Consider the following 288,358-nt stretch of genomic DNA (forward strand, 5'->3'; position numbering starts at 1 on the left):
CTAAGATTTGAGCTAAGAATTGAGCACAGTGCCTCACACATGTGAGGCAAGCGCTCTACCACTGAGTCACAACCCCAGCCCTGGAATTGCCACTTAGCAATAGCTGTAAACTGCTCCAATTCAAATAACGGGAGCAGTTCCCTTAAAACAACAAAGCCACCACTACCAAAGGTATCTTTTTCCAGCAGTAAAGAATGCAAAGAAAATATATCCCACCTGAACACTGGGAAACACAATTCAGAACCTGGCAGTCCAGAGTCATCTTCTCCTTCTGCTCTGTCTTTCCTTAGAATCCAATCTGGCATCAAGCTGGTTGGATGTGCTTTGAGATGTCTCCCAGATTAGACCTTTCTCCATCCCTACCTTAGTCTGAGTCTCTTCAAGGCACTCCTGATGATTGCAAAACCTCACACCTGCGGTCCCTACAGCCAGTGCTTGTCTTCTCCAAGCCATCTCTAAGGCTGCTGATTGACATTCCTAAAGAACTGACTTCACTGGGCTCCTGACAGTTCTGTCCAGCTCACACTCCTTCCTCTATTCTGTGAACCCCTCCACTGGTTCTAGTACCTCGTACCTGCAGCCTCTGCTCTTGCTGGTCTCCATGCCTAGAAAGCACTTCCACCCACTTTTGCCTATGTTAATGAAAATCATTTTCTACAAGCTCCCTTTAGAGCAGGACTTCTCAGATGTGCTTATGCATCATCTGGGAGATCATATCCCTGTTAAAACACATTCTGATGCAGTAGAGGGGAGGCGGACTCAAGATAGCATTCTAGGCCGGGTGCAGTGGTGCATGACTATAATGGGAGGATGAGGCAGAAGGATCACAAATTCAAAGCTGGCCTCAGCAACTTAGCAAGGCCCTAAGCAACTTGTCTCTAAATATAATATTAAAAAGGGGCTGGGGATGTGGCTCAGTGGTTAAGCATGCCTGGGTACAACTCCCAGTAAAAAAAAAAAAAAAAAAAAAAAAAAAAGGACAGCATTCCAACAAGTTTCCTGGTGACCATGCTGCTGCTGGTCCACAGACCCCACTTTGAGTAGCAAAGCCTTTCTGTTTAGTAGGGGGGGAAAGGGAGACACAGACATGGGTTTGAATGTGATCTTTGTCAAGTGTTAGATGTTAGGGAATAATTTTCCTTGTAGAATGGGAATATTATTATTTTATATAAATGATGTGAGGAGCTTTTGAGAAATTAATAAATACTATTCTTTTCAACTCTTTCCTAAACTCACTGTATTTGTCCTCCAGTAAGCTTCTTCCATAATCCAGCCAGCTCCTTTCCCCTCACTCTCAATCTTATTATTTCAATAGCGTGTGTCCACATGCACATAAACCATATGTTCTTTGAAGGGCCAGTCATGTCTGATTTTTTGGCATACAAGTTAAACAAGTAGTCTCACAGTGTTTTCCATGCACAGCTCTGTGCTGTATGATACTTGACCATGATGCCACCTCTCAGTGTGGCAGAGGCAGTGCTGCACTGTGGTTCTGCGTGTGGGCTGTGGAGTCCAGTCTGAGATCCAAGGCTGGTTCCATCACTCACCGCGGCATTCCCTGGCTAACCCAGACTAACATGCCTGAGTCTGTTTCCTCTCCTGCAAATAGGAATTCTGCCTTAATGTCTAGTGTTGTGAGAATTAAGTTAGATGAGTTATGTAGAGTGCTGGGCTGAGAAGGTAGATTCTGAACATGGTCTTAATTCGCCACCTCTCCCTGACTCCATGACATTCTCTAATGGGACTTTGGAGCCCCTCCCATTTCTCTATCCCTTAAACCTGAGTTGGCCTCCTGACTTGCTTTGAAAGCAGTCGAGGCCTCAAGGGACCTTGCTCTCACTTTCCCTCTTGCAACCATGCAGAGCCAACCTGCGAACAGGCCCCAGCTAGCCTGTGAATGACGAGACAGGCTCAGCAGCTCTCTAGGTGACTTAGCTGATGGTGGGCCAGTACTCAGAGGACAAAATTATTAGACTTGCCCAGCTGGGTCCAGACCAAAGTGCTCATCCACAGACTCACAAGCTAAATAAACGGTGGTGGTTTTTAAGCCATTATGTTTGGGATGGTTTGTTGCACAGCAACAGATAACTGATCCTGCATATTTATATAAGTGATTTCTCAATGAACAGTAGCTATTATATTTGGGGAAAAGGTACTTAATTGAAAATAGATTTCTCAATACAACTAAAATTTATGCTTTAGTCAGTAGTAGGAAGATGAGTGAACTGGGAATTGGGACTGTTAGATTCTGGACCCTCTAACTTTTCCAGTGGGCAACTGTATGAACTTGGGGAAATCGCTGAACTCTTTGGGCCAGTTTCCTCATCTGTAAATTACAATGGTCATACCAAGTGGCTTTTAAGGTTCTTTCCAGCTGGAGAAAGGAATGAGGGTTCATTTTTCCAGAACATGGTATTTATTTACTAATAGATCTGAACCAAATTTAACATTTTTCTCGAGAAAAGGGTTTAATCACAGACACCTTCGCTGTATTGTCTTTGTTGTTGAGCAGTGGGTTGTGATACATAGTTCCTGTGGTAGTTATAGATTGAACCTATAAGGTCCTAATTGTGGACCAGGAACCCCTGCAGTCAGGCTCATTAGGAAGTGGACATGAAATCATGTCATATAAGTTCTCCTGGGAATCCAAGTGTGTGGCTCCTGGCAATAATTTGGGTGCAGGTCAACTTTTATTCATTTTTAAGCTGCAGTAGATGTTCTAGAAAACTGAGGTTGTTGGTAACTGACCATCAAACAGAAGGGACACTATTGTATAGTTAAAAAGAATCAGATCTTTGCATTTATTGAGAACAAATGAACAAGACAGGTATTCAATTATCAAATTGGGGGAAAGAATTAAATTCAAAATTCTTGTATGGATCATTCTTTTATCAAAACCTTTCTTCTAAGGTGGAAAAAAAACTATCAGGGGGCAGAGTAACTCTAATCAGGAGGAAGAATATTGCACTGAAATGTGGCTTATGTTTATCCACATGGAATAAAATGTCATGTTATTTTGAAATGACATGTGAATTAACATTAAAAAACTGGATCAGGTTGTTTCTTAAAGTTAAAATTGTAAAGAGTATTTGTTCCCTAAATATTCCCTAAATATTGATTCACTTCTCTTTCTCCCACCATGTGGATTTCTGTAGCATCTGCCTTTGGCATTGTTTGTATCGCCCTCCTTTCATTCTTATCATTGCAGCCAAGTGACCTTTCTAGAAGAGTGATCTGCTCTGCTTCAACCCCTCCAAAGGCATAAAATCCCTGAAGACAGGGGCCATATGCACACTTTTGCCAACTGCCTTTGTCCCTATGTCTATACATGCGCTGTCCCCAAAGTCAGATCAAGGTTTCATTTAATTCTGGAGAGTCACCTGCACACCCAGTAGAACAGAGCTCACTGCTTGTGGTCAAGTTTGAAGCATGATATGCCTTTTCTTTTAGGTTAATAAACACTCATTGCAACTCAGAAGCATGTTTGTAAGGTGTCTCACAACACTCTGAGTCTGTATTTTGAGTTATTTTAATTATCTGCTTCATAATGTGTTCATCAGCTAAGTGTTTTAAGTATGTTTTAGGATACGATCATTTTGATGGTCTACAATCCTGGAAATTCCAATCTTTCTGGGATGATGTATTCACAGGTGAAAAGGGTATGAGTAGATGGAAGATTTAATATTCAGCTTACCCTCTTAAATAGCATTCAGGGGATAACCAGAGCAAGAAAGGTTAGAAGTAGTATGGGTCAGTGGTTAAGAGCAGGTATTTTAGAAAGAACACAACTGGGGGACCTCTTTGACCTGCTGACAGGAAAAGCTCTGTGCCTGCCTCCCCTAGGTTGGATCAATCAATTCTTCCCAGTACTTTTTTTCTGGACACCTAGGAAGTCTATTTGCAAACAGGTAATCTGTTTAATTATCAAAAGGAAAACTAGAAGAGACAGCAAGAAGTAGGTACCACTTAACCAAGATCCCCAGAAAACCCAAGATACAGGGTTATTGGAAAAGTTGTATAACTAGAAGAATCTGAAGCAGTCCAGGGAGAGGAAACAAGTTCTTGGAAGGTTAGTATTCAATTATTGGAAACTTGGGAGTTCTTTGCAAGAAGTGAACTCCTGGGGCACCAGGGCCAGGCGGTTCCAGGAGCAAAGCAAGCAGCACCTGCTCTACCCTTGGGCTGGTGCTGGATTCTGGCCAGAGTTTAGCAAGGTGTTTTCCAGACTCAGGAGAGGTGCTGGGTGGGAATTCTGGAGAATTGGTCCACTTTCCTAAATATGTGTTTAGTGGACAAGCAAGTTTTTGTTGTTTAAATTCCAGATATGCAAAATGTCTTTGGAATATAGTTAAGATTGGTCATATTTATCTTTAGATATCATTAGATAGCTAAATCTTAGAACTACTGACAATGAGGGCCAGGGTGGGGTTTGAGACAGACACTTATTTCATGATTACAGAATAAATGAAGGAGTAAGATGGGAGGATGGACAGAGTGGGTGAGGAAGAGAAAGAAGCCACACCTCCCCTTCCTGTGTCACTATCTGCTCCATTCCTCCCAGTGACCAGTGTAGCTTGGTATTAACTGACTTCTTACACTTCAGAGAAACAAATAACCCGGAATTTCTACAACTTTTTTATTTATTTTCAGTGCAGGGGATTAAAGCCAGGGCCTCATGCATGCTAGCCAAGTGCTCTGCTACTGAGTTACATCCTCAGTCCTACATCCTCAGTCCTCCTCTTTACCTTTACAGCTTCAAATTATTGTTTCATTTATCCATCTCAGGACAGTGATTTCGCCGAAGGTCTTCTATAGACACTGGCATTTAGATTGAGAAGGTTTTAACTGTTGTCTTTAAAAGAGTTAAAAAAAAAAAAAAAAAAAACCCAACAAATCCTTCTTGTAATAGTAATAGCTAGAAGATTAAACAGGAGAAAAACCTCAGCAAACACCGAATGCATTAGCTTTAAAAACAGCACCCACTTCTATTTCTTTCTCATTCGACTCTCAAATGTTTCTTTTCTCAGCGATTATTTCTCACAATAGATTGGTTACAACCACCCAGGACATCCACAAGCCATGGTGAGAAGCACCATCAGTTATTCTCTCCCATATTTACTTCAGGAAGAAAATAAACACCCTATTTACCTTTACCTCCTCCACAGACTTCCTCTAGATTGGGTAAACAGCTATACCCGGACAGAAAATAGATGGTACTAAGTCACCAAAGGGAGTTTTTATTTTTATTTTAATGTTAATTACGGCACCGGAGCGGGGGCGGGGGTTGCAGATTGATCTTCCTCCTGTTACAGCAAAAATTCTTTCATGGTGGTTTTGTGAAAATCTCACCTCACCCGGGCCGCCAAGGTCAAAGGGACCCAAGTGATCCACCTGGGCAATACTTGCCCAATTATTAAATATTTAGAAGTCTGTGACCATTTAACCGTTTGCACCTGACACCCTCGTCGCACTAGGTGCTTCCATGTAGCGCCTCATCCTCTTCCGTCCACCCCTGCTCACCCACAAAAGGCGCCAGCACCCCAAGGCGGGGCAAATTCTGGGACCCAAGGACATTTCAAAGAAACAGTGGCGGCGGTCAAATTCCATTTCCGTTTTATTAAAAACTACTCAGATGCTTAAATAGGGGGGAAGGGGACCATAGAAATAAGGGGAAATCTCTTGCAGTTTTTCCGAGTTCTCAGGCACTGTTGAAAGTTCATTAATTAGGGATTTAACTTAAAAAAAAAAATTCCTACAGCCATTTAGATGCTAAGCTTTACAAACATCTTGCTCTTTAGTTTTGGGAATTTGTGAAAGTCCTCCCGCCCCCGGTTCTGCCGCTCTCCCCGCGCCTTTGTTAGATTGCGATCCCCCCCAACCCCAAGTCTTCAAAATGCAAACTCAAGCCCCCTCCTCCCCCCACCCCCAGGGCAAAAAGAAATCAGGAATTAGAAGGACCCCGGGGAAAGTCGGGGAGATCTTGCCCCAAAGCCAAGTCCGCAAGAGTCCGGCGCTCGCGCTCCCGCAGCAGCGCCCGGCGCGCGGGCCGGCGACGGTCCCTACCTGGGGCCCGGCGGCGGCGTCGGCGGTTCTGGGGTCGTGGCGCCCATGGCTTCGCGGGCCTCGGGCGGCCGCGCCGAAAAACGCGAGCGGCTCAGAGGCGCCCGGAGCCCGCGGCGCTCGAGCGGCCGCTCCGGCACCGTCATTGGCCGGCGCGTCACGTGGCCCGGCCCGGGGCGAACCTTCCCCGCACGCGTAACCCTTTACCTGCGCGCCCCTCGCCGCGGGCTCCCGGGGGACCGCGGCGCCACCGCCGGAGCCAGACGCCAGACCTCCCCGGAGCCGGGGCTGGCCATCCCGGCGCAAAGGAGCAGAAAATCCAGCAGCTGAGTCTCAGCGCCGACACCCAGCGTGGGTGCCAGCTGCGGCCGTCCTGGAAAACTTTTTGGTGCCTACTTTTTATTGTGCTGTAGGGAGAAGGGAGCTTCCGATGATCGGTGACTTAAGCAGGGGTTTGTGGATAGGTAGATGCACCTCCAGTCAAATAAGTTTGTACCCTTCACCTTCGTTATACTTGGCGTTTTACGGTTTCTTTCTCAGCTTTGGCATCAGCTATTTAGTCCTGTGTGCACGCTTATCCATCCCCTGCCTTTATGGCTAGATGACCTGAGAAACAGCGAAGACACTAACACGACAATTACCAGGAAAGCTGCGCACACTCGCCTGCTCCCCAGAGGTCATAGTGGGAGGTCAGTGAACCCCTGGTTCCCGCCCCCGCTCCCCTCTTTTCGTTGCGGGGTAGTGGTGGTGATGGTACTAGGACGTTCTGTGCAACACTCCATCCACCTAACGACCTCTCGAGGTTGTTGCAGTCCATATATCTACCGTGGGTGGAGAACTGATCCCCTTTTCCGAAAATTCTCTTTCCACTTGCCCTCCAAAGCGATTGTGAGGCTTGCAAGGAGAATGTATTAAGCAATTGCGCCATCTAGCTTCCCTCCTTCTCGCTTCCCCTTAACCCATCCAGAGAGACAGGATAAAACCGGATGTTGGAGAAGCAACTGGACAGAGTCCTATTTAGAGATGGACTTAACTGCCCTTGTTTTTCCAATCTGCCTGCTTTAGTGGTTCCAGCTGCATTCACGCCCACAGGAAGAATGCGAACCTGGTGCTGCGATGGAAGACAATTCCCTAAAGCCGTTTTGTGAATTATGTTTAAAACCTCCTCGGGGACCTCCCAACCACAAGTTTCACGGCTTCGGCCGGCAAATGCCACGCCCTATGGGAGGAGTCTTTTTTTTTTTTTTTTTTCCTCAGTGTCCTCGAAGCGGCGCACTTACAAATGGTAGCTTTATAAGGGAAGTTATTTGTTGTTTTATGTTATTTTCTGATAAAGCCCTTGGGCCACAATAAACGACTCTTGTGTCCCAGGTCTAGCTGGTGCCTTGGTAACATCCACAGAATATTGGTACGTTCATCAATTAGGATATTCTGACCAAAAACACTTTGGTATTTGTCTTGTCTTGGGTTTTAAAGTGTAGTTCTCAGAATAGCAGAATGACCATTAATCTGATTCAGTAAAAACACAAATTTTGGGGGCCCTCATCAATATATATATTCAGAAATGTGGTATCTGGGGTCGTTTGAGAACCACTGCTCTGGGTAGCCTAGTTGCCTTCGTGTAGTACAGGCTGACATGCTGTGTAGACAGAGGTGCAGTTATTTGTGACCTCGATTAAACGGTGCATATAATTTGTCAAGTCGACACACCAAAGCCAAATTCTGTATGTTTATACAAATGTAATTCATCTTATGCAAGTCACTGAGAATGCCAAATGGAGATCTGAAGGGGCCCTGGGACGAGGATACAGAAGAAAAACGGTGGTTTCCCGATGCATGTTGGAATGGAAATACCATGATTTACTTAGTTTTTTTAAGTTTGTTCATGTTTTCATTTGCATACAAATAGTTCCAAACTAATAAGTTAGGGAAGATAATAGGAAAGTTAGTTTGAGTAGATCTGTCAATATAGTTCCAAATTTGTCAAGTAGCTCTAAAAAATAACTTGTTAAAAATGTTATGGTATCAGCTTACATTATAACAGCAACAACATCCTATGCCTTACTGGGGCACTGTAGTAGGGGCTCCTTAAAAAAGATGTGACTGATTGGATTCTTTACCTCAGGTTTCTTCATGGGATAAATGGCATGTTTCCAACTGCCTGCATGAATGCCTTATCTTTGAACAGTCCAGGCCCAAGTTTGGTTTAAGTTTCTTAGCATTTGTTTCCTATTCACTTCACATTTGTAACTCTACCATCTACCTAATTTAAATTGGAAGTGGAATTGAGGGTTCCCGTTCCTTCATCACCCACCTCTACCAGTTAAATCCCAAAATTACTCTAAATTGCTGCTTCTTTTAGCATGATCACGGCCACTGTCCTATCAAATTCTTATGCTTTTTAGCTTAGATCCTTGCAATAGTCTTTATGGATCTCTGGGCTGCTGAGCTTTCCACCTCTAATCCATCTGACAAAACACTGCCTGTCATTCATCCCAAATACCATTCCAAAAGCCACTCCTCTTCTCAAAAACATTTCAACTACTCCCTACCAACTACTTAATGAGTCTAAAATCCCAGCATAGCACTTAACGTCATTCAAAATATGCTTCGACTCCATTTTTTTCTCAGTTTCCTTTGCTTGAAATACCTGACATTGACAGCTAAGTCCTACTTACTTTTCAAGCCTCAGCTGCCTATTCCTCCTGTTCATTCTTTTTGATTCCCAGCTAGCGCTAATTACTCCCCTGATGTAGATCCTTAGCACCCAGCTTTCCCTTTTATTAACAACTTTTTGTCACAGACTTGTATCTGGTTTAGTTATGTCTATTTTTGATTGTAGGATTTTGGACAGAAGGACTAATTTTCAAATCATCCTAGCACATTAACACCTTAGACATAGAAAATATGCAGTATGTGTAATAGTCTTAACTCTAGGAAAGAAGCTCTTTAAATACAAACTCCATGTATATAAAATACTTCAATGACAGTATTGACGATAACGTCTCCACATTTTCTCTGAGAACTGGAAGAGGGTGTAGTTTTCAATCTAAAAGACATAGCTTAGAATCCAAGAAGGAATTCCCTGGTATTATCAATGGAAAAGTTTTCAGTGGGGATAAACTTTAACAGAGGTTAGTCTCAGCCAAATGTAGATGAGGGCAATAAACCCAACAGCTAATTTCTTCCATTAATCTTTTAAATTTCCTTGAGAATGATTATTCCTTGATGAGTAGATACAAGGTTATATCTGATTATTTTGCCTACTTATCACTTTAACTCTCCAGTGCTGCCCAGTTAATTTTGTTGTTGTTTGATGTGGGGATTCTCAGACCTGAGCTGTAAGGGATTCTGGGAAGGATTTCCCTGGCCCTGCTCTCTCACCTGGAGGGATTTACATGTGGGACTTCTTGGTTGTCATCTTGCCGCTTCCATTTGGAGCCCCAGAGGGAAGCTCACTGCCTGCATACTGCCCTCTCACAAGCACACGTACAACTTGCTTCCTGTTTTCTTTTTAAGACTGAAATCCTAGAAGTCATAAGTTATTTTTTTTTTTATCCTGTGTTCCTAGTAAAATGCATGGCCAAACAAATATTTGAATAAATTCATCAACAATTTCTGTACAGCTGAAAAACCTGGGTGTTGACAGCAAATTTGAGTGATCTTTAAGAGACCAAGATTAATCTCTCATTTATAAGTTAGAAAATATCTTAGAGGTCACTGTCAGTAAGTGCTTACTGTGCACTAAATTGCATGTTTGGATGTGCTTTGAGAAACTGAATAAAAACACAGTGATGGTACACTGAAATCTTGTTCAGCATTCTCCCTGCCCCTTTGTTTCTGGGTTTCCACATCTGTAAATATGAAGCACTAACAGTATCTACTCATAAATCTGTTGTGAAGACTGCAGAGCTTAGAACCTGAAAAACTCTGAGAAAAGTACCTAGGTGCACTTATTACAAGCACTCAGTAAGCAAGAACAACTATTACTTGAGATCTCCAATCACTTTTGCCAAAGATGGACAGAAAAACCAATTGCACACAAATCTAAGTGGTTTATCTTTTATTCATACAAACGATACATACACAAGACTGTATATTGTTTGAAGACTGAAATAATTTTCTAGTGTAACAACTCTGTAACAAAATTTAACTAAATGTAACATTTATGAAAATATAAATCTCTGATTGGGTAATTCTTCCCAACAATACAAAGTTTACATAAAAACATTCAATATGAGCTATCAGTTGCAAACAAGTTAGGAAAAGTCATTCAAGTCACTGGTTATACTCTATTGGCTTTTACATAGAACATTCACACACTACATTTAATCCATCTAGGCATTTAATTCTTAGAAATGTATGGTATGGAGGTCCAACTGATAGTGACAGCAATAATAATGCATTGCCTGAAGAGCTAAAAGCATACAGTTGACTTTTACAATCTACTCCAGGTGATCCTTATGTGGTTCTGAGCCCTCTCTGGGCTACCACCTCCCTGGCTGGAAGCTAATCTAGGAGCAATGTAGAGGAAAAAAATCTTTCACCATGGAATGTGGTGTTCATATCTGAATCATATCTTTGAATGCTTACATGTTAAACTGCTTTCCAAAGTGAAATACAGTTGACTTAGATTCTCTATAGGTTAGGTCACTTTTTTTCCCCATTTGCATCAACAATCAAGTTGTCTCTCCTTTTTTTTCCAGACATTATTATTCCAATATTCCTAATAGGGCTTCAGCAGAACCCATGACTTTATTTTGCAGTTCACAAAAGCAACACACTGTGAGGTTAAAGATCTTGCTAGGTGTCCACGGTGAGCTCATGGTAGAGCTTCACCGGAAACAGGTCAGTTCCTTGTTCACTGTTCAAAGAAAACCTTACTGGACCACCTCTACTGACCCCTTTGAAAAGTTATCCAAGGACATGCCATGTGTACGATATATATGGAAGGAAATATATCACTTTCATCTTCTGAGATTTTGTTTTTTAAATATGTGCAGTAGAGTTTAAAAAATATTTAATACCATTTCCCAGCTTCTGCTTTGAAATGGTAAGACTATAAAAGGTTCAGAAGATTTCTCAGTCTGGAAGTGTAACAGATAAAGAAGCATACATACGGTGTGTATAAGAAAGTGGTTACAAACAAGGGACAATAGAGAACCTTTGGACACCCTTAAGATTTATGGAGTATTTTAGCACAAAGACAGGCATATTCAGTTTGTCCCAGAGTATTTGGTCATCTATCTGCGTTTATCACAGGAAAGAAGAGGAGTGAGAGTAAGGCAAATGTCATCCGTGTTTCAGAGATGGCATGTTAACAAAGCTTGCTTTCTATTAAAGATATACTGCAGGGATTTAGGAAATAATTTATGCTTCCATGTAACTGACTGAGTAGTACAGATTCTTGTTAGTATGACAATAGGAACAAATAGGTGTTTTGACCAAATTTGTAATGCCCTTTCTGTAATTCTCCTTTAGACTCAGCACAAATATGCATTTCAAAAAAAGATGTGAAAAGATGGTGATTTCTTATTAAGTGTTCTATTGCAACTCAGAAAATAAGTAGCTTAAAAATCATATACTCCATTATAGAGAAACCCTTGCATGCAATTGTTGGAACTGTATTTTGTTCAAGACTGACTCCCCCTGTTCAGTAGCCCTGTGATAGTGGTAGTTAGTTCTGGTCCCAGTCCAGTTTGCAGTCTCATATTTTATGTTGTGTCTCTTGGGAATCTGAGAATACACCTGGGCATATTTGTTACATGATTTTGCACCTTTAGACCTTTCATCTGCAGACTAGGTTTACACAGTTGTCAGGATCGGAAAATGTAAAGAGAGATTAAGGCTGTGTTTCACACATTTGGAGTTAAACAGTTCTTTGTCTTCATGATTTCAACTTGACTTTGTAGAACTAATTTCAGTCCAAATGATTTATATAACTCTAGTCCCTCTCATCTGAACCAATGGAATGAATTATGATACTTCTTACCACACAGCTTATTTAAAACCTTTTATCCTCTCTCTTCCAGATGAAATAGTGATTTAAATCCCACTTTCTAGAAATTTTGTCGTCCCTCCATTCTGGATACACTTTGACAAAAAGGTGGCGCCCAAAACCAATCTCACACCTCTGTTTCATGCGCATGTTAATAAGACACTGAAATGCCAGCATCTTTCCTGTCTCTTAAGAAAGGAGTAGGTTATCCCTTGAGATATAGAAGATGGACTGTCTTTTCTTCTGTGTGTGGATCATGTATTTCCACTGGGAGGGAGAGACATTTTGTCAGTTATCAGGGGCATAGCTGTGACCCCTGGATTCTAGGGCATAGCAAGAGTTGTGCTTCTTGGAGGGTGTTGCTTCATTGGACTCTGAGGAGTCACTGACTGTGATGGGGCTGTCTCTTGCAAAGACCTCAGTGGACTCTCTCCATAAGCAATCCACAGATACTTTAAAACAGTAACTGTTAGACTTTGGCCTGGATGTCTGGGTTGCATTGTTGAAAATCTGCCTGCTATTGGAAGTGGCGATTTTGATTTTCAGTGCAGCGTCTACGCGGTCCACTACAGTGTATATCCCGATACTCCCATCATCAAAACCCACGATGATGTTCAGGTGCCTCTGAGAGAGTGCCAGGAAAGTTGGCGTTTTGTAAAGGGAACAAGCACCGATATTTTTGCCATCAGCCAGTCTCATTACAATTAAGCTGGATATTGCGCCATTTTCTTCCTCTTCTTCCCCATTTCGGAAGCAAATGTAGACCAGGTAGCGACCATCCCGAGACAGCCTCTGACGCCAGATGACCCCGGAGGCATGAACTACCCGTAACTTACCACTGTGTAAATCTAGCACGTTGATATTTTCATCTCCCCTAGATATAATGCCTAACTTTCCATTGGGAGAAATTTCAAAGTCCTCCAGATTTTTCAAGAAGTTGTTTGGAAGCTGGACGCGGCGACAGATCACTTCATCTGTCAGACTCCAGATGTTCACCGTCTCCGCTGATGTGATGAACACGATGATGTCTGGACAGTCGGGGATCAGTTTAAAATTCACAATGGTGGTTCCATCTTCGCAGCAAAACTTCTTGGTGATACTTCCTGTCCACAGGCTGACTGCCAACACTTTGCTTTTAGTCATTCCCACCACGAAGGTATTTGCGGAGGTAATAAAGGCGTTTTGCAAAGTGGTCAGAATGTTGCAGACCCTGTGGCCTGTGGCCAGTCTCCAAACCCTGGAGGCATTCTCCTCACAGAGGGAGACCACAAACTGGTCATTGTGTGTGATCAGCAGCTGAGAGATTCTCTGTCCATTAATTCGGAAGAGGTTTTCCCCACTGCTGGTGTGCCAGACATACTGGCTGCTTTTGTCATCTGATGTCACCATTATGTCACCAGCGGATGTTAACACACAGTGTTCCACTATGCCTTCATGCTTAAATACTGCTTCAATGAACCCACTGCTGAAGTTCCACTTATGAACACAATCAGAGCCGTCTAGGGAGTAAATGATTTCCCCTCTAGCAGGCAACACCAGACTTTGGATGGGTTTCCCAGTCTTATCTATGTTGGACATAGCTGTGATTATGTCTATATCCCAAATAGAAAGAACACCACTGGTGGATAAAGACAGTAGCATATTGTGATGACTAGATTTCACCAACTTAACTATGGTACCTGAGATTTCCTGTAGGCTTGCCATGCATTGTCCGGTATCCCGCCTCCAAAAAAACACGGCAGGAGTATTCTCCATGGTCGCGATGATACAGTCTCCATTTTTGGACAGCACAGCCGATACAAAGCGTTCGTTGTGCTTGGCTCTGAACTTTTCAGCCACCTTCCACACACCAGTATGTAAAAGCTCAATGCTGAGAGCTTTGCAGATCAGAATTGCACTTTGGTCCTCTGAAAGTTCAATGCTGACCACTTCGCTGTCTTCTCTTCGGCAGTCAAAGTCATCGGTCAGTTGGGGGTTGGAAATATCCTCAGTATTCCAAACAGAAAGACTTCCCTCACTGTCTACCATAACCATCTCTTGAGCTGTGTCCAAGATAAGAAGAAACTTCACAAATCCACCTGAAAACTCAGATGTCACGGTACAAAGTTTTTCTCCACTCCCTAAATGAAATATGGTAGTAGTGTTCAGGTACTGCCCACAGAAAGCATATACCCCATCCAAGGAGCACTGCACACAGGTCACCTCATACCAGCAGTGGAACTGGTAAAGGGGCCATCCATAGAGCAAATCGATGACGGTGACATCCTTGCTGGCTTCGAGCCAGGCAAGGGCATGTTTGACAGACAGTGTGAATCCATTGATGTAGGTGGAGCCACTTCCATGCTTGGTCCCTTTGATTTCCACTTCAGACAGGAGACAAGAATTGACATTGTCATAAATCAACAAGGTGTTATTTGTTGTAGCCACCACAAGGTACTTTTCATCACTGGTGAGCTTCATGCCCAGGATGACGGACTGGGCTGTGGTGATTTGCCTGAGTAGCTGGCGAGTTTCTACATCCCATGTGCTGATGGAACCATTTTCCAGAGCTGTGAGGACAGTGCTGGGGTTGCAGGTAGGCAGAATCTCCGTGACATGCAGGTGACTGGATGATAGGGGAAGACGCTCGGGGCTGTATGTCACATCCATGGATGAATGCAATGGCACGATGGAGCAGTATTTGGGCCCGTCCTTGTCACATTCTAAAAGAAGGTGTCTAAGTTTGGGCAGGGAGCTTACGACAGGCAGAAGTCTCTGTTGAAGCTCTGCTGAAAGGGAGCCAGGAAATGCAATAACCTTGGTTTTGATGCTGCGGAGGGTGCTGGCCAAGAACTTCAGCTCCTTCTCTTGGGAGTAGTTGTAAGCCAGCTCGATGTCTGAAAGCACTTTGTCAAACTGGCCAATTTTGATCATAGTGTAAAGCCAGCTAAAGTTCATGATGATGCCATAAAGCAGGTCATCAGTTTTTCCACACCTTGTCAGGTGGTGCAACAGCTCAGACATTTTCCGGTGATTGACGAAAAAGATGTCGGGCTCCAGGGGATTGCACTGGAAAACCCAGGGCTGATCAGGGGCCTGCCTGTCAAAGGAAGCCTGTTCCATGAAGTGCTTTTCTTCCTCCAGCAGGCTTCTGCTCTCCAAGTCAAGGCAGCCATTCAAATAGGGGTCTTCAAGGCAGAAAGCTTTCCTCCTGCCCCCTGACCAAACCCCCAGAAAATAATCAGCCAAGATGGTGTGCATTTCACGCAGGTTGCTGTCATCCTGCAGATAGAGTTTCTGGGCTATGAGTTGCAGGTGTCTGTTAGCCCAGACCAGGAGGGTGACGTTCTTCACGTGTCTTTCTATTAAATATCCACTGAGACCCTCCTTGAGCCTTGCAATGTACAGATAAGGTACTCTCAGGGGATTGCTAGGCCTGGTGTTCTCATTGAGCTCGTTCATGACACTGTTGTCCAGAGCTAACACATCTTCCAGTTCCATTTCGCTCAAACCCATTTTGGCCATGGTGATGTAACCGAGAGCCCTGGAGATCAGTTTCTGGCCACATTTCTTCTCCAAGGACCAGAATAACTGCTCTATGCTTTCATGAACAGTGACACAGAGGGAGGATTCATCGACATCTTTGTGGGATCTCCAATGTCTCACCTCCCTGAAGGTCAGGTTCACAAACATGGGCAGAGTGCACTTGGAGAACGCGTTGTTTACATAAATCTGCTGGCCTGATGTGACCTTCCTTTTGACCCGCAGCAGCTGGTGTTTGAGGACCTGGCTGCACATCTTCCTGTCCCGGGGAATCAGCTCGATGTAGTTGTCATCATCATGGATAAGGCACCGAAGTTTCTGCAGGATCCCGTGTTTGTTGGGCAGTGTGGAGAGAACTATCCGCACGAAGCGGGGAAGGTGAGCTGGGAGCCACCAGAGCTTCCTGGCCTCCTCATTCTCTGAGAGCTGCTCTAGGGCGTCGAATATTATTACCAGCGGTCTCTGCAATGAAGACTCATTCAAAAGGTTTATAAATAAGTCCCGGAGGTCATGGATCTTTTTAGGGTAGCTTTGAACCAGGCACCGGTAGTTAACCGCCAGCTGTTCACAAACACTCAGAAGGAGGGTCCTGAGGTCTGTACTCATGTCCGTCGTTCCCAGAAATCTCACCACGACTACTGGGTCAGATTCTGGTCCTGTTTCTTCATGTAGCCAGCCATAAGCCTAAAATACAGAAGCCGAGTTTAGGGTGGTGGTAGGTATCTACATGGCCATAGCCTACATTTCCTCTCTCTGGAGCTGAGACTTCTGGTAACATCTATCATGCAAAAAATAGCCCAGAAGCACAAAGTGGAAGGACTTTCTGGGAAGGCCAAGGCACTGTCATGGAACTCATGCACCAAATTCCACAGGTGAGACTCTCAGGTAGTAAAGAGTACTAATGGTATCATTCAGTCCTAAGGCAGCATTTAGCCTGTGTTCTAAAATCATAAAGCATTTCATAAATCTGTAAATCTGAGTACCCCATGTGATCAGGTTTTCATCACCACATCCCCATTTCCCAGCACAGTTTTTGACATCTAGTAGACCCTTAGTGTTTATTTAATGACTGAATTAAGCATGTACACATTGTATTAAATCTTTTCATTAATCGAAAGCATATAATGCCATCCATGCATGACCAAACTTCCAATTAATTAGGATGCAATAAAAATATTATGTGGGTGGGGGGTGGGAGGTGAGAGAATGGGGGAACTTTAGATTACATAGAAGGAAATGAGAGGGAGGAGGGTATGAAAAATGGTGAGATGAGACAGACATCATCACCCTATGAACATGTATGATTACATGAATGGTGTGACACTACATTGTGCACAACCATAGAAAGGAAAAGATGTACCCCATTTATGTACAATGAATCAAAATGCAGTCTGCAAAAATAAAAAAAAAATTAAAAAATATTATGTACTAAAATTATACTGAATATAATCTTTTACAATTCAGAGACATTTCTGTGGTGCTATAGGGTCATTGTTATGGTTTTTTTTTTGGTCATACTATATCTATATAATGCTGGTTAAAAGTTTTGTGAGATGTACTTTTTAACAGAAAGTTGACCATACAAGCCTGCAGTCATCTGTCCTCACATTCTCTCTCTAAAGGGCAGATGGGATAGTGTCTTTTAACAGGAGGAAACTGAAGCCAGGTTGGATAAAAGACTTGCTCTGAGTTCAAAGGTCACCATGAGACAAAGTGGGAGTTAAAATCATATCTGATTCCTATTCTAAGTTTTCTTTAAATATATATATATATATATGCATATATGTACTTATTTACTTATTTAGTATTTTTCTCTCTGAAAAGTCAAAGATGGGAAAGGAAATGATCAAAGGGTAAAAATACTCCAAGGAGTAGTCCTCCTTGGAGCTGGTTTCAAGGAAGTCAGTCTAACCATTCTACAACCATTCACTGGTGGCTGCTATGGGTTAGATATGAGGTATCCCCCAAAAGCTCATGTATGAGACAATGAAAGAAAGTTTAGAGGTAAATTGATTGGGTTACAAGAGCCTTGACCTAATCAGTACAACGATCCCCTGAGGGGAATCACCTGGGTGGTAACTGTACACAGGTAGGTATGGCAGGACTAAGTGGGTCACTAGGTCTGTGCCTTTTGGTACATTTTGATTTTGATGAGCAGAGCTCTTTCTCTGCTTCCTGGTGTCATGTCCTAACCTCTAGGAATGGAGAATCCATAGAAATGTTGGATGACACAGGAGACTAATGTGAGATGCCTGTGTGGGTCCTCACGAGGGACATGAGGTCACCGGAGAGGCAAGCTGTTGCTGACGGCAGGTCAGTCCTTCCCTAGGAGAGTGTCAAGTGGAACGCGAGAAAAAGGCGAGGTCTCTTGGGGACGCAGAAGCCTGGACTCTGAATAGACAGATGCAGGCAGCTGACAAAATACCCAAAAGACACAGAGTTTGGAAAGTCATTGCTCATCTTGGCACTGTTAGCACATTGCCCCGTGAGGACGGCTTGTCGGACAGTCATATCAGCACACCCTTGTAACCCTTGGCCTCCTGTGCATGTGGGGACATGTCACACCACATTCCATTTGGTTCAATTCACAACACTTGTTCCTCCTCTCACCGGTCCCCTTCCCTCCTCCACAAGAGGACCCCTGGAGGGAGTGTGAGGTGGCACACCTGGATGTGTTGTCACTTGATTTCTGCTCTTACATGCTCTCATGGTGTCACCATCTTACTTGGAATACAGTTTCAACATACATATACAAACCTGGGTTCAAAGGCATACACAGGTACACACACAATCATTTTGATGTAATATGGTCCCTAAATGCCCACCCTTTCCCTCATCTGTGCTTAATGAAAGACAGGGCCACGTACATGTGCGTGTGTGTGCGTGTGCGTGTGAGTGTGCATGTGTGTGTGTGTGTGTGTGTGTATTTTTAGCTAGAGTCATATTTAAAACACAAGAATAAAAGTCATCTAGGCTTTCCATGCCAAGAAATGGTACATAGCCTTCCTAATGTCTTTTCAAGTGCGGGTGTTATGCCCCCGAGTTTCACCTGTGAGCTTATTGGAACCTAATTCCCACATGGGGTGCACTGCAGCTGACCCTGCTCTTGTTCAGGATGACTGATTTGAGATTAGGTAGCATGTGATGGATTATGAGAATATTCATGAAGTGAAAGAAAGCTCTATTCTTAAGAGAGTCACCACAGAAGACAATGTGGGGCTTCTGCATTAACACCAGAATGACAGAAACCATGGTACTTGGATACCAAGTTTAAGAGGAGGTTAAAATATGGAGCTAGTTTTGCCCTGTTTAGGCTGAGGAGGCCAGATAATAGCCATTGCATTCCAAGTGAGGTTACAGACCCCAGCAGGACCAGAAAGGGAAGGTCTAAACACCAGGTTTGCTACCTCCAGTGGACTCTCTACCTCCAGCCTGAAAAAATACTGGAAGGGCTGAGAAAGAAGTCGGAGGTGAGGGTGTGAGTCATGCTCTCACCTCCCCATCCCCAAAGGGGAGGCCAGAGCAATGCTCACCCTTCACTCCTAGCCCAGGGGAAAGGGTTTCAATGAATACCTAAAGCCTGGGGGACGCAGACAACTGGGGTCTGATGACACCTGAAAAACACAAAGGTTGAGTGACAGGCTGGCTAGCTGCTCCAGTGGATGGGGACAAGTGACACAGAGCTGCTTTGCTAAGCCTGGCCTGCAGGTTTGAAGTTTCTGAGTTTCCCATGTACCTGATATGAGTCACCAGCAAGGGACAGATGGCAAGGGTCTCTGCTTGTTTGCTTTGTTTTCCCAGGTCCTGCTGAAGGAGTTTGCTGGACTATGGAGATCTTAGCAGAAAGATGGTGAAAGTGTGTTGCTGGAAGTCTAGGAGCTGAGGAAGTAGGGAGCTAGAAAAAAGGTGCATTGCCCTATAGGCAAGAGATGCTCTGTGGGGATTTTCAGGAAGGACAAACCTCCAGGAAACATGAAATGACTTCAGAAGAGACAGGAGGCAGCTTTAAACACCTGTGAAGTACAGTGAGCTCAAAGCCCAGTTCATAACAGTACTGGTCACGTAAGAACATTCTAGTCACCTAACCTTTCTTATACCCACTACACCATAACCCTATGGGGGTCATGAAAGTGGATGGGGTTAGGAAAGGAGGGAAAGAAGTGTTACATAGACTAAGAAAAAGACTACGTCCCCATTCCTAGGTGCCTTGTTTATGGTAGGCCTCAGCAAGGGAGAGAAATATAGACTTAAGTTTTTATTACCTGCTTGAATTGGATATACTTATTTACTGAATTGAGACTGATTTAGTGACCAGAAGCAATTATAAAACTAGTCTTTGAGGAATGAGAGGAACTTCTGGGATCTGCCCTGGAATTCATTTGGATGGAGGAGCTAGTCCCACAACATGTGTTGGAGTGAGAGAAAAAAATTAAGTAGCTTTATGGTTGCAGCCACGGGTCTTGCTCTCTCCACATAGCTGTTATATCAGCAAAAAAAAGAATGATAAAAAATGGATACTTAGGTATCCATTCCAAAAAGAATAATTATAATTCAAATAGTAAGCACAGAAAGTGGAAATAAATTTGATCAATTAAATTTTTTTTCTCCCAAGAAAAAAATTTTCATAAATATACATGGGAAAGAGCAGGCTGTTTACCTTCTTTGCTACTTCAGCTAACAGGAGGGTTTTCCCAGTGCATGGTCCACCATATACAATAAGAGGGTTGATGTGCCCAGTTTTGCTTGGAAGAATGTATTTATGCACGATGTTTAGAGCTTCACATTTGTACTCGTAGAAGGAGGCATATGTTTTACATAATGACGAATGTTGAAGGATTTCATCATAGAGTGTATCAGTTTCAGTGTCAAAATTTTGCTGTACTGTGGCCTGAATTATATCAATCATGTCTTCATAAAACTGTTTACCAAGTCCTTCTATGTAATGATTTTCTATTTCTTGGGAATAGCCCAGTTTCATGTCACAATGAGTAACAGATGTGTATACTCTCAGATTAGATGATGCGACAATAGTAGGAATAAATTCATCCCTGAGTTTTATCAACTTCTCTTGAGCTTCTGGGTCACGAATAATCCTTGGTTCTGCTCCAGTTATATCCATGTATTTTCCCATCTCTGGGATTTTCACAAAGCGCTCAATGTTAGCAATTTTTCTAATGTAGCAAACACACTTCTTCAGGAATGCTGGGGTTTGCTTGCCTAGAGCAAAGTCAAACTCATCCTCGATAGCTGGAAGAAAATAAGACAAGGAGTTTATTGTCTAGAGTGAAGGAGCAATGCGCCCACATTCCCCATATGAAGATAAGTTGCTGGGGGTAGGTTATCATGATTTGCAGTGGAGTAGTCTGGAACCCAGGAGATTTCTAATAAAATTACTTAATTTCCTCCACAATGAGAGGAAGAGGTGGAACATCAGCACAAGAGAGCAAGTACACCAAGTTTATAGTTGAAACTGCTTAGCTGCCCTCTCAGACATTAGCTCTTCTAAAAGTGGAGAAACGGCAGGGACCAGTGTGGCCCAGCTAACAAAGAGGCGAAGGCTGAGAGACACAGGGGGTTGGCTTGTTCCTTGCTGGTTACACTGAGGCTTCACCATTTTTTCTTTTCTCTTTTGAGGTTTATTTGTACTCCAGACAGATGTCCAAAGGTAAATATAGAAGCACATTTTAAAACAAAATATAACCATGTTTGAATACATGATTTATCAATGGATTAATCCATTGATGGATTCATAATCTGATGTCATTGCAGAGATGTGGTAGTAACCGTAGGAGGGGGAACCCAGTTAAAGAGTGTTGGTTCTTGGGGTGTGTCCTTGGACACTATATCTTGTCCACTGCTCCTTTCTCTTTCTCTCTCTTCTTCCAGGCCCTATGAAGTAAGCTGTTTTCCTCCACCACACCTTTCCCACCATGATGTTTTTCCTCACCACAGGCCCAGGGTCAATGGAGCTTAGTGACCATGGACTGAAAATTGTGAGACCCTGAACCAAAATAAATCTTTCATCCTCTAAAATGATTTTTCTCAGGTATCTTGTCACAGCAATAAAAAGCTAACATTCTTTAAAAATTGGATACCTGCCCTCCTTCCTTCCTTCTTACTTCTTTACTTTTCCCCTTCATCCAAGGGGAGTCCCTACCCTATTCGAGTATGCTGATACTTCCTTAGGATAAAATGCTGGGTAAAAGAGACAATACTAAAAGCCTGCATGGGTTGCCATAGACTAAACGTTTATGTCTCCTCAAAATTTGTATATGGTAACCTAAATTCCAGATGCTGTTTGAAGGTGGGGCCTTTGGTAGGTGGTAATATGATAGGTGTGGATCCTAATGGATTAGTTTTCTTTTAAAGGAGGCCTCAGAGAGTGCCCTTGTTCCTTCTATCTCATAAGGAAGCAGGGTGAAGGTGTCATCTGTGAACCACAAAGTGGTCCCTCGCTATGCACCAACTATGTGGGTGCCTTTATCTTGGACTTCAGTCTACAAACTGAAAAAATATTCTGTTGTTTATAAGTTACACAGTTCATGGCATTCTGTTAGAGGAGCTGAGTGGAACTTATAGTCCAGTGGAGGACAGCAGGTACTAAACCTAGATTCCCACAAATAAATGTATTATGATTGTTTTTAGTTTTTCCTGTGACAGGGAAGAACACAGTGAATGAGAGCAAACAGTAAGGGTTCTCACCCACTTGGAGAGGTCACAGAAGGCTTTTCTTTGCAGGAGACCATACTTTTGGGGGATATGATAGAAGCATGGTGTGGGCTGGGCTCTGAATATATAGTATTGATCTGGCCAGAAATTAAAAAAACTTTCAGTGTTGCTGGCCACAACCCCAATGTCAAGTAAACCCTGGAATACACACACCCATATTCTATAAAGTAACTATTAAGGAAGGTGCATTTTTTAAAAAATGATGACTTTTAGTGGAATTCTTGTGATAATGTTCTTTCTGTAACTATAGCAATCAATCACAATTTGTGTTTCCGGTGAAAAGATACACCCATCTGTGTTCAGTAAGCTGTGCCATGAGCATCAGTATATTTTACAAAGCATTTTAATTGGGCAAGCTACTTAAAGAAGTCAGAGAAACTTGTATAACATATGTCTACTCTTCTTTTTATAAAAGAGTAAAAACTTGTTAAAAGGAGAACAAGGTAAAGCATCATGGGCCGTCGAGTACAGAAAGTAGCATTCAGCCCAGCTCTTTTCCAGCTCCTATACACAGTGTTGGCAAGCAGACTGGATTAGCAGGTTGTTACACTCTGAGATTGTCAGGAGAAAGGAAGTGGTCCAACCGTGGCATCTATCTATCATGCTTGGTGATCAGAGATGTGTGCTGCCACCCTGACTCCCAGAAAACCACTTAGCTGTAATTCAACTACTATTATCACATCTGTGAAGAGTGTGTCAACCAGGAGATTTGGAACATAAAAAGAGATGCAGATCAACCAAGATGGAAGGACTCATGAAAGCTTGGCTCAGGGTTAAAAAGAGGCTGTACATAAAGTGCCTGGAATGGAATGGAATTAGTAAATGAATGTGAATATAAACAAGTGATATGATACACAATCAACTCTGCAGAGTTCTTTTTGGAGGCAAAGTGCATCTTTCTGATTTGGGGACACTTTTATTCAAAATTCCTGCATAGTATGAATCTGGAACATCTCCCAAATGCTCATGTGTTTAAAAGGCTTGTTCCCCAGAATAGTGCTTTTAGGAGATGGTGAAACTTTTAAGAGCTGGGGCCTCGTGGGAGATCTTAGGTCTTTGGGGGCATGGCCTAGAAGGGGATTGTGGGACCTCAGTCTCTTCCTCATTCTCTTTTTTGTTACCAGCCATGAGGTGAATGGTTTTGCAACACACTGCCACCATGATATACTGCCACCATGATATACTGCCCCCAAACAATGGGGCCAGTTGGTCATGGACTGCAAGCTCCCAAACTGTAAGCTAAAATAAACCTTTTCTCTTATTAAGTTGATTATCTCAGGTATTTGTTACAGTAAAAAGAAAGCTGAGTAATGCAATGCTTATGTCTGTGCAAATATTTTAAAACTTCTCCTTTCCTTAATAGAATACTGTATTTGTTTTCTGTCTTTGCACTTGTCCTTAGTATACTATAGTTTAATAAGTCACACCACCAAATGAAGGTAACATTGGGAACAGATTCCCAGCCCTGGCAACTATCATTCACAAGACATAGTACTCTCTTTATTATTTCCAAAGTCACTCAGTTTAGAGATTTACAAAAGGGTAAAACTTTTGGGTCTAATTTACTTCTCATCTTCTCTTGTTTAAATAGGTGAAATCAGAAGTGTGAAAAATCATTGTCTAATATAAATAATATACCTTTAGAGGTTCTATCTTGCATTCTTATTTTCAAGATTTATGAAAATATTAAAGGAATGTACTAGATCCGTTTGAAAGAGCTGGAAATTCTCCAGTAATTCTGATTATGATTGAAGTCTGACATGATCTCAAAATGAGTTTAAAATGTAAAAGAAATAAAATTATCATGACCATGTCTACCTTTAGCAAATGTAACTCCAAGCAGAAAACAGACCTCTTGCAACAGTTCACATGAAGCAACTAATCTTCACATGGCTATCCATGTGGATGGAGTTCTTCAGAATGGAGAAAATTAGGAGAAAGTGTTTGCTAATGAAATACTTGAACATGTTACTTTAACATTGTAAATTAGAGTTTGCCTCCCTCAAACTGGTATCTTTAATATAAACAAAAGTTTTGCTCTGGGCATCTTTTCTGATACAGCACATTTTCAGGAACAGAACTGTTTTGTCCTTGATAAAGGTGAAGAGCCAGAGACTAAAAAAATGGATCAAAAAGTCCCAAAGGAACAAGGATAAATGTTAACCTGTATATTCTAAAGATAGTACTTATTCCTGGCAATTTTAGTGGTTTTTTTTTTTTTTTTTAATGAGGCCAATTTTTTGTTAGCTTTTTTCCTGGAATTTGTCAAAATGATTCATAACTTTCAAAATGATGTGAAGTACACATATCCAGTGAGCACGGGTCAAGGACCTTTTAGGTTTTTCAAATGGTTTGCTACACCATTCAAAAAGCCACTTTGAAGATGCTTTTTTTCTCAATAATTCCTCACTCTCAACTTTCACAATGAATGCTATACTATATATATTTGATTACTTGTACCCAGTGTTTGTTCTCTGGAAGCTATGACTGATACATTCCTTCAGATTTGTGATCCCCTGTGCAGATTTTAATAATGAAGCTTCCTTTCTATGGCTGAAAAAGGATGACAAGTGAGTCTTTACTCTGTGGCTGGGGAGATTTTTATTTTATTGTTAAATTAGATCTTGTTTCAGATTCTCCCCTGGCGTCTCACTTCACCCCAAACAAAGCACAAGGTTCTGATGGTCTGAGATGATTTTCAGACCTCATATCTCCCTCTCGGAACCTGGCTACCTTGATCTATTTCCTGCTCCTAGAATTTCTGAAGCACATTTCCATCTCAGTGAACTTGAACTTATTTTATTGATTCTACTTATCATTTCTGAAATGATCTTATTCATTAATTTGATTACTTGACTATCATTTATTTTCCCTTGTTGAAAAATAAGTTTGAGGAGAACTGAGGCCTTGCCTTCCTGTTCATTGCTGTCTCCCCAATGCTTGGGACAAAGTAGCCAATAGACCTATAAAAGTTTGTTGGGCAGCTGGGTGAATGAATGAATGAATAGCTCAACTGAGATGCAATGACAGAATCTGGCCTATTATCCCCAGCCACCCCTTGGCCCCTTTAAAAATCACATTTCTTGGAGAAGCCCTCAAGGCTTTTCTATGAGTTAAACCAAAAGAACACTTGCCTCTCCAGGATATGGAAACTTTTGAATAATTAAAGTTGCCAGGCATTAAATGAGATGAAATTTATAGAAACATAAAGGGAAGCAGTGACTGCATCTATTATTTATCTAGCTCTTAGTTTACTGGGAGTGTGTGAAAATTACCTGAGAACAGGTACCTCTTAGCTTGGCTGTGTTTCATTTTACCCTTTTCATGTAACAGCTTGACAGCCGCTTTAAGTATTGTCTTGATCTCATCAGATATCTCTTGCCATGGCTTCTCATTTTCGGCATTGACAGGAGGCTGCATCTATGAATGGTAGAAGTAAGAAGCGAGTTTTAAAATTATCAAAGGAAAAACAGTATTTAAGCACGAGAGCGTTCCTATTACTTGAAGGTCTACTCTGTGCTGATACTGTGGTAGGCATTCGACAGACAGTGTCTTATTTCCTCCTTCCCTCTGTGGCCCTGAAAGTTAGAAATCATCTCCATGTTACATGTGAACTTTCCCAAGTTATGTACAGTAACTTGACTCAGACAGTTTTTTGGTTGGACTTTGCTGTAGTTAGATGTGGTTTGAGTGTGTGAAGATTCATGTGCTGGGAGCTTGGTTCCCAGAGTTGTTGGGAGGAAAAATCTTTAAGAGGTGGAGCCTAGCAGAAGGTGGTTATGTCACTGGGGGTGACATATATGTCTTGGAAGGGATTAAGGTATTTCTCATGAGCTCCAATTAGCTCCCAAGAAAAAGCAGGTTGCTGTAAAAACAGCAGGCCTGGCCTCTGGGTCTTCCTGTGTCACTCTGCTCTCTTCTGGTGTGAGCTCCCACCAAGGTGATGCGAGAAGGCCCTCACCAGAAGCTGGAAACATGCGATTATGGGGTTGCTCAATCTTGGACTGTTGGTCTCCAAAACTACGGAGCTAAATAAACTTCCTTTCTTTATACACTACCCAGACTCAGGACTAAGATAGGTTTTTCTTATTTTACCACATTTTTCCCTCTTGAGTTTTGATACAAATATCATAACAAAATAATCCTTTCAATATCCTCCAAAGGGGAGACAGTTAAAGGGGAGGTTATTATTTAATTGTCTTTTGTTGTTTGTTTCCACCTCATTGGTTTGGATGATCTGCTAGGAAACAAAATGGGAGGATTGCCTATCAAGAAATGTTTATATAGTTTTGAGGATAATCTTATTCATACATCCATTTATTATAGAAATAGCACATGAGGCTTTGGGAATAGTTTACATTTCCCTAGAGAATCACACAAATAAATGAAGATGGAACAAAGCTAATTAAATAGTAATATATGAGCAAATGGCCCAAGCCACCGTGTAAATGGTTTCTTGAGGTTTCACATTCTTTGCTATCTACATTTATTCCTACTGTATTTTGAAAGATTTACTTTACTCTAATATTCCTATCCAGAGAAGCAATATTCTTACAGATTGCTTTGAATAATGCATGCTAGGGGGAAAAGAAAGATCAAGCATTCCGACACAATTATACATTGCACAGAGGAAATGTTTTATGTTGAAAATCGCAAAGACAAATATACAAGGTCCTGAAATGAAGACCTGCAGCTGATCCCTGGCTTTCCTCCTCTTGAAGCGGCTTGGGTACTGACTGTATCAAGGCTGTTGTCTTAAGAGGAAAGATGGCTGTCTACCACATCTTTTCAATCTCTATAAACATTCTGTGTAACGGATAGGCACATTCTTCCCCTCTTCTCCTTCATTCAGCTTTAGGGGACAGATGTCTTGTTTCCAATCAAGTTGGAAAGGAGACAAAAATAATGTATACATGATACTCAAGCACACATCAACCTTACTCCATGTTTCTGAAGATGATACAAGAAAATAAATTGATTGTTCAAATTATTAAAGGAAAAGAATCAAATTAAAAATTTAAAAAATGAGACCATAAGTAATGGCAGATTTTAAAAGGATCCGCTTCCTTCCGCAAAACAAAACAAAAATTTTAAAAAAAGCCAAAACACACACACACACAAATCTCTCACAAAATAACAAATATAACCATTGAACTTGAAAACTCAATGTATGCACAAAGTGGACACAGCTGAAGAAATAGTTGCTGAAGTGGAAAAAAAAAAAAAAGAAGCCAAGCAAGAGAGATAACGAAACTGATAATGGGAAAGGGAATTCAGATCCTGGGAGGATGGACTGAGGTGGTCTAAAGTACATCTAATTAAAGTAAAGAAGGGGCAGGGTGGAGGAGAGCTTGTTTGATGTTTACAAATGTTTGAGAGCTGATAGGACATATGAATTCACAGCTATAAGCATGGCACATACCAAGAAGAATAAATAAATAGACTCAGGTTTTAAAATGAACAAATGAGAGAGGTTACTAAAGGAATTCCAAATGCATTCAGTGGAATTTCCAAAAGATATACTTTAGGAAGGCAATAAACCCAGAAGGAAAGTCAGAGATGCAAAAAGCTAAGGTGACGAAAATTAGAAACTTTCTTAGTTTTGGATTTAGTTTTTTTTTTTCAAAATTATTTTTTAAGGGGCACAATGTAGTAGTTCGATGCATGTGTACCTGGTGAAGTGATTAACTCTGGAGCTCTCATATCCATCACCTCATATGGTTACAGTTCTTTTGTCCTGAGAACACTTGCGATCTACTTTCAGTAAATTTCAAGCATACAAAACAATCTAGCTATTGTGAATTGAGTTGCTATAAACATTGATGTGGCTGTGTTACTGTAGTATGCTAATTTTAAGTCCTTCTTCTCAGCAAAGGATACAATCAATAATGTGAAAAAGAGAGTCTACAGAGTGGAAGAAAATCTTTTCCACACGCACTTCAGATAGAGCACTAATCTCCAAAATTTATAAAGAACTTACAAAACTTTACAACAAAAATACAAAGAACCTGGGGCTGGGGATATAGCTCAGTTGGTAGAGTTCAATCCCCAGCACTGCAAAAAAAAAAAAAAAAAAAAAAAAGAAAAAGAAAAAAAAAGAACCTAAGGAACTGGACTGACGCTTTACAGAAAAGATAAACAGGTGATTAATAAATATATGAAAAAATGTTCAACATTTCTAGTAATTAGAGAAATGAAAATTAAAACAACTCTTAAGATTTCATCTTATCCCAATTAGAATGGCTATTATCAAGAACACAAGCAATAATAGATGTTGGCATGGATGTGGGGAAAAAGGCACACTTTTACATTGCCGGTGGAGTTGCAAACTGGTGTAGCCACTCTGGAAAGTAGTGTGGAATTCCTCAGAACACTTGGAATGGACCTACCTTTTGACCCAGTTATCCCACTCCTCGGTTTATATCCTTTTTATTTTTTTAAGGTTGAATAACATTCCCCTCTGTGTGTGTATCATTTATTTATCCATTGTTACGGTTTAGATCTTGAACCTTCCCCAAAGGCTAACCACCTGTCGAAGACTCAGTCACCAGCCTGGGGCATTATTGAGAGGTGGTCACACTCTTAGGAAATTGAGCCCAATGGAAGGAAGTGAGGTCATTAGGTGTGTCTCTGGAGGGGCTACTGGAATCATGGCCCCTCCTCTCTTTTTGATTCCACCACATGCTTCCCACAATGATGTTCTGCTTCCCAGAACATCCAGAACAGCCTAAAAGCTTTGGAGCTAAGTGATGATGGAATGAAACCCCAAAACTATTAGCTGAAATAGATCTTTTTTCTGTTAAGTTGATTTTCTCAGGTATTTTTGTCACAGCAACAGAAAGCTGACTAATACATCCATTTGTCTGTTTATAGACACTTAAGTTGTTTCTGTATCTTGGCCATTGTGAATAATGCTACAGATGTCTCTTCAAGATAATGGCTTCATTTCCTTTGAGTATATGTACCCAGAAGTGGAATGGCTGCATCATAAGAGCATGAAGTGTTCTAGTGTTTTCCATAGTGGTTGTTTCAATTTACAGTCCCCCCAACAGTGTACCAGGGTTCCTTTCCTCCACATCCTCATAAACACTTGTCTCTTGCAGATAATCACCATTCTAATAGGTGTGAGGTGGCAGGGCCTTGAGGTTTTGATCTGCATTTCCCTAATGACTAGTGTGGATTTAGCTGTTAAATTTAGGGCCCAGGGCAGAGTGACTTCCCACTTACTGTGACTTTTCAATGGAGAAAAATCATCCTTGGGTGACACAAACAGGTTTTGGTAATGGGGAGAAGGGTGACTTACTGCATTTTTATTGCTCCTTAGCATTTCTGATTTAGGCCTGAGGTAATAAGCTGCTGGCACGGAGTTCTCATCCCGACAGTACCACTCTTCCAGTAGCTTGGTCTCCAGCTTTGCCTCCATGGCAGCATCCAAAATCATTTCAAATTCTGAGGCTTCCACTTCTCCGGGGATTCGGATGTTCCCATACTTTTCACCTAACAGTCCCTGTGTATCACCAAGAAAGTTCATTTTAGTAGTCAAGGCCTGTGGTCACTCAACAAATATTATGGTAGAAAGCAAGATACATTGCTTCATTAGTTTTCTCTTTTCACCACCGTGAATATTTGATGTTAGAAGTAAAATTAGATTAACTATATTACAATTACAATAACAAATTATTCAACATACCAAGACATGAACTGGTATATCACAGCAGACAAATATAAAATGCATGATTTCCATAGCCTAAATTTACTTTCTCAAAGTTTATATAGCACAACAAAAGCTTTGAGATTTTTCTTTGAGATTTGTTTGTGGCAAAGAAAAAACGACATGCTGAATCTTATGAAATGTCAAACATACAAAGCCTCAAACAAAAGAATTGCTCTGTCAAGGGTTGATAGTCTGATTCTAGGCTCCTGATTCACACAGTTACACAGGGCAGTACAGCAGGCCTTGGATGCAATGCTATTACTAATCCATCAGCAGCTAAAAAAAATTCGAAATATCAACAAGAGAGCATTTTCTCCCTATTGAGTTGGCAACCCCCATACAAACAAAAACAAACAAAAAACATTGCTGGGTTTTATGTGAAGGTGTGAGAAATAACCATATATTGCTGTTGGGTATGTAAAATGATCTAATGTTTCTCTTAGTTTACTTGGGCCTTATGTCTTAAAAGCCTTATGAATCCACATGACTTCTGACCTGGAAGTTTTTCTTCTGGGAATTTGTCTTTAGAAAAATAATTTAGAATGTACATAAAGATTTAACAGGATATTTGTGCTGAAATTGTTTGAACAGGAAAGAACTGATATGACAATCTCAATGTCCAGCAAAGGAAAATATTTAAATAAATTAAGATTTGTCCATTCAAAAGGATGTTCTAAATATACTGTAGAACTACACCAGCTAGGAAAGAGGTTTATAAAGTATTATTAAGAGAAAAGGGACTGGCTGTGGTGGTGCATACCCATAATCCTCACAACTCGGGAGGCTAGGGCAGGAGGACCAAAAGTTCAAAGCTGGCCTCAGCAACTTATCAAGATTGTCTTAAAAAGGACTGGGGATGTGGCCCCGTAGTTAAGTGGCCCTGGTTCCATCACTGGTACTGAGAGAGAGAGAGAGAGAGAGAGAGAGAGAGAGAGAGAGAGAGAGAGAGAGAGAGAGAGGGAGGAAAGGGGAGGGAGGGGGAAATACAGTCTGTATGATTCCAATGTTTTACACAGAATATTACATATATTTGAGAGATGAGATAATATCATATATATATATGTATAAACAATCATACTTATACATATGAGACTATAAGAATACAAATTTATTCAAGGTATCTTTGAGTGGATGACTTTAAATTTACTTAGGTTATATTATAAATTTGTTGCTTTTTATTAAAACTTTTCTTTTTTTGCAGTTCATACATAAGCTTTTGTACAAAAACAAAAACAAAACACAAAAAACAGATATGTAGAAATTTAAACAGTGATGCTACCCATAGTTCCTCGTGGAGTAACACTTTCAAGTTTGCTCAAGCCAGCGATTCTAAAATGTGGTCCAGGAACCCAGAGCATCAGCATCACTTGGGCATTTGGTAGATATTGCAAATCCTCAGCTCCTATCCCAGACTCAATCAGAAACTCTGGTATGGAGCTGAACAGTCTTTGTTTTAGCAAGCCATCCAGGTGGCTAAACTTCTGGTTCTATTTTATTAGCTTATTATAGTACTGGGCATACCTAATTCATCTTCAACATTTTTTTTTTGGGTACTGGGGATTGAACCCAGGGGCGCTTAACCACTAAGCCATATCCCCAACCTGTTTTTGTATTTATTTAGAGACAGGGTCTCACTGAGTTGCTTAGGGCCTCACAAAGTTGCTGAGGCTGGCTCTGAACTCTCAATCCTCCTGCTTCAGTCTCCTGAGCTGCTGGGATTACAGGTGTGTGCCAACATGCCTGGCAATCTACAACATCTTATCTAATGGAAACAAGGCAGGAACACCCGGGAACTCTTACATAAATCTACACCATCCATGGCAATTGTGTCTACTATATAGTATTTGTGTTTAACCTAATTAGTCCCAAGTTTCAATCCCACAAGTATTTCAAAGAAATTGACACAGGTGCATTATGATGGAAATCATAATCTAGAGCTTATTATGTAGTTAGTATCATCCATAATATTAATGATATCATTCATAATACTAATGAATATTATCACTAATTATTCACTTATAACTTTTCTCAAAAGAACAGAACTCTGAAAACATAAATATTCATTTCAAAATATTCATTCACTTACCATAGTGGTATATTTGTGGCTCAATTAAGTCTTTGCTGTCTTCCCTAAGTGGGGCATCGGGGACTAGGGTAGTCTGTGGGCATCTTCCTTCTTTCCTCCTGTTGACATGCATCTTCAGCTAAACGTCAAGCTTGTCTACCCACTGGGATGTGAGTTGCTATGTGAGCTTCCCCAGGGGCCCTTCTGACTAGCTCTGTGCCTACCAGAACAGTCTTCATAGTGTCTTTCCATCTGATGCAGGCAGTGAGAGAATAATAAAAGTCCGTAGTAGATCCATCCAAAGAAGTTCATGATCTACAAACTACTACAACATGGCGAGCCTCAGGGCATGTCCGGCAGCTAGTCAGCCAGGCGTGGGGAGTGGGGAAAGGACAACAAAGGGACTGGAAACCACAGGGGGCCTCATCTGACAGACCAGCACTGGGAGTCCAAGCCTGGAATGTCCAAATCTCCCCAGCCGTAATTATACCCTCTTAAGGAAAGTTACTCATTCAAGATCATGTCACACCTGACCAGGTGTCTACACCCTCCCTTGTCACTGTCCCCACACCTAATCACCCTGGCAATCAAAAGATCAAGACCCTTATGAAGAGAGCTTGCTGAGGGTTATTTAAAGTACAACAAACTGATTAAGGGGGCAGACAACTGAGGCAAAAAGAGAGGGACACAATTCCCTTAAAAACTCCAACTCTGTGGGCACCACACCACCCTCTCCTGGATGTAGGTCCAATCAGTTCCTATGCTGTCAAAGGTCAATGAGTGGATGGACTTGGGCGGGACTCTGAAAAAGTTCTTGGGGCCCCTCTCCCCAATAAAACTGGCGGGCAACAAGGGCACACTGTCCTTCTCCTCTCTCACTCTTTGTACTGGGGATTGAACCAGGGATGCTCTACCACTGAGCCACATCCCCAGCTCTTTTTATTTTTATTTATAGGATCTCACTAAGTTGCTTAGGGTCTCACCAAGTTCCCCAGGCTGGCATTAAACTTGTGATCTTGCTGCCTCAGCCTCTCACTGGGATTGCAGGTGTGCATGACCACACTCTGCCCTTCTCCTCTCTTGGGAGGGCCCTCTCTCCCTCAGGACAGTTACCTTTTTCCTTTCCCTGTCCTTTCCCTCTTAAGGAAACTCATGCTTGTTACTCTGAGTGACATGTCTGAAATCTTTCTGGTGTGTTTGCAAGAAACAGGGTAAAGAGGGGGATTCCACCACTACCTGAGCTTTACAGGTAGCCGTGTAACACTAGCACATAGAATGTATTTGAAAAACTGTTGGATAAATGCATCAAGATAAAAAAAAATCATTAAAATTTTTTCTCTTATCTGAAGCTTCTTCTTGTATTCAAAACAATAGCTCAGCTCTCAACAGAGAGAGGGACATATTGGGAAGGTACCAGTTCTTTGCAACCACTCTCATTTCAGCCCATAATCTTAAGCAGGTACTATATAAATGCATCTCTGGTTAAGTCTGCCTTGTCTCTCACCTTAGCCCATAATCCATCTTATAACTGGTTTACTAAAGGTGACAGGTTAACTGAACTCACTGTTTTCAGTTTAGATCTCCTTAGTACTAGCCCCAACACCACGCAGGAGGTAGATACAGCTTGTCTGTTCTCTTTGGGCACAACAGTCCCTTTGAAGGGGCTTGCAAGGCAGGGCTTCCTTTTATTGGTATACATTAATCCAGTATGGGATACAAGGGTTTCATAGAGGGCTCTTTGGGATAAGAATGTTCCCTTCCCAACTCACTGTATTAGTCTGAAGTCCAATTAATAATGCTCATATTTCAAACTGCATTGGTTTTTGGGTCATTCTTGATGACAGGCTGTTTTTAACAAAATGGATTTTTTAAAGTTGTTTTTCAATGTCTAATGGTCTCTCTGTTAAGCAGGTATGACCGACCATTCTACCAGAGATACAAAGAGAAATGATCTTTTATTTTTGGACAAGCAGCCTAATGATTATCCTAATACTCCTGGCTTATTCTGGAAAATGGTAGTCAGCACCTCAGTCAGGACTGTGTGGCATGCAGAGTGGGATTTTTGTACTGGATGATCATCCAGCAAACCCAAGGGGACAAGGTAGAGAATAAGAGGATGTTTACCCTGTAGGCACCAGCAAACTCCAAACAGCATTCAGTACAGTTTGGTCCTGAATGGATGACCAGGTAGACAGACAGGATATTAAATATGGGGTTTAGTAACTGATGACTCTTCATCCAGAAGTGAGCACAGTTCAGGAACATCGTGGACCAGCTACCATGACTTAAGGAAAGACCATCTGGATTTGCTGATGAAGTGGGAAAAGGACAAATAAGTGACTAGTGAAACAAGATCTTCTCTCAGTGGACCACAATTATCATTACCTTAGGAAGGTACTAACTGCTCTAGATAAAGCGTTCCCCTAAGACTACAGTCAAAACTATGGATCAGTTTTCAAATGTGCTCCATGGATTACCTGCACAACTGACCCAGGATGCTTGATAAATAAAATGCAGATTCCTAGGTCCCTTCTCAGACCTAAAGAACATTGCAGTTGAGGAATCCCTGAAACCTGTATTTTAAAATGAAGTTCCAAATGAATCTAGAATTTGAGAATCTCTAATATGGGTAAAACACATGTACACACACCTATAGTCTCATGAACAATGGTCAGCAGGCATTGAAGAGGTAAGACTTGGAAAATAAAAGATTACAAAAATCAAAAGCTATTTAAAAATAATAATTTCTTTGAGTTGAACACCTGGCACCAAATACTATACTTATTTGATCAATATAGGAAGGCAAAATGTTCTTTAAAGTAGGAAAATATCCTTATTCAATTCAAATAACAAATAAATATTGAACACCTCCTATAAAGTGGCAATATAGAACTTTAGAAAAGTAATAATGTGCTGTGTGGGTTTAAAGTTACTTATTGGATTGTTCTCCCTGAGTCTCTTCCCCCCTCTATATTGATTCTTCCTTTAGGTAGAATGCTCATAAATCATGAATTAGTTATTTTTCAGGAGTTCAAGATAGGATTCTACTTTCATCTTATCTTACTATTGAGAAACAGCAAAAGAGAAATTGGCTGCCACATTTTCCAAGAAGCATTTTTGGGGTTTATTGTAGTGATATTTCTAATGTAACACACAAATTATTTGTATACACAATTATTTGTAAATATTTACCTGGACTGGAGAGAGTCAATTTAGAGTCAGTTCAACTCAGTTGCAAAGTTCGCTCACACATCACAGCAGGGGTGGAAAGGTAGGACCAAGTCCAAGAGGCTAGCGGGGAAGACTGTAGGTGGCAAGATGGCGCCAATCTTTTGCTTCTGGGGGAAGTGTCCATGAACCACCTAGGGGTCCACAGACTCTGTGAGCAGGGCTCCTTCTCCGGTCACTAGCCATGGAATAGGCACTATCACCACTGAAGAAAAACAAACTTCCCCCCATCCTTCTGTTCCCAAGCTCAAGAAGTTAATTTTTTTTTTTTTTTTTTTTTTTTTTTGCTTTATTAAAACAACTTCACCAGTTTGCAGAAAAAAATTGGTGGGGATTGGGGGGGCCACAGTCAGTTTTACACTGAGGTCCATTTTTATTAACTAACATTACTGATCAATTTTCCTAGAACTCTAAACAGAAGAAATGCATATGACTAAAATAATTTTCAGCTTTTAATTCAATTGTTTAAACATTTTGTCTATATGTACAAAAAACATAGATTTCTAGGACTTCGCCTGTTTGTAGACATCTCTAATCACCTCTCCCACCCACCTCATCAAATGTGGAAAATGTTTTAGTTGTTCTGTTCCTAAATGCAGAAGATATGTTATATTCGTTGGGTGGGAAGCAACAATCCATTGAGAGTTCAAATACACTCCAGGGAGTTGGGTCCCAAGAGCTAAAAGTTGAAGAAAGAACCTGAATAATTCTACATGTAGTTGTTCATGTACAATGCTAGAATAAGAAATATTTCTTGATGCTTTGGCATTAGATGTAGGTGGTGACGCATTGTAAATGTATTAAATGCTACTGTATTGTCCAATGGCCACTTTCATGTTATGTGAATTTCACCACAGTTAAAGAAATGCTTTCTAAACAATGAGCTCTTTATAACTAGGAACTTAAAAGTAAAAAGACTGTAATTTTTTCTCTGTCCCCCTTTTTTTTTTTAATGCAGATATGGATACATCTAAGTCACTGCATTCCAAGGCTTATAGATTACATTTTTCCTCCTCAATTGATTTTTCTTTTCCATTGGGCAAATATTGATCCCCCATACCTGTTCATTATGTGCAGTTATTTCTTCCTGGGGTTGCAACTGAGAACCCTTGAAGTCTGGGTCTGATGATATGCAGTTAGAGAACAGAGAAAACGAACACTCTTGAAGGTGCTGGTGAGTTCAATTTGCCAGGTAAGACAGACAGAGATAGTATTTTGGGATTTGGCATGGTGTGCTTTGCAGGGAGGTAGGCAGGAGCATCCTGCATCACTGTTCATGAGCCAGTGCTCACGGGAGCAGCTGGAATGGACAAGAGAGATCTTCACTCACCCCAGCACTGCTGGAACAAACAGCGGCACTACTCTGTAACTGCCCCTATGCCCTCAATCCAATCACCAAAGCAAAGCACCAATGCCTCCCTTTCCATATGCTTCCCTTGTATTTATGAAAATAAAATTCACGTTTTATATATGTTCCCTCATGCATGATCTTATTTAACACTCAGGAGTCTGTGAGGTTAGAGGGTTGCTGAAGAGAACCCACGGCTCATGGACTGGTTCTAATGGTAGTGACAGCACTCGAATATGACACTAATGTGTTTACCTCACATTCTTTCTACCTCACCAAATTATAGTGATACTCTTTGTTCTCAAAGTGTTTTCAGATGGCTTGCTTGCTAATAATGGCCCTTCCAGCCAGTGCTCTTGGTGAGGATACCACGTATGACTGTGCAGGTTGTATACTGCATAATTCTGGGGGGTGCTGATCATAAGGACTACGACATGTTCAATGTTATGGCCTTGGGTGGTGGTATTCTTTCAATCTGATGTTTTGTTTGGTGGGGGGGACACAGGAAGTTATGATGCATTCCCTGGGGACTCACAGAATATTTGCTATTATAGTGCTACTATGGAATGCAACTAACTGAATCTTACCAAAGGGTCAACTGTACCTTATTCATACAATTAATAGTATTTTCTCAGTGTTTTTAAAGTCAGGAAATACACATCTATTTAAATTTAAAAAAAAATATAAGGCATGTCATTGTGAAGTATCTTATAATTCAATTTTTTAAATTTTTATTTTTTAGGTATACATGACAGTAGAGTGTATTCTGACATAATTTATATACATGGAGTATAACTTCCTATTTTTTTTCTTGTGGTTGTACATGATGTGAATTTCACTGGTAATGCATTCATATATGACCATAGGAAAGTTATGTCTGATTCATTTCTGCTGTCTTTCCTATTCCCATCCTCCCTCCCTTTCCTTCATTCCCCTTTGTCTAATCCAATGAATGTCTATTCTCACCCCACCCCCTTATGTGTGTTAGCATTCGCATATCCGAGAGAAAAATTCGACCTTTGGCTTTTTGGGATTGGCTTATTTCACTTAGCATGACAGTCTCCACAATTTAATTTCTTAAACTTTGTAAAGTTTCATGTGTCACAAGAAGAAAGAGGACCCAGATGGTAAATTTTAATGTGTCAACTTGATTGGATCACAGGATGCCCAGATATTTGGTCAGACATTATTTCCGGGTGTGTGGAGAGGGTGTTTGCCAATGAGTTAGCATTTGAATTGGTAGACTGAGTAAAGCAGACTGTCCCTCCAAACTGGGTGTGCCAACTTACCACCTCCAAGGGCCCAGAACAGAACAGAATGGCAGGGGAAGGGAGAAGCTACTTCTCTGTCAGTTGAGTTGAGATGTCAGTCTTCTCCTGCCCTTGGACTTGGCCTTACCCCATTTGCTCCCCCTATTGTCAGGTCTTCAGAGGGGACTGAATTCCACCACCAGCTACCCCTGGGTCTTGGGCTCACCAACGACAGATGTGGCACTTATCAGCTTCCATAAGCCCATGAACAGATTCCTTACAGTACCACCCCTCCCCCCAACCCCCACTACTGATTTTATTTCTCTGGAGAACTCTGACTTACACAGAGGTGATGGGAAAATGATAATAAATCGGGAAATAATGACCAGTGACTAACATTATCTATCAGAACTAAATTGCCTACAGTAAAGGTGATCTAGATCTTTTTAAAAAGGTCGTGATTTTTGGCACCAAAAGACATAGGGTAATATTTTAAGAATATTGTTCATCTCTCAATGATTAGAGATATAACGTTGTACGTTGGGTTGTCAAGAACAGATGTTAGCCGATATCTTTAGCATATAAATTTAAGTATTTTTCCTTTGAAAGCATGCAATTATCCAGATACTCATGATAGACTAGACAGTTATAACAATTAGCTATTTACTGGCATCTGTGGGCAAAAAATATTCATTTCCCATAGTTTGTACATAGTTAGCTTGTCATTTCACATACTGCAAATGTGATTCTCTGAAACAGGATATAGAAACCAAGAGATGCACTCAGGCACACAGTACTTGATCTGCAGAGAAATTATGAATATTTGGAGGTTAAGAGCAGCTGAGGTGTTAGGAGTGAGCTGGCCAGTTCCTTCACTTCTCTGGAGTCTGGGCTTGCACACTGTGGGCGGTGAGAAGGCTCCACCACTGTGTGCTTACCCGCCCCTTCGTCTGCTCTGGTTTATTGTAAGAATCAAACTTACATCTGCGTGCAATGTAAAGCACGTGGCAATATGTAAAGTGCCCACTATTTAAACACAATGAATAGGGAAACGTGCTCGGCCTGCTTCTATATACGTCCACACGATAGAACTAAAGAATGGACCGAAAAGGGAGTAAAATGTGTCTTTATCCAAGACAAGCAGACCAGTACTTAGTGGTGGTGGGAAAGTGAGAAATGTGTGGTCAGCTGAGGACAAACTCTGCTCTCCAGGGTGGAGGAAAAGGGGTGAATGGGCCAGGTTCACTGCACCAGCCAGCAGGAAACAGCCCCAGGTGTGTGGAGTGACCTTCACAGACAACTCAGGCTGGCCTTGTCAGGCAGAGGACAACTCACAAAGTAGAAGTTAAAAGACGAAGCAATTTGTATAATAATCTCTGTGTTAATAACTGTTTGCAAAAATTGATTTATTTAAATTCAATTCTTCTAAAACAGAAGACTAGCATTGCAGTGTATCCTAAAATCCATTTGAAGTCCTCACCCCCATGTGACCGTATTGGAGATGAGGACTTAATGGAGTTATGAAAGTTAAATGAGGTCATAGGAGGAGTGGAACGGTGATCTGAAAGAACTGGTGCCTGTATTAGTACAGAGAGAGATCAGAGCAATTTTAGCCATGTGAGGACTTGGCCAGAAGGTGGCCATCTGCAAACTAGGAAGAGGACCCTCACCAGACCCGCCCATAATGGCGCCCTGCTCTCAGACTTCCCAACCTCCAGAACTGTGAGAAAATCAGTCTCTGCTGTTCAGGCCATGCAGTTTTTGGCCTTTTGTCACAGCAACCCAAGCTGACTAATATAGGCAAAAAAGTGAACACAAGGAATCAGATTTTTGTCAAGAAAAGATCAGGTGTGTTTGGCAGTCCCCTAAAATTATAAAGTCAAAGATTAAAATGGTTTCCTTATTCACTCAGCATACAGCAGCAAAACTAATTGATGCTCCAATTAAGTTTCTTTGAGTGCTAACAATTCCCAGCTTTCTTATAATCACATTATAGTCTTTTTCTGAAAACTGACATTCATGATTTAATTATGATTATTTAATTTATATACTTAACCCACTGCTGAACTACTTAGCTCAATAATTCTTTTTTTTTTCTTTACTTATTTCAAGTTGCTTTTGTTTGTAATGAAGTTTCATTACCTGGAAAATACTGAACACAACCATTATTCTTCAGAAATACCTAAGCCAGGGCAGCAGCCATATGAAGAAACTGGTTAAGAGAATCAGATCGAATGGAGCTACTCTGCAGTTTCCAGTCAATGTGGAGCAGTTCCAAAGTTCAGGTTACAACCCTAACCCTGGTCAGCTGCCTTGCAAAATTGAGAACTACAAAATGTGTAAAGATTACTGAAATTTTAAATTGCTAGAGAGAGAAGTCATTGAGGAAGTGAAGACAAAGGAGGAGGCGAGCTCATGGAGAGTGGGGGGGAGAGCATTCTGGACCTATCGGAAATGCGGCGTCTGTGCCTTCAGGTGGTGCTGTCTATGAAACAGTCAGAGAGGCGGATCTGTGGTTAAAGGAGTCATCTGGCTACAAGGCCAGTCTTGTCACCATGCCTTCATTCATCAAGAATTGACCAAGCACCTAACTTACCTGATAGGGTGACCAACTGTCTCAGTTTGCTCAAGACTGTCCCAGGAACCACCTCGGTCTCTGGTCCCAAAAGGACTGGTCACACTAACAAGGCTTCCACAGCCCCTGCTCCTTTGGCATTTTCATTCTAGAAGGGCAGCGAGACACCTGTGCAGATTAGGTAGCTCAAGGGGGGATGAGAGCAGGGAAGCAGGGCTGGGGGAGGAAGTGGAAGAGTGTCACAGACGTCAGGAGAGAAGAGTGATGATATTCAGAACACCTATACAGAGCTGTTATAAAATGATGGGAAATGGACAGTGACGTGAACAGGTCATTCACGTAAGCAAAGCAAAACAAAATGCCAGTAAACATGAAAAATAATCATGCTCAATTCCATTCTCAATCACAGAACTGCAAATGAAAACACAGTGTGATAAGATCTTTTTGCTTATCAAATTCACAGAGGAAATAAGAATCTAGGGGTTTCTAGGCAACAGATAGAGTGCCAATAAAAATGGGCATAACCTTGCTGAGCACATAAATTTGCCAGTAGGTATATATTCCATTTTTAGAAAGCCACCCCACTACTTGCATGAAGATTTGTGTACAAAGAAGTTCAACAATTTTGAGCTTAGATCCTGGCCTTACTTGGAGATTTTTGATTTACTAGCGCAACTGCAAACAAATAAACACTAAAATTGCCCTCTGTAATTACCAACATACATAATTAGGGACAGAATTCTGCTCTAAATTTCCATTTTCTAATTCCGAGGAATTAAGAGACTAGAGAAAGTCGTGTGGAATAAAACAAAAAACTATTTCCCCATACAGGAGTTTGATAGCTTAGCATTTTGGCATATTTTCAAGTGACTTTTTAAAAACTATTAAACAACGTTTTTAGAAGTTTAATTTTTTCTTCAAAGACCAGGTTAGCATTTATGTAGAAGTTTTAGACATATAGAAAAAATGCAGCAGCTAGTACAGAGTTTCCATATACCATCTCCTCCCAGCTTCCCCTATTTTTAACCTTTTACACAAGTGTTGAAGCAATGTTGGTACAGTTTTTTTGAATGGAAGCCCATAGCCTATTTGAATTTCTTTAATTTTTACATACTGTCCTGTTCCTGCTTCAGGGTTCCATCCAGGATGCCATGTCACATTTAGGTGTTGTTTTCCTTCTTTCCTCTTAGCTGTGACATTTTCACAGGATGATGATGATGATGTGATGATGATGATGATGATGATGATTTTGGTTCCAGGGACTGAACGCAGGGGTACTTAACCATTGAGCATGTCCTCAGCCCTTCTACTTTTGACATAGGGTCTCACTAAGTTGTTGAGGCTGTCTTTGAACTTGCAATCCTCCTGCCTCAGCCTCCTGAGCTGCTGGGGTTACAGGTGTGTGCCACTGCACCAGCCTTTCACAGGCTTTTTGGTAACCTTGTCTGTTTTGAATAAAAGTGGTCCCATATTTTGTAAGATGCCCCTCTACTGGAATTTAAGTTTTCTTATTAGACTGGAGTTATGAGTTTTTGGAAGGAGCTCAGAGAGATAAAATGCCATCTTCATTATGCGGTTACTACTAGTCTAGTTTATGAGTGTCGACCTTGATCACCAGCCAGCGGTGTCTGCACCTTCTCCATGGTGGCTATTGCCCTCCCTCCATTTCCACGCTGTGTTCATTAGAAGCACGTCATCATGCACAGCTCACATTTAAGGGGTGGGAGTTATGCCCCGCCATCATTTACACACTTTGAAAATTCTGTGTAGGATATTTGTCCCCTTCCTACCTGCCTCGTCCAGCGAGTACAATGAAGACTCGGCTCTCAAATGAAGTTTTAAGGTCTTTAGTTTTATGGGAGAGCTTCTGAGCCGAGTGCCTGGTTCTTCCTCCTCCTCACCACCCCCGCCCTTCTTCTTCTCTTGTCGCGCAGCTCTCTCTCTCCTTTCTCTTGTCGTGCAGTTTTCTCTCTCCTTCTTTTCTCTCGTGCAGCTGTCACTCTCTCTTTTTCCTCTCTCATCACGCCGCAGCCGCCTCTCCTCTTTTCTCGTCCCACAGCTGCTGCCTGCCCTCCTTGCCTTGCTTGCTCCCCCGCCGCCCAAAGTACGCAGCTTTATGGGAGATAACAGCCAATCACCTTAATGGGTCAGATTCTCTAATGGGACTTTGGAGCCCCTCCCATTTCTCTATCCCTTAAACCTGAGTTGGCCTCCTGACTTGCTTTGAAAGCAGTCGAGGCCTCAAGGGACCTTGCTCTCACTTTCCCTCTTGCAACCATGCAGAGCCAACCTGCGAACAGGCCCCAGCTAGCCTGTGAATGACGAGACAGGCTCAGCAGCTCTCTAGGTGACTTAGCTGATGGTGGGCCAGTACTCAGAGGACAAAATTATTAGACTTGCCCAGCTGGGTCCAGACCAAAGTGCTCATCCACAGACTCACAAGCTAAATAAACGGTGGTGGTTTTTAAGCCATTATGTTTGGGATGGTTTGTTGCACAGCAACAGATAACTGATCCTGCATATTTATATAAGTGATTTCTCAATGAACAGTAGCTATTATATTTGGGGAAAAGGTACTTAATTGAAAATAGATTTCTCAACAACTAAAATTTATGCTTTAGTCAGTAGTAGGAAGATGAGTGAACTGGGAATTGGGACTGTTAGATTCTGGACCCTCTAACTTTTCCAGTGGGCAACTGTATGAACTTGGGGAAATCGCTGAACTCTTTGGGCCAGTTTCCTCATCTGTAAATTACAATGGTCATACCAAGTGGCTTTTAAGGTTCTTTCCAGCTGGAGAAAGGAATGAGGGTTCATTTTTCCAGAACATGGTATTTATTTACTAATAGATCTGAACCAAATTTAACATTTTTCTCGAGAAAAGGGTTTAATCACAGACACCTTCGCTGTATTGTCTTTGTTGTTGAGCAGTGGGTTGTGATACATAGTTCCTGTGGTAGTTATAGATTGAACCTATAAGGTCCTAATTGTGGACCAGGAACCCCTGCAGTCAGGCTCATTAGGAAGTGGACATGAAATCATGTCATATAAGTTCTCCTGGGAATCCAAGTGTGTGGCTCCTGGCAATAATTTGGGTGCAGGTCAACTTTTATTCATTTTTAAGCTGCAGTAGATGTTCTAGAAAACTGAGGTTGTTGGTAACTGACCATCAAACAGAAGGGACACTATTGTATAGTTAAAAAGAATCAGATCTTTGCATTTATTGAGAACAAATGAACAAGACAGGTATTCAATTATCAAATTGGGGGAAAGAATTAAATTCAAAATTCTTGTATGGATCATTCTTTTATCAAAACCTTTCTTCTAAGGTGGAAAAAAAACTATCAGGGGCAGAGTAACTCTAATCAGGAGGAAGAATATTGCACTGAAATGTGGCTTATGTTTATCCACATGGAATAAAATGTCATGTTATTTTGAAATGACATGTGAATTAACATTAAAAAACTGGATCAGGTTGTTTCTTAAAGTTAAAATTGTAAAGAGTATTTGTTCCCTAAATATTCCCTAAATATTGATTCACTTCTCTTTCTCCCACCATGTGGATTTCTGTAGCATCTGCCTTTGGCATTGTTTGTATCGCCCTCCTTTCATTCTTATCATTGCAGCCAAGTGACCTTTCTAGAAGTGATCTGCTCTGCTTCAACCCCTCCAAAGGCATAAAATCCCTGAAGACAGGGGCCATATGCACACTTTTGCCAACTGCCTTTGTCCCTATGTCTATACATGCGCTGTCCCCAAAGTCAGATCAAGGTTTCATTTAATTCTGGAGAGTCACCTGCACACCCAGTAGAACAGAGCTCACTGCTTGTGGTCAAGTTTGAAGCATGATATGCCTTTTCTTTTAGGTTAATAAACACTCATTGCAACTCAGAAGCATGTTTGTAAGGTGTCTCACAACACTCTGAGTCTGTATTTTGAGTTATTTTAATTATCTGCTTCATAATGTGTTCATCAGCTAAGTGTTTTAAGTATGTTTTAGGATACGATCATTTTGATGGTCTACAATCCTGGAAATTCCAATCTTTCTGGGATGATGTATTCACAGGTGAAAAGGGTATGAGTAGATGGAAGATTTAATATTCAGCTTACCCTCTTAAATAGCATTCAGGGGATAACCAGAGCAAGAAAGGTTAGAAGTAGTATGGGTCAGTGGTTAAGAGCAGGTATTTTAGAAAGAACACAACTGGGGGACCTCTTTGACCTGCTGACAGGAAAAGCTCTGTGCCTGCCTCCCCTAGGTTGGATCAATCAATTCTTCCCAGTACTTTTTTTCTGGACACCTAGGAAGTCTATTTGCAAACAGGTAATCTGTTTAATTATCAAAAGGAAAACTAGAAGAGACAGCAAGAAGTAGGTACCACTTAACCAAGATCCCCAGAAAACCCAAGATACAGGGTTATTGGAAAAGTTGTATAACTAGAAGAATCTGAAGCAGTCCAGGGAGAGGAAACAAGTTCTTGGAAGGTTAGTATTCAATTATTGGAAACTTGGGAGTTCTTTGCAAGAAGTGAACTCCTGGGGCACCAGGGCCAGGCGGTTCCAGGAGCAAAGCAAGCAGCACCTGCTCTACCCTTGGGCTGGTGCTGGATTCTGGCCAGAGTTTAGCAAGGTGTTTTCCAGACTCAGGAGAGGTGCTGGGTGGGAATTCTGGAGAATTGGTCCACTTTCCTAAATATGTGTTTAGTGGACAAGCAAGTTTTTGTTGTTTAAATTCCAGATATGCAAAATGTCTTTGGAATATAGTTAAGATTGGTCATATTTATCTTTAGATATCATTAGATAGCTAAATCTTAGAACTACTGACAATGAGGGCCAGGGTGGGGTTTGAGACAGACACTTATTTCATGATTACAGAATAAATGAAGGAGTAAGATGGGAGGATGGACAGAGTGGGTGAGGAAGAGAAAGAAGCCACACCTCCCCTTCCTGTGTCACTATCTGCTCCATTCCTCCCAGTGACCAGTGTAGCTTGGTATTAACTGACTTCTTACACTTCAGAGAAACAAATAACCCGGAATTTCTACAACTTTTTTATTTATTTTCAGTGCAGGGGATTAAAGCCAGGGCCTCATGCATGCTAGCCAAGTGCTCTGCTACTGAGTTACATCCTCAGTCCTACATCCTCAGTCCTCCTCTTTACCTTTACAGCTTCAAATTATTGTTTCATTTATCCATCTCAGGACAGTGATTTCGCCGAAGGTCTTCTATAGACACTGGCATTTAGATTGAGAAGGTTTTAACTGTTGTCTTTAAAAGAGTTAAAAAAAAAAAAAAAAAAACCCAACAAATCCTTCTTGTAATAGTAATAGCTAGAAGATTAAACAGGAGAAAAACCTCAGCAAACACCGAATGCATTAGCTTTAAAAACAGCACCCACTTCTATTTCTTTCTCATTCGACTCTCAAATGTTTCTTTTCTCAGCGATTATTTCTCACAATAGATTGGTTACAACCACCCAGGACATCCACAAGCCATGGTGAGAAGCACCATCAGTTATTCTCTCCCATATTTACTTCAGGAAAAAATAAACACCCTATTTACCTTTACCTCCTCCACAGACTTCCTCTAGATTGGGTAAACAGCTATACCCGGACAGAAAATAGATGGTACTAAGTCACCAAAGGGAGTTTTTATTTTTATTTTAATGTTAATTACGGCACCGGAGCGGGGGCGGGGGTTGCAGATTGATCTTCCTCCTGTTACAGCAAAAATTCTTTCATGGTGGTTTTGTGAAAATCTCACCTCACCCGGGCCGCCAAGGTCAAAGGGACCCAAGTGATCCACCTGGGCAATACTTGCCCAATTATTAAATATTTAGAAGTCTGTGACCATTTAACCGTTTGCACCTGACACCCTCGTCGCACTAGGTGCTTCCATGTAGCGCCTCATCCTCTTCCGTCCACCCCTGCTCACCCACAAAAGGCGCCAGCACCCCAAGGCGGGGCAAATTCTGGGACCCAAGGACATTTCAAAGAAACAGTGGCGGCGGTCAAATTCCATTTCCGTTTTATTAAAAACTACTCAGATGCTTAAATAGGGGGGAAGGGGACCATAGAAATAAGGGGAAATCTCTTGCAGTTTTTCCGAGTTCTCAGGCACTGTTGAAAGTTCATTAATTAGGGATTTAACTTAAAAAAAAAAATTCCTACAGCCATTTAGATGCTAAGCTTTACAAACATCTTGCTCTTTAGTTTTGGGAATTTGTGAAAGTCCTCCCGCCCCCGGTTCTGCCGCTCTCCCCGCGCCTTTGTTAGATTGCGATCCCCCCCACCCCAAGTCTTCAAAATGCAAACTCAAGCCCCCTCCTCCCCCCACCCCAGGGCAAAAGAAATCAGGAATTAGAAGGACCCCGGGGAAAGTCGGGGAGATCTTGCCCCAAAGCCAAGTCCGCAAGAGTCCGGCGCTCGCGCTCCCGCAGCAGCGCCCGGCGCGCGGGCCGGCGACGGTCCCTACCTGGGGCCCGGCGGCGGCGTCGGCGGTTCTGGGGTCGTGGCGCCCATGGCTTCGCGGGCCTCGGGCGGCCGCGCCGAAAAACGCGAGCGGCTCAGAGGCGCCCGGAGCCCGCGGCGCTCGAGCGGCCGCTCCGGCACCGTCATTGGCCGGCGCGTCACGTGGCCCGGCCCGGGGCGAACCTTCCCCGCACGCGTAACCCTTTACCTGCGCGCCCCTCGCCGCGGGCTCCCGGGGGACCGCGGCGCCACCGCCGGAGCCAGACGCCAGACCTCCCCGGAGCCGGGGCTGGCCATCCCGGCGCAAAGGAGCAGAAAATCCAGCAGCTGAGTCTCAGCGCCGACACCCAGCGTGGGTGCCAGCTGCGGCCGTCCTGGAAAACTTTTTGGTGCCTACTTTTTATTGTGCTGTAGGGAGAAGGGAGCTTCCGATGATCGGTGACTTAAGCAGGGGTTTGTGGATAGGTAGATGCACCTCCAGTCAAATAAGTTTGTACCCTTCACCTTCGTTATACTTGGCGTTTTACGGTTTCTTTCTCAGCTTTGGCATCAGCTATTTAGTCCTGTGTGCACGCTTATCCATCCCCTGCCTTTATGGCTAGATGACCTGAGAAACAGCGAAGACACTAACACGACAATTACCAGGAAAGCTGCGCACACTCGCCTGCTCCCCAGAGGTCATAGTGGGAGGTCAGTGAACCCCTGGTTCCCGCCCCCGCTCCCCTCTTTTCGTTGCGGGGTAGTGGTGGTGATGGTACTAGGACGTTCTGTGCAACACTCCATCCACCTAACGACCTCTCGAGGTTGTTGCAGTCCATATATCTACCGTGGGTGGAGAACTGATCCCCTTTTCCGAAAATTCTCTTTCCACTTGCCCTCCAAAGCGATTGTGAGGCTTGCAAGGAGAATGTATTAAGCAATTGCGCCATCTAGCTTCCCTCCTTCTCGCTTCCCCTTAACCCATCCAGAGAGACAGGATAAAACCGGATGTTGGAGAAGCAACTGGACAGAGTCCTATTTAGAGATGGACTTAACTGCCCTTGTTTTTCCAATCTGCCTGCTTTAGTGGTTCCAGCTGCATTCACGCCCACAGGAAGAATGCGAACCTGGTGCTGCGATGGAAGACAATTCCCTAAAGCCGTTTTGTGAATTATGTTTAAAACCTCCTCGGGGACCTCCCAACCACAAGTTTCACGGCTTCGGCCGGCAAATGCCCCGCCCTATGGGAGGAGTCTTTTTTTTTTTTTTTTCCTCAGTGTCCTCGAAGCGGCGCACTTACAAATGGTAGCTTTATAAGGGAAGTTATTTGTTGTTTTATGTTATTTTCTGATAAAGCCCTTGGGCCACAATAAACGACTCTTGTGTCCCAGGTCCTAGCTGGTGCCTTGGTAACATCCACAGAATATGGTACGTTCATCAATTAGATATTCTGACCAAAAAACACGTTGGTATTTGTCTTGTCTTGGGTTTTTAAAGTGTAGTTCTCAGAATAGCAGAATGACCATTAATCTGATTCAGTAAAAACACAAATTTTGGGGGCCCTCATCTAATATATATATCAGAAATGGTGGTATCTGGGGTCGTTTGAGAACCACTGCTCTGGGTAGCCCTAGTTGCCTCGTGTAGTACAGGCTGACATGCTGTGTAGACAGAGGTGCAGTTATTTGTGACCTCGATTAAACGGTGCATCTAATTTGTCAAGTCGACACACCAAAGCCAAATTCTGTATGTTTATACAAATGTAATTCATCTTATGCAAGTCACTGAGAATGCCAACTGGAGATCCTGAAGGGGCCCTGGGACGAGGATACAGAGAAAAACGGTGGTTTTCCCGATGCATGTTGGAATGGAAATACCATGATTTACTTAGTTTTTTAAGTTGTTCATGTTTTCATTGCATACAAATAGTTCCAACTAATAAGTTAGGGAAGATAATAGGAAAGTTAGTTTGAGTAGATCTGTCAATATAGTTCCAAATTTGTCAAGTAGCTCTAAAAATAACTTGTTAAAAATGTTATGGTATCAGCTTACATTATAACAGCAACAACATCCTATGCCTTACTGGGGCACTGTAGTAGGGGCTCCTTAAAAAGATGTGACTGATTGGATTCTTTACCTCAGGTTTCTTCATGGGATAAATGGCATGTTTCCAACTGCCTGCATGAATGCCTTATCTTTGAACAGTCCAGGCCCAAGTTTGGTTTAAGTTTCTTAGCATTTTGTTTCCTATTCACTTCACATTTGTACTCTACCATCTACCTAATTTAAATTGGAAGTGGAATTGAGGGGTTCCCGTTCCTTCATCACCCACCTCTACCAGTTAATCCCAAAATTACTCTAAATTGCTGCTTCTTTTAGCATGATCACGGCCACTGTCCTATCAAATTCTTATGCTTTTTAGCTTAGATCCTTGCAATAGTCTTTATGGATCTCTGGGCTGCTGAGCTTTCCACCTCTAATCCATCTGACAAAAACACTGCCTGTCATTCATCCCAAATACCATTCCAAAGCCACTCCTCTTCTCAAAACATTTCAACTACTCCCTACCAACTACTTAATGAGTCTAAAATCCCAGCATAGCACTTAACGTCATTCAAATATGCTTCGACTCCATTTTTTTTCTCAGTTTCCTTTGCTTGAAATACCTGACATGACAGCTAAGTCCTACTTACTTTTCAAGCCTCAGCTGCCTATTCCTCCTGTTCATTCTTTTTGATTCCCAGCTAGCGCTAATTACTCCCCTGTGTAGATCCTTAGCACCCAGCTTTCCCTTTTATTAACAACTTTTTGTCACAGACTTGTATCTGGTTTAGTTATGTCTATTTTTGATTGTAGGATTTTGGACAGAAGGACTATTTTCAAATCATCCTAGCACATTAACACCTTAGACATAGAAAATATGCAGTATGTGTAATAGTCTTAACTCTAGGAAAGAAGCTCTTTAAATACAAACTCCATGTATATAAAATACTTCATGACAGTATTGACGATAACGTCTCCACATTTTCTCTGAGAACTGGAAGAGGGTGTAGTTTTCAATCTAAAAGACATAGCTTAGAATCCAAGAAGGAATTCCCTGGTATTATCAATGGAAAAGTTTTCAGTGGGGATAAACTTTAACAGAGGTTAGTCTCAGCCAAATGTAGATGAGGGCAATAAACCCACAGCTAATTTCTTCCATTAATCTTTTAAATTTCCTTGAGAATGATTATTCCTGATGAGTAGATACAGGTTATATCTGATTATTTGCCTACTTATCACTTTAACTCTCCAGTGCTGCCCAGTTAATTTTGTTGTTGTTTGATGTGGGGATTCTCAGACCTGAGCTGTAAGGGATTCTGGGAAGGATTTCCCTGGCCCTGCTCTCTCACCTGGAGGGATTTACATGTTGGGACTTCTTGGTTGTCATCTTGCCGCTTCCATTTGGAGCCCCAGAGGGAAGCTCACCTGCCTGCATACTGCCCTCTCACAAGCACACGTACACTTGCTTCCTGTTTTCTTTTTAAGACTGAAATCCTAGAAGAAGTCATAAGTATTTTTTTTTTTTATCCTGTGTTCCTAGTAAAATGCATGGCCAAACAAATATTTGAATAAATTCATCAACAATTTCTGTACAGCTGAAAAACCTGGGTGTTGACAGCAAATTTGAGTGATCTTTAAGAGACCAAGATTAATCTCTCATTTATAAGTTAGAAAATATCTTAGAGGTCACTGTCAGTAAGTGCTTACTGTGCACTAAATTGCATGTTTGGATGTGCTTTGAGAAACTGAATAAAAACACAGTGATGGTACACTGAAATCTTGTTCAGCATTCTCCCTGCCCCTTTGTTTCTGGGTTTCCACATCTGTAAATATGAAGCACTAACAGTATCTACTCATAAATCTGTTGTGAAGACTGCAGAGCTTAGAACCTGAAAAACTCTGAGAAAAGTACCTAGGTGCACTTATTACAAGCACTCAGTAAGCAAGAACAACTATTACTTGAGATCTCCAATCACTTTTGCCAAAGATGGACAGAAAAACCAATTGCACACAAATCTAAGTGGTTTTATCTTTTATTCATACAAACGATACATACACAAGACTGTATATTGTTTGAAGACTGAAATAATTTTCTAGTGTAACAACTCTGTAACAAAATTTAACTAAATGTAACATTTATGAAATATAAATCTCTGATTGGGTAATTCTTCCCAACAATACAAAGTTTACATAAAAACATTCAATATGAGCTATCAGTTGCAAACAAGTTAGGAAAAGTCATTCAAGTCACTGGTTATACTCTATTGGCTTTTACATAGAACATTCACACACTACATTTAATCCATCTAGGCATTTTAATTCTTAGAAATGTATGGTATGGAGGTCCAACTGATAGTGACAGCAATAATAATGCATTGCCTGAAGAGCTAAAAGCATACAGTTGACTTTTACAATCTACTTCCAGGTGATCCTTATGTGGTTCTGAGTCCCTCTCTGGGCTACCACCTCCCTGGCTGGAAGCTAATCTAGGAGCAATGTAGAGGAAAAAAATCTTTCACCATGGAATGTGGTGTTCATATCTGAATCATATCTTTGAATGCTTACATGTTAAACTGCTTTCCAAAGTGAAATACAGTTGACTAGATTCTCTATAGGTTAGGTCACTTTTTTTCCCCATTTGCATCAACAATCAAGTTGTCTCTCCTTTTTTTTCCAGACATTATTATTCCAATATCCTAATAGGGCTTCAGCAGAACCCATGACTTTATTTTGCAGTTCACAAAAGCAACACACTGTGAGGTTAAAGATCTTGCTAGGTGTCCACGGTGAGCTCATGGTAGAGCTTCACCGGAAACAGGTCAGTTCCTTGTTTCACTGTTCAAAGAAAACCCTTACTGGACCACCTCTACTGACCCCTTGAAAGTTATCCAAGGACATGCCATGTGTACGATATATATGGAAGGAAATATATCACTTTCATCTTCTGAGATTTTGTTTTTTAAATATGTGCAGTAGAGTTTAAAAAATATTTAATACCATTTCCCAGCTTCTGCTTTGAAATGGTAAGACTATAAAAGGTTCAGAAGATTTCTCAGTCTGGAAGTGTAACAGATAAAGAAGCATACATACGGTGTGTATAAGAAAGTGGTTACAAACAAGGGACAATAGAGAACCTTTGGACACCCTTAAGATTTATGGAGTATTTTAGCACAAAGACAGGCATATTCAGTTTGTCCCAGAGTATTTGGTCATCTATCTGCGTTTATCACAGGAAAGAAGAGGAGTGAGAGTAAGGCAAATGTCATCCGTGTTTCAGAGATGGCATGTTAACAAAGCTTGCTTTCTATTAAAGATATACTGCAGGGATTTAGGAAATAATTTATGCTTCCATGTAACTGACTGAGTAGTACAGATTCTTGTTAGTATGACAATAGGAACAAATAGGTGTTTTGACCAAATTTGTAATGCCCTTTCTGTAATTCTCCTTTAGACTCAGCACAAATATGCATTTCAAAAAAGATGTGAAAAGATGGTGATTCTTATTAAGTGTTCTATTGCAACTCAGAAATAAGTAGCTTAAAAATCATATACTCCATTACAGAGAAACCCTTGCATGCAATTGTTGGAACTGTATTTTGTTCAAGACTGACTCCCCCTGTTCAGTAGCCCTGTGATAGTGGTAGTTAGTTCTGGTCCCAGTCCAGTTTGCAGTCTCATATTTTATGTTGTGTCTCTTGGGAATCTGAGAATACACCTGGGCATATTTGTTACATGATTTTGCACCTTTAGACCTTTCATCTGCAGACTAGGTTTACACAGTTGTCAGGATCGGAAAATGTAAAGAGAGATTAAGGCTGTGTTTCACACATTTGGAGTTAAACAGTTCTTTGTCTTCATGATTTCAACTTGACTTTGTAGAACTAATTTCAGTCCAAATGATTTATATAACTCTAGTCCCTCTCATCTGAACCAATGGAATGAATTATGATACTTCTTACCACACAGCTTATTTAAAACCTTTTATCCTCTCTCTTCCAGATGAAATAGTGATTTAAATCCCACTTCTAGAAATTTTGTCGTCCCTCCATTCTGGATACACTTTGACAAAAAGGTGGCGCCCAAAACCAATCTCACACCTCTGTTTCATGCGCATGTTAATAAGACACTGAAATGCCAGCATCTTTCCTGTCTCTTAAGAAAGGAGTAGGTTATCCCTTGAGATATAGAAGATGGACTGTCTTTTCTTCTGTGTGTGGATCATGTATTTCCACTGGGAGGGAGAGACATTTGTCAGAGTTATCAGGGGCATAGCTGTGACCCCTGGATTCTAGGGCATAGCAAGAGTTTGTGCTTCTTGGAGGGTGTTGCTTCATTGGACTCTGAGGAGTCACTGGACTGTGATGGGCTGTCTCTTGCAAAGACCTCAGTGGACTCTCTCCATAAGCAATCCACAGATACTTTAAAAACAGTAACTGTTAGACTTTGGCCTGGATGTCTGGGTTGCATTGTTGAAAATCTGCCCTGCTATTGGAAGTGGCGATTTTGATTTTCAGTGCAGCGTCTACAGCGGTCCACTACAGTGTATATCCCGATACTCCATCATCAAAACCCACGATGATGTTCAGGTGCCTCTGAGAGAGTGCCAGGAAAGTTGGCGTTTTGTAAAGGGAACAGCACCGATATTTTTGCCATCAGCCAGTCTCATTACAATTAAGCTGGATATTGCGCCATTTTCTTCCTCTTCTCCCCATTTCGGAAGCAAATGTAGACCAGGTAGCGACCATCCCGAGACAGCCTCTGACGCCAGATGACCCCGGAGGCATGAACTACCCGTAACCTTACCACTGTGTAAATCTAGCACGTTGATATTTTCATCTCCCCTAGATATAATGCCTAACTTTCCATTGGGAGAAATTTCAAAGTCCTCCGATTTTTCAAGAAGTTGTTTGGAACGTGGACGCGGCGACAGATCACTTCATCTGTCAGACTCCAGATGTTCACCGTCTCCGCTGATGTGATGAACACGATGATGTCTGGACAGTCGGGGATCAGTTTAAAATTCACAAATGTTGGTTCATCTTCGCAGCAAAACTTCTTGGTGATACTTCCTGTCCACAGGCTGACTGCCAACACTTTGCTTTTAGTCATTCCCACCACGAAGGTATTTGCGGAGGTAATAAAGGCGTTTTGCAAAGTGGTCAGAATGTTGCAGACCCTGTGGCCTGTGGCCAGTCTCCAAACCCTGGAGGCATTCTCCTCCACAGAGGGAGACCACAAACTGTCATTGTGTGTGATCAGCAGCTGAGAGATTCTCTGCCCATTAATTCGGAAGAGGTTTTCCCCACTGCTGGTGTGCCAGACTACTGGCTGCTTTTGTCATCTGATGTCACCATTATGTCACCAGCGGATGTTAACACACAGTGTTCCACTATGCCTTCATGCTTAAATACTGCTTCCAATGAACCCATGCTGAAGTTCCACTTTATGAACACAATCAGAGCCGTCCAGGGAGTCAATGATTATTTCCCCTCTAGCAGGCAACACCAGACTTTGGATGGGTTTCCCAGTCTTATCTAGGTTGGACATAGCTGTGATTATGTCTATATCCCAAATAGAAAGAACACCACTGGTGGATAAAGACAGTAGCATATTGTGATGACTAGATTTCACCAACTTAACTATGGTACCTGAGATTTCCTGTAGGCTTGCCATGCATTGTCCGGTATCCCGCCCTCCAAAAAAACACGCAGGAGTATCTCCATGGTCGCGATGATACAGTCTCCATTTTTGGACAGCACAGCCGATACAAAGCGTTCGTTGTGCTTGGCTCTGAACTTTTCAGCCACCTTCCACACACCAGTATGGTAAAAGCTCAATGCTGAGAGCTTTGCAGATCAGAATTGCACTTTGGTCCTCTGAAAGTTCAATGCTGACCACTTCGCTGTCTTCTCTTCGGCAGTCAAAGTCCATCGGTCAGTTGGGGGTTGGAAATATCCTCAGCTATTCAAACAGAAAGACTTCCCTCACTGTTCTACCATAACCATCTCTTGAGCTGTGTCCAAGATAAGAAGAAACTTCACAAATCCACCTGAAAACCTCAGATGTCACTGGTACAAAGTTTTTCTCCACTCCCTAAATGAAATATGGTAGTGTGTTCAGGTACTGCCCACAGAAAGATATACCCATCCAAGGAGCACTGCACACAGGTCACCTCATACCAGCAGTGAACTGGGTAAAGGGGCCATCCATAGAGCAAATCGATGACGGTGAATCCTTGCTGCTTCGAGCCAGGCAAGGGCATGTTTGACCAGACAGTGTGAATCCATTGAGGTAGGTGGAGCCACTTCCATGCTTGGTCCCTTGATTTCCACTTCAGACAGGAGACAAGAATTGACATTGTCATAAATCAACAAGGTGTTATTGTTGTAGCCACCACCAAGGTACTTTTCATCACTGGTGAGCTTCATGCCCAGGATGACGGACTGGGCTGTGGTGATTTGCCTGAGTAGCTGGGCGAGTTTCTACATCCCATGTGCTGATGGAACCATTTTCCAGAGCTGTGAGGACAGTGCTGGGGTTGCAGGTAGGCAGAATCTCCGTGACATGCAGGTGACTGGATGATAGGGGAAGACGCTCGGGGCTGTATGTCACATCCATGGATGAATGCAATGGCACGATGGAGCAGTATTTGGGCCCGTCCTTGTCACATTCTAAAAGAAGGTGTCTAAGTTTGGGCAGGGAGCTTACGACAGGCAGAAGTCTCTGTTGAAGCTCTGCTGAAAGGGAGCCAGGAAATGCAATAACCTTGGTTTTGATGCTGCGGAGGGTGCTGGCCAAGAACTTCAGCTCCTTCTCTTGGGAGTAGTTGTAAGCCAGCTCGATGTCTGAAAGCACTTTGTCAAACTGGCCAATTTTGATCATAGTGTAAAGCCAGCTAAAGTTCATGATGATGCCATAAAGCAGGTCATCAGTTTTTCCACACCTTGTCAGGTGGTGCAACAGCTCAGACATTTTCCGGTGATTGACGAAAAAGATGTCGGGCTCCAGGGGATTGCACTGGAAAACCCAGGGCTGATCAGGGCCTGCCTGTCAAAGGAAGCCTGTTCCATGAAGTGCTTTTCTTCCTCCAGCAGGCTTCTGCTCTCCAAGTCAAGGCAGCCATTCAAATAGGGGTCTTCAAGGCAGAAAGCTTTCCTCCTGCCCCCTGACCAAACCCCAGAAAATAATCAGCCAAGATGGTGTGCATTTCACGCAGGTTGCTGTCATCCTGCAGATAGAGTTTCTGGGCTATGAGTTGCAGGTGTCTGTTAGCCCAGACCAGGAGGGTGACGTTCTTCACGTGTCTTTCTATTAAATATCCACTGAGACCCTCCTTGAGCCTTGCAATGTACAGATAAGGTACTCTCAGGGGATTGCTAGGCCTGGTGTTCTCATTGAGCTCGTTCATGACACTGTTGTCCAGAGCTAACACATCTTCCAGTTCCATTTCGCTCAAACCCATTTTGGCCATGGTGATGTAACCGAGAGCCCTGGAGATCAGTTTCTGGCCACATTTCTTCTCCAAGGACCAGAATAACTGCTCTATGCTTTCATGAACAGTGACACAGAGGGAGGATTCATCGACATCTTTGTGGGATCTCCAATGTCTCACCTCCCTGAAGGTCAGGTTCACAACATGGGCAGAGTGCACTTGGAGAACGCGTTGTTTACATAAATCTGCTGGCCTGATGTGACCTTCCTTTTGACCCGCAGCAGCTGGTGTTTGAGGACCTGGCTGCACATCTTCCTGTCCCGGGGAATCAGCTCGATGTAGTTGTCATCATCATGGATAAGGCACCGAAGTTTCTGCAGGATCCCGTGTTTGTGGGCAGTGTGGAGAGAACTATCCGCACGAAGCGGGGAAGGTGAGCTGGGAGCCACCAGAGCTTCCTGGCCTCCTCATTCTCTGAGAGCTGCTCTAGGGCGTCGAATATTATTACCAGCGGTCTCTGCAATGAAGACTCATTCAAAAGGTTTATAAATAAGTCCCGGAGGTCATGGATCTTTTAGGGTAGCTTTGAACCAGGCACCGGTAGTTAACCGCCAGCTGTTCACAACACTCAGAAGGAGGGTCCTGAGGTCTGTACTCATGTCCGTCGTTCCCAGAAATCTCACCACGACTACTGGGTCAGATTCTGGTCCTGTTTCTTCATGTAGCCAGCCATAAGCCTAAAATACAGAAGCCGAGTTTAGGGTGGTGGTAGGTATCTACATGGCCATAGCCTACATTTCCTCTCTCTGGAGCTGAGACTTCTGGTAACATCTATCATGCAAAAAATAGCCCAGAAGCACAAAGTGGAAGGACTTTCTGGGAAGGCCAAGGCACTGTCATGGAACTCATGCACCAAATTCCACAGGTGAGACTCTCAGGTAGTAAAGAGTACTAATGGTATCATTCAGTCCTAAGGCAGCATTTAGCCTGTGTTCTAAAATCATAAAGCATTTCATAAATCTGTAAATCTGAGTACCCCATGTGATCAGGTTTTCATCACCACATCCCCATTTCCCAGCACAGTTTTTGACATCTAGTAGACCCTTAGTGTTTATTTAATGACTGAATTAAGCATGTACACATTGTATTAATCTTTTCATTAATCGAAAGCATATAATGCCATCCATGCATGACCAAACTTCCAATTAATTAGGATGCAATAAAAATATTATGTGGGTGGGGGGTGGGAGGTGAGAGAATGGGGGAACTTTAGATTACATAGAAGGAAATGAGAGGGAGGAGGGTATGAAAAATGGTGAGATGAGACAGACATCATCACCCTATGAACATGTATGATTACATGAATGGTGTGACACTACATTGTGCACAACCATAGAAAGGAAAAGATGTACCCCATTTATGTACAATGAATCAAAATGCAGTCTGCAAAAATAAAAAAAAATTAAAAAATATTATGTACTAAAATTATACTGAATATAATCTTTTACAATTCAGAGACATTTCTGTGGTGCTATAGGGTCATTGTTATGGTTTTTTTTTTGGTCATACTATATCTATATAATGCTGGTTAAAAGTTTTGTGAGATGTACTTTTTAACAGAAAGTTGACCATACAAGCCTGCAGTCATCTGTCCTCACATTCTCTCTCTAAAGGGCAGATGGGATAGTGTCTTTTAACAGGAGGAAACTGAAGCCAGGTTGGATAAAAGACTTGCTCTGAGTTCAAAGGTCACCATGAGACAAAGTGGGAGTTAAAATCATATCTGATTCCTATTCTAAGTTTTCTTTAAATATATATATATATATATGCATATATGTACTTATTTACTTATTAGTATTTTTCTCTCTGAAAAGTCAAAAGATGGGAAAGGAAATGATCAAAGGGTAAAATACTCCAAGGAGTAGTCCTCCTTGGAGCTGGTTTCAAGGAAGTCAGTCTAACCATTCTACAACCATTCACTGGTGGCTGCTATGGGTTAGATATGAGGTATCCCCCAAAGCTCATGTATGAGACAATGAAAGAAAGTTTAGAGGTAAATTGATTGGGTTACAAGAGCCTTGACCTAATCAGTACAACGATCCCCTGAGGGGATCACCTGGGTGGTAACTGTACACAGGTAGGTATGGCAGGACTAAGTGGGTCACTAGGTCTGTGCCTTTTGGTACATTTTGATTTGATGAGCAGAGCTCTTTCTCTGCTTCCTGGTGTCATGTCCTAACCTCTAGGAATGGAGAATCCATAGAAATGTTGGATGACACAGGAGACTAATGTGAGATGCCTGTGTGGGTCCTCACGAGGGACATGAGGTCACCGGAGAGGCAAGCTGTTGCTGACGGCAGGTCAGTCCTTCCTAGGAGAGTGGTCAAGTGGAACGCTGAGGAAAAAGGCGAGGTCTCTTGGGGACGCAGAAGCCTGGACTCTGAATAGACAGATGCAGGCAGCTGACAAAATACCCAAAAGACACAGAGTTTGGAAAGTCCATTGCTCATCTTGGCACTGTTAGCACATTGCCCCGTGAGGACGGCTTGTCGGACAGTCATATCAGCACACCCTTGTAACCCTTGGCCTCCTGTGCATGTGGGGACATGTCACACCACATTCCATTTGGTTCAATTCACAACACTTGTTCCTCCTCTCACCGGTCCCCTTCCCTCCTCCACAAGAGGACCCCTGGAGGGAGTGTGAGGTGGCACACCTGGATGTGTTGTCACTTGATTTCTGCTCTTACATGCTCTCATGGTGTCACCATCTTACTTGGAATACAGTTTCAACATACATATACAAACCTGGGTTCAAAGGCATACACAGGTACACACACAATCATTTTGATGTAATATGGTCCCTAAATGCCCACCCTTTCCCTCATCTGTGCTTAATGAAAGACAGGGCCACGTACATGTGCGTGTGTGTGCGTGTGCGTGTGAGTGTGCATGTGTGTGTGTGTGTGTGTGTGTATTTTTAGCTAGAGTCATATTTAAAACACAAGATAAAAGTCATCTAGGCTTTCCATGCCAAGAAATGGTACATTAGCCTTCCTAATGTCTTTTCAAGTGCGGGTGTTATGCCCCCGAGTTTCACCTGTGAGCTTATTGGAACCTAATTCCCACATGGGGTGCACTGCAGCTGACCCTGCTCTTGTTCAGGATGACTGATTTGAGATTAGGTAGCATGTGATGGATTATGAGAATATTCATGAAGTGAAAGAAAGCTCTATTCTTAAGAGAGTCACCACAGAAGACAATGTGGGGCTTCTGCATTAACACCAGAATGACAGAAACCATGGTACTTGGATACCAAGTTTAAGAGGAGGTTAAAATATGGAGCTAGTTTTGCCCTGTTTAGGCTGAGGAGGCCAGATAATAGCCATTGCATTCCAAGTGAGGTTACAGACCCCAGCAGGACCAGAAAGGGAAGGTCTAAACACCAGGTTTGCTACCTCCAGTGGACTCTCTACCTCCAGCCTGAAAAAATACTGGAAGGGCTGAGAAAGAAGTCGGAGGTGAGGGTGTGAGTCATGCTCTCACCTCCCCATCCCCAAAGGGGAGGCCAGAGCAATGCTCACCCTTCACTCCTAGCCCAGGGGAAAGGGTTTCAATGAATACCTAAAGCCTGGGGGACGCAGACAACTGGGGTCTGATGACACCTGAAAAACACAAAGGTTGAGTGACAGGCTGGCTAGCTGCTCCAGTGGATGGGGACAAGTGACACAGAGCTGCTTTGCTAAGCCTGGCCTGCAGGTTTGAAGTTTCTGAGTTTCCCATGTACCTGATATGAGTCACCAGCAAGGGACAGATGGCAAGGGTCTCTGCTTGTTTGCTTTGTTTTCCCAGGTCCTGCTGAAGGAGTTTGCTGGACTATGGAGATCTTAGCAGAAAGATGGTGAAAGTGTGTTGCTGGAAGTCTAGGAGCTGAGGAAGTAGGGAGCTAGAAAAAAGGTGCATTGCCCTATAGGCAAGAGATGCTCTGTGGGGATTTTCAGGAAGGACAAACCTCCAGGAAACATGAAATGACTTCAGAAGAGACAGGAGGCAGCTTTAAACACCTGTGAAGTACAGTGAGCTCAAAGCCCAGTTCATAACAGTACTGGTCACGTAAGAACATTCTAGTCACCTAACCTTTCTTATACCCACTACACCATAACCCTATGGGGGTCATGAAAGTGGATGGGGTTAGGAAAGGAGGGAAGAAGTGTTACATAGACTAAGAAAAAGACTACGTCCCCATCTAGGTGCCTTGTTTATGGTAGGCCTCAGCAAGGGAGAGAAATATAGACTTAAGTTTTTATTACCTGCTTGAATTGGATATACTTATTTACTGAATTGAGGACTGATTTAGTGACCAGAAGCAATTATAAAACTAGTCTTTGAGGAATGAGAGGAACTTCTGGGATCTGCCCTGGAATTCATTTGGATGGAGGAGCTAGTCCCACAACATGTGTTGGAGTGAGAGAAAAAAATTAAGTAGCTTTATGGTTGCAGCCACGGGTCTTGCTCTCTCCACATAGCTGTTATATCAGCAAAAAAAAAGAATGATAAAAAATGGATACTTAGGTATCCATTCCAAAAAGAATAATTATAATTCAAATAGTAAGCACAGAAAGTGGAAATAAATTTGATCAATTAAATTTTTTTTTCTCCCAAGAAAAAATTTTCATAAATATACATGGGAAAGAGCAGGCTGTTTACCTTCTTTGCTACTTCAGCTAACAGGAGGGTTTTCCCAGTGCATGGTCCACCATATACAATAAGAGGGTTGATGTGCCCAGTTTTGCTTGGAAGAATGTATTTATGCACGATGTTTAGAGCTTCACATTTGTACTCGTAGAAGGAGGCATATGTTTTACATAATGACGAATGTTGAAGGATTTCATCATAGAGTGTATCAGTTTCAGTGTCAAAATTTTGCTGTACTGTGGCCTGAATTATATCAATCATGTCTTCATAAACTGTTTACCAAGTCCTTCTATGTAATGATTTTCTATTTCTTGGGAATAGCCCAGTTTCATGTCACAATGAGTAACAGATGTGTATACTCTCAGATTAGATGATGCGACAATAGTAGGAATAAATTCATCCCTGAGTTTTATCAACTTCTCTTGAGCTTCTGGGTCACGAATAATCCTTGGTTCTGCTCCAGTTATATCCATGTATTTTCCCATCTCTGGGATTTTCACAAAGCGCTCAATGTTAGCAATTTTTCTAATGTAGCAAACACACTTCTTCAGGAATGCTGGGGTTTGCTTGCCTAGAGCAAAGTCAAACTCATCCTCGATAGCTGGAAGAAAATAAGACAAGGAGTTTATTGTCTAGAGTGAAGGAGCAATGCGCCCACATTCCCCATATGAAGATAAGTTGCTGGGGGTAGGTTATCATGGTTTGCAGTGGAGTAGTCTGGAACCCAGGAGATTTCTAATAAAATTACTTAATTTCCTCCACAATGAGAGGAAGAGGTGGAACATCAGCACAAGAGAGCAAGTACACCAAGTTTATAGTTGAAACTGCTTAGCTGCCCTCTCAGACATTAGCTCTTCTAAAAGTGGAGAAACGGCAGGGACCAGTGTGGCCCAGCTAACAAAGAGGCGAAGGCTGAGAGACACAGGGGGTTGGCTTGTTCCTTGCTGGTTACACTGAGGCTTCACCATTTTTTCTTTTCTCTTTTGAGGTTTATTTGTACTCCAGACAGATGTCCAAAGGTAAATATAGAAGCACATTTTAAAACAAAATATAACCATGTTTGAATACATGATTTATCAATGGATTAATCCATTGATGGATTCATAATCTGATGTCATTGCAGAGATGTGGTAGTAACCGTAGGAGGGGGAACCCAGTTAAAGAGTGTTGGTTCTTGGGGTGTGTCCTTGGACACTATATCTTGTCCACTGCTCCTTTCTCTTTCTCTCTCTTCTTCCAGGCCCTATGAAGTAAGCTGTTTTCCTCCACCACACCTTTCCCACCATGATGTTTTTCCTCACCACAGGCCCAGGGTCAATGGAGCTTAGTGACCATGGACTGAAAATTGTGAGACCCTGAACCAAAATAAATCTTTCATCCTCTAAAATGATTTTTCTCAGGTATCTTGTCACAGCAATAAAAAGCTAACATTCTTTAAAAATTGGATACCTGCCCTCCTTCCTTCCTTCTTACTTCTTTACTTTTCCCCTTCATCCAAGGGGAGTCCCTACCCTATTCGAGTATGCTGATACTTCCTTAGGATAAAATGCTGGGTAAAAGAGACAATACTAAAAGCCTGCATGGGTTGCCATAGACTAAACGTTTATGTCTCCTCAAATTTGTATATGGTAACCTAAATTCCAGATGCTGTTTGAAGGTGGGGCCTTTGGTAGGTGGTAATATGATAGGTGTGGATCCTAATGGATTAGTTTTCTTTTAAAGGAGGCCTCAGAGAGTGCCCTTGTTCCTTCTATCTCATAAGGAAGCAGGGTGAAGGTGTCATCTGTGAACCACAAAGTGGTCCCTCGCTATGCACCAACTATGTGGGTGCCTTTATCTTGGACTTCAGTCTACAAACTGAAAAAATATTCTGTTGTTTATAAGTTACACAGTTCATGGCATTCTGTTAGAGGAGCTGAGTGGAACTTATAGTCCAGTGGAGGACAGCAGGTACTAAACCTAGATTCCCACAAATAAATGTATTATGATTGTTTTTAGTTTTTCCTGTGACAGGGAAGAACACAGTGAATGAGAGCAAACAGTAAGGGTTCTCACCCACTTGGAGAGGTCACAGAAGGCTTTTCTTTGCAGGAGACCATACTTTTGGGGGATATGATAGAAGCATGGTGTGGGCTGGGCTCTGAATATATAGTATTGATCTGGCCAGAAATTAAAAAAACTTTCAGTGTTGCTGGCCACAACCCCAATGTCAAGTAAACCCTGGAATACACACACCCATATTCTATAAAGTAACTATTAAGGAAGGTGCATTTTTTAAAAAATGATGACTTTTAGTGGAATTCTTGTGATAATGTTCTTTCTGTAACTATAGCAATCAATCACAATTTGTGTTTCCGGTGAAAAGATACACCCATCTGTGTTCAGTAAGCTGTGCCATGAGCATCAGTATATTTTACAAAGCATTTTAATTGGGCAAGCTACTTAAAGAAGTCAGAGAAACTTGTATAACATATGTCTACTCTTCTTTTTATAAAAGAGTAAAAACTTGTTAAAAGGAGAACAAGGTAAAGCATCATGGGCCGTCGAGTACAGAAAGTAGCATTCAGCCCAGCTCTTTTCCAGCTCCTATACACAGTGTTGGCAAGCAGACTGGATTAGCAGGTTGTTACACTCTGAGATTGTCAGGAGAAGGAAGTGGTCCAACCGTGGCATCTATCTATCATGCTTGGTGATCAGAGATGTGTGCTGCCACCCTGACTCCCAGAAAACCACTTAGCTGTAATTCAACTACTATTATCACATCTGTGAAGAGTGTGTCAACCAGGAGATTTGGAACATAAAAAGAGATGCAGATCAACCAAGATGGAAGGACTCATGAAAGCTTGGCTCAGGGTTAAAAAGAGGCTGTACATAAAGTGCCTGGAATGGAATGGAATTAGTAATGAATGTGAATATAAACAAGTGATATGATACACAATCAACTCTGCAGAGTTCTTTTTGGAGGCAAAGTGCATCTTTCTGATTTGGGGACACTTTTATTCAAAATTCCTGCATAGTATGAATCTGGAACATCTCCCAAATGCTCATGTGTTTAAAAGGCTTGTTCCCCAGAATAGTGCTTTTAGGAGATGGTGAAACTTTTAAGAGCTGGGGCCTCGTGGGAGATCTTAGGTCTTTGGGGGCATGGCCTAGAAGGGGATTGTGGGACCTCAGTCTCTTCCTCATTCTCTTTTTTGTTACCAGCCATGAGGTGAATGGTTTTGCAACACACTGCCACCATGATATACTGCCACCATGATATACTGCCCCCAAACAATGGGGCCAGTTGGTCATGGACTGCAAGCTCCCAAACTGTAAGCTAAAATAAACCTTTTCTCTTATTAAGTTGATTATCTCAGGTATTTGTTACAGTAAAAAGAAAGCTGAGTAATGCAATGCTTATGTCTGTGCAAATATTTTAAAACTTCTCCTTTCCTTAATAGAATACTGTATTTGTTTTCTGTCTTTGCACTTGTCCTTAGTATACTATAGTTTAATAAGTCACACCACCAAATGAAGGTAACATTGGGAACAGATTCCCAGCCCTGGCAACTATCATTCACAAGACATAGTACTCTCTTTATTATTTCCAAAGTCACTCAGTTTAGAGATTTACAAAAGGGTAAAACTTTTGGGTCTAATTTACTTCTCATCTTCTCTTGTTTAAATAGGTGAAATCAGAAGTGTGAAAAATCATTGTCTAATATAAATAATATACCTTTAGAGGTTCTATCTTGCATTCTTATTTTCAAGATTTATGAAAATATTAAAGGAATGTACTAGATCCGTTTGAAAGAGCTGGAAATTCTCCAGTAATTCTGATTATGATTGAAGTCTGACATGATCTCAAAATGAGTTTAAAATGTAAAAGAAATAAAATTATCATGACCATGTCTACCTTTAGCAAATGTAACTCCAAGCAGAAAACAGACCTCTTGCAACAGTTCACATGAAGCAACTAATCTTCACATGGCTATCCATGTGGATGGAGTTCTTCAGAATGGAGAAAATTAGGAGAAAGTGTTTGCTAATGAAATACTTGAACATGTTACTTTAACATTGTAAATTAGAGTTTGCCTCCCTCAAACTGGTATCTTTAATATAAACAAAAGTTTTGCTCTGGGCATCTTTTCTGATACAGCACATTTTCAGGAACAGAACTGTTTTGTCCTTGATAAAGGTGAAGAGCCAGAGACTAAAAAAATGGATCAAAAGTCCCAAAGGAACAAGGATAAATGTTAACCTGTATATTCTAAAGATAGTACTTATTCCTGGCAATTTTAGTGGTTTTTTTTTTTTTTTTTTAATGAGGCCAATTTTTTGTTAGCTTTTTTCCTGGAATTTGTCAAAATGATTCATAACTTTCAAAATGATGTGAAGTACACATATCCAGTGAGCACGGGTCAAGGACCTTTTAGGTTTTTCAAATGGTTTGCTACACCATTCAAAAAGCCACTTTGAAGATGCTTTTTTTCTCAATAATTCCTCACTCTCAACTTTCACAATGAATGCTATACTATATATATTGATTACTTGTACCCAGTGTTTGTTCTCTGGAAGCTATGACTGATACATTCCTTCAGATTTGTGATCCCCTGTGCAGATTTTAATAATGAAGCTTCCTTTCTATGGCTGAAAAAGGATGACAAGTGAGTCTTTACTCTGTGGCTGGGGAGATTTTTATTTTATTGTTAAATTAGATCTTGTTTCAGATTCTCCCCTGGCGTCTCACTTCACCCCAAACAAAGCACAAGGTTCTGATGGTCTGAGATGATTTTCAGACCTCATATCTCCCTCTCGGAACCTGGCTACCTTGATCTATTTCCTGCTCCTAGAATTTCTGAAGCACATTTCCATCTCAGTGAACTTGAACTTATTTTATTGATTCTACTTATCATTTCTGAAATGATCTTATTCATTAATTTGATTACTTGACTATCATTTATTTTCCCTTGTTGAAAAATAAGTTTGAGGAGAACTGAGGCCTTGCCTTCCTGTTCATTGCTGTCTCCCCAATGCTTGGGACAAAGTAGCCAATAGACCTATAAAAGTTTGTTGGGCAGCTGGGTGAATGAATGAATGAATAGCTCAACTGAGATGCAATGACAGAATCTGGCCTATTATCCCCAGCCACCCCTTGGCCCCTTTAAAAATCACATTTCTTGGAGAAGCCCTCAAGGCTTTTCTATGAGTTAAACCAAAAGAACACTTGCCTCTCCAGGATATGGAAACTTTTGAATAATTAAAGTTGCCAGGCATTAAATGAGATGAAATTTATAGAAACATAAAGGGAAGCAGTGACTGCATCTATTATTTATCTAGCTCTTAGTTTACTGGGAGTGTGTGAAAATTACCTGAGAACAGGTACCTCTTAGCTTGGCTGTGTTTCATTTTACCCTTTTCATGTAACAGCTTGACAGCCGCTTTAAGTATTGTCTTGATCTCATCAGATATCTCTTGCCATGGCTTCTCATTTTCGGCATTGACAGGAGGCTGCATCTATGAATGGTAGAAGTAAGAAGCGAGTTTTAAAATTATCAAAGGAAAAACAGTATTTAAGCACGAGAGCGTTCCTATTACTTGAAGGTCTACTCTGTGCTGATACTGTGGTAGGCATTCGACAGACAGTGTCTTATTTCCTCCTTCCCTCTGTGGCCCTGAAAGTTAGAAATCATCTCCATGTTACATGTGAACTTTCCCAAGTTATGTACAGTAACTTGACTCAGACAGTTTTTTGGTTGGACTTTGCTGTAGTTAGATGTGGTTTGAGTGTGTGAAGATTCATGTGCTGGGAGCTTGGTTCCCAGAGTTGTTGGGAGGAAAAATCTTTAAGAGGTGGAGCCTAGCAGAAGGTGGTTATGTCACTGGGGGTGACATATATGTCTTGGAAGGGATTAAGGTATTTCTCATGAGCTCCAATTAGCTCCCAAGAAAAAGCAGGTTGCTGTAAAAACAGCAGGCCTGGCCTCTGGGTCTTCCTGTGTCACTCTGCTCTCTTCTGGTGTGAGCTCCCACCAAGGTGATGCGAGAAGGCCCTCACCAGAAGCTGGAAACATGCGATTATGGGGTTGCTCAATCTTGGACTGTTGGTCTCCAAAACTACGGAGCTAAATAAACTTCCTTTCTTTATACACTACCCAGACTCAGGACTAAGATAGGTTTTTCTTATTTTACCACATTTTTCCCCTCTTGAGTTTTGATACAAATATCATAACAAAATAATCCTTTCAATATCCTCCAAAGGGGAGACAGTTAAAGGGGAGGTTATTATTTAATTGTCTTTTGTTGTTTGTTTCCACCTCATTGGTTTGGATGATCTGCTAGGAAACAAAATGGGAGGATTGCCTATCAAGAAATGTTTATATAGTTTTGAGGATAATCTTATTCATACATCCATTTATTATAGAAATAGCACATGAGGCTTTGGGAATAGTTTACATTTCCCTAGAGAATCACACAAATAAATGAAGATGGAACAAAGCTAATTAAATAGTAATATATGAGCAAATGGCCCAAGCCACCGTGTAAATGGTTTCTTGAGGTTTCACATTCTTTGCTATCTACATTTATTCCTACTGTATTTTGAAAGATTTACTTTACTCTAATATTCCTATCCAGAGAAGCAATATTCTTACAGATTGCTTTGAATAATGCATGCTAGGGGGAAAAGAAAGATCAAGCATTCCGACACAATTATACATTGCACAGAGGAAATGTTTTATGTTGAAAATCGCAAAGACAAATATACAAGGTCCTGAAATGAAGACCTGCAGCTGATCCCTGGCTTTCCTCCTCTTGAAGCGGCTTGGGTACTGACTGTATCAAGGCTGTTGTCTTAAGAGGAAAGATGGCTGTCTACCACATCTTTTCAATCTCTATAAACATTCTGTGTAACGGATAGGCACATTCTTCCCCTCTTCTCCTTCATTCAGCTTTAGGGGACAGATGTCTTGTTTCCAATCAAGTTGGAAAGGAGACAAAAATAATGTATACATGATACTCAAGCACACATCAACCTTACTCCATGTTTCTGAAGATGATACAAGAAAATAAATTGATTGTTCAAATTATTAAAGGAAAAGAATCAAATTAAAAATTTAAAAAATGAGACCATAAGTAATGGCAGATTTTAAAAGGATCCGCTTCCTTCCGCAAAACAAAACAAAAATTTTAAAAAAAGCCAAAACACACACACACACAAATCTCTCACAAAATAACAAATATAACCATTGAACTTGAAAACTCAATGTATGCACAAAGTGGACACAGCTGAAGAAATAGTTGCTGAAGTGGAAAAAAAAAAAAAAAGAAGCCAAGCAAGAGAGATAACGAAACTGATAATGGGAAAGGGAATTCAGATCCTGGGAGGATGGACTGAGGTGGTCTAAAGTACATCTAATTAAAGTAAAGAAGGGGCAGGGTGGAGGAGAGCTTGTTTGATGTTTACAAATGTTTGAGAGCTGATAGGACATATGAATTCACAGCTATAAGCATGGCACATACCAAGAAGAATAAATAAATAGACTCAGGTTTTAAAATGAACAAAATGAGAGAGGTTACTAAAGGAATTCCAAATGCATTCAGTGGAATTTCCAAAAGATATACTTTAGGAAGGCAATAAACCCAGAAGGAAAGTCAGAGATGCAAAAAGCTAAGGTGACGAAAATTAGAAACTTTCTTAGTTTTGGATTTAGTTTTTTTTTTTCAAAATTATTTTTTAAGGGGCACAATGTAGTAGTTCGATGCATGTGTACCTGGTGAAGTGATTAACTCTGGAGCTCTCATATCCATCACCTCATATGGTTACAGTTCTTTTGTCCTGAGAACACTTGCGATCTACTTTCAGTAAATTTCAAGCATACAAAACAATCTAGCTATTGTGAATTGAGTTGCTATAAACATTGATGTGGCTGTGTTACTGTAGTATGCTAATTTTAAGTCCTTCTTCTCAGCAAAGGATACAATCAATAATGTGAAAAAGAGAGTCTACAGAGTGGAAGAAAATCTTTTCCACACGCACTTCAGATAGAGCACTAATCTCCAAAATTTATAAAGAACTTACAAAACTTTACAACAAAAATACAAAGAACCTGGGGCTGGGGATATAGCTCAGTTGGTAGAGTTCAATCCCCAGCACTGCAAAAAAAAAAAAAAAAAAAAAAAAGAAAAAGAAAAAAAAAAGAACCTAAGGAACTGGACTGACGCTTTACAGAAAAAGATAAACAGGTGATTAATAAATATATGAAAAAATGTTCAACATTTCTAGTAATTAGAGAAATGAAAATTAAAACAACTCTTAAGATTTCATCTTATCCCAATTAGAATGGCTATTATCAAGAACACAAGCAATAATAGATGTTGGCATGGATGTGGGGAAAAAGGCACACTTTTACATTGCCGGTGGAGTTGCAAACTGGTGTAGCCACTCTGGAAAGTAGTGTGGAATTCCTCAGAACACTTGGAATGGACCTACCTTTTGACCCAGTTATCCCACTCCTCGGTTTATATCCTTTTTATTTTTTTAAGGTTGAATAACATTCCCCTCTGTGTGTGTATCATTTATTTATCCATTGTTACGGTTTAGATCTTGAACCTTCCCCAAAGGCTAACCACCTGTCGAAGACTCAGTCACCAGCCTGGGGCATTATTGAGAGGTGGTCACACTCTTAGGAAATTGAGCCCAATGGAAGGAAGTGAGGTCATTAGGTGTGTCTCTGGAGGGGCTACTGGAATCATGGCCCCTCCTCTCTTTTTGATTCCACCACATGCTTCCCACAATGATGTTCTGCTTCCCAGAACATCCAGAACAGCCTAAAAGCTTTGGAGCTAAGTGATGATGGAATGAAACCCCAAAACTATTAGCTGAAATAGATCTTTTTCTGTTAAGTTGATTTTCTCAGGTATTTTTGTCACAGCAACAGAAAGCTGACTAATACATCCATTTGTCTGTTTATAGACACTTAAGTTGTTTCTGTATCTTGGCCATTGTGAATAATGCTACAGATGTCTCTTCAAGATAATGGCTTCATTTCCTTTGAGTATATGTACCCAGAAGTGGAATGGCTGCATCATAAGAGCATGAAGTGTTCTAGTGTTTTCCATAGTGGTTGTTTCAATTTACAGTCCCCCCAACAGTGTACCAGGGTTCCTTTCCTCCACATCCTCATAAACACTTGTCTCTTGCAGATAATCACCATTCTAATAGGTGTGAGGTGGCAGGGCCTTGAGGTTTTGATCTGCATTTCCCTAATGACTAGTGTGGATTTAGCTGTTAAATTTAGGGCCCAGGGCAGAGTGACTTCCCACTTACTGTGACTTTTCAATGGAGAAAAATCATCCTTGGGTGACACAAACAGGTTTTGGTAATGGGGAGAAGGGTGACTTACTGCATTTTTATTGCTCCTTAGCATTTCTGATTTAGGCCTGAGGTAATAAGCTGCTGGCACGGAGTTCTCATCCCGACAGTACCACTCTTCCAGTAGCTTGGTCTCCAGCTTTGCCTCCATGGCAGCATCCAAAATCATTTCAAATTCTGAGGCTTCCACTTCTCCGGGGATTCGGATGTTCCCATACTTTTCACCTAACAGTCCCTGTGTATCACCAAGAAAGTTCATTTTAGTAGTCAAGGCCTGTGGTCACTCAACAAATATTATGGTAGAAAGCAAGATACATTGCTTCATTAGTTTTCTCTTTTCACCACCGTGAATATTTGATGTTAGAAGTAAAATTAGATTAACTATATTACAATTACAATAACAAATTATTCAACATACCAAGACATGAACTGGTATATCACAGCAGACAAATATAAAATGCATGATTTCCATAGCCTAAATTTACTTTCTCAAAGTTTATATAGCACAACAAAAGCTTTGAGATTTTTCTTTGAGATTTGTTTGTGGCAAAGAAAAAACGACATGCTGAATCTTATGAAATGTCAAACATACAAAGCCTCAAACAAAAGAATTGCTCTGTCAAGGGTTGATAGTCTGATTCTAGGCTCCTGATTCACACAGTTACACAGGGCAGTACAGCAGGCCTTGGATGCAATGCTATTACTAATCCATCAGCAGCTAAAAAAAATTCGAAATATCAACAAGAGAGCATTTTCTCCCTATTGAGTTGGCAACCCCCATACAAACAAAACAAACAAAAAACATTGCTGGGTTTTATGTGAAGGTGTGAGAAATAACCATATATTGCTGTTGGGTATGTAAAATGATCTAATGTTTCTCTTAGTTTACTTGGGCCTTATGTCTTAAAAGCCTTATGAATCCACATGACTTCTGACCTGGAAGTTTTTCTTCTGGGAATTTGTCTTTAGAAAATAATTTAGAATGTACATAAAGATTTAACAGGATATTTGTGCTGAAATTGTTTGAACAGGAAAGAACTGATATGACAATCTCAATGTCCAGCAAAGGAAAATATTTAAATAAATTAAGATTTGTCCATTCAAAAGGATGTTCTAAATTATACTGTAGAACTACACCAGCTAGGAAAGAGGTTTATAAAGTATTATTAAGAGAAAAGGGACTGGCTGTGGTGGTGCATACCCATAATCCTCACAACTCGGGAGGCTAGGGCAGGAGGACCAAAAGTTCAAAGCTGGCCTCAGCAACTTATCAAGATTGTCTTAAAAAGGACTGGGGATGTGGCCCCGTAGTTAAGTGGCCCTGGTTCCATCACTGGTACTGAGAGAGAGAGAGAGAGAGAGAGAGAGAGAGAGAGAGAGAGAGAGAGAGAGAGAGAGAGAGGGAGGAAAGGGGAGGGAGGGGGAAATACAGTCTGTATGATTCCAATGTTTTACACAGAATATTACATATATTTGAGAGATGAGATAATATCATATATATATATGTATAAACAATCATACTTATACATATGAGACTATAAGAATACAAATTTATTCAAGGTATCTTTGAGTGGATGACTTTAAATTTACTTAGGTTATATTATAAATTTGTTGCTTTTTATTAAAACTTTTCTTTTTTTGCAGTTCATACATAAGCTTTTGTACAAAAACAAAAACAAAACACAAAAAACAGATATGTAGAAATTTAAACAGTGATGCTACCCATAGTTCCTCGTGGAGTAACACTTTCAAGTTTGCTCAAGCCAGCGATTCTAAAATGTGGTCCAGGAACCCAGAGCATCAGCATCACTTGGGCATTTGGTAGATATTGCAAATCCTCAGCTCCTATCCCAGACTCAATCAGAAACTCTGGTATGGAGCTGAACAGTCTTTGTTTTAGCAAGCCATCCAGGTGGCTAAACTTCTGGTTCTATTTTATTAGCTTATTATAGTACTGGGCATACCTAATTAATCTTCAACATTTTTTTTTTGGGTACTGGGGATTGAACCCAGGGGCGCTTAACCACTAAGCCATATCCCCAACCTGTTTTTTGTATTTTATTTAGAGACAGGGTCTCACTGAGTTGCTTAGGGCCTCACAAAGTTGCTGAGGCTGGCTCTGAACTCTCAATCCTCCTGCTTCAGTCTCCTGAGCTGCTGGGATTACAGGTGTGTGCCAACATGCCTGGCAATCTACAACATCTTATCTAATGGAAACAAGGCAGGAACACCCGGGAACTCTTACATAAATCTACACCATCCATGGCAATTGTGTCTACTATATAGTATTTGTGTTTAACCTAATTAGTCCCAAGTTTTCAATCCCACAAGTATTTCAAAGAAATTGACACAGGTGCATTATGATGGGAAATCATAATCTAGAGCTTATTATGTAGTTAGTATCATCCATAATATTAATGATATCATTCATAATACTAATGAATATTATCACTAATTATTCACTTATAACTTTTCTCAAAAGAACAGAACTCTGAAAACATAAATATTCATTTCAAAATATTCATTCACTTACCATAGTGGTATATTTGTGGCTCAATTAAGTCTTTGCTGTCTTCCCTAAGTGGGGCATCGGGGACTAGGGTAGTCTGTGGGCATCTTCCTTCTTTCCTCCTGTTGACATGCATCTTCAGCTAAACGTCAAGCTTGTCTACCCACTGGGATGTGAGTTGCTATGTGAGCTTCCCCAGGGGCCCTTCTGACTAGCTCTGTGCCTACCAGAACAGTCTTCATAGTGTCTTTCCATCTGATGCAGGCAAGTGAGAGAATAATAAAAGTCCGTAGTAGATCCATCCAAAGAAGTTCATGATCTACAAACTACTACAACATGGCGAGCCTCAGGGCATGTCCGGCAGCTAGTCAGCCAGGCGTGGGGAGTGGGGAAAGGACAACAAAGGGACTGGAAACCACAGGGGGCCTCATCTGACAGACCAGCACTGGGAGTCCAAGCCTGGAATGTCCAAATCTCCCCCAGCCGTAATTATACCCTCTTAAGGAAAGTTACTCATTCAAGATCATGTCACACCTGACCAGGTGGTCTACACCCTCCCTTGTCACTGTCCCCACACCTAATCACCCTGGCAATCAAAAGATCAAGACCCTTATGAAGAGAGCTTGCTGAGGGTTATTTAAAGTACAACAAACTGATTAAGGGGGCAGACAACTGAGGCAAAAAGAGAGGGACACAATTCCCTTAAAAACTCCAACTCTGTGGGCACCACACCACCCTCTCCTGGATGTAGGTCCAATCAGTTCCTATGCTGTCAAAGGTCAATGAGTGGATGGACTTGGGCGGGACTCTGAAAAGTTTCTTGGGGCCCCTCTCCCCAATAAAACTGGCGGGCAACAAGGGCACACTGTCCTTCTCCTCTCTCACTCTTTGTACTGGGGATTGAACCAGGGATGCTCTACCACTGAGCCACATCCCCAGCTCTTTTTATTTTTATTTTATAGGATCTCACTAAGTTGCTTAGGGTCTCACCAAGTTCCCCAGGCTGGCATTAAACTTGTGATCTTGCTGCCTCAGCCTCTCACTGGGATTGCAGGTGTGCATGACCACACTCTGCCCTTCTCCTCTCTTGGGAGGGCCCTCTCTCCCTCAGGACAGTTACCTTTTTCCTTTCCCTGTCCTTTCCCTCTTAAGGAAACTCATGCTTGTTACTCTGAGTGACATGTCTGAAATCTTTCTGGTGTGTTTGCAAGAAACAGGGTAAAGAGGGGGATTCCACCACTACCTGAGCTTTACAGGTAGCCGTGTAACACTAGCACATAGAATGTATTTGAAAAACTGTTGGATAAATGCATCAAGATAAAAAAAATCATTAAAATTTTTTCTCTTATCTGAAGCTTCTTCTTGTATTCAAAACAATAGCTCAGCTCTCAACAGAGAGAGGGACATATTGGGAAGGTACCAGTTCTTTGCAACCACTCTCATTTCAGCCCATAATCTTAAGCAGGTACTATATAAATGCATCTCTGGTTAAGTCTGCCTTGTCTCTCACCTTAGCCCATAATCCATCTTATAACTGGTTTACTAAAGGTGACAGGTTAACTGAACTCACTGTTTTCAGTTTAGATCTCCTTAGTACTAGCCCCAACACCACGCAGGAGGTAGATACAGCTTGTCTGTTCTCTTTGGGCACAACAGTCCCTTTGAAGGGGCTTGCAAGGCAGGGCTTCCTTTTATTGGTATACATTAATCCAGTATGGGATACAAGGGTTTCATAGAGGGCTCTTTGGGATAAGAATGTTCCCTTCCCAACTCACTGTATTAGTCTGAAGTCCAATTAATAATGCTCATATTTCAAACTGCATTGGTTTTTGGGTCATTCTTGATGACAGGCTGTTTTTAACAAAATGGATTTTTTAAAGTTGTTTTTCAATGTCTAATGGTCTCTCTGTTAAGCAGGTATGACCGACCATTCTACCAGAGATACAAAGAGAAATGATCTTTTATTTTTGGACAAGCAGCCTAATGATTATCCTAATACTCCTGGCTTATTCTGGAAAATGGTAGTCAGCACCTCAGTCAGGACTGTGTGGCATGCAGAGTGGGATTTTTGTACTGGATGATCATCCAGCAAACCCAAGGGGACAAGGTAGAGAATAAGAGGATGTTTACCCTGTAGGCACCAGCAAACTCCAAACAGGCATTCAGTACAGTTTGGTCCTGAATGGATGACCAGGTAGACAGACAGGATATTAAATATGGGGTTTAGTAACTGATGACTCTTCATCCAGAAGTGAGCACAGTTCAGGAACATCGTGGACCAGCTACCATGACTTAAGGAAAGACCATCTGGATTTTGCTGATGAAGTGGGAAAAGGACAAATAAGTGACTAGTGAAACAAGATCTTCTCTCAGTGGACCACAATTATCATTACCTTAGGAAGGTACTAACTGCTCTAGATAAAGCGTTCCCCTAAGACTACAGTCAAAACTATGGATCAGTTTTCAAATGTGCTCCATGGATTACCTGCACAACTGACCCAGGATGCTTGATAAATAAAATGCAGATTCCTAGGTCCCTTCTCAGACCTAAAGAACATTGCAGTTGAGGAATCCCTGAAACCTGTATTTTAAAATGAAGTTCCAAATGAATCTAGAATTTGAGAATCTCTAATATGGGTAAAACACATGTACACACACCTATAGTCTCATGAACAATGGTCAGCAGGCATTGAAGAGGTAAGACTTGGAAAATAAAAGATTACAAAAATCAAAAGCTATTTAAAAATAATAATTTCTTTGAGTTGAACACCTGGCACCAAATACTATACTTATTTGATCAATATAGGAAGGCAAAATGTTCTTTAAAGTAGGAAAATATCCTTATTCAATTCAAATAACAAATAAATATTGAACACCTCCTATAAAGTGGCAATATAGAACTTTAGAAAAGTAATAATGTGCTGTGTGGGTTTAAAGTTACTTATTGGATTGTTCTCCCTGAGTCTCTTCCCCCCTCTATATTGATTCTTCCTTTAGGTAGAATGCTCATAAATCATGAATTAGTTATTTTTCAGGAGTTCAAGATAGGATTCTACTTTCATCTTATCTTACTATTTGAGAAACAGCAAAAGAGAAATTGGCTGCCACATTTTCCAAGAAGCATTTTTGGGGTTTATTGTAGTGATATTTCTAATGTAACACACAAATTATTTGTATACACAATTATTTGTAAATATTTACCTGGACTGGAGAGAGTCAATTTAGAGTCAGTTCAACTCAGTTGCAAAGTTCGCTCACACATCACAGCAGGGGTGGAAAGGTAGGACCAAGTCCAAGAGGCTAGCGGGAAGACTGTAGGTGGCAAGATGGCGCCAATCTTTTGCTTCTGGGGGAAGTGTCCATGAACCACCTAGGGGTCCACAGACTCTGTGAGCAGGGCTCCTTCTCCGGTCACTAGCCATGGAATAGGCACTATCACCACTGAAGAAAAACAAACTTCCCACATCCTTCTGATCCCAAGCTCAAGAAGTTAATTTTTTTTTTTTTTTTTTTTTTTTTTGCTTTATTAAAACAACTTCACCAGTTTGCAGAAAAAAATTGGTGGGGATTGGGGGGGCCACAGTCAGTTTTACACTGAGGTCCATTTTTATTAACTACATTACTGATCAATTTTCCTAGAACTCTAAACAGAAGAAATGCATATGACTAAAATAATTTTCAGCTTTTAATTCAATTGTTTAAACATTTTGTCTATATGTACAAAAACATAGATTTCTAGGACTTCGCCTGTTTGTAGACATCTCTAATCACCTCTCCCACCCACCTCATCAAATGTGGAAAATGTTTTAGTTGTTCTGTTCCTAAATGCAGAAGATATGTTATATTCGTTGGGTGGGAAGCAACAATCCATTTGAGAGTTCAAATACACTCCAGGGAGTTGGGTCCCAAGAGCTAAAAAGTTGAAGAAAGAACCTGAATAATTCTACATGTAGTTTGTTCATGTACAATGCTAGAATAAGAAATATTTCTTGATGCTTTGGCATTAGATGTAGGTGGTGACAGCATTGTAAATGTATTAAATGCTACTGTATTGTCCAAATGGCCACTTTCATGTTATGTGAATTTCACCACAGTTAAAGAAATGCTTTCTAAACAATGGAGCTCTTTATAACTAGGAACTTAAAAGTAAAAAGACTGTATTTTTCTCTGTCCCCCTTTTTTTTTTTTAATGCAGATATGGATACATCTAAGTCACTGCATTCCAAGGCTTATAGATTACATTTTTCCTCCTCAATTGATTTTTCTTTTCCATTGGGCAAATATTGATCCCCCATACCTGTTCATTATGTGCAGTTATTTCTTCCTGGGGTTGCAACTGAGAACCCTTGAAGTCTGGGTCTGATGATATGCAGTTAGAGAACAGAGAAAACGAACACTCTTGAAGGTGCTGGTGAGTTCAATTTGCCAGGTAAGACAGACAGAGATAGTATTTTGGGATTTGGCATGGTGTGCTTTGCAGGGAGGTAGGCAGGAGCATCCTGCATCACTGTTCATGAGCCAGTGCTCACGGGAGCAGCTGGAATGGACAAGAGAGATCTTCACTCACCCCAGCACTGCTGGAACAAACAGCGGCACTACTCTGTAACTGCCCTATGCCCTCAAGCCAATCACCAAAGCAAAGCACCAATGCCTCCCTTTCCATATGCTTCCCTTGTATTTATGAAAATAAAATTCACGTTTTATATATGTTCCCTCATGCATGATCTTATTTAACACTCAGGAGTCTGTGAGTTAGAGGGTTGCTGAAGAGAACCCACGGCTCATGGACTGGTTCTAATGGTAGTGACAGCACTCGAATATGACACTAATGTGTTTACCTCACATTCTTTCTACCTCACCAAATTATAGTGATACTCTTTGTTCTCAAAGTGTTTTCAGATGGCTTGCTTGCTAATAATGGCCCTTCCAGCCAGTGCTCTTGGTGAGGATACCACGTATGACTGTGCAGGTTGTATACTGCATAATTCTGGGGGGTGCTGATCATAAGGACTACGACATGTTCAATGTTATGGCCTTGGGTGGTGGTATTCTTTCAATCTGATGTTTTGTTTGGTGGGGGGGACACAGGAAGTTATGATGCATTCCCTGGGGACTCACAGAATATTTGCTATTATAGTGCTACTATGGAATGCAACTAACTGAATCTTACCAAAGGGTCAACTGTACCTTATTCATACAATTAATAGTATTTTCTCAGTGTTTTTAAAGTCAGGAAATACACATCTATTTAAATTTAAAAAAAAATATAAGGCATGTCATTGTGAAGTATCTTATAATTCAATTTTTTAAATTTTTATTTTTTTAGGTATACATGACAGTAGAGTGTATTCTGACATAATTTATATACATGGAGTATAACTTCCTATTTTTTTTCTTGTGGTTGTACATGATGTGAATTTCACTGGTAATGCATTCATATATGACCATAGGAAAGTTATGTCTGATTCATTCTGCTGTCTTTCCTATTCCCATCCTCCCTCCCTTTCCTTCATTCCCCTTTGTCTAATCCAATGAATGTCTATTCTCACCCCACCCCCTTATTGTGTGTTAGCATTCGCATATCCGAGAGAAAAATTCGACCTTTGGCTTTTTGGGATTGGCTTATTTCACTTAGCATGACAGTCTCCACAATTTAATTTCTTAAACTTTGTAAAGTTTCATGTGTCACAAGAAGAAAGAGGACCCAGATGGTAAATTTTAATGTGTCAACTTGATTGGATCACAGGATGCCCAGATATTTGGTCAGACATTATTTCCGGGTGTGTGGAGAGGGTGTTTGCCAATGAGTTAGCATTTGAATTGGTAGACTGAGTAAAGCAGACTGTCCCTCCAAACTGGGTGTGCAACTTACCACCTCCAAGGGCCAGAACAGAACAGAATGGCAGGGGAAGGGAGAAGCTACTTCTCTGTCAGTTGAGTTGAGATGTCAGTCTTCTCCTGCCCTTGGACTTGGCCTTACCCCATTTGCTCCCCTATTGTCAGGTCTTCAGAGGGGACTGAATTCCACCACCAGCTACCCCTGGGTCTTGGGCTCACCAACGACAGATGTGGCACTTATCAGCTTCCATAAGCCCATGAACAGATTCCTTACAGTACCCCTCCCCCCAACCCCCACTACTGATTTTATTTCTCTGGAGAACTCTGACTTACACAGAGGTGATGGGAAAATGATAATAAATCGGGAAATAATGACCAGTGACTAACATTATCTATCAGAACTAAATGCCTACAGTAAAGGTGATCTAGATCTTTTTAAAAAGGTCGTGATTTTTGGCACCAAAAGACATAGGGTAATATTTTAAGAATATTGTTCATCTCTCAATGATTAGAGATATAACGTTGTACGTTGGGTTGTCAAGAACAGATGTTAGCCGATATCTTTAGCATATAAATTTAAGTATTTTTCCTTTGAAAGCATGCAATTATCCAGATACTCATGATAGACTAGACAGTTATAACAATTAGCTATTTACTGGCATCTGTGGGCAAAAAATATTCATTTCCCATAGTTTGTACATAGTTAGCTTGTCATTTCACATACTGCAAATGTGATTCTCTGAAACAGGATATAGAAACCAAGAGATGCACTCAGGCACACAGTACTTGATCTGCAGAGAAATTATGAATATTTGGAGGTTAAGAGCAGCTGAGGTGTTAGGAGTGAGCTGGCCAGTTCCTTCACTTCTCTGGAGTCTGGGCTTGCACACTGTGGGCGGTGAGAAGGCTCCACCACTGTGTGCTTACCCGCCCCTTCGTCTGCTCTGGTTTATTGTAAGAATCAAACTTACATCTGCGTGCAATGTAAAGCACGTGGCAATATGTAAAGTGCCACTATTTAAACACAATGAATAGGGAAACGTGCTCGGCCTGCTTCTATATACGTCCACACGATAGAACTAAAGAATGGACCGAAAAGGGAGTAAAATGTGTCTTTATCCAAGACAAGCAGACCAGTACTTAGTGGTGGTGGGAAAGTGAGAAAATGTGTGGTCAGCTGAGGACAAACTCTGCTCTCCAGGGTGGAGGAAAAGGGGTGAATGGGCCAGGTTCACTGCACCAGCCAGCAGGAAACAGCCCCAGGTGTGTGGAGTGACCTTCACAGACAACTCAGGCTGGCCTTGTCAGGCAGAGGACAACTCACAAAGTAGAAGTTAAAAGACGAAGCAATTTGTATAATAATCTCTGTGTTAATAACTGTTTGCAAAAATTGATTTATTTAAATTCAATTCTTCTAAAACAGAAGACTAGCATTGCAGTGTATCCCTAAAATCCATTTGAAGTCCTCACCCCCATGTGACCGTATTGGAGATGAGGACTTAATGGAGGTTATGAAAGTTAAATGAGGTCATAGGAGGAGTGGAACGGTGATCTGAAAGAACTGGTGCCTGTATTAGTACAGAGAGAGATCAGAGCAATTTTAGCCATGTGAGGACTTGGCCAGAAGGTGGCCATCTGCAAACTAGGAAGAGGACCCTCACCAGACCCGCCCATAATGGCGCCCTGCTCTCAGACTTCCCAACCTCCAGAACTGTGAGAAAATCAGTCTCTGCTGTTCAGGCCATGCAGTTTTTGGCCTTTTGTCACAGCAACCCAAGCTGACTAATATAGGCAAAAAAGTGAACACAAGGAATCAGATTTTGTCAAGAAAAGATCAGGTGTGTTTGGCAGTCACCCTAAAATTATAAAGTCAAAGATTAAATGGTTTCCTTATTCACTCAGCATACAGCAGCAAAACTAAATTGATGCTCCAATTAAGTTTCTTTGAGTGCTAACAATTCCCAGCTTTCTTATAATCACATTATAGTCTTTTTCTGAAAACTGACATTCATGATTTAATTATGATTATTTAATTTATATACTTAAACCCACTGCTGAACTACTTAGCTCAATAATTCTTCTTTTTTTTTCTTTACTTATTTCAAGTTGCTTTTGTTTGTAATGAAGTTTCATTACCTGGAAAATACTGAACACAACCATTATTCTTCAGAAATACCTAAGCCAGGGCAGCAGCCATATGAATTAAAGAACTGGTTAAGAGAATCAGATCGAATGGAGCTACTCTGCAGTTTCCAGTCAATGTGGAGCAGTTCCAAAGTTCAGGTTACAACCCTAACCCTGGTCAGCTGCCTTGCAAAATTGAGAACTACAAAATGTGTAAAGATTACTGAAATTTTAAATTGCTAGAGAGAGAAGTCATTGAGGAAGTGAAGACAAAGGAGGAGGCGAGCTCATGGAGATGGGGTGGGGAGAGCATTCTGGACCTATCGGAAATGCGGCGTCTGTGCCTTCAGGTGGTGCTGTCTATGAAACAGTCAGAGAGGCGGATCTGTGGTTAAAGGAGTCATCTGGCTACAAGGCCAGTCTTGTCACCATGCCTTCATTCATCAAGAATTGACCAAGCACCTAACTTACCTGATAGGGTGACCAACTGTCTCAGTTTGCTCAAGACTGTCCCAGGAACCACCTCGGTCTCTGGTCCCAAAAGGACTGGTCACACTAACAAGGCTTCCACAGCCCCTGCTCCTTTGGCATTTTCATTCTAGAAGGGCAGCGAGACACCTGTGCAGATTAGGTAGCTCAAGGGGGGATGAGAGCAGGGAAGCAGGGCTGGGGGAGGAAGTGGAAGAGTGTCACAGACGTCAGGAGAGAAGAGTGATGATATTCAGAACACCTATACAGAGCTGTTATAAAATGATGGGAAATGGACAGTGACGTGAACAGGTCATTCACGTAAGCAAAGCAAAACAAAATGCCAGTAAACATGAAAAATAATCATGCTCAATTCCATTCTCAATCACAGAACTGCAAATGAAAACACAGTGTGATAAGATCTTTTTGCTTATCAAATTCACAGAGGAAATAAGAATCTAGGGGTTTCTAGGCAACAGATAGAGTGCCAATAAAAATGGGCATAACCTTGCTGAGCACATAAATTTGCCAGTAGGTATATATTCCATTTTTAGAAAGCCACCCCACTACTTGCATGAAGATTTGTGTACAAAGAAGTTCAACAATTTTGAGCTTAGATCCTGGCCTTACTTGGAGATTTTTGATTTACTAGCGCAACTGCAAACAAATAAACACTAAAATTGCCCTCTGTAATTACCAACATACATAATTAGGGACAGAATTCTGCTCTAAATTTCCATTTTCTAATTCCGAGGAATTAAGAGACTAGAGAAAGTCGTGTGGAATAAAACAAACAACTATTTCCCCATACAGGAGTTTGATAGCTTAGCATTTTGGCATATTTTCAAGTGACTTTTTAAAAACTATTAAACAACGTTTTTAGAAGTTTAATTTTTTCTTCAAAGACCAGGTTAGCATTTTATGTCTCCATTTAGAAGTTTTAGACATATAGAAAAAATGCAGCAGCTAGTACAGAGTTTCCATATACCATCTCCTCCCAGCTTCCCCTATTTTTAACCTTTTACACAAGTGTTGAAGCAATGTTGGTACAGTTTTTTTGAATGGAAGCCCATAGCCTATTTGAATTTCTTTAATTTTTACATACTGTCCTGTTCCTGCTTCAGGGTTCCATCCAGGATGCCATGTCACATTTAGGTGTTGTTTTCCTTCTTTCCTCTTAGCTGTGACATTTTCACAGGATGATGATGATGATGTGATGATGATGATGATGATGATGATTTTGGTTCCAGGGACTGAACGCAGGGGTACTTAACCATTGAGCATGTCCTCAGCCCTTCTACTTTTGACATAGGGTCTCACTAAGTTGTTGAGGCTGTCTTTGAACTTGCAATCCTCCTGCCTCAGCCTCCTGAGCTGCTGGGGTTACAGGTGTGTGCCACTGCACCAGCCTTTCACAGGCTTTTTGGTAACCTTGTCTGTTTTGAATAAAAGTGGTCCCATATTTTGTAAGATGCCCCTCTACTGGAATTTAAGTTTTCTTATTAGACTGGAGTTATGAGTTTTTGGAAGGAGCTCAGAGAGATAAAATGCCATCTTCATTATGCGGTTACTACTAGTCTAGTTTATGAGTGTCGACCTTGATCACCAGCCAGCGGTGTCTGCACCTTCTCCATGGTGGCTATTGCCCTCCCTCCATTTCCACGCTGTGTTCATTAGAAGCACGTCATCATGCACAGCTCACATTTAAGGGGTGGGAGTTATGCCCCGCCATCATTTACACACTTTGAAATTATTCTGTGTAGGATATTTGTCCCCTTCCTACCTGCCTCGTCCAGCGAGTACAATGAAGACTCGGCTCTCAAATGAAGTTTTAAGGTCTTTAGTTTTATGGGAGAGCTTCTGAGCCGAGTGCCTGGTTCTTCCTCCTCCTCCACCACCGCCCTCTTCTTCTTCTCTTGTCGCGCAGCTCTCTCTCTCCTTCTTCTCTTGTCGTGCAGTTTTCTCTCTCCTTCTTTTCTCTCGTGCAGCTGTCACTTCTCTCTTTTTCCTCTCTCATCACGCCGCAGCCGCCTCTCCTCTTTTCTCGTCCCACAGCTGCTGCCTGCCCTCCTTGCCTTGCTTGCTCTCCCCGCCGCCCAAAGTACGCAGCTTTATGGGAGATAACAGCCAATCACCTTAATGGGTCAGGCGTTTGGCTCCTGGAGACTTAATGGTGGGTAATGAGGACCTGTACTGATCACGAGCTAAGCACGGACGCGGAGGAGATCAGTCAGCCAATAGAAAGCACTTGCAGCTGGGCTTCTCAGCGCCATAGGGCGAGGCCAGCCACCACTGCGGGCCCTACAGGGCAGCGGCCTCCAACACCTACCACTTATTTAATTATTTAATCATTTGCTCATGAGTATTTATTTCATCTTTTGGGTCATAATCCAATCCTATGATGTTGTTTTGGTACGCAAATTATTCTAGCGTTAGTCACTGAGAGCTCTTTCATTTGGCTCCTGGGTCCCTTTGACATACTCTAAGTTTTTATTTTATTTTTTAAGAACTTCTTCCATAGGACCCTGCCAGATGCTGCAGTCCCAGACTCATTCATGTCTTCAAGGAGCCCTGGTCTTTTTACTGGGGAATGGCACTGGAAACAAGCATCTGGGTGCCAGATGTGCTTGTTGCTATTAGGGGTGTCATTTCTTTTAGGCTCACTCAGGTGACAGGATTATATCACATATGCAAACCTGTGTGTATGCAGGTATCTATAAATAAATCTATAACTATTCCATCTGAGCTCCATATTAAGTTGGTAGTATTCATCTCTATTAAGTTCTCCATACTGTCTCCCACACTGCCCCACTGCCCATAGATCGTGCTAGCCTCCTCCTCTCACTCATCTGTAAATTTCGGCTTGCATAGTGAGAAACCTGGATCCCAGCATCTTGTGCCTCTTACTGAACTATTCACATTCAGTATACATGTGCTGCAGTATGAGAACAGCAAGCCTCCACCATGACTTTCTTAACCAGACACAGTACTTATGTGCAGTTCTTTTTGATTCTGGCCTTCTAGACTCCATTCATTTCCAACAGGTCTTTTTTGGAACAAAAATATATATATATATATATATATATATATATATATATATAACAGGTAAAGCTGAAATCACCTTTGGCCTGCAAATCCAGGCCGTTTCTTCTCCACCTTCCCAAGATACAACTATTATTACAAATTTGTTATATACCCCTTTGCATCTGTTTTCTATTTACAAGTTAACATAAATTATATATGGGACATGTTCTATACCCCTTTTTTACACTTTCTTTTAGCAATAACTGTGTTGATAAATTTAGATGCAATCTATTCCTTTGTAGAGCTATTACATTCCATCCTAAGAATAGTCACATTCTTACCAATTCTTACCATTCTTTTCTCACCTGATGGGTATTTAGATTCCTCCATGTGTTTTTTTTTTTTCTTGCTTTTATAAGTATACCCTACTAACTATTCCATTATTAAGCCAGCAGTCATTAAAGGCATTATGTCCATAGAAATGACTTCAATTTTTCATATATATGAAGACCTATATATGGTCTCAGGCTCAAGCTTGGTTTCCAACTCTATACTTCAAACACGGATTCCAGTGCCCATGGAGCCTGGTTCGTGCAGTTGGAGAGGTCCCTCTCCTGGGCAGGCTACACTGCACGGTGCCTGGCCCTCAGCAGGCTCTGACTTCTCATCCTGCTGCCTCGCAGGGGTCAGCCCAAGTCAGCAAGTCTGAGGGATCTTTCAAACCACCCGTGTGTGTGCAGATCCTCAGCCTTTCAGCTCTGCTCTGAAAGTCTTAAAAAAAAAAAATGCCAAATTGCCCATGCATATTGCTGGTCCACAGTTCCAAGAACAGTTTCTTCTTTACAACTGGGAACAGAGCAGACGGGCTTGGGAGGAAGCCTAGCATGGGCACCTCTGGTCAGAGGGAAAGCTGGCCGAGAGTTAACCACCGCCCGAAGAACCTGAGATATTAATGGGCATTCATGATTACAGTTTGGGCTCATGAACAAGTCATTAATCTGCCACCGCCAGCTTTTCCAGATGAAGGAGAATATGAGCTACCATGCAACATTAACTCATAAGAATCTTATAACAATGCTGTGATTATTGCTTCCACTTTAAACTGAGAAATCTCAGAATCTGAGAGGTCAAGTACCTTGCTTAAGAACCCACAGCTGGTTAAAGGTAGAGCTGGACTCTGAACTAGGTCTCTGTAATTCCAAAGTCTATGCTCTTTGCTCCCATAGCAAATTTTGTTTAGGGAGATTTTCAAATTGTCAATTTATCCCAGTAGGCACATCACAAACTCTTTAAAACAATTTTCAACAGGAAAATACCTTTTAAACTTTCACTTAACTCCAATATGTGCCTTAGCAGACAGTGGATGTAGCTTCACTCTTATTAATGAAGCAGTGCTGGCAGTGGTGAAAAGCAAGCAAAGGTTTTCTGCTGTGTGACCTCAGGTAAGTTGCTTAACCTCTCCATGATCCAGTGCTCTCATCTGTTAAATACAGATTACAACAGTGCCAAGCTCAGATGCTTGCCATGTGGTTTAATAGCATCAATGTAAGTAAGAGAATCAGAATGGCAACGGACACATAAATGCTTTATAAAGGCCAAGTATGGTGCAATTGGCGGATCCAAATCTGTTACACATTTTTCATTCTTTCCAGTTTTGAACTGTCATTTTTCCTGCTGTCACAATAGCCACTTCCAGCAATCTTCCTTCATGAGATTAGTTGTGGAATGAGAAGCCAGACACACCACCACTGAAGGAGTTGTAGGCTCCATCTGAATGACATCTGACAAAGTAAGATTCACGTTGTCACAGTGATTTTCAGAGTATAAAGGTAATTTGCCTTTACTTATTTCTGAGTGTTGGGTTTTTATTTTTTGAAGGACTGGCTAAGGCAACTGGTGGGTTGATCTTCAGATGAAGGAGGGTGTCATCCTATGTAAGAAGAAGTTGTCTGGGGCAGGCAATGATTATTTTTAAACTGTGGTATATATAAACAATGGAATATTACTCAGCCATAAAGAAGAATTAAATTATGGCATTTGCAGGTAAATGGATGGAGCTGGAGAACATCATGCTAAGTGAAACAAGCCAATTCCAAAAAAACAAAGGCTGAATGTTTTCTCTGATAAGTGGATGCTGATACATAATGGCAGGGTGGGGGGAAAGGGAAGAATGGAGGAATGTTGGATTTTTATAGAGGGAAATGAAGGGAGGGGAGAAGGTGGAGGGAAGGAAAGATAGTGGAATGAGACAAACATCATTACCTTATGTTCATGTAAGATTACATGAATGGTGTGACTCTACATCTTGTACAACCAGAGAAATGAAAAGTTGTACCCCATTTGTGTCCAATGAATCAAAATGCATTCTGCTTTCATGTATAACTAAATAGAACAATCAAAAAAGTTTATAAAGTGTACAATTTAAATATATATAATTTATTGTATGTCTATTACACATAAGTAAACCTATTAAAAATAAAAAAAAACAAAATTCTTATCATGAAAAATTTCAAATATATTAAAAGGCCAAGAGGCTAGCATAACAATCCCCAGACATATCTTACCAATTTCAACAATCATCAATATTTTGATAACCTTTTTTATCCATCACCTTTAGGAATATCATCACTTGATAACAAAAATACTTTGGCAGGAATATCTAACTTACAAATAATGTGTTTCATAACAGCGTCATGATGTAACTACACTCAGCAGAACTGGGTGTAATCTCTTAATGTAATCCCTCATCCAGTCCACATTTATAGTTCCACAGTTGCTTTGGAAATTTCTTTTTCTGGTGCTTTGAATTAAGATCCAAAGTCCACGCGTTACATCAGGTTTGTATGCATTTTAAACTCATTTTATTCTGTCACATCCGTGTTCCCGCTCATATTACTGATTAGCTGGGTAAGAAGACTCTTGGTTCTGTGGGCCAGTGGTTTCCAAAGTGTGGACCCTGGAAATGCTTCCTGGGGATCAGGTAAAAATGGCCGCTTTCTTCTGAGGATTTAGTACACAGAAGCTTTGGGTGAGGCCTAGCGATTTGTGTTCACAAGCCCTCCAGGGTCCCCTGATGGGCTGCCACTGCTGTGGAACAGCCTGCACTCACCTTGGCACTCTCTCCAATCAGCCCCCTGCCTCCTGGAGAGGCACTGGAGAGACTTGACTATGTTTATGTTCAATATCGTGTAGGCGAGACTTCACAGGTGCACTGTCCTTTCCTGTGAAAAGGCTTCCTCGCCACGAGGCAGCCACGACTCTTGACCCGAAGTAGGTAAGACTGAGACCAGCCCATGCTGGACACTTGGGTCCGTTTCAGCCGGTGGTTTACCATCCATGGTGATGGCTGTCTAGATCTGTCACTTCCTCTGCGGTTGGAAGACAATGATTTTCTAATAGCACTCATTCTGCACTTGCTAGTCATCTCTAGTCTTATTTTGGGGCCCTGACAACCTTCTCAACTTTGGGAATAACAGCACCTAACTCGTCACATGATGGGAGGGGCTGTTAGTGCAGTTAATATTTAACTCTTTTTTTTTTTAATTTTTTTTCTTCAGTGCTGGGATTGAACCCAAGGCCTCATGCATGCTAGGCAAGCACTCTACCCGAGTTGTGTTCCCAGACCCAGTGCTATTTATGTTGTAAAAATAAAATCTCTATTGTGCTATTACCACCAGGCTTCTAGCTGTCTCTCAAAAGCACCCTCCACATTTATAACAATGAGCATTTTCTTGGCTGCTGTCTCCATCTCAAAGGTCTTTTCTAACCCCAGTCCCAATTTGCCCATTTAAGGGAAGGGTGGCTCGGGCGGAGACTGGCTGAGGAATGTGAACCTAATTCTGCAGCTCTGTTTCTATGGCTTCATCAGCTCCAAGATGGCAACTGCTATTGAAAAGGAAGTTCTAGAGTTTGTGAATGAAAATTTGATTAGGACTATTAACAGTGCTATTCTTCCTTGCTTCCATATTCCTCAGTGGGATTAAAAGGGGTTTGGAGATCTGCAAATTGTGCATCCATTTATCTGCAAATGCCATGATGTTATTTTTCTTTATGGCTGAATAATATTCCATTGTGTATATATGCCACAGTCTCTTTATCCATTCATCTGTTAAAGGGCATCTAGGTTGGTTCCACAATCTAGCTATTGTGAATTGAGCTGCTATAAACATTGATGTGGCTGCATCACTGTAGTATGCTGATTTTAAGTCCTTTGGGTATAAACGGAGGAGTGGGATAACTGGGTAGGATAATCATCTTGATTATCCACAGGCCATAAAAATGGCATAAGAGCGTTTCTCGAATGTGAAGCCATCCCAGGTGTGTGTATTGGAGGAAAGAGTGCAGAGTGGCCGCTCTGCATCTAAGATGAACCATGTCTTCTCACCCTCTCTAGAGGGGATCTTAGCTCTCAACTGGGTTTTAAGTTACCTCAACATTAGGTAAACCATTTCCACTGGGGAAACGAGATCTGACTGTTTTCTGCTATAAAAGGTCCACCAAGGTCCTGACTTAGAGTTGGTAGCTTGCGTGGTTCCTGCTTTAGTCAGCTTTTTTGCTGCTGTGACTAAAGGATCCGACTAGAACAATTTTAAAGGAGGAAAAGTTTATTTGAGGGCTCATGGTTTCAGAGGTCTCAATCCATAGACTGCAGGCTCCATTTCCTCCGGGCTCGAGGTGAGGCAGGACATCATGGCCGAAGAGTGTGGCAGAGGGAAAACAACTGATCTCATGATCAGGAAGCAGAGAGAGAGACTCCACTCCCCAGACACAAAATATATACCCCACTGCCAAGTCCCACCAGCTTCCAGTTACCAGTCAGTTAATCCCTATCACAGGGTTCATTCACTGATTAAGACTCTCACAACTCAATCATTTCTCCTCTGAACCTTCTTGCATTGTCTCACGTGTGAGCTTTTGGGGGGACACCTCACATCCAAACCATAATAGTTCTTCTAGGTATTTGCATGTGTGTGTGTGCTTTAATTATTCTTTTAGCCAGATGTTATCCCTTAACTGGCCCCTACCTGTCCATCTGAGCTAAGTTAGCCTTCAAGGATCTATTACAACACCTGCATTGTTTCCCTGACCCCTGTGAAGCTCAAGGACCTTTCTTCTTGTTCATTAAGTTTCTCCGCTACTGTCAGTTTCAAGAAAGATGCAGAGTCCTTGTCTGTCTTGCTCACGAATACTCTCATGTGTACCAGGCACTCGTGAAGGTCTCGAAAATTTTATTGGGTGCAGGGAGGGTGGCTCATGGGAGTGGCATGCTGAGGGCTGGGTGATCTTCCCTGTAGATTTTATTCTTGGCAACAACAGGAAGAAGTGAACTGTGTAACTTTTTCTCCAAGGGAGTTAACTACTTAAGTTGGGACGAAAATTTTAGCATTAAGAAGTCCTCACAGTAGTCAAAGTACTGTTCACTTTGCTGAATAACTGATATGAAATAGGATTCATGGGCTCAATAACTAGTGGATTTTTATGTAACAAAATTGATGTAAGATCATAGTGACAGTAAAAATAGCAGTATCCTGACCTTGGAAGAAATCTTAGGGAGAATATAGTAGTAACAATTCACTTTATTTATTTATTCATTTATTTTTATAGACTGCATTTTGATTCACTGTACACAAATGGGGTATGATTTTTCGTTTCTATGGTTGTACACTATGTAGATTCACACCATTCGTGTAATCATACATGTACATAGGGTAATGATGCCTCATTCCACCATTTTTCATACTCCCTCCTTCTCATTTCCCTCTACGTAATCTAAAGTTCCTCCATTCTTCTCTCCCCCCCCCCAAACCCCACAACACCCCATTATGTATCATCATCCACTTATCAGAGAGAGCATTTGGCCTCTTTTTTTTGGGGGGGGGATTGGCTTACTTCACTTAGCATGATATTCTCCAATTCCATTCATTTATCTGCAAATGCCATAATGTTATTCTTCTTTATGGCTGAATAATATTCCATTGTGTATATATACCAGTTTCTTTATCCATTCATCTGTTGAAGGGCATCTACATTGGTTCCACAATCTAGCTATTGTGAATTGAGCTGCTATAAACATTGATGTGGCTGCATCACTGTAGTATGCTAATTTTAAGTCCTTTGGGTATAAATGGAGGAGTACGATAACTGGATCAAAAGGTGGTTCTATTCCAAATTTTCTGAGGAATCTCCATACTGCTTTCCAGAGTGGCTGTACAAATTTGCAACTACACCAGCAATGTAACAGTGTGCCTTTTCCCCCACATCCATGCCAACATCTATTATTGTTTGTGTTCTTGATAATAGTAATTCTAATTGAAGAGGAAATCTTAGAGTTGTTTTAATTTGCATTTATCTAATTACTAGGGATGTTGAACACTTTTTCATGTATTTATTAATCACCTGTATGTCTTCCTCTGTAAAGTGTCTGTCCAGTTCCTTAGCCCATTTATTGATTGTGTTCTTTGTATTTTTGGTGTAAAGTTTTATAAGTTCTTTATAAATTTTGGAGATTAGTGTTCTATCTAAGTGTGTGTGGAAGAGATTTTCTCCCACTCTGTAGGCTCTCTTTTCACATTATTGATTGTATCCTTTGCTTAGGAAAAGCTTTTTAGTTTGAGTTCATCCCATTTACTGATTCTTGCTTTGATTTCTTGTGCTTTGGGAGTCTTGTTAAGGAAGTCTGGTTCTAAGCCAACATGATGAAGATTCAGGCCTACTTTTTCTACCATTTGGTGCAGGGTCTCTGGTCTAATTCTTAAGTCCTTGATCCATTTTGAGTTGAGCTTTGTGCAGGGTGAGAGACAGAGGTTTAATTTCATTTTACTGCATATAGATTTCCAGTTTTCCCAGCATCATTTGTTGAACAGGCTATTGTTTCTCCAACAGAGGTTTTGGCTCCTTTTTCTAATATGAGGTAACTGTATTTTTGTGGGTTTGTCTCTGTGTCTTCTATTCTGTACATTGGTCTGCCTATTTTGGTGCCAATACCATGCTGTTTTTGTTACTTTTGCTCTGTAGTATAGTTTATGGTCTCGTATTGATACCTCCTGCTTCACTTTTTCTGCTCAGGATTGCTTTAGCTATTCGCGGTCTCTTATTCTTCCATATGAAGTTCATGATTGATTTCTCTATTTCTATGAGGAACATCATTGGAATTTTAATTAGAATTGTATTGAATCTGTATTGCGCCTTTGGTAGTATGGCCATTTTGACAATATTAATTTTGCCTATCCAAGAACATGGGAGATCTTTCCATATTCTAAAGTTTTCATTAATTTCTTTCTTTAGTGTTCTGTAGTTTTCATTGTAGAGGACTTTCACCTCTTTTGTTAGATTGATTCTCAAGTATATTTTTTTGAGGCTATTGTGAATGGAGTGGTTTTTCTAATTTCTTTCAGAGGATTCATCACTTATGAATAGAAATGCATTAGATTTATGTGTATTGGTTTTATATCCTGCTACTTTGCTGAATTCATTTATTAGTTCCAGGAGTTTTCTAGTGGAGTTTTTTGGATCCTCTAAATATAGAATCATGTCATTGGCAAATAGTGAATATTTGAGTTCTTCTTTTCCTATTCGTATCCCTTTAATTTCTTTGGTCTGTCTAATTGCTCTGGCTAGTGGTTCAAGGACAATGTTGAATAGAAGTAGTGAAAGATTGCATCCCTGCCTTGTTCCAGTTTTTATAGGGAATGCTTTCAGTTTTTCTCCATTTAGAATGATGTTGGCCATGGGCTTAGCATAGATAGCCTTTACAATGTTGAGGTATGTTTCTACTGTCCCTGTTTTTTTCTAGAGTTTTGAGCATGAAGCCGTGCTATATTTTATCAAATGTTTTCTCAACATCTATTGAAATAATCATGTGATTCTTAAGTCTATTGATGTGATGAATTACATTTATTGATTTCTAGATATTGAACCAACCTTGCATCCCTGGGATAAACCCCACTGGATCATGCTGCACTATCTTTTTAATATGTTTTTGCATGTGATTTGCCAGAATTTTGTGAAGAATTTTTGCATCTATGTTCATCAGGGATATTGATCTAAAGTTTTCTTTCCTTGATGTGTCTTTGTCTGGTTTTGTTATCAGAGTAATACTAGCTTCACAGAATGAGTTTGGAAAGGTTCCCTCCTTTTCTATTTCCTGGAATACTTTGAGGAGTATTGGTATTAGTTCTTTTTTAAAGGTCTTATACAATTCAGTTGAGAATCCTTCTGGTCGTGAACTATTTCTTGGTTGGTAGGTTTTTAATGGTTTCTTCTATTCTGGTGCTTGAAATTGATCTGTTTAAATTGTGTATGTCTTCCTCATTCAGTTCAGGAGTATCATATGTCTCTAAAAACTTGTCAATGTCTTCAATATTTTCTATTTTGTCGGAGTATAGATTTTCAAAGTAGCTTCTAATTATGCTATGTATTTCAAAGGTGTCTGGTGTGATCTTTCCTTTTTCATCACAAATTCTAGTAATTTGAATTTTCTCTCTCCTTTTCTTTGTTAGTGTGGCTAAGAGTTTATCAATCTGTTTACTTTTTCAAAGAACTAGCTTTTTGTTTTGTCAATTTGTTGAATTGTTTCTCTTGTTTCAATTTCATTGATTTCAGTTCTGATTTTAATTATTTCCTGTTTTCTAGTACTCTTGGTGTTGATCTGTTCTTCTTTTTCTAGGGTTTTGAGAAGTAATGTTAGGTCATATAGTTGTTGACTTTTTATTCATTTACTGTATGAGCTCAATGCGATGAACTTTCCTCTTAGTACTGCTTTTAGAGTGTTCCAGAGATTGATATGTTGTGTGTTGTTCTCATTAACCTTTTAAGAATTATTTCCTCTCTGATGCCCTCTGTTATCACTGCAACATTCAGTAGCATATTATTTAGTCTTCAGGTATTGGAGTAGTTTTTGTTTTTAATTTTATCACTGATTTCTAATTGTATTCCATTGTAGTCTGATAGAATATGAGATAATATCTCTAATTTTTTGTATTTACTAATGGTTTCCTTGTGGCATAGTATATGGTCTATTTTGGAGAAGAATCCATGAGCTGATGAGAAGAAAGTGTATTCACTCGACAATGGATGAAATACTCTATATATGGCCATTAAGTCTATATCATTGATTGCATTATTTAATTCTATAGTTTCTTTGTTCAGTTTTTGTTTGGAGGATCTATACAGTGTTGAGAGCTGTGTGTTAAAGTCACCCAGTATTATTTTGTTGTGGTCTATTTGATTCTTGAAATTGAGAAGGGTTTGTTTGATGTACATAGATGCTCCCTTGTTTGGGGCACAAATATTTAAAATCAGTATGTCTTGCTGGGTTATGGTTCCCTGGAGCAGTATGAAATGTCCTTCTTTATCCCTTCTAACTTAGGTTCGAAGTGCACTTTATCTAATATGAGGATGGAGACCCCTGCTTTTTACAGAGTCCATATTCATGGTATGTTTTCCCCCATCCTTTCACCTTTAGTCTGTGGATTTCTTTTTCTGTGAGATGAGTCTCTTGAAGGCAGCATATTGTTGGGTCTTTCCTTTTAATCCAAGCTGCCAGTCTATGTCTTTTTATTAATGAGTTTAGGTCATTAACATTCGGGGTTATTATTGTGATAAGATTTGTATTCGTCATTTTGGCTTATTTTTGGTTTTTAAATTGACTTGGTTTCTCCTTTGATTAGCTTTTCCTTTAGGGTAGTTCCTCCCTTTACTGACTTGTTGTTTTTCACTTCCTCCTCATGATATGTTTTGCTGAAAATGTTCTGTAGTGCAGGATTTCTATTTGTAAATTCTTTTAACCTTTACTTATCATGGAAAGATTTTATTTCAATATCTAATCTGAAGGTTAGATTTGCTGGGTATAGGATTCTTGGTTGGCATCCATGTTCTTTCAGGAAATATACTGTTCCAGGCCCTTCTAGCTTTTAAGATCAGGCTGAGAAATCTGCTGATATCCATATTGGATTCCCCTTATACGTAATCTGATGCCTTTCTCTTGCAGCCTTCAAAATTCTATCTTTATTTTATATGTGAGGTATTTTCTTTTTTTTCTTTTTCAGCAACTATTTTTTTATTGTAAACAAATGGGATACATGTTGTTTCTCTGTTTGTACATGGCGTAAAGGCATACCATTTGTGTAATCATAAATTTACATAGAGTAATGTTGTTTGATTCATTCTGTTATTTTTTCCCTTCCCCCCACCCCTCCCACCCCTCTTTTCCCTCTATACAGTGCTTCCTTCCTCCATACTTGCCCCCCTCCCTAACCCTAACTCTAACCCTAACACTAACCCTTCCCTCCCCCCATTATATGTCATCATCCACTTATTAGCGATATCATTCGTCCTTTGGCTTTTTGAAATTGGCTTATCTCACTTAGCATGATATTCTCCAATTTCATCCATTTGCCTGAAAATGCCATAATTTTATCATTCTTTATGGCTGAGTAATATTCCACTGTATATATATACCACAGTTTCTTTATCCACTCATCAATTGAAGGGCATCTAGGTTGGTTCCATAGTCTGGCTATTGTGAATTGAGCAGCTATGAACATTGATGTGGCTGTATCTCTGTAGTATGCTGATTTTAAGTCCTCTGGGTATAGGCCAAGGAGTGGGATAGCTGGGTCAAATGGTGGTTCCATTCCAAGTTTTCTAAGGAATCTCCACACTGTTTTCCAGAGTGGCTGCACTAATTTGCAGCCCCACCAGCAATGTATGAGTGTACCTTTCTCCCCACATCCTCGCCAACACCTGTTGTTGCTCGTATTCTTGATAATCGCCATTCTAATTGGGGTGAGATGGAATCTTAGGGTGGTTTTGATTTGCATTTCTCTTATTACTAGAGATGTTGAACATTTTTCCATATGTTTGTTGATTGCTTGTAGATCTTCTTCTGTGAAGTGTCTATTCATTTTCTTAGCCCATTTGTCGACTGGATTATTTGAATTCTTGGAGTAGAGTTTTTTGAGTTCTTTATAGATTCTGGAGATTAGCACTCTATCTGAAGTATGATTGGCAAAGATATTCTCCCACTCTGTAGGCTCTTTCTTCGCATTGCTGATAGTTTCCTTTGCTGAGAGAAAGCTTTTTAGTTTGAATCTATCCCAGTTATTGATTCTTGCTTTTATTTCTTGTGCTAAGGGAGTCCTGTTAAGGAAGTCTGGTCCTAAACCGACATGTTGAAGATCTGGACCTACTTTTTCTTCTATAACCTGCAGGGTCTCTGGTCTGATTCCGAGGTCCTTAATCCATTTTGAGTTTAGTTTCGTACATGGTGAGAGATATGGGTTTAGTTTCATTCTGTTGCATATGGATTTCCAATTCTCCCAGCACCATTTGTTGAAGAGGCTATCTTTTTTCCATTGCATATTTTTGGCACCTTTGTCTAGTATGAGAAAATTGTATTTATTTGGGTTTGTGTCCATGTCCTCTATTCTGTACCATTGATCTACCTTTCTATTTTGGTACCAATACCATGCTGTTTTTGTTACTATTGCTTTGTAGTAGAGTTGAAGACCTGGTATTGCAATACCCCCTGTTTCACTCTTCCTGCTAAGGATTGCTTTAGCTATTCTGGGTTTCTTATTCTTCCAGATGAATTTCACAATTGCTTGCTCTATTTCTGTAAGGTACGTCATTGGGATTTTAATTGGAATTGCATTGAATCTGTATAGCACTTTAGGTAGTATGGCCATTTTGACAATATTAATTCTGCCTATCTAAGAACATGGGAGATCTTTCCATCTTCTAAGGTTTTCTTTAATTTCTTCTTTAGTGTTCTGTAGTTTTCATTGTAGAGGTGTTTCACCTCTTTTGTGAGACTGATTCCCAAGTATTTTATTTTTTTCAAGGCTATTGTGAATGGGGTAGTTTTCCTAATTTCTCTTTCTGAAGATTCATCACTTATGTATAAAAATGCATTGGATTTATGAGCATTGATCTTGTAACCTGCTACTTTACTGAATTCACTTATGAGTTCTAAGAGTTTTCTGGTGGAATTTCTAGGTTCCTCTAAATATATAATCATGTCATCAGCGAACAGGGATAGTTTGAGTTCTTCTTTTCCAATTCGTATCCCTTTAATTTCTTTGGTTTGTTTAATTGCTCTGGCTAGAGTCTCAAGAACAATGTTGAATAGAAGTGGTGAAAGAGGGCATCCCTGCCTTGTTCCAGTTTTTAGGGGGAATGCTTTCAGTTTTTCACCATTTAGAATGATATTAGCCATGGGCTTAGCATAGATGACCTTTACAATGTTAAGGAATGTTCCCACTATCCCTATTTTTTCTATTGTTTTGAGCATGAAGGGGTGCTGTATTTTATCAAATGCTTTTTCTGCCTCTATTGAAATAATCATGTGATTCTTGACTTTAAGTCTATTGATATGGTGAATTACATTTATTGATTTCCTGATGTTGAACCAACCTTGCATCCCTGGGATGAAACCCACTTGATTATGGTGCACTATCTTTTTAATATGTTTTTGTATGTGATTTGCTAAAATTTTGTTGAGAAGTTTTGCATCGATGTTCATTAAGGATATTGGTCTGAAATTTTCTTTCCTTGATGAGTCTCTGTCTGGTTTAGGTATCAGGGTGATATTGGCTTCATAGAATGAGTTTGGGGAGGTATTTTCATTATAATGTGCCTTTCATCTCCTCCTTCAGTGCCTGCATTTGCTCTTTCATCTCCCCGTTTGCTTCCCTGATTGTTTTAATTATTTACATTCTGAACTCCCTTTCTGACATTTCTTCTGCTGTGCTGTCATTGGGTTTTATTGATATAGTATCTAGGTTTGTTTGGGACATTTTCTTCCCTTGTTTTCTCATATTGGTCAGATGTCAGTGGGACTCTGTGATATTACATATTTCCTCTATTGGCTTATCGTGTCCCTGTAGATGTCCAGTGTATCACCTCCCAGCCTTCAGTATCCTGAAGTTTTGGAGTAACTTGATAATGCAGTGCTTCCAAAGAAAGCTGCCCCTAGCCCACTACTGGTTCCAGGGAGAGAGACCTGGAGAGGTCTCTGGCTGCCCTGCCCTGCCTGTGCCTTGTTGTGGATCCTTTGTTGTTTTGTGCATTTGGTGTTTTATAGGCCTCTTGTCTTTGATTTTCCATTTCATTCCTCAGGTTTGGGAAATTTTCTGATATTATTTCATTGAACAGGTTGTTCATTCCTTCAGTTTGAATCTCTGTGCCTTCCTCAATCCCAATAATTCTTAAATTTGGTCTTTTCATGATATCTCTTAATTCTTGGAGGTTCTTGTTCATGATTTCTTACCATTTTCTCAGTTTGGTCAACATTATTTTCAAGATTAAATATTTTGTCTTCATTGTTTGAGATTCTGTCTTCCATGAGATCTATTCTGTTGGTGATGCATTCTACTGAGTTTAGTTTGGTTTATTGTTTCTTTCATTTCAAAAATTTCTGTTTTTTTCCCCCCCAGAATTTGTATCTCTTTACAGAAGTGCTCTTTTGTTTCCTGCATTTGCTCTTTTTTCTGTTTATTGGAGTGACCATACATTGCCTGCATTTGCTCTCTTATCTCATCTTTTGCTTCATGGATCCTTTTAATTATGGAGATTCTAAACTTCTTTTCTGTCATTTCTACTGCCATGCTAATGGTAGATTCTATCAAAATAGCATCTTGAGTGATCCAAGATGGCAGACTAGAGGGTGACTGCATCTCCAGTCGCTCCAGAACCCAGGATTCAAGAAGGGGAGGCATTTAGAGACTCAGACTAAAACAGAACCACAGGGTGAGTCTCCCCCATCCCGTGAAGCTCGGCCCGGGCAGCAGGCCCGGATTTCGGCGGCTTATTAGAGTAGGGCAGGGCAGCTAGAGTCTCCCCCAGGCAGCCCTGAGTACTCAGGTGGTGGGCTCCTCCCACATGCCAGAGTCTCCAGCTTCTCAGAGCAGGCCCCCCAGTGAGAGCCTTTCTGCACAGAACCAGCTCCAAGTCCCTGATCCAACGCGCGGGGAGATCCGGCCCACCCGCAGGTTGCTTCAGAGACCAGCCAGGGCAGCCAGGGACTTCCTCAGCAGCCCGGCTCCCTCTGGTGGGAAGCGCCTTTCTAGGCTAGCTTCTCGGAGCAGACTGCCCAGTAGAGGCTTTCTACACAGAGTCAGCCACAAGTCCCCAAGCCAGCGGAGACCTCCGACCCACAAGCAGCCTCTGGGACCAGGGCAGGGCAGCCAGAGACCTTTCCAGGTCTCTCTCCCTGGAACCAGTAGTGGGCTATTATCAAGTATTATCAAGTTACTCCAAGACTTCAGGCTACTGAAGGCTGGGAGGTGATACACTGGACATCTACAGGGACATGATAAGCCAATAGAGGAAATATGTAATATCACAGAGTCCCACTGACATCTGACCAATATGAGAAAACAAGGGAAGAAAATGTCCCAAACAAACCTAGATACTATATCAATAAAACCCAATGACAGCACAGCAGAAGAAATGTCAGAAAGGGAGTTCAGAATGAACATAATTAAAACAATCAGGGAAGCAAACGAGGAGATGAAAGAGCAAATGCAGGTACTGAAAGAGGAGATGAAAGAGCAAATGCAGGCATTAAATGATCGCACCAATCAAGAGTTAAAAGAGCAAATACGGGAAGCAAGAGATCATTTCAATAAAGAGTTAGAGATATTAAAAAAAAACCAAACAGAAATCCTTGAAATGAAGGAAATAATAAACCAAGTTAAAAACTCCATAGAAAGCATAACCAATCGGATAGAACACCTGGAAGACAGAACCTCAGATATTGAAGACAAAATATTTAATCTTGAAAACAAAGTTGACCAAACTGAAAAGATGGTAAGAAATCATGAATAGAATATACAAGAATTATGGGATATCATGAAAAGGCCAAATTTAAGAATTATTGGGATTGAGGAAGGCTTAGAGAAACAAACCAAAGGAATGAACAATCTATTCAATGAAATAATATCAGAAAATTTCCCAAATCTGAAGAATGAAATGGAAAACCAAGTACAAAAGGCTTATAGGACTCCAAATATACAAAATTACAACAGACCCACACTAAGGCACATTATTATGAAAATACCTAACATACAAAATAAAGACAGAATTTTAAAGGCCGCGAGAGAAAAGAATCAAATTACATTCGGGGGAAACCAATAAGAATATCCGCTGATTTTTCAATCCAGACCCTAAAAGCTAGAAGGGCCTGGAACAACATTTACCAAGCCTTGAAAGAAAATGGATGCCAACCAAGAATCTTATACCCAGCAAAACTTACTTTCAGATTTGACGAAGAAATAAGATCCTTCCATGATAAACAAAAGTTAAAGGAATTTACAAAAAGAAAGCCAGCATTACAGAACATTCTCAGCAAAATATTACATGAGGAAGAGATGAAAAACAACGATGCAAATCAGCAACGGGAGGAACTAGCCTAAAGAAATAGCCAAATAAAGGGAAACCAAATCATGTCAAAAAACAAAAAGGAGTCAAATGAATGGGAATACAAATCATATAATAATAATAACCCTGAATGTTAATGACCTGAACTCATCAATCAAAAGACAGAGACTGGCAGATTGGAGTAAAAAGAAAAATCCAACAATATGCTGCCTGCAAGAGACTCATCTCATAGAAAGAGATACCCATAGACTAAAGGTGAAAGGATGGGAAAAAACATACCATGCACACGGACACAGCAAAAAAAGCTGGAGTATCCATCCTCATTTCAGATAATGTGGACTTCAAGCCAAAACTAGTCAGAAGGGATAAAGAAGGACATTACATACTGCTTAAGGGAAGCATAAATCAGCAAGACATAACAATCATAAATATCTATGCCCTGAACATTGGCTCATCCATGTACGTCAAAGAAACCCTTCTCAATTCCAGAAATCAAATAGACCACAACATAATAATACTAGGCAATTTTAACACACCTCTCTCACCGCTGGACAGATCATCCAAACAAAAATTGAATAAAGAAACCATAGATCTCAATAACACAATCAACAATTTAGACTTAACCGACTTAAATAGAATATACCATCCAACAAAGAACGAATACACTTTCTTCTCAGCAGCACATGGATCCTTCTCTAAAATAGACCATGTTTTATGCCACAAAGCTACTGTTAGCAAATACAAGAAGATAGAGATACTACCTTGTACTCTATCAGATCATAATGGATTGAAATTAGAAATAAATGACAGAATAAAAAACAGAAACTTCTCCAATACTTGGAGATTAAATAATACAGTATTATATGATGAATGGATAACAGAAGATATCAGGAGGGAAATAAAAAAATTCTTAGAAATAAACGAGAACAAAGACACATCATATCAAAATCTCTGGGACACTATGAAAGCAGTACTTAGAGGAAGATTTATTTCATGGGGCGCATTCCACAAAAGAAGTAGAAATCAACAAATAAACAACAACACTACAGCTCAAAGCCCTAGAAAAAGAAGAGCAGACCAACACCAAAAGTAGTAGAAGATAGGAAATAAGAGCCGAAATCAACATTTTGAAACAAAAGAAACAATCGGAAAAATTAACAAAATAAATAGTTGGTTCTTTGAAAAAATAAACAAAATTGATAAACCCTTAGCCACACTAATAAAGAGAAAGAGGGAGAAAACTCAAATTACTAAAATTTGGAATGAAGAAGGAAATATCACAACAGACACGAGTGAAATACAGAACATAATTAGAAGCTATTTTGAAAATCTATACTCCAACCAAACAGAAAACCTTGAAGACATCAACAAGTTTCTAGAGACATATGAATTACCTAAACTGAACGAGGAGGACATACACAAGTCAAATAAATCAATTTGAAGCAATGAAATAGAAGAGGTCATCAAAAGCCTACCAACAAAGAAAAGTCCGGGACCAGATGGGTTCTCAGCCGAGTTCTACAAAACCTTTAAAGAAGAGCTCATTCCAATACTTCTCAACGTATTCCATAAAATAGAAGAGGAGGTAACCCTCCCAAATTCATTCTATGATGCCAATATCACCCTGATACCTAAACCAGACAGAGACACATTGAGGAAAGAAAATTTCAGACCAATATCCTAATGAACATTGACGCAAAAATTCTCAACAAAATTTTAGCAAATCGTGTACAAAAATATATTAAAATGATAGTGCACCACGATCAAGTGGGTTTTATCCCAGGGATGCAAGGTTGGTTCAACATTTGGAAATCAATAAATGTCATTCACCATTTCAACAGACTAAAAGTTAAGAATCACATGATTATTTGAAGAGATGCAGAAAAACCATTTGATAAAATACAGCACCCCTTCATGCTGAAAACACTAGAAAAAATTGGGGTAGTGGGAACATTCCTTAACATTGTAAAGGCCATTTATGCTAAGCCCATGGCTAATATCATTCTAAATGGTGAAAAACTGAAAGCATTCCCCCTAAAAACTGGAACAAGGCAGGGATGCCCTCTTTCACCACTTCTATTCAACATTGTTCTTGAGACTCTAGCCAGAGCAATTAAACAAACCAAAGAAATTAAAGGGATACGAATTGGAAAAGAAGAACTCAAACTATCCCTGTTCGCTGATGACATGATTATATATTTAGAGGAACCTAGAAATTCCACCAGAAAACTCTTAGAACTCATAAGTGAATTCAGTAAAGTAGCAGGTTACAAGATCAATGCTCATAAATCCAATGCATTTTTATACATAAGTGATGAATCTTCAGAAAGAGAAATTAGGAAAACTACCCCATTCACAATAGCCTTGAAAAAAAATAAAATACTTGGGAATCAGTCTCACAAAAGAGGTGAAACACCTCTACAATGAGAACTACAGAACACTAAAGAAGAAATTAAAGAAAACCTTAGAAGATGGAAAGATCTCCCATGTTCTTGGATAGGCAGAATTAATATTGTCAAAATGGCCATACTACCTAAAGTGCTATACAGATTCAATGCAATTCCAATTAAAATCCCAATGACGTACCTTACAGAAATAGAGCAAGCAATTGCGAAATTCATCTGGAAGAATAAGAAACCCAGAATAGCTAAAGCAATCCTCAGTAGAAAGAGCGAAGCAGGGGGTATCGCAATACCAGATCTTCAACTCTATTACAAAGCAACAGTAACAAAAACAGCATGGTATTGGTACCAAAATTGACATGTTGATCAATGGTACAGAATAGAGGACACGGACACAAACCCAAATAAACACAATTTTCTCATACTAGACAAAGGGGCCAAAAATATGCAATGGAAAAAAGATAGCCTCTTCAACAAATGGTTTTGGGAAAACTGGAAATCCATATGCAACAGAATGAAATTAAACCCCCATCTCTCACCCTGCACAAAACTCAACTCAAAATGGATCAAGGACCTCGGAATCAGACCAGAGACCCTGCATCTTATAGAAGAAAAAGTAGGTCCAAATTTCAACTTGTTGGCTTAGGATCAGACTTCCTTAACAGGACTCCCATAGCCCAAGAAATAAAAGCAAGAAACAACAACTGGAATGATTCAAACTAAAAAGCTTTCTCTCAGCAACGGAAACTATCAGTAATGTGAAGAGAGAGCCTACAGAGTGGGAGAATATCTTTGCTACTCATATCAGATAGAGTGCTAATTTCCAGAATCTTTAAAGAACTCAAAAAACTCTACACCAAGAATACAAATAATCCAGTCAACAAATGGGCTAAGGAAATGAACAGACACTTCACAGAAGAAGATCTACAAGCAATCAGCAGATATATGAAAAAATGTTCAACATCTCTAGTAATAAGAGAAATGCAAATTGAAACTACCCTAAGATTTCATCTCACCCCATGTAGAATGGCGATTATCAAGAACACAAGCAACAATAAGTGTTGGAGAGGATGTGGGGAAAAAGGTACACTCATACATTGCTGGTGGGGTTGCAAATTAGTGCAGCCACTCTGGAAAGCAGTATGGAGATTCCTCAGAAAGCTTGGAATGGAACCACCATTTGACCCAGCTATCCCACTCCTTGGCCTATACCCAAAGGACTTAAAATCAGCATACTACAGAGATACAGCCACATCAATGTTCATAGCTGCTCAATTCACCATAGCCAGATTGTGGAACCAACCTAGATGCCCTTCAGTTGATGAATGGATAAAGAAACTGTGGCATATATATACAATGGAATATTACTCTGCCATGAAGAATGATAAAATTAAGGTATTTGCAGGCAAGTGGATGAAACTGTAGAATATCATGCTAAGTGAGATAAGCCAATCTCAAAAAACTAAAGAACGAATGATCTCACTGGTAAGTGGATGAGGACATATAATGGGGGGTAGGAGGGGTTAGCGTTAGGGTTAGGGTTAGGTTTAGGGTTAGGGATAAGGAGGGTGGTAAGAATGGAGGAAGGAAGGACTGTATAGAGGGAAAAGAGGGGTGGGAGGGGTGGGGGGAAGGGAAAAAATAACAGAATGAATCAAACAATATTGCCCTATGTAAATTTATGATTTTTAATAAAAAAAATAGCATCTTGAGGGCTGGGTAGGTAGCTCAGTTGGTAGAGTGCTTGCCTTGCATGCACAAGGCCCTGGGTTTGATCCCCTGCACCACAAAAAAGAAAAAAAAGAAAAAAAAAGCATCTTGGTTTGTTAGGGAGAATTTCTTCACGTTTTCTCATATTGTTTCTGTGGCAGTGAAGATCTGAGGTATTACAACTTCCTCCCAGTAGGCTTCCTGTGACTCTGCAGGTTTCCAATACCTCTCCTTTGAGGGGTAGATCAATACTAGCAGCACCCAATACAAACAATATGCAGCCCTAAACCAGAGAGCCCCTATAAAGACATTAACAGTATTGTAATCAATAGGATGAGTTCGATTATTATCTATTATATAGCCAATAGGCTTTCAATGAGCTCTACAATTTGTAATGGTGGATAAAGAGGATGGGGAGGGGCGTAGGATATAACTATTAGTGGGATAAGAAGTGAGTAGATGGAGGTTGTTGATCAAGGGAAGGGTGAGAGTGGGATCAGAAGAAGTTGGTCTTTAGCATGAGAACAGCGAGAGAGAGACTCTGAGGGAATAGGTCAATAAAAGGAAAATAGAGTGAGAAGAAAAAGAAGAACCAGAAAAATTTTAAAACATCTATGGTTCACAGCCAACCCCCACTCAAACTTCCCAGTCCTCAGTATCTCAATGCCAGCTCCGAACCTCTCAAAGGGCCTCCAGTCTCTTGCAGGTGTCACAGGACCGGAGTTACCCCACCTAAAGATGGTGACCACGCCCTCATGGATGATTCCAAATGTCTGCAATAGCCTCCAAATACCCTGGGGAGCCACAGCACAGGGGCACTGAGTCTGCAAGGGGCAGGGGGGCAACAGGCAGGGTCCGGAAGGGGTGGGGGGTTGGGTGGACCACCCCCCACTTTAGAAGAATACGGTGGGAGAAGGAGGCTGAAGGGCTTGCTGACAGCTCCCAAAGTCAGACAGGGCCCACAATTCGCCTTCGAGATGAGGAAACGGAGTATTCCCAGAAGGTTAAGTGATATGAGACCCGTGCAGCTGGCTTTGTGGAGGAGCCAGGACTGGCACTTAGAATTTCTAATCTTAGTCTGATCTCTTTGCTTGAGACACAAAAATGCTTTCTTCATGGGAATATCTGATAAGAATTTAAATCAACAGTTAATAATTTGAGATGCAGATGATATACATTGCACTGAAGTAATATTGCAGAAGAAAATGTCTAATGAAAATGAGCTGACCTTCTTATTGTTCTCTATAATACCTCCCTGATTATCCATTTGGTTAATAGCACACAGTTCAATCCAGCGCCTCAACATCTAATTTTGGTTAATCACCATGTTTGGCACTGGGAAAGATTTTAAAAATGAAAAGGACACCATCTCTGATCTCAGGCACAAACAACTAATCACTGTGGAAGGCAGTGCTATAATAAAAGTGTAAGATGGGTACACAGGTACACAGAAATGGGTGCCACTGATTTGAACTGAAGCAGAGGGGGGGGGTTCCATTTGAGGATGAGGATTTCAACAAGTGGAGGAAAGGCTCTGCAGATGGAGAAACGGTAAGAACGGAAGTTCAGAGGTCTAAAGGTGAGTGCAATGCTCAAAGAACCAGAGAAGTGTGCCTGGGTAGTCATTCTGGAAAAGAAAGCTCAAGGCCTCAAGGTGGATGTGAAGGACTTTGAGACCCATTCCGATTTTTTTTTTTCTAATTCTTTTTGGATATCTCTGAGTTTTCGACACATCTTTTACCGCAATAACTCTGCAATAAAATTCTAGGAAGAAAGAAGTGGCAGAAGCAGGTGAGAGAAGGTGAAGGTCTCAACTTGGGGGTGTTCAAAGGGAATGAGAGTGAAGGATGGACAGAGAGTGTGAGTTTGTAAACCATGCAGGGACACAGAGGACAGGACAGTATGGAAAGCACAAGAGACAAAGGTAACCAGTAGAGAAGATCTGGGAGCATTCGAGGCTCAGATGGTGTCTTTGGAGAGAAGCTTCTTTTGCTGAGATGGTTAGCAAACTGGGACAAATGGAGGTGAGAAGATTTCCCAAAGAGGAGATAAATAGAAACAGCCAGAGCATTCGTGGCAGATGTCCTCTGTTCCTCAATAAAGAGGGAAATAAGATCTCTAGCTGCTATGGTTTGAATATGGTTTGTTCTAACCAAAACTCATCTGAGGTTTGGTTCCCAAAGTAATGGTGTTGAGAGGGGTGGGGTTTTCAGGGGATGTTTGGGGTCATGGTGGCATAAGGATGAATGCCCATCTCACATAAGTGGGTTAGGTCTCATGGGACTGAATTAGTTACTCTGAGAGTCTTATAAAGGAAGGGTGCCCCATGTGTGTGGCTTCTTTGCCTGTGACACATCCCCTCTGCTTCTCTACCATGTTGTAATGTCTCGGGCTCCTCATCAGAGGCAGGCACAATGCTGTTTAGACTTTCTCACCACCAGAATTTTGAGCCAAATGAACCTCTTTTCTTTATACATTACCCAGCATTAGGTATTCTCTTAGCAACACAAAATGGGCTAAGACACTGGCCAAGGAGGAGAGAGAGAGCAGGTAAGTTAAAAAGGAACCACATGAAATAAATATCCTGAGCTGTTCCAGGAGACATGGTCCCTGTTTAATGAGAAGTTTATTGACACTCTATCTGTTTTCAAATATGAGCATCATCCTCACTTGTTCTGCTTGGCAAATATCAGTGCCTGGTACAAGATGACTATACAACATCAATTAATGACATCAGGCTTCACTGAATCCTGCTTGCCCACTGAAGCCCACTGAAGTCCACTTTTAAGCAGAACTGAATGAACCATAACAACGAAAAATGAAAACTATTTTTCTTTAGGGAAAGCCTATCTGGTTTTTCCAATCTTCGTCTCAAGAAACACAAACTGACTGAGGTTAAAACATACGTACATTCCATTTTGTTTATAACACATTATTAGTCACAATAAAATCCAATCACTCCACTAGGGCTTCCATAAAATACCCATTTGTCAGCCACTTGTCAAGAGCAGGTACACAAGGAAATTAGTCACAAAGTTTAAATCAAGTGTTTGAGAATTCTTAGCTGGCTCTCTAAACCTTGGCAAGAGTCAGGAATATTTTTAGTTAAAAAATGGCCCTTCTAAGTAAATTGATGATGACCGGGGACTCTGTGTCATTCTAGGGAGGACATAAATGCCACCACTCCAATTTTCTAGTATGGATAGGCAATTCCTCCCCACTGCAGTTTTGTTAATAGACACAGGCAAATGGGAAAATCTGCAGAATGAGCCTGATACCCCAACATACAACCCAGAAAGGTAATTTCTCTTTATTTTCCCAGTGGAAGGACTGCTGGAAAATTGAGCTGTTAGCTCTGGGATTCTTCATTATTTAAGACATACAGGACAGACAGCAGCCCATTTGGAGGAATATTAGAGTGAATGGGAAAGCAAACTAATAAGGGATTTTACAAGAAGCAATTTACCCTTGTGTATCTGTTTAGATTCATTCAATTTCCAAGACGGTTGAAGATTCAAGTTTTGAGATGGTTGAGGATCCTAAGTCTACAATCTGTCTTAGTTTGTTACCTGCTACTGATTGACTTAGATACTATGAGAGACAGAAAAGAAGTATCTGGAAGCTTGACAACAGCAAACCTGGAGCACCATGCTCAAACCTGAGCCTGCACCAGAACACCAGACAGCTAGCTGGGCACAGCACTGATCTCTGCAAGACTTTCTGATTCTGTAAGAGTTTGTAACTTTATCAGTGAAGTGCCATGCTTCCTTTTTATCATATGATGAAAGATATGAACTTGACTGTGTTCCTCTTTTTATCACGGCAATCAGGAAAACTTGAATTAAGTTTTCTGTTCAAACAGGGGAGCTTCCCTTGAATGCATTTCTGATGTAGTGTTTCCCCTCTAGTTCCTTATGTCTTAACCAGTCGGTTCTTTTAAATCTCCTTTAATGTAAACAAAAACAACAAACACCAACTCCAACCAAAAGCTTTCTTTCCATATAAGTTCCTCGCAAGTCTTTTTATTGTAGTTATGGTTACATAAAACAAAACAAAACAAAATCTATTTAGTTATAAGATTTGCAAAATATGTAAGGGTCTGCTTATAAAGACAAGGATAACCCTCAGGCAAAATATTCTTAATTTGGTAAAGAACAAAGGGCTTTAAAACCAGACTCCTGGGATATGAAACCTGCCTTTGCCATACTGGCATGTGGCCTTGGACGAGTCATTTTAACCTCTCTAAGATCTCTGGTCTCATCAGTAAAATGACTTCATTATAGTACCAACTTCTCAAGACTTGGGAGGATTACTTAGTGCTTTGAAGAAGGCCTGGCCCATAGCAAGCATTTAGTAAATGTTAGCTATTTTAATTAGAAACTGATGATCAAACTGTGCAACACATTCAATTATGAAATTAAGTGATGTGCTTCAATCACAGGTTCATGTTTCTGGGCAACTGGAGATCTGTTTTCAATTTGGAATTAATTTAGAAAATATGCTTCCACTAAATGAATGTTCATGATGAGGCCCTCCTCTAACCATAGTGTGGCTATTGCAGAACCCACAGGCAATGGACAGAGAGATGCAGCACAGGCGCGGGGGACTGTTCCCAGGCAACCGGTTGCTAGGGGCAAGCATTTGGCAAAGGGAGTTGGAGAAATGCAATTTCTTTGAACAACATCTAATGAAAATACTCTGTACTCACAGTGAACTTTTCCTGGCAAGTACAATTCAGGCACACAAGAGAACAGAGGGTCTGGGTGACACAAGAGGAAATCTGGAGTTGACCATGATAGATTGAATTTCCTATTTTTGGAAGGGCAGTTTGGAAACTCATACCACAATCAGATGGACAGTGTGTGTGGCTATACACAATTCTCATTTCATTGTATGTGTTGTCGCCTTCAGGCAGTCCTTCTGATTTATCAAGTTCTGAGTTGAAGAACTATTCCAGGTACTGATGAACAGATTTATTTTTTCCCAATGGATGGAACTCAAGAGCTACCATAGGTAAATAATGGTTCCTACAGTGAGCAAAACAAGTCAAGCATGAGTCTTTGTAGAATTACATGAAATGTTAAATAGGGCTGCATTAGTCAGTGTTATCCAGAGGAACAGAACAAATAGGACATGTGCATTAATCTTTTAATTTCTAATTTTTTTCTAAAGGTCTTGGCTCATGTGATTATGGAGTGGTGTGGGTTTGCAAATTCAAAATCTGCAGGGCAGGCTGGTAGGCGGGAAACCCAGGGAAAAGTTGATGTTTTATATCAAGTCGGAATGCATCTGGAGGCAGAATTCCTTCTTCTACTGAGGACCTCAGTCTTTTTTCTTAAGTTCCTCAGTTGATGGGATAAGGCCCACTGTCATTACAAAAGGTAGTCTACTTTACTCAAAGTCTCCTGATTTAAATGTTAATCTGATCTACAAATACCTTTACAAGTGACATCTAGATTATTATTTGACCGTATACCTGACTAGGTTGGCCAAGTCAGTTTAACACCAAAAGTTTAACCATGCCAAGGGCTTTTCTTGAATCCTCAGAAACTTCACTGAAACACAAGTAAAGGAAACAGAGTCTTGTATCATGTATCATGGTAGACAGTAGCTTCTAGACATGCCTACTATGCTGAATAACAAAGGGCCACCCTATTCTTGAGACCCTGGTTTCTACCACCCACATCCAATATAACAGGAGACTGGGAAGTGGAAAGGGAGTCACTGGGAGAATGTGGAGGAGTTTCCCTTCCACAGACCAAGTGGGTCTTCTCCTATCCCCACCCCATCAAGGGAGGAGAGTTCTATCTGCAGAGATTGGGAAGGCCACATTTTTCTACCTAGTATGCTAAAGAAGCTCATTAAATCCTCTGAAATGAACACTGGGGGTGGAACACACTTAAGGGATTTCTTGAGATAACCCAAGATATGGCCCTAGGAGCTTTGAAAGATTTGCAAATCGGACACTGGTTCCTGCTTCTGTCCTAGAGGACTGTGAAGGAAACAACCCAATGGGATGGCAGAGTGAGTACAGGATGGCCAGCACTTTCACAGACTGGTCTGGGGAGGGGTAAGGAAGTATGACTTTACCATGATTAGTTATTTTATTAGAAAAATAGCCATGACCAATAGACTTGGACCAATAGACAGTCACCTTGATGGGTCTTCAACCAAGGAGGCTGCCCACCAGGGAGGGGACCCCATCAGTAAGAGGAAATAAGGTGAACTGCAGGGGTAAGAGTGGAACTGGGTTGGGAGTCCCAAGAGGATAATCAGATAACATCACTGTGTCCCCACTGAGGGCCTCCTCACAAAGAATTCCATGGAAGAGCCAGTACTTTTCATCAGACATGCTGGAGTTCAAGATGGCAGGCAGGATTGGACAAGTTTCTCTTAGTTTTTGCTCCTTTTCCTTCATTTCCCCCTCCCTTTGACTGACCAAAAGGACCTGGAAATGGCATTTTGAAGGCCAGAATCTTGGGCATGGGGTGAAGGAAGAACACAGCATGAGGACTGACCAGGTCCCATTCACTATGAAAGGTCTGAGAACCTGAACCAAGGGGAGGGGACTCTTAAGACTGAATGTGGGATGGGTGTCTTGATTTGGACTGTCCTGGACTTCTTGACACTTAAAAGGGGGACTTGATGGGACTCATTTGAGAGCTTCTGGGATAGGGAAGGAATCCAGCAAAGTATGTTTATGGGCAGTAATAAAACACAAAATGTTAAAAATTGTTTTTCCTTATGTTTTTCTCAATTGAGTGCAGCTTTTTCAGGATGTCGATTATACACATTTAAAGACACCCTCATCTGAGTTTGCCAAGTGCCACCATTGCCCTGACTTATCACAAAGGTTGTAAAGGCTTTCAACAGAGGAACATGGGCCAGTCTGCATAAAGGACCAGTTCTGAGTAGCGGAAACAATCAGCGGACAGACATCAAGTTCCCATATACAAGGCTGTATCTCTATCTCAAACACTAGTTCATAAACTAGGGTTAGATTAGCTTTCAGGTAAGTGAAAGAGAAAAATGAACTTAAGATTCAGAACACACATAATGCATACGTGCCATGACTAAGTAGTCCTTCCTTGAGTTAGATGGGGGACTCTACCCTTCATTTTATTATGCTAACTTATGAGTATTCTCAGTAAGTACTTAAATGTATATTTCTGGGGATTACTGTCACAGTTGATTTCTCAGCTTGTATGAAGCAATAACTCTGCCATTTATGTCTAGCATCTGTTCTGAACCATCCTGGTGTTAACTAATTTTACTATCTTCCTCGCATTACCTGGGTTTCAACCTCTTGAGACTTCATACTTAGTCACATGAAAATCACACAGATGAATACATGAGGAGATACTGACAAGGGAATCTTGGAATGAGAATAGAGGCTCAATAGATAACAATGAGGTGACCTCTTACCTTTACTCAAGTGCTTAGTGTGATTATAGTAAGGAATAGAGTCAGCGTTTTTCATGAATATTAGAGAGATTAGAATTTTTTATGGTTTTTTATTATAATTATTTTTGTTCATTTTAGATGTACATGACAGTAGAGTATAATTTGACATGTTATACACATATGGAGTAAAACTTATCCAAATTAGGATCCCATTCTTGTGGTTGTACATGGTGTGGAGTTTCACTATTTGTATATTCACATATGAACGTGGGAAAGTTACATCCAAACCATTCTACTTTCTTTCTTATTCCTATCCCCCTGCCTTCCCTTCATTCCCCTTTTTCTAATCCAGTGAATTTCTATTCTTCCCCCAACACCTTATTGTGTGTTAGCATTTGTATATGAGAGAGAACACTCTGCTTTGGTTTTTGGGATTGGCTTATTTCACTAAGCATGATAGTCTCCAGTTCCATCCATTTACCAGCAAATGCCATAATTGGCAGATTAGAATCGAAGGCTTCGGTGGTCACACTATATGCTTCTCTTCCCCATTTCTGTTTTTTTTTTTTTTTTTTTTTTTTTTTTTTTTTTTTTGCCTTTCTTAGAGAATGTCTGAAAGGAATAATACTCATGCCTGCTTTTCACAGTTCTTTACCAAAGTGAGGAGTTATTTTTCTTAGTTGAGCCTTGTATTCCTTGCTTAGCAATGAGGGAATCAGCCCAATTCAAGCAGCCTAGGCATGGATCTGGGCCTTAAGGAGCAGGAGTCCTCTCAGGAGAGAAGGATGTTGGCTAAAGAAAAACCACAGTAGGAGCTGATAAAGCCTGTGTTCCTGCAAGGGCCTTGAAAAGTGTAGACAGAGGACGTTAGAACAGCAGTAACCCAGTTCAAGTAGCAGAGTGCTAGCTGCTGCAGAGAAATGGCTTTCTAATGCATTTTTGAAGAAAGACTAAAGCAGTGGTCCCTACTGAGAGACACAGGGTCTGTTCTGGTGTCTGTGGCAGTATTTGCAACATTTTCATTTTTTTAGCTGCCAGGACTATCGTCTCTGGAAAATTTCAGGTTATATTTATATTGAATAATTATGGATTTTCTCCACTTTTTAATCACATGTTTGGACATCTCCTCTCCTGACCACACAGAACTCAGAAAATAATGAAAGGCCTTAATTAAAAAAAAAAAAAAACCAAAAATAACTGACATTCCTGGAGAAACTCTTCCAAAAATTTGCTTTGAGGGGCAAATGCTTCTTTTTTATAATTTCTGACAGAGAAATGGGATGATAAAAAGCCCAACAAAATGATGATTATTCATAGCATGAAAGACAGTGTTCTCTGAATCCCATCTTTTATTTGCTTATAATCAAGGTCAGAGTTTTCTCTGGATGTTTCTTGCTAGCTTAAAGCAGAGCCTTTGTTTTCCAAGAAAAGTGCCCAGCACTTTGGGCTTGGCCTCGCTGGCTGCCTGCTCCCTCTCACTTCCTGTGGCTCTGTGGGTCACAGCCAATGCTTTCAGAGAGGGGACCCAATGACCGCCTGCTCCCAGGCTGCTGTTCACTTGAAGATGGCTGCAAATGATTTTATGGCAGACTGAGACTGGGGTCAAGAGAATCTTGATGAGTCCACAGGTTCACAGACATCCTCAGGCAGAAGCCAGATTTCCTCGGTACTTGGAAATTCCCCAAGAGTGAGACCAGTTCAGTTAAATTTAAGACTCTAGATGGGGCAGACAACTTGGATAGCTGGAGACAATGCCGAGGCGAATAAATTGCCAACTGCAGAGGAGTCACTTATGGAGTATCCTGCTGAGCACAGAGCTGCAGGAGCAATTAGCAAAAGCTAGGCTCAGGCTGTCCAAGGACCCTGCTGGCTTCTCTCCACCTCCTCACTTCTAATTGCTGTGTCCTAGCTTAACTAGCTGTGGTCCAAAACATTCTTACACTGTCTCCATCCACGCCTCCCTATGGGGGGAGGGGGAACTCTGCTCCTCAGGAGACACTGTAGGTTGTCACAACCTGAGGCCATGGTAGAGTGGCCACCATTGACACCTTGTGGATGGAGGCCAAGAGTAGCTGCTGAATACAGTGTCCACAGCAGTCCCTGGACAAAGAAGTATTCGGCCTGAAAGGTCAACATGGCTGAGGCTGGGGAGCCCTGATCTAAATGGTTTGGCTTAAGCTGCTTAATGATTATGGTTTAGTATCGGCGCTCTTGTCTTTAGTTTTTATGGGAGTTTATAAGACTCAAGTCTGTATAACATACTCTTGGGTATATGGACTCATGAGGTGGGTTTTGCCCATATTTATTCATATTTGGATGTATTAAGTGAACATTTTGAGCTACTGACATATGCAGAATCTTGTGACTCTTAATTGTCTCTCAAATTCAGTGAGGTGAAGACATTAGGACAGGAGGGGAGGGAGACTTTGGGGGAATGGAGTCACATTAGTGAGGTCACCCTGTCTCAGCTTGCTCATCTAATGACAGCGAGGAGACACTTTGCCACCAGGGTCTTTTGGACTCTGACATTCTATCGGTAAGAACTCCTAGTAGTAGGAACCCACCACACCCATTCATAGGTTTTCACAAAACATTTTTCTCTTTCTTTCTCCTGCCCACCAAAAACTCTTCCTAGAGATTCTCATTTTCCATTACAAAAAGTTTTAACTCTAAATGAAAACAAAATGATTATTAATTTTATTTCTAGCACTTATATCTAAACCCTTCCATTTCTCCCCACTCAAAAATCATCTTCTTGAAGCTTCCATGACCCCAAACATACCCACTGCTCCAGTACGTGCACATTATTCTACGAGTGGGTGCTGGAAATCTTTACATATAACATATATGCTTCCAGTAGTGCATTCTTACCCATAGGGATATGTCCCAAGTCCCCAGTGCATGCCTGAAACCATGAATGGTAATAAATCCTATTCATACCCTGTTTTTATTCTGTACATTCATACCTGAAATAGAGCATAATTTACAAATCAGGCAAGAGTCAGAGATTAACAACAATAAAATAGAACAGTCATAACAACAGACTGTAATAAAAATTGGTGAATGTGGTCTCTTTAAAGGGTCAGGACAAACATTAATATTTTCCAACTGCAGTGGACTATAGGGAACTGAAACCTCTGGAAAGCCAATTTTTTTTTTTTTTTAATGTCTTTCTATCCAGTACACTCTATTTTCCCTCTCTGCAGACACTGGGTTCTAGAATGTGGGCACCCCATCGCTTAATCATCACATTGTCCAGGGTGCAGTTTCTGACAAGTGCTTTCCTAGCTAGCAATAGGCCAGGCAGAACCAACCCACAAACACAGTTTCTGGGTGAAAAATAAATGAGAAGGTAAAATTACCTATTTACTCAGAAAGGCAGTGTGGGAAATGCCCCCAACCTGAAGGTTTGTGAAAACAAAACAGCAGTGAGGTTAACACACAGAATCTAATTTACATTAACTCTGCAAAGGAAAATTTATAAGTTCCACAAATGTATTTTATTGAACTATAAAGGAATTGATAACTGGATTGGGGAAACAGATTAGACATTATATATTCTCCATTTTTTCTCACCTCCTTTTTCAAAAGAACATAAAAAACAAAAAAGAAATATTTTCTGGACATCTGACAGGTTTCAAAATATCCACACCAAAGTCCTTCATGAAGAGCCAGAAGAGTCTCTGCTAACTACCAGTTGAATATCTGACAAACCTTTGAACTCTTTGGCTCTCTCAGATACAAAAATTCAGAGAACTGACCATCACCCCTAAAGTCCCTCCTGCTTCTAAGTTTTGATGGATTTAAGACAAGTCAGTCTCAACCTCAGCTGCACAGAGAATCACCTGAGCAGACTTTAAAAATCATGGCCAGGTGATACCCCTTATCAAGTAAGACTCTCTAGAGGTGGGACAAAACAGCAGTATCTTTTAAAGCTTCTCAGGAAATTCCAATGTTTGGCTCAGGTTAAACTCCATATTCACCATGACTTACCATAAACTAAGTTCCTTAGAACAGTGACTTTCGGAATAGAATGTTTCAAAAAGGGCCCTATGGTCAGAAAGAACATTTTATATCCTGCCCAAGTACATGTGCATGAAAAATAAAATCTTTTCAGGGGGTGTAACAGTCAAATTTTATGAAATTCACAAGCACTCTGGTATTTTCTCTCAATACACTTAATTTCAGGACCCATAGGCTGGTACACTGGCCCAGTCACAGGCTATGTCCTACAGCGTGGCCACTAGATGGAACCCTCACATTTGAAGAACAGAAAGTGCCACTCCAGATTCTGAACTCTACAGAACAAAGGAAAACGGAACATGCATATCATTTGAAGTTGATTTCACATCCAAACAAAAAGTTATCTATTTTGTATAAAAAAAGGAGCATGGCCTTTGGAAAAATGATAGTTATCTGAACAGCAGAGCTAATACTGGGGAAGGCAAGACAGTTGGGCATCTAGCACCTTCCTGATGAGGAGGGCACTATCCTTCCAGCTGAGAACACTGAGACCCAGAAAGGTCACTAACAGGAGAGGCACTCAGTGAACAGCAGCCCTTGGCAGTGTGGAGTCAGAGGGAGGGATGAGGGATGGATTTGAAATCTAATCTCCAGGTTCCCAAGAACAGAGTCAGAATTTAAGTCCAAATGGGTTGGACTCTTGCTTCTAGCTAGGATAAAATGTAAAAGATCCAAGGTTCATGACATTGACACATAATAAATCTGTATGAAATGGAAAACATGGGAGTTCTTTCTTTCCATGAAGCTGGGCTCAAAGTACAAACATTTAACAGAAAAAAAAAAAAAAATTAATGGTAGGTTGGACTGAGGTTACAGCTCCACTGGGAATAGTTTTGGTTTCAAAGTGCAAGGGGTCCCGTGGAGGGGTCTTCAACCTGGAAAGAACCTGGTGGTCCTTTTGTGGGGCTCCCTCCTTCAGTACAGACACTATGGGCAAATGTCTTCCTCGGGCACCTGGTCATTGGTCATGGTGTTCCCATCCGCCATCTCCCTATGTGGCTCTGTTTCCTCACTAGCATTTAGCATTAGCGAACATGATGCTAAGTATTGTTTTATTTACTAACTCTCTGCAAGTAAATGTAGACCACCTAAAAGAAGTTAAAAAGTCAGTAACTCCTATCAGGGGCCAGAGTCAGGTAAAAATGGAGTTATTGCTTAGTGTGTAGAGAGTTTCTATTTGGGTGATACAGAAGTTTTTGAAATAGCTGGGGGTGACAGTTGCACAATAGTGTGAATGTATTTAATGCCAATGAATGGTACAATGATTAAAATGGCAAGTTTTATGTTACATTTATTTTACCACATTACAAGAGTCAAAATCATTTTAAAAGCTCAGTATCCCCAATTCAAACCTGCAGTGTGACTTAAAAAATATAACCGGGTGCAGTGGGGCATGCCTGTATTCCCAGTGGCTTGGACAGTTGAGGCAGGAGGATCGCAAGTTTAAGGCCAACCTCATCAAATTAGCGAGACTCTCTCAAAATAAAAATATAAAAGGGTTGGAGATGTGACTCAGTGGTTAAGTGCCCCTCAAGTGGTTAAGTAGTGAGATATATATATAACTCCATTAATTAAATGAGTCCTCACGTGAAGATGCTCTTATTGTTACCACTTTACAGATGAGGAAAATAAAGCACAGATTGCTTTAGCAAATTGCCCAAAGTCACTCAGCTGGTAAGTAGCAGAGGCAGGACTGGAACTTGATGCATAGTCAGTTAGTAAATATTTGTTATAAGTATTTAAAAAATGGTTCCTAAGGATGCTGGGTAGGGAACAAAGCACAGGAGTTGAGAGGAGCTGGAGGGCTGGGAAGCTTCCCAGGTTGTGGGGAAGATGATGGAAGAGTGGACAAGCAGATGGTTTCCATCATTTTAAGAGACAGATACAACAGGGTTGCTGGTGGATATGCTTTGAGGAGTTAGAGGTGAAGCTTAGCTCTAAGGCTGCACTCTCTATCATGTATGGTAGCTGTTAGCCTCACATGGCTACCAAGCAATGGGAATGTGGTTAGTAAGAGATAAGACTATACTGTTGAATCTAAAATATATCATAGATGTTGAAGACTCAATACATAAAAAGGTAAAATATCTCAATTTTTGTGTTGTAGAAGTGGCCAATTTTGGGGTTATGTAACACACAAGTACTAAATTAATCCATCTGTTTTTGATTTTTATAATGAGACCTCTAGAAAAGGTAAATGACCTGTGTGGCTCATGTTACATTTTTTATTGGATGATGCTGATTTAGGATAATGTCCTGGTTTCTTGCTTGAATAATGTAACCAATGGCGGTACATTTGCTGAATTTGAAAAGATGCAGTGGGTAGGGAAAAGCAGGTTTAAGGAAGACAGTAAAAATTTCTGCTCTGAACATTTACAGTTTGGGTTACTTGTGGGATATCCAAGTGGAGCTAGGGAGCTCAGAACAGGTGTTTGGCCACATTTAGGTGGTATCAGCATGCAGATGGTACTGAGAGCTGATTACTGTGTGGGATCCTTTTGGAGAGCCTCTATCTAGAGAGAGCCCACTAAACACCCAGAACCAAGCCCTGGTACACTCCAACATTTGAACACAGGGTAGAAATGGAGGCCAATAGGTCAGAACCCATACTACATTGTTATGTCCAATTTTCTTGTGGCAAAAATACCTATAAATTCATTATGGTTTCATGCCCCTTTTCTCTATTTTTTTTTCTTGAAATTTCTGTTTCTGTTTTTTTTTTTTTTTGTGCACTGTGGTTTATTTCAACCCATCCTTAGGATTGTGTTTTTTTATTCTTCTAGACAACATTAGCACAGTTAAGCTGCAGCAATCCCTCAAAAGCTTTCTTTATACAGAAATAACAAAACTCGGTATGATGAACAAGTACCGTAGATAAATCTCACAAAATCCCTAAATATCCAACATCAAGAGAAGAAATAAGGCCTCTTGGGCTCACATGTGACAACATCTCCGTGGTAACTGCCTTGGTGGGGCAAGTGGCTAAGAGAGGTGCAGGGTTTCAGAAACTTAAAAAACTTCACTTAATCTCCCAACTACCTCTCTGTGGGACTCAAACTTAGAGCACACTGGATGGTAGGGCAGGGAGGTCTCAATTCTGGCACTGCTGAGCGAAAGCCTGCCTGGGAGTTCCCAGCATGTGGTGAGCACTTAGGAGCTGTCATTATATTTGTTGATGTTATTAACAACACCGAAAATTCTCCCCACCCTGCCTTAATTTCCATATTAATAGGAGTGTGTCAAACTCATTTCTGTCTTCCACCCTTGTTCTCATGATGCAGCTCATGGTTTCTGGGTGAGTATGTCCCTTCTCTTATTGTTAAGGTGGAATTTTGTTTTCTTCAGCTTTTTTGATGCTGTGACTGAAAGACCCGACCAGAACAACTGTGGAGGAGGAAAGGTTTTATTTAAGGGCTCATAGCTTCAGAGGTCTCAGTCCATAAACAGCCAGCTCCATTCCCCAGGGGCTCCAGGTGAGGCTGAACATCATGGTGGAAGAGTGTGGCAGAAGGAAGCAGCTCACATGGTGATCAGGAACAGAGACTCCACTCTCCAGACACAGAATATATACCCCACAGCCGTGACCCAGTGAACCACTTCCTCCAGTGAACCCCGACTGCCTCCAGTTACCAACTCAGTTAATCCCACCAGAGATTGATTTACTAATTATATTAATGCTGTAACCCAATCATTTCTCCTCCAAACCTTCTTGCATTGTTTCACATGTGAACTTTTGGGGGACATCACATCTAAACGATAACTTTTTGCTCCCCATGTTTCCGTGTGGAGGGACCCCCCCCCCCCCAAAGTGATGCTTCATTTCTTTCTTTAATTATTTCTCTTTGGAGTGGAGGAATGACTCTCTGAAGGTTGGCGATGCCGCTGGGCATCTCCTTTTAGTATCTACTTGTTTTCAGAGGGAACATACCCTTCTGTGCTCTTCTGAGCAGTAAATTTCAGAGATAGGACTCTGTGGGAGGCTTATGGCTGTCCAGCCATGAACAGGTAAGTCAGAGTTGTGAAATTTTAACAAAACCAAGAGATTGAAGACTTTCAACAGCGAGCTTCATAGAGTTTCTTAATCGCCACTATCTTCCTCCTATGTTTGTTTCAAAATTCAAGCAGGGGAAAGAGGAGTGTTCTTAACTGATCCTTTTACATTCCCAACACCTGGTGCATTCAGCTGGGAATTCAGAAAAAAAGGCCAAGAGGAGAGAGGCCAAGTTGCATGACATTGGGCCTCCAAAGTTATCAGGAAGCATTGTTGGTAGGTGGCAGCTGTCCACATTGTGTCACGTGGTTGAGTCTTACTGTTGGCTTTTGACTGGTGTGGACAAGCAGAAAGCTTAAGGCCTTGGCAAGTCGGGACTTACGGATTTCCCACCGTGACTGAAGATGGCTTTAGCCACGGGAGAGTGGCCATTTTTAAACAGGCAAGAAGATAAAGGAAGGGATGTAGTTGTTAGCCTTGGAAGACAGAATGGAGGCTAAGAGGTGGATTGTGTACTTTGGGACAAAGTCCTTTGAGTACACAATGACTTCTGGCCATAGTTTTTCAATTCTGCCTATTGGTTTTACTGAGCTTGATATGTACTGCAGAACACCGACAGGTTCTAGATTTAATTTATTGTGCCAGGCCCAGGGAGGCAGCATTATTTTGATTGCCCCAGAATCTATGAACTACTTTCAGGGCCAAAAGAGGGAATTAATATGACTGCCTTCTTATAATTATGTGGCTTCCCAATGGCTCTTGAGAGTCATCTATGAAAGGTTGTATATTAAATCTAAATAATGATATGATAATATGTATAATAAATAGAATCTGTCATCTTCTTGGGCTGAGATAGAGAAGAATTCAATGAATTTAAAATCCAAAAACTTTTCTAGAAGAAGGGGATGGAGGACCTCAAAGGTTTTGAAACATGTGCTTTAGTTTGAGAATCCTATCAGGGGCAGCAGAACACTGAAAAGTAACTAAAAGCTAAAGGAAAGAAAGAGCTCCAGGAAGTACAGGCTGACATCATAGAAGACAAGTGAGAGAGACATGAAATCTTTGAAGGCCAGAAGAGAGAGCAATGAAACAAAAAGATGTGTATAAGTCTATTTGCTCCTAAAATGGATATCAGATAACTGAGAGGCCTTTAAACTGTCATTTGCTCAGAAAGGGTGACATGGGCCCAGTGAATCCCAACCTACAGATAGAAGGTAAGGTCTCAGGAAACCTAGAATTATTCCCTAGAAAGCACTGGAACCCAGAAAATTTTTGCCAACACTCAGAACAACTTTCCCAGTCCACATTGAGTCATTGGTGGCCCAGATTCTGATTTTTGAATCAGTGTACAAAGTATGAGTTTTATAGGTGGAGAAATTTGATATGAAAGGATGGGGGAAAGTGACATAAAAAATTCAAAGCATTCCTAGGTGAATTTTCAGGTGATGGAGCCAGTAGGTGGCATACAGGTGCTACTTATACCCTGAGGGATTGGCTGGAGGAATGTATGAGTAGAACTCCAAGAGAAGGAAGAGATGAGATGAGATGCGTTATCTAGAACAGGCAGGACAACATGAAGCAAAAGTTCAAGTCTGTGATCTACACTGATCTGTGGGCAGAACATCCCTTAGGGGAGAGGCTCTAATTTAGAGATGTGCAACTTGTTTGAGAAGTCTCTAGCAAATCAAGAACTTCTATTTCTCACCATGGAAGAATATACAAGATGAAATCTGAAGACATTTTTTAGAGAACCAGTTATTTTGGCTATAAATTCAAGAGGAGAAAAGGCCCTCAAATTTAGTTAAGAGAGCTGGTCTCATATGTTAGTTAAGGGAAGAAATAAAGGATCAGGTTAAACTGTCAGAAATTCCCCTGAGTTTTCCTAAAAGACTGCTCCTACAAAGAATGATTTCACAGAGAAATTGGCTTTAGCATTGGATCAGCCACAAGCTGAGGGAAGACAGTGTTTTAAGGAGAACATGGTAGAAGACACCGTTCGAAGTTGGCTCCTGAGATAGCAACTCTTTCAGATCAGGAATCTTCTTAGGGCACTTCTCCAGTTGGAACACATTTGTGGATTTACTGAAAAATGTTCCTCAAAGCAGCACTGGAGTGCCAGAAACATAGGCTCAAAGGGGAGGAGAAGCAGGAGGAGTGGGGAATGTGACCTCTGGGGCCACCATTGCAAATACACAGATTTTTACAAGGCTCAGAGGTCGTGTCCTGTAATGGGAGACAGCACCCCTAGGCAGAAAGGTCCTCCTTAATGTGGTCGACTCAATGCCAAGTGAATCTTCTGATGGGAGTGTCCCCCTGCATGAACCTAGGTCAGAGTTGCTGGAGTGCAGGCACAGACTAACTGGCACTGGGACAAGGTGAACCCTGTTGACTTTTCCACTTGCTGCCTCTTCAATCTCTGATATGGCTTTTAGCAGCACCAAGTATGGATTTGGGGAACAGAGGGTGCTTGCCAGGGTTCTCTTCTAAGCTTCATGGGTGCATAGTCAGTGTTATAAGAGTTGTATCTTCTTGAAAACATAGACAAATTTGTGAGATGGTGAATAACGTTCATCCCGAGAGGACAGCTCAGATTTGTCCAAGTTATGAAGAACATTTGTCTCTGAATGAAGTAGCAGAATAAGATGTGTGTGTGTGTGGGGGGTGGTTAATTTTGAAATTTTAAAAATTTTCACCTCAGGACAGCAAGAACATTTTTCTTTTCAATCGTTTTGAAATTTGACTTAACTACACTGTACTCGAATGCTTTGGAACCTTAATTTTTATGCTCCAATTTCTCCCTGTTTAGTAATGGGATGAGGTTTGTATTTAAATACAGAATGTTTACAGACTTCCTATTTCATTATTGCAATAGATACTGTCATTTAACCCCACACAGGACTTTAAAGGGCTGTGTTGGACAACCTGGCTGCACATGATCTGGGATAGGAAATATAGATTGAATTTCAGATTGAGGTACAGAGTAACCTTGGTATTAGTAATTGTATATTTCTGTCCTGTTTGGAGTTTGCTGGAGACAAAGTTAACTCTGTCAGGCTATGGCTTAGGGAGAGTGCAGAGAAGCAGTAGTTGGTACTGGGGAAGTGGTCTCATGAAGCTAGGGAAGTCCTGCCTGACAGATGTCAATCTAACCCTGAAGAGGGCAGTTATACACCTGGATAACCCATAATCTTAATGGGTGAACCCAGTAAAGTGGAGAACACCAATTTGGGTATGCTAACTGGGATTCCATATCCCATTTGGCACGTTTGGAGGAACATCTCTGGCTTCTCCCCACTGCGTTCATTCCATCCAGAAGTGGAGGAGTCACCCAAATGGCGATGTGAAAGAAAGGATGGAATCATCTGAGCCACTGTTGCCTTCCTCTCTGGAGTTTGCCTGCCTGCAGCAAGTGCTGCTGGGTTAGCTTACATTCTGCCAGGGCATCCTGCAGGCTTCTCTGGGTGGAGTGTGGGGAGGGCTGAGGTATTGTGCAGTGCGTCATTCTCTCCCTTGAAAGATTTAATAATTTTGCTGGGTGTTGAGTCTAACTCATTTTCTTCAACTACTTTATCACAAGAAAAGTGACATTTTAATCTCCATCTACCTGATCCTGCAACTACCTCTCAGTGGGTTTTGAATTTAAGCAGGGAAAAGGAGGGCATTTCCTGATCTGCAAGCCCCAAACTCCTGGACTCCATTGAATCTGGGGGAGTGTTTTTTAAATTAGCTCGTCATAATCAATGCAGAGAGTTGATGAAGGTCCAGTGTCACCTGCCTGTGTTCCAGCTCCCTCAATTTACTGGCTATGAATGCTTGAGAAAAAAAATTAACCTCTCAAAAAAATCATTTGTAAATTGAGGATAATATAGCACCTAACTTATAAAAGTTTTAGTGAAACAAAATGAGATAATGTAGGTTACTTATAAAATGTGCTGTTCCTGTCTCTTGTCCTTGACTCCTTAGCAAACAGTTCTGAATAATAAGCATAGCTGGTGTTTATTTAATGCATACCATGGACAGGGCCCTGTGCTAAGTAATTAAAACTTGGGGTCTCAATTGAACTTCACGAAACCTGTATAGTAGATACTAATATTCCAGTTTTATAAATGAAGTAACTGAAGCCCAGAGAGATTTAAAAAACAGACTTGTTGAAGGTCACACATTATGTGAATAGTAGAGCAGGCATTTGAACCCCACCAGTCTGAATTCAAAGCCCATACACTTAAATAGTATGCAGTCTCCCCAAAATAACTTTTGCAATTCAATGACTATTACATGTCTGGAACATATTAGGAACTTTGTCTAATATAATTTCCCCAATCCTATGTAGGTTAAGGGCACACACTGAATTTTCAAACAGATGTGGCTTTGAATTCCAGTTCTGCAATTTTCTAGCCTAGCAATCTTGGGAATTTAACTAATCTGAGTCTCAATTTTTCACCTGTAAATTGGGAAGACAATACCTATACCTCCTGGGTGTGCTCTAAGGATTTAGTGAGAGACTGTTCAATCCTTGGCCCACTAGAAGCAGTCAGTGAAATGCATTGGTTTTTTACTCCTGTTTCAGAGATGAACACAATAGAGCAAAGCTTACTTAGCTCATAAGTGTTAGAGCCAAGTTCAAATGCTGATTTATCCAACTAAAAAAGTTTGCTTTTTCCTTCATGCTACTCCTGTTTCTGGTCATTTCCGGCCTTCCAGTGTTATTTTTCTCCTGTATCATGCAGTTCTTCCTAGGGAGAACAAATTCATTCTTTATTTCTGTGAAAGATGTCATGGGTTAAGTCATGGGTTCCCCATTGTGTTCCAAAGGCTGTAGGGTCTTTGGGAGTGGACTAGAAAAGGTTCATGTAGAAGACAAGGTAGCCGATCCACCCTGCTTCAACAAGGATATTCTACCCTTGTTTGTATTATAGAGTGGGTACCTTTTTACTTAATGGAAGCTTTCCTTGCAAAACAAAAACAAAACCTCCCTGAGAGCCACGGCTTGCAGGCAGCAGATGGAGTAGGACTACGTCATCCTTTACTAAGGTATGACCTGAGTTGGTCCTGCTCTGTGATTCCCTATAGACCTTAGTTTACCTGAATGAACAAAAATAGTTAAACCTTAACACCTCTGAGAATATTAAGAGGATTAACTAATAAGATACATGAAATGTGCTTTGCAGAACACACAGGCGTGGAACACAGTGAATGGATTCTAGGAGCAGACTCAGGGTTTGAATTCTGGCTCCTCCACTTACTGCATGATTCTGGCAAATTACTCACTCTCTCTGGGTCTTGGTTTGTCTTGTGAAATGGAGGTGATAGTGCCATCCTCATCAAGATGTTGGGAAGTGCTATGGTTTGAATGTGTTCCCCAAATTCCATATATTGGAAACTTGAATTCCCGAATCCATGTGTGAAGGTGTTTGGAGGCAGGGCCTTTGGTAGGTAATTAGTATTGGATGAGGTCATGAAGGTGGGAATCTCAAGATGATATGAGTGTCTTTATAAGAGGAGGAAGAGAGACCAGAGTTGGCATACACTGTCATGTTATACCCTCTGCCATGGTATGACATAGGAAGGCAGCCCTCACTTGGTGCCAAGCAAATGTGTCTCTTGGACTTCCTGGACTCCAGAACCATGAACCAAATAGACTTCTTTATAAGTTACTTGGTTTCAGGTATTTTGTAATATGTAGTAACAGAAAACTAGACTGAGACGGGCAAAGTGGTTTGAAACATGGAAACACTGCTGTGTTTATTGTGTCTATTCTTATTCCTAAAATGGACTTGTGACATCAGCTTGCCCATCAAAAGTCTTCCCATTAAATCCTGCCAGACCTTCCTATTCCGAACCTTAAGTATAACAAAATTCCAAACAAATCCACAAACCCTGTCACATGGGTTTCAGTGAAATTATCTAGATAATTAGAATAAAAGAGTAGTTTGGGGGGTGGATAGGGTGGGCTAGAGGGCCCTGAGGGGTTCAGATAATTAAGCATTTGCCAATCTTTCACTTTCTTTTATACAATTCACCTGAAAGTTGAGTTACAAAATGTGAACCAAAATCGTAGGCAGCTTTACGACCTTAAAACAAATGAAATCAAACTACTGGTTTTATAGTTTCTAATTGTGCAACTACAAAAACAAAAGTTTGCCCCCAAAGCAGCTTTAAGGCAACAAAGACGTCTTTGTGAATTTCAATGAAAATGGCCCATTCTATTCACAATTTTAAAAGAAATCGGTTTTTGAGCCCAGCATTACAGAGAAAGTACAGTTTATTTTTATTATTTATAAAATCACATTTAGAGAAGGCACATGGGGGGTGTATTGAAATAAACACTTTTATAAGAGTCACCAAATTGCGATTCCCTCTGACTCAAAGGTCACTCAAATGAAAGAGAAAAAAAAAAAAAAAAAAAAAAAAAAAAAAAATTCAGGGAAATAAGGCAAAACACAAGAGTCAGTAAAAAGGTAATTGCAGATCAGTCCAAGAAATGCTCCTAAGATTCTGGCAAAATCAGGTTAGAATTTGATGGGCATCAGTCAGTGCTGAGTGAGAAAATGGAGTTTCTGTCTTTCTTGAAAGTGGATGATCATACATAATCCATAGCAACTGCACGACACTCTAGCTTCTCACTTCCTTAACAAGGAGCCTCACTAACATTGTGCTTTTCTTTTTCTGTTTCACTTTTCTCTTTGAGAAAGTTTACATAATAAAATTGAGCTTAAACCTGTCCATAAAGATGACTGTCCATTATAGAAAAACATAATGCTAGAACATGGAAAGTTCTCCAAGTTGAATTGTTAGTCCTTTGTAAAACTGTTGCTAACAGGGGTGTGAAGCAAAGCAGGCCCATAAGTTAAGGAAGGTGGGTTGGGGGGTGAACGAAGCGCAGAGTCAGGCACGGTATTTATTTTCTTATTCATCATAACCACAATCATGTTTAGAGACTTGTCATTATAAACATGATGTTCTAACTGAGAATATTTTAAGTTACTCTGAAGATTTTTTTTTCTTTCTGAACTTTTGTAATTACTTTGACTTGACAGTGAAACTAATTTTTAAAAACCACATTGACATTTGTAAATCTTCATAAAAACTTAGTGAATTTTATGTTATTTTTGTGTTTCACTACACAAAACAGTGGGATACAGTTTTGAAAACATTTTTATTGCCTTCCTACAAAAAGAGGAGGAAGCGGGTAAGCACCTCTCCCTTTGCCAAGTTCAGACTGTGGCTGCTACATCTCCGATTACACCACAGCATAAAATTCTAAAAGCTGCTTTTGAGAACACAAATTCGAGTTGTTTCTATTTGAAAAATCCTCAAATAATAGGAGATCTCCTACAGCAAAAAAATGACATGTTTGAGAGGCTAGCTAGGTGAGATCATATTTCATATTACAAAATGTCTTTTGGAAGTTGAGTAATTTTACCTTCAGCCCAATGAGGTACATGCATATTCATACATATGAAGTGTTACTCTAGGTGCTGGGCACAGAAGACAAAGATAAAATCCTGAGACTTTATCGTCTACATTGGAGAATGACAAGGACTTGGAGAACTCTAATATCAGGCTACGTAGAGCTCCAGGCAGGGGACAGGCAAGCAAGGCACAACACTTAGAAGTACCTCCTGATTTGCTAATTAGCACTCAGGAAAGCATCCATATCATTCATCTTTAGAAATATTCTCAGCAGAGTTTTACATAGTACTTTCTCAACATTTAAAACATTTTCTTAATGTTTTAAATCCTATGTGAAGTCCGTCTTAGATACACAGCCCCTGGTCCTATGTAGTAGTGTTGTGGCTGTTATTATTTCTGTATCTATGGATAAATACCTTGTAATTTCTCATTTTGCTTCTATATATTCCCCCCACTTCATAGAACTGTTTTTAGGGCTAGTAAAATCCTCTGTCCAGATTTTTTTTCCCCCTGATTATTGTTTCTGACCCTTGGTTTCTGGTTCTCCCTGGAAATACCTGCAATCCTAGAGTTGGATTTACATTCTTTGTCCTCTATTTTCCTTTCTATTCTTCACTACTTTCTGCATATTAAGAAACTATCTCATATTTATTCTGTATGCCACTGACTTGATTTTTACTGTTAATTCTATACTGTGTCTACCCTGCAACTTACCCATCCCTTATGTGATGATTACTTTTAGGTGTCAACTTGATGGGAAATAAGGAGTACCGTGAGAATTGGTAAAGTATTGTTTGGGGGTATGTCTGAGAGGGTTTTTCCAGAGGAGGCTGGCATTGAGTCTGAGTGGACAAAGTGGGGTTGAGTACCACCCAACTGGCTAGGGGCCTGGATAGAACAAAAATAAGAAAGGTAAATTGGTCCCTCCCTCTCCCAGAGTTTAGTGTACTCTTCTCTTGCTCTTGGACAGACTCCAGGCTCTTGGATCTTTGAATTCTAGGACTCAGACCAGTAGCCCACTGAGTTTTCAGGCTGTCACAGAAGGACCAAGTCTTGTTATTGGCATGCATCTCAAGATCTCCAGCATGCAGCCTGTTAAGGAACTTCTCAGCCTCCATAATCACATACACCAATTCTGCTAATAAATCCCCACTCCTCTCTCTCCTGTTGACTTTATCCGTCTGGAGAACCCTAATATCCCTACCATTTCCTTGTCTTTTGCACATTGACCTGTTCTCTTACTGGTTTCAGTCTCAAAGGCCTCTTCAGCATGCTGCTGAGAAGCCAACTTGTTTCCTCAAAGTCTTATTATTTCTGGTTGCAACTCATTTTCAGACATATTACCTTTTTTAGTTAATTCTGGTAATCTGTAAAATTTTTTCAAAAGATTCATATACAAACTTGGCGTTTGTGACTAGATGTCTGGCTTGCTCTTTTGTCTTGACATCTGTCCCTTTAGGTGTTGGTCAGCTCTTATCCATCAGTTGCTGGAGGCCAAACTAGTGTCTAACAGAGACTTAGTAAACTGAGCTGGATCTTCCACCTACCACTGTTTCCAACTTTCTAAATGTCTTCTGTAGTGGGGCTTATGAATATTTAGAATTCACAGAATGCAGTACTATTAAAGTATTCTGAACCAGCAACTGGCTTGTTAGGAATATCCAAGCCAAATTACAATAAGCCACTAAATCTCTATTATGTTCTTTGTTTATAGGGATTTGTAGCCCTCAGTTTGTACTGATTGAGCTCTGACAACCCCTTTAGAAAGCTGTATGTGCACATCAATAGATGGCTGCCTCAGGTATTTACTTCATGATACTGACTTGCCCTTTCAGGCAAAGGGTAGGTAGTGAGGTCAGAAGGGCTCATATCAAGCAGTGGAGGTAATGTTTAAAGGAATCAGGTGTTAGGACCATGAGCCTTAGAGTCACTTTGCCTGGCTTCAAACCCTGGCTGTATGCCTGTTTATCTGTAAAATGGAGATAATTATGGTACCTACACCTCATTAATTCTGTTATGAGGGTACATAATTCCTTATGTAAAATTCAGAATAGTGCCTGGCATATAATAATATCAAGTGAATGTTTGCTATTACCATGATTTACTGTTTGCAGTTTGTGGATCTTAATCTAACTCTTCAGGTCTTATCACTAGTTGAATTTTCTCCTTGATTAAGTCTTCATTTCAGCATTGTGAATTTTCTTTGCCTTATCTTGTCACATCTCAAGCTAGGAGATGTACTGAATAGAACTGTCAAGGCATTTACAGTATTTACATATCCTTAATTTACTTTCTCTTCAAGGATTAGAGGAACAATGCCTTTAATGGAAGGAAAAGAAAGACGAACTAATCATTCCTAGAAATAGGAACAGAGCTTTCTTGACAGCACCTGGCTCATGGGTGTGCCTTAAGTTAGGTGGTGCTACGTTTAGGAACCAAAGCTGGGGTGGGGGCATGAATCGGAGCTAGAAGGGTGGGAAGTCAGGATGGTTCTTCTTTGACCTTGATATGTATGAGAATGAAGACATCCTAGACAGGTGAGTTACCAGCAAGATGCCTGTGCTCCAAAGGGAAATTGAGACCCACTGATTAAGAGAACTATTTAGGTTGAAAAGAATACACCTTAATTCAGGCAAAACAAAAGCTGAGAGAAGGCAAACTGACAACTGAGAAGTGTTATGTAGTTAACATGTGAACCCTAGAAGTAGAAAGCCTGGGTTCGTGTCTTGTGTTAATCTTCTGAAGTTGTGTGTCCTGGTAAGTCAAGAAGTCTCTTTCTTCCTCCATTACCTTACTGGTACAATGGTTATAAACTAGGAGGAACTTCCTTATAAATTCCTGGGTTGAGTAAATATATCCACATAAAGTACTCGTAGTACATCCTCAGTGTTCTACTCCTATTTTATGTTTATATAAATCCTTAAACCTCCAACTGTAAAAAGCCAGGAATTCTTTTTCTAGTAAAGATAAGAGTCAGAAGAAGGAATTTAGTTTCTATATATATGAAGTGGGGAATACTAAATGTGTCAAAATGAGACACAAAGTTATTTAAATGTATAATTATCTAGAAAAAAACATCTAACAATGACCTGAAGATTTAATAATAGCACATTTTTAATAAACTCTATGCAAGAATGATGCTAATTGTCTTGTTAACTATATTTCTAGAAACAGAATTGACTTCTTAATCTTCTAAATTTACTAACTTTTTCAAGTATGAAAACAGTATTGTGTATAAAGTATTATGGATGTTTTTACTGTGAATGCAACTGTGTTTCACTGTAAAGGAAATTTTAAAATTCAAAAAGTTTTCCATTTTAAGAATTAGTTTCTTTTAAGCAAAAATTATTCTTCCAGTCCTTGAAGAAATGAGGTACAGTGATGGATGTGATGATTGATACAGACTCTTTTTAAGCATATCGCATCTGCTACATCTTGGAAAAAAGTCGAGTCCAGTACCTTCACTGAGATACAACTGTTAAGATACAACTGTTCCCCACTCTTAGTGTAATCCGGGTTATCTTTATGTTCATAACTATATTCAAGTTGGAGACCAATTAATATTCACTTTCACTGGAATATAATTCAAAGCCTCTTCCAAATGCTTACTCAGCTGCCTCTTCCAAGGCTGGATGAAAATCCACAAGCCTCATCTCATTTTTGGGCAAGAAAATAACTTTATAGTTAAAGGAAAGTACCATGGCCAATCCATTTGTGTGAAGAAATACATTTTAAGTTATGTATATTATTGCTGGGTGCTATACGAGTATTGATTCTAGTCCAGAAACACTATATTTAACTTAAGCTTCACTTAAATGTAGGTTCTAACATTTGGGGCTCTCTTTTGCAGTTCAGGCTTTTTTTTATAACAACAGATGATATCATAAATTTTAAATAAGAAATAAACAGATATTCCCTCTCCCCAAGTAAAATCAGTTCAAACTATTACTGTTTCCATAATCAGAGATACTGAGTGTAAACAAATATATTAAGTTGCCTTGAACTATTCAATTCTGGTCAGCAGAATGGGTGTGCGGGTGGCTTCACAGCTTGTCACAGCCAAGTTTGAAAGGCAAGAGAAGCAACAAACAACCCTGCAACAGATCGTACATCCAGTGCACATGATACTGAGAGAGAACGAAGGAGAAAGGGCAAAAGGCACCTCCTCATACTGCGGGGCGCTTCGGCGGTCAGTTAAGAATAAAAAAAGGGCCGTAAAGTAGAGAAATCCCTCAGGACCCCCCATTTCTGCATACTTCATGGAGAATACCTCCATCTCCAGAATTTTCTTCACACTAAACCCATGATATGAGTGTACAAAACTCACTCCTTCCCCCGTGCTTTCAAGGAGGAGAGCAAGAGCTGATATGAGAAATGATTTGGATTCAACTTGCTCCTTACACCCTCTTGGTTACTGATCTCCTCTCCTCACACTGCCCAGACAGAAGAGAATTATAAGAAAACGATGATGAATAATGAGGAATATTGTGCATTCTTGCTGGTTAACCTACAAAGACTTTAGAGAAATTTGGTTTTTGCAAATGTTGAATTGTAGCTTTCTCTCTAACACACATTTTGCCGTATATATTTAAGCATTTATGGTGATGGGGTGGAGCTATTTCTTGTCTCTTATTCTCAAATGCCTTGTCACTCATCCTGTATTCTACCTATATTCAGGAACTGCTGCTTCCTGAATGCAACTGTGTTCCTGATGAGGCTCAAGGTAGCCTCATCTCCTCTGCCCCAGTCTAGGGCTAGAAACTCTTATTAGTCTTAGTGTAAACATCACTTCCTCAGATTCCCAGAATCAGAACAAATTTCTTTCTCCATTTGGCTTCCACAGCGCTAACACTGCATTGTCCCACTTACCAAAATATATCACATTTAACTGCATCTCTCTCTTACTCTGTTTAGGTGGTGCTGCAGCAGACAGAAGTGGTATGTTATTTACCTACACCTCAGAGAACTTAGCACAGTCTCGTGAATGACTGGCACTACGTAGATTTCCTTGTGCTTTATTGAGCCATCACCCGAAATATGCATTACTAGAACCATACTGAGATCTCAGGTTGGTTGACCTGGACTGTGTATTGGGAAAGGATGCTAAGGATGTGCAAGCAGGTAAATTCAGAACTCTTTATGATTTTTTTTTTTTGTGATTTGCATTTATGGCATTTTCCAGTACAAATTTTGGGCAGCTTCAAATTTCTCTGTCCAGGGAAAGAGATTGAAAAAGTTTCAGATTTATTAGGGAGGAGTTTAATAGTTGACTAGCAATCTAATAAAGCCTTGAGCAACATAGCTTCATTTCCCACCAGAGAAAAAGTCCACTGCATACTAGACCAGTAACTACTTTACGGACTCACTCACCTGTGAGAGAAGGCCACAAAGAAAGCTGAAACAGGACATTATCATAAACTTCAGGACACACGTAGAGGAACTTGGGTTCTACATCTTTCCATAGCTTCTAATAAGACCATTTAGGGACTCGTAATAGAAGAGTGTGGGCTTAGGTCTGAAGAGACCTAGGTTGGAGGCCTGTCTCTACACATCACTAGTTTGACTTCAGGCAAATACAGGAACCACTTGAGACTTAGCACCTTCAATGACAGAACTAAAAGATAAAGGGTCAGTCTAAAAAATAAACTTTAGGAGCTCAGGAAATACTGATTTACTTCACTTCCTTGGGTCTCAGTTTTTTTCCTGTGTAACATCAGGACTTTATACCACTTAGTTCCTAGATGATGCTAAGGCTCTTTCTAGCTCTAAAATGCTATATCAGTCTTTTTCTCTTCAGAGGAACAAAGAACACTAGGAAAATTTTGGAAGTATTTTAAAATCTGCTGCATTCTGATGAGGTTATCTTTTTGTCTTTTAATTTCCTAAGTTTAATTTTCTTTTTTGAGTCTCTTGAGATGGATACATTATTCATTTTGCCAAAAAGCAGGTCCTCACTCAGGTTCAGAGAGTCGATGTTCAAACTCCACAAGCAATTCTTCTGGGGTACTCCAAATTTGGAGAGATGACAAGAAGAAAACTTCCTCTCCCCATAAATACACACCATAGAGAACAATGGAGATGAGACAAGTGTTACAGGGATCCTGCCTCTTTCCAGAAGATTATTCTTCTTTCTCTCCAATAGGTTATTAATGGGCTATGGGTGAGACAGGTAAGTGCCACACTGCCTGAGCTGAGACAATTCTCCACTTTAAAGATGAGGCAGATGGTGATTTTGGACTCAACTGGGAGCTGTTTTCAAATTCTTCCTTGGGAGCAGGTAAAGTTTTTACTCAGTAAAATACAGTGAATTTGTATCTAGCACAATCATATATACAGTATACATTTTATAAAGCTTTTTAAAAAACATAAGAATGAAGAATTAAAACTCTTTAATATTTGACTGATTGAATCAAGTCTTAATCCTTTTTACATTTTGACTATCACCAACATTTTTAAAGGGAAAATTATCCAATATCACATAAATATTCAATAAGAATGAAAATTTCATTCTCGTTGGGGAATAACCTAAATCATAGTTTAAAAATAGCTAATAGTTGTGCAACTTTCTGTAAATTTCACAGTTTACCAAAAAAAAAAAAAAAAAAAAAAAAAACAAAACTCTTCATGATCAATCCGATCAAACCTTTAAAGTTGATTCAAAATTACTTTTGTACTTACTATTATTATCTACTCACCTTTATGGACATGAGAAAGTGTGGTAGACAGCCTGTCACAACTAGACCTTAACCGAGGCTGTGAAATGAAAATTCTGGGCTTTTCTTTCCTCTGCCCCTTATACAAATGCTGTTCTCCCTCAGTAGAGATGACCTATTCTTTACGACATGTCCCCTGAGCAAAGTCTCCACAAACAGGATCTGACCTTATGTCCAGGCACTCTTACGCTGGCACCCTGTCCTCTTTGTGACCAAAAATGTGTGAAAACTGCTCCGCAGGACTGCCAGCACAGCCCCTGTGCCAATGACGCTTTAGGTCATATCCCAAGTGACGATATCTTAGGAAATAAAGTTGAAGAACATCAAGCACGTACAATATGTAGATCTAACTTCCCTCTGGATCTTGTTCCTTGGGTATTTAAAATGATATAAACCTTTATTTTTTTTCATTCAGTAATAGTGAATTTTCTTGCCAAGACCTTAACATTAGGGAAAATGACATGCCAAGCTTTGCATCCCACAGGGTCATGATTTCTGGAAATACTGGCAGCACTAGACAAGGAAATTTGAGTGCAAAAGTGATACACACATGCCAGTTGTTACCATAGTTACAACAGGAATGGCCAGAAGAGGTGTACTTTTTCCTATAAGCAGTGAGACAAGCCTTGTGTCACAAGGATCACTGGGGTGAACGATCCTGACTTGCTCTGCAGGGTTTTACTGTGGTTGCCCTGAGTTTAAACGTGAAACAGGGAGCGGAAGGAGGGATAGATGATTTGTTTCCAAGCAATGAAGCTATTGCTCCTGTTCCATGAATTAACTTTTACTCTCAGAACTGCACAAACTTTCAGTCTATAAATTACTCATTCCTTCTCCTTTTAGAAAATTATTGAAATTAACAGCCATGAGTAATTTTAGTTTGACAGCCTATAGGTTTATAAAAGGGGGAGAATGTCCCTCTCAACCCTGAACCTCTTAGGCTGGATTAAGATAGAGCAATGCAGATCACAGCAGATGAGCTGCCCCAGTGCCTGCTCACAGGGTGATGCTTTGCACATCTGGTTTTTTGGAGCATTAAAGAATGTGATCTACATCACCTTCCATGCTAGTGGCCTGCATTTTTTAAAGGCTGCTTTGCTGGTGATACCCTCATTACAAGTTGAGGTAAACACCTATTAGCCCCTCTACTTTTCAGAAAAGGATACTAAGTCTTAGAACAGTAAAGGAAGTCCTCCAATGCCACACAGTTATGCTAGTCAGAGCCCAGGGTATATGACCCCAAAACCTGAGGAGAGCTATGCCCTCCAACTTGCTCACCCAGGACTAAAATCGGCTTCCTTGTCATTTCCATCCCCTGGCCCTGGTCCTTCCTCTGAAAATGTCTTAATTCCTCTTCTGCTACTAATTCTTCAGATGATTACCATGGTTTCAGAACATGGTCACTGTTTTTAGGTGTTCATTCTCCAAATCCCCTACACTGGGTGTATTTCACATTTGTGCTACTGCAAAGCTCTCTAAAGGTCTGCGGGTTCTTTCCCATCCGGCACCCAACAGCCAAGGTTGTCTTTAAGATGGGACTTGGCCCCCTTCAGTCCTCTGCTCAGCACACTTTTATGGCTTCCTTTGTTATTCGGAGCAAAATTGAAATCTTTATAATCAATGTCAAGATTGGAGAACTGTCTTAATGAAATTTGCTTTCCAAAAGGGATGGTTCAACTCTTAAAAAAAAAAAAAAAAAGATTCCAAAGCCCATGAAATCCCCACACTCCCCTTTCTCCACCTGGGCCCTTCCTCCCAGCAAGGCAGCCAAGCATGAACTTGCCCCCTCCCCTGGAATTTCTGGTTCTTCTCAGTCCCTCTTCCCATCTGTCCTTCAAAGTCACCTTATCATCCAGGCCTTCTTCAACTGCTCTATAGAAAATAGCAACTCTCTCCCCTCTCTGGGATTCTCTCTCCTCTTTCTGTGTTTATCCCCATAGCACTTACCACCATCTGACTTATTGTTCCTTTTAGTTATTTCCTTACTTATTTATTTATTTTGCCTCTCCTCTCCCCTTCCACCCCTATAAGAATGCAAGCTCCATGAGGGCAGGGAATTTTATCTGAGTTCAATTCTAAGGTTGACTGATAAGAAACTGGCTTGCAAAATAACTATTTTACATGGGTGACTCTGCCATATTCCCAGTACTAATAACAGTTCCTGGCACATATAAAATCTCTATATTGTCTTTAATGTCTTTGGTAAGAACTTTGCTATCAGCAGGTCAGATTTCTGAAATCATCTCTGCAGGGATTTCCTATCCTACATGGATATGAAAATAGATGCATATGCATAAAATGCTTACAACTTTTTATGGATATATGATATCTAGCTTTTAATGATATGGTACAGTATTTTCTTTGAAGCACTCGGAACGAAATTATGTACCCCATTTGTGTACAATGAATCAAAATGCAGTCTGTAAGAAATTTTTAAAAATTATCAAATGACAAAGGCAAACCATTTTGAAATTTAAAAAAATAGAAACTTATCACTGCAAAACAAAACAAAACAAAACAAAACAAAAAAAACAAAAAAACAACCACACAGCCTCAGAGCATCCTGTTACAAGGGACAACTTCCCAGAGGATTGGCAGAATCTGTCTGGTTTCATGACAAGGTTCTTAAGCAAATCATTGGCTTTGCACAATCACCTGCCACAGAATGACCCACTTACCTTATTACCGCATGCTTATACAGAGGAGTGAGCATTCTGCAGAAAATAATACTGAACTTGTAACGACATTGCACTTGAAAAGTCTCTAGCTGATAATGAGCTTCTGAAAGTCATTACAGAAACAAACTCTTTCACAGGGTACCACTTCATATTGGTAGATTTGATACTGTATATTTGGTTTACTTCAATATACTATGTAGCCACTCCATTTAAAAAATGCCAGAAATTCCAAGGTTGGGAAACAGAAATACTATAAACAGAACAGTAGGACAAGAAAAACAAGGCTAATTACTGCCACTGTAGTCCTTAATGCTGCTCACAAGGTGTAGAAATTGTCAACACAAGCCAACTCTCCGATTAACTTTTGGAATCATTGCTAGTTTGCAGGGCTTCCGATGAAGAGCTGAAGAAGGTTTTGTCCTCACACACTGAGGGTGAGGACAGTGTCACTTTTTTAAAACAGATGTAACCCCCTCCTCATTTTAATGATTTTAGAAGCCCCTTAAGCATCACAAATCAGCAAGGACTGTCAGTCACATTCAACTACGGTTTAATATAAAGCATTAGTTTTTTTATACCCACAACAAAACATGGACCTGCAGAAGTTTTCAAGCAATCCTCCAGCAGTTTCATGCGCGTCTTCTGGAGCTCGGGGCTGTCCCATTCATCCTCCTCGATGCCCCAGTACAGATCTATGACCTGGGGACAAATGGATGAGGCAGCGTTAATTCTCCTGGGGGAAAATGAAATTCACCTGTGGGCTCTTCGCTGGATCACAGTGTCAAGCCCGTATGACTTTTGACTTCTCTCTTTGCAGCACATTTTCCTTCAGAGAGGGAAAGTGATTTTTTAAGATCTACCTAGTGACTTTTTTTTTTTTATTCTATAAGGGCTAGGAATGAATATGATAATTTCTTATTTTATTTCTTCTTTTATTTCTGATTACACTGTTCCCATGAGCTCAGAGAAAAGGAAATGCTAAATGTCAGAGGCCTTGGGGTGCAGGAATTCATTGTATTGAAATGGTAACAATTAAAAATAAGAATGTAGCTGGGATAAGGTTACCACAGTATTTGTGGCAATTAAATCACAGTGTAAAATATTACTGTTCTAATATGAGAAGGGGAAAATCACAATGGCATTAATATATATTGATCCCAAGTTAAGCATCTACATTTTTTAAACCAACCAACCAACCAAAAAATCCCTCCAGCCCTATAATGTCATGCTTTACTCTGGGGACAGATACTCTGGTTATGTGTTTTATCCGTGCGGAGTTTGGCTTTCATCCATATGTATCTGGAAAACAAGCACCGGAATATACTAAGAGGCGCACCTCACTGAAGAGGGAGCCTAATTATGTTCTTTGTCTCCTGACTTCAAAGACTCCTAGGGGAGAGTGGGCAAGTCTGTAAAAACTTCTACGAGCATGCTCTTTGAAAAGTACTACAGTGAGCAGTTGGGGTTTCATTTCTTTTACTCAATTGCTATCTGCATAAAGTAAATGTTTCCAATTGCAGCTTTGAAGATTTCTTTTTTCCTTCCATTTTTCCTACTAGCAGGAACAACTCTCCCCCTTTGCGTGCGATTCAGGGAGATGGTATTCTGTGCTTCCTGTTTCTTGTTTGTGATTCTCACGAAATGTGTGTGTACTAGATTTTGTTTACTTAGATTTGAAAGCTTCTATATAAAATATTCCCATGGCCCATTCCATGACTTTTATTACATATTGAGCTATATGCACTGATTTGGGGGCTCTTTCTTTTAATGTACCTTGCAAGGTTTAATCATACAATATTAAGGAAAGGGACATCTGAGATGATGACTTCAGCATCTAATCTGAAAGCCTCCAGCTGGGACTCTTTAAAATTTAACAAAAACGAATGAAAATTTAAAAGTTCAGTGCAAGTGCTCACTAGCTCCATGTGACTATTGGACCGTGGAGATAAGCATAATATTTCACTGTCATTGTAAATTCCATTGGACAGTTGTTAATTATCAAGTTTCAATAGAGCACAGAAATGATCTAGTAATAAAAGATCAGAATGGGGACATAAAATAATCTAATTTGGTAAATAATGGACAGTCCATAACTTGCAAGATGTCATGCTCCCAGCAATTTGAAAAGATAGAGAAATAACACTTAGCCATGCACAGTGACACAAGCCTATAATCCCAGGGACTCAGGAACCTGAGGCAGGAAGACAGCAAGTTTTAAGGCAGGTTGATAGCAAGCCTCAGCAACTTAGAGAGACCTCATCAATAAATAAATAAATAAATAGGCCAAGGATGTAGCTCAGTGGGAGAGCGCTGCTGGGTTCAATCCCTACTATCCCCACCCCCAAAATACATAAATAACACTTATGTCACAAATCTTTTTGAATGCTTTAAATATCATAGAGTAAATTAACATCCTGCCAAGTTAGAACCTATTTCTGATGAACTTTTATACGTCACCATCCTTGGGAAGATGCCCAAAGAGCTGTGGCAAGTGCCAGGAACATGGTCTCCCCTTGGTGGGAACAGAATCCCCTGTGACATGTGGCTCTGGTCTTCTGTACTGAGAAGGACATTAACAGTCTGGTGTGAACAACATGTTCAGAGAAAAACTGGGGAAAGAAGGGATAGCTTGACTGGTCGCCCAGAGTCTGGGATTCACTGGACTTGAGCCGTGGGTGGGACCACCATGGCAAGGCCAATACCCAGGTGTGGTAAAATCTCAGGTCTTCTCTGCCACTTCTTGGATTCATGCTTGTGACACAAAATGAACTTCTTCTCCCCACCCTGTTTGGCTTGTTCATGGAAGACACCAGATGGTGATCTGTCTGGGAAAACTACACAGCTGAGGCCAGCTGAATGGTAAAGACACCTACGCTTGTTTCAAGGTAGGCACCGGAATCAAGCTTACTCATTTGCTGGTTGACTTTGAGTGAATGGAGTCCAGAGCACCACCCAATCATTCAGTTCTAGACCCTTGTGGCACTGCCACTAGGGATCACACTCTATTCTGTGTGACTCAGAAGAAAACCCCTTCTTCCAGACATTTTATTCCCAGCTCCTAGAAAACTGTTGTACCGAAATCATTAAGACCAGACATTTTTGGCCATCTGCCAATCAACTGTCAAAATAATATACAAAACCCACAGCTGTGTGAATGGTGTCCCTTAGTTGTGCCATGCACAATCTAAAATCCACATAAAGAGCCTTTTCTCTATCTTTCTGGCTGACACTGTTTGGATATACAGTTATATGTTGCATAATAACATTTCAGTCAATGACAGACCACAAATATGATGGTTCCATAAGATTACATCACCTGGTGACATCATAACCATCTTAGTGTGTGTGAGTACACTTTATGATTAGCAAACGATGACAAGATTGCCAAACAACACATTTCTCAGAGTGTACCCTGTTGTTAAGTAGGGCATGATGTCTGAGGAAGGTCTTATGTAAAACAAAGATCAATCAAAATGTATAGATGCATTTTACTGTCATATACAACTAATCAGAACAAATAAAATTTAAAAAATTTAAAAAATAAAAGAACCGGTTCCAGCTTAAAAAAAAAGAGAGAAAACACTTGGAAAATATGAAGATTAATATAACAAAAGCTGCAAATGTGTACTTGTTCCTCCCAGCTTCTATAAAAACAAAATGACATAAAGTAGTAATTAGAGCAATGTGCCACTGGACTTATGACATACATAGCTATAACATGTTATAACACACATAGCTATAACAATTCCTCCAAAAAAGGAGGAAAAAATGAGAACTGTCCAGGAGAGATCTTTTTATAGCTTGCAAAACTGTTAGTAAAAATTATAAGTAGATTCAGATAAATTAAGATGTATTTGCCCTAAAATAACTACTAATTTAACTTGAAAACATAGTGAGAAAATCAAACAAATTAAAGTGCTGCACTACAAAATATTCACATAATGCAAAAGCAGAGTAGTAGAAGAGCAACTCAGGAACACAAAAAGCATGAGATACAAAAAAAGTAAAACAGCAGGTATAAATCCAAGTGAATCAATAGTATCAATTAAATGTGAATGGATTAAACAATCCAAAGTCAAAGACAGTCAGTGTGGATAAAAACAAGATTTGACTTAATGCTGCCTTAGAAGACAGTAGGCAGTATTTTAAATTTAAATATACTCAAAGGGAGATCAGTAGAACAGAATAAAGGTGGGTGGAGGTGGAGGGAAGTGCTGGGGAATGATACCGGCCAAATTATATTGTGTGCATGTATGAATATGTAACAATAAACCCCACCATTATGTGCAACTATAATGTGGCAGTATAAATGTGGAGAAAAATAAATTTAAATATATAAATAGGTTGAAAGTAAAAGGATAGAAAAAGATATCATGCAAATAGCAACCATAAGAAAATTTAAGTGGCTATATGAAGATCAGATAAAATAGATTATAAAGCATAAAATATAATTAGCAGTAAAAAGGATACTATTTAATGATAAAAGGATCAATTCATCAGGAAGATGTGACAACTATGAATGTATATGTAACTAACAGCAGAGTCCCCAAATCCATGAAGCAAGGTCAGAAATAAAGAGAGGAACAGATGACTCAGCTATGATAGTTAGAGACTTGAACATCTCACATTTACTAAGGAAGGAACCATGGGGAAGACTGACAGAAAACTAAGACTTGAACAATACTCACACCAACTAAGGAAACATATCTACAATAATCTACTCAGCAACAGCTGGACGTGCTTTTCTTGAGTACACACAGATCTTTCTCTAGGAGGGCACGTGAATTCATTTAAAACAACTTAATAAACTCAAATGGATTTAAATCAGAGAGTGTGTTCTCCGAATACCCTGAATGATTAGAAATTAGTGTTACAAAGAAATCTGGAAAATTCACCAGTTTGTGGAAACATATATTTGTAAACTAGTAGGTCAAGGATAAAACCACAAGGGAGATAAAAAAAAATACTTAGATGGATGAAAACGAAGACACGACAGACCAAAACTAATGAAATGCAACTAAAGCAGCATAGAGAAGAAATTTTATCGCTATAAACAATTATATTAAAAAAGAGAGATCTCCAATTACCAAACATAATAATTTAAAATACTAGGAAAAGAAGAGGAAGTAAGAGTTAGCTAAGCTAGCAGACGTAAGGAAGTAAGAGATTATGATAGACATTAGTGGAACAGAAAAACAGAAAATCAACAAAATGAAATTTTAAAAAACATTGATTCTTTGAAAGAATCAACAAAATGGATAAACAATAGCATAAATAAAGACGACTCAAATTACTACCATCAAGAGTGAAAGAGAGGTTAATTATTACTGACCTTATAGGAATAATGATTTTAAAAGAATATACTAGAAACAACTCACTTATGCCAATGAATTTGTAACTTAGATGAAATGGACAAATTCCTAAAGACACAAATTAGCAAAAACGGATTTAAGACAAAATAGACAATGTGAAGACATCTTTAAAAATGAAAGAGATTGAGTAGAAATTAAAAATTAAATACTGCACAGAAAGAAGTGTCTAGGTACCAGATTATAACTTCTACCAAACATTTAAAGAATAATTAATACAAATTCTTCACAAATTCATCCAAAAATTAGAAGCAGAGAGTATACTTCCCTACTTATTCTATGAGACTGGTATGACTGATACAAAAATCAGACAAAACCTCCCCCCAAAACTGCTTCAATATTTCTTATGAATATAAGACAAACACTAGAAAACCTAATCTAATGGCATATAAAAAGGATATACAACACTACCAAGTAGGATTTATCTGTAATACAACATTGGTTAAGCATCAAAAAGTCAACTAATTGAATATACTATGTTAACAGGATAGAGAACAGAACCCACATGATCATCTCAATAGATACAGAAAAACCATCCGACAAAATTCAACACCATTTCATCATATAAGCACTCAACCAATTAGGAATAGAAAAGGCATTTATGAAAATCCAACAGCTATCATCATACTACAAGGAGAAAGACTGAAAAATTTCCCCTTAAGATTAGAAATAAGAGAAAATGTCCACCCTGACCCCTTGTATAGCCAGGGCAATAAGGCAAGAAGTAAATATGATAATTTTTTTTGTATATTGAAATCCTGGGGAATTCACTAAAAAATGAGATGCAGGGGCGTTGAATAAATGAGTTGAGCAAGGTTGTAGGATACAATGTTGTTATGCTTTGGACATGAGGTGTCCCCCAGAAGCTCACGTGTGAGACAATGCAAGAAGGTTCAGTGGAGAAACGATCGGGTTGTAAGAGTCTTAATCCAACCAGAGTCTTAATCAGGGGATTAACTGAGTGGTAACTGAAGTGGTAGGGTATGGTTGAAGGAGATTGGAATTGGGGCGTGGCTTTGGGGTATATATTTTGTATCTGGAGAGTGAGACTCTGCTTCCGGATGATGTGAGCTGCTTCCCTTTGCCACACTCTTCCACCATGATGTTCAGCCTCACCTTGAGCCCTGAGGAATGGAGTGGGCTGTCTATGGATTGAGATCTCTGAAACCATGAGCCCTCAAATAAACTCTTCCTCTTCTACAGTTGTGCTGGTTGGATCTTTTAGTCACAGCAGTGAAAAAGCTGACTAAAACAAATGTCAATATTCAAAAATCAATTGTATTTCTATATGTGAACACTGAGTGATCTAAGATGAAATTAAGGAAGCAACTTTATTTAAAAGAGCTTCAGAAGGAAGGAGGAATAAATTTAACAAAATAAATGTAAAATTTATACTCTGAAAGCTATAAAATATGATTTAGAAAATGAAGGAATCTAAATACATGGACAGATATTCCATGTTCACATATTGGGAGACTTAGTAAGAAGGCAATAAAACCCAAATTAATCTATGAATTCAATGCAGTCACCACAAAGCCCCAGCTGGCTTAATTGCAGAAATTAATAAGCTCATCTCAAAATTCAGAGGAAATTCCAGAGACTCAAGATAGTAAAATCTTGTAGAAGAACAAATACTCAGATTTCCAGTTTTCAAACTTACTATAAAGCTATAATAATTAAGACAGTGTGGTATTAGCATAAAGATATTTTATTCAATGGAATACAATAGGTAAAATAGAGAATCCAGAAGTAAATTCTCACATTTAAGGTCAACTGATTTTCAACAAGGGTGCCAAACAACTCAATGAGGAATTAATAATCTTTTCAATAAATGGTATTGAGACAACTACACATTCACATGCAAAAAGAGTGAAGCTTAACTCCAACCACACACTACATAAAATAGATGATTAGAAATAGACCAGAGACACAGATTTAAGAGTTCAAACTCTAAAATTCTAGAAAAAAATAGAAGTAAATATTTGTGACCTTGAATTTGACTATGGTTTCTTACATATGGCACCAAAAACATAAGTAACCAAAGAAAAAAGTAAATTGGACTTCTTCAAAATTTAAAAAAATATGTGCTTCAAAGGGCACTATCATCAACACAAAATCAGTAAAATATTTGCAAATCATATATTTGTATGAATTTCTGTCTAGGATATATAAAGAACTCTGACAACTCAATAATAAAAAGGCAATTAAAAACAAGCAAAAGATCTGAGTAGATCTTCCTTCACAGAACAAGTATACATTTCGGACAAATATGAAAAGATGCTCAATATTATCAATTGGGAAAACACAAATCAAAACCACAATGAGATAATATTTAACACCCACTAAAGTGGTTACAATAAAAAAGACTTACAGTAACAAGTGTTGACAAGGATGTGGAGAAATCGGAACCCTCAGACATTGCTAATGGTCTGACAGTTCCCCAAGTAAAACAGAGTTACCACATGACCGAGCAATTCTACTCTGAGGTATATGGGGCTGGGGGAGAAAACGGAAAAAAGGTAATGAAACACATGTCCACACAAAAACTTGTATATGAGTGTTAATAACGGCTTTATTCCTAATGACCAAAGAAGTAGAAACAACCCAAATTTCTATCAAGTAATCAGTGGATGAATAAATATGGCATATCCATACAGTGGAATAACTATTTAGCAATAGCAACATGTCTTTCTACTTCAGTAACTTTGCTTAAAAAAATTCTGTTTCCAGCTTAGTTCCATTAAACTGTTCTGTCTCATATGTCTTTATGGGCAGAAAATGATGAAAAAAGATAAAATCAAGCAAATGTTGAAGACAGGGAAGAAATAAATAAATGAAACATCTACCTCATGTAATACAAAACACCATTTTGGACAAACATATGCCATATATCTGCATGATCAATAAGTGGCAAAAACCACTTGAAATCTTAAGTGCTCAACAAGACAAGATTTATTACATACTTAAAAAAAATTAAGTTTAGCTTTTAGCCTAATGTCTAGGCACTGCAGATGCTGGAATCTAATTTACTATTTATTGGAATACTAACTTGTTGTCAGCACATTTTATGTGCCTTTACTTATTTCATCATTTTAAGTATAAAAGCTCAGGAAAGTAATTTGATTTTATCTTTTCTCCTTAAAACCATCTCACTTGTTTTAAAAAAAATTCCCAGGGAAGCTAATTTATCATGCTTATTATAATTTATTGAATGGATCTGAAAGCTAAAACCCAACAAATAAGGCCCTAACAAATCTTATTCCTTGCAGTAAGATGTAATCGTTTAAATACTAAGATTACGTAACAATAAATCAACTTTTAAGAAACAAATATTAACTGAAAGTTTTATCCCCTGAACCCAAAACACAGGACCATCAAATTTGAATTCATAACAGCCTTATACTATCATTTCTTGGGAAAGAGTCTTTGAACATAAATATTTTCCAAAATGTTTTTTTTTCCTCTAAATTTCCACACTATAGAACACTATCTGAATGCAAAACAGAAATGTAGCTACATAGATTACATGATTGATATGATTTTAAAAAGAAATCCAGTACTGAGATGAAGGCTGCTCTAAGTTATTACAAGGAATGGTGACCACCCATTCCATTGACTCCACCATTGCTCAGGACATTTCCTCCTTAAGAATAATCTTGCTTCATATTTAAAAAAATCTTTCACTTCATAGTTGAAGTTAGTTTGGATTAATAGTGGTATTTCTCCTGTCTTCACATCTACAAAACATAGTTTAAAAAATATCTCTTTAAAAAGAAATAAAATCTATTCTCAAAAAGGATCAACTTCTGCCACTACTAAAAATATGAAGAACACAGGACAGGTTCAGAAATGTTTGAACAGCACCATTATTACTGTCTTAAGAACACAGTTCCATTCCAGTATGATGACAGCACTGGTTGGAATTTGATTTGGTATTTGTGTTCCTTTCCAGAATGTTCTTCTCACAGAAGAAAGTAAGTAGAGAAGAACTTGGGACTAGGACTAGCCTTATGGACCACTGTTTACCAAAGGTGAGTTAGGGTTTATACCTGTGAATGCTCTCTGGAGAGAAGGACCTACCTGAGTGAATTGGTCACAGGACAGCCAGCAGGTCCATATCACCAATGACTACACTTTTATCAGAATTATTGCAAATACTGACTTTATGTCAACTGCCATTTTTTCTTGGTCATAATATACTTAACTAAGAGTTATAAGGGAACATGACTAAAAGAGGCAATCTGGAGAAAGCCCATCTGCCCGCTCCTGGCCTCAGGGGCTAAAAGTGATCACCAGAAAACAGGAGGTCAGATGATAGATCCTCCTAGCTTCATGAAGACAACTCATTGCTCAGACCTGACCACTGGGCTTGAGAGATTTAACCTCTAGACAGTCCCAACGTTTTCGTGTGATAAAGCAGAACTCAACTGGGGACCAAGGCAAAACCTCTGACTATCAGAGAGTAATGCACATGGAGACAGAGATTTTAGGAGTTCTGGGGGCAGAGAAAGAGAGGCAAGATGGGAGTGGCTGTACACCTGCACTGAGCAGAACCAGCAAAGCTCCCTGCATAAAGGAACTTTAACCAGGTTGCAAGTGGGCACTCAGCACCCCTAAGTGACAGGACACCTGACTACCAAGTGTGACTGAGGGAAAAACCCACTTGGTTCTGTTCCTGCTTATCGCTGCTTTTCACAACCACATCTGAGTGTACGTGTAACCTGTTCTACGATGGCAGCTCCCTAAATTATCTTCTTGCTTGCGTTCTTGCTCCCTCTAATCCATTAACCACACTTGAGACAGAAGGTTCTTTCAAAAAATGCAAATCTGACCACTTTAGCAAAGAGTTCCTTTTGCTCAGCCATATGATTTATTTATATCTTAAACTTATGAAGGAGAAAGAAGTATCCTCCCCGTTTTATAGATGAAAAACTGAGGCACAGAAAAGTTAACTAACTTGCCCAAAGTCACACAGATAGGAATAGAGGTGAGATTTGAACTTGGGCTTTCAACATCATTTTATACCATCTTCTGTGTTTAAGATTCCTCTCACTCTGAAGAGAGTATCTAGGATCCATAATCAGATTTATGAATTCCTTCATGATCCGGTCTTGCCCAACCCTCCAACTTCATGTCATATCACATTCTCCCTCTCTGTTCATACTCTGGCTGTGTGTGTGAGTGTGAGATATACTCACATGTGCATATGTACATATATATCTAAAAGTACATAAAATGTATACATGCACGTTTATATATATATGTGTATTTTTACATGTCCACATATATCCACGTGTTCATTTTTACCAATGTGCAGATGTGAGAGGTTGTCTGGTACAGGGATCAAGAGCATAGACACAGGAGTCAAACTACTTGGTTCAAATCCTGACTCTATTCTTACTTGTAGATCTTCAGCAGTTATTTATTTTCGTATTTCTAAGTTTCCCAGTCTAATAGAATGGGAAGATGAAATTCATCCTCTAGACTCATAGCAAGGGTTAAACAAATTAATGTATACATAGCACTCAGAAGAGGTGTCCGGCAGATAGTTGTCTTTCAAATTTTCCTCTGAAAATGTGTTCCCTCTGCCTGGAACATTTTTCTTTTCTATGTAGTCATCTCCCTCTAGCTGAATCCTTCCTGAGGACTCTAGTTGCATAAAGCCTCTCCCCTGCCCCCATGTGCATGCCCAGAGCCCCCTGCATTTCCTCTGCAGCAGGCATTGCCCTGGTCCCTGGTGCTCCTGACTATGCTCTATGAGACTGTCAGCTCCAGGAGGCAGGGCTGCTTCTAGTGCTGAGGTAGCCACTGTACTCATAATCTGCCTGGAGCACTGTAGAGTTCCATCAATATCTGTGAATAAATGAATGAAGCTCAGGAGACCAAACCCCTTAATCTGTCCCTGGAGACCTGGGGTAGATATCGCTGAGGAGGAAAAATACATGTGGGCCTTGAAGGACATCTCCCAAGGAGACTCTTCTTCAGACAGGGTAGGAGGGTCTTCTGAATACATAGAACAGTCCTATGAAAGCAGAAATGTGACAAGGCCTGTTTAGGTACAGGCAGTGAGTCCACAGGATTGGAAATTTTGGAAGCTGAAAGGTAGAAGAAAATTATTTTGTAGATGAGAAAACTGGGGTAAGTTATTTTTTTCCAGGGTCTTTATCTAATTATTAACAAAACAGACCTCTCAAATAGTGCTCTTTTTATTCCCTGAAGACTTGTCAAAAGGTGCCCTTCTCTCTCTGATAAAAAAATAATAATAATAAAAATGAGAATGAAAAAAAAAATAGCTACTTTATGACCAGAATTTGAGAAAGGTTTTGTGATGACTGTATTCAACTGGGACACTCAAATGTCACCTGCAAATGGAGGCTATTTCCCATTCTGGTTATTGAAGGACTAATCCTTTTGGGTGATTTCCACTGCTGGGGGTAATCAGACAGCCATAAAGAATGCTTAGTCAAGTATAGCTCATCCAGTAAATTCTGAAGCTTCACAATGACACAACTTTCTCAGAAAAAAATATTAGGAAGTTTGTAAGTATAAATTAAGGGAAGAACAATACTACCACCATGGGAAGTCAGGACAGAGAATTCCAGAAGAGCCAATCCAGGTTGCAGAAATTGTGAGCTGATATTTACAATTGAACTGGAACAATGAAGTAAACTGGGAACAATGAAGGTCAATTATGACATAATACCTTTCATTTGCCTTTTATCTCTAACTTCCTTCCCCTTCTATAAACTGGCTCATTCGCATGGATGGAAGATTGATGATGTAACATGTTTATATTACTTTCAGAGACTATCAACTTGATAAGGTCTGTCCAGGCTTTGATGGACAGCAAAGAAATGTGAAGTGACTAAACAGATTGGAGTCCTGGCCTTAGCCGAAATGATGTGTGATTCAATGAAGAGATGTGCACTTCCCGGTAGAAAAAAACATCCATTTGATTAGCAGAAAATGGAAAAGCAGTGATTAGTTGACAATGTGGAGAGAAGACCAATGGCATCATAACAAATCTTGTCAATTACAAATCCAGCAATGTCACCCATGGAGAGAAAGGTATTTTGAGACTGAGCAAGCAGGGTTGGGAGAAAAAATGTGGACAGAGAAGGGGAATGAGCTGGATGGAACAGGAGGGTTGTGGTGAGAGAAGTAAATGGTACAAGAAACAAAGCAGGTAGCACTGATGGACCATCAATATGAGTGAGTGATGGAGGTTCAGTTCAATAATTATTAGTAACACCAAACTAACATGAGACTCATGAAATCTAACTACTTTAATGTGCATAGAGACTGTAATTTCTTTATTTTGTCTCAAGTTAGTTTGGGCTTCCTGCCCATGTTTCCACTCTTTGCACAGCAGGATAAAGTGGACTTGTAGTTCTACTCTGTTTAGACCTTAGTTCAAAATGGTGTTTTTATAGAGCTTTATTGGAACTTGACTGGAGTTTTATTGGTGTCTTGGATCAAGATACCAAGTACCTCCAAAGACTTGGCTTCCCCATCTCCTGGGATGACATCTGGGTTACCTCATATCATTGGAGGAGGAAGAGAGTTCTTAGGCACAGCCCCTGGTGATGCCCACTGCCTGCCTGCCAGTCATGGCTGGGCTTGGAGCAGACAAAAGCCAAGTGCTGGCTTTCTTTCTCAGGTTTCTCAGAGCCTGGTGTTCTGTCGCTGACCCAGCCCAACCTTTTCCATTCTGGACGAAGAGCCCCAGACTTTGGCCCCATGTTCCATCCCACTATAACCCTGGCCTTTTGTGCGGTCCTGTCTTCCTGGCCATGGATCTGGGAGTGACTCTCAACTCAGGATATGCGACACACAGTAACTGAAGGCAGCCTGAGAGAGTTTAGCTTAGTGGTCTCCAGTGCCATGACCATGATGTGACCAGCCCCAGCTGGCTGAGGGGTGGGGACTTGCTGGAAGGTGATCTCTTTCTAGATCCTAAGCAGACCATAGAGGCAAGCTATGCTAGGAGTTGCCCATCTATTAACTTATTTTTGTTTACCAACCCACCTCTTATCTTCTGAAGCAAAACTAAGAGAAAGGAAGTGGGGAAATCAACCTGAACTTTGTCTCCTTTTTTCTCCTTCTCTCATTTTTTTAAGGGTCTAACCCTGCCTTTCTCTATGTTTAGATCTCCAGGGACAGAGGCCTACAGAATGGGCTAATGTGCCCAAAAGTGCTGAAAATAATCTAGGGAAATCTTCTCTCAAGCTAATAGCCTCGTTTTGATTCTATGTGTTGGAAACTTAATCTTCAACAGGACAGTGTTGGGAGATGTCAGTTCACAAGGGTTCTTCTCTCATGAATGGATTAATGCTGCTCTGAAAAGGGGCAGAAAGCAGGAGCTTTCCCCCTTTACCCTTCCATTTTCACTATGTGAGGACACAGTGATCCTCCCCTCCAGAGAATGTAGTGTTTGGACGCCATGTTGGAGGTAAAGCCTGGACTCTCACCAGACACCACCTCTAGGGGCACTTGACCTTGGACTTTCCAGCCTCTAGAACCATGAGAAGACAAAATTTCTGTTCTTTTATCAATTACTCAGTTTCAAGTATTCTGTCATAGCAGCATAATGGTCTACATTGGTCTGATCTTCCAGTTTTGTTTTGCTAAATAATCCCTTCTTAAAAGGAAGATAATGAATATTTCCTGAATATTCTTCTCATTCACATGCCTTCTGTACCACACACTAAACACCCCTCACACATATACCTTAGAATGACCACAATGAAAGACTTTTATTACTCAGGAAAGCCAAAAGATAAATGTGCATGAGTGCTGGGCACGGCAACTTCGGTGGTTGAGGCAGGAGGGTGCAAACTTGAGGCCAGTCTTGGCAACTTGGTGAGATCCTGTCTCAAAAATAAATAGATAGGTAGATAGACTGGGGATGAAGCTCAGTGACTGAGCACCTCTGGGTTCAATCCCTATTTCCCAAAAAAGAAAAAAGAAATATGTACATTAATAATTTCATATTATTCTAAGTTATTGATGAGGAGAAAGAATTAAAAAGGTAAAAGACAGGAAATTAATATGGCTAAATTCCATCCATGCCAGGTACTTTTTAAAAAAAATCTCTTACAACAATCTTGGAAAATAATCACTAACTCATTCATTTACAGGGGAGTCAACTGTATACGAAAGAGATCAAACAATATGCTAGGAATCATGGGATTGTGATCTGCAGATTTAGGATTTGAACCCCAGAATATATAACAGAAAAATTCATGCTGTTTCCCCTACATGCGGCAATGGATGTAAGAAGCTGCACTATATTGCATCTAAAAGAGCTTCAGTGCTGGCTGCTCCAGTATTGTACATATCATTAACAAAGAAATGTGCTGCCAAATACACAATGCCACACCACTTATTTGTAAGATGAATTCCAATTTTAGAGAAGTAAAAAAATGTGAAAAGTCATACATCTGAGAATCAATGAAATCTGGGAGGATTATTTAAGCAGTGCTGTATGGCCTGACCAGAGCAAAACAATGACAAGGGCAGGCAGAGATCAGAAAAGTTCCCCTTAGCTGTTCAGCTACTAAGAAGTGGAAGACTGAGAAAAGCCAGAGACTTGTGAAATGCAATGAAAAGTTTTCTAAGAAATGCTGTGACAGATGAATTGATGGGGACAGCGATGGATTGGATCCAGGTTGTAAAGGGTGGAAGAAGGAACTATGAGCCAAGAGTTGAAAGTCTTGAAGTCTAGGAAATAGTGGCAGTTGGGAAACTAGGAAAATGGGAAGAGGGATGAGTTCTGTTTTGAACATATTTACATTCAGAACACGTAATTATCCTCATGCAACTATGAAGGGGAGAGAGGAGATGCTGATGCAGGGACATCTCCATAAAGACCTTCGCTTAAGAAGATCGATGCTCTACTTGTGCATCTGGGTGGGGGAAGATGCGCAAGAGGACAGGTTGGACCTGTGCTGCCAAAGGAAACATGGAGAGAGGTAGTATCAGTGAAGAAGACAGGACCAACCCCAGACCCAAGGCACTGGGTGGCACCTTCCCACCCAGGATGAGCATCCACCCCTTCTGGTGCCCCCAGAAGTCATTACGATGCCATCAGGGACAGAAAGCAGGTGTGGACTGGATCCTCCTGCTGCAGGAGTGGAGGTCTCCCTCTCATACTTCTCTATGCACCTGGGAAGGCAGTTGGCCCCACAAAGTGAAGGGGAAGGGCTGGAAGGGACATATGGGCGAATTTCCCCCTGGAAGACCAAATTATTACACTGAATTGCAAAGTCACACAAGGAAGTCACTTTTGAAAGTTATGTTTAGCAAAATACAAAAAGAAACAAATGGCACTTATGGAGACAGGGGCTGTGGTTGTTAAGATTTAGAAATAAGAGCCATGAGAGTTACCATCATGGGCCTCTCCTGATTTCAGATCATTTCAGTAGTCAATACAGCAATGATTGCCGATTGTTTTAGTTTTCTTGTCTCATGTGTGGACAGCCATTGAGTCATGATTCCACAGCACTTTTGAAAGCTGCATTATTTTAGGTTCCGCATCCTATTAATGTAATGTTCAAAAGTGATCAAATAAAAAGTTACTATTTTGATAAGTGGAATGACTATTTTCTTAATCATGTTCTGCACTCTTTTTTATTTTAACATGTAAAAATGAATTTTATTACCACTACAGCTCTTCTAGTGACCATCTCTGTTGCTCTCAGTTGGACATATGATACTGGGAAGTCAGGCTCTCTCTTACCAGAATGATCCCACCTAGACCCTGCTCCCACCTAGAGCTGCACTGTCCTGCCTGGGAGCCACTCACTGCCAAGTCCAGTTGCTAAGCTTCTAAATTGCTGCCAGTCCAAGCTGAGATGTGTTGTGAGTGTAAATTACACTTTGGACTTTGAAACTTAGGAAGAAGATGTAAACTATCTCATTAATTTTTTATACTGATCATGTGTTTTGTATATGTTGGTTTAGATAAAGTATATCATTAATATAAATTTTACCTGTTTCCTTTAACTTTCAAAAACTGGATTAATAAAACATTTAAAATTATATATATGGCTTGAATCTGAGACTTACATTACATTTCCTTTGCATAGCACTGGTCTACATTCTAAGCTTCGATGTCTTACTCCTTTACTCAATAAATTCAATTAACCAGCATTTATTATGTATTTAATGTGAGCCAAATACTATAAAACGTGCTGGTCATAAAACAAAATATTTTTTGATGTCTAAAAGCTCCCCAATTAGTGGAGAAGGGCATTTAAAAAGTGATTAAAACAATATCATGCTATTAAAGGTAGAGAATAAAGTAATACAGAATGTCAGGGGCTGGGTTTAGGGAGAAGGAAGGCCAATAGGGTATCTCTGGCAATAGTTAAGATGACAGTAATAAAGGGCACAGACTGGATAAATATTTAGGGAGACAGAACTGGCACTTCTCTGGGATTTACTGGATGTTAGAGCTAAAGAAAATGGAAATTTATGAACTTCAGTGACTAAGCTGAAAGTAAGCAAAATACTAGGTGTCTACTGAAGAAACTGGCCATTAGAGGTGTTCCCCAGGTGAGATGCTAAGTTAAGTGGCTGGACTCAAATGAGAACTGCCTTTAGGATGGAGGTGCCCTAGGCCCAAAAGTAGTGAAACACCCCTCTTAGAGTTCTTTGCTCAACTAGGCTTATTATTGGCTCAGGGGGCCAATGGGGTGGGGTATGTTTTAAGTTAAGAGAGTGGAGGTGGGTGTATTTGGGAGTCATAAAAGATGTCCTGGGAAAATATGGCTTTGAGATGGCTTTTGAAGGACAGGGGTAAGGGTGGCTGGGGGTAAAAGGGTATTTCTGACAGGAGGGGAAAATTGAAATACATACAGTGAATGAGATCTGAGAGTCCAGAACGAGCCACAGGTCAGCTGTGTTCCAAGGCCAGGCTGAGAATGGCCTGACTGCTAATATTGGGAGGAAGAGAAGAGGAAGCTGAGAAAGAGCTAGGCTCACATTAAAACCCCAGAGGCAGCGGAAGCCATTAAACACCTAAAGGAACTGGCAATATGACCTTTCGAGAGGGTACTCTGGTGGTGGTGTATAGAAAAACTCAAGTAGGGTGATGGTGGTGGGTGGTTTTGCTAAAAACATTTTCTAAAACTCCACTCAACATCAAACTCTGTTGTAGGCCCCGGGGACTTAAAAACAAACAAGAATGAGCTCCTTCCTCAAGGACTTGTGGCCTGGTGGGGGTAAGCAGAGAGAGACCAGAGAAGGTGCTGTATATTCATTCACTCTGCAGCACTGCGGGAGAGAGCAGGGTCTGAGCAGTGGGAATGGAGGAGATTTGAAAGCAAGAACAGGTGGTATCTGGGGGAAGAATCATAAGTCTTTTATCTATTGGGTTCTACACCACGTGCTTTCGCCCCAGTCTGCCTTTATTTTTGTCAGTTCATTCCCTTTGTTCTTATTTTCTATTCTCTTTGTAGCCAAAGGCACTTAGTGAACACCAGCAAATTAAATGACATGTTTAAACGCCGTGCCTTTTTCTGAAGCCACGGGTGTTCATCACTTTGAGAGGGCTTGGTGTTCTTTCCACTGTTGTTTTCCTCTCTGAGCAGTCACTCTCTGTATGGATCACACATGGAATTAATTGAAGCTCACATAATCAGACTGGCACATTTTCATTAAACATCTTAGTTTGAATGAAAAACAATAAAGGCAATGCCACAGAATGGCCCACTAAACAGGCACAAAGATAAAAGGCACATGGGCCCGCTTAACATGGTACTGAATATTTATCAATCTAACTTAAGGATTTTTTTTTTTTTTTGCTAAATGGCTTATTATGTACCAGCTGCTTAACTGACCATTGGGATGAGTTGAATAAGATACGCGCAGTCCTTCAAGACAGGCGAGGAAGCATCCACCTAACCAGGTGACATCTCATTCTCTCCATTGCTCATGTTAGGGCCTGCCAGGACCACTTCCTGTTCCACCACTCCTCCCTGTTCAAGGAACCTAAGCAAACCTCTGAACGTCTTATCATGCCATTCTTTTCCTCTTATTCAGTAAAATTCCACACCCTGAATCTTGGCCCATGGGTCCCACATGATCCGACTTTGAAGTCAACTGTAGTTCTTTCCCTCACTCCACTCCACTCATACTTGGCTTCTTTACTGTTCTTCAGATATTTGAAACCCACTCCTGCCTCAGATTCTTTTCCTTGTTCCTTGTGTCTGGACTTCTCCTTCCCTCAGTGTCTGCATGATTTGCTGTCACCTTCTGCAGATTTCTGCTCAAGGTTATCTTATCACCAAGTTCTTTTTCGACCACCTGGCATTCCCTAAACCCCCTTATCCTGCCTTGTTTTTCATCAAAGCATCTATCAGATAGCCTGCACTTATTACTGCTGGAATTTATCCGTTTATTATCTGTGTCCCTCAACAACACCGGAAGCTCCACTGAAGACAGCCTGTGGGGTTTGCTCCTGTAGTCCCAGAGCTTAGAATGCTGACTAGTACTTGGTCAATGTTCAACACACGCTTTTTGAATGAACCGAATGGTTGGTAGTCATGCACACAGCATTTTAGGGGAAGAATAGGAGGGGATTACGTCAGATCCTGGGATCAGAGAAAGTTTTCTTAAGGAAATTATTCTTGGACCGAGTCCTCTTTCATTTATCTTTTTATGTGTACATTCCTCATTCATTCAATCAATTCTCACGGAGTTTTCCTATGCACCAGGTACTCTTCTAGGGTCAGGAATGTAGCTGCCATGAAGGCAGGCAAGCCCCTGTTCTTGGGGAACTTGTAATCTAGTGAGAGAAAGAAAATAAGCAAGTCAATTCATAAGTAAACAAGATATCTGAGAGAGACACATGTTATACAAAGAACTGAAAATACTGTGTTATAAAAGAGCATCTATGTCATGACTTCAGACCGGATCATCAGGGAAGCATCTCTAGGAAATGACATTTCAGTGGGGACCTGAGGGACAATTAGAAAGCAGCCCATGAAGATGAAGAGACAAGTATTCCTGACACAGAGCATGACTGCGGGGAAGAGCACATGAGGAGGCAGAGCAGTGGGCAAGGAAGAGAGGGGCTCAACTTGAGATCAGATAGGAGGATGCAGAAGGTGGCACAGGGGAGGAGCCAGACAGAAAGCTCCCCAGGTGGAGAGAGTAGCATGAGCAAACAGAGGCAGGTACCAGATAGACTGATGCGTCTGAGTGACTTTGAAATTGATTTCTCCTGGGTGCAGGGCACAACCAAAGATGGAATCCAGAATACCGTGAGGTAAACTAGCTTCTCAGGAAGCTTCTGGCACATATTTTATTGCAGCTGAGGAAAGAGAACAATCTCTCTAGAAAATATAGCCTGAGGGAGAAGCCCTATAAATAACCTACTATAAAAGTCTACAGTAAGAAGTACAGTCTTAGAAGATTCAGATGTTATGTATTTGGGCTCCTGCTAAGCTTACAACTGGGAAGCAAATGCAACCTTGCAATGTTTACTTATTTTAAACACCATCTCAGACATGTAAACAGTTAGGATCCCTCATATAAATACTGAAATGAAAGATGGGCCTGTTAAGTCACTCTGGGTCTCTGGTCCATGTCTTCTGTCCATTATCTCACTGACTGATCCAGTACACCTGTCTAGAATGACTCTTGCCATTAATTTATTCTATAGGTTTGCCTTCTGTGGTTTACCTTTAGCTTTCTTGTATTCTCCTGTGCCTGCCTCTAATTTGGAAAATATACTTTCTTTCCTTTTTCCCTCAGCAAATCCTGGTCAATACTGTGTTCTATGGAAGCTGCTCAATGACTTTCACTCTTTACCTACAGGAATGATGCAAAACAAAATAAACTCAAAGATGGGATTAGTATGCTTGGACACATTTCTTTCTCTATGGTAAATGAGTCCCAAAGGAGTGTCCGAGTCTTTGGGAATCTTGACAGACTGGAAGTTTTGTAACAATTGGGACCCTGTTATCAGTAGAACCAGATTCCTCAGAGAAGGCCGTGCTGAATTCATGACAAGGAATTTAATTTAGGCTCACAGTTTATCAAGTAAATGGTGTCTTATGAGTAACTATTCACTATGTGTGTCATAATAGCCTGCTGCTGACTGACACTGTGGTCTGAGACTGAGGCCATTTAGAGACAATTACTTTATACATCATATTAGAAAACATCATGAGGTATACCAAGATAAAATATTTATCTAGGAGGCAACAAATGAAGGGTGACATTTTCATCCACTAACAATGGTACATTTCCATTCCATTTCCAAACCCTTATTACATATGCATCACTTGGCAATGTCAATGTGTAGTCGAGGCAGCACCAGACACTTAAGATTTCCCATTGTAAGTGGAAATGCTGGCCTGCTGAAAATTCTGAATAAATACCATTATCTGCTTCAGGAGCCATTTACTTTTTCAAGTTTTGGATGTCCAAGATGCATTCAATGATTTCAAGTACTGTTCTTTCAGGTGGAGAATTAATGGTATATAAAAACACCAAGGTACTCATGAACTTTATCAAGGCCATGGGAAGTTGCTGTCTTTGAAAAAGGCTGATACACACTGTTTTAGTTAGCTTTTATTAGCTGTCATTAAAATATCTGTCAAGAACAACTCAGAGGAGGGAAAATTTATTTTAGCTCATAGTTCAGAGATTTAGTTCATGGTGGGCTGACTTCATTGCTCTGGGCCCAAAGTGAGGCAGCACATCATGGTGGAAAAGTATGGTGGAGGAGTGAGTGCTGCTTCATTCATGGTGACCAGGAAGCAGAGAGAAGAGAGAAGGGGCCACTGGGAAGATGAATCCTTCAATGACCCATCTCTTCTAGCCAAACCCCACCTGCCTTCAATTACCACTCAGTGAGTCCGTTCAAATTGGAATGGACTTATTAGGTGACAGCTCTTATATCTAATTGTCTCAATTCTGAATGGTCCTACATTAACCCAGGAGCTTTTGGGGGACACCTCATATTCAAACCTTCACACACACACACACACACACACACACACACTCACACGCTCTCTCTTTTGGTAAATGGTAAATTCCTGAAATACCCAGAAGAAAGAATATTCTGAATAAAAATTAAAAGGCAGATAGAAGGCAAGGGCTGGCCAGAAAAAGAAATACTTCCAAAAAAGTTGGTCCTGCCTTTAGATGCAGAACATCGCTAGAGACCATAGCTTAAATTTAAGAGCAGGTGCTCAGTGATCTTATCTTTTGATAATGGTAGAGACTGTTAAAAAAAAATGAATATGGTTTGAAGAAAAAGATGGGTCAGTACCAGGCAGGGTCAAAGGAGCACAGTGTAAAATTATAAAATATTAAAAATGACTTTTACTTCCATTTTCCAGTATTTCTTTTCATATCTATCCTTAAAAAATGAACATTTTCAGGGCTTATAACTTGTGTTTTATCACCTTTAAATTATGAAAAGAAACAAACCACTTGTTATTCAGCTGATATAATTAAAAATGAAATTAGAGTTACCTGAAATTCCAGTCCATAGTTTTCTCTGCAGAATTCTCTCAGCTTAGGATATACATTTTCTCTCAGCGCCTGTCTTTCTGCTCCCGTATCTACAGTAGAAAAACAAATGTACAGAAGTGAGTATGCCCACATTATTTCTGGAAAATAATAAAAATGTAAGTATTAAAACTAATATATCGAGTTGGGGTGCTGAGTTCTGAAGTGGTGGGATACTTGGCTGCTGGGATATTTCACAGAGATACATCCACTGGGCATGTGTAAGTAGCTCACAGGATGGACAAGAGCCCCACTGGTCAGTTTTCTGTGCACTAATGGGGCTGAGAACTCAGTTGATTCTTCACGCCCACATCGGTGTTTACATCAAACTCTTCAACAGTTACAACCACCCTGTCTTTGGAGGAAGTAGGTGACATTATGTTACTATCTTGTGTTTTAACTCAATGACATGTAAAAATTTCAAAACACACACACACACACACACACACTGATTTAATTATTGATGTACAAAAAAATTATATTTTTTCCCTTAGAGATTTAGAAAAAATGCAACATTCACAAAATTCAGCACAGCATCCAGGCAATCAGCATACTAATTTAGGAGAGACCAATAGTGGAAACAAACATAAAAAATTAGAAGATTCCCATTGTCTGTAGATTCCATGGAGCAAGGGCTTATCAGTAACATCCCACGTCCTAGGCATAGGGACTTATTAGGAATGGTTAATTTTTTTAAATGTGCCACACCATGCAAGAGCTCTGAAAAAAAATATTTTTGTCCTATCATTACGAAATATAAGACAGGAAACCTGAAACCAGAATTAGAGAATAAACCTGCCTGTATTTAACGTTGAACATTTTGCCCAGAAAGGAATTTCTAAGCTTCCTGAGCTGAATGCCACGAATCTCTTGCATCCATGGTGATGCTCTAAGAGTATTAAAGCCAAAGAGGGGTGTCCTTGCTCCATGAACTCCAGTGCACCATGAGAAACACTTTTAAAAAAAAATTTAGTCAGGGTGTTGTTTCACGTAAAGTATCCTTTGCTAAATGGACCTTAATCCCAGCTGAAACTACAGAACATCTGTGAGGCACTTTCCAACACAGATAAGAACTTGAAAGAATTTCCTTTTTATTCACATCTGCCCATGGTAAATTTACCCATATGCTGTGCTGACCCACTCTATTTTCCCACTATTCTCAAGCCTATTTAAGAAACAAAGAACCAATCCCAAGAGTCTGAAATGCAGCTGCAGCCCAGCAGAGCTGCAGGAAATCAGAGTCAGAGGAAGAGAGTTCTTCCGATCACCCTGACACCTAAACAAACTGGGTCTTCCCCCACCCCATGCAACATGGTTGAGCCCAAAGGGCAAGCAGGAGGACCAAGCTGAGCAGGGTCCTGTGATGTCATGGCCTGTCAGATGCAGCACATTAGGCTTTTATATCATTTATATAATCTTGGGATCAGATAACTATCCTCCTTTGCCCCATTTTAAAAGCTGAAAATATTAACTTCATATTAAAGCTGGTAACAATCAATCTCTCTAAAAGGTCTCTACAGATTTTTAAAACCCAAATCACAAAAAAAGTGATTTAAAAAATAAATAGTACCACATGTGGAAGTCGGAAATATATTAAACAGGGATTAGTGTTATGAAAGTCTAAAGTTAGTATGTGAAATAATTATGGAATGATAGAAGAAACAGAAATTTCTTGTTCCTTAAAAAATATAATTCTTACTACTGAGACATGGATGTGCAAAAGTGAGGAGGAAAAGACAGAAATAGAGTACTCAATCACTAATACTTACTAATTGTAAATAGTCTTACTATAGTCTGGTAGTGTGCTAAGCAAGTCTATGTGTTTGTTTTTTCTTGGTCATTTCTGATAACAACCATATGAAGTAGGTAAAATTATTATTCTGTTATTTTGATAGAAGAAACTAAGGGTTGAAGGATTACGAAACTGGCCAGGTTACATGGCCACTAGATGAGACAACTCAGATTGAAAGCCAGGCAGTTATGCCATGCATCGTTCTGCTCTATCCTGGGGATATGCAACTGCAAAAAGAATCAACCTTTGAAAGCGATGCACGCAATAGCTACACGAAATGTCAAAGGGCTGTAGAAATTCTAAGTCTGTGCAATAAATAAATCCGAGTTACCCTTGATGGATTCTTCTTTCTCTGTGATATACCCCTTCTATAGCCAATCCATCAGGTTCACCCGCTATACCTCTAAACAAATCCTGAAATAATCCAGCTCTTACCTCTGCTGCTGGATACAAGCCAAATCCCTCTCTCAACTGGACTCCATCTCCTGTTTGAGGCTTGTTCCCTTCAATCCATTCCCCACAGGGCAGCCGAAATGACCTTTTCAAAATGTAAATCTGATCACATCATTACTGTCTTTCAAACTCTCCAATAACTTTATATGAAACTTGGAATGAAATCCACTCTCTTTCTGTTGAAAGCTTTCTCCTTCCCTAAGCTCATCTGCTACTATTTTCCCTGTTCATGTCACCTCCGCTGGTCTGACCTCCAGCAGGTTCCTGGATTATAGTCCCACTCCTGGGCCTTTGTTCTTACTGTGTCTTCCTCCCACAACCCTGAGTCCTGTGATCTGCTTCAGGCATCTCTGGACATTGGAGGGTCAGCTTCAGTCCACCTCCTCAGAGAGGCCTTCTCCGAGCATCCATCCACAGCAGTCTCTGAGCCACTGTCTACTACCTTCTTTTAAAATTTGTACATGACTCATCACTACGGCTGCTGTTTGTTTACTATCTCCCCCACAAAAATGTGAGCTCACAGGGAGTTGGAATCCTCTCCCTCATTCACTGGGTGCCTCCCCAGTGATTAGAGTCATGCTCAGTGAGAGTGAATGAAAAGCCCACATTTGCACCAGTGACAGACCACACCCCTGGCTTCACCATCCCACAATAACCTCCAGGAGCATGAGGCCTCCTGTGTTACAATTCATCACTAGGCAGATATAAAAACAAGACAGATTCTGGAAAATAAATGATGGGGTTTAGAAATTTAGTGTCATGAGGTAAATGAACAAAGTGAAATATGGATTTCAGATTTCTGCATTTCTGGCAGAATATGAATATGCTCTTATCAAGCTATTTTGAACCTTTCTAAATATGTGAAGGAAGTATATGGACATACCTGATATACATTTTGTGCTCTTATGTTATGAAAATGACTCATATTTCCCTATACCTTGTATTAATATGTGATGATTGGTTCTGGAAATGGAAAAGTAATTAAGATAGAATGGATTAATTGTGATGGGTGACAGATAAGCTGGCTTAATTAAATAAAAACCCCCTGATTCATACCATTCGCAAATCCGGATGGCTGGCAATTAAAAGCACTTGAATGTCATAGGAAAAATTAACTCACAGAATCTCATACATAAAAAGGGACCTCTTCAAGTATAGATCAGATGCAAGGTGCGTCACCATGTATTTTTTATACACAGTCAGTACATCCGTTTGAATCTGCTCTGCTCCTTAATGTTTTGAAAAGGTGCATTAACACTTTGGCTGTGCTATTAGGTTTATGAGGAGTTGCTTTCTGAATGATTCTTTGGTGATCTCAGAGTTAGTGAAGGTCTCTGTGCAGGTCTGAATTACCCACAGGAAGTACATTAGTTGGGAGAATTATTAATCAAAACCATTATCCTTGAAACATCTTGATATAACTTCAGAAGGGTTTAGATTAATTCTGAATGCTTATTAAAAATAAAAGAGTGTTGAAATGACCATGTTGGATAGCAACCTCATACAACTCCTGCCTTGCCAAATATAAGGCTACAGACATCAGAGTAAGTCATTTTTCTGTTGGCAGCTCAGAAAATGTATTTGGGATTCACAACATGTACTCTGCTAAGACTTTCACCCTAGCCCAGTGTCCCGGGTTTCCATGTATTTGCTCTTGCTTAGATTTGGTCTCTTATTAGCCCCTAAGCCAATGATCTTATGGACAGTATATCTAGTTTTTTTGGGTTGTTATTTAGATTAACTCCCTGTTTGTACTTTCCCCAAATTATGTCTCCTCTCCATGGTCCTCTGAAAAATTCTCTAAGCCCAGCCACACTCACCCCTCCATATTCAAATCTTGTCAATTTTATGTCATGAACATCTTTTTCTCACTGTTTTCATATTCATCTTCTCCCAACCCCAAATCTCTCTTTGTCTAACCCATTACCTGTCCCTCACTCATCACTGTCTAATGCACGCACCAGGATTTCTTCCCAATTCTACTTAAACAAACATTAAATATTTACATATTTCAACACTAGAAAAGTAATGAACTGGGCTAATTCAGTGGTGACTGCACAAAATGTTGCATTCTTTCATTTTATCCTCAGAAGCATATTATGAGATAAGTATTACTTGCCCATTTTGCAGAAAGGAAAGAGTTTTTACGTAGCTAACTCAAGGCCACACAGCTAAGTTCCGCTTTTGGCTCTTCACCAAAAATCTTCCCAGAATCCGAGTTTTCAGATGTTACTTGACCCAGAGCTTTGTCCTGACATAAACCACTTTTTGTGCTCAGAAGCTCCTGTCAATTGCATCCCCTATGCTTGACTCCTACCTTTCTGCGTCCCAATCATGCTTTAGGAACTCTTCCTAGGTGCAGGCAAGCCCTATCCAGGCTACCCAGAGCCCTCTGTTCACTCCTGTATAACATCTCATGCTGGGATCACTGTAATTTATTGAAATTATTATTTTTAGTTTGTCTTCCCCATTAGACTGTGAATTCATGGAAGACTGGGACCTTCTCATCCATCTTTACATGACAGAAATTAGCGATCCCAACATATAATTCTCAATAAGTAAATGGGTGAATAGAAGCTATTATAGTCAAAATATTAACTAAACCAACTAGAAGAGTAAATTGTCTCTAAAAATTAACATAAATAAAAATCCAGTATACTTTTCTAGTATTGTTGACTATGCTGACATCTTGAATGGTCTGCATGATGTCACAAAATATATGATGGAGCCAGGCACCATGAGGAGTGGATCCTCTCTTCCCAATGCACAATAATCAAACATGACATCATCAAAACAAGCATTCTAAAGCTCGGAAATCAACTAGAGACTAAAGTCATAAAAATTGAGAAAGGATTATTCTTGAAATAACTTGTCCCCAGCCCCTTCCGTCCTCTCCCTCTCTGCTTCCAGCTGCCGTGAGGTGAGCAGCTTTCCTTCCCCATGCTGTCTGTCACCATGTTCTGCCTCACTTCAGGCCCAAGGCAACAGAGCCAGCCATGGACTGAAACCTCTGAAACCAGGAGACGAATAAGTCTTTTCTCCTTGGTTTTTCTCAGGTCTTTTTGATTCAGTGATGAAAATCTGACTAACACACCACCTTTGGAAAAGGAGAATGAACAGATCCCTATGAAACAACATCAACCAGGCTGATCTATAAAGAGCCCCAGAAGGAAAGGGGGAATCCACGGGGTAAATTCTTTCGAAGAGATAACTGCTAAAACTTCCCCCATTTAAAGAAGTACATTAGACTACACATCTAAGAAGTTCAAAGAACTCAAGCAGGATAAACATAAAGAGATTTTCACTTTCACAAAATACAGTCAGACTGTTGAAACAAAGGTAAGGAAAAAATCTTAACTGCAAGAGAAAGGTGAATTGTCACCTATAGGAAAACAATACAATTAATGGCTACCTTTTTGTCAAAAGAAATGGAGGTCAAAAGGCAATGGTACAACTTAGTCAAAGTACTAAAAAAGGTCAACTCAACAAAACTATTTCAAAAATATGTGCACCATGCCCTGTGCAGAGATGAATATATAACTTTTTATGTATAGCTATAATACATCAATTTAAAAAAATAAGTGAAGGAAACCCAAAAAAGTACAGGAAAGGAATCAGTGGGAGGGAAGAAGAGAGGAAAAAGGGGACAGTACTGGGGTTTGAAGTGGGACATTTGAAGTGCATTTTATGAAGCCTAATTCTGTTTAACTAAAATGCACTAGAAAATGACATTACTAAGTTTAATGGTAGAGAAGATGTTATTACCATATGTGCATTACAGAATATGCTAAAGGAATTCCTTCAAGCTTAAAGAAAATGGCATTAGACACAAATATAAATCCACACAAAGAGATAAAGAACTACTCTAACATTTCATTTCACCCCAGTCAGAATGGCAATTATCAAGAATACAAGCAACAATAAATTTAGGCAAGGATGTGGGGAAAAAGGTACACCATACATTGCTGGTGGGACTGCAAATTGGTGCAACCACTCTGGAAAGCAGTATGGCGATTCCTCAGAAAACTTGGAATGGTCCCACCTTTTGACCCAGCTATCCCACTCCTCGGTTTATACCCAAGGACTTAAAATCATCATACTACAGTGATGCAGACACATCAATGTTTATAGCAGCTCAATTCACAATAGCTAGGCTATGGAACTAACCTATGTGCCCTTCAACAGATGAATGGATAAAGAAAATGTGGAATATACACACAATGGAATATTACTCATCCATAAAGAAAAACGAAATTATGACATTTGCTGGTAAAATAGACAGAACTGGAGAATATCATGCTAAGAAAAAGGAGCCAATCCCCCAAAACCAAAGGCTGAATGTTTTCTCTGACATGAAGATGATAATTCACAATAAGGAGGGTGGGATAGGAAAGAATAGAGGTACTTTGGTTTGGACAGAGGGGAGTGAAGGGAATGGAGTGGGTATAGGAGTAAGAAGATTAGTAAAATGAATTAGACATTATTATCCTATGTGCATACATGATTATACAACTGGTGTGATTTTACATCACGTACAAGCAGAAGAATGAGAAGTTATACTTCATTTATGTATGATGTGTCAAAATGTATTCTACTGTCATGTATAACTAATTAGAGCAAAAAAAAGCAAAAACAAAAAGGAAATGAAAAACAATGAAAAAGGTAAATACTTAAGTTTATTTAAAAGACTATATAAATTGCTATGATTTGAATAAGTGTCTCCCAGAGGCCTATATGTGGCACTATTAGAAGAGGTTGGAACCTTTAAGAGGTGGAGCCAAGAACAAGTGTTCTGATCGTTGGATAAATTGAGGTCCCCCCTTAGAAAGGGACTATGGGACTAGCCAATCCTTCTTTGTTTTCCTGGATCCTGATTTGAGCAGCTTCTCTGCCACACACTCCTGCCAGATGTACGGCCTCACCAGAAACCCATGGTAGAAGAGTCACTCAATCAAGGACTGTGACTTCCAAAACAAACCTTTACTAAGTTAATTGCCTCAGTTATTTCATAATAATGGTGGAAAGCTAATACAGTATCCAAGTTATATACTATCCATAAAAGACACTTTAGATTAAAAAACACAAATAGGTTGAAAGTAAAAGGATGCAAATACAGAACATTCAATGACCAAATGCAGACTGGATGTATTACTATCAGACAAAATAGGCTTTAAGAAATATAAATAGATAAAAAGGCAAATGATACAGCAATTGTAATGTACACACATCCATAAATAGAACCATAAAATATATAAAGCTAATACTGATGGAATTAAAAGGAGAAATAAATATTCAAACAAGTTTGGTAACTTTAATAACCAGTATTGTTTATTTCAATAAATGATAAAAAAAAAAAACTGAACAGAAAATCAAGGATATAGAATTCTTGAACACAAGTATCAAGCAACCTGACCTGACATTTATACACATTCATGGAACAATTTGACCTGACATTTATAGAACCATTCACCCAATGACAGCAGAAACCACACTCTTCTCTAATGCTCCTGGAGCATTTCCCATGGTAGACCATATGTGAGACCACAAACAAGTCTCATCAATTTAAGCATATTAAAATTGTAACAAGTTATTTTCTCTGCTCAAGTCTCAAGGTTAAAACTACTGTTCCCCAACAGTCTGATTCAATGAATACTGCTGTGTATTGTGTAGCGTACACAGTAGACCAATTAAAACAATCTGATTGAAAAAAATCCTAACAAGTGTGATCTCCAACTATTACAGAATTGCATTAGAAATTGATATGAATTTGGGAAATTTCTAGATATTTGGAAATTGAACAAGATACTTCTAATATGCTAAAGAATTTCTAAAATACTTGTTACACGCATGCATTGAAGAACAACAGACAAATGAAAAGTAAATGTTATGAACTGATTGAAACGAAAATACACTGAAAGCTATGAAATGCAGCAATGGCAATGGTTATAAAATAAAAACTGTCTTCAAACAACTCCAGCAGAAAAATCCCAAATCAATAATTTAAGAGTCCACTTTCAGAAACTAGGAAGAGAAAATTGAACTCAAAGCAAGCTGAAGGAAGGAAATAATAAGGATTAGAGTATAAATCAATGAAATAAAAAAATAGAAAAAAAAATCAAATTCAAAAACTGGCTTTTGACAGATCAAAAAAATTATAAACTGTCAGGTTGATGAAGAAAGGGCAGCAGCAAAAAAATGATCCAATTCAGGAATGAAAAGGAGCTATAACTACAAATGCTGAAGAAATTAAAAAATAAGGGCATACTATGAACAATAATTTTGTTTCTAGTGAATTAGATAACTTAGATGAAACAAATTCCTAGAAACACAAACTATTAAGACCAACTCAAGAAGAAAAGGTCTGCCATATATATATATATATATATATATATATATATATATAAGTATATATATATATAAAAGTTGAATCGGCTATTAAAAAATCTTCCTATAAAGAAAATCCCAGGCCCAGAGTGTGCAACCAGTACATTATACAAATATTTAAAGGAGGAACCCTTTCAAAACCCTTTCAGAAAAAAGGGTTTCTAAAGTCATTCAAGTCATTCTGTAAGTCTTTATCATTCTAAACCCAGAGCCAGACACAGACTACAAAACACAAAACAAAAACAGCAGGCAAAAATATCCCTCATGATATAGAGGCAAAAATCCTTAACAAAATATTAGTAAGCTCAGTGGGGGCTCGGTACAGGATTACAAGATTAACATTCAAAAATAGATTAGTGCAAACTGCCATCTAGACAGAATAAAGAACATAGCCATGTCATCACTCAATAAATGCAGAAAAATCTGATAAAATCTAATAGTGTTCAGGATAAAAACCTCAGTGACAAGGAACAGAAAGGAACTTCTTCAGCTTCAAAAAGGGCATCTACAAGGAAACTAGAGCTGCTGCTGTGCTTCAAGGTGTAAGACAACATTTCCCAGCTAGCATCAGGAACCTTCCTTGATGATTCAGTGTTTTACAGGAGGTTCTGGTCAAGACAATAAAGAAAAAACAATTTTTTTCTTCATATCCTCAGTTTACCCAAACACTCTTAGAAGTTTCCACTAGGAATTAACTGTATTATTTCTATACCTCAATATATCTTAGGAGCAAAAGAGCCACTGGATTATATAAAAGATAAGCGATTATCAAGAATATGAGCAACAACAGGTATTGGCGAGGATGTGGGGAGAAAGGTACACTCATACACTGCTGGTGGGGCTGCAAATTAGTGCAGCCACTCTGGAAAGCAGTGTGGAGATTCCTTAGAAAACTTGGAATGGACCCTCCATTTGACCCAGCTATCCCACTCCTTGGCCTATACCCAAAGGACTTAAAATCAGCATACTACAGAGATACAGCCACATCAATGTTCATAGCTGCTCAATTCACAGTAGCCAGACTGTGGAATCAACCTAGATGCCCTTCAATTGATGAGTGGATAAAGAAACTGTGGTATATATATATACAATGGAATATTACTCAGCCATAAAGAATGATAAAATTATGGCATTTGCAGGCAAATGGATGAAATTGGAGAATATCATGCTAAGTGAGATAAGCCAATCTCAAAAAGCCAAAGGACGAATGATATCGCTAATAAGTGGAGGATGACACATAATGGGGGGAGGGAAGGGTTAGTGTTAGGGTTAGAGTTAGGGTTAGGGAGGGGGGCAAGTATGGAGGAAGGAAGCACTGTATAGAGGGAAAGAGGGGTGGGAGGGGTGGGGGGAAGGGAAAAAATAACAGAATGAATCAAACAACATTACTCTATGTAAATTTATGATTACACAAATGGTATGCCTTTACGCCATGTACAAACAGAGAAACAACATGTATCCCATTTGTTTACAATAAAATAAAAAAAAAGAACCCACTAAAAATAAAAAAAAATAAAAAAAAAAAAGATAAGAATGCTGGACCTGTGTTTCTGGTAAAAGTGAGGAAAAGAAACCTGCACAAAATTACAGTGAAGGCAACACAAATTTGGCATGAAATATTTTAAAAATCCACCTTTTAAGTGTGTTGCATAGCTGAAATAAAACTAAGTAATGCACAGAGGACAAACACACAGCAAAAGCAGGACTCCTAAAGGAAGGGATGCTGAGGTAAGGTTTTAGTTATATTCCATTGGACCCTCGGGACCTCAGGCATTCTTTGATCATGTGTGGGTGCACTGTAGATAGGAGACAAAGAACAGAAGAACCCTCATCTACATGAGAACATGATGACAACAGGTTTTCTAGCAGGAAAGTCTTGTAAAAGGCTGTGAGGGTAAATCAGAGGTAAATCTCCATGAAGGAGAAAACCCGAGGCCACAACAACCTCCAAGATTCCTGTGGTCACCACCTGTGTCTCTAGAAGGCTTGTAGCATGAATTCACTGCACTCTCAGGTCTGACACACCTCAGACTTCATAATTTAAGTTAGTAAAGTTAGTTACTAACTTAAGTTAGTGAGTTATAAGTTATAACTACTAAGTCTAAATTATTGTAATTTATTTTACATTTATTTTAAAGCACTTTTGGTAGTGACTGGTATCTGAGAAGCACACTCACAATGACTTGATGAGTTCCAGCAAAACAAGTGTCAAAGAATATCAAAGCACAGGTGCGTGTGTGCACATGAACATGCACATCTATAGTCACGAAAACAGGACACCATGAGTGAGGGCCAGCTGAAACAAAAATCTAGCTGAATCAAATACAAACAGAACTAAAAAGCATGGGATTATCTGGAATACAAAACAAATATTTAATGTTCCTAAAGGAATAACAGAGAGCACTGAATGAAAAAATAAACCATGGAAAACAATGAAGTAGATTTGAAAAAGCAACTGATACAACCAGTATAAATAAGAAATGTTAAAATTCAAATTCAACAGAATATACAGTTGGAAAAAGATAAGTGAACAGTCAGACAGATCCAAATAAATGATCTAGATTTTATCACAGCAAGAAAAGCAAATAAAAATATGAGATGTTAGGAAATAGCACTGTCATGGAAGAAACTGGAATGGAGGAACCGCCATCCCACACGTGAGATGAAGCGAGCTCAGCCTTCATCACAGCAGGAAGAGGAGGGTGCAAACAGACATGTACAACAGACACACGAGGAAGACAGGCAAGACATGGAACTCTGCGTTTGATGCCTGGATGGTTGAGCAGGGCATATTGGTAAGCTTTATCAACCTCAGAGAAGTCCATACTATCCACTATCATTGTCACTATATCAGAGTGATTACGTTTTCTACTTATAATGATTTTTCCTTTGTAATTGCCAGGTCTTTTGAGGAAAGTAGTTTGCAACAATATACAGGTTGTGCACTTTGGTACTAAGGATTTCTCTGAAATAACTCAATTTTCTGCCAATCACTATCCCAATGAAGTAAAAAAAATGTCAACAGCACTAGCCATTGAGCACTTCATCTTCCAGTGGTGTGTGGAAGCCCAAGGAACATTAGAGATGGACAACCAGACTAGCAGCTCTCACATGTCTTATTTTATCAACTCTGCAGACCCTTCTGTAACTTTCCCTCCCTGTCAACAGAAAGAATGTGTGTGTAATGGGACTCCCTGAGGTTTGAACCATATCCTTGACCTGTCTTCTAACTGTGCTTTTGATGAGTTTAGAATAGAGAAGAATGTTCAATAATGTTCAGTAACTGGGAAAAATGCTCTGATTTTCCAAGGCTTCATTTTTTTTTTAAAAATGCAGTATCTTAGGCATCACATTTGTTAAGTATTAACCAATCCTACATGGATTGCAATAATTGGTAGGAATGACAATAGCTGAAGGCTCAGTCCATGTTAATAAGTGTGGGAAGCTGTCCTTATTTAGCAGAATCAGACTAGGTTGAACCACAGGACACAGAGGCCTGGCTTCTAGGAACTGCTAGGAAGCATGTGGTGCTGCATGGGAGTGGTTCCCTGTCTCCTTCTGGAATTCTACTCCTAAGAGAATGGCTTCCCTAACTTCACCCCATCCTGTCCATCACTGAAGAAGAAGCTCCTCCCTGTCCTTGCCCCCTTTACTTGTATGTTGTAAATGAAGGAGAGTTGGGCGAGTTGCTATTGTAAAAGGCCCTAGCTGGTATGGCCAGACCTGTCATTCTCTCTCTCATAAAAAGAGTATTGGCTCTTGTGTGTTCATCGAACAGGTAAGTTTTTTGGGTAATAGATAGAAAAACCGCCAACATCCTCCTCTGGCACTTAACCCTTTTCTTCTCCACATGGGATGTGGCAGAGAGGACCCCCACAAATAAGAAAGCACTTTATACCCTTGTCATTGTTTATAAAAACAAATATTCATTCTTCATATAAATTTATTTCATTACACACTCTCAACATAATCCTCCAAATAAAAATACAATCCACTATCTGGTTACGAAAAAAAATAAATGTACAAATCACTTAGATATATATGTACACAGAGATATAAATGTACAAATCACTTAGATATATACTGTACACAGAGAAGAAGACAATTTATGCATTTTGGCAACGTAAGTGGCAAATATCCCTATATCATAGTTAACATCTGTCAAAGAATTGGGAAATTAGAAAATTAAAGTAGACATTTTGTTTTTAAAAGGAAGAGTCCTAATGAAGATATAAATAGGCATTAAAACAGTTTCTCTAACAATCGCTTTCTGGCAACAAACATGATTTTGATTTGCGAGATATCACTAATGAATTGTTATTAGCAAATATGTACCATATACTTGCCACACGTAAAGCACTAAGAAGATATGGAGGTAAGAGAAATCTGTACCACACTTGGAGTCAGGCAGCACAACATATAATGGGAAAGAAGACAATGGTACAAATATGTGTAAAACAAGAGCATCTGGTGCTAAACATTGTTATTATTTTTAATAGAGAAAGACTGAGAGATTAATTTTGATTGATTCCATGTGGGCATTTAAAGGCCAAAACAAACAAAAATCCCAGTAAGTACTGACTTACTCAAACATTTTACTAAAAAATGGTCAGTCCGAGTACTAAGCCTATTGACAAGTGATTGAACATTTACCAGTTGATGACATTTTCAGAAAACAGACTTAATTTGTTTAATAGTTATAGATGTTTTAGGGAATGCAGTTTGGATTTCATATGTATCAGGATACCTGCATGTTTTAATACTTGTTTGGATGGGAGTCTGGAGCAGGAGATGAGCTGGGGTAAACTTTTTAGTCCATCTGGGCTGCTACAACAAAATACTTAGACTAGATAATTTAGAAATAATAAAAATGACAAGGATACTAGAAACTTATTTCTCACAGTTCTGGAGGTCGGAAAGTCTAAGGTCAAGGTGTCGGCAGATCCTGTATCTGGTAGAGGCTCACTCGTTGCTTTGTAGATGACACCTCTTGCTATGTGCTTGCACAGCGGACAAGCCAAAGGGGCCAGTGGGTTCCTTCAACCTAATCCTTAATCAGCTCCCAAAAGTCCCATCTGTTAATACTGTCACATTAGTGATTAAGTGTCAACAAGCAAATTTGGGAAAGGGGGAGCACATCTAATCATAGCAGACTCATTGACCCCCAGTTCCCTGTATGGATCTTTGGAGCACCAGGAATTCACCCTGGCTTGCATCTCTTAAGGGAATGCACCTCCCAGGTGGGCTGAGGGGAGAACCCATCAAATACACTAAAGCAAGATGTTTGAAAATGGTACTGAAGGTACTGAAGTTGGGTTTTAGCAGCACTTTTTAAACAAATTAAATGCCATGTGATCTTGTTCAGATTAATTAGTTCATTAAGTCTTGAGTTTTCAATTCTGCAAATATTGCAATGAAATTGACACTGGTATATTAAAATAGGTTGGAAATTGCAATATTATGCCTATACATGTTATTAGATTCATTAAACCTAATTAATATTATACCATGCTTTCTATAATTATATTATTCTCATTATAATATATTTATATTATATATACTGTTTTTACAATCTTACAGGTGTTCCACACTGGGGATAATATACAAGATGGGCTAACTGAAGTGCTTCTCTCAGAGGAACTTCTGGGTCAAAGAGCTCACTCACATTCAGACAGTGTTTCCCATTTTTTTCAAGAAATGGCATAAACTACAGTAAAGAGTTCAAGATGTAACCTGTACCAAAACATATGATGGATAGAACCTTCATTTTAATGTTTTGGTGTAAGTTTAATAAACACTTTGATAGTTATATATTTATGGATGGTTTCATCACTGAGTGAGTTATCTTAGTCATAATGCATCATATAAAGAGCACTGATCCATTTTTATACAAAAGAAAATGGCAAAACAAAAGTTTTTAGTAAAGCTATCCTCTCACTAATGCATTTATAAATAATACATTATTATTACTATTATTATTAGTGTGGACTTCTAAATACTATTCAAAACTAAAGGTTGTGAAGGTTTCCTTCTAATCCATTAAAAGATATTTTCACTTCATTTTTTCCCAAAGTATCAATATTGAATGTTATAAAAATACTTTTAGCATTTGCTTTCAAATAAAATATTCAACACTCAATGCTTTCATGGAACATTTTCCCTTAAAAATCCATTATGCTAAAAGTAAATATCTACACAGAGCCCAGTAGACTGATGTAATTAAAATTAAATTTACAAAAAGGTAATGGAGATTATATCAGCAATGGCACTCAATTCAATGTAACAGCTGAATCACTGTGGATTTTTTCCCTAATCCTATCTGGGATGAACAAGATGCTGCTTTCTAAAAGTCTTTTTTTTAAAAGAAATCCTTAGATTGGAGTATTATTTTTGTTATGGCCATTTAATCATCTTATTACAAATTATCAATGCAAGAAAGCCAAAGAGGTGCGAAAGTTTTCAGAAAAACCAGGGGCACATTCATGAATGTGGGGATCTTCAAAACATTTCCTGATTTCAGGCCTCTAAAGGTGAAGGCTTCATTTATAACATTAGTCCAAGTGTTCCTGCGATTCCTTTTAGGTTTGCTTGAGGAAATTCCAGACAATGTCACATATTTGAAAAACCAAAACCTTATTGTGTCATTCCTTAACCCTGGGACTCCTTAACTCTACCTCTTAGAATTGATTTTTTTCTGAAACAGCAGCACAAACTTTGGGCTAAATTCAGAACTAATCTTGAAAAGTCAGGAACTTATCAGAGGTGTGAAAATGATGATAACGGAATCCATCAAACTCCCTTGACCTCTCAGGAGAGGTGTTTGAGGAACCTTCTTGACTGATGCCATTTCCTTCTCCAGCCTCCACCTTTGTCACTACCCTCCCATTCTCTGCACTTTATTTTCATTGTTCCAAAATGCTGTATTTTTCTCAAATGCCTGTATCTGACTCCTGCATGCTCCTTTATCCTAAACTATCCCAAACTTGTCCTTTAGAATCAGTTGAACGGCACTTTCTTCCAGGAAGTCTTTTCTGATCACTTGAACCTCTCAGAAGGCCTAGTACACTCCCATGACTCCAGTTCTATCTGCCCAGTACACTCCCATGACTCAGGGCTTCTGAAGAGTTATACTCAGCTCACCTACAATCACTGCACCTTGCCCTCATCTCTAGTCTACAGCTCTTGAGGACAGGAACCATGTCTGTCTTGCTAGGAACAGCATTCCCACTGCCTAGCAAAGGGTTAGCCAAATAACATGGCTCAACAAACGATTTTATGAACATAATCATTAAAAGTTATTGGTTTATGTGTCAGTCACTTTTACTGAGACTGCAACATATTTTAGCCATCTTGGAATTCTTTGTTTGATCAGTACCTTCTACACTATAAGCCCTTAATTAAGAAATATCAGCAGAAACGGCATGCATACCTAGTTTCCTAAGAACAATTTTGTGTATCGCAAGTGTCTACTTGAGGACCTCCTTCGCCCTTAGCTTACTTGCAACTATGAAGTTGGTTGGATTATTAAGGAAAAGGCAAATGAACCACTAGAATAAAAGCAGAAATAGTCTCAGAAAGTTACACCAATGTGAAAATGGATTACTTATTTAACATTGTTCAGTACCTAGGCATGTGGTCGAATCCAACCAACAACTATGGGGGAAAACAGCATTTATTAATGATGGGTTGCTTGAAACTAGTTTGTGCTGGAAAAAATTAGAACAGTGGTTATCTCCAGAGGTGGAGATGAGACAGGAAGGAACTCTTAAGGTAATAAAAATGTTCTATATTCAGCTGAAGGTTTAGATTTTATTGATGTAGGTATCTGGCATAACTCATTAAATGGCAGGCTTAGGATTTGTAAGTTTCACTGCACGTAAATTTTGCCTCAAAAGACAAAAGAACTATTAACAAACATTGAATTCTACTTAATTATATGCATACTGAAATGTTAAGTGTACAGTATACTGATGATTGCAATTTACTGTGAAATACACATAATAAACATTAACTGTGGATTCTAGGTCTGGGTATGTTAAGTATTTTATGTAAAATTCTTTTGACATTCCTGTATGTTTGAAAATTTTCATTAAAAAATGTTGCCAAAAGGACAATAGTTGCTTGGTCTTATTAAGTTGCGTGGTCTTATTAATGCCCCAAAGTTAAACACTGAATTATCCCAAGGGAGTCCTTTGGTTAGGAAGAGTCAAAATTTAAGATCATGGATGAAAGGATGCAGTAATGAAAAAATTCTAAAAATCTCAGAAAAATGGGAAAAGTTCCCATGTTATTATTGATGGACTCATTCAATGAATATTTATAGACTTTCTAGTATGTACAAAACTGCCTTGGACATATTTTAAAAAAGCAGATAAAAGCCCATGTCTTCTTGGAGTTTAGATTTTCATCATTATCTCCTGGTGGTGGTGGTGGGCTTTCTTCAAAGATGGAAAGGGGGCAGGGCAGAGAAGCTGACCACATAACAGTCCTGTACTTGTGTCAGGCCTAAGACTATCCTTTGAAAGGAATAATGTATGTGGACATTAATTGGATCAAGACAATGGGAGCCAGAATGAGGGGCAATCTAGCACCTTCAGTTCATGACAGTGAATTAACCTGCCCTGGAAAGCAGAAAAAAAAAAATCAGTTTCAATTTTCTTCTCTCTTGTTTTGTCTCATCTGGTAAAATGTATAATGTAACAATATAGAGCATCTACATGTCTAAACTTTTATGTCTAGACATAACCATTCTATACACAAATTCATGCTCTGTTCTCTCTAGAGAGGGAGGGAGAGAGTGGTTGTTATGGTTTATGTTAGGGATCCCAAAGCTCATGTGTGTGAAAATGAAAGAATTTTCAGAGGAGAAATGATTGGGTTATTAGAGTCTTAATCTAATTGGTGGATTAATCCACCGATATATGTTAAGTGAGTGGTAACTATAGACAAGTAGGGTGTAGCTGAAGGAAGCAGGTCACTGGAGGTGTGCCTTTGGTTTATATTTTGCCTCTGGTGAGTACAGCTCCCTCTGCTTCCTGATTGCCATGTCCTTAGCTACTTTCCTCCACCATGATGTCCTGCCTCATCCTGGGCCCAGGGTTAGAGAGTTGACCATCTGCGGACTGAGACCTCTGAAACCATGACCTAGGAAAACCCTTTCCTCCTCTGCATTGCTCTTGTCAGAGTTTTTGCTCACAGTGGTGTTAAAGCTGACTAAAACAGAAATTGGTACCAAGAAGTGGGGTCATTGCTTTGACTAACTTGACCATGTGGTTCAAAACCTTTGAAGTTGGTTTGTGGAAGAAGAGTTTTGAAAAGTTTAGAGACGCAAGCTGGAGAAGTTTTAGGATGTTGCAAGCAGAGTTTAGTGGGGAATGCTGATGGAATGTTGGACAACAAGACTGGGCTCATGAGGTTTCAGAGGAGAAGGAGAAATCTGTGGAAGTTGGAGGATAGGACATTCATGTGATGGTCAGAATTTTAATGTCAACATTGATTTCTTTCTTTAAAAATAAGTAATAAGTTATTCATATATGCTAAAACAGTTGTTAAATTTGGGGACTACATTTCCTGCATGTGTAGAAGTGTTCCAAATTAAAAATTACCATAACTAAAGAAAGTAGTTTATAAACTATTATCAATGACATCAATAAACAGACTACAGGGTTTTCTGGAATGTACTTAAGGGGGAAAGGAAGAAAAAAATGAAAGTAAAATGTGATTACAAAAATATAAAATACTATAAAAATATATTTTTATATAAAATCATATATCTGCTAAATAAAATTGCTCTTAATAAACTTATTCACAAAAATATTCCTTCATATAAAACAATACTGGAAAAAATGAGTGAAATAATTTTACTTATTTTGGAGATAATACTCATAACTATTGCTAATATGTAATTAATACTTTGATTCAATCAATTTATTCAATCATAAATAAATTACTTGTTTTTGAAAAAAGGTGCTTCTGCACAAATATATGGTATAAGTACTTTTCAGATGACAGCTGCTGCTGACTTGTAAGCAAATGCAAAAGTTATATGGAAGTTTCCAATTTATGACATCCCAACCTAGATTATCATTTTGAGTAGCAATTTGAATATTAAAGCCATGTTGGAGTATTTGTCCAAAAGTCCAATAATACTTAGGCACCAGCTTGGTTAACGGATTCATTATGAAATCATTGATAACTACAGGGATCAAAAAATGAAAAGGTAAAATGAAAACACTGCATATATACTACAAGTAGAACTAACACAAACACAACATAAAAATCAATTGCTAATAATTCAACACAAACCATGACCATTTTTCCTCTAGGGTGCCATTTCAGATAACTAACAATTCATTCATTATCTACATCTATTCCTATATGTAACCAATTCATCTGTTGAAAATCAACCATCTACTCGGGTGTTGTGTTCAACACTGTGTAATAAAAGCAGATGAATGATCCACAGCTATTTTCACTTTTCTACAATTCCTGCCACTTGTGCATATGGGCCCTGCCAGAGGAAGCAGAAGAGATTCTGAAGCCTGAATTATATCCCAGAATGTAACCACTAAACCTCCATGGAAATAATGGTTTGCTGATTAAATTTCTGCACATGCTGTCCTGAAATATTAATACATAAATTAGGCTGACAATTAGAAACACTATAAATAACATGTTCAATTTGATAGCTTGGCTACTGTAATAAATTTAACAACTGTTTCTCCCTCTTGCTGTATTCATTTTCACCTTGGGGTTAAGTGATACTGGCTAAAGTGCTCCTGGAACAAGAGGCATTTGCAGAAGGCTAAAGTGTGAAATTAATTTTCCTTGCACTGGCTTTATTCCTGTTGACATAAAGGATCCACATAAAACATTTCACACTTGCAAATATCCTATCTTTTATAGCAATTTTTTCTTTCAATTACATTTAACTAATTTATGCTTTGTGAGAATACAAGCAGTAAAGAACCATATTTAACATTTAAGACCCCCTTAGGAGCTGCTCCACATACCTTCACATATGCTGTTTCACTAAATCTTAATCATGTGAAGGAAGTGTTAATATGATCTCTATTCTATACATGAGGAAGCTCAAAGTTGGCATGTAACTTGCCCAAGTGCACAAAAGTTGCTATTTGGTCAATCCATGGCTTAATTCATGCCATACACTCCAGAGTCCAAGAAGTTCTTTCTACCGTCCCCAACACTGAATTTCTTTCTTTATCTTTACTGCCTCAAGCAACTGTCTTTGCATATGTAAATTGCTACATGAACTGGACTTGTGTCTGATCACAAGTGTCTTATAAAGTCAGTTTCATGTCAAGGGCAACCTGGGCCCCATTCACTGTACTGTCATGCAAGAAAGAGTGAATGTCCTTTTCAAGACACCTCAAGCACTGGGGGGAACCTGACCCAATAAACACGAGTGTGACCTGGATGATATTTCAGCTCTAAACTGTGCTGAGAATTTCACCCTTACTACGTTATTAACAGAAGTGCTCAGTAAAGATGAGTCTTTAAAGTCAATCCTAGATAATACACAGCACTACATAAAGATGATTAATTTGTACAAGCATATTAAAGTTCTTTTTATAGATGGTGATAAAAGTTTATTTGAAAATAACCATTATGCATTTTTAAGTGGTACTCTTTGATGTTATATCCTATTCATTCAGTCAACTAAACACAAAGACTTATTCTCTTCTGATTTCTACTGACAATAACTTTAAATGATTTGCCTACACACATATTAAGGTCAGTTACTGTCCTGATCCTAACACCTGACTCAGAATTCTCACATATATCTAATGAATCTTCAAAAAGTCTGAGTGAAATTCTTTTCACTATAAGTTAAACACCATCTTAGCTTTCTACTGCTGTGACAAAGTACCTGAGATAATCAATTTGAAAGGAAGAAAAGTTTATTTGACTCAGGTTTCAATAGAGCCCATGGTCTCTGGGCTCTATTGCTTTGGGCCTGTGGGAATGCAGTACATCAGAGTTGGAGCACATGGAGAACAATTTTTCTATATAGAAAACAATGAAAAAAACATTACTATAAACTTTTGCATAAAACTTTCAACATGTGAAGACAAAATATATAGATTCATATTAGAATCCCAAGTCAAGTCAAACTGCATTCACCAAAGATAATTTAGAATATATTACCCAACTCAAGGGAAAACAGACTGTATATGTTTTAGCAAAGAAAGTTAAACATTAGGAAGTAACATTCTTCATGTTGACAGCAGTTAATATTAAAACATAAAATTTATGAAAATAATTCCTAATTATTTTTTCATTTGATCACTGGGTCCTTATATAAATTAAAAATCAGAATCATCTTATTGCTCTTTTTATGCTACAAGTACATATTTATATATATTACATTTATATTTATATTCTATATTATTTTGTATTACCAGAATGTCTTAGAGATCAACCAATTTTAAATACATGATAAAATTAAGATAATTATTCACAAATGTGTTTTGGAAACCCTAGTGCTTGTCTAACAATTCCAGAACTATTCAAAAAGAGCCAAACACTGCTTTATTACAGAGAATACAGGTCAGAGATAATTTGGAAAAAGAATGGATTTCCTTTAAAATTACAGAGTGTGCTGCAAAGTTCGATGGATTGGGAATCATATGAACTAAATGCAAGTTCTGTGTATAACTAGGCAGATGTAAGATTTTAATAAGGTTTTACCTACTGGTAAAATGTGGAAAGGGGGGAGGGTGGAAGGGGCCCAGTGGAGGAAGTATGTTAAAATTATGTAGAGCATCCAAGGCTATTTAGAGTTTGAAGACTGTTAGTAGTCCTCACCCATTCTCAGACTTGGGTGTAACTGTTCTACTGTGGGGGAAGACTGGGAGGGGCCCTTCACTGGTGAATCAATAACCAAAGAGCAGATGGGCTACAGGCCCCAGATTCATCAAGTATTCTCTCTAGTTCCTCTCAGACATTCCTCCCAGGACTTGCTCCACTGACGTAGGAGAATGCACAAAGGTGTTACTGTATAACCTGGTTTTGCTGTGCTTTCAGAGCACTGTGAGAACCACATACTTGCAGGTGGGCAGAGGGGTATGTATGTGCTCCTTATCTACATTCTACTCTTCCAAATTGGACAACGTCTGCCTTTACTCTCTAAGTTTAGTGATCCATGCTAAATAGGAAGTTTCTTGCAACTAGGTTGTGGAGACAGGGTCATCAGATATACCAAAGTCACCAAAGGCTGAAAGAGAAATTGGAAGTTCAGGGCTCTGTGAGGAATTCAGTAGGTACTTGTGGAGCCCGAGTGAATGAAGGTCCCTTAAGGGGAGCTGTGAGGTCCTGATCTGGAGGAGCATGTTGGGCTTTTGGATTGGATGGTGCTATGGTCTAAAGGTCTATGTCCCCTCAAAATTACTATGTTGAAATTCTAATGACCAAGTGATGGAATTAGGAGGTGAAGCTTTTGGGAAAATATTAGGTCATAAAAGCAGGGTTCTGTTGCATGGGGTTACTGCCTCATACTAGAGACCCCAGAGAGCTCATTCACCCCTTCTACATCTGAGTACACAATGAAAAGATGACCATCTATGAACCAGGAAATGGATCCTCAGCACATGCCAAGTCTATAGGTATCGGGTCTTGGACTTTCCAGCCTCTTGAACTATGAAAAATGAACTTCTCTTGTTTATTAGCTAACTGGTCCATGACATTTTGATACAGCAGCCTGAACAGATTAAAACAAATTGCTATACTGATTTGTAATAACTTGATGCTAATGACTAACCAGAAGTTATTGAAAATATTTTTTTAAAGGAATTTAATGGACTGGGGATATAGCTCAGTTGGTAGTGCTTGCCTCACTAGCATAAGGCCCTGAGTTCAATCCCCAGCACTGCAAAAATAAATAAATAAATAAATAAATAAATAAATAAATAAAAATAAAAAGGAATTTAAATGCTTGCGGCATTCAATTTTATAGGAGGTATACAGTAAACAGATCAAGGCTGATAATTTAATTTAAATAATGAGAAAACTGAGGCCTCAAGAGCTTAGGGAATATTTCCTACCATCTTGCTCTCCTGACCTCACTTGAGAACTGTAGACAAAGAGTGGTCCTAAGCCTATTGCACTTCCCTCAGAGATGAAAGTGTCTTATTTTACACTGTTCAGAAACTATGGAGATGTAAAGAAAAGTCTTGGTCAAAGTATCTGAGTTCCCACCACTGCACGTAAATTTCCATTTGATTTGCATTGAATGTAAGTTCCAATTCTTCAGAAACACTATATAAGTCATAAGACTTCTATGACATGTTGTGTCAAATCACCGATTATACACAAGGCTTTAAGACAGATGTAAAATACCTAAGATTAAAATTTTAATTGAATTTCAATACAATTGTACATTTGTAGTTTACTAATATACTGACCACTACAATTACAATATAGACCTAAAACTTGTAGTGTCATAGAACTTTTAGGTGGCATATGCCAACACAATGAATTAAAAAATGTAAAACATATTAAAGAGAACATTATTATTCTGTCAACAGATCTGGTTGGTGTTCCCAGTGAAATTTTCCTAAAACCATATATATTGAGCCCAATGTTCCAATAGTTGGATAAAACAGATTGGTACATATTAAAACTTTACAAATCTGACTTCTGATAATTTCCATATTTTGGGTGGGAGAAGGTTTTTCTCCGATTACAGAAAGCTGGCGCTGAGGCAAACTTAGCAGTGATGATGCTATAATGACTGCAGTGCGACCTGGAGCTTTGGGGTCAGGGTGACACAGAGGACAGGGCGTGACTCTTACACCCCACACCTGCTCTGCGACCTTGGGCAAATTTCTAGACTCTTTTGAGCTTTGGTTTCTTCATCAGTAAAGCAGGGAAAGTGATTGTACCTTCTTAGTAATCTGTAAATAATGATTATGTCAGATCCTAGATGAGTGTTAAACAAACCTATTATGATCACACTATTCACGTCTATCAATTAGTCATGTGCAGCACAGTATCCTGGCCAACGATGGACCACATGTACAATACTGGCACTCAGATTATAGTGGAGTTAAAAATTCCTGCCAACCCAGTGCCACTGTAACCACTGCAATAGCGTCAGGGCAACACATTTCTCACACAATTATGGTGATGCTGGTATCAATAAACCTACTGTGCCAACAGTCTTACAAAAGTATAGTACAGACAATTATGTACTGCACATAATAATAATATGACTATTACTGGCTGTATTTACTAGACTTTCCATTTAGAGGGTACTCTTTTTCACTTCTAAAAATATTAGTTACAGTGCTAACAGCCTTTTGCCTCTTGTGCCCAAACCTCCCTTGATAGGATCGTTTTCTCCGGTGCATGGCTTAGCCTGATGTTTGTGTGTGTATACTCTGTGATGTTCAAACAATGATGAGACTGCCCACCAACCATTCTTTAGAATGTATGGTGTAGTTAGAATGTATGGTACAGTCACATGACTGTAATTTGTTTCTCACAACAATCCTACAAATAGGAACTATGATACAACTTGGATGATATGGAAATAGGAGCACTGCAAGGTTAAGAAACTTCTCCCAGTGCACCCATGGTGGACCCACCCATGATATCTGGTAAATGCCATGTAGGCGGAACTCAGGCAAGGAGACGCTAACACCTCAAAAACCTAACAGCGACACGTCATGTGAACATGCTGAGCATAACAGTTGCAGCCAAATACCAAACCCTTTAATAAGTAATAAATAAGAATGTTGGAAGGGCACGTGAATATTTTTACAATTTAAATAGCGCAAGGATTCATACTGACTGGAAGGTCAGTGGTCTGACTTATTGAATTATTGGTGTTTAGCAGGGACAAGGCTTACTATTTTCATAACCATAAAATGCATTCACTGTGCAAGAAATAGTATTAAAGCAGACTAATAGTTCTAACATGTTTTCTTAAGCACTGAAATTTCTTAAAGGCTGGGAAGTGAAGGAGGCCCAAAGGAGGAAAAACTCCTGTTACTCTGCAATATTTCCCCAACTAGCAAAAAAACAAAACAACAACAACAACAAAAAAAAAAAACCCAGTCATAATATAATCAGTTTTAATCTAGTGCACAGGATCTAGTTCATGTCTTCCAGAGGTGTTTTTTTAATTTTCATTTTCAACAGTCTTCTGTTGAAAGAACTATTGCTTTTGTGAGAAATATGGTGGCACTTTTTAATTGAGGCTATTAACAATATTGAACACAAAAGGTTGATGCATAGTTGCTCTAAAATATTGGCTGAGATAAGCAAAATTATATTCACTATATGAAGAGAAATTCTGAAGATAGTGCACATATGGAAAGACAGATCTATTTCTTCTAGGGAGTCATAAATATTGTAGAGGCTTTACTAAGTTATGTTTAGCTACAGTACCTTGATTTAGATACTAGAGTGTTACTATGTTCATATAAAGGATACAGTGTAAATTGTTTATTATTTTTATATCCACATAGTAGTTTAAATACAAATGTTTTCATAATACTAAGAGGGTTAAAATATTAGGTAATAGAATAAAAATAGATAAGGGAGTGAAAGTTCTCTTATATTGGTCTGCCTATTTTATTACCAGCATCACTTCTACTTTAACTAGGATGAATCTCATTGCAATACAATGTTGGGGCAAAGTAATACCCTCTTAAATTACTGTTGTTATCATCATTAAAGACATTGCCTACTCTCTTTTTCTTTGTGACCTTTCAGTGTCAGGGAGCAAGTGGGAGGGCATGGTAACAGGACTAGCTCCACATCACCTGACTCAAACACCACTAACACTCCTACCTAGGCTCTGATCGATGGCTTGTTGAATTTTCTGTGCCTCAGTTTTCTCATACATAAAATGGGGAAATAACAGAATGAATGGCATAGGTTTAGAAGGAGGAAGAATGATTTAATACATATTAAGAGCTTAGGAGGAATGATGGGTCCCAGTCCTCCTTTTCCTTCCCCTTATTTGCTTTAGTCTTGCTTAGTTGGTCCACATAGACATGGCTTCAAATGTCTGTCTTTCCTCTCATCCTATAAGGACGCTGAAGGCTGGAATTGAGTTTGTTATTTTACCAACTTTATGTTGTCAATTTTAAAACAAAATGATGCATAGTAGCTCTTCAAAAAATGTATAATTCTACCAAATTCAACAGGTCCTGGAAACACATTGTGTGATTCAAAAGGGAAGGATCTATAGGGTGTCCAGTAAAGCACAATGGATAGTTGATCAGGGAGGAAGACCCTTCATTAAAAAGTTTGAATCAAAGTCCTGCAGTGGACAACGTTGCTTTTCTCTGTTGTTCCTACTTGATTCTGTTGTGGTAACTTCCTCCATTGGACTGTAAGTTCCTTAAGAGCAGTATCCCAACAGCAGATGGGTCAGTTTTCTTCCTTCTGTAACCCAGAGCCACTTCTTGCCCTCTCCTCCAGCTCTCTTGTCCAGCCAGAAGGCTGGTCTGTATAAACTATATGGATGGTCACCTAGTCCTCTGGTTTCCTAGGATATGTGAACCCTGGGAGCCAGAGCACAGGGTCAGCAGGGAGAGTAGTGAGAGGGTATGGTCTTTATTCCCCAGATCCCTGCCCTATTGGGTCACCTGGGGCTTGTTACATTATGTCCCCTTATGGGGGCTTTCTCTCCATGATTAGGAAAACACTCTTTCTTCTGGGTTCATGGGTGGTATGCTGTTTTATGCACTATACTATGTCATTTATTTTCCCGTTCCTGGTATAGTTTTGCTGATAGTCTCCTTTCTTAAGTCCTCTAGAATTAATTTTTTTGTGTGCACCCTGTGTTTCCTGCTGGAACCAGAGCTGATGCATCCTCTGGGTGAATAAAGGGAAAGACATAAAACCCATGGCTGTGTCTCCTCCGGCTGTGCAGTCGCTCAGCCACTCTCCTCCTCTTAGGCCCAGTTGGGAGCCAAATGCTTTCCCTCACTCCCATAAATCTCTTCATGAGTTCTGAAAAGATACAGGTTTCTCTATTCATTTTCTTTTTTTCTGCAGGCAAATTCTTTAAAGAGAAAAGATCTCTGCCATAAAGTTGGGACAATTTCCTATTTCTTGGTTTTGTATTTTCCATTTTGTTTGGTACTTTTTGGAAGCCCTGTTTCATGTGATCGCATTCCAGTGTCTGTCTTTAAATTAGCTATAGGTGATAATACAAGTCATTTGTAATGCAGTATTTTTTGTATCAGAAATTTTATTCTGTAATACTCAGTTTTTTCAGTGAATAAGTGAGAATAAATTTACAAATAGGCCACTGCAAGAAATAGAAGGTGAATTATTATTTTCAAGTAATTGCAGATGTACCAGAGATACTTCTACTTTTAAGTACTGTTCACTGTATATTTCCTGAAATCTACTCTGGATACTGTAGTAACTTCAAAATGCATTTGGGAATAGGGACTTACGTTCATTTATAGTAAACTTATGTCTCTATATGTGATATCTGGAGATAGTGGAAGCCGGACAATAAATATAAACTTACTACATTAATTTTTTTCTTCTGCAGATCTCATCTTATCATTACACACCTCTTTTTGTTATTCATAAATCAACCCTTCCATTCAGTGAGGGGATTTTCCATCAAAGGCTCTGCTTTGTGTCTGTTTATTTTGGCTTCCGAAGGAACCAATATTGAAAGGGAGGGCAAACAACAGAAACGTGGAGCTAGAAATTTGTAAAGCAAAGTGATAATAAACCTTCTTGCCACAAATAGCCCTAAATCCCCCCAAAATCTAGCAGCAGCTTCTATGTCCTTTCTATCTAAATACATATGGTTTGTTATTAACCCATGTGATTCTGTCTTGTGCTTATTTTCACTTTCCTTTGTGTTCTGTCTTCCTTATTATGGTCATTATTCTTGATGTTGAGCAAAAGAGTCAGATTCAGGGTGACTGCTTACATGGAGTCAGTCAGTCATGCCGTCTGTTACTAACATCTGACAGAACTGAGAGTCAGAAGATCTTCTCCAGGCAGTTGAACAAGGTGCACTTGACAAAACTGACTATGTGTCCTTCTTTCTTTGGGAGTAGACTATAAAGCCAACTGTACATAATGAGATGGGTGAAGATGGCAGTGAAGTCAGAAAATGGGATAAATGTTTATCTTGTAGCCCTGTGTGGTTTGGAAAACAGCCCATTTCTCTGTTGCGATGGTCTGGTCCAGTTCACTATGCTGATAAAATGGTTAAGGAAGTGAGTGCTGGTTTCCATGAAAGTTTAAGGGATGGCAGAATGGTCAAAACCCTCAGGAAGGCATCAATGCATCTCAGGATTTATTTAATTGCTGTTTCCTTGATTTCATCATTTTCATTAATTTCTAGCTATATATGTGCATACTTTTGAAAAAAAAATGTCACAACTAGTGGTGTCTGTCTTACAATTGCTGTTGGCCAGCACGGTGGAATTAGCATTGCAGGAAGAAGGCTAGAATTTTTTCTGTCTCAGGTCAAGGGGCTTACTTAACTTGGTGTGGTAGGTGATAACCATTCCAGAGGGTATTGTATTATCTCTAAAGAAAAGGGAGATGGTAAAACATCATGTCTCTGAATGTTCCCTTTCTGTTCTCTAAACCTAGCTGAGTGAAGGGAACAAGGAGAGCAAGCCTGGGCCAAAAGGTTCAGTTACATGTTATCTTGAAGGACACTGGTTTTCTATTGTGCAAACTGAGAATTACAGCAAGTTACTATTCTATAAGTTATTATTCTACTTCCTTGCAAGTACACCAAGACAGTTGCTTCTTGGTATGCTGGTCATGTAAACAAGTTAAGTAAGGTAATGCTGACAAGCTAAACAAGCTTCTACAGGCTAAGATATAAAACCTTCAGAGTGGGGAAAGGTTGAGACTGAGGACAATGTGGGAGGAATGTGTGTCACTCATCCACCTGCTGTCACCAGACAAAACACCATGAGGGAGAGAAGCAACGCCTGGCAAAGCACTCTGACGGACAGGTGCTACTGGCTCAGTCTGTTGCCACTAAACTCTTTTTGGAGCAGTCACTGATTTCTTAAAAGTTTTCCCCCAAACCACCTCTCTCCCCTGCCATCTCTTCAGATTTACTGAAACCTACCCTGCTGTACTGGCACTAGTGGGTTATAGAAGTGATAAATGTGTTTGGTGGAAATGATGATTTCAATAGTGGACAAGTGGGAAGGGCCAATGCTTCTGGCCAGAGGTCATAGTGATGGATGGGAAAATTACAATTACAGATTATAAAACATGCAGCAGTATATATATATGGATGACAAAACACAACATATGCAGAATATGCATTTTGCATCAGAGCCTAGACTCAAAGTATTCATATACTCCTAACTAAACTTAAGGTCAGGCAAATGTACATAAAAGGCATTGAAGGGTTAGAGTCACTGACAGAAGACTTACTGGCAAGTTGATTGATATAATCTCTCACCATTATGCTATATAGACATATAAGAAGATCCCTAAGAAACTAAATCTAAAAAGTACAACAAAAATATCTATATCTATGTCTGTCTGTAAACAAATTGTACAGATATATCAGTAGAATACTGGTACAGGGGAGACATTTTATAGAATTAGCTTAGACAAATTACTAAACAATAAAAGAAACAAAAAGCAGAAAAAATCTTCAGGGAAATACATAATTTCTACAATATACTATCAAGAGTATTGAGTTTTAAACAAAAATTATAAGACATGCAAAGAAATAGTGTGTGATACATAGGAGAAAAAGTAGCCAACAGACACCATCTCTAATATCCCTGGTGTTACAGCAAAGATTTCAAAGACACTTTATAAATATTTAAGAAGTAAATGAAACCATATTTTTAAAAAACTATCAAGTATGATAATGAATGAAAAAACATCAAGAAAGAAATAAAAACTATTAAAAGAACTCTGGAGTTAAAAATTTTAATGGCTGTAATAAAAATCTACTCAAAAGCACAATAGCAAAATTACAATGGGGGAATACAGAATCAGTGAAACTGAAGACAGTCAATAGTAATTATCTTACCTAAACAAACAAGAACAAAGATAAATGAACAGACCCTCTGAGACCTATGTGACATGAAGCATAGCAGCATAGCTGGGTCCTCAAATAAAGAGGAGTAAGGCAAGGGCAGAAAACTTTTTCAAAAGATAATGATAGATGGTCCCCAAATTTTATGAAAAATATTAATTTATGCACATAAGAAACTCAACAATATGCAAATACAAAGAGATTCACACCTGGACACATGCTAGTAAAACTGTGGAAAGCCAAACACACAAAATCCTAAATGCTGACAGAAAAAAAAAAAAAGTCATCCACAGAGCAGAGGATCAATACAAGTAGTCGATGACTCCTTATCATAAGAAACAATAAAAGCTAGATAGCAGTGGAGTGACATAAGCAAAATGCTGAAAGAAAAAAAATCCAATAAATTAAGAGTTCTATATCCAGCAAAACTATCCTGCAAAAAGGGAGAACAAAATTCAGAATTTGTTGTTGGTAGACCTGCCTTATAAGAAATACTAGAGTCCTTAAGGCTAAAATGAACTGACTTGATGTAACTCCAATCTACTGGGTGAAATGAACAACACTATCAACAACTCAATCTAACTGACATTTAGAGAACATTTCACCCAATGCATTTGAATACATTCTCTTTATACTTACATGGTGCTTTCTCTAGAATACACCATATGCTATGCCATAAATACTTGTATTAAAAAGTGGTTTATACTCAATCTACATTTTTGCTACAGAAATAAAAAGTAGAATTAAACTGGACATAAGCAGAAATAAGAGCTGAAAGAAATGAAATAGAAAAAAAACCCTAAAAAGTTAAAGCAGTCAATAGATGACTACTTGGGAAGATAAAAGAGCAAAAAACATTACTAGGATTGTTATTATTAGAAAACAGATTAAGAAGAAAGGTGAAAAGCTCAAATAACCAGTATCAGTAATAAATAGGACACCACTAGGCATCCTATAGGTATCAATAATAAACTATTATGCACTCATTTATACTAATAAACCAAATTTGACTTGCAGTGAAATTCCTTGAAAACCTCAACATACCAGAACTGATGCAAGATAAAACAGAAAAGCTGAAATGTCCTATATTCATTAAAATTTGAATTACAAATTCTCAAACAGTTGCATTCCAGATGGCTTCAGCTGCATACTCTGCTCAACCATTTAGTGAAGAAATAGCATCAATGTTACACAAACTATTAAATATAGAAGTGGTGGGAACACTTCTTGACTCATTGTGTGAGGCTGGTGGACAAATATGTTACTAGAAAACTACAGATACTTCATGAGCACAAAGATCCTTCAAATATTAGCAAATCAAATCCAGCAATATGTAAAAAGGTAAAACATCATTATCAAGTTAGTTTATTCCAAGAAGAAAAGGTTGATTTAATATTTGAAAGTCAACAATGTAATTCACATGACAACACAGTCAAATGGGGGGAAAAAACCCTGTTATCATTTCAAATCATGCAAAAAAAATGTTTGATAGCTTCAAACCCTACAAAAGTCCTCAAACTACTGGGAATAACCAGGAACATTCTCAATCTGATAAAAGGGAAGTACAAAAATCTTGTACTTAACTTTGGTCATTTTAGTGAAAAACTGAATACTTTCTCCCTAAGTTTAGAAATAAGAGAAAAATATCTGCTCTGAGCACTTTTGTTCAACACCTTACTTTGCAATGCAATAAGTAAATGTCATGAGGTAAGAAACAGAATAAAATGTGTAAAGACCTAAAAAGTACTTTGCATAGCTTTTTAGTTGCAGATGACAGGACTGTACATCTAGAAATGCTAAGAAATTTACAAATGAATTAGAACTCATAAGTGAATTGAGCAAAATCACAGTCCATATGAAGTTAATATAAAAGTGAACTGTATTTCTCTCTCCCCCCAGACACACACACACACACACGCATGCAAAGAACAAGAAAATGACACAAAATAATTCCATTTAAAATGGCAAGCAAAATTTAAAGCATTTAGGAAATAATTTAACAATGACACGCAAGGCCTCTTCGCTGAAATCTATAATGCATTGTTGGAGATATTCATGTTTATGGATTAGAAGACAATATTTTTAGAATGCCAATTATCTCTAAATTTACCATCAGATTCAATGGAATCCCAATCAAAATTGTAACAGGAGGTTTTGTAGAAATTGGCCGATTTTAATGCTTAAGTGAAATTTTAAAAGATCTTTAATAGTCAAAATAATCTTGTAATAAAAGAAAAAACAAAACATGTTTGGAAGACATATAGTTCCTACTCTCAAGACTTATTATAAAGTTACAGTAATCAAAGTCATATAGTAAGAGGGTGAGCACAAAGTGACCAAGAGGATAGGATAGTGTTCAGAGAGAGATCCACACATATACAATGAACCGAGTTTCAAAAAAGCTGTTAAAGCAGTTTCATAGGGGAAAAGAAAGTCTTTTCAACAAATGGCACAGGTATTACTGGATATAATATAAAAATCAAGTCAAACTTGACCCATAGACCTACATGCAGAAGCTAAAATTATATAGTTTATAGAAGAAAATAATTGTTATTTTGTAATACGAAAAGACTTTTTTGGACACAACACAAAAAACCAACCTGACATGTTAGACTTCAAAAGTAAAACTTCTTAAAAGACATAATTTATGAAATGATAGGGACATGGTCCAGGTGGTGAGAATATTAGTATGCATATATGACAAGGGACTTGTACCCATAATATATAAGCAATTCTACCAATAACAGACAAGTGACCAATTAAAAATGAATTAATGACTTGAACATAACTTCATAAAAAGATGTATGAATGGCCATTAGGCACAAGAGAAGACGCTTAATATCAGTATTTCTCAGATGCAATTTAAGCCTCAATATACCACTTCATACCCACTGGAAGATTGATAACAACAAGTGATGTACAACACCTGAATTCTCATCTATCACCAGTGAGTGTAAAGTGGTACAAACCAGTTTTGTAAATTGACAATTTATAAAGTTAAATATCTACTTTAACACTCCACATATTTCAACATGAATTGTTTCAATTTCCACTCTGAGATAGTTAATCAACCAATGAAAACCATAAGGACTTTAAAAAATATTAACAGTAGTTTAATTAAGAGAAAACACTAGAAAAAAACCTGAAAGTTCATCACAAAGATAATGTATAAGCAATCTGAGGTGTGTCATAAGACAGAATAATAATAAGCTATAAAAAAGAACAAGTTCTGATACACACTCAGCAAGGACAAAGTTTAAAAATCTTATGCTGAGTGATGGAAGCCACTCAAGAAGGTCCCCTGTATGATTTTGTCTGAAAGAAGTTCAAAACCAAAACTAATCAGCTGTGATGAAAACTAGAAGAGTGGCAATTATGTAGGATGAAGATTGGCAACAGAGAGAGCACCTGAGTAGCTTCTGGGGTGAGAAAAGTGACCTACAGCTTCTCTAGGGTGTTGTTACACAAATGAGTAAGCCATCAAAACCCATCAAATTAAATCTGCACATTTAACATGTATGTTTCATTGTGTGTAAATTTTATTTCATAAGAAGATTATTAGTTATAAGACTGTGGACTAATCTTCCACTTTTTACTTTGATAATTAAGACATCAGTCTTGCATCACTTGCTAATTAAGAATACAACAAACCATTAAGAGCAGAAGAGTAATATGAGTAGAGAGAAGCATTCGGATGTTCTGAATCAAGCCAAATTATGATTGGTATAATTTTTAACATGTTCAAATTTTTTTTGTCCCAGGGATTGAAATATTGAACTCAGGGTCACTTGATCACTGAGCCAAATCCCCAGCCCTTAATATGTTCAATTTTTATTAAAACATAGTTTTGAATTTGCATAGTGATATGTTCTTTACTGTAGAAGAGACAAAGGTTATCATATTTAATTCTTACAAAACCATCAATGTACAACAATATATAATAAAAATAAATCTCATAATAATAAAGGAATCCCTTAAAGACTGCTGTAGGAAATCCCTGCTGTGGGAAATCTGACATTCTCTCTATCTGACCTTCCTTAGATAAAAAAAAGACTGACCTGTTACTGGAAATATAGCCTCATGATTTATTCCATTAGTCAAATAAGCCCTGGCAATATTTAAATGACTTCTTATTCCACTGGGCTATGCTAGGTGTTTGAGAAAATCATATTCCAGATATTCATTTGCCTCTTATGCCTGATTTGCCATACCTGCCTTCTGGCTTGTATTCCTGCCACCAGTCTACCCCACCTCATCATCCCACCATATGATATGGCTGGCAGAGTAATTTTCTTAAAACATTGATTTCTTCATGCTGATTGTTTGCATTTTCCTCTAAATACGGCAAAACTGCTTTTTAAAGTTCTTAGCAATTTTGGGATACATCACTAATGCTGATAAGTGATCTTACTGGATAAAGGCGTTATAGTTCTATCTTCATCTATAATTGTCTTATCAACATTCAAGTTATGTATGGCCAATCGCACTGCGTATTTATTGCGTTCCTTCAGGAAAGGCACTATCCATGGTGCTGAAAACCTATAAATGAATATAGTGAGTCTCTGGATCTTTATTATCTGACAAGGAATTGTAAGTACAGCATAGGTATTAGATATAGAAAAGGAATAAAGCAGAAGACCCATGACTGAACATCAATATTTAAGCAGTAATTTCCCTAGCTCATGCAGGATGACTTTTATCAAGATGTAGGACTTAAACTGAAACCTAAAAAAATCACAGGTTTTGATGAGTAATGGACAAAAAGAAGAACAGGAGAGGGAAAATAAGCACAAAGACTTAATGTGGGAGAATATGGGAAGACATGATACAAGGAAGAAATCAGGTAGCTGGTAGGATAGTGCCAAATTATGGAAGGTTTGGCATCTTAGGCTCTTGTGCTCTTCCACAGGTGGTGAGGGTATTTAGATATTTCTGGACTGAGAAGAAGGGTACAGAGTTTTTCAACACAAAGTAATCTTCCCTGTAAAGAGGTTCCTATGGGAAATAAGACAGACCCAGGAGCAGGTAAGGGTGGCAATAGAGGAGAAATGGATTAGGTTCTAAGAATGAGGACTGGAAACAGGGATGGGGATTCTCCAACACCACAATTCTAACAATATCCAACTGAAATTTCCTATTTCTGTGTTTGCCTCCCTCACCAGACAAGAAGTTTCCAGGGGCAGAGCCATTAAATATTGCTGTAACTGCACCCATTATTGTTTATAATAATATTTGCTAACAGTAGCTTTGTGGCATAATATATGGTCTATTTTAGAGAAGGATTCATGTGCTGCTGAGAAGAAAGTGTATTTGCTCTTTGTTGGATGGTATATTCTATAAATGTCCATTAAGTCTAAATTATTGATTGTGTTATTGAAATCTATGGTTTCTTTGTTCAATTTTTGTTTGAAAGATCTGTCCAGTGGGGAGAGAGGTATGTTAAAGTCACCTAGTATTATTGTGTTGTGGTCTATTTGATTTCTGGAATTGAGAAGGATTTGTTTGACATACATGGATGAGCCAATGTTTGGGGCATAGATATTTATGATTGTTTTGTCTTGCTGATTTGTGCTTCCCTTAAGCAGTATGAAATGTCCTTCTTTATCCCGTCTGACTCACTTTGACTTGAAGTCCACATTATATGATATGAGGATGGATACTCCAGCTTTTTTGCTGAGTCCATGTGCATGGTATGTTTTTTTCCCATCCTTTCACCTTTAGTCTGTGGGTATCTCTTTCTATGAGATGAGTCTCATGCAGGCAGCATATTGTTGGATCTTTCTTTTTAATCCAATCTGCCAGTCTATGTCTTTTGATTGATGAGTTCAGGCCATTAACATTCAGGGTTATTATTGAGATAAGATTTGTATTCCCGGTTATTTGACTCATTTTTGTTTTTTGACAGGACTTGGTTTCTCCTTTATTTGGCTATTCCTTTAGGGTAGTTCCTTCCTTTGCTGATTTACATCATTGTTTTTCATTGTAATGATATTATTAGTGTCATATCATATTAATTCCTGGAAATGGCAAGTGTTCACATTTTTGTTTGTTTTAAAGAACATATTAAGGCCAGAAAGCATTTCAGGATTCTGTTCACAGAATTTTAATTATTTCAAATTTACAGCCCATAACTTCAGTATAAATTGTGGTCAACTGCATTCTTGGGTAAAGTTCTCAATTCAAGGGTTACAGCCTTGCCAAATAGACACTACCTTTCTTAGTAGGAAAGCACACATCAAAAATGTGTAGAGCTCTTCAAGGTTGGCATTAGAGGTGAAGAATACTCTTTGTGACCTGGCAGGTTCTTAGGAAGTCTTCAAAGTCATGGACTCTGATGGAACCGATGTAGCCAGGAGTGGCACTGCTTTCCTCCAATTCCTCCTCAGCAATCTCTTCCCTCAGCTCGTTTACCTCTTTGAATCAATGAATTCCTTAATATGAGTCATAGCCCCAAATTTGCAAAAATAATCATAGTAAGCACCCAATACGTAATTAAGTGAATGAATGAATCATTGTGAGATACAGAAAAGTTGCTATTCTGCTTTGACAATTTCTAATTAATATGAACATGAAATATTTATGACTTTTAGAAACAGATTCATGGAAGGAGTCCCAGAATGAAGGCTCTGTTTTCTACCTACACTATAGTTTTCTGATTCTTTATATCTCCCTTATCATCACATGAATTTTGTAACACCCTATTATCTTTGCTATCTTTTTCTACATAAATTCTGCTCAGCTTTCAAGACCCAGTTTAAGCTATAAAATTTTTCAAGTCATTAAATTCCACAGTGCACTTAATTTCTTTGAATTTTTAACACTTATTTTAATTAACCTTGAGCCGCCTTAAGATATCTCTTGGGCTAAAATATATTTTCAACCCAATTTAACACATTTACTGCACATTTAATATCAATATTGCACAGTACTGGGTGCTGGTGGGGAGGGACAAGGTGAAAATGAGAAAGATATAAGCAACTTTTTAAAAAGGAATGTCAGTATAATGAAACAAAGCAAAATGTGATTAATGTCATGAAAGGAAAACAGAAGATGATGTAATTAATAATGATATAAATTAAGAAGAATATAAAATGTAATGGCTGAGAAAGCATGCTGGCTGGTAGCTATAATGAAAAAAACACTTTTTTTTTTTTTTTCCTGTCCAACACTTCTTCCCCTTCCTGTTAAAAGACTTCCCCTTTTCCTGTCTCTTGTTTCAATGAAGATCATCTGGCCATAGTACTAGGTCTAAGGTTGAACATGTGACCTCAGCTAAGCCAATCCAAGTACTTCTCTCAGGAGTATTTTCAAACTTCGAAGGAGAGAGCCTTTTTATTTGGGGTGTATGAAAAGTGGTGGAATGAGTCGGACATTGTTACCCTGTATACATGTATGATTACATGAATGGTGTGAATTTACATCATGTGCAATGTAGAAACAAAATGATGTACCCCATTTTTGTACAATAAATTAAAATGCAGTCTGTAAAAAACTTAAAAGATAAATTTAAAAAAGTTACCACAAAAAAAAGACAAACATACATGAGAATAAAATTTTAAAAATGATGTAAAATTGTAAGCCTGAAGTAACCTCTGTCTTCATACATGTCCGCCAAAGTCAGAAAACCTGGTCTAAGAGCATGAGCAGGCATTCACAAAAAAGGAAAAATAGACAATGCTGATCCTATTCAAGTTCCTGACCATAGCTGTTTCTGAGGCCATATTCACCCCTGCTCTGCCTCAATTTGGTCACTTGTGTTAATAGCGTTACCAGTTCTTGTTTCACTGAGTTCCAGTGCAGGTTTTTGACACCTGCAACCTAAGTGTCTAGGTTATTTTGAGAAAATCTGAATCAATGAATGCAGAACACATCCTTTGAGATTGGCCTTGAGGGAGAGGCAGGATTCCCAAAGAGGAGAGGAGAATTCCTGAACAAAGACATACAGGAAGGAAAGGGAAGGATTGTGTCCAAAAGAATGAACCCAGAGATCTGGTAGAGAATGAAACTGAAGAGGAACACTGTGACATACAGAATCTTAGGTGCAAGGATGTAAAGATTTTTTTTTTTTTGAAAGGCTCCAATGTGTGGTATGCTTGATAATGGTCCTTTCAAAGACACCCTCAACCTCACCTGGGAACCTGGGAATGTGACCTGACATGGCAAAAGGGGCTGTGCAGATGGGATAAAGCTAAGAATCTTAGGATGGAGAAACTAGACTGGATTATCTGGGAAGACCCAAGACAATCACAAGGGTCCTCATAACAGGGAGGAAAAAGGATCAGAGAGCAGGAAATGTGGCCATGAAAGCAGGACCAGAGGAGATGTGACAGTGGGGTCAGAGACAGTGTGAAGGATGCTGCTACTGACTTTGAAGAGGGAGGAAGTGACCATGAGCTAAGCCATGAGATGGAGTCTAGCAGGTGGAAAAGGTAAGGACACAGACTCTTCTAGATCCTACAGGGAGAATGCAGGCCTGTCATCATCTTTTTTGTTTAGTTTTTTAAATTTTTTTTTAGTTGTAGATGGATGCAATATTTTATTTATTTCTTTTTATGTGGTGCTGAGGATTGAGCCCAGTGCCTCACACGTGTGAGGCAAAGGCTCTACCACTGAGCTGCAACCCCAGGCCATCATCTTCACATTAGCGTAATGAAACTGAGATCAAATTTCTGATTTCCAGAACTGTAAAACAATACCTTTATGTTTGTTCTAAGCCAGCAGCTTTGAGCTAATTTGTTACAGAAGCAACAGAAAATTAATGCAAATGCTTTTTGTTCATTTGTTTCTCATCTCTTCAGATGTCAACATCAGTAACTACATTGTAAGCTCCTGGGTGTACATCTCAGGCTTCTTACTTCTGTGTGTCTTTACAGAGAGGCTGTACTGAATTGGGTCCATGAAATCTTATGGGGTTGTTCACTGCAGGTCATTCTATAAGAAGTGAAGTCATGTGCCATATAATGACTACTATGGTCTGGATGTGGTCTATTTCATGTTTTGAAAGCTCACTTGGTCCCCAGAGTGACAATATTAAGAGGTGCTGGAAACTTTAAGAGTGGGGCCTAATGGGAGGTCATCAAGTCCTGCTGAGAGCCCTGCTCTTGGAAGGGATTAAGGTAGTTCCCACAGGATCCTGAGTTAATTCTTGTAAGAATGAATTATGAAAGAGTCTTCTCTTCATGCTATGGATCCTGTCACACAATATGATCTCGCCCTCCCCCATATGCTCCTACCATGATGCCACCCAGCGTGATGTGATACAGACAGGAGGGCCCTTGCCAGAGCCAGCACAATGCTATTTTTAAGTTCCAAAATCATAAGCTAAATAAACCTGTTTTCTTTATTCATTTCCCAGACTTAGGGATTTCATTACCACAACAGAAAATGGACTAATGGCAACAAAGTTTCAGCCATCGATGGCCTGCAGGTATGATGATGGTTCCACAAGATTACAAGACCAAGTGATGTTTTCACCATCTTAGTTTGTGTTAATCACATTCTACGATGTTCACACGATGACAAAATTGCCAAATGAGACATCTCAAAGAACATTTCCCTGTTGTTAAGTGGTATATGATCATATATCATTTCCTATCTGGAAAAGGATCTTCAGTTCCTTTCCCCCCCAAGAATTATTACTATTGTCATTACTGTCACAAAGTACTACAATTTTTAGTGGAAGGGTAGAAAATCTGTGATCTATTCACAGAATGGGCTGTTGTTGGGCTTGGGAGACAATAGGTGCTTTGCTCTGTTTAGTATTGTTGAAACGTATGAAAACTTTAAGCATTTAAGGCTGAAAGCTCTGCTTTGTGTTCACTCTGCCCTATTCTTTCTGCAGCAAGTTTCCCATCAGCATATTCTGATAGTATAACTGCATAGCAGAAAAGTATACCAAAGGCAAACAGTCTATATTTTATTTATGTTGACGTCACTTTGATTAGAAAATGGCATTGTTATTAAAATATTTTAAGGGGCTGGGGAGATAGGTCAGCTGGTAGAGTGCTTGCCTCGCAAGCACTAAGACTCTGAGTTCGATCTCCAGTACCACCACCAAAAAAAAAAAAAAAAACATATATATATATTTTAAAAACACTATTAACATATAAATATGATCAGTCTTTTTATAACTTAAATGAGAAACTATGTATTTACTTATGTAGATAGATTACAACTACTTTGGTGAAAAAAGACCAGATTCTGTTTTACTTCTAATTTTATATGCTCATTTTTACATTTTATTTTTGATCTTTTGAAAATGTCTGGTGATATGTCAAGAGCATTTGTTTTCATTCGATTTCATGGAGCAAGGAATTTCATTGTGCTATATAGCCTTACCAGCTTTCAAATTCAGATTCAAATATCTGTTTGACATATGGACATATCCAGATATAAATATATTCAACCTCCTTGGGCAAAAATCTCTAGAACATCAAGTTTAGTGACTACATAACAAAATGGCCTATTTAGGAAAAAGGTCAGTTAATTATATATTTGAAAAAATCAAATTGATACAAAACAACTATAGGAGGAAGGGGATACAGAAACATCATTTTACTTAAGGGAGAGACATTACTAAACTCATATCCCCACTGAAAGTAAAGCAAACTCTTCTGAAAAACTAAGGACATGTGAAGTTTATTCAATTATTTTATCTTCAGCAATCACTCAAATTCTTCATGTCTTCCTATTATGTAGGAAGGATCTGATTTTTAAAAAATCACCCATCCATCTGAATTCATCCAGGCACTAAATTAAGCTGACAGTTATCTGTTCAAATTGGGAATAGATAGATTGAACAAGGCTGGGTCCTCCATCTCCTTGAGTTTGAATGGATTGGCTGGTCCAATGGGAAATGAGTGGAGCAGTTATTAACTGCCTTGGTGCCCCTCTCTGGAATCTCCATCTTAATAACCATCAAATATAGTCCTGGAGCTCCCTTTAATTGCAATCTCAGTTCAAGGATATCTAGAAAGTAGTATTTATCTCCCTGTTTACAGGCACTCACTAAATAGGAATAAAGGTAACAGTCAACTGCTTCTGATAACCATCTAAAAGCTCTATTGCTACAATAATTTCATTTCTTTTTTTTTTTTTAGAGAATATTTCAGGACCCATTCCAGTCTATCATTCACTTAAGTCATTTCTCTGTTAAAATTTATAAGGTCTAGATATTTTTCTTCCTCCCTGCTATCTTTCCCTTCCTCTACTTGCTCACCCTTTGTCCCTCCCTCTCACTCAGTAATTGTACTTCCACTTTGAATCATCATTAACAAGTGGCCTTAGTTTATCAATTATATGCCAGGCATAGGGCTACAAGATTTCCATATCTCATTAATCCTCACTGGAAACTTGAAAGTCAAATACTGTTAAAAGCCTAATTTCAAAGATGAGAAACTCAAGGCTTGGAGAAGTTAAGAAAGAAATCGCACTGCTACAAAGTGGGTGGAGACCAGAAACTGGAGGTAGCCCTTTCTGATCCAGAGTCAACACACACACAAGCTTTGCTATTGATAACACTTTGAAAGCTTGTGTAACACATACTTCCTGAGCTGCCAGAGCAGAATGAAGAAGTGCTGGACAGCTTTGCCTATGCAATGAGTGTTTCTGCAAAGAAATATGTGACATATGTGCCCCCCTTGAGGGCCATTACATTTCCTCTTGCGATGATAAGTTGTAATATACACAAAATGTCCCAGGAGCTTAGCAGCTATACCATGCACTCCTTGTGGTCCCTGATGGGGGCCACAACAAAGTTGCTGCTGCTATGCTACAAGATGCCCCAGGTGACATTCACCGAGGACTCTGATGTTGGAATCTTATTGCTGCTACTGCTGCCTGAGACATCGTAGTGCTGGAGGTTCTTGTCCCATCAACTTCAGAATGGGCTGACAAATTGTTGTTTTAATTTCCCCTCTCAAAGAATTTTTAACAATTTTCTAGGAGCTTTGGTTAGAGGATGTGGCAGGAAATTCATCTGGAGCTATACCAAAAAGCATCCTGTGCCATTTTCTAGCCCTAGACACCAAGACTGACTCTACCCACTGCTGGATCAGAGAGGATTTCCTCCTACTCAGGTCACATGTGAATAGGTGTCCTTTTTCCCTTATGTTATGAGTCTACCTCTAAATATCCAAATACTATGTCTCTTATTCAATTCCATGTTAGTTCCTAGGGGCTTGGATAACTGGTGAGATGCAGGTTAGTCTCTGCATCTTACCACCCTACTGGGACACTGAATGAACCAGTGAAGTTCTGGTATGTGTGCTGGAGGTGTGTAGGGAGGCAGATAAGATTTATCAAACCTACCAGAACATATACTGTCCCAACCAGCATGATCAAACTCTTGGGTCTGGCGAGGGGCAAAGAGGGATTGGAAAATAAACATTCACAGACACAGATCTTGAAGATTAAGCTGGGATCAGGTGGACCTTTGCTCTCTGAATCTATCTCTGCTCTCAGCAATCTATTTAAATATATCTCATTATCAGGTTAAAGACTGTACAACCATTATTCTTTGTATTCAGGAAAGTTACAGAAACTAGGACATCCTAAGCAGCTTTTCCACAGTTGCAATCCATAGTTGCAAAGTGCAATGTTAGGAGCTTTGTGTAACTCTCAAGAAAGTCCATTGTTTAAAGTTACTGTAAGGCGCAGGAGCTGGAGAAGTGGAGCTGGTGAAATATTGTGGTTGTCAAGCGTAAGAATTCCTTCCTTCCCGGGAGCTGTGTGCCAGAGATCAAGGTTAGAACTGAAAGGATTCTTGCGCAGAGCCTCCTCACACAGGGCATTGCTACAGCAGTTAGGCATCCTGTGCCCTTGCACAGAAACATTCCCAGGAACCAGGCGTGCCACAGCCAACGGGCATCAGAGACTTCTGATCTCAGTAACTGCTCTCCCATCCTCAGTCACTGCTTTCAACAATATTGTTATATCCTCTTTTCTAACACTATTGGTTAAGCAGGGAAATGCAAATCAAAGCCACAAATGATATACCACTGCACATCTATTATGATGGCTGTTATCAAAAAGACAAGAGACAGCAAATGAGGGTGTGGAGAAAAGGGGACCTTTGCTTGTTTTTTGGTAGAAATGTAAACTGTTACAACCATTATGGAATCTTTTCTTAGAATGACTTTTAAAACTTGAGTTGAATCAATGAGTGAACACAGTCCCTAAACAAGTAAATAGTGAGAATTCTTATCCTTCGTAGGTAAAGATGACTTCTGGAGCTATGTTTCATAATTGTGATGAGATAACATGCTGACTCCTCATGATCTAGCTTCCACAAACTATCTGATCCAATTCCTTATCACACCTGATGTTTGCAAGACACACACAGGTATTTTACTGGATGTTTATAAATGAAATGTCACCTGTTCTGGTTGGGTAGTGTCTGCCATACAGGGGTATTAAATGTTTTGAAAATCACCCTCATCTCCAGTTATTCCCCACTATGCTGACCTTGCTGTTCTTTGAATACCCTAGGCACAGTCTGCCACAGGGCCTTCACTATTGCCTTTGGTGGAAAAGTTTATCCTCCATATATCTGCCTGGTTCCCTTCTTCACTGTTACTCTCTATCCAAATACTATCTCATCAGATAGACCTTCTCAGACGATCTACTAACTGGGAGAGAAAAACTGCCCATTACTCATTCCTTACCTTGCCTCATCTGTCTTCAAATTCTTATCATTACGTCCGTGAACTTTACAAATAACATAGTTAATTTTATTTATGTATTTACATTATGATCTCTCATCAGAATGTATGCACCACGAGGGGAGAGGCTTTGTGTATCTTTATTTAGTAAGTTACTTAAGTATAATTTAAGTACAGTTACTTGATAAATTCTGTATCATCAGAGCCTCAAACAGTACTTTTTAAAAAGTTGAACATTATTTATGGGTACAGAGTGAAGATGTGATATGCAAATATGAAGTATAATGCTCAAATCTGGGTTATGATAAAGATCCAATCATTTCCATGTCTTCAAACATTTATCCTTTCATTGTACTGTGAACCTTTAAACTTTCATGTAGTTATTTTGAAACACAAAATGATTTTTTGTGAACTATGTTCATCCTAACGTGTAGAAAAAAGCATCTTGCACACAGAAAGCCCCCAACAGAATGACTCTTGTGAATCTCTGAGTAAAAATGGGATCTAACTGTAAAGTTAAAATAAAAAAGCCTGCTTACTTCTGGTGGTAATTTTTCAAAAGCAATTTGAAAAAATGTTTAAAGTAAATATGGCCATGTAAGATGTCAACCTTGACAGACAGCTGGAAATAAACATTCTGGCACAACATAAACAAACAGAATTTAAATGTTTCCTAACTGTATCATCATGTCATACACACATCTTTCCCTCTCCTGCTGAGTGGGCCCCAGAGTTACCAATAGCAGAGGGTTTTAAAGTAATGCCAGGTGGTTGAACCAGGCTCCATGTCTTCTCTTTACCAGCTGAGATCTTAGCTTCTCCTAGGTAAGGAGATAATGCAGCTAATAACAATAATGGTGATAATTCTAGTTAATACTGAATGAAAGCTTTTTGTGCCAGGCATGTGTAAAACATCTCACAAGCTTTAAGTCATTTAAGCCTCATAAGAATCCTATGATATTTTCAATTTGAAATAAGGAATTGCAAATTTGAGAAATTAAGTTACTTAAGGCACCAAGTCAGAAAAATGGTACAGAGCAAGGTCCCAAAGTCCTGGGTTTCTAACCCAAGCCTGAATTTTTAACCTCTATTATCCCCTAGTCTGTGTGTCTCATGTTGTATGTACACCCACAGTGGATTCCAGAACACCTTGTCGGGCAAGAGATCCAAACCCTTCTCTCCAGAAGTTCATATTCAACTGCCTTACTCCAAACCCCCTTAAAAAAAAAAAATCAACCTAAAAGTCTCATTTGCAGGGTTAAAGAAGGGTTCCTATGTGCTTATTCTGAGCTTCTTGTACTTTCCAGGTGTAATTAGAACACATGGAAAGGTGTTTCTTTCTCTTGAAGATGTTTTCCACAAACTGCCCCTTGGTAGGCTTCAGGTTCTGTAGGGCTTTCCCATCTGCTGTCATGGTAAACTTTTGAGGCAGGAAATGACCAGTGATGACGATATGATTTTTCAATGAAGTAGATATGTTCATAGTTAGGGAAAAAACAAAAAACAAAAAACAGACCCCATATTTCCTCTCCAAAAAATACATGGCACTGTTGAGGAATTTTGGAGAAATGGAGTAACATAAGATTGTAGCCACAGACATCCCAGAGATCATGTTTTTCAATCACCTCATTTTGTAGATGAGGAAAAAGAATCTCAGAGAGAATGCCTGTGGGTTCAGAGCATCATCCAAACCAGGAGTTCAAGCCTCTTTATGACCTCGGGGTAAGACAGTGATACCACATGTACCCATGCAATTAGGAAACGGGGGAAAGCACTCTAGAAGAAAACATGCTAGTCGTTCCAACTTTGAAGTGGTTGTTATCCAAGCCGGGTTGTATGTGATTTAAATGGAATACATAATGAAATTTTCCATAAAAATGATGTTACTGAGAGTGGAAATGTTCCTAACCAGTCTGCTCTTAGTCCACAACAATATTTGCTTTCTTATTGTTTTTCTGAGAACTGATGGAAATTCAAGACTTCACTCCTATTTTCTAGATTCACAGACACCTCAATCCTCTATTGATGCTTTCGGATGGTACAAAGGTAGTGTTCTCCTTTCAGTCTCCCTCTCTCTGGGGTCTACAGTAGAACACAGGCACTACACTGATGGAATGTGGCTGGCTGGGAGCTCTGGCCTCCGGGGGTAGGAACACTCAGGCTGTGTCTCTGTGATCATCTCTTGGGATACCAGCTGTCCCCTGGGTGAGGTACTATCAGCTTGAGATAAAGGGAAAGGTGGAGCCATATGGGCAGGAAGCGTTTGGGGATGACATATGTGAACCAGAGTTGGCCTGGTGGTATGAGGGTCTATAGGAATCAGATCAGGGGAAGGACCCTCCCTTCCTTTACCTCCTCTTCACCTTCTCTAAATCTCCTGAAAATTCAGCAAGTATTTCTAAGTATCTATTTTGTGAATCAAATATTAGTTATTTATACTGTAACCTAATTACTTAATATTGGCTTATAAGGCAGTTTTAGACTTACATATTGGGGAGAGTTTTAAGCAAAGAAGCTTAAAACTTTAAGCTTTGCTTTTATGTAAGGTTCACATACACTAAATCAGAATTTAGTCCATGGAGCTCCAGATGATAAACATGCAGTATTGTTTTTGACAGATGGGAAGACTGAGACTCAAGGTTCTAGAACCTGACTCAGGTCACACAGTTGATAAACATACTCATGAACCTAGAATTTTGGTGCTGTGATTAAAGATGCTCTGTATCAAATAAAACTCATGCCCTGGAATTCTGCACATTTGGGAGCTGGCAGAGGAAATTTACACACACATTTTGAGATCAGTAGAGTGTTGAGAAGAGCCCCTGAACCTACACACCCACTGTAGCTGTCTCCAGAGCATGCACCGGGCTTCAATCCTATTCATGATACTGGCTAAAGAGAAATCCTTTTCTCCCTTTGACAAAGTTGAGATAGACTAATTTTTCCAATCAGAAAAAGGTATGAAAAAATAAAAAGATTGTACAACAACTATAAAGTCAATGGATGAGCATCAAATCATTTTTAAAGTCTCAGTACAAAACCAAAGCATTTGGCTAAGCACCTAGTTTCCTTTTCTTCAGAAAGGCATCCTAGATTTGTGTGGGAGAGCAGGCTCAGGGGTGTCTTCCACCTGCTGACACTGATCACTCTTCCTCTGCTTCCCAGAGGGGCTGGACTACCCCAATTTTTAAGCCTTTTCAAGTAGCACCAAACTCCAAGTGAAGTCATTTCTCTTTCAAAACTCCCTGAAGCCCTGGCTTATTCCTCATATGGTTCTCCTCTCAGAATTGCAAGGCAGAATCAGTGAACAGATGACTAGTGACCCTTTCCAGATTCGAATAATCATCTGCCTATCCCTGGTCCAAGAACAGAGCCATCTCCTCCATTCCCAAACATCTACAAGTGTGGGAACACCATGTTCTTTTGTCACTCTCATCTGGGCTTATAAAAACCAGTATAGAATATAAGAATAATCAACTTAACGTTAAGTTGGCAGGGTCATTCTCCCATAGTAACCAATTGGAATAAATAGTTTTTCAATAATGCACAAGACTTTCATTGAAACTCCCCCTAAACAATTGTGGATGTTCATTTTTTTTAACCTTTCCACATAAACATGGATACTACATGCTCTTTGAACACCTTTGGCCAATAAACTGTATTAAAATCTAAAAGATTAACAGATGCTCGGAAAAAATGGAATACAAACTGTTATGCAGACTTAAAGCAACATTAAAGGGATTCTTCATGTGTGAAAGAAATCATACCTTCTGATCAAAGAGTTTACCACATTTTACATTAAAAAGGAGGAAGTACTTTTTATTCTCTTTGTCACTTTATTGAACTCGGCTTGCTACCTATCACTTCAAAAAGAGCTTTTCTTTTTTTTTTCTTGGCCAGATAATATTTTTTTTGAAAATGAGTTAGTGGTTTCTGCTCTTTTAAAGATATAACTAATTTAATACCTTGTAGCTTAGGCTGATTTCATATTCATGTTTTAAACCAATATTTTTAAAATATAGTGTTTTTACCTAGTTTTCTATAAGAACAGACATAACTACATAGGAAGCACAATGGGAAAATGAACTACGATTAGAAAAGTTTTTCAAGTAATTCTCAAGCCCTGATAGTCCTTATAACTATCAGAGATTGTGACAAATTTCTACCTTTTTTTTTTTCTTTTGGGTGTTGGAGATCGAATCTAGGAGCATTCAACCACTGAGCTACATCCTCAGCTCTTTTTCATTTTGAGACAGGGTCTCGCTGAGTTGCTGAGTCTGGCCTCGAACTTCCTTTCCTCCTGCCTCAGCCTCTGGTTTCACAGGCATGCATCACCATGCCTGACCCTACCTATAAGTTTTGAGTCTTGGCTATCTTTCAGGTACTGCTTTAGGTGATGCATACAGTATTTTATTTCTTTTTCACAATAGCCTTGCAAGGAGAAGTCATAAACCCTACCTTTTCATAGAAGGAGTGCCCCAATTTTCAGAAGAGAAATGAAAATGGAAAAGACTAAATACCTTATTCAAGTTTACAACAACCCTTGCTTGGGATGGAAACCTGGATCTCATCCCCAAATTCTTTGTTCTAAGCCAGTACTCACTGATAAATTTGTTTTATCTTGCCAATTTCATTTATCTAATTGTACGACAAACCAAAATCAGTGGCTTAAAATCATCACCATCATTTTCCCCTTAAACCTGCAATTTGGGTTGACTTTGGTAGGAAGTCCATGCTCCATGCAGAATCAATCAGCAGGGACAGCTTGCCTGAGGGTGGAGGTCCACTTCCAAGATAGCTTATTCTCCTTGTGGGCAAGGTGGTGCTGGCTATGGGCACCTCTCCAGAGGAGTCTAAGGTGTGACCAGATTCTAAGAACAATTATTTCTAAAGACAGAAAATAGAAGTGGCCAATTTCTAAAAGCATGGGCCCCAAAACTGATGCTGTGACATTTTGGTCTTCTATTGGCCCAAATTCAAAAGAAGTCATGGGACATGTACCCAAAACTCTGAGGAACATGTGACAAAACTTAATTCCTTAAGATTTCTTGTTCAGCAGTGATTTCTTAGACTGTGAAACTCCCTAATTTAAGAATGCTCCCCTCTCCCATGACTTTAAATTTATACCTCCAAATGGTAACTTCTCAGAGGAAGAAACATCTGGATCTGTTTTTCCTTTGACCTACCCTGTATTGTTATTGCAATTGCTCCTGTATAAAGATGCTGTGGTTTGGATATGGCCTGATCATGTCCCCAGAGGATCACATACTGGAAGGTTGGTACTCAGGGTGGTGGGGTTGGGAACCTTTAGGATGTGAGGCCTAGTGTGAGGTAGGAATCCACCTTCACAAGAGGTTAATGTAGTTCCCATGAGAGCAAGTTGTTATAAAAAGAGCAGGCCCAACCCCTGCTTCTCTCTGGCTTTCTATTTTGCCTGTGATCACTCCCTCCCACACAAGCTTCTGCCATGATGCCATTGGCCACATGTGATGCAGCCAGGAGACTCTCACCAAAGCCAAGCAGATGCTGGTGCTATGCTCCTGGGTCTTCAGAACCATGAACTAAATAAACCTCCTTTCCTTACCAATTACCAGGCTTGGGTATGTTGTTTTAGTCAACTTTTTTGTCACTGTGACCAAAAGACCTGACAAGAACAATGGAGAGGAGGAAAAAGTTATTTTGGCTCATAGTTTCAGAGGTTGAGTTGATTGGCCCACTTCATAGCTCTGGGCCCAAACGAGGCAGAACACCACAGTGAAAGGACATGGCAGAGGAAAGCAGTTTAGGACATGGCAACCAGGAAGCAGAGGGTGCAGTGCTCATAAGGGACAAAACATAAACCCCAAAGTCAGACCCTCAGGGACCTACTTTCTTCAGCCACATCCTACTTGCCTGCAGTTAATCCACATTCATGGCCAAGGTTCTCAGAGCCCAGTCATTTCACATTCTTTCATTGTCTCACACACACAGAAGCTTTTGGGGAATACCTCATATCTAAACTATAACATATATTTTATTATAGCAACAGAAAATGACCTAAAACAACAGATTACTTAGCATGGAGAATCTGGGCTTTAAAAGGAGTTATTTATTTTCATGTCTTCTTTTCAATACTTTTAACAGATTTTTCCTTTTTGAAAAATCATTTTATATCTTTGACTAACTTTCTCTGCTTATCATACAGTGACCTTGGTAGCTCCTGAATTTTCATTTTAATTAGAGTTTTCTAGACTATCATCAACTGAGTGTGATCTTTTGCTGAAGCTACTCTCTGCTTAGCAACAAACTGGCATGCAGGTACTACTTGACATTAAGTAGATTTTCAGTCCCTTTAATAGCCTCAATGCATTCTACATTTAAGAAGCTGTGGTTCTACCAGTTCTTTCATGTGAGCAACTAGTTATTTTGGGGACAAAATTTTCCATTTTATTCTGATTTGTCCTCCCTGCTTTGGCCAAATGAAACAAGACTTCTCCCTCTCTGCTGCTTCCCCTACTCCATACCACAATGTTTGCAATCACAAGCACATTGCACAAATAAAGATAAATACCATTCCTCATACCACAACAGACATTACTGACCGATCTCCTTCCCACCAAACCTGAAGTTGGCTCCACATCCTTCTTCTCTACAAAGTTTTCCAGGAAGTTGCTACTAATACCCGACTTCCAGAACATACATTATTCCTTCTCTCTGGAACACCTTGGCTTCAACTATGAAAATAAAATGTTTCCCATCTTTCAAATATTATTCTAAATTCCTTATTTGTACTGAAAAATGCTTCTTGCTGTCTGTCTCCCACCTCATCCTCTGACGTGCTGGAACCATACCTAAGTCATGTGTAATGGTGGCTGTTCCCACTCCTGGGACCTATGGTCACCTGGGCCAGGAAACACTTCATACTATTCCTACCCGTCCTGTGTAACTCAGGGTCGTATTATTCAGGTAGCAGTTCTGGCTTGGCCAACAGTCCTCACAGGAGACTTGTATGTTGTTCCAGGGCCTCGGTTCTTCTTTATGACTAGGGGTTGGGATCCTATTACGATGGCCAGGTGCTGCCCTATGCCCCTTGACATGTTCCCACTTCAGAATGGAAGTCTTAAGACCTTCATGCTCTGTACCTTGCCACAGACCCTTACATGCTATGATTTTAATTCAAGTAATTCTCATTCCCTTGTAACCCTTACAGGTATCTTCTGGGTTTTTAAACAACTCAGACCTGTAACTATCCAAGTCTGGATAGCCCTTGCTCTCCAAGTCTGGGGTTATTCTTCTGACACTTAGGGAAATTAAATTTTGGCATGCGATTTGCTTTCTTTCTGGTAACCCTTTAGGTTTTACCAACCTTTCTGGTACTAAGTGTTTTGCCTTCAAAAACTCCCTCCTCTCTGGGTCTGGACTTGTTCTCATTCCTTTAGGTGGGCCTCTCCCCTACCAACCACCTCTCTATAGTAGATCACTTCTTAGATCCAATCCATCTTGATCTTTCATTTTGGCTAAATTAGAACAGCTCACACCTGATTGGGGAATCAGATACAACTTGATTCCCATCACTCCAGGTGGTCTTTGCATGTAAACATACATTTTACGAATTCAGTGCTTATATCTTTGGGTAGTTGGGTTTGTTCTGTATCTTAAATATGAGTCTAAAGAATCAAGATGGCAGTATATATTCCTTTTTTTTTTTTCTTTTTGGTACCAGGGATTGAAGTTAGGGACACATAACCACTGAGTCACACCCCAGTCCTTTTTTTATATTTTATTTAGAGACTGGGTCTCACTGAATTGCTTAGGGTCTTAGTAAATTGCTGATGCTGGCTTTGAAGTCACAATCCTCCTGCCTCAGCCTCCTGAGCTGGGATTACAGGAATATGCCCACCATGCCAGGCTCATTCTTCCTCTGTAACTCTCCATACCAACTAATTAGAAATCTGCAGGTAGACAATAGGAGTCTATTAAATATGGCAGTAAATGCTTAGAATAAAATCAGAGGGAAATGGATTCAGTGTCAAGAATCCCTCTGAATGACACTGTATGTAATAGATCTGATTAAGCATTATGAAGGAGACCCTTTCAATTTTGTGATTTCCTTTCTGAGTTAACTTGTATAATCACTCTAGGAAAAGGACACCTGACATCTGTGCTTTGCTCTGTGAGTGAACCCATGTCAAAAGTCTTTGAAATATTCTGGATTTAGAATGAAATTTCAAAGAGATAGTTCATTAGAAGGGGGTATTATTATTCTCTTTGAATCATAACCAAAGATGCAGTTTTTCATCTTTTTATTAACATTCTATCACACAACTCCTTTTCCAATTACACTTTAGTTAAAACTCTAATTGGTAGAATGAGTACTATTTGGTTTCAACAAAAATTGTGACAGAAACTAAAGCTTTGAAGTGATAAAAGGGTGTCTTTGAGTTAATACTGCTACACTTTCAAGATTGATTATATGTGATAACTCAGTATCTGTTACTTCTGAGCCACCACTACAAGTTCTGCTTTTACTAATCATGTAGCTAATAGTAGCAACATTTATAAGAAGTTTTTGAGTTGAATAATAAACCAGCTAGTTGAAAGCTGGCTAGTTTATTACACCTGGTCTATGTTTATAAACAGTCTTTAAAGTTTGAATACTTGTGGTACAGCTCCTCTGACTGTGCTTTGAATTTAAATCCATGCAATATTAGGAGTGCTCAAGTTAGTTACTTGACATTTCTTACTGTCTCAGTGAAATACGTATTGTTATCTCAGTTCTTGCCAGGAATTTCTAAGCAAAATGAATTATTTGCAGCATTTCAATAAATGCTGATATGCCCAGTCTGATTTCTAGGAATGCAACTTAGGCTTATTTTATCAAATCCAATTTACTTCCTGTTACTCCGTAGGACTTTCCTTATGTGCCATTTTAAAAAGTGTTTGTGAGCTGGGCGTGGTGGTACACACCTGGAATCCCAGTGATTTTGGGAGGCTGAGGCAGGAGGATCACAAGTTCAAAGTCAGTCTCAGCAACTTAGTGAGAACTTGTGTCAAAATAAAAAAAATAATAAGAAAAATATAGGGGGCCAGTGATGTGGCTCAGTGGTTAAGCATCCCTAGGTTCAATTCCTGGTACAAGAAAAATAACAACAACAAAACAAAAACAAAAAAATGCTTGTGAATTCTTGATCTACTTTGTTTTCACTTATCTAGCTGCCTATCAATCCACCCACAAATTTAGTGATTTAAACAACTATTTTATGAGACATGAAATGACTGTTTCTAAGGCCACACTAAGCACTTACCTTTCAAAGGAATTCTGATTGTGATATTTGTACATAGTTCCTAGGCTATTATCTTTTATACATTAGAGCTCATTGTCTTTCATTAGATATTTTGTTGCAATGTAATTTGCACTATTTGATACATTTATCTAATTTAAATGACAGGTCCTGAGTAATGAAAGGCTTTGTGTACAAAGGTTAAAAAAGTGAATTATCTAGTTTGTGGAGGGTATCTTCTTGGGGTTCTTCTGGAGCTGAAAGTCTTACAGGACTCTCTTTACCACCTCTCTTACCTTTCTTAGTAGTGGAAAACCTGGAAGAACAAACCAGGCAAGATCTCTCCTTGCCTTTGGGCACTGATCTATGCCCAAAGAGCACAGGCTGTATTCTCCTCCAGGTTGTTTTATGGCAGCTTGGGAGGGCCCCACTGTGAGTGAGTACATGGAAAAATATAGGATTCTGGTATTTAGTGTTAGGAAGCACAGAATTATTATCTATCACAAATAATGGTGATGTTTTGATTTTGTATCTACAAACTCTTTGGTCTGTTTTTAGAAAACTAATTTTCAACCAGTTAGGAACTTGGTAGAAAAAGGGTGCTATTCACTGAGTTTATGCTCAATTTCCAATGATGTAGTAATAACACTGAATTATCAACACTCATTGAGACCTTGCTATGTACAAGGCCACTGGATTAAATGCTTTTTTGTGCATCATATCTCATTTAATCTAACTATGAAGAAGGAAGGTTACAGAAATTGCCCAATATAACTCTGGAGTTATGGTAGTTTTGAAAGTTGGCCACCATGAATCCTTCCCTTCCCTGTTTGCACATATCTTGCCTCACATTAAGAAGTGGGGTCTAGCTTTCTGCACCTTGAACCTACCATTTCCATTCTCTGACAAAACCAAATCCTGCATAATGAAGCTTGGAATGGAGTCCTGAACTATGAGAGAGAAGTTGGGTGGAGGGTAGAGACAGACAGACAGACCTCTCATGGAGGGGCATTTTAAGTGCCTGAGTGAAGAAGGCTTCTTGGGCCTTGCAGACCAGTCAAGCGTATGTTTAGCAAAACAGCATAACAAGTGACCCCATTCAACACCCCGTAGAACAGAAGAACCACTCAGCCAAACCTTGCCCCAATTCCCAACCACAGAATTTTGAGAAATGATAAATCGTTGTTTTGAGCCATTAAGTTTTGGAGTGGGTTGATACAGTGGTGATACCTGAAACAGAGATGAAACAGAAACCTGCAGAGAGCTTTTGAAGTGGCAATGGTATCATTCCTATAGTGTAACAACAATTTTAAAGATCCACAGTTGATCTTTTATGGATTTATTAAATCATAAAGCCACAATCTATTTGAATATAGTGTGCCTCTATGGTCAAAGTCATGCTTTTAAGTGTCACCTCAGGATATCAGCTCTGTTCCTATTCAAAGAGAGAAAAGCTGTTTGCTGAATAATAAAGACAGTTTCTTTCTGTTCCCTGTGGAGATCTCATCATCGCTTTGCCTACTTGATTATCAGGTAGAATGGTTTCCATACCCTGGCTCTGTTCATCTAGGGAACCCTCCCAACTCTTCCCTCTGACCCCTGAAGCTGGCTTATGTAACCCTCCTTGGCACTCCTTGAATGTGGTCTCAGATCTTTAGCAGAACACTCATTGCGTGTATTGTTATTTACGTAAACTCTGTAAGAGGAGAGACCTGGTGTGTTTTGTTTATTGCTGTATTCTAAGCTCCAGAACAGTGCCACTTACCATAAAAAAGCAACTTGGTATATTCTCCTTTAAGATTTTTACTTTTTAAAGACATTCTTGGGGTATCAAGAGTGTGAGAGTGTGTATGTGTGCGCATGGACTCTGTAGAGTCAGTGCTTTATGAACAATGACTGGCTAAAGGAGTGATAGTGTCTGCTTCCTCCTGGCAAGGTGCTGCTTTTCCATGTGGAGTAACCTTACGCCTTCCATCCACTCTTTCCTTGGCAGAGCAGAAGCTGGAAGCCTGGAAAGTCCTACACTCAGTTTTTGCCAGGTTCCAAATGCAATTCTGGTTCTGTCAAAGAGATGCAATGGCATAAGGTTGGAGGGAAGGGAACTCAGACATTCTTCTGCCACTAGATGTGGTGGCCAAGGGGGATTGCAGCAGATGAGTTTTGCAGAGAATGCCAGCTGCCCAGTACCCAGGAGCACCGTGATACTAGTAGCAGCTTATACAGCTTCCTGCCCTCTGGGTGGTAGCATTAGCAATGTGACCTAAATACCTAGAGGTGCCCGACTTTTGTTCCGTCAATCCTTACAATGATTTTTGGAGGCACCTAATTTTATGAAAGATCTAGAATGGTTTTTGTTTTACTCTTGAGGTTTAATAGATATGCTTCCATAGACTACATTTCTGGAGAGCAAGAAATGCCTTATTTATATTTGCATTAACTCACCTCCATGGTATCTGGATATTACTGGAAAATAAAGATCATGATACAGTAGCAAACATTTGGTACCAACCATGTGCTTAGCACTGTTTGAAGTATTTTACAACTATTAGCTGAATCTACTTACTAACCGAGAAGCAGATGCTACTATTGTCCTCTTTTCACAAGTCAGGAACCCAAGAACAAAGAGGTTAAACAACTTGCAGAAGAAATAGTTCATTAAATAGTGGCTGGAGGAATCAAACCCAAGAAGACTGTTTCCAAAGTCCATACCTGTGTCCAATACTTTCTCCTATGTAAATGTCTGCTTAAGGACTTAGAAGATACAACCACTAGAATTTTAGAACTCACTTATTTTAATGTCCTAAGCACACTTACCATAAATAGTAACTTGTTAAATTCTCTCTTAGGATTCCATTTTTAAAGCTACTCTCAGGATATCAAGAGGGCTGTATGTATACACATATATATCTGTACACATTATTTTGCTCTTTTTCTGAATACTTACAAAGACAATGAAAAAATGAGTGACTCATGGAAATAATTAGGATAATAGGAAAGGTAAGAATAATGGTGAAGAATACTTATAGGTTTCATGTGAACCTCTTGATGCAGGTCTTTCTGTCTCTTGCCTAGGAATCCAAGCAAAAGCCAATGGCTGCTGGTTGCAGTCACAAAATCTATATACACATATGAAGGAAAACATGTCGTTTTCATTGTGACTTCCATCAAAATGGAGCCCACACCTGCTGAGACCCCAAAGGCAAGGGAAAGTGCCTGGGAGGTGCTAAGTCAAGCCAACAAAAGAAATTTAAGTGGGAACAGGCTGACTATCTGGTCATCAATACATGGACAAAAATGCACAACTCTCAGAGATGTGGATGTGGAAATGTGAGTGGGCAGAGAAATGCATAAAGATCAATGTTGGGGGATTTTTCTCTCCAGATGCCTTTATACCCCAGAGGGATATGCACTGGTACAGTAGCACCAGACAGGAAAACCCATCATTTACTCCTCAGGGGAGAAGCATCTCCATCTGAAGGCTGCAGTTGAAAGGAAAATGTAAGCAAAAAACTTGGACCCTTCTCTCCTGCAAGGAAACTTTCCATTCTTTTTTGCTCCTCCACATGTTAAAGTTAAAAGGTCTGACTTTGTCCACAGGTGGTGTGTGTCCCATCCATTGCTGACAGTGTCTGGGAGGTAAGTCTGTGTAATTCTGGGGTTCAATATTGGAAAACTCACTGGTAGAGAGTTAAAACCATATTCTCCTATGCAGGTCCATACCACTTACCTGTAATTCCAAAATCTCTAAAGCTTTGAGAGTATGAAGTTTCTCAAATCTGACAGCAAAACCTGAAGCCACTGAAGTCACTGGTAGCAAAATTTGACCTTAGCTGAAATGAAGTTATTTACAATCTTTATCAACTTAGAGGTTTGCTGACTGATAGAACAACCAGTTGCCATATATGCATATTTAAGTTTAAACTAATTAAAATTAAAATTCAATATTCAGATTCTTATATAAGTCAGGGTGCAACAGCCATGTTACTAATTCCATCATATCAATAAAAGCATTTTCAGAATTATGGAAAGTTATGTACAATACTGACCACAGTGAAGTCATGTTTCCCTACAGACATATTTGATATAGGGTACTAATGCAGCCCCCACATTTTAGACAGTCTATGAGAATTTTCCCAGGCTTCACATATAAGGGATTCTGGACCAGCTTCAGTGTTTATCAGGAACAAAAACAATATTTTAGTTTTTCTTCTGTGTTAATAGTTTACTCTAAATTAGCTTAGAATAGAGGTGGGGAAAGGAGGGCCCTCAAGACTCCAGTAACAGGAAGAGAATCATATGGGTTTTCTCCCTTCCATATGCATGTGCAATTTAGTTTTATCACAATGAAAGATTTTATGTATTTTAAAATCATTGTACCAAGGAGGTGTAAGTGCTGTCCTGGCAGCAAGGCGGTGGCTAAATGACTGGATACCTTCCAGGGATTAATAAAAATGCCACAGATGGGATTTCCATGTCAGGTGGGAGGTTGGACTAGATAAAGTCCAATGCCCACCCATTTAAGCAAATCTGAGATAATACTATTGCCTCCACACAGGTCTGACTTCAGCATGTTCCATATGGTGAGGACTGGTCAGATGAAGACACACCTTTGGACAGGAATATATCCATTAGAGTTCAGCACATTCTGAAATTTCCTTGAATGCCTCTATGGTGACCTCTCGGAGGAAGCACATGGGGTCTGGCAGTCATGTTCCTTTCATATTCTTATTCATATTCTTAGAGCCTGACAGCCAGAAGATGCTGGGCAGCTGAGAGTCACTATATCTGGCTTGTTCTCTTGTCCATATGGGTGTAAGATATTTACAGGGTCTGACCAAAGAGTACCAAGATGGGTGTTTTTGAGGGTCCTGCAAGTTCTAGCCTATTTCACCCTGTATATGAATTCAGGAAAGCACCTTGACATAGCCTTAGTTTTCTCATCTGCAGGACAGAAAGAACACCCCGAAGTTCACCATCCTCAGAGGGCTGTTTGAGGATAGAGATCAGATTCAGAATCTTAGTCATATTTTAATATTCAATTAAAATATTGAATGAGTTGTTATACCGGAAATTAATTTTTCCATCCTGAAGACAGGTATCACCTTCCTTATAGATGGGGAAATTCTATATGAGTCTTGTAAAGCAACACCTATTAAAAGCAATAATTTAAGGAAGAGTCTTGCTCGATTCTGAAAGTATTGCTGTGGCTTCAACACAAACTAGCTTTTATTTAGAACATAAATTGGATTTCTGCCTGTATTGGGAAGCATGAGATAATGCCCTTTGTCTTAATTTGACAGTGGAGAGGCTCTTCAGTATTGGCCAAGGATCTAATATTGGATCGTACCAACACACAACCATTTGCTTGCTTGCTAAATTGCTTCCATAAAGATCCTACAGCGAAGTGCTGCCTCTGATGGAGCATTTACAAAGATTTTAAGGCTTTATGTTCACATTATTAAAAATGCTCATCTCTATCTTTTTTCTTCAATATGCTCCTGCTTGACTATGTGAATAAAATGTTAGATCCTGCACATATTCAAACTTCCTAGGTAAGCTTCAGATATCTGGTCTTTTTGGGTAAGTACTGAAGCCGTCCAGAAAAAAACAGTAACCAAAAGCCATTGGCACCTCCCTTCTGTTTGCTTTCCTAGAATTGGTATATGCTAAAGCTTTAATTTCAGGAAACTAGGAATCAGAAGAACGGTATTGACGAAGTAAGGAAAATGACATTAATTTTGAAAATTCAGTATTAAGCTAACTATAAATCCATTATCACTTAAATCCTAGAAATTACATAGTTGAAACAAAAAAAAAAATAACTACTGGTATTCACAGAATTTTCACTATTTTAGAAGCAGTTCAAGAAGTTTTTTTTTTTTTTTTTTTTTTTTTTTTTTTTTTTTTAAAGAGCCAGTGATTTGGCTGGCTTCACTTTAGCAGATTTAAACACTCCATGAAAACATGTTTTTAAAGCTAAGATGGAAAATTTAAGAACAAGAATTTTCCAACATAATTCTCTCAAACACTTTAAAAAATATTGCTAAAAATTTTTTTTTTAACCCTGAAAACAACTTGCAGATTTCTAAAACCAGGCAGCATGTCTTTATGGCTATTTAATCCATACGTAGGTAAAAATCCTGGAAGACCTATTTGACGTAGAATGATTCCTTAAGTGTACCATACCTTCCTAAAAGCCTTAAGTTCTGTGAAAGGAAGTTGTAAACTGACGAAAGGACATCAGAGCCTCCCTCAAAAGTATACAGTTCTAATATCAGTGCTACCAATGCGACTCTTTACCCATTCCTTTGAGTTTACTTGAAACTTCGATTTTCCAGAAAGTTACTTCTCTTGGTCCACTTTGGGTGCTTTTCAAAAACAACAGGGACTTGCGCTTTCAAATGAGGATCCTATCCAACCATAGTTTGAATGTAAACTTTTTTTACTTTGTAAGACACAAGGCTTGTGTCTTAAGGGTACAAAATCGTTAACACACCCCCTCCGCCCTTTTTTGTGGTACTAGGGATTGACTCCAGGTGCGCTTTACCACTGAGCTACATCCCCAGCCCTTTGTAGTTTGAGACAAGGTTTCCTGCTTCAGCCTCCTGAGTAGCCTGGGATCACAGGAGTGAACCCTTACGCTCAGCTTCAAAGAGGTTAAATTCTTGAAATCTCTCACACCTGTCTCTGTAACTCCTTTCATAGTCAAACTTTTCCCCCTACTGTAAAAGAGCAATTGCTTCAGTTTTATCTAGCCCCAGTCAAATGCATTCTTTCCTGCCCGCCCCTCCACTGCAACGGAATTTACACTGAAGACTGAGAACTGAAAGGTAGTGATGAGCAAGGATCTGACCACCCCGCGCTAAACCGCTGACTGCGAATGCAATAAATCAACAAGTTTTCAATGAGCGTCTACCAGGTATTAGCCTTGATCAGGAACATGACCGAGAAGGCCAGGTTCCACTCTGAGAAGATCAAGCCCAGGGACTCAAAGGAGGAGATGAGCTCATCCTGAGGACTCAGGTGAAACCGGCGCTGGGCTGAGCGCCATCCTGCCCCGCGACCCCAGAACGCGAGAGTCCCCTCCTCCTCCAAGCAAGGGCCTTCCTTTCACAACGGTCTTCTCGGCCCCTCCAGGCATGGCAAGAGGTGAGTTTCCGGGAACCTCATGCTCACCTCTCCTGGGCCAGGACAAGTGGCAAAGGAGGGAGCCCCCCTTTCAGGAACCCGCCGCGGAGCCGAGAACGAGAAGAGCTACTATTTGCATTTGCGATAACCTCGGAGAAGAAACCGCTAAAAAGAATGGGGTAGGGGATGTTGGTGGAGGAACCCCCTAATGCCTCGGATGTTTCTTAGCTCCACCCGGGGAAAAGAAAAGGTGTTCTAGGAGAAGACTACAGGCGAACTGATGAGTGAAGGAAGAAAAAAAAAAAAAAAAAAAAAAAAAAAAAAATTCGAATTAAATTCCCACGCGCTCAGGGCTGCCACAGCTTTGGCTGGAGGAAGGGAGCTCGGGACGCACCGTGCGCCGGGCTGTGCAGCCGCACACTCTTTGGCTCCTGCGGTGCGGAGCCGCAGACAGACAGCCACAAACGCGACAAGAGTCTCACCTTCAGGGTTGGCGCTGATGAAAACTCGGACGCTGCGGCCCGCGGGCACTAGGTGAGAAGGCAGGGCCGTGAGGTTTCCGGAGAAAGCCGCCCGCCGGAGTGCAGAGTCGCGGGGACAGGGCAGCTTGGTGCCCGCACCGGCCGGCCACATCGCCCTCTGGGAAGAACAGCCGCCGTCACCTCCTGCTCCTCGGGTTCCTGCCCGCGGCTTCGGGAAGCGGCTGGGTCGATGTCCGCAGGCGGCGAGTCTCAGCCGCTCCGAGCCCTAGGCGCTGCCGGCGACTTCCGCGGCGCACACCACCCGCCCGCGGGGAGCGGCCATGTAGAGCCTCGGGCCCCTGTGGTCGCCGCCTTCAGCCCCTCTGGGCGACTGCCTTCTCTCACTGCCAGGACTCAGCGCAGCAGCCGGCTGGAGCTGGAGGTCAGCGTGGCGGCGGCTACGCGCACAGCGCCCGTTTGCGCTGGGGAGAGCCCGCGGCCATCTCCCCGCCCGCGCCCTCCGTGGGAGGAGGGGGCCGCCAGGCGGCGGGGATTGGGCGGGCGAAGAGAACAGATCAAACTTTAGGGAAAGGCGTCCCGAGTTGGTCGGGACCCGCCTTCTGCGCAGCACGGAAATAACCACAGATTAAAAGGTGGCTGGGGCTTGGGCGCGGTGTCTCGGGGGCTCCCCCGGGGCCGCCAGGGCTGTTGCGAGGACCAACGCTAGTACTGGAGGCTGCCTCCTTGTTGGAGGGCAAGAAATCAATCAGCCAGAGATTCCGGTTATTCCCCCTTCAACTCTCCTAAAGGTCAAACGAACCCTGGGTATTTTCGGGAATCCACGCGTGCGGGCGTTGGTGCGCCTTTGCAGGAGTGCAGGGAACCCAGCCTTAAAGTTTGATGCACCAAATCTCTGGACCTTTTTGGACGTCCTGGAGAGAATCGCCGTCCCCCTGTCTTTCCTGGCGCAGGTGGCGGCGTTTTGCCGCGACACTCACTCCCCAGGCTCCTCGGAGCGGGGGATTTTATAGCCAAGCTGCGATGCTCACGTGCTCCTCGCAGCGTGGTCGCCGACCGGTTCTGGGAACGAATCTCCACGGGGAACTCTCCTGAGGCCTCAGTAGCTCCCGGGGGTTCTTCCTGCTCCCACCGCAACACTTTCTGGGGGCTGTTCGGCTCGCCTACCAGCTTTAAGGCCGGTCGGCAGCGAGGATGCTGGAAGTTCCTCACCATCCAGGGCACGCTAGGGCCTGGCGGGCGGTTGCGGGTTCTCGGGAGCTGCCAGCTCCTGCCGCCCCGCACTCGCGCCTGTAAAAGTGCGGGTGGCGGTCGAGTGGGACGAGTGTGCGAGAAATCAGAGTTGGCCTGGAGCCACAGTTTCCTGTGTGCGCTTCAATGGCTTTCTCAAATCTGAACAACTGGTAGGTCCGCTCCACCTGACTGATCCAAGAGGCACTGGACCTTTGGTTGGGGCTGGAGGTAGACGGTGAGGGGTTTGGTCCACGTCCTAAGTGACATGAGATGTACAGGGACCCAGATATAGAAGTGTTCTCCGGACACACTCCAGGAAACCCATTGAAATCCATGAACTAGGAAAGGAAGGAAAGCCTTGTACAATAAAAATGGGATTGTGATGTGCAGGGAGGGAAAAGGGAGTGTTAGGAACTTTAACAATTGGAGTCTGTCCTCGAAATCCTTCATACTGAGCCTTTGGGCAGGAACACCTGTCTTTTAGAGAGGAAGAGCACCTTTTCTAAATCTTCAAGACTGGGGACAGAAGGGTGGTGGGTAGAGGGGGAGAGCAGCTCAGCTGCACGTTTTATCTTCTCACCTGAGGGCTTCTCTTCTAGGCAGTCCCTGGCATCTTCCAGGCCTGCACTTCCTCTGGGCCCTGCTGGTGGCAGTGAAGTCCTATGTACTGCTGTTTATTTTGTTAGACCACCCCACACCCAACACACGTTCTGGGGTAACCTCATTGGAAGAAATGGGTCTCTAGGTTTTTAAGGCAGTCTCTCCACTCCTGAGAACCTGTGGGCAGGCAGCCATTGCTACTTTGTGAAAATCTGATGCGACCAATGAAGAAACCCCCAACACAGCTATTTATTCAATTGAATCATTTTAGCAAATTATCTTCGTTCCTATTCCAGACTCATTATTCTCAGGTGGAAATGTTTTCCAGCAGGAATGGTATCTAGAGATTCCCTGATGTCCCATAGGTATGGACTAAGAACTCTGAAATGAGTTATGAGTATACAGTGTCTATTACAGTGTCAGATTTTATGAAAATGCAATATCTATTATAGAAGAAAGGCGCTAGGACCACATTATGCTTGATCTTGACATTGTTTATAAAAGATTGATAAAAAGTTGCCAGATTATACAGGACCTGCCTGAATTCTTTTCTCTATCCCCCTACTTATTTCTCTTTTCTAAAAATGGGATTAATATTTGTGTCTTCTGACCTTTGTTTCAGATCTCAAAGTGTTGCATTTTCTTCGGATGACTTTGGGATTTTTGGCAGCCACTATAACCTAATTAACTGTTCTAGACAGGAGGAAGTTTAGCATCTGCCAGTGTCACTGCAGACCAAGGCTGCAGAGAAGGGAGGATTTCACATTGTCTTGTCTGTGGGGCTCTACTTTGAAAGATTGCCTGCACAGCCATACTTATAAGGTAAAGTAGGCTGTTGTCTTTGGGGTATCAGGGATGTTTCCAGCTAAGGATGCCTGATCGCCCACCTTTCCCTCACACACAATCTTCCCCCACATTCTTTCACTGTATCTCTAGTTGGGCTCTGATATCCTAAAACTAGAGAGAGTCATTTCTTAACTGCAAATGTCGTAAGGGAAGGGATCTACCATGGTAGTAAGACTTTATTATGATTTCCCATAATTTTCCAAGTTAAAGAATCAGTTGATTGATGACTCACTAGATAGAAAGGAGAGAGGGAAGCATAATTGTAGAAAGCAGGTCCTGATTTTGTAGCCTACTTCATTTTTGTGGGCTGAAATGTTACACAAATAATTTCTCCTTTTCAGCAAATATTGGAAGTGCTATTATGTTTTTTGTGTGAGAAAACCAAGGCTCAAAAAAGTGCAAGGTCACATAACTAATTAGTAGTAGAGCCAGAATCCAGGTATAAATGACCCTGTCCTAGTGTTCTTTGCAATATAATAGCTTCCTTTTCTAATTTTGCCTGCATCTGGCCCTTGCTGGTATCTTTAGGGACCTGGACAATGGCTGCTCCAACCCATGTTTACAGATGTGGAAGACTGGTCATCACTTCTGCTTTCTAGATAGAAGAGAAGGACAATGCCTACATGTTCACACAGGACTAGACTCTTCCAAATTCCTCATTTTCCTCTGTCCCTGTTTTTTCATTATGAGATCAAAGGGACATCCATCCCATCCTAGAGGTGAGCTGGAGGATTGAAAGCATCTAGAAGTGGGAAGACAAAAGTGCCTGATGAATGGGCCTGGAAATATGCTCCTGCCAAGAACGGCCATTCCCAGTTGGCAGATAATACAGGTAGGGAGCTTGCCCTGTGTGCCAGACACTAAATTCAACTTTTATCGGTATCTCTTTCAGTTCCACTGCAACCAGGGTCTGGGCCCAGCATCTCCTACCTCCCAATCTGATGTCCATTTTTGGACACTTCTGTCTTTTGTAAGTCTTATGTATACATATATGTCATCTTTTGTGACAGACGTGCACTTTTGTTCCAGTCTGTGGTGTGCAAATAGACCTCACCTACTTCTCCTCCTGTGACTACTGGTAATTTTTCTTCCAGCTACAAGTGGAACACGTCCAGTTCCTCATGCTTATGTGATGGGGATGGTGATCAAAAAGCACCAACCATGGCCTCTGTGACTGACTCTGACCCAACAGAAGGAAGACCCGTCGCCCAATCTGTGTTTGTTTGCATGCGCCCTCATGTTTGTGTATATCAAATATCCCGGCAAGGGAAATTCTGGATCACTGTTCTGTGTTTGTGCTATTGTGGGTGGGACAGTTTTAAGTAGAGCCCCTAGTATTATGCAGAAAGCAATATTAACACTGTCCCACTCTATCTATCTCAGGGAATGGAGCCAATGAAGCCAGTGATGTGGTGTTTATGTTTCCCAAACTTGAGAAAGAATATCAGACATAATATTACATTCATGCTCCCAGTGGCTCTCTGATTTGGGTGACAAATATTTGAATCAGCTTTGCTAATGTGAGAAATGAATGATACATGGTCACCCAAGCCAAGAATCCTCTTCTCAAAGTTCCAGCTCGGGGTATGAGCTAGACCATCAAGAACCCACTTACTTGTTTACAAAATGGAAATTTTCAGTCTTATGTGAGAAATTTGTCAGCATAACAATTTGCCAACAGGGATTGTTGATTCAGAGGTGTCTGCAGCATGATGGAATTCACAGCAGCTCGGTTTTAAATAAAGTTACACCTTTCTGGAAGTGCTATCTGATGTTTTCATGACTCAGAAATTCTAACTTTATATCCACCCTCTTCCAAATCTGTTAATGTATTTTTTGATCAGTCTCCCTCTTACAACTTTCTAAACATGTTGCAATGAGAGCACTATGCATACCACACAAAGTAGAAGAAAGTAAAAAGTTTTAAAACAAAAATTTATGGAATATTTCCTATTTCTAAATTAAATATTTTATTTTCAGTTTACAGTAGCCAAGATTTACCCCCCCCTTTATGACAGTCTGAAACATGTACTTTAAAAATCTCTTTTCTCTCATATTCCATCATCTGATATTTAGTTGGAGAATTGGTTTTTACAAAGCATTTTTATACATGTTAGCTCATTTTGATTCTAACCCTGTGGGTAGGTTCTCCATTAACTGTCCCCTCATTTATATATGAAAAAGCAGCTCAAATTTTAGTGACATGTACAAGTTCACTCAGAAACTAGAAGAACACTAAAACCAGCTAATAGCAAAAGCATACTTTTGAACGTTAAGCCATATATCAATTATAATATACCACATGGCCACCAGTGTAGAACAAAATATATTTGACCACATTGATAAAATCATTTGCATGTCTCTCTAACATTTATACTGGTGGTTAGGCAAACCAAGTAATATATGGTATAAAACATTCTACTTGGATGGCAATGTTAGCTAGATCTATTACCTTATCTTCTATAATTTGGTTGAACAGAACCTAGATTCTATAGCTTTTAATGCCATAAACAATTCCATTCTGTAGATCAGTATGTTAGTTAGTTTTCCATTATTGTAACAAATACCTGAGATAACCAGAAAGAGAAAAGGTTCATTGTGGCCCCCAAATTTTGGAGGTTTCAGTTCATGATCACTGGGCCCTACTCATGGGGACAGGACAGCAATCGTGGTGGGTATCAGATGGTGGAACAAAGGTGTTCACCTCACGGCCAGGATACAAGAGAGGGAAAGAGAAGACCAACAGTCCCCTTCAAGGACATGTCCCCAGTAAACTTTAACTTCCCAATCGGCCCATCTTTTTAAAGTTTCCAGCATCTCCAATAGAGCCAAGTTGGGGACCTACCCTTTAACACATGAACCTTTGGGGATATTCAGGGATCATACTTATAGCAGTTGGTCACACTCAAAGTTTTGAGACCTACTATCTCTATTCAGGGAGATTCCAAACCATTTGAGACCCGAGGCCATTACACACAGGTCTTTAGGGGACACTCAAGATTTGAATAGTAGTAATGAGTGCAAGAGACTCAGAGAATTTAAGTGACTTTTCTGAATTCAGATAGCTGATACATGGCAAAACTAGAATCTGAATCAGATTTCTCTCTCCATTATACTAGGTGGAGTCTTTCCACCATGTGACACCATATCTACAGACATGAATAAGATATGGTCCCTCTACAGAAATTCATATTGACATGTCCCAAACATCTTAAATACAGTACCCAGATCCTTTGTCGTATGTTTGTTTTCTCATTGTCTAGATGCTTGTATGTACTTAGAATAGTGTTAAGCTTGAACGTATGTTGAATTTACTTATAATTCCAAAGTACATTAATGGGAAAAAATGTTTTTCTTGGATATTTTCCCTATGAAATGGAATATAGTTTATAATTCCAAAAGTATCTTTAAATATGATTCTATAAATTCTATATTCTGAAAACCGCTTCTTTGACTTTCCCATTTTCCGTTGTCTCCCCACTGTTAGAGTTCCGTTTGTATTTTTCATTTAATAGGATTTATTTCTTTATAGAATAATGACCCATCTGCCATTGTAGTCCTTTAGCCTGAATTAGTTTTAAGTCGTACTATGCATCTTCCTGGATTGCCCTTCATAGATGTAATTATCTGTTAGACTAAATTTAGAAAGCCATGTACAGAAGTTGATGGGTAATTTACATTCAGTTCAAAGAAGAGAATAGACAGCCAATTATGGTTGATTTGAAGTGTTGAGAAACATTTATAAATCAAATAATTCAAAATAGGTTTTACATTCTCAACTCCTGTCATTTCTTTGTATGGGAAGATCATTTTACAGTCATTTGGAACAAACTTAAAATTGGGAGACTTCTTTCCCCCTCAAATAACTACAGCATAGTTGTTAAGTTATAAAAATGTTATTTAATGTGACTTTTAAATAAATGATTTAATGTATGCTTTTATTATAAAATATAGTTGTGTGGAACATTTTTAAATACACTCAATATAGATACTTCTGTATAAATCAAGTTTTTTTTAAGTGGTAAGTAACTAAAATGAACACGGGAATTCTTTTAAGAATATAGGAGTTTATAACAACATAGGAGCAGAAATGGAACTGAATTTCAAGAAAGCTGGAACCAGGAATTGGAACTGTCCATGGGGAAAAGGGCCCCTTGATTATCTTTCTGCCTCATCTCTGGCTCCCCCTTAGCACCATGAATCTCTCTCTCTCTCTCTCTCAAGTGTGTGTCTCTGTGTGCTCACACACACAGTTTTCTTTGATTTTTAATACTGAAAATGGAATAGGGCCAACCCATAGCTCAGACCACAAGGAAAGACTGGTCAACTTTTCTTGAAATCTTTATTAGGAGTTAGCGAGTAGTAAAGCTACTCGAATAAACCCATTTGTTTCTATGTTGAGTGGAGAGTTGCCTGTGGATCTTTCTACTATTCTAGGAAGGCACCACACCCAAACACAAATATGAAAGTCAAACCATAGTCATTAGTTCTAGGAAGTAGTAGTAAATTATATAGAGCCCCCTCCCTGCCTGTGTCAAAAAATAATTGCTGTGCATTTCATGTTACAAGGACATCATAATGTTTGTTCCTCCAAACTGACATTTCCTTGGAAAGACTTGTGTAATTTTTTTTTTCTTTTCACTTAAATAAGTGCTTGTTTCAAAGTGATTTAAACATGACCTTTCTAGGTTATAAGATACTCAGGGGAGTAAAACTAAATAGGCTAGTAGTAATTTAAAACAGAGTTTTGCCACTTTCTCGGAATAATTTGTTCATAAGGATAAGACAATAAAATTAACTGAACATAATTCAATGCATGACTAGATTAGACTATCCTTTGAAATCAAGTGCTTCATATATATATATATAAAATATATGTTTAATACACATATAGTATATAATGTCATATCTGTGAAACAGATTGAAAAATAAGGAATCGCCAGTCTGTCCCATACAGGGATACAGTTCTGTTGCAAACAACAGAACTGTTGCTGATTAACTTAACTGTGTAAACTTAACTATAAACTTATTGGCTAATAAGAGCATTACTGGGAGAGCTGGAGACTCCCCTTGGAAAGTGGGAGAGGACCAGAAGGGGTTAGCTTATTGGAGCCAACAGAAGAGCATCACAGGAGCATGTTTTCAGGACAGCCTTCATGCTGTGCTGTTGCTAAGTCCTGAGCGCTGTAGGGTGCCTCTGTCTCCACCAGCACCCCTTGCTGAATACCACCACAGGCATGTTGCCACCAGGGACTAGATGTTGCCATCACTATTGCCTCACACAGTTCTCCACTCTGGCTCCTGAGGCCTGAGAACCTGGAACAGTGAATATCTGCCTTGCACAAAGGCTGTGTTGAATTCTCCAGACAGTAGGAGTTTCAGAGTTGGAACTGTCAATACCCTCCACACCTGCCCCAGCAAAGGCACAGTACACTCCCTCCACCCCCACTCTCATATGATCCAGAATATTTTGATACCATAAACAAAGGATGCAGTGAATGTGGTTATTTATTTATTTATTTTTGTATTCCTGGTAATAAGGTTAGAATGATGATCCTCCACCTGTCCAAAAGTTCTGATGCCTAGAAGACTCACCTCTGCTGGATCACAACCAAGAACAAGAAAGTGAGCTAAAAAGGATCCTATGAGCAGTCAGAATATATATTGATGTTCACACAATGATGCTCACTCCTTCGCCTCATGAGAGATCCCTAGTGGCCCTGCATCAGACTCTCTTCACAACCACTGGGTTTTCCTGACTGACAAAACCACAACAGATCAGAGACACTGAATTAGGAAAGGAAGGGCTTCTATTAACAAGTACACTGCTGGGAATGAGAAACGACCGCTCACAACAAAGGATCAAGAAGTGTGACAGCAGAAGTTATATGCATTCACATACACAGCACCGTATGATCTAAGGAACACTTAATTTGGGGACAGTAGTACTCTGTATATCTCTAAATGGGAAAGGTCAGAATGGATAGGTCTTGAAATGGAAACATAAACTGCAAGTATTTGAGGGCAACATTCAGCAGCAAACAACCTAAAGAGTTGACACAGAGGCACAAATGCTTATTGACATCCAGTAATAAATACCCAGTAAGGAGGTGGAAATCAACAGCAAATATGGTAGGCAGAGATTCAGCTGGAATCCTTTTTACAAGCAGAAAATTAGAAGGCATTTTTTATCTATGTGCCTGCAGTAGTGGTGCTAACAGTAGTGGTAGTAGTAGTAATATAGTGAACATTTACTGATAATTTTCATTGTGCTGGGTATGATTCTATGCACTTTAGAGACATTAATTTATTTAATTCCAAACAATCATCCCTTGGAGGAAGGTACTGTTATTATCCCTGTTCTATAGATGAGGAGACTGAGGAAAGGTGATATCAAGATGCTTTGCCTAGCTCCTACAGGTAGGATGTGGTGGGTCGGGACTTTAATGCAGGCAGTTTGGCTATAGAATCTGAGTTCAGTCATTGTGATTTACTCCATTTCTAGATGCTAGGCAACATACCAGTAATCACCCAGGCAAAAAAGAACTCAAGACAAGGATACTACAAGGAAGCTCATGTTGCAATACTTGTCTTACAGAGAAGGTAACTAAATATTATGAAGGTTTAATTTGTGTCACATTCACTATCTTACCTGACTTTCCATATGTTGAAGCAAATTATTGCTCATTTTACAACTGAACAATCTGTAGCTTAAGTTAAATGATATGTCCATTCTCACAGAGCTTGTAAATGGTGAAGCAGACTCTGTGCTCTATTACAGGACTGATATTGTTCCTGAACAGTGCAAGTGCCAGTTACAAGAATGAGTGATTAGAAGCCCTGTTCATTCCCATATTAATATTTTCATTTATTTGTTTATTTATTCATCCAACATTTGTTAAATTATTCTATGCTCCGAGCATTCGTAGCACAAACCTATTTCCTAAGAAGTTCAACTATAAGATTCCAAAAAGATGGTGCCCGTGTGAAGCAAAACTCCAAAGAAATGGTCATCAATCATTTCAGAGGTGTTCTTTAACAAAAGTAAAACAAATAAGACAAATATAAAATTCAAAAGCATATTTGTTGACATTCCAGAAAAAAGGGGCTACATGGAAGTATGGAATCATAATGACGGACAATGAAAGGGTGGGGGTTCTACTGGTAAAGCCTGCTGTTGCAGGATGTAGGTTATGGAGAAGTGCTGAAAAATGTGGTCCTAGCCTAGTAAATCTTTCCCACCTAAGCCTCAGTGTCCTGTGTTAATCAACTTTACCAAACCACTGCTACCAAATTCCTGACTAGAATAATTTAGAGGAGGAAAAGTTAATTTAGACTAACAGTTTCAGAGGTTTAGTCCATGGTCAACTGACTTCACTGTTCTGGGCCTGAGGTAAGGCACAACATCATGGCAGAAGGACATGGCAGAGGAAAGCTGTTTAGTTCATGGTGACTGGAAAGGGGAGAGAGAGAGAGAGAGAGAGGAGGGGAGAGGAGAGGAGAGGAGAGGAGAGGAGAGGAGAGGAGAGGAGAGGAGAGGGAGGAGAGGAGAGGAGAGGAGAGGAGAGGAGAGCCAGGAACAAGATATAATCCCCAGTGATATACTTCCTCCAGTTACACCCCACCAAATCCTTCAAATGGATTAATCCACTGATTAGGTTACAACTTCCATAATCTAACCATTCCATCTCTTGGACATTCCTGCATTGCCACATAAGTCTTTCAGGGACATTTATCTGAATCATAACATTCCCTCCTCAGTAAAATGGACTTAAGATACTGCTTTGTGTTATGAATGGTTAACATGTTAGCATGAATAAAGGAGTAGCATTGTGCCTGGTATACAGTGAGGGTAATTATTATAAGACAAGGACAACTAGACTCACAGTTATTGGTGTGAAAGGGGACCATAGCAGCAACACTATGTCAGGTTTTGAAATCTTGTCATTCTGGTAATCTCATTTATATTCTATTATGGTTTAGATATGAGGTGTCCTCCAAGAGCTCATGTATAAGGCAATGCAAGAAAATTTAGAGGTGAAATGATTGGGTTATAAGAGCTTTAACTTAATCAGGCATTAACCCATGATATGGATTAACAGGCTGGTAACTGTGGCAGTGGGGGGTTGACTGGAGGAGGTGGGTCACTGCGAGGTGAGCCTTTAGGATTCAGTCCTTGGTGAGTGGAGCTCTCTCTGCTCTGGGAGTAAGGCAAGGGCAGAAAACTTTTTCAAAAGATAATGATAGATGGTCCCCAAATTTTATGAAAAATATTAATTTATGCACATAAGAAACTCAACAATATGCAAATACAAAGAGATTCACACCTGGACACATGCTAGTAAAACTGTGGAAAGCCAAACACACAAAATCCTAAATGCTGACAGAAAAAAAAAAAAAGTCATCCACAGAGCAGAGGATCAATACAAGTAGTCGATGACTCCTTATCATAAGAAACAATAAAAGCTAGATAGCAGTGGAGTGACATAAGCAAAATGCTGAAAGAAAAAAAATCCAATAAATTAAGAGTTCTATATCCAGCAAAACTATCCTGCAAAAAGGGAGAACAAAATTCAGAATTTGTTGTTGGTAGACCTGCCTTATAAGAAATACTAGAGTCCTTAAGGCTAAAATGAACTGACTTGATGTAACTCCAATCTACTGGGTGAAATGAACAACACTATCAACAACTCAATCTAACTGACATTTAGAGAACATTTCACCCAATGCATTTGAATACATTCTCTTTATACTTACATGGTGCTTTCTCTAGAATACACCATATGCTATGCCATAAATACTTGTATTAAAAAGTGGTTTATACTCAATCTACATTTTTGCTACAGAAATAAAAAGTAGAATTAAACTGGACATAAGCAGAAATAAGAGCTGAAAGAAATGAAATAGAAAAAAAACCCTAAAAGTTAAAGCAGTCAATAGATGACTACTTGGGAAGATAAAAGAGCAAAAAACATTACTAGGATTGTTATTATTAGAAAACAGATTAAGAAGAAAGGTGAAAAGCTCAAATAACCAGTATCAGTAATAAATAGGACACCACTAGGCATCCTATAGGTATCAATAATAAACTATTATGCACTCATTTATACTAATAAACCAAATTTGACTTGCAGTGAAATTCCTTGAAAACCTCAACATACCAGAACTGATGCAAGATAAAACAGAAAAGCTGAAATGTCCTATATTCATTAAAATTTGAATTACAAATTCTCAAACAGTTGCATTCCAGATGGCTTCAGCTGCATACTCTGCTCAACCATTTAGTGAAGAAATAGCATCAATGTTACACAAACTATTAAATATAGAAGTGGTGGGAACACTTCTTGACTCATTGTGTGAGGCTGGTGGACAAATATGTTACTAGAAAACTACAGATACTTCATGAGCACAAGATCCTTCAAATATTAGCAAATCAAATCCAGCAATATGTAAAAAGGTAAAATATCATTATCAAGTTAGTTTATTCCAAGAAGAAAAGGTTGATTTAATATTTGAAAGTCAACAATGTAATTCACATGACAACACAGTCAAATGGGGGGAAAAAACCCTGTTATCATTTCAAATCATGCAAAAAAAATGTTTGATAGCTTCAAACCCTACAAAAGTCCTCAAACTACTGGGAATAACCAGGAACATTCTCAATCTGATAAAAGGGAAGTACAAAAATCTTGTACTTAACTTTGGTCATTTTAGTGAAAAACTGAATACTTTCTCCCTAAGTTTAGAAATAAGAGAAAAATATCTGCTCTGAGCACTTTTGTTCAACACCTTACTTTGCAATGCAATAAGTAAATGTCATGAGGTAAGAAACAGAATAAAATGTGTAAAGACCTAAAAAGTACTTTGCATAGCTTTTTAGTTGCAGATGACAGGACTGTACATCTAGAAATGCTAAGAAATTTACAAATGAATTAGAACTCATAAGTGAATTGAGCAAAATCACAGTCCATATGAAGTTAATATAAAAGTGAACTGTATTTCTCTCTCCCCCAGACACACACACACACACACGCATGCAAAGAACAAGAAAATGACACAAAATAATTCCATTTAAAATGGCAAGCAAAATTTAAAGCATTTAGGAAATAATTTAACAATGACACGCAAGGCCTCTTCGCTGAAATCTATAATGCATTGTTGGAGATATTCATGTTTATGGATTAGAAGACAATATTTTTAGAATGCCAATTATCTCTAAATTTACCATCAGATTCAATGGAATCCCAATCAAAATTGTAACAGGAGGTTTTGTAGAAATTGGCCGATTTTAATGCTTAAGTGAAATTTTAAAAGATCTTTAATAGTCAAAATAATCTTGTAATAAAAGAAAAAACAAAACATGTTTGGAAGACATATAGTTCCTACTCTCAAGACTTATTATAAAGTTACAGTAATCAAAGTCATATAGTAAGAGGGTGAGCACAAAGTGACCAAGAGGATAGGATAGTGTTCAGAGAGAGATCCACACATATACAATGAACCGAGTTTCAAAAAAGCTGTTAAAGCAGTTTCATAGGGGAAAGAAAGTCTTTTCAACAAATGGCACAGGTATTACTGGATATAATATAAAAATCAAGTCAAACTTGACCCATAGACCTACATGCAGAAGCTAAAATTATATAGTTTATAGAAGAAAATAATTGTTATTTTGTAATACGAAAAGACTTTTTTGGACACAACACAAAAAACCAACCTGACATGTTAGACTTCAAAAGTAAAACTTCTTAAAAGACATAATTTATGAAATGATAGGGACATGGTCCAGGTGGTGAGAATATTAGTATGCATATATGACAAGGGACTTGTACCCATAATATTAAGCAATTCTACCAATAACAGACAAGTGACCAATTAAAAATGAATTAATGACTTGAACATAACTTCATAAAAAGATGTATGAATGGCCATTAGGCACAAGAGAAGACGCTTAATATCAGTATTTCTCAGATGCAATTTAAGCCTCAATATACCACTTCATACCCACTGGAAGATTGATAACAACAAGTGATGTACAACACCTGAATTCTCATCTATCACCAGTGAGTGTAAAGTGGTACAAACCAGTTTTGTAAATTGACAATTTATAAAGTTAAATATCTACTTTAACACTCCACATATTTCAACATGAATTGTTTCAATTTCCACTCTGAGATAGTTAATCAACCAATGAAAACCATAAGGACTTTAAAAAATGTTAACAGTAGTTTAATTAAGAGAAAACACTAGAAAAAAACCTGAAAGTTCATCACAAAGATAATGTATAAGCAATCTGAGGTGTGTCATAAGACAGAATAATAATAAGCTATAAAAAAGAACAAGTTCTGATACACACTCAGCAAGGACAAAGTTTAAAAATCTTATGCTGAGTGATGGAAGCCACTCAAGAAGGTCCCCTGTATGATTTTGTCTGAAAGAAGTTCAAAACCAAAACTAATCAGCTGTGATGAAAACTAGAAGAGTGGCAATTATGTAGGATGAAGATTGGCAACAGAGAGAGCACCTGAGTAGCTTCTGGGGTGAGAAAAGTGACCTACAGCTTCTCTAGGGTGTTGTTACACAAATGAGTAAGCCATCAAAACCCATCAAATTAAATCTGCACATTTAACATGTATGTTTCATTGTGTGTAAATTTTATTTCATAAGAAGATTATTAGTTATAAGACTGTGGACTAATCTTCCACTTTTTACTTTGATAATTAAGACATCAGTCTTGCATCACTTGCTAATTAAGAATACAACAAACCATTAAGAGCAGAAGAGTAATATGAGTAGAGAGAAGCATTCGGATGTTCTGAATCAAGCCAAATTATGATTGGTATAATTTTTAACATGTTCAAATTTTTTTTGTCCCAGGGATTGAAATATTGAACTCAGGGTCACTTGATCACTGAGCCAAATCCCCAGCCCTTAATATGTTCAATTTTTATTAAAACATAGTTTTGAATTTGCATAGTGATATGTTCTTTACTGTAGAAGAGACAAAGGTTATCATATTTAATTCTTACAAAACCATCAATGTACAACAATATAATAAAAATAAATCTCATAATAATAAAGGAATCCCTTAAAGACTGCTGTAGGAAATCCCTGCTGTGGGAAATCTGACATTCTCTCTATCTGACCTTCCTTAGATAAAAAAAAGACTGACCTGTTACTGGAAATATAGCCTCATGATTTATTCCATTAGTCAAATAAGCCCTGGCAATATTTAAATGACTTCTTATTCCACTGGGCTATGCTAGGTGTTTGAGAAAATCATATTCCAGATATTCATTTGCCTCTTATGCCTGATTTGCCATACCTGCCTTCTGGCTTGTATTCCTGCCACCAGTCTACCCCACCTCATCATCCCACCATATGATATGGCTGGCAGAGTAATTTTCTTAAAACATTGATTTCTTCATGCTGATTGTTTGCATTTTCCTCTAAATACGGCAAAACTGCTTTTTAAAGTTCTTAGCAATTTTGGGATACATCACTAATGCTGATAAGTGATCTCACTGGATAAAGGTGTTATAGTTCTATCTTCATCTATAATTGTCTTATCAACATTCAAGTTATGTATGGCCAATCGCACTGCGTATTTATTGGGTTCCTTCCGGAAAGGCACTATCCATGGTGCTGAAAACCTATAAATGAATATAGTGAGTCTCTGGATCTTTATTATCTGACAAGGAATTGTAAGTACAGCATAGGTATTAGATATAGAAAAGGAATAAAGCAGAAGACCCATGACTGAACATCAATATTTAAGCAGTAATTTCCCTAGCTCATGCAGGATGACTTTTATCAAGATGTAGGACTTAAACTGAAACCTAAAAAATTCACAGGTTTTGATGAGTAATGGACAAAAAGAAGAACAGGAGAGGGAAAATAAGCACAAAGACTTAATGTGGGAGAATATGGGAAGACATGATACAAGGAAGAAATCAGGTAGCTGGTAGGATAGTGCCAAATTATGGAAGGTTTGGCATCTTAGGCTCTTGTGCTCTTCCACAGGTGGTGAGGGTATTTAGATATTTCTGGACTGAGAAGAAGGGTACAGAGTTTTTCAACACAAAGTAATCTTCCCTGTAAAGAGGTTCCTATGGGAAATAAGACAGACCCAGGAGCAGGTAAGGGTGGCAATAGAGGAGGAATGGATTAGGTTCTAAGAATGAGGACTGGAAACAGGGATGGGATTCTCCAACACCACAATTCTAACAATATCCAACTGAAATTTCCTATTTCTGTGTTTGCCTCCCTCATCAGACAAGAAGTTGCCAGGGGCAGAGCCATTAAATATTGCTGTAACTGCACCCATTATTGTTTATAATAATATTTGCTAACAGTAGCTTTGTGGCATAATATATGGTCTATTTTAGAGAAGGATCCATGTGCTGCTGAGAAGAAAGTGTATTTGCTCTTTGTTGGATGGTATATTCTATAAATGTCCATTAAGTCTAAATTATTGATTGTGTTATTGAAATCTATGGTTTCTTTGTTCAATTTTTGTTTGAAAGATCTGTCCAGTGGGGAGAGAGGTATGTTAAAGTCACCTAGTATTATTGGTTGTGGTCTATTTGATTTCTGGAATTGAGAAGGATTTGTTTGACATACATGGATGAGCCAATGTTTGGGGCATAGATATTTATGATTGTTTTGTCTTGCTGATTTGTGCTTCCCTTAAGCAGTATGAAATGTCCTTCTTTATCCCGTCTGACTCACTTTGACTTGAAGTCCACATTATATGATATGAGGATGGATACTCCAGCTTTTTTGCTGAGTCCATGTGCATGGTATGTTTTTTTTCCATCCTTTCACCTTTAGTCTGTGGGTATCTCTTTCTATGAGATGAGTCTCATGCAGCAGCATATTGTTGGATCTTTCTTTTTAATCCAATCTGCCAGTCTATGTCTTTTGATTGATGAGTTCAGGCCATTAACATTCAGGGTTATTATTGAGATAAGATTTGTATTCCCGGTTATTTGACTCATTTTTGTTTTTTGACACGACTTGGTTTCTCCTTTATTTGGCTATTCCTTTAGGGTAGTTCCTTCCTTTGCTGATTTACATCATTGTTTTTCATTGTAATGATATTATTAATGTCATATCATATTAATTCCTGGAAATGGCAAGTGTTCACATTTTTGTTTGTTTTAAAGAACATATTAAGGCCAGAAAGCATTTCAGGATTCTGTTCACAGAATTTTAATTATTTCAAATTTACAGCCCATAACTTCAGTATAAATTGTGGTCAACTGCATTCTTGGGTAAAGCTCTCAATTCAAGGGTTACAGCCTTGTCAAATAGACACTACCTTTCTTAGTAGGAAAGCACACATCAAAAATGTGTAGAGCTCTTCAAGGTTGGCATTAGAGGTGAAGAATATTCTTTGTGACCTGGCAGGTTCTTAGGAAGTCTTCAAAGTCATGGACTCTGATGGAACCGATGTAGCCAGGAGTGGCACTGCTTTCCTCCAATTCCTCCTCAGCAATCTCTTCCCTCAGCTCGTTTACCTCTTTGAATCAGTGAATTCCTTAATATGAGTCATAGCCCCAAATTTGCAAAAATAATCATAGTAAGCACCCAATACGTAATTAAGTGAATGAATGAATCATTGTGAGATACAGAAAAGTTGCTATTCTGCTTTGACAATTTCTAATTAATATGAACATGAAATATTTATGACTTTTAGAAACAGATTCATGGAAGGAGTCCCAGAATGAAGGCTCTGTTTTCTACCTACACTATAGTTTTCTGATTCTTTATATCTCCCTTATCATCACATGAATTTTGTAACACCCTATTATCTTTGCTATCTTTTTCTACATAAATTCTGCTCAGCTTTCAAGACCCAGTTTAAGCTATAAAATTTTTCAAGTCATTAAATTCCACAGTGCACTTAATTTCTTTGAATTTTTAACACTTATTTTAATTAACCTTGAGCCGCCTTAAGATGTCTCTTGGGCTAAAATATATTTTCAACCCAATTTAACACATTTACTGCACATTTAATATCAATATTGCACAGTACTGGGTGCTGGTGGGGAGGGACAAGGTGAAAATGAGAACGATATAAGCAACTTTTTTAAAAGGAATGTCAGTATAATGAAACAAAGCAAAATGTGATTAATGTCATGAAAGGAAAACAGAAGATGATGTAATTAATAATGATATAAATTAAGAAGAATATAAAATGTAATGGCTGAGAAAGCATGCTGGCTGGTAGCTATAATGAAAAAAACACTTTTTTTTTTTTTTTTCCCTGTCCAACACTTCTTCCCCTTCCTGTTAAAAGACTTCCCCTTTTCCTGTCTCTTGTTTCAATGAAGATCATCTGGCCACAGTACTAGGTCTAAGGTTGAACATGTGACCTCAGCTAAACCAATCCAAGTACTTCTCTCAGGAGTATTTTCAAACTTCGAAGGAGAGAGCCTTTTTATTTGGGGTGTATGAAAAGTGGTGGAATGAGTCGGACATTGTTACCCTGTATACATGTATGATTACACGAATGGTGTGAATCTACATCATATGCAATGTAGAAACAAAATGATGTACCCCATTTTTGTACAATAAATTAAAATGCAGTCTGTAAAAAACTTAAAAGATAAATTTAAAAAAGTTACCACAAAAAAAGACAAACATACATGAGAATAAAATTTTAAAAATGATGTAAAATTGTAAGCCTGAAGTAACCTCTGTCTTCATACATGTCCGCCAAAGTCAGAAAACCTGGTCTAAGAGCATGAGCAGGCATTCACAAAAAAGGAAAAATAGACAATGCTGATCCTATTCAAGTTCCTGACCATAGCTGTTTCTGAGGCCATATCCACCCCTGCTCTGCCTCAATTTGGTCACTTGTGTTAATAGCGTTACCAGTTCTTGTTTCACTGAGTTCCAGTGCAGGTTTTTGACACCTGCAACCTAAGTGTCTAGGTTATTTTGAGAAAATCTGAATCAATGAATGCAGAACACATCCTTTGAGATTGGCCTTGAGGGAGAGGTAGGATTCCCAAAGAGGAGAGGAGAATTCCTGAACAAAGACATACAGGAAGGAAAGGGAAGGATTGTGTCCAAAAGAATGAACCCAGAGATCTGGTAGAGAATGAAACTGAAGAGGAACACTGTGACATACAGAATCTTAGGTGCAAGGATGTAAAGACTGTTTTTTTTTTTTGAAAGGCTCCAATGTTGTGGTATGCTTGATAATGGTCCTTTCAAAGACACCCTCAACCTCACCTGGGAACCTGGGAATGTGACCTGACATGGCAAAAGGGGCTGTGCTGATGGGATAAAGCTAAGAATCTTAGGATGGAGAAACTAGACTGGATTATCTGGGAAGACCCAAGACAATCACAAGGGTCCTCATAACAGGGAGGAAAAAGGATCAGAGAGCAGGAAATGTGGCCATGAAAGCAGGACCAGAGGAGATGTGACAGTGGGGTCAGAGACAGTGTGAAGGATGCTGCTACTGACTTTGAAGAGGGAGGAAGTGACCATGAGCTAAGCCATGAGATGGAGTCTAGCAGGTGGAAAAGGTAAGGACACAGACTCTTCTAGATCCTACAGGGAGAATGCAGGCCTGTCATCATCTTTTTTGTTTAGTTTTTTAAATTTTTTTTAGTTGTAGATGGATGCAATATTTATTTATTTCTTTTATGTGGTGCTGAGGATTGAGCCCAGTGCCTCACACGTGTGAGGCAAAGGCTCTACCACTGAGCTGCAACCCCAGGCCATCATCTTCACATTAGCGTAATGAAACTGAGATCAAATTTCTGATTTCCAGAACTGTAAAACAATACCTTTATGTTTGTTCTAAGCCAGCAGCTTTGAGCTAATTTGTTACAGAAGCAACAGAAAATTAATGCAAATGCTTTTTGTTCATTTGTTTCTCATCTCTTCAGATGTCAACATCAGTAACTACATTGTAAGCTCCTGGGTGTACATCTCAGGCTTCTTACTTCTGTGTGTCTTTACAGAGAGGCTGTACTGAATTGGGTCCATGAAATCTTATGGGGTTGTTCACTGCAGGTCATTCTATAAGAAGTGAAGTCATGTGCCATATAATGACTACTATGGTCTGGATGTGGTCTATTTCATGTTTTGAAAGCTCACTTGGTCCCCAGAGTGACAATATTAAGAGGTGCTGGAAACTTTAAGAGTGGGGCCTAATGGGAGGTCATCAAGTCCTGCTGAGAGCCCTGCTCTTGGAAGGGATTAAGGTAGTTCCCACAGGATCCTGAGTTAATTCTTGTAAGAATGAATTATGAAAGAGTCTTCTCTTCATGCTATGGATCCTGTCACACAATATGATCTCGCCCTCCCCCATATGCTCCTACCATGATGCCACCCAGCGTGATGTGATACAGACAGGAGGGCCCTTGCCAGAGCCAGCACAATGCTATTTTTAAGTTCCAAAATCATAAGCTAAATAAACCTGTTTTCTTTATTCATTTCCCAGACTTAGGGATTTCATTACCACAACAGAAAATGGACTAATGGCAACAAAGTTTCAGCCATCGATGGCCTGCAGGTATGATGATGGTTCCACAAGATTACAAGACCAAGTGATGTTTTCACCATCTTAGTTTGTGTTAATCACATTCTACGATGTTCACACGATGACAAAATTGCCAAATGAGACATCTCAAAGAACATTTCCCTGTTGTTAAGTGGTATATGATCATATATCATTTCCTATCTGGAAAAGGATCTTCAGTTCCTTTCCCCCCCAAGAATTATTACTATTGTCATTACTGTCACAAAGTACTACAATTTTTAGTGGAAGGGTAGAAAATCTGTGATCTATTCACAGAATGGGCTGTTGTTGGGCTTGGGAGACAATAGGTGCTTTGCTCTGTTTAGTATTGTTGAAACGTATGAAAACTTTAAGCATTTAAGGCTGAAAGCTCTGCTTTGTGTTCACTCTGCCCTATTCTTTCTGCAGCAAGTTTCCCATCAGCATATTCTGATAGTATAACTGCATAGCAGAAAAGTATACCAAAGGCAAACAGTCTATATTTTATTTATGTTGACGTCACTTTGATTAGAAAATGGCATTGTTATTAAAATATTTAAGGGGCTGGGGAGATAGGTCAGCTGGTAGAGTGCTTGCCTCGCAAGCACTAAGACTCTGAGTTCGATCTCCAGTACCACCACCAAAAAAAAAAAAAAACATATATATATATTTTAAAAACACTATTAACATATAAATATGATCAGTCTTTTTATAACTTAAATGAGAAACTATGTATTTACTTATGTAGATAGATTACAACTACTTTGGTGAAAAAAGACCAGATTCTGTTTTACTTCTAATTTTATATGCTCATTTTTACATTTTATTTTTGATCTTTTGAAAATGTCTGGTGATATGTCAAGAGCATTTGTTTTCATTCGATTTCATGGAGCAAGGAATTTCATTGTGCTATATAGCCTTACCAGCTTTCAAATTCAGATTCAAATATCTGTTTGACATATGGACATATCCAGATATAAATATATTCAACCTCCTTGGGCAAAAATCTCTAGAACATCAAGTTTAGTGACTACATAACAAAATGGCCTATTTAGGAAAAAGGTCAGTTAATTATATATTTGAAAAAATCAAATTGATACAAAACAACTATAGGAGGAGGGGATACAGAAACATCATTTTACTTAAGGGAGAGACATTACTAAACTCATATCCCCACTGAAAGTAAGCAAACTCTTCTGAAAAACTAAGGACATGTGAAGTTTATTCAATTATTTTATCTTCAGCAATCACTCAAATTCTTCATGTCTTCCTATTATGTAGGAAGGATCTGATTTTTAAAAAATCACCCATCCATCTGAATTCATCCAGGCACTAAATTAAGCTGACAGTTATCTGTTCAAATTGGGAATAGATAGATTGAACAAGGCTGGGTCCTCCATCTCCTTGAGTTTGAATGGATTGGCTGGTCCAATGGGAAATGAGTGGAGCAGTTATTAACTGCCTTGGTGCCCCTCTCTGGAATCTCCATCTTAATAACCATCAAATATAGTCCTGGAGCTCCCTTTAATTGCAATCTCAGTTCAAGGATATCTAGAAAGTATTTATCTCCCTGTTTACAGGCACTCACTAAATAGGAATAAAGGTAACAGTCAACTGCTTCTGATAACCATCTAAAAGCTCTATTGCTACAATAATTTCATTTCTTTTTTTTTTTTTAGAGAATATTTCAGGACCCATTCCAGTCTATCATTCACTTAAGTCATTTCTCTGTTAAAATTTATAAGGTCTAGATATTTTTCTTCCTCCCTGCTATCTTTCCCTTCCTCTACTTGCTCACCCTTTGTCCCTCCCTCTCACTCAGTAATTGTACTTCCACTTTGAATCATCATTAACAAGTGGCCTTAGTTTATCAATTATATGCCAGGCATAGGGCTACAAGATTTCCATATCTCATTAATCCTCACTGGAAACTTGAAAGTCAAATACTGTTAAAAGCCTAATTTCAAAGATGAGAAACTCAAGGCTTGGAGAAGTTAAGAAAGAAATCGCACTGCTACAAAGTGGGTGGAGACCAGAAACTGGAGGTAGCCCTTTCTGATCCAGAGTCAACACACACACAAGCTTTGCTATTGATAACACTTTGAAAGCTTGTGTAACACATACTTCCTGAGCTGCCAGAGCAGAATGAAGAAGTGCTGGACAGCTTTGCCTATGCAATGAGTGTTTCTGCAAAGAAATATGTGACATATGTGCCCCCCTTGAGGGCCATTACATTTCCTCTTGCGATGATAAGTTGTAATATACACAAAATGTCCCAGGAGCTTAGCAGCTATACCATGCACTCCTTGTGGTCCCTGATGGGGGCCACAACAAAGTTGCTGCTGCTATGCTACAAGATGCCCCAGGTGACATTCACCGAGGACTCTGATGTTGGAATCTTATTGCTGCTACTGCTGCCTGAGACATCGTAGTGCTGGAGGTTCTTGTCCCATCAACTTCAGAATGGGCTGACAAATTGTTGTTTTAATTTCCCCTCTCAAAGAATTTTTAACAATTTTCTAGGAGCTTTGGTTAGAGGATGTGGCAGGAAATTCATCTGGAGCTATACCAAAAAGCATCCTGTGCCATTTTCTAGCCCTAGACACCAAGACTGACTCTACCCACTGCTGGATCAGAGAGGATTTCCTCCTACTCAGGTCACATGTGAATAGGTGTCCTTTTTCCCTTATGTTATGAGTCTACCTCTAAATATCCAAATACTATGTCTCTTATTCAATTCCATGTTAGTTCCTAGGGGCTTGGATAACTGGTGAGATGCAGGTTAGTCTCTGCATCTTACCACCCTGGGACACTGAATGAACCAGTGAAGTTCTGGTATGTGTGCTGGAGGTGTGTAGGGAGGCAGATAAGATTTATCAAACCTACCAGAACATATACTGTCCCAACCAGCATGATCAAACTCTTGGGTCTGGCGAGGGGCAAAGAGGGATTGGAAAATAAACATTCACAGACACAGATCTTGAAGATTAAGCTGGGATCAGGTGGACCTTTGCTCTCTGAATCTATCTCTGCTCTCAGCAATCTATTAAATATCTCATTATCAGGTTAAAGACTGTACAACCATTATTCTTTGTATTCAGGAAAGTTACAGAAACTAGGACATCCTAAGCAGCTTTTCCACAGTTGCAATCCATAGTTGCAAAGTGCAATGTTAGGAGCTTTGTGTAACTCTCAAGAAAGTCCATTGTTTAAAGTTACTGTAAGGCGCAGGAGCTGGAGAAGTGGAGCTGGTGAAATATTGTGGTTGTCAAGCGTAAGAATTCCTTCCTTCCCGGGAGCTGTGTGCCAGAGATCAAGGTTAGAACTGAAAGGATTCTTGCGCAGAGCCTCCTCACACAGGGCATTGCTACAGCAGTTAGGCATCCTGTGCCCTTGCACAGAAACATTCCCAGGAACCAGGCGTGCCACAGCCAACGGGCATCAGAGACTTCTGATCTCAGTAACTGCTCTCCCATCCTCAGTCACTGCTTTCAACAATATTGTTATATCCTCTTTTCTAACACTATTGGTTAAGCAGGGAAATGCAAATCAAAGCCACAAATGATATACCACTGCACATCTATTATGATGGCTGTTATCAAAAAGACAAGAGACAGCAAATGAGGGTGTGGAGAAAAGGGGACCTTTGCTTGTTTTTGGTAGAAATGTAAACTGTTACAACCATTATGGAATCTTTTCTTAGAATGACTTTTAAAACTTGAGTTGAATCAATGAGTGAACACAGTCCCTAAACAAGTAAATAGTGAGAATTCTTATCCTTCGTAGGTAAAGATGACTTCTGGAGCTATGTTTCATAATTGTGATGAGATAACATGCTGACTCCTCATGATCTAGCTTCCACAAACTATCTGATCCAATTCCTTATCACACCTGATGTTTGCAAGACACACACAGGTATTTTACTGGATGTTTATAAATGAAATGTCACCTGTTCTGGTTGGGTAGTGTCTGCCATACAGGGGTATTAAATGTTTTGAAAATCACCCTCATCTCCAGTTATTCCCCACTATGCTGACCTTGCTGTTCTTTGAATACCCTAGGCACAGTCTGCCACAGGGCCTTCACTATTGCCTTTGGTGGAAAAGTTTATCCTCCATATATCTGCCTGGTTCCCTTCTTCACTGTTACTCTCTATCCAAATACTATCTCATCAGATAGACCTTCTCAGACGATCTACTAACTGGGAGAGAAAAACTGCCCATTACTCATTCCTTACCTTGCCTCATCTGTCTTCAAATTCTTATCATTACGTCCGTGAACTTTACAAATAACATAGTTAATTTTATTTATGTATTTACATTATGATCTCTCATCAGAATGTATGCACCACGAGGGGAGAGGCTTTGTGTATCTTTATTTAGTAAGTTACTTTATAATTTAAGTACAGTTACTTGATAAATTCTGTATCATCAGAGCCTCAAACAGTACTTTTTAAAAAGTTGAACATTATTTATGGGTACAGAGTGAAGATGTGATATGCAAATATGAAGTATAATGCTCAAATCTGGGTTATGATAAAGATCCAATCATTTCCATGTCTTCAAACATTTATCCTTTCATTGTACTGTGAACCTTTAAACTTTCATGTAGTTATTTTGAAACACAAAATGATTTTTGTGAACTATGTTCATCCTAACGTGTAGAAAAAAGCATCTTGCACACAGAAAGCCCCCAACAGAATGACTCTTGTGAATCTCTGAGTAAAAATGGGATCTAACTGTAAAGTTAAAATAAAAAAGCCTGCTTACTTCTGGTGGTAATTTTTCAAAAGCAATTTGAAAAAATGTTTAAAGTAAATATGGCCATGTAAGATGTCAACCTTGACAGACAGCTGGAAATAAACATTCTGGCACAACATAAACAAACAGAATTTAAATGTTTCCTAACTGTATCATCATGTCATACACACATCTTTCCCTCTCCTGCTGAGTGGGCCCCAGAGTTACCAATAGCAGAGGGTTTTAAAGTAATGCCAGGTGGTTGAACCAGGCTCCATGTCTTCTCTTTACCAGCTGAGATCTTAGCTTCTCCTAGGTAAGGAGATAATGCAGCTAATAACAATAATGGTGATAATTCTAGTTAATACTGAATGAAAGCTTTTTGTGCCAGGCATGTGTAAAACATCTCACAAGCTTTAAGTCATTTAAGCCTCATAAGAATCCTATGATATTTTCAATTTGAAATAAGGAATTGCAAATTTGAGAAATTAAGTTACTTAAGGCACCAAGTCAGAAAAATGGTACAGAGCAAGGTCCCAAAGTCCTGGGTTTCTAACCCAAGCCTGAATTTTTAACCTCTATTATCCCCTGTGTGTCTCATGTTGTATGTACACCCACAGTGGATTCCAGAACACCTTGTCGGGCAAGAGATCCAAACCCTTCTCTCCAGAAGTTCATATTCAACTGCCTTACTCCAAACCCCCTTAAAAAAAAAAAATCAACCTAAAAGTCTCATTTGCAGGGTTAAAGAAGGGTTCCTATGTGCTTATTGAGCTTCTTGTACTTTCCAGGTGTAATTAGAACACATGGAAAGGTGTTTCTTTCTCTTGAAGATGTTTTCCACAAACTGCCCCTTGGTAGGCTTCAGGTTCTGTAGGGCTTTCCCATCTGCTGTCATGGTAAACTTTTGAGGCAGGAAATGACCAGTGATGACGATATGATTTTTCAATGAAGTAGATATGTTCATAGTTAGGGAAAAAACAAAAAACAAAAAACAGACCCCATATTTCCTCTCCAAAAAATACATGGCACTGTTGAGGAATTTTGGAGAAATGGAGTAACATAAGATTGTAGCCACAGACATCCCAGAGATCATGTTTTTCAATCACCTCATTTTGTAGATGAGGAAAAAGAATCTCAGAGAGAATGCCTGTGGGTTCAGAGCATCATCCAAACCAGGAGTTCAAGCCTCTTTATGACCTCGGGGTAAGACAGTGATACCACATGTACCCATGCAATTAGGAAACGGGGGAAAGCACTCTAGAAGAAAACATGCTAGTCGTTCCAACTTTGAAGTGGTTGTTATCCAAGCCGGGTTGTATGTGATTTAAATGGAATACATAATGAAATTTTCCATAAAAATGATGTTACTGAGAGTGGAAATGTTCCTAACCAGTCTGCTCTTAGTCCACAACAATATTTGCTTTCTTATTGTTTTTCTGAGAACTGATGGAAATTCAAGACTTCACTCCTATTTTCTAGATTCACAGACACCTCAATCCTCTATTGATGCTTTCGGATGGTACAAAGGTAGTGTTCTCCTTTCAGTCTCCCTCTCTCTGGGGTCTACAGTAGAACACAGGCACTACACTGATGGAATGTGGCTGGCTGGGAGCTCTGGCCTCCGGGGGTAGGAACACTCAGGCTGTGTCTCTGTGATCATCTCTTGGGATACCAGCTGTCCCCTGGGTGAGGTACTATCAGCTTGAGATAAAGGGAAAGGTGGAGCCATATGGGCAGGAAGCGTTTGGGGATGACATATGTGAACCAGAGTTGGCCTGGTGGTATGAGGGTCTATAGGAATCAGATCAGGGGAAGGACCCTCCCTTCCTTTACCCCTCTTCACCTTCTCTAAATCTCCTGAAAATTCAGCAAGTATTTCTAAGTATCTATTTTGTGAATCAAATATTAGTTATTTATACTGTAACCTAACTTAATATTGGCTTATAAGGCAGTTTTAGACTTACATATTGGGGAGAGTTTTAAGCAAAGAAGCTTAAAACTTTAAGCTTTGCTTTTATGTAAGGTTCACATACACTAAATCAGAATTTAGTCCATGGAGCTCCAGATGATAAACATGCAGTATTGTTTTTGACAGATGGGAAGACTGAGACTCAAGGTTCTAGAACCTGACTCAGGTCACACAGTTGATAAACATACTCATGAACCTAGAATTTTGGTGCTGTGATTAAAGATGCTCTGTATCAAATAAAACTCATGCCCTGGAATTCTGCACATTTGGGAGCTGGCAGAGGAAATTTACACACACATTTGAGATCAGTAGAGTGTTGAGAAAGCCCCTGAACCTACACACCCACTGTAGCTGTCTCCAGAGCATGCACCGGGCTTCAATCCTATTCATGATACTGGCTAAAGAGAAATCCTTTTCTCCCTTTGACAAAGTTGAGATAGACTAATTTTTCCAATCAGAAAAAGGTATGAAAAAATAAAAGATTGTACAACAACTATAAAGTCAATGGATGAGCATCAAATCATTTTTAAAGTCTCAGTACAAAACCAAAGCATTTGGCTAAGCACCTAGTTTCCTTTTCTTCAGAAAGGCATCCTAGATTTGTGTGGGAGAGCAGGCTCAGGGGTGTCTTCCACCTGCTGACACTGATCACTCTTCCTCTGCTTCCCAGAGGGGCTGGACTACCCCAATTTTTAAGCCTTTTCAAGTAGCACCAAACTCCAAGTGAAGTCATTTCTCTTTCAAAACTCCCTGAAGCCCTGGCTTATTCCATATGGTTCTCCTCTCAGAATTGCAAGGCAGAATCAGTGAACAGATGACTAGTGACCCTTTCCAGATTCGAATAATCATCTGCCTATCCCTGGTCCAAGAACAGAGCCATCTCCTCCATTCCCAAACATCTACAAGTGTGGGAACACCATGTTCTTTTGTCACTCTCATCTGGGCTTATAAAAACCAGTATAGAATATAAGAATAATCAACTTAACGTTAAGTTGGCAGGGTCATTCTCCCATAGTAACCAATTGGAATAAATAGTTTTTCAATAATGCACAAGACTTTCATTGAAACTCCCCCTAAACAATTGTGGATGTTCATTTTTTTTAACCTTTCCACATAAACATGGATACTACATGCTCTTTGAACACCTTTGGCCAATAAACTGTATTAAAATCTAAAAGATTAACAGATGCTCGGAAAAAATGGAATACAAACTGTTATGCAGACTTAAAGCAACATTAAAGGGATTCTTCATGTGTGAAAGAAATCATACCTTCTGATCAAAGAGTTTACCACATTTTACATTAAAAAGGAGGAAGTACTTTTTATTCTCTTTGTCACTTTATTGAACTCGGCTTGCTACCTATCACTTCAAAAAGAGCTTTTCTTTTTTTTTTCTTGGCCAGATAATATTTTTTTTGAAAATGAGTTAGTGGTTTCTGCTCTTTTAAAGATATAACTAATTTAATACCTTGTAGCTTAGGCTGATTTCATATTCATGTTTTAAACCAATATTTTTAAAATATAGTGTTTTTACCTAGTTTTCTATAAGAACAGACATAACTACATAGGAAGCACAATGGGAAAATGAACTACGATTAGAAAAGTTTTTCAAGTAATTCTCAAGCCCTGATAGTCCTTATAACTATCAGAGATTGTGACAAATTTCTACCTTTTTTTTTCTTTTGGGTGTTGGAGATCGAATCTAGGAGCATTCAACCACTGAGCTACATCCTCAGCTCTTTTTCATTTTGAGACAGGGTCTCGCTGAGTTGCTGAGTCTGGCCTCGAACTTCCTTTCCTCCTGCCTCAGCCTCTGGTTTCACAGGCATGCATCACCATGCCTGACCCTACCTATAAGTTTTGAGTCTGGCTATCTTTCAGGTACTGCTTTAGGTGATGCATGCAGTATTTTATTTCTTTTTCACAATAGCCTTGCAAGGAGAAGTCATAAACCCTACCTTTTCATAGAAGGAGTGCCCCAATTTTCAGAAGAGAAATGAAAATGGAAAGACTAAATACCTTATTCAAGTTTACAACAACCCTTGCTTGGGATGGAAACCTGGATCTCATCCCCAAATTCTTTGTTCTAAGCCAGTACTCACTGATAAATTTGTTTTATCTTGCCAATTTCATTTATCTAATTGTACGACAAACCAAAATCAGTGGCTTAAAATCATCACCATCATTTTCCCCTTAAACCTGCAATTTGGGTTGACTTTGGTAGGAAGTCCATGCTCCATGCAGAATCAATCAGCAGGGACAGCTTGCCTGAGGGTGGAGGTCCACTTCCAAGATAGCTTATTCTCCTTGTGGGCAAGGTGGTGCTGGCTATGGGCACCTCTCCAGAGGAGTCTAAGGTGTGACCAGATTCTAAGAACAATTATTTCTAAAGACAGAAAATAGAAGTGGCCAATTTCTAAAAGCATGGGCCCCAAAACTGATGCTGTGACATTTTGGTCTTCTATTGGCCCAAATTCAAAAGAAGTCATGGGACATGTACCCAAAACTCTGAGGAACATGTGACAAAACTTAATTCCTTAAGATTTCTTGTTCAGCAGTGATTTCTTAGACTGTGAAACTCCCTAATTTAAGAATGCTCCCCTCCCATGACTTTAAATTTATACCTCCAAATGGTAACTTCTCAGAGGAAGAAACATCTGGATCTGTTTTTCCTTTGACCTACCCTGTATTGTTATTGCAATTGCTCCTGTATAAAGATGCTGTGGTTTGGATATGGCCTGATCATGTCCCCAGAGGATCACATACTGGAAGGTTGGTACTCAGGGTGGTGGGGTTGGGAACCTTTAGGATGTGAGGCCTAGTGTGAGGTAGGAATCCACCTTCACAAGAGGTTAATGTAGTTCCCATGAGAGCAAGTTGTTATAAAAAGAGCAGGCCCAACCCCTGCTTCTCTCTGGCTTTCTATTTTGCCTGTGATCACTCCCTCCCACACAAGCTTCTGCCATGATGCCATTGGCCACATGTGATGCAGCCAGGAGACTCTCACCAAAGCCAAGCAGATGCTGGTGCTATGCTCCTGGGTCTTCAGAACCATGAACTAAATAAACCTCCTTTCCTTACCAATTACCAGGCTTGGGTATGTTGTTTTAGTCAACTTTTTTGTCACTGTGACCAAAAGACCTGACAAGAACAATGGAGAGGAGGAAAAAGTTATTTTGGCTCATAGTTTCAGAGGTTTGAGTTGATTGGCGCCACTTCATAGCTCTGGGCCCAAACTATGCAGAACACCACAGTGAAAGGACATGCAGAGGAAAGCAGTTTAGGACATGGCAACCAGGAAGCAGAGGGTGCAGTTCGTCATAGGGACAAAACATAAACCCCAAATCAACCCTCAGGGACCTACTTTCTTCAGCCACATCCTACTTGCCATGCAGTTAATCCAGCAGTCATGGCCAAGGTTCTCAAGCCCAGTCATTTCGAATTCTTTCATTGCTCACAACACAGAAGCTTTTGGGGAATACCTCATATCTAACTATAACATATATTTATTATAGCAACAGAAAATGACCTAAACAACAATTACTTAGCATGGAGATCTGGGCTTTAAAAGGAGTATTTATTTCATGTCTGTCTCTTTCAATACTTTTAACAGATTTTTCCTTTTTGAAAAATCATTTATATCTTGACTAACTTTCTCTGCTTATCATACAGTGACCTTGGGAGCTCCTGAAATTTTCATTTTAATTAGAGTTTTCTAGACTATCATCAACTGAGTGTGATCTTTTGCTGAAGCTACTCTCTGCTTAGCAACAAACTGGCATGCAGGTACTACTTGACATTAAGTAGATTTCAGTCCCTTTAATAGCCTCAATGCATTCTACATTTAAGAAGCTGTGGTTCTACCAGTTCTTTCATGTGAGCAACTAGTTATTTTGGGGACAAAATTTTCCATTTATTCTGATTTGTCCTCCCTGCTTTGGCCAAATGAAACAAGACTTCTCCCTCTCTGCTGCTTCCCCTACTCCATACCACAATGTTTGCAATCACAAGCACATTGCACAAATAAAGATAAATACCATTCCTCATACCACAACAGACATTACTGACCGATCTCCTTCCCACCAAACCTGAAGTTGGCTCCACATCCTTCTTCTCTACAAAGTTTTCCAGGAAGTTGCTACTAATACCCGACTTCCAGAACATACATTATTCCTTCTCTCTGGAACACCTTGGCTTCAACTATGAAAATAAAATGTTTCCCATCTTTCAAATATTATTCTAAATTCCTTATTTGTACTGAAAAATGCTTCTTGCTGTCTGTCTCCCACCTCATCCTCTGACGTGCTGGAACCATACCTAAGTCATGTGTAATGGGGCTGTTCCCACTCCTGGGACCTATGGTCACCTGGGCCAGGAAACACTTCATACTATTCCTACCCGTCCTGTGTAACTCAGGGTCGTATTATTCAGGTAGCAGTTCTGGCTTGGCCAACAGTCCTCACAGGAGACTTGTATGTTGTTCCAGGGCCTCGGTTCTTCTTTATGACTAGGGGTTGGGATCCTATTACGATGGCCAGGTGCTGCCCTATGCCCCTTGACATGTTCCCCACTTCAGATGGAAGTCTTAAGACCTTCATTGCTCTGTACCTTGCCACAGACCCTTACAATGCTATGATTTAATTCAAGTAATTCTCATTCCCTTGTAACCCTTACAGGTATCTTCTGGTTTTTAAACAACTCAGACCTGTAACTATCCAAGTCTGGATAGCCCTTGCTCTCCAAGTCTGGGGTTATTCTTCTGACACTTAGGGAAAATTAAATTTGGCATGCGATTTGCTTTCTTTCTGGTAACCCTTTAGGTTTTACCAACCTTTCTGGTACTAAGTGTTTGCCTTCAAAAACTCCCTCCTCTCTGGGTCTGGACTTGTTCTCATTCCTTTAGGTGGGCCTCTCCCCTACCAACCACCTCTCTATAGTAGATCACTTCTTAGATCCCATCCATCTTGATCTTTCATTTGGCTAAATTAGAAAACAGCTCACACCTGATTGGGGAATCAGATACAAACTTGATTCCCATCACTCCAGGTGGTCTTGCATGTAAACATACATTTTACGAATTCAGTGCTTATATCTTTGGGTAGTTGGGTTTGTTCTGTATCTTAAATATGAGTCTAAAGAATCAAGATGGCAGTATATATTCCTTTTTTTTTTTTCTTTTTGGTACCAGGGATTGAAGTTAGGGACACATAACCACTGAGTCACACCCCAGTCCTTTTTTTATATTTTATTTAGAGACGGGTCTCACTGAATTGCTTAGGGTCTTAGTAAATTGCTGATGCTGGCTTTGAAGTCACAATCCTCCTGCCTCAGCCTCCTGAGCTGGGATTACAGGAATATGCCCACCATGCCAGGCTCATTCTTCCTCTGTAACTCTCCATACCAACTATTAGAAATCTGCAGGTAGACAATAGGAGTCTATTAAATATGGCAGTAAATGCTTAGAATAAATCAGAGGGAAATGGATTCCAGTGTCAAGAATCCCTCTGAATGACACTGTATGTAATAGATCTGATTAGCATTATGAAGGAGACCCTTTCAATTTTGTGATTTCCTTTCTGAGTTAACTGTATAATCACTCTAGGAAAAGGACACCTGACATCTGTGCTTTGCTCTGTGAGTGAAACCCATGTCAAAAGTCTTTGAAATATTCTGGATTTAGAATGAAATTTCAAAGAGATAGTTCATTAGAAGGGGGTATTATTATTCTCTTTGAATCATACCAAAGATGCAGTTTTTCATCTTTTATTAACATTCTATCACACAACTCCTTTTCCAATTACACTTTAGTTAAAACTCTAATTGGTAGAATGAGTACTATTTGGTTTTCAACAAAATTGTGACAGAAACTACAGCTTTGAAGTGATAAAAGGGTGTCTTTGAGTTAATACTGCTACACTTCAAGATGATTATATGTGATAAACTCAGTATCTGTTACTTGCTGAGCCACCACTACAAGTTCTGCTTTTACTAATCATGTAGCTAATAGTAGCAACATTTATAGAAGTTTTTGAGTTGAATAATAAACCAGCTAGTTGAAAGCTGGCTAGTTTATTACACCTGGTCTATGTTTATAAACAGTCTTTAAAGTTTGAATACTTGTGGTACAGCTCCTCTGACTGTGCTTTGAATTAAATTCCATGCAATATTAGGAGTGCTCAAGTTAGTTACTTGACATTTCTTACTGTCCTCAGTGAAATACGTATTGTTAGCTCAGTTCTTGCCAGGAATTCTAAGCAAAATGAATTATTGCAGCATTTTCAATAAATGCTGATATGCCCAGTCTGATTTCTAGGAATGCAACTTAGGCTTATTTTATCAAATCCAATTTACTTCCTGTTACTCTCGTAGGACTTTCCTTATGTGCCATTTAAAAAGTGTTTTGTGAGCTGGGCGTGGTGGTACACACCTGGAATCCCAGTGATTTTGGGAGGCTGAGGCAGGAGGATCACAAGTTCAAAGTCAGTCTCAGCAACTTAGTGAGAACTTGTGTCAAAATAAAAAAAATAATAATAAAAAATATAGGGGGCCAGTGATGTGGCTCAGTGGTTAAGCATCCCCTAGGTTCAATTCCTGGTACAAAGAAAAATAACAACAACAAAACAAAAACAAAAAAAAAATGCTTGTGAATTCTTGATCTACTTGTTTTCACTTATCTAGCTGCCTATCAATCCACCCACAAATTTAGTGATTAAAACAAACTATTTTATGAGACATGAAATGACTGTTTCTAAGGCCACACTAAGCACTTACCTTTCAAAGGAATTCTGATTGTGATATTTGTACATAGTTCCTAGGCTATTATCTTTTATACATTAGAGCTCATTGTCTTTCATTAGATATTTTGTTGCAATGTAATTTGCACTATTTGATACATTTATCTAATTTAAATGACAGGTCCTGAGTAATGAAAGGCTTTGTGTACAAAGGTTAAAAAAGTGAATTATCTAGTTTGTGAGGGGTATCTTCTTGGGGTTCTTCTGGAGCTGAAAGTCTTACAGGACTCTCTTTACCACCTCTCTTACCTTTCTTAGTAGTGGAAAACCTGGAAGAACAAACCAGGCAAGATCTCTCCTTGCCTTTGGGCACTGATCTATGCCCAAAGAGCACAGGCTGTATTCTCCTCCAGGTTGTTTTATGGCAGCTTGGGAGGGCCCCACTGTGAGTGAGTACATGGAAAATATAGGATTCTGGTATTTAGTGTTAGGAAGCACAGAATTATTATCTATCACAAATAATGGGTGATGTTTTGATTTTGTATCTACAAACTCTTTGGTCTGTTTTTAGAAAACTAATTTTCAACCAGTTAGGAACTTGGTAGAAAAAGGGTGCTATTCACTGAGTTTATGCTCAATTTCCAATGATGTAGTAATAACACTGAATTATCAACACTCATTGAGACCTTGCTATGTACAAGGCCACTGGATTAAATGCTTTTTTGTGCATCATATCTCATTTAATCTAACTATGAAGAAGGAAGGTTACAGAAATTGCCCAATATAACTCTGGAGTTATGGTAGGTTTTGAAAGTTGGCCACCATGATCCTTCCCTTCCCTGTTTGCAACATATCTTGCCTCACATTAAGAAGTGGGGTCTAGCTTTCTGCACCTTGAACCTACCATTTCCATTCTCTGACAAAACCAAATCCTGCATAATGAAGCTTGGAATGAGTCCTGAACTATGAGAGAGAAGTTGGGTGGAGGGTAGAGACAGACAGACAGACCTCTCATGGAGGGGCATTTTAAGTGCCTGAGTGAAGAAGGCTTCTTGGGCCTTGCAGACCAGTCAAGCGTATGTTTAGCAAAACAGCATAACAAGTGACCCCATTCAACACCCCGTAGAACAGAAGAACCACTCAGCCAAACCTTGCCCCAATTCCCAACCACAGAATTTGAGAAATGATAAATCGTTGTTTTGAGCCATTAAGTTTTGGAGTGGGTTGATACAGTGGTGATACCTGAAACAGAGATGAAACAGAAACCTGCAGAGAGCTTTTGAAGTGGCAATGGTATCATTCCTATAGTGTAACACATTTTAAAGATCCACAGTTGATCTTTATGGATTTATTAAATCATAAAGCCACAATCTATTTGAATATAGTGTGCCTCTATGGTCAAAGTCATGCTTTTAAGTGTCACCTCAGGATATCAGCTCTGTTCCTATTCAAAGAGAGAAAAGCTGTTTGCTGAATAATAAAGACAGTTTCTTTCTGTTCCCTGTGGAGATCTCATCATCGCTTTGCCTACTTGATTATCAGGTAGAATGGTTTCCATACCCTGGCTCTGTTCATCTAGGGAACCCTCCCAACTCTTCCCTCTGACCCCTGAAGCTGGCTTATGTAACCCTCCTTGGCACTCCTTGAATGTGGTCCTCAGATCTTTAGCAGAACCTCATTGCGTGTATGTTATTTACGTAAACTCTGTAAAGAGGAGAGACCTGGTGTGTTTTGTTTATTGCTGTATTCTAAGCTCCAGAACAGTGCCACTTACCATAAAAAGCAACTTGGTATATTCTCCTTTAAGATTTTTACTTTTAAAAGACATTCTTGGGGTATCAAGAGTGTGAGAGTGTGTATGTGTGCGCATGGACTCTGTAGAGTCAGTGCTTTATGAACAATGACTGGCTAAAGGAGTGATAGTGTCTGCTTCCTCCTGGCAAGGTGCGGCTTTTCCATGTGGAGTAACCTTACGCCTTCCATCCACTCTTTCCTTGGCAGAGCAGAAGCTGGAAGCCTGGAAAGTCCTACACTCAGTTTTTGCCAGGTTCCAAATGCAATTCTGGTTCTGTCAAAGAGAATGCAATGGCATAAGGTTGGAGGAAGGGAACTCAGACATTCTTCTGCCACTAGATGTGGGGTCCAATGGGGATTGCAGCAGATGAGTTTTGCAGAGAATGCCAGCTGCCCAGTACCCAGGAGCACCGTGATACTAGTAGCAGCTTATACAGCTTCCTGCCCTCTGGGTGGTAGCATTAGCAATGTGACCTAAATACCTAGAGGTGCCCGACTTTTGTTCCGTCAATCCTTACAATGATTTTTGGAGGCACCTAATTTTATGAAAGATCTAGAATGGTTTTTGTTTTACTCTTGAGGTTTAATAGATATGCTTCCATAGACTACATTTCTGGAGAGCAAGAATGCCTTATTTATATTTGCATTAACTCACCTCCATGGTATCTGGATATTACTGGAAAATAAAGATCATGATACAGTAGCAAACATTTGGGTACCCAACCATGTTGCTTAGCACTGTTTGAAGTATTTTACAACTATTAGCTGAATCTACTTACTAACCGAGAAGCAGATGCTACTATTGTCCTCTTTTCACAAGTCAGGAACCCAAGAACAAAGAGGTTAAACAACTTGCAGAAGAAATAGTTCATTAAATAGTGGCTGGAGGAATCAAACCCAAGAAGACTGTTTCCAAAGTCCATACCTGTGTCCAATACTTTCTCCTATGTAAATGTCTGCTTAAGGACTTAGAAGATACAACCACTAGAATTTTAGAACTCACTTATTTTAATGTCCTAAGCACACTTACCATAAATAGTAACTTGTTAAATTCTCTCTTAGGATTCCATTTTTTAAAGCTACTCTCAGGATATCAAGAGGGCTGTATGTATACACATATATATCTGTACACATTATTTTGCTCTTTTTCTGAATACTTACAAAGACAATGAAAAAATGAGTGACTCATGGAAATAATTAGGATAATAGGAAAGGTAAGAATAATGGTGAAGAATACTTATAGGTTTCATGTGAACCTCTTGATTGCAGGTCTTTCTGTCTCTTGCCTAGGAATCCAAGCAAAAGCCAATGGCTGCTGGTTGCAGTCACAAAATCTATATACACATATGAGGAAAACATGTCGTTTTCATTGTGACTTCCATCAAAATGGAGCCCACACCTGCTGAGACCCCAAAGGCAAGGGAAAGTGCCTGGGAGGTGCTAAGTCAAGCCAACAAAAGAAATTTAAGTGGGAACAGGCTGACTATCTGGTCATCAATACATGGACAAAATGCACAACTCTCAGAGATGTGGATGTGGAAATGTGAGTGGGCAGAGAAATGCATAAGATCAATGTTGGGGGATTTTTCTCTCCAGATGCCTTTATACCCCAGAGGGATATGCACTGGTACAGTAGCACCAGACAGGAAAACCCATCATTTACCTCCTCAGGGGAGAAAGCATCTCCATCTGAAGGCTGCAGTTGAAAGGAAAATGTAAGCAAAAAACTTGGACCCTTCTCTCCTGCAAGGAAACTTTCCATTCTTTTTTGCTCCTCCACATGTTAAAGTTAAAAGGTCTGACTTTGTCCACAGGTGGTGTGTGTCCCATCCATTGCTGACAGTGTCTGGGAGGTAAGTCTGTGTAATTCTGGGGTTCAATATTGGAAAACTCACTGGTAGAGAGTTAAAACCATATTCTCCTATGCAGGTCCATACCACTTACCTGTAATTCCAAAATCTCTAAAGCTTTGAGAGTATGAAGTTTCTCAAATCTGACAGCAAAACCTGAAGCCACTGAAGTCACTGGTAGCAAAATTTGACCTTAGCTGAAATGAAGTTATTTACAATCTTTATCAACTTAGAGGTTTGCTGACTGATAGAACAACCAGTTGCCATATATGCATATTTAAGTTTAAACTAATTAAATTAAAATTCAATATTCAGATTCTTATATAAGTCAGGGTGCAAACAGCCATGTTACTAATTCCATCATATCAATAAAAGCATTTTCAGAATTATGGAAAGTTATGTACAATACTGACCACAGTGAAGTCATGTTTCCCTACAGACATATTTGATATAGGGTACTAATGCAGCCCCCACATTTTAGACAGTCTATGAGAATTTTCCCAGGCTTCACATATAAGGGATTCTGGACCAGCTTCAGTGTTTATCAGGAACAAAAACAATATTTTAGTTTTTCTTCTGTGTTAATAGTTTACTCTAAATTAGCTTAGAATAGAGGTGGGAAAGGAGGGCCCTCAAGACTCCAGTAACAGGAAGAGAATCATAGGGGTTTTCTCCCTTCCATATGCATGTGCAATTTAGTTTTATCACAATGAAAGATTTTATGTATTTTAAAATCATTGTACCAAGGAGGTGTAAGTGCTGTCCTGGCAGCAGGCGGTGGCTAAATGACTGGATACCTTCCAGGGATTAATAAAAATGCCACAGATGGGATTTCCATGTCAGGTGGGAGGTTGGACTAGATAAAGTCCAATGCCCCACCCATTTAAGCAAATCTGAGATAATACTATTGCCTCCACACAGGTCTGACTTCAGCATGTTCCATATGGTGAGGACTGGTCAGATGAAGACACACCTTTGGACAGGAATATATCCATTAGAGTTCAGCACATTCTGAAATTTCCTTGAATGCCTCTATGGTGACCTCTCGGAGGAAGCACATGGGGTCTGGCAGTCATGTTCCTTTCATATTCTTATTCATATTCTTAGAGCCTGACAGCCAGAAGATGCTGGGCAGCTGAGAGTCACTATATCTGGCTTGTTCTCCTTGTCCATATGGGTGTAAGATATTTACAGGGTCTGACCAAAGAGTACCAAGATGGGTGTTTTTTGAGGGTCCTGCAAGTTCTAGCCTATTTCACCCTGTATATGAATTCAGGAAAGCACCTTGACATAGCCTTAGTTTTCTCATCTGCAGGACAGAAAGAACACCCCGAAGTTCACCATCCTCAGAGGGCTGTTTGAGGATAGAGATCAGATTCAGAATCTTAGTCATATTTTAATATTCAATTAAAATATTGAATGAGTTGTATATACCGGAAATTAATTTTTCCATCCTGAAGACAGGTATCACCTTCCTTATAGATGGGGAAATTCTATATGAGTCTTGTAAAGCAACACCTATTAAAAGCAATAATTTAAGGAAGAGTCTTGCTCGATTCTGAAAGTATTGCTGTGGCTTCAACACAAACTAGCTTTTATTTAGAACATAAATTGGGATTTCTGCCTGTATTGGGAAGCATGAGATAATGCCCTTTGTCTTAATTTGACAGTGGAGAGGCTCTTCAGTATTGGCCAAGGATCTAATATTGGATCGTACCAACACACAACCATTTGCTTGCTTGCTAAATTGCTTCCATAAAGATCCTACAGCGAAGTGCTGCCTCTGATGGAGCATTTACAAAGATTTAAGGCTTTATGTTTCACATTATTAAAAATGCTCATCTCTATCTTTTTTCTTCAATATGCTCCTGCTTGACTATGTGAATAAAATGTTAGATCCCTGCACATATTCAAACTTCCTAGGTAAGCTTCAGATATCTGGTCTTTTTGGGTAAGTACTGAAGCTGTCCAGAAAAAACAGTAACCAAAAGCCATTGGCACCTCCCTTCTGTTTGCTTTCCTAGAATTGGTATATGCTAAAGCTTTAATTTCAGGAAACTAGGAATCAGAAGAACGGTATTGACGAAGTAAGGAAAATGACATTAATTTTGAAAATTCAGTATTAAGCTAACTATAAATCCATTATCACTTAAATCCTAGAAATTACATAGTTGAAACAAAAAAAAAAATAACTACTGGTATTCACAGAATTTTCACTATTTTAGAAGCAGTTCAAGAAGTTTTTTTTTTTTTTTTTTTTTTTTTTTTTTTTTTTTAAAGAGCCAGTGATTTGGCTGGCTTCACTTAGCAGATTTAAACACTCCATGAAAACATGTTTTAAAGCTAAGATGGAAAATTTAAGAACAAGAATTTTCCAACATAATTCTCTCAAACACTTTAAAAAATATTGCTAAAAATTTTTTTTTTAACCCTGAAAACAACTTGCAGATTTCTAAAAACCAGGGCAGCATGTCTTTATGGCTATTTAATCCATACGTAGGTAAAATCCTGGAAGACCTATTTGACGTAGAATGATTCCTTAAGTGTACCATACCTTCCTAAAAGCCTTAAGTTCTGTGAAAGGAAGTTGTAAACTGACGAAAGGACATCAGAGCCTCCCTCAAAAGTATACAGTTCTAATATCAGTGCTACCAATGCGACTCTTTACCCATTCCTTTGAGTTTACTTGAAACTTCGATTTTCCAGAAAGTTACTTCTCTTGGTCCACTTTGGGTGCTTTTCAAAAACAACAGGGACTTGCGCTTTCAAATGAGGATCCTATCCAACCATAGTTTGAATGTAAACTTTTTTTACTTTGTAAGACACAAGGCTTGTGTCTTAAGGGTACAAAATCGTTAACACACCCCCCTCCGCCCTTTTTTGTGGTACTAGGGATTGACTCCAGGTGCGCTTTACCACTGAGCTACATCCCCAGCCCTTTGTAGTTGAGACAAGGTTTCCTGCTTCAGCCTCCTGAGTAGCCTGGGATCACAGGAGTGAACCCTTACGCTCAGCTTCAAAGAGGTTAAAGTTCTTGAAATCTCTCACACCTGTCTCTGTAACTCCTTTCATAGTCAAACTTTTCCCCCTACTGTAAAAGAGCAATTGCTTCAGTTTTATCTAGCCCCAGTCAAATGCATTCTTTCCTGCCCGCCCCTCCACTGCAACGGAATTTACACTGAAGACTGAGAACTGAAAGGTAGTGATGAGCAGGATCTGACCACCCCCGCGCTAAACCGCTGACTGCGAATGCAATAAATCAACAAGTTTTCAATGAGCGTCTACCAGGTATTAGCCTTGATCAGGAACATGACCGAGAAGGCCAGGTTCCACTCTGAGAAGATCAAGCCCAGGGACTCAAAGGAGGAGATGAGCTCATCCTGAGGACTCAGGTGAAACCGGCGCTGGGCTGAGCGCCATCCTGCCCCGCGACCCAGAACGCGAGAGTCCCTCCTCCTCCAAGCAAGGGCCTTCCTTTCACAACGGTCTTCTCGGCCCCTCCAGGCATGGCAAGAGGTGAGTTTCCGGGAACCTCATGCTCACCTCTCCTGGGCCAGGACAAGTGGCAAAGGAGGAGCCCCCCTTTCAGGGAACCCGCCGCGGAGCCGAGAACGAGAAGAGCTACTATTTGCATTTGCGATAACCTCGGAGAAGAAACCGCTAAAAAGAATGGGGTAGGGGATGTTGGTGGAGGAACCCCCTAATGCCTCGGATGTTTCTTAGCTCCACCCGGGGGAAAAGAAAAGGTGTTCTAGGAGAAGACTACAGGCGAACTGATGAGTGAAGGAAGAAAAAAAAAAAAAAAAAAAAAAAAAAAAAAATTCGAATTAAATTCCCACGCGCTCAGGGCTGCCACAGCTTTGGCTGGGAGGAAGGGAGCTCGGGACGCACCGTGCGCCGGGCTGTGCAGCCGCACACTCTTTGGCTCCTGCGGTGCGGAGCCGCAGACAGACAGCCACAAACGCGACAAGAGTCTCACCTTCAGGGTTGGCGCTGATGAAAACTCGGGACGCTGCGGCCCGCGGGCACTAGGTGAGAAGGCAGGGCCGTGAGGTTTCCGGAGAAAAGCCGCCCGCCGGAGTGCAGAGTCGCGGGGACAGGGCAGCTTGGTGCCCGCACCGGCCGGCCCACATCGCCCTCTGGGAAGAACAGCCGCCGTCACCTCCTGCTCCTCGGGTTCCTGCCCGCGGCTTCGGGAAGCGGCTGGGTCGATGTCCGCAGGCGGCGAGTCTCAGCCGCTCCGAGCCCTAGGCGCTGCCGGCGACTTCCGCGGCGCACACCACCCCGCCCGCGGGGAGCGGCCATGTAGAGCCTCGGGCCCTGTGGTCGCCGCCTTCAGCCCCTCTGGGCGACTGCCTTCTCTCACTGCCAGGACTCAGCGCAGCAGCCGGCTGGAGCTGGAGGTCAGCGTGGCGGCGGCTACGCGCACAGCGCCCGTTTGCGCTGGTGAGAGCCCGCGGCCATCTCCCCGCCCGCGCCCTCCGTGGGGAGGAGGGGGCCGCCAGGCGGCGGGGATTGGGCGGGCGAAGAGAACAGATCAAACTTTAGGGAAAGGCGTCCCGAGTTGGTCGGGACCCGCCTTCTGCGCAGCACGGAAATAACCACAGATTAAAAGGTGGCTGGGGCTTGGGCGCGGTGTCTCGGGGGCTCCCCCGGGGCCGCCAGGGCTGTTGCGAGGACCAACGCTAGTACTGGAGGCTGCCTCCTTGTTGGAGGGCAAGAAATCAATCAGCCAGAGATTCCGGTTATTCCCCCTTCAACTCTCCTAAAGGTCAAACGAACCCTGGGTATTTTCGGGAATCCACGCGTGCGGGCGTTGGTGCGCCTTTGCAGGAGTGCAGGGAACCCAGCCTTAAAGTTTGAATGCACCAAATCTCTGGACCTTTTTGGACGTCCTGGAGAGAATCGCCGTCCCCCTGTCTTTCCTGGCGCAGGTGGCGGCGTTTTGCCGCGACACTCACTCCCCAGGCTCCTCGGAGCGGGGGATTTTATAGCCAAGCTGCGATGCTCACGTGCTCCTCGCAGCGTGGTCGCCGACCGGTTCTGGGAACGAATCTCCACGGGGAACTCTCCTGAGGCCTCAGTAGCTCCCGGGGGTTCTTCCTGCTCCCACCGCAAAACACTTTCTGGGGGCTGTTCGGCTCGCCTACCAGCTTTAAGGCCGGTCGGCAGCGAGGATGCTGGAAGTTCCTCACCTCCAGGGCACGCTAGGGGCCTGGCGGGCGGTTGCGGGTTCTCGGGAGCTGCCAGCTCCTGCCGCCCCGCACCTCGCGCCTGTAAAAGTGCGGGTGGCGGGTCGAGTGGGAACCGAGTGTGCGAGAAATCAGAGTTGGCCTGGAGCCAACAGTTTCCTGTGTGCGCTTCAATGGCTTTCTCAAATCTGAAACAACTGTAGGGTCCGCTCCACCTGACTGATCCAAGAGGCACTGGACCTTTGGTTGGGGCTGGAGGTAGACGGTGAGGGGTTTGGGTCCACGTCCTAAGTGACATGAGATGTACAGGGACCCAGATATAGAAGTGTTCTCCGGACACACTCCAGGAAACCCATTGAATCCATGAACTAGGAAGAAGGAAGGAAAGCCTTGTACAATAAAATGGGATTGTGATGTGCAGGGAGGGAAAAGGGGAGTGTTAGGAACTTTAACAATTGGAGTCTGTCCTCGAAATCCTTCATACTGAGCCTTTGGGCAGGAACACCTGTCTTTTAGAGAGGAGAGCACCTTTTCTAAATCTTCAAGACTGGGGACAGAAGGGTGGTGGGTAGAGGGGGAGAGCAGCTCAGCTGCACGTTTTATCTTCTCACCTGAGGGCTTCTCTTCTAGGCAGTCCCTGGCATCTTCCAGGCCTGCACTTCCTCTGGGCCCTGCTGGTGGCAGTGAAGTCCTATGTACTGCTGTTTATTTTGTTAGACCACCCCACACCCAACACCGTTCTGGGGTACCTCATTGGAAGAAATGGGTCTCTAGGTTTTTAAAGGCAGTCTCTCCACTCCTGAGAACCTGTGGGCAGGCAGCCATTGCTACTTTGTGAAAATCTGATGCGACCAATGAAGAAACCCCCAACACAGCTATTTATTCAATTGAATCATTTTAGCAAATTATCTTCGTTCCTATTCCAGACTCATTATTCTCAGGTGGAAATGTTTTCCAGCAGGAATGGTATCTAGAGATTCCCTGATGTCCCATAGGTATGGACTAAGAACTCTGAAATGAGTTATGAGTATACAGTGTCTATTACAGTGTCAGATTTATGAAAATGCAATATCTATTATAGAAGAAAGGCGCTAGGACCACATTATGCTTGATCTTGACATTGTTTATAAAAGATTGATAAAAAGTTGCCAGATTATACAGGACCTGCCTGAATTCTTTTCTCTATCCCCCTACTTATTTCTCTTTTCTAAAAATGGGATTAATATTTGTGTCTTCTGACCTTTGTTTCAGATCTCAAAGTGTTGCATTTTCTTCGGATGACTTTGGGATTTTTGGCAGCCACTATAACCTAATTAACTGTTCTAGACAGGAGGAAGTTTAGCATCTGCCAGTGTCACTGCAGACCAAGGCTGCAGAGAAGGGAGGATTTCACATTGTCTTGTCTGTGGGGCTCTACTTTGAAAGATTGCCTGCACAGCCATACTTATAAGGTAAAGTAGGCTGTTGTCTTTGGGGTATCAGGGATGTTTCCAGCCTAAGGATGCCTGATCGCCCACCTTTCCCTCACACACAATCTTCCCCCACATTCTTTCACTGTATCTCTAGTTGGGCTCTGATATCCTAAAACTAGAGAGAGTCATTTCTTAACTGCAAATGTCGTAAGGGAAGGGATCTACCATGGTAGTAAGACTTTATTATGATTTCCCATAATTTTCCAAGTTAAAGAATCAGTTGATTGATGACTCACTAGATAGAAAGGAGAGAGGGAAGCATAATTGTAGAAAGCAGGTCCTGATTTTGTAGCCTACTTCATTTTTGTGGGCTGAAATGTTACACAAATAATTTCTCCTTTTCAGCAAATATTGGAAGTGCTATTATGTTTTTTGTGTGAGAAAACCAAGGCTCAAAAAGTGCAAGGTCACATAACTAATTAGTAGTAGAGCCAGAATCCAGGTATAAATGACCCTGTCCTAGTGTTCTTTGCAATATAATAGCTTCCTTTTCTAATTTTGCCTGCATCTGGCCCTTGCTGGTATCTTTAGGGACCTGGACAATGGCTGCTCCAACCCATGTTTACAGATGTGGAAGACTGGTCATCACTTCTGCTTTCTAGATAGAAGAGAAGGACAATGCCTACATGTTCACACAGGACTAGACTCTTCCAAATTCCTCATTTTCCTCTGTCCCTGTTTTTTCATTATGAGATCAAAGGGACATCCATCCCATCCTAGAGGTGAGCTGGAGGATTGAAAGCATCTAGAAGTGGGAAGACAAAAGTGCCTGATGAATGGGCCTGGAAATATGCTCCTGCCAAGAACGGCCATTCCCAGTTGGCAGATAATACAGGTAGGGAGCTTGCCCTGTGTGCCAGACACTAAATTCAACTTTTATCGGTATCTCTTTCAGTTCCACTGCAACCAGGGTCTGGGCCCAGCATCTCCTACCTCCCAATCTGATGTCCATTTTTGGACACTTCTGTCTTTTGTAAGTCTTATGTATACATATATGTCATCTTTTGTGACAGACGTGCACTTTTGTTCCAGTCTGTGGTGTGCAAATAGACCTCACCTACTTCTCCTCCTGTGACTACTGGTAATTTTTCTTCCAGCTACAAGTGGAACACGTCCAGTTCCTCATGCTTATGTGATGGGGATGGTGATCAAAAAGCACCAACCATGGCCTCTGTGACTGACTCTGACCCAACAGAAGGAAGACCCGTCGCCCAATCTGTGTTTGTTTGCATGCGCCCTCATGTTTGTGTATATCAAATATCCCGGCAAGGGAAATTCTGGATCACTGTTCTGTGTTTGTGCTATTGTGGGTGGGACAGTTTTAAGTAGAGCCCCTAGTATTATGCAGAAAGCAATATTAACACTGTCCCACTCTATCTATCTCAGGGAATGGAGCCAATGAAGCCAGTGATGTGGTGTTTATGTTTCCCAAACTTGAGAAAGAATATCAGACATAATATTACATTCATGCTCCCAGTGGCTCTCTGATTTGGGTGACAAATATTTGAATCAGCTTTGCTAATGTGAGAATGAATGATACATGGTCACCCAAGCCAAGAATCCTCTTCTCAAAGTTCCAGCTCGGGGTATGAGCTAGACCATCAAGAACCCCACTTACTTGTTTACAAAATGGAAATTTTCAGTCTTATGTGAGAAATTTGTCAGCATAACAATTTGCCAACAGGGATTGTTGATTCAGAGGTGTCTGCAGCATGATGGAATTCACAGCAGCTCGGTTTTAATAAAGTTACCCTTTCTGGAAGTGCTATCTGATGTTTTCATGACTCAGAAATTCTAACTTTATATCCACCCCTTCCAAATCTGTTAATGTATTTTTGATCAGTCTCCCTCTTACAACTTTCTAAACATGTTGCAATGAGAGCACTATGCATACCACACAAAGTAGAAGAAGTAAAAAGTTTTAAAACAAAAATTTATGGAATATTTCCTATTTCTAAATTAAATATTTTATTTTCAGTTTACAGTAGCCAAGATTTACCCCCCCCCCTTTATGACAGTCTGAAACATGTACTTTAAAAATCTCTTTTCTCTCATATTCCATCATCTGATATTTAGTTGGAGAATTGGTTTTTACAAAGCATTTTTATACATGTTAGCTCATTTTGATTCTAACCCTGTGGGTAGGTTCTCCATTAACTGTCCCCTCATTTATATATGAAAAAGCAGCTCAAATTTTAGTGACATGTACAAGTTCACTCAGAAACTAGAAGAACACTAAAACCAGCTAATAGCAAAAGCATACTTTTGAACGTTAAGCCATATATCAATTATAATATACCACATGGCCACCAGTGTAGAACAAAATATATTTGACCACATTGATAAAATCATTTGCATGTCTCTCTAACATTTATACTGGTGGTTAGGCAAACCAAGTAATATATGGTATAAAACATTCTACTTGGATGGCAATGTTAGCTAGATCTATTTACCTTATCTTCTATAATTTGGTTGAACAGAACCTAGATTCTATAGCTTTTAATGCCATAAACAATTCCATTCTGTAGATCAGTATGTTAGTTAGTTTTCCATTATTGTAACAAATACCTGAGATAACCAGAAAGAGAAAAGGTTCATTGTGGCCCCCAAATTTTGGAGGTTTCAGTTCATGATCACTGGGCCCTACTCATGGGGACAGGACAGCAATCGTGGTGGGTATCAGATGGTGGAACAAAGGTGTTCACCTCACGGCCAGGATACAAGAGAGGGAAAGAGAAGACCAACAGTCCCCTTCAAGGACATGTCCCCAGTAAACTTTAAACTTCCCAATCGGCCCCATCTTTTAAAGTTTCCAGCATCTCCCAATAGAGCCAAGTTGGGGACCTACCCTTTAACACATGAACCTTTGGGGATATTCAGGGATCATACTTATAGCAGTTGGTCACACTCAAAGTTTGAGACCTACTATCTCTATTCAGGGAGATTCCAAACCATTTGAGACCCGAGGCCATTACACACAGGTCTTTAGGGGACACTCAAGATTTGAATAGTAGTAATGAGTGCAAGAGACTCAGAGAATTTAAGTGACTTTTCTGAATTCAGATAGCTGATACATGGCAAAAACTAGAATCTGAATCAGATTTCTCTCTCCATTATACTAGGTGGAGTCTTTCCCACCATGTGACACCATATCTACAGACATGAATAAGATATGGTCCCTCTACAGAAATTCATATTGACATGTCCCAAACATCTTAAATACAGTACCCAGATCCTTTGTCGTATGTTTGTTTTCTCATTGTCTAGATGCTTGTATGTACTTTAGAATAGTGTTAAGCTTGAACGTATGTTGAATTTACTTATAATTCCAAAGTACATTAATGGGAAAAAATGTTTTTCTTGGATATTTTCCCTATGAAATGGAATATAGTTTATAATTCCAAAAGTATCTTTAAATATGATTCTATAAATTCTATATTCTGAAAACCGCTTCTTTGACTTTCCCATTTTCCGTTGTCTCCCCACTGTTAGAGTTCCGTTTTGTATTTTTCATTTAATAGGATTTATTTCTTTATAGAATAATGACCCATCTGCCATTGTAGTCCTTTAGCCTGAATTAGTTTTAAAGTCGTACTATGCATCTTCCTGGATTGCCCTTCATAGATGTAAATTATCTGTTAGACTAAATTTAGAAAGCCATGTACAGAAGTTGATGGGTAATTTACATTCAGTTCAAAGAAGAGAATAGACAGCCAATTATGGTTGATTTGAAGTGTTGAGAAACATTTATAAATCAAATAATTCAAAATAGGTTTTACATTCTCAACTCCTGTCATTTCTTTGTATGGGAAGATCATTTTACAGTCATTTGGAACAAACTTAAAATTGGGAGACTTCTTTCCCCCTCAAATAACTACAGCATAGTTGTTAAGTTATAAAAATGTTATTTAATGTGACTTTTAAATAAATGATTTAATGTATGCTTTTATTATAAAATATAGTTGTGTGGAACATTTTTAAATACACTCAATATAGATACTTCTGTATAAATCAAGTTTTTTTTTAAGTGGTAAGTAACTAAAATGAACACGGGAATTCTTTTAAGAATATAGGAGTTTATAACAAACATAGGAGCAGAAATGGAACTGAATTTCAAGAAAAGCTGGAACCAGGAATTGGAACTGTCCATGGGGAAAAGGGCCCCTTGATTATCTTTCTGCCTCATCTCTGGCTCCCCCTTAGCACCATGAATCTCTCTCTCTCTCTCTCTCAAGTGTGTGTCTCTGTGTGCTCACACACACAGTTTTCTTTGATTTTTAATACTGAAAATGGAATAGGGCCAACCCATAGCTCAGACCACAAGGAAAGACTGGTCAACTTTTCTTGAAATCTTTATTAGGAGTTAGCGAGTAGTAAAGCTACTCGAATAAACCCATTTGTTTCTATGTTGAGTGGAGAGTTGCCTGTGGATCTTTCTACTATTCTAGGAAGGCACCACACCCAAACACAAATATGAAAGTCAAACCATAGTCATTAGTTCTAGGAAGTAGTAGTAAATTATATAGAGCCCCCTCCCTGCCTGTGTCAAAAAATAATTGCTGTGCATTTCATGTTACAAGGACATCATAATGTTTGTTCCTCCAAACTGACATTTCCTTGGAAAGACTTGTGTAATTTTTTTTTTCTTTTCACTTAAATAAGTGCTTGTTTCAAAGTGATTTAAACATGACTTTCTAGGTTATAAGATACTCAGGGGAGTAAAACTAAATAGGCAGTAGTAATTTAAAACAGAGTTTTGCCACTTTCTCGGAATAATTTGTTCATAAGGATAAGACAATAAAATTAACTGAACATAATTCAATGCATGACTAGATTAGACTATCCTTTGAAATCAAGTGCTTCATATATATATATATAAAATATATGTTTAATACACATATAGTATATAATGTCATATCTGTGAACAGATTGAAAAATAAGGAATCGCCAGTCTGTCCCATACAGGGATACAGTTCTGTTGCAAACAACAGAACTGTTGCTGATTAACTTAACTGTGTAAACTTAACTATAAACTTATTGGCTAATAAGAGCATTACTGGGAGAGCTGGAGACTCCCCTTGGAAAGTGGGAGAGGACCAGAAGGGGTTAGCTTATTGGAGCCAACAGAAGAGCATCACAGGAGCATGTTTTCAGGACAGCCTTCATGCTGTGCTGTTGCTAAGTCCTGAGCGCTGTAGGGTGCCTCTGTCTCCACCGCACCCCTTGCTGAATACCACCACAGGCATGTTGCCACCAGGGACTAGATGTTGCCATCACTATTGCCTCACACAGTTCTCCACTCTGGCTCCTGAGGCCTGAGAACCTGGAACAGTGAATATCTGCCTTGCACAAAGGCTGTGTTGAATTCTCCAGACAGTAGGAGTTTCAGAGTTGGAACTGTCAATACCCTCCACACCTGCCCCAGCAAAGGCACAGTACACTCCCTCCACCCCCCACTCTCATATGATCCAGAATATTTTGATACCATAAACAAAGGATGCAGTGAATGTGGTTATTTATTTATTTATTTTTGTATTCCTGGTAATAAGGTTAGAATGATGATCCTCCACCTGTCCAAAAGTTCTGATGCCTAGAAGACTCACCTCTGCTGGATCACAACCAAGAACAAGAAAGTGAGCTAAAAAGGATCCTATGAGCAGTCAGAATATATATTGATGTTCACACAATGATGCTCACTCCTTCGCCTCATGAGAGATCCCTAGTGGCCCTGCATCAGACTCTCTTCACAACCACTGGGTTTTCCTGACTGACAAAACCACAACAGATCAGAGACACTGAATTAGGAAAGGAAGGGCTTCTATTAACAAGTACACTGCTGGGAATGAGAAACGACCGCTCACAACAAAGGATCAAGAAGTGTGACAGCAGAAGTTATATGCATTCACATACACAGCACCGTATGATCTAAGGAACACTTAATTTGGGGACAGTAGTACTCTGTATATCTCTAAATGGGAAAGGTCAGAATGGATAGGTCTTGAATGGAAACATAAACTGCAAGTATTTGAGGGCAACATTCAGCAGCAAACAACCTAAAGAGTTGACACAGAGGCACAAATGCTTATTGACATCCAGTAATAAATACCCAGTAAGGAGGTGGAAATCAACAGCAATATGGTAGGCAGAGATTCAGCTGGAATCCTTTTTACAAGCAGAAAATTAGAAGGCATTTTTTATCTATGTGCCTGCAGTAGTGGTGCTAACAGTAGTGGTAGTAGTAGTAATATAGTGAACATTTACTGATAATTTTCATTGTGCTGGGTATGATTCTATGCACTTTAGAGACATTATTTATTTAATTCCAAACAATCATCCCTTGGAGGAAGGTACTGTTATTATCCCTGTTCTATAGATGAGGAGACTGAGGAAAGGTGATATCAAGATGCTTTGCCTAGCTCCTACAGGTAGGATGTGGTGGGTCGGGACTTTAATGCAGGCAGTTTGGCTATAGAATCTGAGTTCAGTCATTGTGATTTACTCCATTTCTAGATGCTAGGCAACATACCAGTATAATCACCCAGGCAAAAAAGAACTCAAGACAAGGATACTACAAGGAAGCTCATGTTGCAATACTTGTCTTACAGAGAAGGTAACTAAATATTATGAAGGTTTAATTTGTGTCACATTCACTATCTTACCTGACTTTCCATATGTTGAAGCAAATTATTGCTCATTTTACAACTGAACAATCTGTAGCTTAAGTTAAATGATATGTCCATTCTCACAGAGCTTGTAAATGGTGAAGCAGACTCTGTGCTCTATTACAGGACTGATATTGTTCCTGAACAGTGCAAGTGCCAGTTACAAGAATGAGTGATTAGAAGCCCTGTTCATTCCCATATTAATATTTTCATTTATTTGTTTATTTATTCATCCAACATTTGTTAAATTATTCTATGCTCCGAGCATTCGTAGCACAAACCTATTTCCTAAGAAGTTTCAACTATAAGATTCCAAAAAGATGGTGCCCGTGTGAAGCAAAACTCCAAAGAAATGGTCATCAATCATTTCAGAGGTGTTCTTTAACAAAAGTAAAACAAATAAGACAAATATAAATTCAAAAGCATATTTGTTGACATTCCAGAAAAAAGGGGCTACATGGAAGTATGGAATCATAATGACGGACAATGAAAGGGTGGGGGTTCTACTGGTAAAGCCTGCTGTTGCAGGATGTAGGTTATGGAGAAGTGCTGAAAAATGTGGTCCTAGCCTAGTAAATCTTTCCCACCTAAGCCTCAGTGTCCTGTGTTAATCAACTTTACCAAACCACTGCTACCAAATTCCTGACTAGAATAATTTAGAGGAGGAAAAGTTAATTTAGACTAACAGTTTCAGAGGTTTAGTCCATGGTCAACTGACTTCACTGTTCTGGGCCTGAGGTAAGGCACAACATCATGGCAGAAGGACATGGCAGAGGAAAGCTGTTTAGTTCATGGTGACTGGAAAGGGGAGAGAGAGAGAGAGAGAGAGGAGGGGAGAGGAGAGGAGAGGAGAGGAAGGAGAGGAGAGGAGAGGAGAGGAGAGGAGAGGAGGAGAGGAGAGGAGAGGAGAGGAGAGCCAGGAACAAGATATAATCCCCAGTGATATACTTCCTCCAGTTACACCCCACCAAATCCTTCAAATGGATTAATCCACTGATTAGGTTACAACTTCCATAATCTAACCATTCCATCTCTTGGACATTCCTGCATTGCCACATAAGTCTTTCAGGGACATCTTTATATCTGAATCATAACATTCCCTCCTCAGTAAAATGGACTTAAGATACCTGCTTTGTGTTTATGAATGGTTAACATGTTAGCATGAATAAAGGAGGTAGCATTGTGCCTGGTATACAGTGAGGGTAATTATTATAAGACAAGGACAACTAGACTCACAGTTATTGGTGTGAAAGGGGACCATAGCAGCAACACTATGTCAGGTTTTGAAATCTTTGTCATTCTGGTAATCTCATTTATATTCTATTATGGTTTAGATATGAGGTGTCCTCCAAGAGCTCATGTATAAGGCAATGCAAGAAAATTTAGAGGTGAAATGATTGGGTTATAAGAGCTTTAACTTAATCAGTGCATTAACCCACTGATATGGATTAACAGGCTGGTAACTGTGGGCAGTTGGGGGGTTGACTGGAGGAGGTGGGTCACTGCGAGGTGAGCCTTTAGGATTCAGTCCTTGGTGAGTGGAGCTCTCTCTGCTCTGATTGCCATGTCCTTTAAGCTACTTTCATCCACCACCTTCTACCATGTTCTGACTCACCTTGGGCCTAGAACTGTGGATTTGGCTACCAGTGAACTGAGATCTCTGAAACCACCAGTGCTAAATAAACTTTTCTTCCTCTAATATTTTCCTCATCAGGTCTTTAGGTCACAGTGACAAAAAAAGTTGAATAAAATATATCCCTACAATCTAATGATGAAATTAAATAAACCAATCAATAAAAATTCACGGACTTTTGGCACTTTGAGTCTCATAATCTTGTATGGTTCTATGTAGTCAGTTTAGCCAAGACCAAAATTATTTAGGTAAGGAATAAATTAGAGCAGTGTGAACAGGTTGGGAGAAGCAAATTGAGACCCTGGAACTGTGGTGAAGAGGAAAAGGAGATCACAGAATTCTGAAGACCATCTTAAAGTTTAAAAGAGGAGAAACTATGCTCTCCAAGATGAAAATGGATCCAGGAACAAAGCTCACCATTAGATTTGTGCCTAGTCGCTAATGAATATGTTCAGGCTTGGAGCTGGGGGCTGTGGAAGGCTGGACAGGTGGAGTGAAGGTATTTTGAGACTCTATGTGAACTCTGGAGAGGGCTGGGAGCAGCCAGCACTGTTTCTCAGCTCTGGTATTTGCTATCTTCTCTCTAGGCTTTTGTAGCAATACTACTCAAATTGGTTTACAGATTTAATGCAATCCTCATTGAAGTTGTGGCTGGAATTTTTAAAATAGAAATTAACCAGATTACCTTAAAATTCATTTTAAAGTGCAAAAACTTTGGACATAACTTTCCTATGCTCATATATGAATATATCATTGATGAAACTCACATCATGTACAACCGCAAGAATGGGATCATTATTAGAGTAAGCTATACTCCTCGTGTGTATATACTATCTCAAAATAGACTCTACTATCATGTATATCTAAAAAGAACAAATAAAAAAATGCAAAAACCTAGGATGACTGAACTAACCCTCAATAAAGAATGACATTGTTGGATGACTTACACTATCAGATTTCAAAACCTCACACAAATCCACAGTATTGAATACAGTGCAGAATGGGCATAAGGATAGATGTGCATGGAATAAAAAGTCCAGAAATAGACCCTTATTTTTATAGTCAATTTTTTTGAAGAAGTTGCCAAGATAATTCAATGATAAAAAGAATATTTTTGATGAATGCTTGAGCAAACCCCCAAAGGATAATTTGAACCTCTACCTTGTGTCATACATAAAAATGTACTGTAAATGGATCAGAGCTCAATGTTAATGAAACTAAGGGAAGGGAGCAGGAGGGGAGTAGGAAGACAGTAGAATTAATCAGACATAATTTTCCTAGCCTTGTATTTGAGTACGCAGCCAGGGTAACTCTATATCAGGTACAACCATGAGAGTGGATCCCAAATAGAATAAGTTATACTCTATGTATGTATAATTTGTCAAAATGCATTTTACTGTCATGTATAACTAAAAAGAAAAAAATTAAAAGATAAAACAATATTAATTTTAGATCTTCTAGGAAATAGAAGAACCTCATTGTTAATACCAGTATATATTTAGGCTATTAAAGAAACAATGTTCTAATCACAATATTATCTTTTTACTAAAGTGTTGTGATAAAATAAACACAACAACTAATACTATAGAACTCAAGAAGTCATAGGAATAAGACTTGGTGTCCTTGGATTAGTCTATGATTTCTTAGCTTTAACCTTCAAAGTATAAATAATAAAAGAACTAAAATAATGAATTCACCAAAATCGAAGACTTTTGTCTTGTCAACACGTTATCAGGAAAGTACAAAGACAACACAGAGTATAGGGAAAAGCATTTGCATATTATGTATCTGATAAAAGGGGCTTTTATTTAGAATATATAAGGAACTCTTTCAATTCAATAAGGAGACAAATAACCCAATTATAACATGATCAAAGAATTTTAATAGACATTTCTCAAAAAAGATTTGCAAATGGTGAGTAAGTACATGAAAGGGTACTCAGTATCATTACTCGTTAGGGAAATGCAAATTAAAACCACAGTGAGATACACTTGTACACCTGCTTGAATGGCTATAATAAAAAGCCACAGTAACGATTGTTAACAATTATTGGTGAGCATGTGAAGAAATTGGCACCTTCCTATATTGTTACATTTATACATTGGAAATGTAAAATATTGCAGTCACTTTGGAAAATAGTTTAGCAGTTCCTTAAATTGTTAAACCACGTGCTATCTGACCCAGCAATTTTATTCCTAAAATTCCAAAACAGGAAATAAATATCCTCACAATAGTTGTATACAGATATTTGTGACAATATTATTCATAAATGCCCCCAAATGAAAACTACCTAATGTCCATCAAATGATGAATGGATAAACAAAATATAGTATATTCAATGTATTACCGCAGTGTAATAACATTCAGCAGAAAAGTAATATATTTCCGAGAGATGTTACAACATGGATACTCTCATACATATTATCTTTTGTGATGGAAACCACTCCCAAAAGGCCACATATTGAGGAAGTCAATTTATGTGAAATGTCTAGAGCAGATAAATTTACAGAGACAGAACGTATCAGTGGTTGCCTAGGGCTGAGAGGGTGAGAGAGAAATAGGGAGAGACTGTTGATGGATATAAGTGCTCTTGTTGATGAGATCTATTAAATGATGTTTTCTGATGAATATGTTCTAAAATTAGGTAATGGTAATGTTTACATAACTTTGTAACATGCAAAAACCATTGAACTGTACTCTTTAAACAGGGACTTTTTTTTTCATCACCAATGCAGATATCAATTTATTTATTTTTTTATCGTAAACAAATGGGGTACAACTTGTTTCTCTGGTTGTGCATGCAGTAGAGGCATACCATTTGTGTAATCATACATTCACATAGGGTAATGGTGTTTGATTCATTCTGTTATTTTCCCTCCCACCACCCCTCCCACCCCTCTTTTCCCTCTATACAGTCCCTCTTTCCTCCATTCTTGCCTCCCTCCCACCCCCCATTATGTATCTTCATCCGCTTATCAGCGAGATCATTCATCCTTTAGTTTTTTTGAGATTGACTTATCTCACTTAGCATGATATTCTCCAATTTCATCCATTTGTCTGCAAATGCCATAATTTTATTATTCTTTATGACTGAGTACTGCTTAAGGGAAGCATAAGCAGGAACATTTTATGTGTTATTTATTTATTCTTCGTTTGAGAACTTAATAAAGGTGTTAAAACCACAGTGCTTTAATCTGGGACAAGTGTATTAAGTTCATTTCTCACTCATGCTTTGTACTGAGTGAAGGCTGGGAGAGGGCTAAGCTCAGAGTGGGTACTCAACCCTGGGTGATGGGAGGTCTACTTCATCTCAGATGTCTATGGTCACTAAGAAAGGACAAAACGAACATGGAGGCTTGCTTATTGGTCCTTCACATTCCCACGTGGCGGCAATGCACTTCTCTTTGACTCAGGTTTCCTTGACCCAAAGAGGTCATGGGGTCACTCCAACTTCACACACATGGGAATGGTTTCGATCCCACCATCCACCTGAGAGAAGAGAAGAATGGAAATATTTGTGGTGTGTTCTAATAAATACCACAATGTCCTATTTTCTTTCCTAGATTTTAACTTCTGAGAGCGGTGACTCCATAGTTCTTCCCTGCCACAGCAAAACAAGTTTCCTGAAATTATTTTCTCTTTTCTTTTCCTTTATTCTCTCATTCTGAATAAGATGGAGGTATTGAAGTGAGTAAAATCTTACAAGGAAATAAGCATACACACTAGCTTAGAACAGTGCTTTCCCCGCAGTAAATGTTTCATGATCGTGAGGTAGTTGAATGAACGAATGAGAAACGACTGAGCAACAGGGAGGAGGAGTGACGGATTGAGAGCCCAGTGTGTGGATCCAGGCTGATATTTCAAGAGTTCAAAGAAAGAGGCGATCAAGGTGAGCTTAAGTGGCAGTGGCACCGTAGTGGGTGTTCCCAACCCATGTCTCTTGTGTCTGTACAGATGGATCACTAAGAACTGCTGCAGTGACCCAGATGGATGGTATTATCTGTGTCACCGTTTGTTTTCTTCCCAGATATGACTTGGGCAGAGTCCTGCAAGCTTAATGAGGACAGAAAAGAATAGGATCTGGAATCACTTAACCTTTCTGAATCTCCATTTACAAATCGAGATTGTAAAATGTAACTGTATAACACCTTGAAGCCCCGGTGATAAAAGATGCTATTAGTATTGTGTGCAGAATCTATTAGCAGAATGGTACTCCACCATGTGGGACTGCTGAATGTATCAGAGCTGTAACAGTCAGTCTGGAGGTAAATCCCATTTTTTGCTGAATTCACAGAAATTTGCAGAGATGCTTTAACAAAGATTCCTTTCTCTGTAACAACTCATTACATAGTACAGTTATACATACCCTAGAGTCACTTTACATTATGAAGAGGTTGTTAAATTAAAGGGAGGACTGAGATTGCTTTCAGAGCATAGCTAACTCTTTAATTATATGTGACTCTCAAGCAAGTCTACTCCTGTATTAGCTGGCAGAAATCAAAATCTTCATTTCCTTCATATTTTTATTAGATATATGCTTTAGCTAGTTTCAGTTCTTCAGGAAAGTACTTTTTCCCTCAAGAAACCTTTTTATGTATCCATCAGCAGTAGTGGTTGTTACAGAGATCAAATTAACCAGATAGTGGCCACACCTGGTTTGCAGACAACTGTAAACAGAGAGAACAGTTACCCAATTCTCAGAAAATATTTCTCATTTAAAAAAAAAATCTCATTAATTTTTTTTCAGTTAAAACTATTCACCAGAAAGGAAGAGTAAGAATTCGGATAAGAAGTCGGGGGGGGGGGGGGGGGGGGAAGCTGCTTACCATTAGTACATGTAAATCTTAAGTTATTTTAAAATGAGAAAACCATAAGATATGGGAGCAGATTTCATTTTTGAAAACTGCACTTATGATTCTAGAAAAAAATTTGAGATTAAGAATCATTTGGAAACAGGAACAGTGAACCAACTATAAACTACGATTTATATACTTCATCTTACAAGTTAAGGCTTTTGCGAAAATACATTGTCAACTAAGAGTGAAAAGAAAAATCATTCTCTTCTTATAAGCATTTATTTTTGCTTTTAATTTATTAAAGCTCACACAGTGATGGCCTTGGAGGAGGTGCTTCACGAGGGCTCCTAGAGTGAATAACCCACACCCTTCCAAACCATCTTTGGTTATATGCAAATGGCAGATAGGGGCCTTTGAATCTAACAAAGATACATGTACCTGCAGGATCACAGAGAAAGCCATACGAGGAGCAGAACATTTTTAGTACTTCTCTAAGGGAATCATACCTACTGCTAATTCAGAAAAAAGGAAAGAGTTCACAGTCTAGAGTTGCAAAGATAGTAATAAATGATACCCAGAAATTTCCATAAAGGACTTCCCATGTATACTGATGTGTGCTTAAAAACTTCTCTCTTCCCTATTTGTTTGTTTCATCAGAGAGAAATGGCAAAACCATTCCTGGGACACTGTGCACCAAGTAGACATACACAGTTTACTCTAGCAGGAATTCATTGAGCACCTACTACGTCTTTGCACAGTAAGGTACATACATGTTGTCACAGGATATGGAGTTTTGAAGTAGGTATTTGAGAAACAACAGACAAGGAGGAATAAAAAATGTTAAAATTTTAGTCCTAAAAATAATCTAAAAAAGCAGGAGCCATAATTGATATTTATTTTATGTATTGTTATTTCTAATTTCCTTATTCCCTTCTGCCTCAAGGTCATAAGAATTAGAGTAAGTGAAGAGAGCTATCCATCTGTTAAAAATGTAAAATAAAACTCTTGATCTTGTGGGTAAGCAGGTAGAGTTCAAAAAGTATCTCACAACTGAGATGATAAGAGCAGGGATCCCATGTTTAGTTGAATACAGCTGACGTAGATTTCTCAAGGTCTCTATTATGTAGTTAAGTTTATAAGTATTTTTATGGGTCTAGAGCTCTCTGTTTTCAAGAGAGATGAAACCCATCAGGTGACTGGTATGATGTTCACAAATTTACTCATAAATCAGGAAGACAATTTGCCATGCATTATAAATGAATGACCCAGTGGTAATGACTGTGGTTTAAGTGATGTTCATCTTCCATCCCTTGCTCTCCCATCTTGCAACTTCCTTTCACATTCTTGCATCCCCAGGTCATGGTAACTCTTGAAGTTTTCCTGCATCCCAGCCTTTCTGCTGCATAGAAAACCTTTTTCCTCACTAAGGAAATCGCCCTTATTTGCATAAGGACTTCAAATGGTTTCTATTATTTGCAACTATGTCAGTGCTGTATCTTCTAAGCAGTAATCTCTTTGTTTCTGAGTATTATCACCCCCTCTTCTTTCTCACTTGATCCAGGAGGGGTTCTTCCCCTCCATTCACTTGCATCAAAGTAGAAACAATAATTCAGTCTACTACCTAAGTGACAGACCAGAAACATGCCCCAAAGTTCATTTCATTCCATGGTGGGGTGATTATATAATACCACCCTTGATGGAGCAGTAGAGAAGGCAGAAACTTATCCAACAATCAGGGGGAGAGAAAAGATGGTTTGAAAAGACAAGGGCAAATACCTTTAATTACAGAGGACCAAGAACTGAGTGGAAGAATCGGCAAGTTGAGCACCTCTCTTCCTAGCCTCTTAGTACCCACGTTTACCCATCCTGGGCCCTGGTGAGTCCTCTGATTGGAGGGTTGGAAAATTTGTATCTTTATAGAGTATGGGGGCTTAAGAGAGATTTTGCCCCTTGTCAGATTAGAACTACAAAAGACAGGTGGGTTAATTTCCCTGAGTGGGCCAATTACTCAAGATCCACCACTGCAGTTAGCATGACTGAAAAGGGTTACCCATAATACTGACCACAGTTCACAGCATTGTGACTAAGTCTCCACGAGCAGAATGAAATGCAAATGGTAATGTGTGTATTTCAGGTAAGTAAAAAGCAGGAATAGACTAAAACCTATACAGTTTAGATCTGCAGTGTCTAAATTACAGTTTAGATCTAAATTACAGTTTAGATCTGCAATGTCCCCCAAAGCCTTGTGTTGAAGGCTTGGTTCCCAATGCAACAATATTCAGAGCTGAGACTTTGAGGGAAGTAATTGGATCATGAGGGCTCTGACCTCATCAATGAATTAATCCACTGATGGGGTCATGGCCTGATGGCATTATTGAAGTTGGTAAAAACTCTAGGTGGTGGAACCTGGTTGGAGGAAACAGGTCATTGGGTGGAGCTGGGGGGGGGGGGCTTGCTTTGGAAAGATATATCTTGTCCCTGACATCTCTCTCTCCCTCTCTCTCCCTCTCTCTCCTTCTCCCTCTCCGTTCCTCTCTCCTTCCCTCTCCCTCCCCTCCCCTCCCCTTCCCTCCCCACTAGCTGCCATGAGGTAACCAGCTTTGCTCTAACATACCCTCCCCACCATGATGTTCTGACTTACCACAGGCCCAGGAAACCCTCTAAAACCATGAGCCAAAAAATATCTTTCCTCCTTTAAGTTGTTTTCTGCAGGTATTTTGTCACAGCAATAAAAAGCTAACACACTAACCTATCAGGACACTCAGGTGGGGTCTATGATGAGGCACTTTCAGTGGATCCCTGTTTTGTGAGGACGGGCTCACTTGATACCTGTTTCTGAACAAGGACATGGTCATTTAAATTGGCTAAAGTCAGGTTAGCTAAAGGTCAAGAGGAAACTGAATTGCAATAGGACTTTACTTGAGGGGGAAAGGTGCCATCCTTCTTTCAAAGCTGTAGCAGACAAAGCAAAGATAACTCAGACATCACTGGGCTAATTCGAGCTCAGATGTGCCCGTCTTCCATTTGGATTAGCCTGGCTCTTGGGACTCTGTATTAACAAGAAGAATTACAAAGCATATGGATATTTTAGTTAATTTTGCAGTCTTTGTGTCTCTAAGAAACAGATCTTTGATGAGACACGTGGCTTGTATGTCTGGCCCTGTCTGCTTCTCTCTATTGCGTTCATTCTGGGGGAGATGACAGCTGGGGTGAGGCCCTAATCGCTAATTCAATTACCTAAATTTTTGTTTGTCAAACTATAACTACCTTTGTCAAATCTTGGGTTACCTGACTTCCAGCCCACCTGACAGGTCTAAAGTTTTTACCCATTTTCTCACACAGTTTCTCTCCAAATCCACAGCCCTGTGTGCTCTGATTATGCACTCGGCTCCCAGGCTACTAGTACCCTGCCCACACTAGCCACGGAGGATGCCATCTGCTTCAGGGAAGTGGGAGGTCCCATCTGCTCAAACACATGACAGGGAACTCAGCTAGGTCGGGAGGAAGTGGGACAAGGGAAACCTGAAACTAGGCAGAAGGAGCTGAGCCAGAAGCCCAGGCATTTGGCACACAGCACAAAAGGCTTGTAAATGGTATGGGCACAGATCTAGGCACTGGTGACACAGAGGTGGAAACAGGCAGAAAATAACCAGATCCATAAATAGACAATAAAGTAACTTAGATATGGATAAGAACACTTATTTTAAAAAGAGGGATGGTATAGAGAGGTTTTGGCAGGGGGGAGGTGTATAGTTTCTAGTTGAGATAGAGTGGTCAGGGACAATCTCTCTGAAGAAGTGACCATTGAACTGATCCTGAATGTTGAAAAGAATCCATCCATGCAGTGATTTGGGGGAAGAACATTCCAGACAGGGAAAACAGCAAATGTAGGAGCCCTGAGTTGTGACCAGATTGCCTGTGTTGCAGGGTCAGTGGGACTGAGGCCCAATTAATAGGGGAAGGATGGTCTTCAAGATGCCTTGAAGGGGATCGAGACAGACACCAGCTCCTATAAGTTCCTGCACACTTCAGTAAGGATTTGATGCTGTCACTGGAGGGATTTAATTCCGGAAATTGCATCATCAGATTTATGTTATAAAAAGCAGAATCTGGCTGGTGAGTGGTACTAAGCTGTTGGCAGACAGGAGTGGGATCAAAGAGACTCCAGGCTGATTGATGGTTTGAGTGAGAGATGTTGAGTAATTTGTTCAAAGACGCTCAGCTAATGTATGGAGAACAAGTGACATGGGGTCAGTAAGAGGGCAGGAGTTGAATGGACACAACCCCTCCCCCTTATTTGCTCTGACTTGGGACATCAGCTGGTATTGCAACTCAGCCAGCATTCCTGTACTCCGGTCCTGCCAAGGAACCAGCAGTGGACACTTGCCATTGTTTTTGGCAGTCTGGTACCTTTGAACCTGTGCTTGAAGAGTTGTATAAGCACATGCAAATCCCAGTGAAAGATATTAGAAATTAATTTTTCCAGTCTTTTTGCAAGTATGGCGTGAGCACTGTGTGATCTAAGCATGGCACCCAGAGATGCTCATGTGTGAGCCGCAGTTTTGGAAGGTAGTGATGGGCAAAGGCAGGTGTCAGAAGAACACGGTGTGGCAAGGGTGGCTTCACAACCCTGTGACTTGCAGACCCAGGAGAGGAGGCAGCTTTGAAGGTGTGTCCAGGGCCCAGGGTTGCCAATGCCTGACAGCGTGTGGGACCTGTGGGGCCATGCTCCTGGGTAAGTGTGCTTTGTGTTTGGCCACAAAACCTCCAAGCCTAGTTCTCCATCCTTCTAGAGATGCCAAAAGCTACCTAGTGATCCATTCCATTTCTGTTTAAATAGATCTGTTCTTTTTTTTTCTTCTTGCTTTTTTTAAATCATAAAATAGTACTTGAGAACTGATTAATACCCCTAATATGATTCTTGTAGAAAACACAAAGTGAAATTTGTCAGTGGGCTACACCTGGGCAGACAAATCCTGCCTCTTTCTGAGCGTAATCTCTTATCTTATGATAGGGCAAGTGAAACCCAAGAGCCATAGTTTGGGACTTGTTCACAGAAATCCTTTTGCACATGGTTGTATTCAAGCATTTGGCTTCTCGCTGATGCTACCAGGGAATGTGCAGTTTCTGACTCATTGGCAATATTTGTAGGCACTTTTCCCACTACAATTGGAAATCACAAAATTGAGTAGGAGAAAAACCCTATCAATTTACCCTTATAAGAAATTCTAGCAAATAATAAGAGCTTAATTCCCTCGGCTCCCAATACCCAGGGTGAAGGATAGCTGTGCACTGTAAATTACAAGGAAATAATAGGAGCAAATTGAGATAGACTTTCAATAAGATTCAAGAGTATGCCTTTTCATATAAATTTTAATTATTAATTATTTTGAAGTAGACATTTCTCAAGGTAAAAACTAAAAATGTATAATATTCTGAATATCAAATACAGCTAATGCCTTTTTTCATGGGTTGTTTTCTCTTTGGAGTCTGACTTCACCCTAATGGTCAGCTAAGGGTTCAAGACTTGAATTCCTTTAAACCAAAAGACGAAAAAAGAAATACATTTCACTGATAACCACTGGCCAACATCTTCCTCTCTGAGCTGTTTCTAAGGGCAGTATTACACTGTGGTAAGAATGTCTTCTATGTGAAGTCTTTTGGGAATTGAGGTCATTTATTGAGGACAAATATTCATTTTTTATCTGATTTCACAACTAGATGGTTAATAAATTCGAAATCTCATTGGTTTATCTTCATTTTTCTGATTCTTCTACCTCAGTTCTCAGCAGTGCCATGGACTGAATAAGCTACTGGGAACAAACTTGTGACAAAATCATCCTAGAACAAAAGAGTAGTGTGTTAGCTTTCTGTTACATAATAAATTCCTGAGGTAAGTAAACTTATAAAGAGAAAAGGTTCACTTTGGCTCATAATTTTGGAGATTCCAGTCCATGGTTGCTTAGGTCTTCTCATTGTTTTTAGGCTGTGGTGAGGTGGGGTACTAGGAAGGCATGAAATTATGGCAGAGGAAGTTGCTCACCTCATGGCTACCAAGAAGCCAAAAGCAGAGGAATAGGAGAAGCTCAGGTCCCTACATCCTCTTCAAGGACATGCACCCAGTGACTTCCATTAGGCCCACCTCCTAAATGTGCCACCACCTCCCAGCAGCATCCCAGGCTGTCAACCTAGCTTCCAGATCCCAACTGCAACAGGCGGGATGAAAGAAGGGGCTTCGTGTGTATGTGTGAACACCTTAACATCAGGTGGAGTATGTCCAATAATTCATTAGTCATCAAATGATTGTCATTTAATTGAGCCTAGGGAGATAATCAAAGAGCTTTGGAGACGTCCTTCATGAATCAGCAAAACCCTTGGGGAGGTAGTGATTTTGAGAAAAGCTTCAAAAGACGAGACGGATTTCAAAGGAAGGAGAAAACAAAGTAGAGGAAGCAGAAAGATGAGCGGCTGCGAGGAACGTCGGGTGGCTGGGTTTGTGGGTGGGAAAGCCGGGGCGACCAATCACAGACGCCGCAGCTCCCGGCGGCGCCCCACCGCTGGGCCCAGAGCAGGTGTTCTGTGAAGGGTACTTGATGGTTTGAACTCTATTGTGGGGGCAGAAGGCATCATTGAAAGTTATAAAAGACATCTTGGGAGTTTTGTTTAGGGTGAACAATATTTTAGGTTTTTTTTTTTTTTCCTTTTCACAAACTTCCTCTTCCCCGTCCCAAGCCCTCTTTTCAAGTACTGTATTATGTCCGAATTTGTCATCTGCATCTCACAATGTCTGACTTGGTACCTGCTATTCCCTTAGAACTGTGTTCTGCCATTTAATTTTGTTGATATGCTGCTATTCCAAAAATATTTTATCAAAAGACTGTAAACTCCTTGAAGATGAACTCGGGAGAAACTCCAAGACGGCTCTGCTCAGTAAATGTGCTCTAATGTTTTCGACAAATGCCTGGGTTCCCCGGTGGAGGCAGCCCCGGGCGAGACACTTTTAGCTCAGAAAGATGGGGCAGCGGGAAATAGAACTTAATTTCTCTTTCTGCTCTGTGGTCAAGCAGATAAGACACACCAAGATAAGAATACCCAGTGTGGCCTGGAGCTCTGAGGAGATGGTACGACCTAGAGCCCTGTGCATTTTCGTTGAAGTGTAGATAGGGTTTGATGGCAGATAAACTTTATAAACACAGTTTACACAGGAGCCCATTTCCCCCAGGTCTTCACTTCCGTTCTGCAAGTAGATTTTCTTCTCATCCTAATGGCCGCTCTGTGTCTAAATGATCAGCAGAGATGTGAATTGAGTTCCATGCTACAGTGATTTATTTTAAACATTTTGTTCAGGTGTCAAATACCAAAATCATTCTCAAGTTACTTTGGCTGGAATTTCCTATGTCAAGTTATACTAAAAATTTTGGATATGCAATTATTATGGTCACAAGTAGAGGAACGGGCATGGACTTTACCTTGCTACATGAAACAAGGCTGGGAACAACTAAAACCTGATAACGTCAGAGAGAATAATATTTATATGGAACTTTGACTCTGACTGAATATATTCATTTCACAGACGCAGAACAAGGCTAAGAAAGGTTAAGTGGTTTACCTGAGGTAGTCCAGCTTATTCTTACTTTGGGCAGAAAAAAAAAAAAAACCTCTAACCCTGGTCAGTGGATCATATATTATATATTCCCATTTTGTCAATCTGTGACTTTTTTTAACCAGTGGGAAATTATTCATTTAGGTAAGATAAGAGGCTAATTTATAGACTCAATAGAGTTTGGTTTTCTTTCTTTGTGAAAGATAGTACTGCGGACAGGAGAAGTCATAACAGATAAAATGTGAAAGAAGGGACGGATAAGGGAAGGGAGGCAAGAAAACAAACAACTTGTAGCACAGATGGTGCCCTTTACAGAGTGGCACTGTCTCATCTTCCCCATGACTGCTGTGAGTGAGGCAGCGTCAGGGGACCCTTCCCCAGGTCATGCCTCCTTTGCATGTGTGAGTTACAATGCAGGTGATTTTCATCTACAGGCCAGTATGTTAGAACTTCAGAGCCGTTCGGGTTATTTTGTAGAAATGAGAGATGGTGGTGGGTATGATGGAAAGTTAACTGGAGTTGTTCTAAAATGATCCACTAAGCATAGAGCCCCAGAAGGACTGTCAGACCTCCAGAGAGATGGGGCAGGAGGTCAGGAAGAGCACCCCAAGTGGTGTGTCCAGAGTCCTGGCTCTTACCTCCTTCCCCTCGTCTTGTACCCGAGTGAAGGCAAACCCAGTCACTCCTAGATACACACAAAGAGAAAAGTATATCTTGTCTGGATAACAAGAGAGCAATGGACCTAAATATCAGGCAATTACAATCACCCTGCTCGCTTTTGGTCGTTAGTTGTCAGGCAGCCTAGACAGGATTTCCTCCCCTGCCTCGGACTGCCTGGGAGATCAGAATAACCAACATTAACTTTTCTAATTTTGGTTTCTCAACTGAACAATTAGTGTAACACTCCTTTGTTAAACCTTAGTAGAGTAAAGCAGTATTTGCAAATGTGGCCAAGAAGTGCCACCCCCCCCCCACCCCTTTCTGTGACCTGGGCAACTCACTTTAAGCCAGAATAGGAACAGGGACAAATTGAGAAGGTCTAAGAACCTGAAGTAGCCCACACTTGGAGAATAGGTCAGGAAGGACCTCTGGCCTCTTGGATGATAATTTTTGAGCTTTAATCTCCCCATTTATATTCTGAAGACTTGGGAGTAGACTGTTCTTAACAAAATAAAACCAAACAATTAGACATAATGGCATTATGGTTACCTTGGATTTGTGTGCAGTGAAATCTTTCTGGAAACTTCAGAACCTGTGATTCAGTCTGGCAGGTTTTACAAACACATTGGAGAAATAAATTTTTTGGATAGGTATATACACACCCATGGATGGGTTTATTTGCATGTTAGTCTTTTTCATGTATATGAATGATAAAAACTCAAATGTCAGTCTTCACATAAAAATGAGCATCAAGCATTTATTGCCTGGGTAATTCAGTGCTCCATGACTCTGAAATTGTTAGCCTAATTGAGAATTTGTGTTGAGATAGTTGTTTTGGGGAGCACTTATTTTAATGTAGTGTCTGTTTACATCTTCAGTGTTGTATGCCCATGAGGTATACATGTGCATCACCCACATCATATACTTCTTCTGACAATTGTGGATGGAATCGTCCATGACAAGATAACACGTTCATTAGAGTTGTCCCCTGTTTATCAGAAGGAGGACATTCTATTTATCGTAGTGAGAATCCCCTCTCCCCCTAGTCCAGTGACAAGAAAATGATTAATGAGCGAGCTCCACATTACTGTCAGCAGGAATCCAGTCTGTGCATAGGGGAAGCTTAAATGATTGAAGGGAAGAAGTACAGTGATAACATTAGTTACAAGAGTCTAGAGAAGCTTTATTCCTGGGCATTCTGCCCAGTTTTAAGTACTGTTTACATGCTTCAAAGTGTGGTTTGCTTGGCTAATTGGGAAGCAACCCGATGGCACCCAGTCACAGCCCAGGGGTTCGGGTCTGCACAGAGACGGAGTCCAGAAGGAATTGCACATTCAGTTCTTTCTTTTCATCCCTGAAACTTTTCACGATAACACTCACGAGAGAGGTTTACCCAATGGATGATAAATGACCACATTCCAGATGGACCCCCTATCTCATTTATCACAGCTCCCGAGTGGAGAGTCGCTTGAATCACAATCTAATACTTCTATACTTGGGGATTTCTTCATATCTTTTGTTTTCCCTTTCTCTTCGTGATGGACGAGAGGATGTTGGGTGGTTAGTGGACTTGGGGCAGGGGTGAAGGGCTATAGGAGAAAAAGCTCTTTAAGAACACACTAACACTCTCTGATAGACTCTGCTTACGCAATTATGTAAAACAAAAGAGATAGAACTGCAGCCTTTAAGGAGCATGGGCCAGACTGACCTGTGTAGAGCAGCATGACAGGAAGAGGCAGAGTTGTGCTGAGTGACAATTTGTGGGTGGGTGTTAGACAGCTGGGGACTGGGGACCTGCTTCACAGTAGCCTGTGCATGGCCCTCTTCCAAGCTTTGGGGGCGGGTACCGGGGATTGAACTCAGGGACACTCGACACTGAGCCACATCCCAGACCTATTTTGTATTTTATTTAGAGACAGGGTCTCACTGAGTTGCTTAGTGTCTTGCTTTTGTCGAGGCTGGCTTTGACCTTGCAGTCCTCCTGCCTCAGCCTCCTGAACTCCTGGGATTACAGGCATGCACCACTGCCCAGCCCGGTTTTGAATTTTTACTTGGATATGTGGATAATGACACTCTTCAACAGCAACCTAAAATACAAGAGTTGACTTAGATCTCTCTCTCTCTCTCTCTCTCACACACACACACACACACACACATGTTCACACAGGAACATTAAGAATATTAAGGAGCTGTGTTGGGATGTAAAAGTGGTTGATGTTGGATTAAAGCAAGATGGAACCAAATGATGCCATTTTAAGTAAATCAAATGCAACCCAGAACAAAATACATTATTGGCTCCACATCAAGGGAATATGGGACCATCAAGGTCAGTGAAGTTATGGATGCCTTTTTGGAAACAGACCTTTAAATAATAGCCTTCAATCTGATAGCATCTTTGAAATAGGAATTATTAGGAAAGTTGTCTTATTTCTGTAAGCTGAAAAATCTACAGGTTGTGTTTCACAATTTTAGGGAAAAATAGTCATCCTTTTAAAAAAATTATTTATTTTTTTAAACTTTTTACAGACTGCATTTTGATATACACAAATGGGGTACATCATTTTGTTTCTATGGTTGTACATGAAGTAGATTCATACCATTTGTGTAATCATACATCCTTTTTTGTACCAAATAAAAATGTTGTAGGAGACTAAGGATTCTAGAAATTTTCATAAAAATTAAATTCTAATGTAAAGTTGAGTTGCATTAAAGATAGAAAATGAAATTAAATCCACCAAGACATTGGGTCTTTAAAAGTTCCTTTAAGGTTGAGAATAACAGCAAGTCTGGCTATATAGTAACAAAACTCAAACTCATTTTAAGATACAAGAATCGGTGTATTCAAGAAGGGAAAATACTTCAGTTTTATTTCTTTATATTTTCCCTGTTTTAACATTTCAAAAATTAAGCCATTATCAAAAGAAAGCTTGTAAAACGCTGCACTCACTGAGCAGTTTAGAAAAAGTTTACTTTTATTTTTATTCCAATGTGTGAAGCAGGTGTACTAAGAAATAATTCCCCAGAAGAGGACTTGTGCTGAGTGAAAGGTAGCAAAGATCATCTCTATGCCAACTACCAGGAATAGAGTACAAACACTTCCACCCACGGCATCCTGAGATGCAGTCCTACTTATTCGCTGGGTCCAGTAAGACAGAATACATTCACGTGCAACAGGTTACACAGAGCAGACAACAAGGACAAACGGCAGCCCAGAACTCCCCCCGTCATTCCCCCACGGCTTGAGAAAGCTGCCCGAGGTAGAGCGAGTCCTGACTGTGTGCTCCACTTGCATCACAGCTGAGGGACCCCAAAAGGTAATCCTCCCTGGTTACGTGCCACAGAAGCAACGTGACCACTGGGTGGAGCTTCGAGGGACATTCTGCTTCCAGTGGAGTGGAGCAAAAAGCCTGGTGCTGTCCCAGGGCGCGGGGGCTCTTCCTTAACACAAGATGTTGTATGCCCTAGGAGGAGCAGGAGTACAGCTTAGACTGTCTCAAGCAGCTCCTCTCTTTCTCAAGATATTGCTTTTCCAGCACATTCTACAGTTATTCTGAGAATTACAGGCAAGAAGAGAGGAGGAGAAACTGGTCAGCGGAGGCTATCTGAGGCCTATCCAGCACAATGTAAAAGATTTTAAAGTCCCGATTCAGCTTGAATACACAGAAATCGATCATTTTAAATGTAAGATATAAATGAGAGGAAATTCATTTAACCCATGATGGCCTTTTTTGTCTTATTGTTAATATATTTCAGATAAAGCAATTTGAGGTGTTTTTACCTTCTTATTGCAAACTAAGCTGAAAATAATATCTAAAATATGTGGTCCATCCCTGGTGTCCAAACTGCCCAGTTTATCCTTTAATGGAGGGCCACCCCCAATACCCAAGTTGTTGGATCTATTTAACTTCAGTCTCCCACAAAATTCTGAAACATGCACAACTCTTTTTATTCAAAGATCTTTTTTTTTTTTTTTTTTTGGTGCTGGGGATTTAACTCAGTGGCACTGGACCACTGAGGCACATTTCCCAGCCCTATTTTATATTTTATTTAGAGTCAGGGCCTCACTGAGTTGCTTAGCACCTTGCTTTTGCTGAGGTTGGTTTTGAATTCATGATCCTCCTGAATCAGCCTCCTGAGCTACTGGTATCACAGGCACGTATGTGCCACTGCACCTAAATCGAAGAAAATGATTTTTAAGGTGGAAACTTGCATCTGGAGAGCAGTGACTTGAACCATGGTTTCTGATTCCCTCATGGCTGCATTTGCACTGGGAGCTGCCTAGGCAAAAGTACAGATCGTGATTTCCCAGTTGCTATGGTAATTCTGGCCCCAGGTGGCTACATGCAAATGCACACAGGTTTATCAGTTGGGTCCTTGGACTCAGACACCAACTCCTGGAGGTAGAGAATTTTAGGCATAACAAGATGACCTTGATGTCTCACAAGTTTCACTGTGTCCTTCAGACTACCTACTTTCCTGAAACTTTCTCACAAATAACCTTCTGATGACAAAACTAATAAATGTGCTGAACTAGCTCTGGGTCAGTTAAGCCTTACCAGGGTGTGGCTACCCACCTGGCCCCAGATTTTTATCTGTGTGTATCTGTTTGTCTGTTCTTCGTCCCCCATCACCCCTCTGGTTTCTGAACTAATGATCAGGCTGGTTATGTCACCTATGGTTAACAGGGTAACATACCAAGTATATATCTTTAAAACTGGGTTTGTTCAATTCTAATAAGATGTCTGACTCAGTTTTCTTCAAGTTCACACTTCATTCTTCCTGTGATAAGCTTTAGAGATAAATCTTCAATTTTGGTTAAAA

General features: G+C 39.8%; 1 protein-coding gene and 1 pseudogene across 3 annotated transcripts; both read right to left on the minus strand.

Moving 5' to 3' along the window:
• Positions 1 to 10,108: 10,108 nt before the first annotated feature.
• Positions 10,109 to 32,333, minus strand: NWD2 (NACHT and WD repeat domain containing 2). 2 transcript variants are annotated; one of them, XM_079152781.1, is made up of 5 exons: positions 32,110 to 32,333; positions 29,613 to 29,816; positions 25,585 to 25,729; positions 20,238 to 20,827; positions 10,109 to 16,264 (listed from the first exon to the last, which is right to left on the minus strand). In XM_079152781.1, exons 1-5 carry the CDS (start codon positions 32,110 to 32,112, stop codon positions 12,347 to 12,349), a joined length of 4,860 nt encoding a protein of 1,619 aa, XP_079008907.1. In that variant the 5' UTR covers positions 32,113 to 32,333; the 3' UTR covers positions 10,109 to 12,346. The 2 variants fall into 2 exon arrangements, with proteins under 2 accessions (XP_079008907.1, XP_079008906.1); XM_079152780.1 differs by lacking the exon at positions 32,110 to 32,333 and having other exon boundaries at positions 29,613 to 30,481.
• Positions 32,334 to 51,885: 19,552 nt separating this feature from the next.
• On the minus strand, positions 51,886 to 222,648 carry LOC306669021 (NACHT and WD repeat domain-containing protein 2-like; annotated as a pseudogene). The gene is made up of 7 exons (XR_013766764.1): positions 218,234 to 222,648; positions 158,004 to 158,092; positions 136,723 to 136,839; positions 70,494 to 70,697; positions 66,462 to 66,606; positions 61,120 to 61,708; positions 51,886 to 57,150 (listed from the first exon to the last, which is right to left on the minus strand). The product of XR_013766764.1 is annotated as an NACHT and WD repeat domain-containing protein 2-like (transcript).
• Between the last annotated feature and the right edge of the window lie 65,710 nt (positions 222,649 to 288,358).

The sequence above is a fragment of the Sciurus vulgaris genome (assembly GCF_902686455.1).
Source record: "Sciurus vulgaris genome assembly, chromosome: 9".
Lineage (NCBI taxonomy): Eukaryota > Metazoa > Chordata > Mammalia > Rodentia > Sciuridae > Sciurus > Sciurus vulgaris.

What these genes read in the sequence shown, in the direction of transcription:
- NWD2 (XM_079152780.1), bottom strand. Translation starts at nt 29,840, where the DNA reads ATGAACTTTCTTGGTGATACACAGGGACTGTTAGGTGAAAAGTATGGG. An exon ending in TAAGGAGCAATAAAAATGCA is followed by an intron (nt 25,730 to 29,612) that starts GTAAGTCACCCT and finishes TACCATTCATAG; the next exon opens with ATGCAGCCTCCTGTCAATGC. An exon ending in TAGCTGAAGTAGCAAAGAAG is followed by an intron (nt 16,265 to 20,237) that starts GTAAACAGCCTG and finishes TCTGTATTTTAG; the next exon opens with GCTTATGGCTGGCTACATGA.